At 40.0% G+C, this 213709-nt stretch overlaps 2 protein-coding genes and 1 long non-coding RNA gene across 11 annotated transcripts; 1 reads left to right on the top strand and 2 right to left on the bottom strand.

Annotated features, from left to right (window-relative positions):
- Nucleotides 1-1542: 1542 nt before the first annotated feature.
- On the bottom strand, nucleotides 1543-113769 carry GPATCH8 (G-patch domain containing 8). 9 transcript variants are annotated; one of them, XM_057501542.1, is made up of 10 exons: nucleotides 113115-113130; nucleotides 74650-74724; nucleotides 68589-68606; nucleotides 66430-66502; nucleotides 45620-45664; nucleotides 43538-43605; nucleotides 42801-42887; nucleotides 22125-22268; nucleotides 9880-10010; nucleotides 1543-7668 (listed from the first exon to the last, which is right to left on the bottom strand). In XM_057501542.1, exons 6-10 carry the CDS (start codon nucleotides 43562-43564, stop codon nucleotides 3777-3779), a joined length of 4281 nt encoding a protein of 1426 aa, XP_057357525.1. In that variant the 5' UTR covers nucleotides 43565-43605; nucleotides 45620-45664; nucleotides 66430-66502; nucleotides 68589-68606; nucleotides 74650-74724; nucleotides 113115-113130; the 3' UTR covers nucleotides 1543-3776. The 9 variants fall into 9 exon arrangements, with proteins under 9 accessions (XP_057357525.1, XP_057357524.1, XP_057357522.1 ...); XM_057501541.1 differs by lacking the exon at nucleotides 113115-113130 and adding an exon at nucleotides 73610-73644 and having other exon boundaries at nucleotides 74650-74730; XM_057501539.1 differs by lacking the exon at nucleotides 45620-45664 and having other exon boundaries at nucleotides 113115-113129.
- Nucleotides 113770-125662: 11893 nt separating this feature from the next.
- On the bottom strand, nucleotides 125663-130130 carry LOC118911213 (uncharacterized). Its single transcript, XR_005024363.2, has 3 exons — nucleotides 129232-130130; nucleotides 127765-127836; nucleotides 125663-126205 (listed from the first exon to the last, which is right to left on the bottom strand). It is a non-coding gene; the product is annotated as an uncharacterized LOC118911213 (long non-coding RNA).
- A 13401-nt stretch (nucleotides 130131-143531) lies between these two features.
- On the top strand, nucleotides 143532-145626 carry FZD2 (frizzled class receptor 2). Its single transcript, XM_036883098.2, has one exon. It carries the CDS (start codon nucleotides 143818-143820, stop codon nucleotides 145510-145512), a length of 1695 nt encoding a protein of 564 aa, XP_036738993.1. The 5' UTR covers nucleotides 143532-143817; the 3' UTR covers nucleotides 145513-145626.
- Nucleotides 145627-213709: the final 68083 nt, after the last annotated feature.

Below are 213709 nucleotides of genomic sequence, written 5' to 3'. Positions count from 1 at the left end.
GAAGAGCGCTGACACATCACTCACTTGCCCATCCCATCAGCCTGAGCCCTGGAACCCCTCACTGAATCCAAAGTTCTGTTAAGACTTCATTAAGTCAACAATTATTGAACTTCTATGTGACTGGAAATGAACTAGGTGATGTGGAGAAAAATTTTTTATCATCTTTAATGTTTCTTTGCTAAATCCTGATGCATAATCCTCAGCTAATGGTATTTTACTTTGCTCACCTTTCTTGAACACATAATCAAAATGTTTACTATGTGTTCAACTATGTAAAACGCTCTAAGGGATTAAGAAAAAAAGGAAATACAACAATCAGTCTCTGTCCTCTCAGAACTTAAAATTTTACGGGGGAGCAATAAACACAAAGTGAACTGCACTGATCTGAAAAGCCAGTAAACTTACATGAAGACAGGAATTAGATCCTAGAGTCTGGGAGGCCAGCCAGAAAAAGTACCATCATTCAGACATGACTTGGTAAGGGGGAGGTGAAGGTATCTCTGGCAAGTAAGAATGGAAATGGCTGACAAGACCTGAGTTTGTCATCCAGGATGTAGAAGAGGGAGTACTTCCATGTTGCAATCCCAGGAGGCTGAAACAGGTAGAAGAGCCCTTACCGGAATCAAGTAGCTGTGCATCCCTCCACATAGCAAACCCTACAGGCCAGTCTGCCTCACTGACACCTTGCCTACTCAGAATTTCTATCATTTCATTTTCTAACATTCGTTCTTTCTGGCCAGGGATTTTGTTATTTTAGGAAAACAGGGAGATCCAAGCCTGCAACCCAAGGTTCAAGTTGACTAGCCTCTCTAGTTAAGGGAGAACACAGCTGTATGAGTACAAAAGAGACATTGTACAACCCCTTCCTTAAAGGCTGGGAAAGAGAGGAAACTAATGTACCATTACAAATCTACAGTTAGCTTTTGATGCTGAACTTTCCCTGCCTTTTGTAATTTTTTGATACAGAACAGTAAACAGAGGCTTTTTATCTGCTTAGTAACAATTAGGGGGTATTTCCTTTCACCAGGTAGCTCTCAAGCACTTCAGGGTAGGATTAAAGGGTTGAGAATTAAATATTAGCCCTGGTATACAACTCCCTGTGAAAAACAAAGGCCAGGCAGATGCCTTTTGCCCTGAAGTTCATCCAAAATTCTAAAAATTAAAGCCAGATATTCCAAAGCCATTTAAGGAGCACCTACATGCCATATATTCCATGACACACAGATTATTTAACTACAATAAGGAAAACAATAGAAATAAAAGAAAATTTTCGTGGGAAAGAGTGGAAAGGAGGTGCATATTCCAAGACAATTATGTAAGACTTAAAGAAACTTAACTATTACTTCTACTACTTCCTCCCACAGCATAACTTTTCCCCCCTTACCTGGGCAGCCTGAGCTTTGAGGAGCACAATTCCAAAAATCGTATACAACTGGTTTACAAGAATCTATTCCCTGATCACTTCAAACAAGATGTTCCATAACCCATATTCATCTCTTCCCAACTTGAGTGAATGGGGCAACAATCATGACAGACTCTAAGTTTCCACAAATCGTTGGTTTATTAGAAAGCTCCTTTCCCTAATTTTACAGCATATATCTCTCTATCATATGTGATAAAGTTAAATACAATCTGTTATGCTTGTAAGTAAGGATAGGTTATTTTGTTTTTCCATTTTTTTGAGTGTTAAAATCACTATTCTGCAAGTTAAAGAAAACTGCCCCCAGTAAGGCAGAGGCAGCCAGAGTATGGCTCAATCTACAAGCTAATGGGAAGCAGCACAAAAATGTTAATACTGTATTATTTAAATATTTACATGAGCTGAAAGCAAGAAAAACAAGTCCCTTCACTTCAGATGATTTCACTTTTCCAGTGCTAGTTATCAAAATTTGATGCTTCTGGTACAGATGAGGAGACTGAACAGGTAGGAGGCTCAGTTAAGAGCCTTGTTTGCCCAGCACTTGCTTCTCATGAACTCAAGATCTTTTTCTTTTGGGAATTCGAGAAGGTAGAACACAGCCTTAGCCAAGGAACGTAGGGTTTGTTTTTCCTGTCAGGTGAACACCCAACCAATTTTAGACACAGAAATAGGTAGGGCAATGCCACAGGGAACTAACTATACCAAAGATGAGACTTGCAATATAAACACCTTTGGGTCATTGTGTTAATTAGGTCTTAGAGCCTGGTGAAAGGCAAGAGAGTAGGTGGTGAGGTGGTCCTTCCTCTAGCAGGTGTCATGGAAGAAAGAAAAAAGGAATCTTTATCACTCAAACTAAGCTGGGCAGAAAGCATGGGAATTATGAAGCAAAAGAATTTGCAGTATCTATAAATGTGCTTACCTCCCAAAGAGGAGGAAGAAAACCCCCAATTCTATTACCCTCCAGTCTGCTTCTACTTCAATTTCTAGCCAACCCAAAGGGCACATAAAAAAAAAAATTGTCAAAGGGGGCTAAGTACTAAGAAGGCAAATGGACTGCCTGGAACAAGGCGCCCAGAAAACCCTGGAATCCTCGAGAATCACTCTACATCTCACTGCTTCCAGGGAGTAAAGCTCTCCAATCTCTGAGGGGCCCACCTGTTTCTCTGTACAAAACAGCAAAGCACACGAGGGAGACTGTCATGACTGAGTGTCCCTCTGATACCCCCAGCTGACTGCTGCCCACTACTTCAAAAATCCCAGCGCTGGTGGCACCACTTACTGCAAATTACTGAACATTTTGTCCCAGCAAAGAAACACTAAACAATGTTCCTTTAACATTTTTATAGTTCATAACTTCAAAAAATACATGAGCTTGATAAAATATACATGCTTAGTCATTTTTGCATCTAGCAGAAAACAAATACTTTATTTTTTGTTTTCATTTCATAACCTTTAAAGTTTCTTAATTCAACTAGGGCAAACATATTTACACAAAGCCACCAGAACAAGGATCACTTAAAGAGCTGGATGTAAAAAATATTATTGCAGTATACTACAAATATGGAACCTTTTTTATATGAGCTACAAAAAGCAGCATTTACGTTTTATAGAGTTCAGTGCAATTTTTTTTTTTACATTAAAAAATCCTATAAATTAAGAAAGAAACGTCAACATGACAGAAGAAAATACACCCTTCAGACACGAGCTCCTCTCTGGGGAAGCACACGGGCAATTCTATGTTCCATGCAGCTTCTATTCATGATAGCATCTTCTTTCCTGGGATAAGCAGGTAGTTGTTCTGGGATGAGGGACATAAGGACAACAGTGCCCAATGTGTGGCTCTCTGTGTGGGAAGCGGGTTGAAGAACAGCCTGAATAGCATCTGGTTCCAGGTCAGACTCCCTTTCTACCTCACCCGGGATAACATAAGGTCACCAAGGGATGGTCAAGACACTGAGAAGGTAGGACCAGGTGGACAACCCACTGGCCAGAGAGGAGGAGTATGTTTTAAAGTGTATAGAAGGGAGAATGATTAAAAAGTAGAGGGAGGAGGGTAGTTATCTCAACTTGACAGCTTGGAGATGTTGCCACAGAGGGGTAGGTAGCACTTACTGGTGTTCCCTAGCTTAGAAACATAGGAGAGGGACAGACAGAACGGGGAGAGAAAAAAATCCCTGATAGTAAACCCAAAGCAAACCGCAAATCTAAAACCACCCCTGCAAGCCAAAACTCAATTCTTTGGCTGTCAGACACTGCCCATCCCAGCTTCTACTTGCTGGTATTAATGGCTCAACACCTCCGAGGGAAGATTTATAGGTCACCTTCCCTGGCCCTACCTGAGCTGCCATCCCCCAACTCATGTGCCATGGCTGGGGGGGTGCTGCAGGTCCTGACCTGAGAAGATGGGGTGAAGCAGGGGATGGAGGTGGAGGGCAGTGGCAGCTGCTGCAGCAGGCCGTGGGGCAAGGAGGGTGGGGTAGAGGGCAGCATGTGGGACCGGGTGGAAGGTGAAGGGCCCAGGATGGATGGCTGAGGCAGGAATGATATGGATGGGATGGCTAGCGAGGAAGGTGGCAGGGTGGCCAGGGATGATTGAGTGAGTGAGGTGAGACAAGGAGATGGGGGTCAGGTGGGGTTGGGGAATATGATGCACTTGGGCAAGTGGCTGGGGATGAGGGTGGGGGTGGATGCCGATGGCGGCGGCAGCTGCTGCGGCATGATGCTGTAGGATGGCGTGCTGAACAGTTGTGATGGAGGTGGCCGAGGCAGTGGCTGGCTGCTGAATGTGGATGGGCTGCAGGGCTGGAGTGGCTGGGGCCAGGGCAGCCGAGGCTGGGAAGGCCTTCACTTGCTTGGCCAGAAGCTGCTGCTGGATGTGCTGCTGAGCAGCCTGCTGGAGCTTGCTGTACTTCTCCATCTCCTCGGGGGTGAAGGTGATGGGCTGGCTCTCCAGGGGGGCCAGGGAAGCATCCTCAGCCCCATCAGCTGACTCAATACTAGGCTCGCCACTGGGAGGTGCGTAACTAGGGAAGTGCTCAAGGTCTGGCGCTATAGGCAGCAAGCTGGATTCTACTGGGCCTGGCTGACTGCCACTATCCAAGGATTCTAGGGTGTCCCCGTCACTAGGGTCAGGGAGGTAGTTATGGGAGATGGTTGGGTCCCCAGGATAGCAGTCAGAGTGCAATGGGGTGCCTAGTGGAGCCACAGGGTGATGATCAGCAGTAGCTTCTTCAGACTTTGGCTCTTCTGGGGGTGGGTCTGATAAGGGGCCAGCTGTTTCCTCTGAAGGGAAGTGATGTCCAAATGGAGCATCACTATTTCCTGGAGGCCCTTCTTCTGTCTCTGACTGTTCTTGCTCCTCCCCTCTTTCTAAGCCAGATTCTTCACATTTCCTGGTGTTGGGCTTTCGGGTAGCTGGGAGCTTCCCTATCAGTGGAAGTACAGGCTTACTACCAAGAGAAGGGGGGAGCTTGGGCCCAAAGTAACCTTGTGGGGGGTCCTTGAGCTTGAGTGCAGCTTTATTAGGGGTGGCCAGCACCTCCTCACTCACACTGGGTTTCCGCTCCACTTTCCGGGACTGGATCTTCTCTAGTAGCAATTTGGCAGTGACAGAGTTCTTGTCTTCAGGGCTGCAGTCACTTTCTGACACCCTTCCTGCACCAATGTGGCTGTTCTGGGAGGGTGGACCTGTGCCTTTATCATCATTGCCCCTGCCATCTTCTTTCTTCCCAGGACCTTCTCCCCGGCCTGATCGGAAATAGTGGGGAGACTGGGAGCGGTAGATTTTAGAGTGAATGAAGTCTCGACGACCAGAGCGCCTCTCCTCAGGGCTCTCGTGACCCCATGATCCCTTCCTGGAACCTGACCTCTGGGAAGGGCTCCTGGTGCTGCGGCTATGGTCCCGGCTATAGCTCCGGCTCCGCTGCCAGCTGTGGGCTGTGGTGCTGCGGCTTCTCCGTTTGCTCCGGCTGCGACTACAACTGCTGCTGCGGCTGCGGCCCCGGGATCTTGAGCGCTCCCTGGTGTGACTCCGAGACCGGCTTCGGGACTGGCTGCAACTGAGGCTGTAGTCATCATCAGAAGATGAGTATTTGTGCCGTTTGGACCGGTGCTTGGAGCTGGCGTAGTCTGAGTCATCAGAATCGTGGGAGCGCTTGGAGTGTCTTCGTGACCGATCACTGTAGTCACTGTAGCTGTCATCAGAGTAACTCCGCTGTCTACTATAGCAGCTCTGGTCTGAAGAAGCATCTGAGCTACTTGAGTAAGACCGCCGGGAAGAACGGTGTGAGGAATGGTGCCGGCCAGACCGTGAGCGGCTACGGGAAAGCTCGCTGCCAGAGTCTTCCTCCTCCTCCTCTTCCTCCTCACTGTACTGGGATGGAGATTTTGGGTGCAGCCGGCGTGATGAAGCATCATCACTATCTTCATCTCCACTACTAGGTTGACTCCGATGGCTGGACCGGCTGCTCCGTTTGGTGCTAGCTCTTCGCTGGCAAGATGAAGCTGGAGGTTCACCTCTGTGTTTCCTCCCACCATGATCTTGGGAGCTGCCACCACCTCCACCTTCATCTTTCTTGCCACTGCTCCCTTCCTCTGCTGGCAGGGATCTCCGCTGCGAGTCATCTTGAGCTCGCCGCCGCCGCCGGGGTGGTGCAGGACTACCACTCCCAGGGGGTTCTGGTTTGGGTCCCCGTTCAGAATCTGCAGGTGCTGATGACCTATTCTTCTTTCGTTTCCGTTTCTTGCGCTTCTTAGACTTCTCCCCGGACTCTGCCTTAGAGGTTTTCTCCTCTGGGTCAGCCTTATGTTTCCGTTTGTGTTTGCTGGATTTTTTGTGCTTCTTTTTCTTCTTGTGTCGGTGGGACTTCCCAGATCGTTCTTTCTTGCTGGGAAGGCTTCTCCCCGTGTCTTCTGTCTCTGACCCATTGCTGCCCCCAAGCTCTGGCTTATTCAGGCTACTACAGGCAGATCCTGAAGTAGCCGCATCCATTCTGCCTCCAGAGCAATGTTCTACATCCTCCCCCCCGTCTCTGCTTTTATTTGGCTCACCAGGATCAAGGCCTTGGAGATGGGCCTTTGAGAAGCCTCCTATGTCCTTTGGTTTTTCTGTCCCTTTAGCTCTGGCATCTTTGTTCCTTGAAAGTTTAAAGTCAAAGTATAAAGGGTTACAACTATATGAAATGGAAGGTTCTGCCTTGGTGAAAATTAATAGTTCTGATGGCCACTGGAGGGCAGTGCTTTCATCTTTGCTCAAAACCGGGAAGAAAGGACCAGTAGGATGTTTGGGTCCTTCCTGGTTCTCCTTCCCTGCTGGGGTGGCCTGAGTGGTTTCTTTAGAAGGGTGAGACTCATACATTTGGCTCTCTGAAGGCTTCTGACTCTGACTCTCTAAACTCTGCTCACTTCCATCCTCTCCTGAGGCCTTTGTGTCAGCTTTACTTTCAGGCTCTGTGGGCTCAGCCACACTGGTTTCTGTCTGCTGCTCAGAGCCTTCACTACCTTTCTTTTCTTCTCCTTGACTTGCTGCCACCTTGATGCAGCCTTTAGGCTTGGGAGAGCCGCTTTTTTTACTTTCAAGGGCATTCTTTGGGTGTGTACTACTATCACCTTCCATTTGTTCACTGGCTCGCATAAAGAGAAGGAAGGGAAAATTTGGTTTTACTTTGCAGTGTGCTGGGGGGATGTAGTGGTAATATTCTGGCTCTGTAGCCCCAGATCCTTCTTCTCGCTTCATTCTTTTTAATTTAGATAATGTTGAGGCAAGGGATCCTCCATCCTGAGGGTCTTCATCCTCTTTTTTACCATCAAGATTACTGCTACCATCAGAGTCTCCCACCTTCTGTAGTCCTTGGTCAGAAGCCTTCTCATCAGCTTTTGTTCCATCCTCAGAAGTCCCTTCCTCTGCATGGTCCTTGAAAACTGATGCTATTGATTCGAGTTTCACAGGAGTCTTCTTGGCAAAGGAAAATGACACTCCCAGTTTTTGCAATGGGGTCCCCAGGTTATTCTTAATGCCAAAGCTGATGCTTTGGGAGGCTAATCCAGGTGCCTGTGCCAGTCCAGTAGCATTTGTGGTTTGTACGGCAGTGAAAGGGCCTCCTTTATCTGTGGAGAGTTCAGATCCCAGGCCACAAGTGGCAGTGGCACTTGTGCCACTGTTTGTAGCTGATTCATCTTTATCATCATCTCCACCTTCTTCATCTACAGCCACTGTGGTTGGTCTGAACATGGGACCACTTCCAGGTGCACTACGCAATGGTTTAGAAAAATGATAAACAAACAGGGTTAGAGATACATTTCATAGTTTTTATAAGGCACTTCTCTCCTATGTTCTACCATTTACCACAGGTAGGTTTCAAAGGTCATTCCCAAGCCCCCTGCTACTGAAGGGAACTTCCTCACTGAGGTTAGGCAAGGTCCCATATTGTTAATCTACCAAGCTATTATTCCCAGGACTAACCAGTTACTGCTATTTCTCCCTAAGCTGTCTAAAATATGAAAAGTAAGGCTTATCTTGCCAGGCAGAGAAAGCCAAATACCATATGATTTCACTTATTTGTGGAATAAAAAAACAAAACAGAAGGAACAAAGCGGTAGACTCATAGACACTGCGAAGTGACTAGTGGTTACTAAGGGGGAGGAAAGGGGGCAGTGGTGGGGGGTAGGGTTAGGGGGACTATTGAACCACTGTGATGTACATTTGAAAATTTTTTAAAAAGAAAAAAAAAATGAGGCTTAATCTCAAATACTCTTGTCATTAGTTACCATTTGGTCATCTGCCCATCTTACAACAATTCGCATTATGTCATCCTACCCATCACGATGCTATCAAACATATCATTCACAAAGGTTGTATTTCATTCAGTTAAAGAAAACCCCTTAACTTCCTCTGTGTTTTCAAATTTCATTTTTAAAAATGTACGTATGCTCAGAAACCTCCACCATGCCCTACGGCAGTCTGTGGTTAGTCTGTTTCAGAAACGAAGAGTCTGTGCCTATCTCCTGGGCACCACAACCAAGCATTTGCTTTGTTTTTGTGATACTTCCTGGGCATTCCACACAATGATGACACTACCAAGCACTTTCTTAGCTTTGAAAACAGGAACACTGAGGAGCCTCAAAGCCAGTGCTTTAAACTCCTATCATGTCTGAAATTTTTATACTGTGTGAACTGTACAGGTATTTCTCAAGCCAAACTCAATAACTAAAGAGAATTAGATCTCTATTTGGATAAAGTCCTTGTTATCAGAACCCTAGCTACTAACCGACCTAAACTCAGGGACCAAATATATTTCATAATGTGGTGTGCCTTGTTATCTTGCTACTGGAGGATTGGAACCCAACAGATTTGGACGGCAACAGATACTGACACTGTCAAATTTACTTTCCAGCGAAGAAATTGAATAAAAAGGGGATTTTGATCTTTTGCTTAGTCTTTGCCATGTTACTTCAGTAATATGACAGGGTCATCTATTACTCCTAGGACAAGGCAATACCGGCAGATGGGTCAAAATCTTCTTTTTTTTCTCCCAAGGGAGGACTTGGTCATCTTTTAACTGCTTATTTATAAAACTGAGCTCTAAAAGCCACGCCTGAAGAACACCATGTATTTAAAACATGTCCTGAACTAAAAAGTGACCTGGTATATACTTTTTGAGGAGGTACTCTTGCAACACGACCAAGAGGAATGTGTTCACTACATAAAAACTGCCAAAGAATGAACCAGTTCATAGGCAGTTTAACTCAACATTAGAGCTTATAGGTTAATGCTGTTTCAAAACTCACAGTATATATGTTCTCTCTATTTCATCTTCCTTCAAAGCACAAGAGAAGTAAGTAAGTAAAACAGGATCCAGAGACAAAAATAAACCTAAGCCTAGGAACTTGGAAACTGGCTCCACCTTGGCTGTAAACTTTTAAAAGCCACAATTGTAATTTCTTCTACTCTAACCAGTTCCTTCCTTTGGTCCTGGCCAGCCATTAAGACAAAAAAGGGGCCTAAGTCCTTCTGACTGAGGCCATACTTCATGAATCCTCACATGCTTAAAAGACTGGGTCCCCAAAGTCTAGCTGTTTAGAAATTCAGCCCCATGTGGGATAAATTCCACCTAAGGCTAAATACCAGCCCCAAACTGATAATCATCAAGAACCATGAAGGAACATTAAAAAGAACACTCAAGAAGGCAGGAACCTGTAGAAAAGTAAATGGATATAAAACTTAATCACTCTTCAAAACAACAGTAAGAAATAAACTTGGTATCAGCTCCATTTATAGACAGAAAACTGAACTTAGAAAATGAAGGTCATATAGGTAACAGGATGTAACCTCAAAAGTGCATGTTCTTACTCAGTATATTATATTCTCGAGTATATACATGATTTCAGTTTGAAAGAAGGATATACTAAAAACTTAAGGATTTTAATTATCGGTAGAATCAGCTCAGAGAAAATATACTCACCATTCAGCTTGTTTTCTTTGCTCTGCCAACTCATGGAGCCGCCGAAGGGCTTTTTCCTGTTTCTTCTCATCCTTGCGGGATCTTGAAGAGACATTTCGAGCAAACTCTCTCTGCTTGAGATCTTTCAATCTCTGGAGTAACAAAAGAAAGGAACAGAGGATAGGTGATTTAGAATAACTTGGGGATCCTGAAAGCAAGGTCTTTAGAATATCCTCAATCAATGGTTATAGTGCTCATGTAGAGCACACTGATCATTATATTCTTGTATGGTAGTTGGAAACACAATGGCTCATTACTTTGGGTAAAACATTTGGAGTTATCTGCATTTCTAATTAGGATAGCATACCATTCGTTTTATCGGGCAAAATTAAATGACTTCAGAAACCACAAGCAAAATTTTTTTCTTTTTTTTTTTATTAAGGTATCATTGACATACACTCTTATCAAGGTTTCACAAGAAACAACAAGCAAATTTTGGAACACTAAGGAAAGAAACACTAGAGGAAAGAAAATGGACTATTTAATCACCTGCTCTTCCAGGATGCCAAACCAGACAGACAGAACATGAATATAACTGTAGTAACATAAGCCAAAGAGAACAGAAAGGGGTTAAGCTAGCACAGAAAATTACCCAGGTATAAGATCTTAAAAAAGCAATGTACAGCTTACATAGGGAGGTTATCTGAATCACAACAAACAACTGGAAAGCATACTTTTATTTCACCATAAAAAGATGCTATACTTTCTTTTCAGCATGAACAGATTTCCTGTAACTATCAAACAAACCATCTTCTAGTGCTAGCATGTTTAGAGCTCACCAGTCTGACCACTTTCATCTGGTCAGTCTGCTGAAATTGGAAAGCAGTATGTATAGCTTTTTTATTCCTTCACAGCCCTGAGAGGAACATCCAGGGGATGAGGAGGGAGAATAGAGGTAAGTCAAATAATTTATTATTTAAAATGCTGATAAAAGAATGGTCTTTTATTCTCGGAAGCTACTTTATAATTTTCCTTAAAACAAAACCACCAAAAAAGAACAATGCTATGCCACACTGGTGACAGACTTCAGGCATATCTATCTGTAATGAAGACAGAACTACAATTATTTTCAACATACTAGGTAATATAAAAAAACCAACTAACCAAAACACAACACATACATTAGCCTGTGCTTTTACAACAGCATTGGGAAAAAGAATTTAACCCAATATAAAGTGGACATTGCTTTGTGGAAAGGCATGATGTTCAACAAGACAGAGGAATTTTCTTATCTATTATTTATGAAACAGGTTTTGAATATTTTTGAATTGGGAGGGGAAATGGGTGGAAAGACACACACAGAAAGAAGATATACAGCTAAAGACACTAGTAGAAAAACTCACTCTTGTGATCTGGGCTCCCAAATTAGAAGGATTTGCTTTCAACACATCAGCTGAAAATGTCACATCACAAACAAAAGAAAGTAAAAATAAAACAAGAGTGGAAGAGAAAAAAAATAAAGCAAGCATTACTACACAGGTGCTCTCAGTGAATCTGCAAACTATTATACTGAACAATCAGGGACAAAGCCATCAACTCTAAAATGACTGGGGAAAAGGGAAGAACCTGTTCAACACATACATGTGTACATACACACACGGACGGACACAGTAATAACCCCTCCTAGATAATTCTTCAGGAAAAATGGTTACAGAACTTTAGGAAAGACCAGTGCTATCAACAAGCAATTACTTTTATTTCCATTTACCTTTTTTTTGGATGTTCAAGTAACCAATGGTTTGCAAAACTGTTTTACTGAGGCCAACTGACCAGAATTTAGATTTTTATAAAAAAACATTTCAAGATGGAGGATCAATTATTTTAAATAAATATGAATTCCAATTTCCACCTTTCAAGCAGAATGGGACAGGAAGAACCTGTCAGGACTATAGGATTATTGTAGGCCACCAATTTCATTTATTTTCTGCCCCAAACATTTAACAGGCTCTCTAGCTGTGATTTAAATAAAATGTGCTATTCTCTAATCTGCCGTCTTCTCTCTAGCGACCCCATAAGCCTGGAGAATCTCCCTATGCCCAGTTATTTCCTTTCCAAACCTTAAGACCTATCTAAAAGAATGAGCATTCTGTCAAAGTCTGGAGTCGCCAGGATAAGTTAGAGATTAGGCTTTCCAATCATTCAGTAAACGTGAAGTTTTAGGGCTAAGACACTGTCCACATCATCCTGAAGATGCCTTATTTCACTCAGATTCCTACCACAACATAATTGGAGGTAGGGAGGGAAGAAAATGGGATAAAATGTCAATAAAACAAATCCACATTGCAGCCCTTTCTAGGCAGCTATCCTGGAAGTACACAGGGTTTAGCAAACACTACTCTATCATCTTTACAAACTTCATAGTTAAGTCTGGGGTCTCAAAAGAATTGGGAACCCCTGAATTCTAACCTAAACCTTAGTTAGAGACAGGGTTTAGCAACTCACCCAAACTCAAAATGTATATCTAACTCTAAGTCTCTCCTTTCTATTCAAACTCCCCTCACAAAGTCCCTACGGATCCCTCATTAGACAGGTTTTTTCTTCTTTCTGAACTGTCTTAGCACTTTGTTGTAGCACTTATCTAGCAATCACAGTATTTTGCTCTGGCTATACTTATTCCTGTCTTTCAGAAAGGCACTGTGTGAGTTTCTTAAGTTTAAGAGTGAGGAGTACTTGACTTCAAAGCTATTAATTACTAGCCAAGTGAGCTCCAATTTCCTTATTAGACAAACACAGCTATATCTAGCAATAGATTGACAAGATTCGTTGTCAAAATAAATATAAAACATTTAGTGCATTAAAACATGCTCAATACTGCCCCTCCCCTTTATTTGGAAGAGGGACCAGGCTTATCTTTATATTCAACTTTGCAGTGCATGCAACAGTTCTGTGACTACAGAAGACATCTGGTAAATTGCTGGCGAACTTAAACAATAGATCCCTGATTTTTTCCCCCAATAAAATTTTTACCACTTGTATTAAAGTTTAATATGAAATATTTTCATATCTCTGCAAGTTATGTAAGTATGTTTTCCTCACTATTATGCTCAGATAGTAAGGAAGTCTCTCTCATTCCTTAGAGAATCAAAAAGCTTAAAATTTTAAGCCCGTATTTCTGGGCAGAGAAAAAGATACTGACCGGCAAATTCTCAATTTTCTATCTAAAAAGTAATTTTTATAAAAGCAAAAGGCCTTAATACAGAGTCAGGTTCCCAAAGTTGTCTATTTTATTCCAAAAGGCTACTAAACCTGGTTCATTTGCCACTGAATGTCCATATGAAATTCTGTGACCTGTGCTTTTACTTTCCTCTTAGGTTCTAAAGATGAACACAACTTCAGAGAACTTCAAGGTGAGAACAGAGGATTGCCCATAAGAGAAGAGACCTTATGGAAGGACATCAAAATTACAGATGTGTCCTCAATCTAAAACCCCTTGTCAAAGGCTGAGCAAATTCTATACCATACATAAAAATCCAAGTTAGACTCCACATCGGGGCAGTCTAATCTGAATGGACATAATCATCTAAACTGACTTCAAAGCTACTATGCCCTTGTCTCTGAAATTAAAAGGTATGCTTCCTGAAGAGCTGGTAATAAATTTGCTTAATGAACCACTAATGCTTATTAAAAATAAAGCCACATAACATATTTTTAGCTGGAAAATATTTAATTCAAGGAAAAGGAGAACTGAACTCCACTCAGTATTAAAGGGTTTGAAGACCTTCTTTTCCTGAAAAACAAACAGCATGTTTCCAAAAAAGTATACAGTTGCAGAATAGAACACAATGGAAGGAACACTGCTCAGAGATTCTGAATCACATGGTAGCTGGGGTTTCCATTAAATTTCCTAAAAGACCAGTAAAGGGAAGACTTTAACAAATAATCCAGTGCTTGAAATACCCATCCACATAACTATAGCTCTCTGGGCTAAAGACCATTTCAAATGTCAATGACACTGCATTTCTTAAAAAAACAGCTAAAAAGCACTGTATTGGCAGAAAAATGTCTGTTTCAGACAAACTACTGCTTCACTATTCAACTCTAAACAAATTTAACCAGGGAAATGAGAAAATTGGTAAATCTTACCAGGTTTTTAATGTATATGATAAACTTGCCCACTTTATCCATAATGTGGACTGTTAATACCAAGGAGTGGCACTGTGTTTAAGCTGGAAATGAGACAAAGATACTTCTGCACCTAGCTTTTCCCTAACATCAAAAGATAGTAAGGGTCTTGAATGTAATAAAATATTTTTTATATATATCTTTTGGGGCTACACTTTTCTATCAAAACAAAATTTGATGCTTGAAGTGTGTGTTTGATTGAGTGTACATTACTAGGAATAAATCTGATAATCTTTCTCAAGTATTTTAAATCTAGTATCTCAATTTAAAGAATAAAACCCACTATTTCCATGTGAAGGGAATTCTGGGCATCAGAAAATAAGGAAAAAGTTATTTGCCCATTGCCATTAAAAATCCTATGTTCTAATACCTACTCAACTCTAAGAGCCTGATTTTTGTCTCCTTAGGGTAAAAAGATTATTCCGTTTCTTTCTCTCACCAGAGAGCAACCCCACTGCCAGAACAGGGACTGAGGCTTAGTCTTCCTTTGTATCTAACTTTGCAATGCTCATACTGTTGTCTACCACAAAGAAGAGATACTCAATAAACATTCATCAAACTTGTCTGTTTTAAAATGAGTTGGTGGGGGAGAGAACAAATACTCAGACTTTTATGTATTATTTGTTGGTTACAAACAGAGGTGGGAAATAGTGAATAAAGAGTATTTGCACCTTAATCTCTTTTTCCAGCTCAGCATAATCCAGTTTTTTTTTTTTTAACCTCAACCACTCCTTTTCATCTGTCAACAGTCCTGCATACCCCAAATCCATGGCCTTTTCTTCCCCCACTGTTTCCTCATGCTACCTCATGACATAACATTAATGTGGATCTCCTCTCCCTTCTCAAACTGGAGTAATCACGCTGTAGCTGTTATTTGGCAGGTTACCCTGATTCAAGTCTCACTGTTTGATGCTCTGGATGAGACCATTCAGGACATCATTTGGTGAGAGAAGGAAAAGACCAGCAAAGAACACAGAAAGCCTCAGCATTAAACTACTCAGGAAAGGAAGATTATGGTTGAATGGTTAAGGAAATCCAAGTTACTGGACATGAGCGGTCAATTCTTTCTTTTAGCACACGCCTACTAGTAAGTGGTAAAAATATATTCATTCACAGAGAAAACCAAATGTTTGATAACAGAAAACTAAACACTAATGCTGACTATAGATACTAAAGAAATGAGAGGGAAAAAGAGTATATATTCTTCTTACTAATAGTACTAGTAATTTATGACAATACTTACAATTAACACCCAATTATTTCACAACACAATTGACTATTCATACCATTTGATGACTATTAAATTAATTTGTCATAAAGTCACCATGTAATACTTGTTTTTATTATGTTCAGGAATTCAGCAACAAGCTTTAAAGCTATGGTATACTCTTTAACAGCACCAGGTGTGCCTGTTTTTTTAAATTAAGGTATCACTGATACACAATCTTATGAATGTTTCATAAGAGCAACACTGTGGTTTCAACATTGTTTCCCCCAACCCCACTTCAATCACTGTCCATCAGGATAGTAAGATGACATAGAGTTATTACTTTACTTCTCTGTGCTGTACTGCCTTCCCCATGACCTACCTATATTGTGAGTGCTAATTATGATGCCCCTTAATTCCCTTCTCCCTCCCTCCTCACTGACCACCCCCCAAGCTCCTTCCCTTTGGTAACCGCTAGTCCCTTCTTGGAATCTGTGACTCTGCTGCTGTTTGGTTCCTTCAGTTTCACTTTATTGTTATACTCCACAAATGATGCTTATTTTTTAATACACACAAACACACATACACATGTATATATAGTCACCATCACAACCACCAAAATATAGGCTGGACAATGAAATTTTAAAAATAATTTTGTCAATATAGAATTCATATAGCATAATATTCACACATTTAATGTGTAAAATTGAGTGGTTTTAGTACATTCTTAGAGTTGTGCAACCATCACTATTATCTAATTTTAGAACATTTCTATTATCCCCCAAAAGATACCCCATAATCACGAGCAGTCACTCCACTGTTCCTTTCCACCCAGCCCCTAGAAACCTTACTTTCTCTATAGATTTGCTTATTCTAGACTTTTCATATAATAAAATCATACAATATGGGGTCTCTTGTGACTGGCTTCTTTCAATTAGCATGTTTTCAAGGTTCATTCATGTTGTATTTATCAGTAAGTTGTTCTTTTTTTTATAGCTGAGTAGTATTCCATTGCATGAATAGACCACATTTTGTTTATCCATTCATTGTTAATGGATATTTAGCTTGTTTCTACTTTTTGGCTATTATGAATAATGCTGCTATGAACAATCTTATGTAAGTTTTTGTGTGGACATACACTTTCATTACTCTTGGGTATAAAGAGGTCATATGGTAACTACATTTAACATTTTTGAGGAGCTGCCAAACTATTTTTCACAGGTGCTGCACCTGCACCATATTTCAACCCTACTGACAATGTGCAAGAGTTCCAATTTTTCCATATCCTATCCAACAGTGGTTACTGTGTCTTTTTAATTTTAGCCATCTCAGTGGGTATAAATGATATACCATTATGGTTGGGTGGATAATGGGTTCTAAGTATATCTACATAGCCTTCCAGATCATATTTGGAGGCAAAGATTTGCCCTCCATGTAAAATTCAAAGGAGTATAATTCACAAGAGCTGCTTAGGCCCAAAGTAAACAAAACAGCAGTACCCCAGTCCAGAGCTCTCTTTAGCACTGTCACTCACAAACATACTACGATTCCTTAGGTTGCTTTAACTTCCAGACTATAACAGAACATACAGTCCCATCCCAGAATCTCTTCTACAGTGCATCAACTATGATGAACGTTAAGTACACAGGGGCAGAAAAAAGTTGAAAACTGAGAACATACGTAGAATCGTTTTTATTCATCTTGGGATTGTGGGCCAAGATGAAGAACAGAGTTAGAAGTACACAGTAAAAGAATACAGGGTTTACCAACAGCCTTAGCTCCTGAAGGGTCTGTTTAGGAATATCTCTGCTCACAAAAGCAGACAGCTTCCCTAAACAGATGCAGGTTAGCTAGGCTGTGCTAACTGGGTGTAAGAAGTCTATTCCCAACAAAAGCAGAGGAAATGAGTACATAAGATTTTAATAGGTGAAAAGGCTCAGAACATTTCAATTTTTGAAAGACTAGCCAAATGATGTTCTATTCATTTATTAAGCAAAACAGTCCCAAAGAAAATGGCCAAATGATGTTCTGTTCTTTTATTAAGCAAAACAGTCCCAAAGAAAATGGTACAAAGTACCACTAAACCTAAAACTCTCATCTCTCTACTACATGTTAAAATAAAACTACAATATGCTCAAGCTCTTAGATGCATTCCTCTTTCATACTCACTCTGCTTCTCGAAGCATAATCTCTTTAGAAGTGAATTGGGCTGTTTAAGCTAACACAAAGCTTTGGGATTCCGAAGTACTTTGATTTTCTTAACCTACTTCACATCTTTACAATAATCAACTTACGGTTTCTAAGGATAAACATTCTATAAACATCCCATATATAGAGTACCTGTAGAACATCTTCATTAGTACCTTAGTGGCATCATTTCTTAGAAGGGTCATTTTCTTTTTATCTTAGCCCTAGATTATCTTCTCCCATCTTGCCTTTCTTATTTATTTACTTCTGTGTTTCCCCCCTACTGCATATCAAAGCAGCACTGAAAAAGGAACCCAGACTGCATTTCTTCCCACCTGCAGTGGCTTGCAAGAGGTCCATCTAGTTTTGATGTGCTCACTGTGTTGATGCCATACATGCAAAACATACAGAGGATGAAATGCAGTAAATATTCTTGAGAGGCAAAAATCCAACCAGTAAATAGTGAAACATCAAGTGGAAACTGACCACTCCAAATATGGATGGAGTTCAAAAATGATCATTTCTTCCATTATCAAGAAATTTCTAAAAAAAATTCAATTCTGAATCTCATTTTTAAGTAGTGAGGAAAACTAAAATTCCTGTCTCTTGGTAATATATATTACTGGATATTTAAAGTCAACCCAGAGTAAGCAGTGCTGTCAAAAAGTAACTGTAATAGTTTAGAGAAAGCTAACTAAATCATGCATATTCTGTTCTGTATGATTTAGAACAGAGAAGTCACTAATAGCTGCCAAAAGCTTACTGTGTTTTAGTTTAGCTATTGAAAACTCAGGAAAACCACTACTTTTACAGATGAAACAGACCTTGGTATTAAATGAGACTTCAATCTTTACAAAAAGGTAAAGAAAGGGGTTTGTATGCTGAAGCCAGTTTAGACAAAGAGGCAGGCTGAAAGTATTCTTTCCTCTGACTAACATGTTGATTTTTTCTACAAGTTAAAGGAAGCTCCTTACACAACCAGATTTTAATAACTGGATCTGACTACTGCAGATGGTTTTGAATTTGCAAGGAGGTTGGACCCAACACTACAGAGGAATAAGGAGGCAGTTTTAAAATGTGTTATTTTCTCACTGTCAGTCAGAATCAATGGGAGTCTGTGTGGAGGGAGGGAAAGGTATAGGCCTGGATCACAAACTTAAATATTTAAGAGGGATCTGGCAGGTAATAAAATGAGTCACAAAGGTTGATGTAAAAGAAAAGATGAAGTGGAAACCACAGCTAATTGGAGAATGAGCTCAAGCCTTTCTAAAAAGAAAACAACTATTCAACTTCAGCCAATTGTTACATTGTAATGTAGGCCCAATATTATCAGTATTTCAATTTTTTAAGATAGGTCAAAGCATGAATTATATACAATCTTTTATTTCCATTTTTATTTTTTAATTGAAATATAGTTGATATACAATATTACATTGGTGCACAATATAGTGATTCAACAATTTATATATATTACTAAACACTCCTAAAATCTCATTTTTAAAAATTGGAACCAACTGAGATTCCAGGGGAAAAAACTAAGACCACAAAGGCCAGAAAAAAGATACCTATGGGACAATTTGTGATCTATGGTTTATGTACTAAAAGCTGGTGAGAAGAGACCCTTAGTGGCACAAATAAAAGTGAGTAAGAGTGGAAGAATCCTGAGTAGATAACAAGGGACCAAGAAAGCAAAACAACTCTGTTAAAATAAGGCAATGACTATTGAGGTGCTACAAATTTACCTCTGGGAATGAATGTGCTTTGGGGTTTGAAATTTGGGCCCTTTGAAAAGCTAAAGTAAATGGTTTCCACTGTCATATCCATTAGCAGATATGTTTTTTAAAAAGATACATAAAATAATTCAAGAGGCAAAGAGATAGAGATGGAAAAATGTTTAGTTTCAAAGTCAAATTTAATTTAAAATTAAGTTAACAAAAGTAGAAGGTGGATACTAATATTTATTGAGCACTCAGGCATATCAGAACTTATAAAGGAGTCATAGATTGCAATAATTCTTGAGGAATGGGAAGGCCTACTATTGAAAATATCAAAATATATTGAAATTATCACTTTAAAGTGAGGATTAAACTGCTGAAAAGAACCAAAATGTCTAAGTAACTTTTTCATCTTTGAAGATCAAGCTGGATCTTAGTATTTGTGTATTAATGATTTTCTTCAAAAAATACCTTAGAAAATTTGAGAAAACTAGTGAATAGTGATAGAGACATGATAACCACCCCCTCCGTCACCACAAGTGAGGGTGACCACATAACTCCCTTTTGAGAATACTAATGCTTAGTAAAGATAAAGTCATGTTCAGGATCCTGCCTACAGCTGTAGTTTACCACTAATATAACAAATTATTTCTCAGGAAAATTTTTCCAGGGTGAAAATTTGATGGAAGATGCAAACTAGGGATTACTAATACAGGGTTGAATGTACTTACCTATTATTTCAGATTCATAATAATCCTGTGTGCCTTCCTGGAAGACAAGACAGGGTGTCTTTATGATTTTAGATCATGAATTTGAAAAATGGTAGGTCCATCTGTATGGTAAGTTCATGTCCATCAAAGAGGAATGAAAAATAGGATCTACCTCCTCTTAGGGATTATTTGGCTGTGTCGTACCAAGGTCAATTAAAGTCTCCTTAGAATTCTAAGTGCAGGGAAAGAGTAGAACTATAAAATATTTAGTACTATGCATTTTTTGTTTATATTTATAGCACTGTTTCAAGATGCTACATTTGCATTAAGATAGCAGATACAAAGACTAAAAGCCTACTGATTTCAATAAAATAAAAACACTCCACCAGAAACAAAGTAACAAATTCATACTACATCTGTTCTTTTTTTTTAAATACCTAAGATGGGCTTTCAATCAAGGTGAAGAAATAAGCCTAACATGCATTCTTTAATCATACCAGTTAAAAGGTTTTTTTCCCCAGATCAGGGATCACAGATACATTCTATATTAATGAATAATGTAGTCCATGAATTCTCTGTAAGAAATTCTTAGTTCTTGAATCAGAGCTGTAACAATTTATACTACTCTCAGGTTGAAAGCAATTACCACTGAAACATTATCATCATTCACAATCATGTTGTCAATGTGAAATTCATGCTCAGACTTAATTTGTACATCTGCTTTGACAGATTTTTTTTTCCCTTTAAAAGCAAGTCCATACATTATCCAAGTTTGAATAACACTTCCTAGTTTATTTTTTTCTAATTGAAACAAATGAGACTTCTCATCAACTAAAAATGTAACTTTTCTAAATGTCCTTTTGGTGCCTAAAGTTTCTTCTGGAGTCTTTAAACTTGTCACAGACTGTTCTTAATTGAAGGAATTCTCAAGACCCCCATAAAGATAGATGTATATTTAGATATCTAAATGTCAAATGTCGATGCTAAATGTCTTTGTTAATTCAATAAAAAATAACCCCAAAATCTGAATTACATATACACTGAAAAGCTGGAAAAGTTACTAGATAAGCAATATTTGCTATTGCAGCCTTCATTCTTGACAAAAGATTCTTTGGAAGGAGTAAGGTCAATATATTTTATCCATATATGTGCTTTCTAAACTTCTCTTCTTCAAATCAAGCAGGGCTAGCAATATATTAAAACAATGTCTAAAAGATGTGTAAAAAGTTGAAAAGCTGCTTTGAATACAACTCTATCAGCTGAAGAATCTTAAACTGGTCAAATGTGGAAGAGACTTGCAAAAAGTGTTAATACCACAACCAGCTTACAAACTATCCTCCTGCTAGTAAAACTTTGTCAGAGCTTGCCTTTCACTTGGGCACTGAAATCTTACGGTTGGTTCAAAGATAAAGCAAAGACTAAGAAACTTTTTGGCTGAACAGGTCCAGCTTCAGAGTACATTCCAACAATGCTCATAAATCCTACAATGTAACAAACACAACTATTGTACCCCCAAAGGCCAAGCAAATTCTGAAGTCAACCAAAATCAAATGGTTCAAAATTCGTTAATAAGCCAGCACTGTTTTATGGACTTAAAGATTCATTTCCTCCACCTCAGGGGAGTTATTGCCACCTTCATTAGTCCTGTACTTAGTTAGATACAAGCTTCTTTTCTAAATCAATGAAAGAAAAAAGACTGCAAAGAAAGTGTAATTCGTTTTTTAGCAAGCTCTTCAACATGCAGCATCAGAGTTATTTGTTAAAGTTAAGATAGCACCTAATTTTGTTTTCCTTCTCAAGATTTATCTATATTCCAAGGTCTATCAAGGAACAAAAGGACTTACTTACAGGAAACAATACCCAATGAAGCATGAACTCTTACAGACAGAAGATGAAACAACTATAGTCTGGGATAACTGTTCAAAGTTGAACATGTTCAGAAAGAAGGAGAGAGGGAAACAAAGCTCCCAGTGACCCTCAACTGAATTACCAAATTAAATACAAATTTAGAAACCACTCAAAGCCAAAAACTATGCAAGATTTATGAAGCTCACAACTCTTCACTCTACATAAAATTTTGGAAGTGGGAGGTCTATGTCAGGACTTCTGTCACTGAAAGTGAAAAAAATTCAAGTCAGTCAGACAACCTCAGATAAAGACAGGTAGATAGATCACCCAGTTTTCTGGGTACACTAATAAAATTCAATAGTTACAACAACAAATAACAAAGTATATTTTCCTTGGTTAGCAGTAACAACTACTCACCTGCTTGTGTGCATGATCATAGGAGTTTATATGGTTGTCAAATTCCTGATGTTTCTGGTATTGTTTATCACAGAGTTCACAGTAAAAGTTGGCTCTGAGGTCTTCCAAGGCTTTGGCAATTGCCTTCTCTTTGTCAACATAATCCTATTAAGAACCACAAAATAAAAACAAGAAATGAACTTGGTGGAATTTTACGCAAATGCTGTAGAGCAGTGTTACCTACTTTACATAATGTTTAGTGGTGCCAGTAAAAGCTGGATGGAACACAATTTGGTGGGGTACCTTATGGGCGGTGGTACTAATAATTATCTTCAAATAAACAAATGTTCAAGAGGTTTAATTTTACTTTCTCTTTCGGAAGTATGGTGGACTAGAAACTGGCATCCCCTACTTCTACCTCTGGTTAAAAACCCACCAACCAACCAGAAATATAAAACACAATTTTTATTGCATTGCAGGGGCTAAAGAAATAAAAGTAAATCCCCAAGAGGGACGATAGTAGAAGAGAACACTAAACAAAACAAAATCAACTATAATCTGAAACTGAAAAGACTTTAATGGGTAAGGACTCTCCTAGGACATGTGGGTGCACTGGAGCTTGGGGTCTGAGCAATATTGGGGAGTTAAACCTGAGAAGCCTCATTGATAAGCAAAGGAACCTGAAAGTAGGCTGGAGATATCCCAGGACCTCTGGATTGTGGCATGGAGGATATAAAAAATACTTTCAGAATGCATCTTCAATTTTGGTTCTAAAAATTTCCCTAGATTAAGATCAATAAAGTATGAATTACAAAGATTACTATAGACACACAGAGAAATAAATCTATCACAAGTGAGAGTCACAGGAAATAAGTAAGATTCAGGCACCCAAGATCTCAGATACTGGAAGAGTCTATTGCAGAATATAAAGTAACTATAAAATGTTTAAAATATGAAATGGAATTACAAAAATAAACAAACATAAAACTATAAAAAAACTAGGCAGACTATAGTAAGAACCAAATAACAGCTGAAAAGCCTAAAAGAAATTTTAAAAATCCATCATCAACTTTGAGGACAGGTTAAAAAACAGACTAGATACAGCTCAAAAAAGATGTAGTGGTGGGGGTAAAGATGTTTTGTTATCAGATAGTAGCAATGGTGATACATTCTTGTGAATATACTAAAAACCACCGAACCGTACACTTTAAAAGGGTGAATTTTATGCTATGTGTATTAAAAAAAAAAGGATGTAATAAACTGGAAGAGAAGTTGAAATTACTAAGAATGTAGCACAGAGACAAGGAAACTGGTAATATGAAAAAGAGGTTAGTAGCCATGTAAATCAGAGTAAAAATATTAACACATGTATAACTGAAATCCTAGAAAAAGAGAACTGAGAACATAGACGAGAGAAAAATATTGAAGATATAATGGCTGAGAATTTTTCCAAACCAACAAAGACAAAACTCTATAGATATAGGAAGCACAAAGTACACCACAAAGGCTAAATAAAAATATGCACCTAGACACACTCTGGCGAAACTACCAGGTAGATAACAGACAATGAAATCATTAAAACTACCCAGAAAAAAATTAAAGATCACCCACAATTAGACTGACAGCAGATTCAAATGGAACAACAGAAGGTAGAATGGTGTAGTGTGGTTCAGTGTACTCAAAGAAAACACATTTTCACTTGTATACCAAAAGAAAGTATTTTTCCAAAACAATCAAATGAAAGCCTTTCTAGATAAAAAGACTCTACCACCATTAAAAGGACCTTCTTAAAGTAGTATTTTTGAAATCACAGACTATGACCTATTAGTAGGTCATTACACTGACTTAGTAGATTGTAACAGACAAGAAAAAGGAAAAAAGAACAGAAAATTAGAAAGTGTACTTCACATAACATAGGTAAATACTGTCCTGTAGAACTTTCATTTCAGTTGCATATATTGTGATTGCAATATTAAATATACTTCTTACAATGGACTTGAAAGTCTCTGTTCCTTAAGAATGTACTTTAGGGAAAAAGGAAAATTACACCTTTTTCCTTTAGAAATACTAAAAGCAAATGGTAAGCATAGAAATTAATAAATATACACATTAATAAAAATAACAATAAAACACTACCACCACCTACCTAGTTTGCAGGACAGAAAAGGGATAAAAAGTAAAATGGTAGCTGATACAGCCACACATAATGGGAGAGGGTTTTCAAAGTTCAAAGTGTTCTAGAGTCCTACAGACTGTAATGGAGTTAACCTTAGGTTCTGTTAAATTAAGCATAATTTATGTAACTTTCCAAGGGTAATTACTAGAAGAATAGAAGTAGTAAAGAGGGAAAGAATAAGTAAACTTTGATTTTTATAAAGCTAAGATAGGACAATTAGAAAAATGAGGAAAATAGAAGTAAAAAGACAATAGAAGCTGATTTATAAGCAATTAAAAAAAGTAAATGTACTAAAAACTGTCAGAAAAAAATCCAACTACAAGCTGATTACAAGAGATATTCCTCAGACATGAAGACTTAGAAATTTGAAAGCTATTGGGCAGAAAAAGGTATGTCGGGCAAATAATAACCAAAAAAAAGTTGGAGTAACTAATATTCAGCTTTTCAGACTTTAAGGCAAAAAGCATTACTTGAATCTGTGGCCAGTTATAGAGTTAAATATTATGAAGCTATTTTTCAAATAAGCTGCACTGCTAATTTTGAAAAACAACACTGATATGCTGGTTATCTGTTAGTCTTAATGAAGACTGGGCTGAAAACTGAGGGCCTGACCCAAAGAGGTGGTCCATTTTACCTCAGCAGTTTCACTTAAAAACTAGTTATCACAAGATATCTCAAAGTGAGTTGAGTATATTCATTTGCTATAAGGTAACACAAAAGAATGAGGAGGGGAAAGGAATGATAAATGATTATTTCTTTTTATTCATTTTGTTATCATTAATCTACAATTACATGAAGAACATTGTTTACTAGACTCCCCCCTTCACCAAGTTCCCCCACAAACCCCATTACAGTCACTGTCCATCAGCATAGTAAGATGCTGTAGAATCACTACTTGTCTTCTCTGTGTTGCACTTCCCTCCCTATGCACCCCCCCATTATACATGCTAATTGTAAGGCCCCTTTCTTTTTCCCCGCCCTTATCCCTCCCTTCCCACCCATCGATAAATGATTATTTGACAGTCTTTTACAGCAGGGTAAATGCTTTACTCTCAAAATGAGTAGGCTAGTTAACAGATCTAAAGATAAGTCACATTTCAAAAGGCTTACATAAGCCTTCCTTCTATACTGTTTTTTATCTTCTGGATACACTTTCAAAGCACCTCTATCATCTACCATTTCTTACATGAGCTACCTCATCAGTAAGCAAGAAAAAGTTGCTCTATTTTATAGAATGCCAGTATTGAACTACATTGGATCAACTTATTAAAACTAAAGAATAAATATATAGCACATTATTTTTGCCCATTCTATCCTTCAAAATAATTTTCACTAAGTATCCTGGGCAGTTTCATATTCTTTGGCTGTTGAACAACTTGGGGATGTTCTTCCTTACTACTGCTGGCTTTCCCAACCTCCCTTAAATGAGGGGTCAGACATGTGATCTCTAACTTCTTCCTTTCAGGTCCATCTGCATGAGACTTTGATTAGAAAGTGAGCAGCGTGTAAAAGCAGGTGCCAAGTGGAATCCATCTTCTAGCAATGGTGGCTGCATAAGTATATTTTGTTTTTTATTTAATTCTGTAAGATACTGTTCTTTATAATGTTTACATAGATTTGAAAAAAGAGATAAGAAGACTGGGTTTAGAAAAAACACACAAAATCCAACTGAATACTGATTATAAGGAATTCCTTATTGCACCTCAGCCCTTTCAACGGGCATCACTCCTTCTTCCTAAAGTACTTTCTCTGAATATTTTCTTTCTAGGAAAGAGTCTTTGGATGATGAACTAATTTTTTTATCCGAAAATTATCAATTTTTATCTATTTTTATGATATTTTTGATGGGTGTAGTAGTTTGCTGTAGGCAAATTCAAGATTTCATTAGATTCTAACAGAACTGACATTATATTCTGACTTTCTTATTATTGCAACAGTTCTTCCCACATTATGCATTTTTCTTAGGTACTGTACAGTTTCAACAGGATTTGCCTTTGTGTAGAATTTTTTAAAAATCTTGCTTGAAATTCATTAGGTATACTGAATATGTAGGTTGTGCATTTTATCAATTCTGGAATCTTCTCTTTGAACACTGTCTCTGCCCTCTTCTTTTTCTTTCTTTGTAGAGGTCTGTCTAGACATGTATTTAAAGCTTCTCATTCTTTATCATCTAACTCTTAACCTCTCTCACGTATTTTCCATTTCTCTCTTTTTGCTCTCCCTCTCTCCACTTTTTGCTGCACTCTGGATATGTCTTTAAATACATTATAATTTAATATTCAACTTTGTGTAACTTGCTATTAAATCCTCTCATTTAATTTTTATATGGTCTCATCCCCTTTGCCCATTATCTCAATCCCTTTTATTTCTTTAAACACATTAAATATGCTTCTCTTATGTGCTGTATCTGAGCTGACAATTCCAGTATCTTAAGTCTTAAGGAGTCTGATTATATTCTTCCCTCCCTCCACTAACTCCAGCCCACAGTGTCTAGTATTTTGGTTGGGCTTGTGATAGGCCTATGATCTCCTATTTTAGGAGCTTTATCTGTGAGTTCTTTAAAGCTGAACTTAATCTAGAGAAGTTTGAATTTGCTTCTTCCTCAGGGTACTATGTGCCAGAGACTACTTTAAGCCATGTATTTCATTTACTCTTAAAATGCCACTGATTATCTTATATCCCATTAAAAAGGAAAAAAAGACAGAAATAAAACCATGGTAGTTAAACTTTAATTAATTCAGAAAACTAAGCCATCATCTCCTGGAATCAACCCACTTCTCTCTCCATCTATTGGGACTTTAGTAACGTTACATTCAACTCTCAGATATTATCACACGTATCTTAGATACTCTGTTCTGTTTTTTCACCTTTTCTTTCATTTTCAGATTAGATAATTTATATTGACTTATCTTCCAATTTGCTGATTCTATTTTCTGCTGATAAGCTCATTCAAAGGACTCTTCATCTCTGATATTGTATTTTTCCTTTCTTTCTGGGTGATTTATTCCATTCCTATGACTTTAAAATCAGCAATATGCTAGATACCTCCCAAACCTATATATATCTCCTGTTGAGACCAATTCCCCCCTAAACTCGATTTGAGTATTTTAGTGGTCCTCTCCACTGAATGTGTATTAAGCACCACAAACTTAACATGCTCCAAATTCAGCTCATTCCATCCAATCTATTCTTTATTGATTACATATGGAAGGTATTGATACATGTGGAAGATATAATAGGAATCAGTTCTTTAAATGACCCATAAAAGCAAGACAGAAGAGAGTTAAAATGGTGTTAAAATATTCCAAAGATGTTATGTTGTCCATGAGGAAAGCAAAGTAAAATATAGTATGTATATTGTAATTTCTAGGGACCTGCTAAACAATAGAGCACACTATTCTCAGTTTAAAGGAGAAGAAAGAGAATGAAAAATTAACACAAAGGAATGAAGAAATAAAGAGGAAATGAAGCAGGGGGAATAAAAGACAAGAAGAGAAGACAAAAGATGGCAGACTTAAATCCAAATACCAGGAATGAAATGTATCATGAGCGTTTAATAATGTAACTGTCAAATCACTGTATTGTATACTTGAAACCAATACTGTATATCAACTATACTTCAATTAAAAAAATTTAAATATACCACACATTAACTATACTTAGATTATATGTTCCAATTAAGAGATTAGAGAAAAAAGAGAATGGAATGAGTAGATAAAACATCCACAAATAATGTATCAAATGTTGATTATAAGAGCTTTTTAAAATATAATCACACAGAATAACTAGAGAAAAGGGATGGGGAAGATGTATCAGAAAATAAAATAAAACTGTCAAAATTGAGTATCAGACGAAAGGACCTTAAAGGCAAAAAAAAAAAAAAAATCACTTTACAATAATAGGTTCGATCCACTAACAATTGTAAAGTTGTATGTAGATTCAAAATATGTAAGCAAAAATGTCAATGCTACAAAGATTAATGAAGAATATCCACCATCAGTGGGATTAATATTCCTCTCAGTAATTGATACTGAATTTGCTAAGGATATAGCTGATTCAAACAAATGGAATATGCGTAAAATTACATCCAACTGGAAGATACTCTTTTCAAGTACACATCAAACATTTAAGAAAACTGATCACATTAACACACTTCAAGCTTATATTACTGTCTATACTATAAATTAGAAATCAATAAAAGTTAGAAAAAAAGCTACAAATTTGCTAATTAATAACTACTTCTAAATAACTTAGTAGTCTAAGAAGAAATCATAATCAACCAGAATATAAAATGGATACATAAAAATGACAGCTCAACTGATGTTGCTGAAATGACAACAGTGAAGGAAAGGAAATAGCATAAGTGATTATATTAGAAAAGCTGAAAATTAGTGCACTATGCATATGACTTCAGAAATTAGAAAGTGAAAAGAAAATAGAGTATGGTAAAAACGTAGAAATTAAAGGAAAATAATCAAAGGACACGCTTGATTACATTAAAGTTGGTTCTCTGAAATGTTAGTAAAGCCACCAACTTCTGATAAAATTTATCAAGAGAAAAAAAGATGCCCAAACTTTTAGAAATAAGAATAGAGTTGAGATAGTATAAAGATTAACTTAAACGGCAAGAGGATAATATATGCAATTTTATAAATTTGCAAACTTACAAATTGATGATAGTATTTCAAAAACCATGCTCTCTGATTAATTCAATTCCATGTATCTGAGGGCAAGTAACAAATTAAAAAGTCCAACAAAGAAAACACCAGAATGAGGCAAGACAATTTTTTAAAGCATTCAACAAGGAATAATTTCAAATTGTGTCCAAATTACTAGTGTCGAGAAAGATAAGAAATAATCCCCAAGTCATTTTATAAGGATAGTGCAATCTTGATATTAAAACCTGACAAGACATTACAGGGTAGGAATAGAAAGCAGCAGGATTCTTACTCATGGACACAAATTCAGATCCTAAACAAAACATTAGTAATCTAAATCTAGCAATATGTAAAACAGATAACATATCAATGTCCAAACTAGTCTTAATTCATGAATGCAAGGCTGATGTAACATTACAAAATCAGCATAATTTATTGTAAAAACTAGAGAAAAATAGTATCAATGTCTTGATACAAAAAAGGCAGTTTGCTAAAAATTAATCTTCCATAAACAAACTCTTAAACTTATAATATAAGGAACTTGCTAACCTGATAAAGGATATACATAAAAAACTTATACAGCACACATTGTAAGCTTTCTCTTTAAGAATGTACTCTATCTGTAACAACAAAGCAAAAACCGAAGGAACAAAACAGCAGCAGACTCACAGAACCCAAGAATGGACTAATAGTTACCAAAGGGAAAGGGACTGGGGAGGATGGGTGGGAAGGGAGGGCTAATGGGGAAAACGGGGCATTACGATTAACACATGTAATGTAGGGGGTTGGGGACATGGGGAAGGCAGTATATACAGAGAAGACAAGTAATGATTCTATAGCATCTTACTACGCTGATGGACAGTGACTGTGATGGGGTATGTGGGGGGGACTTGATAATAGGGGGAGTCTAGTAACCATAATGTTGTTCAAGTAATTGTACATTAATATCAAAATTAAAAAAATTAAAAAAAAAAAAAGAATGTACTCTATCACCACAGTAACTCAACATTGTACTCGAGTATCTAACCAGCAGAATAAGGAAGAAGGGAAGGAGGGAGGAACAGAAAGAGAAATGGTGGAAAAGAATAAAGAAACAGAAGAGTGGTAAAGGGAGGGATGGAGAAAGTAAGAAAAGTTATAGGAACTAGAAAGGATGACACTGTAATGTCATAATTTGCAGATAATATGTAGAAGACCGAACAGACTCTTCAGATACTAAACTTTTATTAATAGTACTAATAGAAGGCTGCTAGATACATTAAAAAAAATAACTCATTTCTGTACATCAGCAACTGAACAGAAAATTTAAACAATACTAGGATTTGGGGTGTAAATGTGACAGCAAAGAAAAACAACTTTTCCTCTTGGATATCACACAAAAGCAAAATGATGATATGATCTGGAGAATGAAAAAAAATGCATAAGGGAAGTTAAGCTACTTATAGAAACTTCAAGTGGGGAAATGCAGCAGAAGCCAGACAAGGTCAAGTGAGCAGTGAAAAAAAGCCAAAGGTGGCAGACTTCAGAAAACAGCAGCAAAATACATTTCACTAGACAAAGGGCTCACTGATATACCTACATCCTCTTGCACTCATTAAGAGCTCCTGAACTCTAGGAAGAGCAGAGGGAAGAAGGTGGGTTGGAACGATGGTGAAATTTACGTGCAGTTCAAATACATACAGAGAATAAAAAGTTCTGTCCAATCACGGCAGAACTAAGAAAAGGCCATCAAAAAATAGCCAGTGAAGAAAGATCCCTTCAAATATAAAAGGCCAACAAAATACATCAGTTTTCATTGTACATGCTGAAGGGTCACATTGTGTGCCAGTGAAAACAGCCCCCAAACAGTAATCAAGACTGTATTGTAGCAAAGTTATTGAATTTTAAAGATAAAAACGACTCCTTTGAGCAGCTAGACAAAACAATCAAGGGGGGAAATCAGCCCCACCTTTGATTTCTTCAGTATTACATTCAATTCCAGGAGTCACTGGGTACAAGACATCTAACAGAAAGAAAGTGTTAACCAAGGATTTTATAGTATCTTTCAAATATAAAGAATACACACACATATATATGGAAGTTTCTATATATACATATACTTATGTTTATATTTGTAATTGCTTGGATAATTTTTATTGGTTCAAAATTATTTTAAGTATATAAAAATATATATTATACTAAATTAGATATAAATTAAAAAATATAGTTACTTATGTATTTTTCCAACCTATAAAATTAATTCAGGAAATACTGTTTGTACAACCCTTTTTAAAGAGGTTAGTAGGATATAAATTGAGAAAAAACTCAGTAGTAGGAATGGCAAGCTGCTTTGAATATACAGTTGACTCTTGAACAACAACACAAGTCTGAACTGTGTGGGTCCACTTATACACCGATCTTTTTCAATAAATACTGTACAGTAATATAAATGTATTTTCCTTAATAACATATTCTCCAATTTACTGTAAGAATATAGTATATATATATATAATATACAAAATATGTGACTAGTTGTTCATGTTAGAGGTAAGATTTCCATTCAACAGATTAGTAATTAATCTGGGAGGAGTCAAAAGCTACATATGGTTTTTCGACTGCTTGAGGGGTTGGCACCCTTAACCCCCACATTGTTCAAGGGTGAACTGTATTTACACATAGATTGATTAAAAAATGTGGGGCTAGTAGTCATCCCTAGTGGAGCTGCCAGATCAGAATGTACATATATATTATATGCCCTCACAAAACACAAATGGTACAACTAACTAATCTAAAAGAGTAGGTAGAAATAAGCAAGTGGCAATCAGAGTTTGCCTACTGCTCCATCTGCAAAGCAGAAGTTAAGAACATCATTCAGAACTGAGTATCAAGCAATGTACATATTATAAGACTGTTCAAAATTGTATGCTACATACTCAATAGGTTTACTTACTAGTATTAGGTGGTAGATGAAATGAAAGGGAGGGAGTAAAAGAAGAAACAAGTTAACCTTTCACTGCTTTTAATATTTATAGTATGAAAATAATGGATACCGTCTAAAAGAAATAGAGAACAAAGGGTAATTTTACTAAGCTATAAACATACCTACAACAAAAATATAACCCAACCTACACCCATCTCTCCTCTCTCACACTCAGAAAACAGACCAGAGTCACTGACTAAAAAAGTCAGTAAAGTATAAAATAAACTGAACATGTAAGTAAAATGTAAAAATTAATTCATTAAAAATATTTTATACTGTAATGTAAAGCAAAACCTAACTCCATAACGACTATAAGAAGCACATCCCAAATCAAAGTGATTCAGAAAGATGAACATAAAAGGATGAAACTATACTAGACAATATATAAAATGAAAGTAGGAGTCAGGGTCTTACTTTCACTCAAGGTAAAATTTACACTATAAAGTTTTAAATAGTAAGATAAAAAGCACCTTATAATGTCAATGAGGGCAACTCACAGTATCTAAAATTTTTTAATTATCGTAATCTAGCAGCAACAATCATAAAGCAGAAATTAGGGGAGATTTAAGGAAAACACATGAACACACTAAAGGAGATTCAAATCACCTTTCATTTAATGAGGTCAAAAGATAAAAACAAACAAGGATAAGAACACCTTAATGATATATTAGTAAGTTGTGTGCCTGAAAGTAGGGTACACATCTTTTAAAAACGTACTCGCAGAACAGTTACCAAAAAAAAACTATATTACAGTACAGAGGAAACCATAATAAATTCAAAAACAGTAATAAACATAAGCAACATATATGAACACCATATAATGAAACTAGGAATAACACCTTAAGGAGGACCTTTCTACAAATCTGCCAACTGCAGAATTTCTAGAAAAAAAAAAGAATGACAACATTATGTACCAATATATACATGCTATAGCTGAAGTATTGCTCAGGAAACACATAAAGCAATAAAATAGTAGAAACAAATAAAAGCCAAACCCTAAAGAAACTTTTATATGTATACCAGGATATACAATATTTCATATGTATAATCTTCAAAAACATGCAAAGTCAAACAATACATGTCTAGGGATAAAAAACACATTGTAAAACCATTTTAAAAAGCAAGGGAAAATAATATCTCATCTTCTACAAAACCACTATTACCATGGTACAAAGACCTACGAGAAAACTAGAGTAATTTAATCTCTTGTCAGTATAGTTTGTTTATTTATTTTATTAAGGTATCATTGATACACACTCTTATGAAGGTTTCACATGAAAAACATTGTGGTTACTACATTCACCCATATTACCAAGTCCCCCCATACCCCATTTAAGTCACGGTCTATCAGTGTAGTAAGATGCCAGAGTCACTACTTGTCTTCTCTGTGCTATACTGTCTTCCCCATGACCCCCACACACACCATGTGTACTAATCATTAATACCCCTCAATCCCTTTCTCCCTCCCTCCCCACCCGCCCTCTCTCACCTCTCCCCTTTGGTAACCCTAGCCCCTTCTTGGGAGTCTGAGTCTTCTGGTGTTTTATTCCTTTAGTTTTGCTTCGTTGTTACACTCCACAAATGAGGGAAATCATTTGGTACTTGTCTTTCTCCACCTGGCTTATTTCACTGCCCATAATGCCCTCTAGCTCCATTCATGTTGTTGCAAATGGTAGGATCTGTTTTCTTCTTATGGCTGAATAATATTCCATTGTGTATATGTGCCTCATCTTCTTTATCCATTCATCTACTGATGGACTCTTAGGTTGCTTCCATGTCTTAGCTAGTGTAAATAGTGCTGCGATAAACATAGGGGTTGCATATGTCTTTTTGAATCTGAGAACTTGTTTTCTTTGGGTAAATTCCAAGGAGTGGGATTCCCAGGTCAAATGGTATTTCTATTTTTAGTTTTTTGAGGACTCTCCATATTGCTTTCCCCAATGGTTGAACTAGCTTACATGCCCACCAGCAGTGTAGGAGGGTTCCCCTTTCTCCTCATCCTCACCAGCACTTGTTGTTCCTAGACTTTTTGCTGTTGGCCATCCTAACTGGTGTGAAGTGATATCTTATTGTGGTTTTAATTTGCATTTCCCTGATAGTTAGAGATGTGGAGCATCTTTTCATGTGCCTGTTGGCCATCTGAATTTCTTCTTTGAAGAATTGTCTGTTCATATCCTCTGCCCATTTTTTAATAGAGTTATTTACTTCCAGCAGTTTATTAAAAGGATTATACACCAACCTATGACCAAGTAGGATTTATCCTAGGGATGCAAAGTTGGCTCAACATATAAAAGTGAATCTCAATGTAGTATACTATATTAACGGGGGGTGGGGGTGGAGAATCCCAAGATTTTTTTCAGTTGATGCAAAAAAAGCATCTGACAAAATCCAACACCCTTTCATGATAAAAACACTCAACAACCTACACACATAAGGGTCATTCCTCAATCTGGTAAGGGCATCTATAAAAAAACCCCAAGTATCATCATATTCAAAGGTTAAAGATTCAAAGCCTGCCCCATTAAGATTAGAACAGAGTCGTTGGCAAGCTGTTGGAATGGTAACTGCACGCACGCACGCACGCATGCACGCGCACACACACACACACACACACACACACACACACACACACACACACACACACCACCCCCCCACCCCCCAGATGGGAAAGGAAGATGTGAAACTATCTTTATTTGCAGATGATATGTGTAATAAACCTTATTGAACTCAGCAGAAAAAACAAACAAACAAAAAATACTATTTGAGCTGATGAGGCTAGCAAAGTTGTAGGATACAAGATCAATATGCAAAAATCACAATAGCATAAAGACCAACAATTTAGGATTAAATTTAACAAAAGCACAAAACCAAAACATTATTGAAAGAAATTAAACAAGATCTAAATAAACAGAAAAATATCCTACTTTCACGGATCAAAAGATTTAACACTGTGAAGATGTCAATACTCCCCAAATTGATCTACAGACTCAACATAATCCTTACAGAATCCCAGCTGACTTCCTTATAGAATCTGACAAGCTCATTCTAAAATTCCTATAGAATTGGAATTCTTGGTGGGAACCAAGAATAGCCAAAACAATCTTGAAAAGTAATAAAGCTGGGGGGTTCACACTTCCCAATTGCAAAACTTACTACAAAACAACAGTGATCAAGACAATGTGTGATACTGGTACAAGGACAGACATATAGATCAATGGAATACAACTGAGAAAAAAAAACCCCATACATCTACAGTCAAATGATTGGCAGTGAGGTGCCAAGACCATTCAATGGGGAAAGAACAGTGTTTTTAACAAACAGTGCTGGGTCAACAGAGCAGCCACATACAAAAGAACAATTTGGACCCCGACCAAACATGACATACAAAAACTAATTCAAAACAGATCAAAGACCTAAATATAAGGGCTGAAAACTATTAAACTCTTAGAAGGAAACATGGCTGTAAATTTTCATGGCCTTGGATTAGGCAACAGGTTCTTAACTATGACATCAAAAACACAAGCAACAAAGAGAAACAAAGATAAAATGGGAGAAAATATTTGTAAATCATGTATCTGACAAGGGTCTTATGTCCAGAATTTATATAGAATTTTCATAACTCAACAATAAAAGGACAGCCCAGTTTAAAAATGGGCAAAAGATCTAAACAGACATTTCTCCAAAGAACATATTCAAATGGCCACAAGCACATGAGAAGATGCTCAACATTATTCATTAGCCATTAGGAAAATGCAAATGAAAACCACAATAAGATAACACTTCACACCTACTAAGATGGCTATAAAAAAGAAAGAAAACAACTAGTGTTAGTGAGGATATAGGGAAATCGAAATCTCATACTTTGCTGAGAAGAACGTAAAATGGTGCAGTTGCTTTGGATGAGAGTCTGCTACATCCTCAGAAAGTTAAATACAGAGTTACCATATCACTAGCAATTCCATTCCTAGGTATATACCCAGGAAAACTGAAAAATGTATTCACACAAAAACTTTTATCAAGATGTTCACAGCAGCATTATTTACAATAGAGAAAAAGTGGAAACAGCCCAAATGATGAAACAAATTTCAGTATATTAATTGAATGTGATACTATTCAACCATTAATTGAAGTACTGATACATGTTATTAAGATGGATGAATCTTGAAAACATGCTATATAAAAGAAGTCAGGGTACAAAAGCCACATATTGAATGATTCAATGTATGTGAAATGTATTAATTTCCAAAATAGGCAAACCTACAGAGTCAGAAAGTGGAAGACAGGAGAGGTAGGAGAGAAAAAGGAATGACTGCTAAAGGGTACAGTTTCTTTCTGGGGTGATATAAATGTTTTGGAATTAATGGTGATGGTTGTACAACATTGTGACTATGCTATGTCACTAAACTGTATAAAAAGTTAAAATACTATATAAAATAGTAAAAATGGTGAATTTTATTTTAGCAAGAAAAAAATCAACTGAAAAAAAATGCAAGGGAATGAGAAACACAAAATTTAGGATAGTGCTTACCTCTGAAGGAGGAAATATAGGATGGTATCATAAAGTTATTGATAATGTTCTTTTTCTTAAACTGAGAAGACACACAAGTATCTGAGTTATTCTTTATATCCTACACATATTTTAACAATGTTAGCAATATTTAATAAAATACTGAGGATGTCAAAATGGAACTGCAATTTTCATTTTTGTTTTTTTCTGTTAAAAGGCTGGTAGAGCTATTTGGCTTTAAAACTATGTACAAGTATAACTTTCATAAAAATTAAAAGTAAAAAGTAAAAGAATGGAAGATGATGAAAAGGAGGCAATGAGTATAGAGATTACTCTAAGAATTGTGATTCTAAAGACAAGTAAAAAGAGACAATGGTAGCTACAGAGAAAGTCAATAGTGTGAGTTTTTTTTAGTTTTAGTGGTTCTTTTCCCCCACAAATAGTGAACATGTTTACTCACAACTGGAAAAAAATGAGTGAAGAGCGAGGCTGCCACTATGGGGAGAAGGTATAAAATACTTGATAAAAGAAGGAGGGCTCGGATCCAGAATTCAGATGTAGGTAGGAATCATTATTCAACAGATGGTGGAACAGGGAAGAAATATTTAAGGATAGGAATAGATCGAAGGAACCAAGTATGCTCTCCACCTGAAGGTCCAAATTTTCTTTATTAATCTTTCTACATCAAGTTAAGGGAAGGTGCAGGAAGGAGAAGGGTAGCTAAAGGAAGATGAGGGCCTGAGAATCAAGTTTGAGAATGACAGCTGAGGGGACTAAGAGGCAGATGACGTATGAAGGATTACTTGGCAGTTCTGAGGGCCCAATGAATCAGCACCAGTCCCCCACTGCACCACAGTAAAGAAGTAGAATTGAAAAAAAGAAGTATATGTACTGACTGGGAATAGGCTTTTGATGAGTAGCTATGCCAAAAGGATTAGGAAGAAAAGAAGTTGGGATCAAAATACCGAGAGAAGGTAAAAATCAATCTGTGGTGCTCCAAAAATAAAAATTAAGGAGGGGCTAAGTTATTAAAGTCAAATTTCCAAGGTCCTGCAAAGGTAAAGAGCAAATACAGTGAAATAAATGTGTTATAGCAGGAAGGGGAAAGGGCTTCATAAACAGTAACAGTTCAGAGTTGACAATATTTCTGAGTAAAACAACCTCATCAGTAAAATGGGGATAAACAATCCTTGCTCTACCTACCACAAACAGTTCAAATGGTAAAGAATTTCTCAGTGGGGTAGAGGGGAGAAAGGGTCTCAAAATCTAATGTGTAATCTTGTGAGGCTGTGAATTACTAAGCTATTTCATTAATATGTTATTTACCTGACAGTGTAACTTTTGCTTGGGAAACAATAAAATGCATTCTTTAAAATATTTATATTTCTGACAATATACCAAATAAATCTGGCTTTTCCCATTATTTCAAATAATTTATTCACTCATACTTTTATTCACCTTGTATTATTTACTGAATACTTATGTGCCAGGCACTATGCTGGATAAGACTATTATATATATTGGCAGACAAATAGATAGTCCCTCTCCTCAAGGCCCTTTCTGCCTAGTACAATAGTTAGACAATAGACAAGTAACAAATAAAAAATTATAAATTATAATAGGGTATTGTAAGACAATAAGAGTAAAGGATTTATGTAAACTGGGTAGTTAGGGACAATTTCTAATGAGTAATATTCAAGCTAAGACCTAAAGGATAAAAATCAATCATGTGCAAGGTGATGAAACACAGTGGCACCTACAGTGCCTAAGGACAGTGCTTACAGAAAGAGGGTCCAGCTCTGCACCGGAAGAACTTCAATATGTAAAGTTCAGACAGAAGAGAAGGAAACAAAGGAATCTATACAGGAGCAGCAAGAAAGACAGAAAGGAGGAAATCTAGGAAAAGTATAAAATCTTCAAAAGCAAGAAAAAAGAAAATGTCTTAAAAAGAAAAGAGGGGTCATTTGTATTGAATGCTGCCGAGAACAGAATGTGGAATAAAATAAGAATTTTTAAAAGTCTGCTGGGTCCAAGAATGGACTAATAGTTACCAAAGGGAAAGGGACTGGAGAGGATGGGTGGGAGGGGAGGGACAAGGGTGGGGAAAAAGAAAGGGGGCATTACGATTAGCATGTATAGTGTGGGGGGTGGGCACAGGGAGGGCTGTACAATACAGAGAAGACAAGTAGTGATTCTGTAGCATCTTACTATGCTAATGGACAGTGACTGTATTGGGGTATGTGGGGGGGACTTGGTGAAGGGGGGAGCCTAGTAAACATGATGTTCTCCATGTAATTGTAGATTAATGATACCAAAATTAAAAATTAAAAAAAAAAGTCTACTGGGTTTAGCAAATAGAGGTATTTTGTGGCCTTGAATAAGGTGGTCCAAGTGAAAAATGCTAAGGTCAGTATAAATGGTTTGAAGAATACATTTAAAAAGGAGTAGGGAGAAGAGACTTATGAAGGAAAAAAGGAAGGGAAGGAATAGGAAGATTTCACATTGTAATTCCAGATAAAACACACAAGAATTTTAATATATAGCTGTGCTCAACAAGATAGGGCAATCCCTAGGTGCCTGAAAAGGAGGCCTTGGAACCTTGATATAGAAGGCTAAGTTCTCCCTGTGAAAACCTCAAAGATATGTGTCTCCATCTTTGAAACAAGGACTAGAAAAAGTTCACTATACCATTATCTGCTGACCCTAGAAAGTAGAAATCATCAAGAAATACACATCTACCAGGGTATAAATGAAAGGGTCATATATAAGAGGTTGGAATTTCAGACCAGAGTCATTGGTGGACCTAAAGAATTTACACTTTGTACTCAGAGAAGGAAATCATACTTAGGTATTAACATTTTAAAACCAGTTCCTATGAAGTTCTCAGGTCTGCAATTAAAGACTTGAGGCTCTAGCAAAGAAAGGTACATAAGGAACTGCCCTGTTAATGGACTCCCTCTAAAATCAAGAATGAAAGAAACTTCCACAGGTGAGATGACAGTCCCAACTGTAAACCACACAGGAGACAACCACTGTGAAAAAGTCAGAAGCAACAAACTATAAAAACACATATTAAGTACTACAGATAACAGATTTGAAAGAAATTATAAAATAAGAACACTTACTATGTTTAAAAAGAAAAAAGGTAAAAACCGTAACCAAAAGGCAAAAGCTGGGCATATTAAAAATCAAAAACCAAAAACTGGAAAAATACATTTTAAGTTAAAAAAAATTACTGATTCTCAATAAAGCTGCCTTTAAAAAAGTCACTGATATGTAATAAAATAGTATTTATAAGTGTTAATTGTAGAATATAAGTGGTAGGTCTATATGGGTAATTCACAGTACAGTTCTTCCCAGTTTTCTGTATGCTCAACAATTTTCATAATAAAATACTGGGGAAAATACCACTGAAGTGAAAAATAAGTAAATTGTAAGTAAGATACAGCTATAAGACAGAATCCTCTATACTATCTTTCAGAAGCTTTATGCTTTTTTTTTTACATTTAAATCTTTATTCCACCTGCAACGATTATTGTATGGTATGAGGTAGGGGGTCCACATTTGTTATTTCCCATATGGAAAACCAATTGTCTCAGAACCTTTTACTGAAAAGTTCGCTCTTTCTCCCACTTATCTACAATACAGTATCAAGTGGCCAAATATGTTAAGGTCTGTGTCTGGGCTCTTTTCTGTTCCACTGGTGTACCCTTATGCCAGTATCACATTTGTCTTAATTAGCAGAGCTTTATAATAAGTTTTGATAGCTGGTAAGCAAGTCTTTCTATTTTATACTCAAAGACTGCTTTGACTATATTCTTGGCCCTTTACATTTCCACACATATTTTGGAATCAGCTTGTCAAATTCCATACAAAATCCTGTTGGGATTTTGATTTGACTCCAGCGTATAGGAAATTTTGGGGAAAGCAGGTATCTTTACAATATTGAGTCTTCAAATTCATGAACAGATCATTTTTTAAAAAATCTTTTTATTCACTGTTCTTTTGACTCTCAGTATGTTTTAGAATTTTTGTTGTAAGTGCTCCATATCTCATTAGACCTATTCCTAGGTGCTTCATATTTTGCTATTACAAATGGTGACATCTTTGTAATCTCCATTTTCTAACTCTTTGTTGTTGATAAATGGATATGCAAATTTAAAGTCATGATTTTGTATCTAGCATCCTGCTAAACTCTGCTATTAATCAGCATAATTTATCTATAAATTCTTTTGGGTATCTATGTACATATTCATACCTGCAAACAAAAATAGTTTTGTTTCTTCCTCTCGTCTCATTTATTATATTTGTGTTTCTGCCTGTCTACCTTACTGTGCTGCGTAGGCCCTCCAGCACAATATTTAATAGAAACAATGACAGCAGGCATTCTTGTTATGTCTCCCCACCTCAAAAGGAGAGCTTTCAATGCTTCAATATTAAAAATAATGTCTCCTATATGGAATTCCATAGGCATTCTATCTGGTTAAAGTCCTTTTTTTTATCAAGTTATACAAGACTTTATCAGGAATGAATGCTGAATTTTATATAATGCTTTCATTTCTGCATCTGTTGAGCTGATCATATAATTTTTTCCTTTAATCTCTTGATATGGTTGATTATATAAACTGATTTCAAACATTACATCCATCTTACATTTCTGGGATAACTTGGTCATGATAAGCCTAAATTGGTTCAGGTGCCTGCTAGCAGTTTTAAGACTTGCACCTGTGTTATAAATCAGAGTGTCATATAAATATCCTTCTCATACTGTCCTTATCAGGATTTAGCATCGAGGTGGTACTAGTCTCTGATTAAATAAGCTGGGAGTTTTCATTTTCAATAACCTGGAAGGCTGTAAATTGTTGGTTAGGCCTGAAGTTATTTCTTTTATTAATTTTGACAGAACTCACTTGTGTATTTGGGCTTTATAGAAATATTTTTTAAACAGATGCAATTCATTAGTTACACAATTACTGAAGGTTTCTATTTCTTTCTGAGTCTATTTTAGCAAGTTATGTTTTAGGAATTTGTCCATTTAAATCTAATTTTTGCATTCAGTGGCATAAAGCTATTGAAAGTATTTTTATCTCTTGGTGCCTGCTGCATCTGTCATGGTATCTTTTTTTCATTGTTGGTTTTGGTTTTCTGTGCTCTTCCTTAGAATCACAAGTCCATCAGAGAACTAACTTTTGGCTTTGTTGTATGTTTTCTGTTTCATTCATTAACGCTCTTTATTATTTCTTTCATTTTACATTCTTTGGGTTTACTTTGCTGTTCTTTTTCTACCTTTCTGAGAAAAATGTTTACTTCATTTATTTCCTACCCCTCTTTCATCTATGGAAGTATTTAAGGACATCATATTGCTCTAGGTTACCCAACCAGTTTTGATTTTAGTATCTTTGTCTTTCGGTCCAAAATATTTTCCAATTACCACTGTGATGTCTTCTTTTACTGATAGGTCATATAAAAATGTGCTTCTTAATTTCCAAACCGGGGTTTTTCCCTATTACCTTTCTTTTTTTTAATTGGTTGTTTTGTGGCTTAGTAACTTGATTTCAGTTCTTTGAATTTGCTGATACTTTATAATACAGGATATGGTAAAAAAAAAATTTTGTTTAAATAAATGTCCTATATATGTTTGAAATTTATTATTTACAGAGTGATTGGGTACACAGTTCTATATATATAACCACTAGGTGAAAGTTGTTAATTGTGTCGTTCAAATCTTCCCAATGTCCTGTCGACTTTTTCTTCTACTTCTGTCAATTCCTGAGAGGAATAATCACATCTCACACCACTGTGGAGGATATAACATTTTTCCCTGTAGTTCTGTCAGTTTTTGCTCCCTGTTTTTTATGGTACAACATCTTCTAAAAATAAATCTTTTTTCTCTCTTCCCACCTTAAGCTTCATGACCAAAATCAGTTTCTGTATAACAATCCTAAGCAAACCTGTTTTTTATCTTCAAATTTATCTATTTTATGTAGAGACTGGTCATATTACAGAATCTTAAAAGGCATGTTCCCTGGTCAGTCTTTTTGAATGTTAATTTAAACATTTTCTAAGCTACAGTTTTATACAACTAGTCCCTTAAAAAAGGAAAACACTTTAGTTCTCAATTTGTTTGTTATTCTTAAAATATCTCACCCACTAAAAAAGAAAAGGCTTACCAACAGGTATCAAGCTCTCAAAGGACTCTTAAATAACAATCTTTACTGTTACTACTACCTGTATACCAGGCACTGGCCATCTTCCCTGCAGACTTACCAAGTGGTTATTATCTCTGTAATTTTTACAAAGGCAATAAACAAGAAAGAAACAGAAACCTGAGACCTACTGCTAATCATCAGCAAATGTTAAACAAATGCCATCATCAAGAATGGCTTTATTTAAGTACCTTGTACTTCTGTCTCAATTCTTCCGTGTCTTCTTTTTCCACTTCTAGGACACGGCGCCGTTCGGTAGCATCTTCGGCATAATCAAGCTTAACAAAAATAAACATGATTAGCCTTAATTCCTACAGTGCTCCCAGTTAGCTATTAAAAAGTCATCTGTACAACTATAGCATTGTATGAAAATAATAAACTTTGTATTTGCTCAGCTACCTCTTGCTTTATCATCATCCCACAGAGAAAATAACATGCAAAATAGCTCATTAGTTCTTTCATGCTGGTGGTTCCCAAGAGGCACATGTGATGATAACAGACTTTAACTCTATTCAAGGCCAAAGAATTAGGAGTAAATGAAGAAAATTATTTTAGGCAATGAGAAGAAGGTATCACAGATGACAGCTGTACACAGCTTCTACCACAGCAAATATTTTAAGACATAAGCTACACTGCCTATTTAAATGAGAGCCAGAGTCTAGGTTTAAGTTTGATCTTGCCTTGTAGCATAACCCTGGGGAAACGACTCAACTTCTTCATGCCCCTGTTAACAGGGGCATTATTTGCCATCTACTTGCTTCACAGGGAGCACCAAATGAGAATGTAAAATATATTTTTAAATTTCCAAAGACAAATATTAACATTACATTCTATCTAATTAATATATTCCTGCACTGGCATCTGCATTTGGAATTAATGTCACTTTTAAATACACCATAAAACAAGTGAGCTACTGAGATCAATTTACCTCCATTTCCATGCGACCCATGCCCATGACATCATACTTGACAACAATTGGAATGGGATCTGTTCTCCCTGTAACAGGAACACATAATCAAGGTAAGATGCAAAACTAGGCCAATGGCTCACTTTACACATTGGGTTTGGGTGGTTAGAGATCTTGGCTTGGAGTGCAGAGACCAGAAAGCTACAGTGAACCAAACACAAGCCATTCTCACAGCTTACAACCAAATCTACCTCTCCCAGTTTAAACCCAACTAACCTTGGCTGACCTTCCAAGTAATTCCACATTACTGTGGCAAAATTAAGTAAAGCAAAGCACCTCTAAGCAATGGCACCAGGAGGTTTAAAATAAAAACCTTTATAAATTCCTTTTTTAAAAAGACTCCCCAAAACTTTCCATCAAGAATCACTTCACTCTTACTGTCCACTGACATCTTCCCACACACACTTTTAAAACTGGTAAAAAATATCTCAACTGACATGCTTAAATAATCGAAAAAACAGTTTCAAGCATGATACAAGAAAACTATAATTGCAACTCAGCATGTTTAGTATTTTTTTGCTTTCAAGAGATGCTTTACAATTAAATGGGGCTGTGAAAAATTTTTTTAAAAAGCAACAGTTAGTTGTCCTTAGGGACAAAGAATAGTTTTCCTTTTAAACTGGTGCTCTGAGGTCCCATTTTCCAGAGTGGATTTAACACTGGCTGTGGAAATCGGTAAGCTGTGAAAAGGACTAGTTGCGAAGAAAATTGACTTTAAACTAATTGATCTATGCTGGAGATTTTTTTTTTTAAATGTATATTTAATCCACTCATAACCAGCCAAACAAAGCAAAATGGGGCAGACAAGCACTTTACTACCACAGCTGTTTTACATCACAACTTGCGCTGTTTATTGTGATGTAAGCCCACTGAAAAGAGGACTTACCTTATTCGTTGTACACCTTTAGTGAAAAAACACAATGTTTACTTCCCTTATCATTTTACTCAGGCTGTTAACAATTGTTTTTTGTTTGTTTGTTATACACACATACATATTATACCTTTGGGCTAAAAGTTGAGTTTTATCAGGCTAAATCTGAGGTATTATCAAAACCCTTAAAAAAAGAAAAAGCCATGATCATGAGCAGGTTTGGTCCTGGAAAAAAAGAAGAAACTATTTTTAAAGTGACCAGCAACCACTTGTATCCAATCGCTCTATATTTGTGGGATTAATTTGTCTTTAAAAGGTAATGAAAACCAAATTCAGAAGTTTCACCACTTATCACCAATATATCCCATTATTGTTTTTAAACAATAAATAAGGAGATAATTAGGAAAAATTATAATGAAAAAAAATGTCTAATAAAGAACATCTCATGTCAGAAAAAAAGAGAAAAAAACTTCTGAAACACAGCCTTCTTTTAGATACTATCAAACACTTGCCAGTTAATATAAAAACGCATTTACTACCTTATGCCCAATGGTATAATAAATAAGCAGTGACTGCAATCTTTAGCAAAAGGACCAAATTAAAGACAGGTTATAAAAATGACTTCCTAGGTGCAATATCACTTTCATAACGTCTCTATCAGGGATTTACTGGTAAAAACAAATGGTCCAATGAAATAATTGAAAAGAAATATCAAAGGAATTCACTTTTTTTGTTTCGGTATCTTTTTGGTCTGTTGGAATTTGTTTGTGAGAATCAAAAAAAGTTTTGGTACAAATTCATTACCTCTGTAAACCCCTGTTTATAAACTCTGCATTAGTACTTTTGCCTTCTAAGGCAGTCAAAGTTTGTTTTAATTTATTTATAAATTGCAGTAGCAAGTGCTAGTGCCCATTACATTGGGGGGAAATCAAGTTTTTGACAATATTAGAATTTAATGTTTTAACTGATTTTTTTCTTCTGTCAATTCTAACAGATATCCCTTCTTAACATCACCCTTTCATGAACAAAGGATCAGACAAGTTGCATAAGGAAAGGAAAGGAAAATGAAAAAGACCAAGCAGAAGGATGAAGGCTACAACAGAGAAAGTAAGCCTAACATATTGGTGCACTGATGACAAAAGGAGTAATTCAGTCTGAAAATAAAAAATTACCACTGCTAAGTTTACCATCACCACAACAAGTCCAGGATCATAATGCTGTAAAAAAGAAACACCATTTGTTAGGCAGAAACCATTAGGGTAGGAAATAGGCCTCCTAGCAGGCAGATGGGATGGGGTAAAGAATCAACTGGGCTTTGTCCCTCCCCCAATTTCAGCTGGGGGCAGAGGAAGGACACTGTGCTACAGTAGTTGCTTTAATACTGGTTGGACCAGGGTATGAGATTTTTGTGCCACTACTTGAGAACATGATCAACCTCCTCTTTAATACTGCAGGGGATGGGGGAAGGTGTTCAAGTGAGAGAACTAGTTTAGCTTTCATCTCTCATTTAACTACTCATTCTAGTAAATCAGTATTCAGGGCCCAAAGTGGGACTTTTCCTTAATGAAGTAACATCAAAGACAGTCAAGATCAAGTGATCAAGTCATTTGATTCACAAAAGAACTCTAAGAGTATTTGGTAGATGAGAGGGAGCCAAGACCTTGCTAAAAAAATTATATATATATATATATATATATATATATATATATAATAAGCAAAAGGTCTGGAAAATAGCCTCAGATCCTCAGTGCTTAGAAAACATGTGCATTTGAGCTCTGCTATGAATGAATAAAAGTCTTGAATTAGCTTTCCTTAGAACCTCGTTTCCTTTTAATAAAGTCTTCTCAAGTCCGCCAACATCCTTCTGCACACAAGGCTAAGTTTTGATGGAGACCAGGAACTCCAGAGAGAGTGACATCAAAAGGACTATCACATTTAGAATTAATCCACTCAGAGGTAATTCAAAGAAAATAAATAGTCTGGCTTTAAAAACAATTAGAAGGTGACGTTACTGCCTGGGCCAAGTAGTAATTTCTTTCTACTATTAAAGAGGCTCCAGACTAAGGCAAAAATCCCAAAGGGAAAAGACAGGGAAGAGGCTGCAGCATTAAAAAAAAATCCCCTCAATTTATTCATTTGTCATCAATGATAAATGCTATCATAAAAACCGCCGCTGTGAAACACCTGAATAACAAGTTAGAGTGATGAATTTTCAAAAGTAGGTAGCAACAAGAATTTATCACAAGATTGCTAATATGATATTCTCTAGAAAACTCAACTTCTTTTTTTTTTTCTATTTTAAAAAATAAATTTAACTAAATTCAGATTCCCTATTTCTTGGTTTCTTTTAAAGGGGGAAAATATTTCTTAAATTCCATTAAGTCAAGAACATTTTATTGTTTATTTCACTCCAAATAAGGCAACTTCCTTAAAAGAAATTGCCTGTCTCAACTGAATACCTATTGATATGGCTGTAATCTAGCCAACTGGAGAAGGAAAAAGGAAAAAAAAAATCTAGAATGTGCCAATACCAATGTATTCATATGATGGAAAAAAATTGATATTCATATGTTCTACATTAAAACTTGACATTCCAAATACTGAATCATGTTGTACACCTGTAACTAACATAATATATGTCGATTACATCTCAACAAAAATTTTTTAAATAAAAAACTTGATGTTTCATTAACCAACTTTCCTATATTTTAAAAGATAGTTTTACTCCTATAGTGACAAAGGCACTAAAATGTTCATATGTGCATCTCTAGCCAAGATGTGAAGGTATTAGGAGTTACCACAAGAGAATAAGGTTAAATACGATAATCTACTAATTGCCTATTGTCACCCTGTTTCTGAGAACAATCCCTCATGAGTCAGTTTTGATTTTAAAACTGTTAAGGATATACCAATCTACAAAGTTGGCCCAAAGAACTAGACTGAAGAGAAATATGTTTTGTTTGAGAAACATTATTTTAAAGAGACAAACTACAGGAACAGAACAACTGGGAAGAAAATATTAAAGGACAACCATAATTTGGTAATCAGCCACACACTTCAGAAACAGAAGACCTATGACTTCACCTTAGAAATGAAGAAACGAAGTGAAGAAGTCCTAAGTAAACAGATCTAAGAACACCACAATTTATTTCTGCTAACTTTTCCCTCACTGAGATTCATTCCATTCATCAACAAATATTTGTCACAAATACTGAGTTGCTCCTACACTGATGGAAGGCACTGGGCATATGGCAGTGATCAAAACTAAGTCCTACACCATACGAATTATCTATAATTAAGCAAAATATTCTTACCGATTTAAACTTCTGGCAAGGGGGGCAGAACATTTATTTGTAGAGCCAATGAATATATGGTTCAAAAGCTTAAAAATGTCTGAAATTGTCTTTAAAGATGTCTAAAATAAAAAAGTCACAACATCTACCTCCAAAAGGCTATTAAACGATAAAAGGCCAAGAACCTGATGTAACATCTTTTTTTTTTTGAATTTTTAAATTAAGAACTTAACTGTGTGCCAGACACCATGCTAGATCTGGGGAAACAATACTGAGATACAACCCTTTTTCCTTCAGGAGCAAAGGGTCTTGTGTGGAAGTCAGAACAGCGGGCAGGCAATTACCATGCAGTGATACAGTGCTCTCCAGGTGGAGTGTGCAGTAAGCCTGAGCAGTGACAAACCTGTGCAGCAACCTGTAGGAGGGGTATAACTGGAGGTGTGCACTTCAGGTTTTGTCCCTGCTGCTTGAGGGTGTGGAGTGAAGGAGATGGAGGGGATGACCCCTGGAAACATCTTCTATTCTTGCATTTGGTTTTTTAGAACCTCTTTGGGGTGAGCTTTGGGCGAGTGTCCTATCAAGATGCACATTCTACTGGCAGGAGTGAGAGGTTCCTGATCTTCTTCAGCCTTATATGGATTTGCCAGATTCCCTATGCTGACCTAACTTCTTTAAGCTTACTTATTTATTTTAAGCAACTCAAATACCTATGCCTGAATCAAAAATAACACAAAATTAAGATGGTGTCTATACTGACTTGCAAAATTATTCAAAATATGACTCTGTAATAAGCTATGTCAATGTATTTAAATATAATTTCATTATTAAAACAGTGATCACATACAACTTACAGAAACACTTACTGAATAAAAAATAGTACATCTAAGAGAATGAAACTGAATTAATGTCTAACTTCATACAAAAGTAAACTAGAAATGGATCAAAGACCTGAATGTAAGACATGAAACCATAAAACTCTTAGAAGAAAACATAGGCAAAACTCTCTTGAATATAAACACGAGCAAATTCTTCATGAACATCTCTCCCCGGGCAAGCAAAAAGCAAAAATGAACAAGTGGGACTATATCAAACTAAAAACTTCTATACAGCAAAGGACACCATCAGTAGAACAAAAAGGCATCCTACAGTATGGGAGAATACATTCATAAATGACAGATCCGATAAGGTGCTGACATCCGAAATATATAAAGAGCTCACACATCTCAACAAACAAAAAGCAAATGATCCAATTAAAAAATGGGCAGAGTTGCTGAACAGACAGTTCTCCAAAGAAGAAATTCAGATGGCCAACAGGCACATGAAAAGATGCTCCACATCGCTAATCATCAGAGAAATGCAAATTAAAACCACAATGAGATATCACCTCACACCAGTTAGGATGGTCACCATCCAAAAGAAAAACAACAACAAATGTTGGCAAGGTTGTGAAGAAAGAGGAATCCTCCTGCACTGCTGGTGGGAATGTAAATTAGTTCAACCATTGTGGAAAGCAACATGGAGGTTCCTCAAAAAACTAAAAATAGAAATACCATTTGACCCAGGAATTCCACTCCTAGGAATTTACCCTAAGAATGCAGCAGCCCGGTATGAAAAAGACATATGCACCCCTATGTTTATTGCAGCACTATTTACAATAGCCAAGAAATGGAAGCAACCTAAGTGTCCATCAGTAGATGAATGGATAAAGAAGATGTGGTACATATACACAATGGAATATTATTCAGCCATAAGAAGAAAACAAATCGTACCATTTGCAACAACATGGATGGAGCTAGAGGGTATTATGGGCAGTGAAATAAGCCAGGCAGAGAAAGACAAGTACCAAATGATTTCACTCATCTGTGGAGTATCAGAACAAAGCAAAAACTGAAGGAACAAAACAGCAGCAGACTCACAGAACCCAAGAATGGACTAACAGTTACCAAAGGGAAAGGGACTTGGGAGGAAGGGTGGGAAGGGAGGGATAAGGGGAATAAAGGGCATTTTGATTAGCACACATAATGTAGGCGGGGCACGGGGAAGGTAGTATAGAACAGAGAAGACAAGTAGTGACTATAGGATCTTACTATGCCGATGGACAGTGACTATACCGGAGTGTGTAGTGGGGACTTGATAATGGGGGGAATCTAGTATCCGCAGTGTTCCCCATGTAACTGTGTATTAATGATACCAAAAAAAAAAAAAAGATATTTTGTTCATCAAAAAAAAAAAAAAAGCACATCTATCTACAAACCAAAGCTTCACTTTTGCAAATTTCTCCTGAAAATGATGTCTTCAGCAACACAAAAACAATGATTACTTTCAGGTATTTTTTTCTTAGCAACTGTAACGTGATATATGCTAACCTCTCAGGAAACATGAACTGGAAACCAAGCACATTAATTATTCCCTGTAGAGTTCCTAAGATTTAAAAAAAAATGACTTCCTACTCAAAATAGAGTTCAGATTCTCCAGTACTACAAAAATTAACTTTATTCTTGGAGAGTCTGTTTAGTGATCTATACAAACCAAATTAATTTGATTTCCAAATACAGGTATTTCTTAGGGCACAGAAGTATACCTGCAACCTAAAGGAATCACCATCCTTTCATCTTTCAAAAGTATCAGACCTGGTTTTCTAGGACAAAATAGTTTAATTTTAATCATATAACCTAATATATTAACAAACAGGGAGAGAGAAAGGGCACTGTTGGTGAAAGTGTTACAGAATCAAAATGTTAAGCCTGGACAGTAGAACTCATCCAATAAGGATGACATATCCTGTACAACAGGTAAAGGAAATTAATGAGGTCCTTTCTTTCAAAAAAAAAATCACCTTAGGAAATCAGTTTTACTCCAGAGAAGATATCTTTTGGCTAAAATTGTATTAATTCACTGAGAACAGTGTTATGGTAACCATTATGCCAAGATCAATTTATTTTTTAAATGGGAAAACCAATTTAATACATAAAATTTCAGGGGAAAATAATCCAAAACATGAAGCTTAGGGGAAAGAGGAAAACAATATTAAATATTTAGTTTAAAGAAAAAAACCAACCATTTTTATGCTCTTAGTCTTACTTATGTTTGTAACCTGAATAACTGACAGTTATCTGGGATAGAGTGGCATTTAATAAAAAAGCAATTGCTGACTCCAGAGAATGCACATATTCACAGTGGGTCTCAAACTTATCCAAATGTAAATATTTAGTCATCTTGGTGCTTTCTGCTAACACCACAAAATACTGATGATTTAACTCATGCAGTCAAGAAATTGCTTCATCAATTAGAACACATAGGTCTCCATATCTCAAAAAATATGCAAGCTATTATGAAAAACTATTTGAGTTTTCATTTCTGTTCAGTGAAGCCTTGTTCAGTTTGTTTTATCTACTGTTACTCATTAGCAGTCAAAGGGAAACAGTCATCAAATGCTTAAGGAGTCAGACTTCAAAGAGTGGAAAATAACTGAGTAGAAGAAAGCAATGCAGGAGCTATGTAGGTATTAGCCGGACCTATGGTATAGTAATAATCCAACAATCCAATGCCTTCTTACAGCTGAATTCTCTTATTATTAAGTTTCTGTAACTAAATTATAATTTTTTTTCTACTTCAGGATTACTCTATAACCCAAAAAGACTCTCTAGCTTCACTTAAACTCCTCCTCCTTTTCTCTCCATATTAACCCTCTTCCCAATTCAACTTTATTTTCTTTCTATGTTTTTCTAGGTAGTCCCTAAAAAGCTGGGCAATAAAAATCTCAGTTCTCCAGTAACAGACAATCTCTAACAGTTGTGTGACTTTTGACCATCAGAGCCTGAATCTCGGCAGCCTCCCTACAAAATGGAGAGATTATTATCCTTTCAGGATTGGCATGCAGATCAAGAAATAACGAACAGAAGATGCTTTGTAAGCCATAAATCATTACGCAGGGTATTGTTAAACTATACCCAGTCATCTCCTTAAGGCTTCAGAGAATTAAAATGTCAATCCGTTTTCATTTCCAAGTCTGCAATTTTTGAAAATTAATACCTTAAAGCGAAAGATACCCTTAAAACAGAAGCTGTCGTTGTTAACAACCATTTGATCAATAAATATGAGAGAAACCCTCACAAAAACAAAAAACAAACAAACAAACAAACAAAATATATATATATATACACACACACACTTCCAATTGTAAAATAAATAAGTAACCGGGATGTAATGTATAGCATAAGGAATATAGTCAAAATATTGTAACAACTTGGTATGGTGATAGCTGGTACCTAGAATTATCATGTATATAAATGTTGAATCACTGTGTTGTACACCTGAAACTAATGTAATACTGTGTGTCAACTACCCTTCAATAAAAAATAATTATCTAAAAAAAAAAAAAAAAACAGAAGCTGTCATGAATTCTAATGTTTTACATACAATTAGTGATACAGAAACAATCCTGTTTACAAACAGAAAACACTATTACCCAGGATCAATAACCAAAGTATCATCCAAAAATTATTCCCATATATCATTCATTTAACAAAACGAGTGGCTACTGCATTTGAAAAGCAATGTGACACAAATATTAAGTCCAAGCCAAAAGAATGAATTTAAAAGATGCATAATTTTATCAAGACCTTCCCCAAATTAAACATAAGAGTACAAAACATTTAATAAATTTAGCCTAAGCAAAATAGAATTTAAAAAAACAGAATTAATAGAATTAATTAAACATTGTCAAAATGCTTTCTATTTTATTATTGCTGTCATCTGAAGGAAGACAATAGCATCTATGTACGTGAACTGAATAGCAAGATATTAATCCATGGTCTGTCAAGTCTTTGATAAATGAAGTCCATTGGAATGTACGAGCAAACTCAGAAAGTTAAGTAGATTGAAATTACCCCTAAATAACCCTTACTTCCTCTGGGGTCTCTGCTAAGAGCCCAGAGATTTTAGGTCATCCCTAGAATTTTTTTTCCCCAGTTCTAAAGTCTATGATTCCATATAGCTTTGAAAGCATTTTTGTCTCCTCTTAGTTCCTATCTGTCAAATACTGGTTAACTAGTGCCTTTTTATACTTTCAACTATTTCCACCTGAATCACTATCACTATAATACTCTATATTACTCATTTTAAAAGTTTCTCGGATACTCCACTGTCTAACCTAAGCAAGAAACCAGTTTCTACATAAATCAGTTTCATTTTAATCATGCAAATGAATCTAGGGCAAGAAATCCATAAGTAATAAAGTAGGAAACAATGTAAATCAGGCTAAGGATAACTATGAAAATAAATAGCATTACACTAATTCAGACCAAAAATCATTATTGCATTTTAGATGAGTAAAAGAACCAATTATCATCCTCCCATTTGCAACAACATGGATGGATCTAGAGGGTATAATGTTCAGTGAAATAAGCCAGGCAGAAAAAGACAAACACCATATGGTTTCACTTATTTGTGGAGTATAAGAAAAAAGCAAAGTAGAAGGAATAAAATATCAGTAGACTCACAGACACCAAGAAGGGACAAGTGGTTACCAAAGGGGTGGGGGTAAAGGGGATAAAGGAGACAATAATTCACAATCACAATAAAGTAGTTAGCCACCGGGATGGTAGTACAGCATGGAGAATACAGTGAATGATTCTGTAACATCTTACTGTGTTGATAGATAGTAACCATACTAGAGGGGGTGAGGATTTAATAATATTGGTAACTGTTGAACTACTGCTGTATATTTGAAACAAACATGATTGAATATAAATGATACTTTAATAATAATAATAAAAAAGAACCAACTACCTGACTTGCTATAATGAATGTAATTTTCTTAGAAGCCTATTTTATCCCTATGGTCCAAAGCAAATTATTTGGGAAGCTTATTTAAAATGTAATTTTCTAACCCCATCCCAGACCTGCTGAGTTGTGCTGGTTGGATATCTACATTTTTAACAATTACCCAAGTGATTCCACTGCTCACTACGTTTCAGAACCGTTAAGTCTAATAGATAAAGCACTGGAGCAGATGTCAGAAGTCTTATGCTATAAACATAGTTCCTATCCTTCAGCAGTCTGACCATGGATAAACTATTTCTCAATATGTAGAGTGGCATTATTTACAACTCTGCTGGAGAAGAAAATGAGAAGCATACAGGTATAAAGTTCATATACTATCATGTTTACTTTCCGAAACCCTCAAATCTTTTAAAAATATGGATATACTGAGGGTATAACAAGGTCAGACTTCTATTTGCAGAACTCAAATTTAAACCCAAGTCAACTCTCCAAAGAGGTCACAAAGTGATAATCTGTAGGTCAAATTTAGGCCTTCCATATGTTTTGTTTATCCCAGATTATTTTAAGCTTTGAGCCATCAGTTATCAATTAGGAAATTTTATCTGGAAAATTCAGATTTCTGCTTTTAAAAATTTCAGAAGTTCTGGCATCTCCTGAGACTATATTCCTACATAGCAAAAATGAGCAGGAGCTAGCTGAGTGGCAGTTATTCCTATCTAGATGTGGCATGGCTACACTATTTCCTACTGTCTTACACTCAGTGGGCTTCAACCATGTATGTTACCACCTGGCCCCAATAGGAATCTTGCAACCCCTACTCCAAAGTCTACGTTCTTAGCTCCCTCCTTCTGAGCTCCTACTGGATTTTTTCTGTAACTCTCATTTAATAGCTATCTACTTCACAGGTTTGGAAGACTTGGTGAGAGAAAAAACACTGAATTTAAAACTAATAAACCACATTTATACACGAAAAATATTACTTTGTTCCCTTTTCTAAATGTATAATCCCATTATTTCAAAATTTGGTAGTCATTTTTAATGAATACTTTTTCAGTTTTCTTTAATAAAACAGAGTTTTTATACAGCATACTTCATGCTTTATATATACTTTATACTTTTCTTATATATACTCTATACTTTATACTTTTCTTATACAGCACTACTTTAAAATATCAGTGCCTCTCTCAACAAACAAAAAGCAAATAATCCCATTAAAAAATGGCCAGAGGAGCTGAACAGACACTTCTCCAAAGAAGAAATTCAGATGGCCAACAGACACATGAAAAGATGCTACACAACGCTAGTCATCAGAATGCAAATTAAAACCACAATGAGATATCACCTCACACCGGTAAGGATGGCCACCTTCCAAAAGACAAACAACAACAAATGTTGGGGAGGTTGTGGAGAAAGGGGGACCCTCCTACACTGCTGGTGGGAATGTAAATTAGTTCAACCATTGTGGAAAGCAACACGGAGGTTCCTCAAAAAGCTCAAAATAGAAATACCATTTGACCCAGGAATTCCACTCCTAGGAATTTACCCTAAGAACGCAGCAGCCCAGTTTGAAAAAGACATATGCACCCCTATTTTATCGCTGCACTATTTACAATAGCCAAGAAATGGAAGCAACCTAAGTGTCCATCAGTAGATGAATGGATAAAGAAGATGTGGTACATATACACAATGGAATATTATTCAGCCATAAGAAGAAAACAAATCGTACCATTTGCAACAACATGGATGGAGCTAGAGGGTATTATGCTCAGTGAAATAAGCCAGGCAGAGAAAGACAAGTATCAAATGATTTCACTCATCTGTGGAGTATAAGAACAAAGAAAAAAACTGTAGGAACAAAACAGTAGCAGATTTGCAGAACCCAAGAATGGACTAACAGTTACCAAAGGGAAAGGAACTGGGGAGGATGAGTGGGAAGGGAGGGATAAGGGGGGGAAAAAAGAAAGGGGGCATTATGATTAGTATGTATAATGTGGGGGGGTGCACAGGGAGGGCTGTGCAACACAGAGAAGACAAGTATTCTATAGCATCTTACTATGCTGATGGACAGTGACTGTAATGGGGTTTGTGGGGGGGGGCTTGGTGATGGGGGGAGTCTAGTGAACATACGTTCCCCATGTAATTGTAGATTAATGATACAAAAAAAAATATCAGTGCCTCTATGGAAGAAGATTCCATGTATCTACTAACTAGTTTGGCAGATGTCATATGGCTGCTTCCTTCCTTAGCCTCACAATCCAAGATTTTTTTCACTTGTTAAATGATTGAAATAAACTGAAATTCTATGTTCTTCAATTCTCTGTTAAGCCCTCAAAGGTATTAAGTACTTTTAACTTCACAATTATGATTATCATTGTACTTCATTACATTTGTTATGTCTCCTCCCCTACCCCTCAATTGGACATAAGCATCTGGACGACAAAGGCCCAATCTGATCATTCTTTAACTCTTAAGACAGTACAGATCTGGCACATTCTAAGGACTTGATAAATGTATGTGGAATTAAAAAACATATGAAAAGAACAACAGAGAACACATAAATGCATAGCAATTATTATAATTTAGGAGTTTATAGTCTAAACAGGGCTAAGAAACACATGAACATAAAACAAACAGATAAAAGGCAAGAGGATTAAAAATGACACAGGCGAGAAATATAAGGAAAAGTAGGGGAGGAAATAGTATGAGAGAGAAGTTAGAATATTTTTTTCCCCTGGAGACTAATTACCAACCATCCCTAAAAATGACAAAGGTCCTTACTACTCAATCTAGCCTTAGGTCTCTAGTGAATTTACACAAGTTTGTATAAATCAGGAAAAATATATATGACCACTTCAAGTGCCCTAAGAAACAACATCACATTTAAAGCTATCTCCAATTTCTTTGGCCAGAATAACTACTGTGTATTTCAATTCTATAGTACCTGTATTTCTCATCAACATATCCTTCCAACAGATAAAGTGAGACACCACGTAAGAGTTTAGGTACATTAGAGCATATTGATTAAAAGAACAGGTTTTGGTACCATGAGTCTACTACTTATTTGCTGTTAAGATCTCGAACAAAGTACTGCCCAGAGTATCAGTTTTCTGCTTTGTAAAATAGGAATCACATATAACTCAACAAGGATTTAAGTTAGATAAGCCCTATGCAAGCACTCATTAAATGCTTAACAAAATGCTAACTATTATAAAATATTAACACTAAACCCAGGGAACAAGGGTTTACTATGCAGACATATATAAGAACTGACTGTACACTATGCTTATAGTGATGATTTGTCTCATCATCCTTCATATCTATAACTTCCTTTCCATTTCCATCATCATCTATTCTAAACCCTTATCAACTCATAGTCAGATAACTTTCTAAATGGTTTTCCATCTTCACCTTTAGACATATTTTGACCACACTAATGTTTAATTTTTGCAAATGTCCTAGTTGGTATAATGGAAAGAACATTATATTGCAAATCAAAGAATTTGGGTTTGGCTTTCAGCATTATCACTGAGACTTTTTGGAACCCTAAACCTAAATTTCTTCATCTGTAAAATGAATTTTAGATTACATTATCTTTAATATATCTTCTTGCTATAAAAGTCTATTACCTCTGATCAAAAAATGCTTTTGGTTTACAAAATATAGTTCCAAATTGAAGCAGCATTAAAGTCTTCCACATTCAGTGTGGTAGTTAAGAGCACGGTTTTGGAGTCAGAAAGACCAAAGTTTGAATTCTATTACTATTGTTTACTAGCTGCTTATTCTTGGGAAATTTAATAAACTTCTCTAAGCCTAACTTTCTTCTTTAGCAAAATGGGAATAATAGTAATTATCTCAAAGACTTGTAAGAATTAAATGAGATATTTGCTAAGTGCTTAGCACATAGTAAACACACACTGGTATTAGATTTGTGCCTATTCAAACCAATTTACCATTATTGCTTTCTAGTTATGATTTCCAAACTGCTCCTGGAGACCCAGAACTCTGTTTCAACCAAAACAACTGTATTCCTGCCCCCCCTTTTATATATTAAGGTTCAACTTTAAAATATATATATTTTAGGAGGTTCTTTTGCTAAGAAAACGTACAAAATCCACTATCCTATGGAACATTCTCTGCTCCAGTCAGCCATGCCCACTCTTTGCCAACTGCAATCATCTTATATGCATCAGTCTATCCTGGCTTTTGGTTATGCTTATTCTTCTCTCCTCAACACTTCATTGTGAAGTATTCCCTAGTTGCTACTTCTGATCCCTTACAGCATAAAACTCCTAAGGTTTTCCTCCTTATCTCCTAAAATAAATGGCAAACTCTGTAAGAGTAAGGGCAGCATCTTATAGTGTTACATACTATTATGGTCTCTTGACCACAGTAAGTGTTCAATGAAGTGCAACTAATTCCATGTAATTCTTTTAAAGTAGAGTACCTCTTTTAAAGTAACCTACCTTGATAATATCCAATCTGCTTCTATAACTGGCTCACTCTATTTTTTCTTATTAAAAAAGGTACCAGAATGATAAAATAGCCTTCTTTACTTATCTGTTCTAATCTTCATTTGAAAAATTTTCCATTTTTTGCTGGTTATTGGGCTATGAACTTAACATATTTAATGTCTTCTGATAAATTCTTTAAATGTGATGATTTCTATATGGAGAAACAAGTAGTCTCAAGCACCTGAGTTCATCATTTCCCCTTCTCCTCTCCCAATCCCTTTTCCTTTCTAGTCCAGCCCTAAAACCTAGATCTCTAACTGTACTGCCAAATTTTTTTTTTTCTAAACTGGGGCTTCATCTTCTTTGTTTTTATTAACTAAACTCCATTAAGAAGGTCAGAAATTCTATAGAATTTGTATCATACTAAATTTGATACATGAACTACTAAAATTATGCTTACCTTTGGCAACTGTATAAAGACTGCAGAGTTCATTTAATTACCAGGGAACAGAGGTCATCATAGCTACAGGCTTCTTCAGCTCAACCAGCTCCAAGTATAATTAAACCTTTCTGACAATCCATATCTTTGTGATTTGGGAAAGATACATATCTATTATCCTTCCCAAATCTACTCTTTTATTTTCAGTTTTCAGCTTTTTCTGAGAAGGGAGAAGGTATAAATGTAGAAATACTGACTTCAAAGTCAGTCTTATATTTTAATGGCAAAGCCTCAGTAGCTGTATGACCATTCCAAAACTGTTTATAAAATGAACGTATGAACACCTATTTCATTAAGCATGACATGCAAGACATCAAGATTCTAGATTAATATTTGACATATAATACCGACTAAGTAGGTGTTATTTCCTTTTCCCAGAGGAAAAGAAAATTTTCTAATAATTATTTTATATATAATTATTTTAATATAAATAAATTGCATCAAATTTAGAAATACAGTAAAAAGCAGCTCAATTTCCCTTCAGAGTCTGCCTTTCATAGTTTTCTCTGCACTTAAGCAAATACAAACATACCCCACAGAACATACTCATTAATGTTTCACATTAGAATGCCTCAGTTCATCTTGACACAACATTTTTCAACCAATGATTTTATATATTAAAATGTGTTTCAATATCAAAGGTCTAATTCAATGTTTTTAAGAAAAAGATATGAGAAATTTAGAAATACATTCCACATACAATTAGTAGAACCCTGAGAAAACTACTTAAGTATCAACAAAAAAGATGGATGTATTAGTTCAAAAGAACCAACTGTTGTTCATAACCATATTAATTATTTGATAATCAGGAAGAAATGTTTAAGTATTTTATATTCCAACAATTTTTTAAAATTCATAAGTAGAAAGCTGTATTTTATTTTTTATTGATATAGTCTTATTTTAGTTTCAAGTATACAACACAGAGGTTCAACAGTCACCCGTATTATTAAATCCTCACCCCCACTAGTACAGCTACTATCTGTCAACACAGGAAGATGTCAGAGAATCACTGCCTATATTCTCCATGCTGTACCACTAGCCCTGTGACCAACCTACATTACAATTGAGAATTTTTGTGCCCGTTTATACCCCTCCCCCCAACAATCACTCACCCCGACCTTTCCCTCATGATAACCATCAGTTCCTTCTCTGAGTCTGTAAGTCTACTGCTATTTTGTTCATTCTATTTTGCTTTGTATTTGTATTCCACAAATAAGTGAAATCATGGTATTTTGCACAGCTGCATTTTAGAAATTGGTTAGGGGCTGGAGTTGACATGTAACCCACTTAAAAGCAAATAATAAGACTGTAATCAATGATACATACACACATACATAAATGTAAATAGGTTCCAAGTAGGGTTTTCACATAGGTTTGATTTTCAGGAACAAAATACTAATTTTAAACACGAGTGTATATCTGTTTATACACGTGTATATCTGTCTATATAATTTATCACAAACAGAAGTTTACTATATAGTACACACTGTTCTGTACCTTGCTTTTTAGTTACTGTACCTTGGAAATTGTTCTATACATAGTGAGTACATACTAAACTACCTTGATCCTTTTAAGTCTGCACAATTTACCTTTATACAATTTTATATTCTATTTCTTCAAATCTAAAATGCCATTAACCATAAAACACTATTTTATGTGCTACTAAAAATAAATTTTAAAGGTGTCAATTATAACTACAATGCCATTAATAAGATACATCTGATTTTACCTTTATTAAAATATGAAAAATGTCTTGGAATCAGTAAAATATGGTGGATAGTTTCTAATCTTTTGTTATCACAGTGATACAACCACCTCAATCATACATTATTTTGTGCATTTCAAGAATAAATTAAACTCAATCATAATGTAACTTGGTCACAGGGATGGAAGTACAGCATGGAGAATATAGCCAAAGGTTCTGTAACATCTCTGTATGCTGAAAGATAGTAATTGCGCTAGTTGGAGTGAGGATTTAATAATGTGTGAAACTTGTGCTGAAAGTATACTTGCTCACACAACAAGTATGCTGTGTTGTATACTTGAAACCAATAGAATACTGTGTATCAACCATACTTCAATTTAAAAAAAGAATAAATTAAGGATGGATAATCAGAAATAGAATTGCTAGATCTAAGGATACATGCTTTTTAATCTTAAAGTAATTCAAATTGTTCTCCATAGTGGTTTACCAATTTATATCCTCACAGCTGTGATATAAAGTACCTATTTCCCAAAATCTGACCAGGATTTTTTTTTTTTTTTTTTTTACCTTTTCCAGTCCAGCAAGTGAAAAATGGTTATCTCATGGTTTAATAGGCACATCTGTTATGAAAAGTTTGAGTATTTACATATGCTTAAAGATCATTTGCATTACTTCCCAGTAAACAGTGTTCATTCATATCATCTTCCCTTTCCTATTTAGGTTGTAAGTCTTTTACATATTGAATAATGTGTGAAGGTAATCTGTCCTTTCTCTATAATGAGATATTGAGGTATTTCTCCCAGTTTATTTGTTTTGGGGGTTTTCTTGCTTTATTTGTGACAAAATACAGTCACATTTATCCTTTTAAAATAGTTCTTGGGTTTGGAGGTAAACAGAAAAGTTTTCCTCATTCCAACATTATTTTAAACAATAATAATTATCCCATTATTCATCCTAGTGATTTTATGATTTCATTTTTTTACATTTAAAAATTTAATTCATCTGGAATATATTCTGGAGTAAGGTATGACAGTGGGGATCCAACTTATTTTTTCTGAGTTGCGATACAGTTGTCCCAGCTCCAGTGTTTAGTGGAGATTCTTTTTGGATATTGTTAGGCTCAGAAGTGGTAATAACTACTGACTCAGAATTAGTCAGACAGACACCAAAATTAGGGGTTTGGGGACCCTAAAACGCATATAGCTTTAAAAAGCACAGATCCACGAGTCAGATATTCAGCACATATCAAGCATATTAGCTGCTACTGTTGTAAATTCTGGGAAAGATAACGGTAGAAGACAGGGACTTCTCTGTAATTTTTATGACATTTAGGTTTCCCATTAAGACCTACGATGGAATATCTCCACTTTAGGTAAAATATTTAAATATACACTAATAAAGAGATGTTAATAACAATAAACATTTATATAGCATTTTATAGGTTTTATAAAGTGACTTCTTTTATATTAATTTACTTCATTCTCATAACTACAAGATGGGCAGAAATTTATATCTCATTTATTGCTGAGAAAAGTAATTCAGTGATGGTTACTTGTCCCTTTACTTGCAGAGCCAAACCTCTATGTTGTCACACTGCCTTCATATTCTACACCAAGTACTTTTACACAAAAATGAGAACCCCTCTCTTAAAGACCTTGAAGCAATTTGTCAAATAGACTGATCACATACCTAATTCTAAGCATGGAAGGAATACATAAAAATATAAAACATGGTCCCTGGCCTCAACAAATTTTCAAAGGTCTATGGTAGTTAAAAAAGCAAGACTTGGGGGACTGGAAAATTAAACTTGAAGAGCAAGAACAGTGTCCTACCCACTTTGTCCATAGCTTATGCTATTTACTAGATATAACTAGAATACATTAGCTTAGTAAATATTTGTTGGTAATCTATAACTGACTGAAACTTCCAGGCAGTTTGAATTGATATGAATTGATATCAGGCCCCATTCATTTTTCTCAAGGGCTGAACTTTTGTGACCAAAAGTATCAGTCAAAATCAAGATCCATCATATTATTGGTAAGTTTTCACAAATGCCTAGGGTACCTAACTGGTTTTCTTGGTTTCACTGGATATGGCTGGTAATTGTAGGTCTGCTTTTGTTATGTATCTGTATTCCTATTCTGTTAATGTGTGTACGCAATTTAATTAGTAGTTTGTTAAAATCTATACATGCTTATGTTACTCTACAAGAAGTTATGTCAAAGAAATAATCAACCTTCCCATGTTTTCTTCCGTCTGCTACTTCTAAAGCTTTTCTTCTTCCTTCCTAATTACAACCCTTTAGTAGAATTCGTGCCTCATATCAAAAATTACCGAGTATCATAATTCTTCCAAGTGGTAAAGATACCTCAAGACAAATGCTGGGCATAGAAGCCACAGGGCATAAATCTGAAAAGAAGTAAAAAGCTAACCTTTTCAAACAATATTGCTTCTCTCTCACTTACCAACTTTACATTTCCCTGTATGGCCCCAGAAGACGGCTGGTTAGCCAGAGACGGGTAAGAGTCCTCAAGGGAGGAACAACCTAAGACAGGCACAGTCGCAGGGGGGCCATCAGGTGAGAAATTGGGGATCAACAGAGGTGAGACTTAGAACCTCCCCCCCCCCCGTTTTGAGAGAAATCTTCTGCATCCATGGATGCTTTGTTGCCCTTGTCTAGCTTGGATTAATACTTAGGCTATAGGCACAGACCTGATCATCTACATTTGCCCTCTTACAGCACTAAATTATGTTTTCTACCTTTATCTTGCATCTACCTACCACTTCAGCATTTTATTAAAAAAAAAAATAAGGGAGAAATGTGGGATCCACATATAAATCAAGTATAAAAATCAAATGAATAATCATATCTGACTTGATTGTTTATAGTTCATGATGTGTGATCAAAACCGAAAGTTTCTGTGATATGACTGCCCTTGCACTGTTCACCATGTAAGAACTTGTTCACCATGTAAGAACTTGTTCGTTATGCTTCAGAAGATTGTGGAGACTGTTGAGAATTAGGCTTGGGGTTGATTAATGATTGTGCATTGAGTCCCCTATACAGAATTTTATTGTTGTTAACAACCATTTGATCAGTAAATATGAGAGATGCCCTCTCAAAGAAAAAAAAAAATCAGTCAAATCATCAAACAGTTCTTCAGACAATATAACAAAGGCAGTTCCAGGCACCACTTTTGGGCTACACCTACTGACTAAACATATTTCATAGCAAAATAAAGATTCTGAGCTATATTACATTCCATTTCAAAGCTGCCAGATGGTTATAAAACAATTTCAAGAACCAAATCTAGTTCAACTGCCACAAAATACAACTATCATTCACTACTGCTTTATTCCAAAGTAAACACATCCTCTGCTTCTACAATTAGCAAATACCCATATTTCTCAACAGGCCTTCTTTGTGTTGTTTCCTTCAGACACCTTATCAACGTATCTTTTCTGAGTGTTTTTTTTTTTAATTCTAGCTATCATTTATCTGCCACACACAAGTTCTTATTTCTTAAACTTCTGAAATATTTAAAAAAATACTAAGAGCGTTTTTTCATGTGAAACCTTCATAAGAGTGTATATCAATCATACCTTAATAAAAAATAAAAAATAAAAATACTAAGAACAAAAGGTGAATAATAAGGGAAATTCAAGTACAAAAATACACCCACCTTACAAAGTACAATTTTCTATTCTGCTACAGATAATTTGATTCAAAAGTCAGCATGCCCTATTTCTCAATCTATCCAAGTGACAAGGTATCCACACTGTGGCCCCAAGGACTGGCTCTCTGTAAAAGCCTTGCATGGGTCAAGATAATTTTTTAAGATTATTAGCAAACTTGCAAAAATCCCAGAGAGATCAGGTTTGAATTTCAGGGAATGGCTGCAAGTTAAAGATGTTAAAACCCTAAATCAAATAAAAGGGAGAACTAAAGGAACTTACAAAGTCATGACCTAGAAATTACATGCAGTGACTAGTCTATGCAATACTAAAAGACATTGTCATTTTCACTAGAGAGAGCAACAGGGCTTCCTTCAGTGGTTATGTATAGCAAAGGTTTGATACAATGAAAAAAATTTGTCATCAATCACCTCAATATGCCATAAATGTGGTTATATTCTCAGTCAAATCGTGGGTATTTCAGAAAGAGCTATGTATGAGAAACCAGCACAAATACCTGCACACTGCTCAATATGACACAAAAAAATAAAGAGCTATTTATAAGACAAGGAAATTTGGTCCTTAATGTTGGCAACACAATAAGGTTCCATTCTTTCTGAAGGGTAAAGACATTGTACTAGCCATCCAAAACAGATGGGATTTGCACAGCAATGTGAACTTAGTTAACACTACTGAACTATAAATGGTTCAGTATTTTAAATACACTTTAAAATGGCTGAGATGATAATTTTGTTATGTGTTTTTTATTACAATTAAGAAAGGGGGGAAAGATGTGCTTCAATTTAAAATAGATAATGGATTATGAGTTATTGAATGCTTATTATATGCCTGCTATTACAGTGATGGAGGTAAAATACGGATAAAACCTAATTATTCTTTTCAAGAGCTCAAAGTTTAAAAAGAATCAAAATTCTAAAGTATTCTTAAAATAATTTTGTCACCCAAAAAAACTCTTAACAGATGAGTATCCACTTACTTCTCCCTTTTAAAACCCACTCTTTGTCTCCCTCTCTCTCTCTCTGCAGATTCTAGTTGTACTTTGAAGTCTATGATGCTTACATTACAATGAAAAATTCTGGGATTGAAACAGATTTGCTAGACCCTATGAAATGTTCCCAAATTCTACTCCCTTTTGTGCCTGAACAAAGAGGGTAACAATCAACAATATTCATGGGCATGGGAATCTCTGAATAGGAAAAAATGTTTCAAACAGCACAGAAAGATCAAATCCAGCCTTCAGACCTTCTTCTGTACTCCCACCATTCAATTCAAGCCAACCCTTACAACTATGGGAACCACTGGATCAAATTCTATCCGGAAGTCATTTCTAGTATGAGCCCTGATTATCCTCTCTCTTCTGGACTCTTACAAATCTATGGAGTAACTCATAAATTGCTCTTAATTGCAGCGTGTTCTTTGTATTGTTTGCAATGAGTTCTTGTGCCACTGGGAAAACAAGCTTAATGGTAATCAAATCCTATCTCCCCAGAAGAACAGATTAATGCTCGGAAATAAGTATTAATTTGAAATATATTTACTGAGCATCTCCTCTGTGTCACCACGGAATAGAATCTGTAGAAGTGTAATTTAAAAAGCAAAGGTTTTAAAGACTGAAAAGTCCTGCTTCATGTCCTGTCCTCTTGGGCCTCTTAACACACACACTTGATATTAGACTTCCCATTCAAATTGTGGAAATCCATTTCCAAAATTCAAAGAATTAGTTAATAGTAGTGTATGTCTCCCCAAAGATCCCTTTATATGTGAGACCATCCATGACCATATGTAAAAGTGCAATGATCACATCATTTCTGAGGCAGTGTTCCTATCTGCAAAGAATAAACAGTAGCTCTTGAATGTGGGGGAAGCTAAAAAGTAAATGGAGTTTTTGGTTTCCAACCAGCAAGAACTCGGAAGCAGAAATATTAGTACATTGTTTTTATCCAAAGAACTAGTATAGCTAAAAGAAAAAATAAATGCAATGGAAACTTTAAGCCATTTATTTTTCCAGAGCCTGATCTGAACCTGAGAAATGGCCTCTCTCAGAGATCACTAGGAAACCTCTGCTTACATATTGTTTTACGTGGGTTAATTTTTCTTTCCACTACTATGTGGATTCAGATTGCAGAAAAAAAGAGCCAGCCAGGGCAATCACCAGCTTCACGGAGAATTTGGGAGGGCAAAAATTAGACTCTGCTGTTGAATGGCTCTTTTATAATACTGATGCCACAATACAACATCACTAAATGACACAAAGCATACTCCGATAACATGTGTTTTACTTCACCCACCCACCACCACCAAAAAAATTTTAAACAGGTTGAGCCATACACAGTATGTCTGACCTGGAAGTACTGACACAGCAGCTTACTCTTGCAAATTATTAGCTTAATGAAGGTTTAAAATACAGTTATAGGAAAAATAGACTATTCTGAGGAAGGAGGGGAGTCCAAACACTTATTTTTAAAGAGATAACAACTATATTCAGGCACAAAATCTGCAGCAAGAACATTGTTTTTTCTTTCTTTCTTTCTTTCTGTACATTTAAAAAACTTACCCTGAAGAGATTTTCCCAATCCCTGGCCCAGCTTCCACCCATGTTTCTGGAGTAAGCGATGTCCAATATTATCCTGACAGACAGAACAGAGAGACAAACCAAAAATATTCCAATAATATATTCTTCCCTTCCTAGTGACATTTAAACAGGTGATGATCAAGAGATAATTCTACATATATGCATGCAAAAAGGTGCTAATAATAGGGTAAATGAGCCCAACAAATGGGACATTAATGTGAAAAAAAATGCTGGCTAGTATTTTATATGGGAAGAACATAGAAGGTAAGGGTCCTTTCTGATGGTGTGCTGGGCAAATTTGTACACAACACTTTAAAAAGGAGAAAAAAGGGGAGGGGAAGGGGGAAGAATACATTTAGGAAGTTTAAAACTAACATTAAAAAGCATAAAATCAAGGTACTTATACAATCATATCCACCACCTAGACAGCACCACTTTAATATGATTTTGTTTTTTAAGAAAATCTACATTGTGTTTAGTTATTTTGTTTATGTGTCAGGCTTTCATGATACAAAGTAAGTTATAAGTGTAAGACTGCCCCACCACTAGAAATGAAAACACAATCAGAGCAAATCCAGGCTAGACTTGATTGGTTTTTAATATATATATATGTATATATATATAATATAAATACTTAACTAGCATGCAGCCAATATTAAACTGAAAAAACAGTGAGGTTAGTAAAACAAGAAATTAAATTGATTAAACAGAAAAAAAAAATGAGCTCAAGCACAGACTGAGTGATGCATTTCAACATGTAATCTAACAAAAATGCTAAATGTTAGAATGAAACAGGCCTAGCAATAAGTTAACAGTAAAGAACCATTAGTGCATGTAAGGGGAGAAAAACCAATATACATAATGTCTCATCTTCTTAGGAGCACACTAGAAAAGGCAATTTAATGTAAATTGTATGAAAAGACACCAGAAACAACAATTAAATGTCAGCTTTTGTGTAAGGGTTCAAGATCTTAGAAACCTCTGCAAAACTTTGTCCAATTCTTCATTTTACAAATATTGTGATACATGGCAACAAAGCTAAAATAACCCTTAACTGTATCAGATAAAATGCTATTCATCCAAAAGAAAACATTTAAAATTTATAAACATAGTGTTCTATATTCATTAAAATGTAATTTATACTATTAATTCTGTCTCACCATTTGAAAATAATTTTATATTTCCTGAAATCCATTTATAAAGCTACTAAATCATTATCTCTGAGTTAAAACCAAACATCTCATATTAAACTGCTTTTTATCTTCCAGCTCCAAATTCAATGATAAAATGCTCTTTGGAGTTATGAAGTAAAGAAACAATTATTAAACTGTACTGAACAGCTCATTATTTCACTGGCCAGGGGAAAGAAGATCAGGATACTTTCTCAAAAACAAAAATGAGGCAAACAGATAAGGAAAAATTTGTTTCTAAAACAGTCACTGGAGTTTAAAAATTACTCATTGCAGTGCACAAAAGGTTACTAGAAATTATTGTTTGCTAGGAACTAAAAGAATTAGAAAATGCTATGGTTATATATACACTCCCAGGTAATGACTTCCATATTACAGACATCACAAAAACTTAATCCAACACTACTTCCTCCTCTTCTTTCCTTTTTTCCTTCCAACCAAATTGTCAGGAAAAGCATCCTCTTAACTAGTATTTAGTGCCTAACTATTTATAAATAACCTCACTGTTAAAAAAACATTTTTTTAAAGTCTTAATTCAAGTAACGTTAGCAGAAAGTGAAAAGGTAAAAAGGCCTTTATTATACTACATTTATGAAATAAACTTACCTGCACATAAAATCCTTACTTTGTATCACAACCCTACAACTGAATAGATATGGAAAAGACAAGGATAGCAGATGATTCTAAGATTATGCAGTTGATTGAACTGTTATGTTACTTTTAACAGGCTCATGTCATAACCATACTTGGTACAGAGATTTAGGGTATTAAACCATGCTGACAAAAATTGTTGCCCCTTTTTTATTTAAGAAACTCAATCTTTGGCTAAGTGGAGATGAGACATTATGCTGACTGTGTTATATTATGAATGCACTAAAATAAACAGACAGATGAAGCAGTATGCTATTTCCAAAAGCAGTGCAAGTGGAGTGAAAGCATTTCCATACGAACCTGGCTTTAAAAACTGGGCTGTCAAAAGAACAGTTAAATGTAACACAAAGTAAGAAACTGTCCAATCACTAATGGTCGTTTTTTTTTTGTCTTGTTTTCAATTCACTGCTTGCAATTAATGTATTTATTAAAGAAGAGTGAAAGCATAAGTAAATTCACGAGTCAAGACCAGCTGAGAGATTCAAGAGCAGCGTGTTGTGACTAACAACAGTGAAAGGAAAAGCAAATGTTAAAGGGAGAGGGAGAATAAAGAAAAATTTAGGGTTATACACATTAGCACCACTTTTACAAAACCACTCAAGATGGCTGTCACTTTCTCAAAAAACAGCTGTTAATACAAACTGGCAGTGGCCTTTCTCTTCTAAAACTTTCGGTGAAAACTGTTCTTTAATTAAATCTATCTTCCCATGTATAAATAGGGGATGAAATGTCAGGGGCTATTACTACAATTATTAACACGCCACTCTATGTCCTTGTGACTATAATAAAGGCAACAGAAACAATGGACACATCTCCCAGAACCTCTTCCCCTCACCAACCTCCTACATTATAAATAACTAATACAGAAATCTGGACCTTTCCTATCATTCCAAACTACCTACTTTTGGAGGAAAAAGGGCAGCTCTGTGACTCTGCAGAAAGGGCTAGTATTCAGTATGGTCCCTTTTCCTACCAAAAAAAGAAAACAAAGTTTTATAAACACTCTTCAAAAATCCAAGGATGATGGGTAATACAAGGAATGCACAACAAAATACCTCGTAACAAAGTAGAAGAAAGCAGACCTGTCTACCTCTGAAATGATCAAAATGTTCATTGAACTTTCACTGTGAAAGACAAGGGGCTCAATCACCAGCCTATAAAAATAATTAATCTACTCTGATTAGGTTATGATTTTGCCAATTATTCCCATGGATGTTACTTACAACAATAAATTGGAGTATGTAATTTATATAGCCCAAACAGGTAATCTAGACATAGCAAGGGCAATGAATACTAAATTTACTTCTAAAATAGGGGTAACAATTTACTATTTCAGTCACTGTAATAGTGACTAAAAAAACTTTGTTTTTTATTTTTAAATAATATTTAATTATAATCTCATAGAATCAAAAATAAGTAATAGGAAATTTTTTCTTTTTTAACAGTCTAGTTTATGAATAATAAAGGGGCATGAGAGTGATAGGCTGTTTTTAATTTAAATGCACACAGGAGAAGTGCAGGGAAATACAATTTTAAACTAACTAATACAGCAACCGGATTTCACCCAAGGAAGGTAGGCAAAAGGTTTGTTTTCCATATGAGTTATAAAGAGTCCCCACTACCTATTTGTTACTCTCTGTGCATAAGACTTCAAAATGGTGGCATTGTGGCATTTTGTTTGGTTAGGCATGATGTTTCATAATTCTGGTTAAACCATGAAGTTGAGCTGAAAACCCAAACTTTTTCACCTAGATTACCTCAGTTGGTCTTTACATTTTTTTCCTATTTCTAAACTTAAATATATAATTAAAATGCTATACTTTTATTCTTTGTTTTCTCTCATTTTATGTGTGAGAAAGGGAGATATAATTTTAAATGGCAAGATCTTTAAAAAGAAATGTGTATTATAAACAACCGCCAATATGCTGAAAACTTTAAAAAAAAAACCTCATTATTGTCTCAAGCCCTTCCTTAACATTTTTATTCATTAATTATTAATTTAAAATTTTCTCTGCTCCATAAAGCTGTGTACCATCACAGTAACAATGCTCATCTTGGCAAAAGCACACCAATCTGTATAATGGGAGCCTGCCAACACAAACAAAAATGTACTTTATTGTATGGAGCTGACTCCAAGTTTTTATAGCAGGGAACAGAACGTCATGTTCCAAGAGAAAACTATACTACAATTATGTCAGTGACCATGACTGATTATTAAATCCACACTGAATTTTCTATTAGTTGACAGCAACATTCAATGTACACCATTTAGCCCATTTTCAACAGTGACAAAAATGGTCTCTTGAGTGGATTGTAAGCTTTGCTGATTGTGTATTAAAGACTCTGTAAGCAAAAACCAAATGCTACTAGGTGAACCCATGCAAACAAGAAGTTGTAAAAATTCCCAAAACAAAAAATCTATATAGCTCACTATAGATGACACAATGAAAACTAGAGAGAAAAGCCATATAGTAATGCTACACCATTCAGCTCCAAGAAGCACATTATTTGTAAGTGCAGTCCACATACAGTCACTGCTAAGTATCAAATCAGCAGTCTTATAGAGTTACAGTTTGGAACTAGTGGAGTCCACAGATCTAAACAGATATGCAACATGACAAAACCCAATTATACACATACTTCTAAATCCCTAGATGAGCAAAGTAAACAGCAACTGGAGTTTGAAAACTTACATTAATTTTTTAAATGTTCAGTCAACCTGACAACTATAAAGACAGGATTTTAATCAGTCAGGTAGAACAAAGACCAACTAATGGCTGATGGGTGATTTTACTTCCAACTGAAACAATGACTACGTATTTTAAGTCTATTGCAGGAATTTTGATTTCTGTACAACTAATCACTCTTCCACTCACATCTTTGTATGGTAAATGTCATAAAAGGACCATATATCCTAAATCAATCAACCAATTTTTGGAACTATGGTAGAATCCTAGACTGGGCTACGTATGGCTGTAGATTAAGTTTTACTTGTTTTTTTAAATATATTATCTTTAAGTATGTAAAAGTCATAATTATAATGGCTGAGACCTAAAAATCTCATAAAGCAATAATTTAAAACTCAAGTTCTAAAAAATGTTTTGTTCTAAGGTTAAAATGTTAATACTGTCTACCTTCCACCAGGTAATCTGGCAATTCTTTGATAATATTCTTAGAACAGTGTTTTATTCTTGACCAAAATTTCATTGAAAGATATTTGGTTGGTTGAAATAAAGTAGGGAAAATAAAACTTTATAACAAAGATCATGAAATACTTTACAAATGCTGGATTTGGTATTTTCAACATTTCCTAATTGAAATTAAAATACCTGTAACTTCTCATGAACAAATTTAGGCTTCATAAGTTTACTAAAATCATAATGCATTTATGGCACTTTTGTATCTGATTTCCCATCTTGCTGGTTTGCAACAAATTTACCCTATTACAAAACAAAAAGTCCTTATTCCTATACTCACAATAACCCTTCACACAGGCATATTCTTGGCACAAACCTGTGCAGAGACTTCCACGGTTACCAGCTGCTGCAGATTACCTTTGTTAAAAAAAAAAAATGACTAGACCTTTAGCTCCTGCAATGATCTGTAGACTCCCAAAGCTGCGTATTTCCAGCCACTTTTGAGTTGCATGCTGTAGCAAAACAGTCAGCACCTCTCAATAGATATTGCTGCAGAGAAAGATTTTAATTCAGCAGAGACTCTTTCTATATATTAGAAGGAATGCCATTTCCCCCTAAGAACAAGATAGCTCAATATAGCCAGCCATATAATTAATATATACTTATCTGGTGGGCATCCCTTAGGTGATAGGGCACTTCTTTTGTGGGGGAGGAACTACACTGACTACTTGGATGCCAATCATTTAAAGAATTTCTTTTATCCCCAAATGATTTGGTTATAGAAAGACAGAAAATCCCCTATCTTGTGTATTCCACTTCTAACACAATATAGGCGAAGTACTTAAATTACCTACTACTCTAAAATACCACATCACAAATAATGCATGTATTTTGTGTTTCGGGAATAAATTCTCATTAGAAGTATAATTTATTAATACAGTTGGCCCTTAAACAACATCGTGGTTAGAGAAAACCCTGCACGGTTGAAAATATACTTCTAGCTCCCCAAAAAGTTAACTACTAACAGCCTACTATTGACCAGAAGCCTTACAAATAATATAAATAACTGATTACACATATTTTGTATGTTACATTATATACTATATTCTTACAACAGAGAAAGGTTTCATCAAATTGTTGAAAATTTCCAAAAAAATTTTCCAAAAAAATTCCACATGTAAGTGGACCCACACAGTTCAACCCCCTGTTGTTCAAAGGTTAACTGTATATATCTCTGAACATACACTTTTTTATTTAAAAAATCAAATATCTAGTATGAGTTCTAGACCATTGGCTATTTTAAATGGAGAAAATAATACTATTTAATAAGTAAGGCATATGTCAATTTCACTCCTACTCACTGAGATTACTCAACAATGATTAGACTGTCTCCTGATAGTGTTGTTCTATGACATACGCTGGAAAAAATCCTGGACAGGGTGAGTGGAAAAAAAGCATTAGTCTCACATGCCAAAGGAAAGAATTAAAAAGAAAAAAAAAAAAACACCTTAAAATATAGCCTCAAAAGAAGGCTTCAAAAATGTTAAATATCATTTAATTTGGTGCTTTTAAAAAAACATTTGTTCAGTATAGTAATAATGAATACCAGGCTGCAAATTTAGTCCAATTAAATTCCCTGCTACTGTTAAATCAAAGTACTCACAGAATTATAGCATGTATAGGAATATTAACCAACCATGTACCTTGCAGAATATGGTACTTGGATCTTGCTTCTGGTAGCTGTTAAACTCTGACCCAAAGACATATTCAAATTAAAATGGAAAACTTATATTGTTTTTCAGGTAGGAGATAAATATCAATCTAGCTAGTCTACAGATTTCACTATAAAATTATGCCTTGTGATAATTCCCAAAATGATACAGAACAAGGCAAAACTTCAGTGAGTTTTAACTTAGCAAAGTGGGCTTGGCATTTTATCCTTCAGTCAAAATCATAAGATTAGGCTTTCAGCACAACATCAGGTGTGAATTCTCACTCTGCAGCATTATCACATGCGTCATCAATTACTGCCATGCCTAAGTCTAGCATCATGCCAGCACATTAAGACAGAAGATACTATATGCAGTGTTCACTGGACCAGAAGAACAGAAATAAGAAGGGGAGGTGGGGGAGAAAGAAACCCTGAAGAAGAAATTAAAAAAAGGCAGACCGTGCAATACAAACCAGATCATGGCTGCTTAGCTAATATGGGCCAACTGCTGTGGAAGAAAAATGTCGAACACCCCAAGTTGTGTAAATTTCTGTAAACATCTAAACACACACACAAACACACACAACACCAACCTAGTTAGGAACATAAATATATGTTGATCCTTTACTACGTTATAGTTTTTAAAATAATAGCTAAAGTTAAAATATCTATGCTGTCTAAATTGCCTTATTTTCCTGAGGGGGGAGAAGGAGCTAGTGTTTCTTAAAGGGAGGGGGGTAATGTCTTGACTGCTATGAAGTAAGACTCCCTATTTGATTGTTTTTCAGTCATTTACCAGAAACTCACTGAAACCCTTATTAAATTACATATACACTTATGCACAAATATTCAATACTGACAATACTGACAAGTTTAGACATTTTAACAATGGACTGTGTAATCTGAGAATAAATGGCTTTTCAAAATGAAAATAATGCTCAAAAATGAAAAAAAAATTTTTTAATAAATTAAGAGGCAGGAAAACAAATCTTATTCTATTGCTTTGTATCAATATCCAAAGCTAAGCTGTGTAAAGAAAGAATCAACTTTTTGGGAAAAAAAAAAAAACTCAAGCTAAGGAAGCCAAATTTACTGTGTTGCACAATTGTCTGGTAAATAAAACATATTAGTCCTAAACTATTCCTAATGGAACATTTCACATATGAATTTGTTGCCAAGGAAAGGTAAAGCTTTTAAAGGATCAAAATACATTTTACTCCTTTATTTAATTTACAAAGATGCTAAGCTTTACCTTGCTATCTATAACAGAAGTATGAGCCAAAGTGGTATTTTTCCAACCAAATTCTAAATTGTTTCTAGGTTTTTTCAGACCTACTTCCCAACATATTAAATATCTGATTACATCCCAAACTCTGATTACTGTGAGGCATGCAAGAAAACAGCTCTAAACTGTACTACAAGTTAATAAGTTTAATTTCATTCACATCAAGTGTCACACGAACACTACCTAACTAACCAGTTATGACCCAGAATTAAGCACTGATCATCTTACCGATTCTATAGGCTTGTCAAGTGACGCTTGTTCAATTTCCAAATGTCCTTCTTCATACTGATCAAAGTGATTACCCTGAAAAAACAAAACTACAGTTACCATCCAAAAGCAGTAAATGCCAAAATTATTAATAATTCTAATCAAATCAGGGGTTATTTTAAACTTTTCATTCTTTTTCAGTAGACAATCAAAACTGTGCCACAAATTTAGACTTTTCTAAATCTATCAATACAATTTATTGGGAGTCTATGCCTAGTAATATGAACTCTTCTTCCTATGACAAGCATTGAAATTGCTAACTAAACAACTATGAACTATTTGGGATACCAACTCTTTCTCAGACTGTAATAGGAAGAGTGCAGAGTCTTAAAAACAAAGGGCTATATTGTTTTCCTTTTCATAAACAACCTTATAATAAAGAAAGTCATAATAGAAGAATGCTAATAAAAATTATATTTTATTATACTGTCCAATATTGATAACATTGCTTTTAACTGCAACAGGTAAACATTCAGCTTTAAATCAAGTGCTAACTCCCAAGTTTCAAGGAATTAAAAAACACAATCTTTGACACTATCCTCAATGCAGCTATTGATCACTTCAGCTCAAATGATTTGCCACGAGATAACCAGGACTGTATAATACCATATTTGACCATAACCAAGCAAGCTGGCATTGCAACTAGACTAAGTCAAAACAATTCAATTGAAGGTGCAGACAACTAGGAAGCACCTTCTAATCATGGTTTTCTTTGATCTCCCTGCTCCATTAGAATGGAAGAGTTCATAATTTGGCTTTAAAAAATCAGAATATCAATTATCTGGTTTGTTCTTGTTACAAAATAGAGGGCATGAGGATTTGTGAGTCCTGAATTTACCTAAGTCAAAAGACTAAAGACTTCAATCTAGCCTAATACAGTGTTTGGAGTGGAATGACAACTTGAATGTTAACCTAACAAAAAACTACTTTGCTTTTTGAAGGTAAAATTTTAGTTGAATAAATAAAACTTAATAGAGAATTATAACATAATTTACCAGTGTATCATAAATATTACATTGTTTCCTTCACTAGACTGTGAAGTCGTTAAGGACAAGAACTGAGTCTTGTTTATCTCTTAATATCCTAAAACTTAGTATGGTGACTAAACATTAGAGAACAATTAGGTGCTAAAATTGTGTAGTAGTGATGAAAAAGTTCTGGAACTAGATAGCAATAGTGACAATGGTAGTACAATATTGTTAATGTACTCAATGCCACTGAACTATATGCTTTAAAATAGTCAAAATGGTAAATCTTATGTCTACTTTACCACAATAAAAATAATAAAAATAAACTGTGTAGGAGAGTCTATTCAAAAGAAAATAATAACAAGAGAGCAGTGGGTTTTCCAACGACAAAAAGCAAATCATAAAAACGGAATGGGAGTAAAGAGCGAGTATTCCAATAGTGGGGGGGGATATCAACAAATACTAAAAAATGAAAAACGAACTATTACTCCTGAAAGTCTGTCTTGAATTAATCTCCAATATTTTGTCCAATAATCTCTTTAAGATCTGCTTCTTGGCATTTTAACTTCTAATGCAACATCTGAAAAAAGCTGTTAGTTACTTAAAGGTGTTAATTGCAAAGTACTCTGAATTCCTAAATAATAAACATCCTAATACTTAGACTGACTCAAATATTTCCATTAGAATATTAAAGAAACCAATGTCCAGCCAAAACTCTTTAATTTGTTTTCACTCTATAGCTCTAAAAGATTTAATGATAAAATAATCATCTCATCCTACCAACAACAACTGGGTACTATTTTTAAAGTAATTAAACCTTTAGAGTATTTAATTTAGGACAACCGTGTTTTAAATCAAAACAGAAGTACCCCAAAATTTATCACTATCAAAGATGACATAATAAAAACACAAACACTCACAGTATTGTAAGAGGACTACCAAGTAACTCTACAAAAAAGAATGTAGACATCTAGGAAAAGCCATTACAGTTCATCTTTACTACAGGAGAAATCACTCAAGTTTTTTCTAAATAGGTAATGCATCATTTAGCAAAATTTTCTTTTTAATTTGTAGATGTGAAGTCATTTTAGAAAATCCTTTTGTTGAATACAAACTACTAGTTTGTAGGTCAACAAACACCACGTTCTGAATGAGATACTTAACAAATTTCCAAACATAACTAGCTAAGCTTTCAAACCATCCTGGATCTACCAGACACAACACTACACAAGAATAATAACACAGTTTGAGTCCAGAAAAAGACCCATACAGGCTAGACAAAGATTTCTTAATATTCAGTGCCAAAATGGAGATTGGATTAAACATGGTGACGTAAGAGGTGAGACAGAGACTTCTTCCTAAAACTGCATATAATACAAAAATGTAATTAATACAACTAATCCTTAAAGAGCAGCAGGAAACAGGGCTGTGCCAGACTGCATACAGCTGGAGAAAATAATAAACCTCATGGAACAGGGTAATGTACCAAAGCTGTGGTCCGGTGGGACCCAAGCCCTTCCCCCACCCCAGCTCACTGGCGGGAAGAAGAGAAACAGAGCGGGGAGGGAGTTGAAGGTCTGGGACCGCTGAACACCCAGCTCCGGAGATCTGCTCTGGGAGCACAAACCTTCATTTCATGGTGCTCTCGTGATTAGGGGGGTGGGAAAGCTAAGACAGGCAGAATACCTGGAGAGACTGAGATTCCAGCTGCTTGTGAAAGGCAGGGATCCATACCCAGCTGCTCTGGGACAAAAGAAAGGCAGGCAGTCTGAGAGACTTCCTAACAGCAAGAAGGCTACTAAAGGGGCAAGGATTGCACAGAGCTTACTGCTCAGGAGAAAGGACAGGTAGACAAAATTGTCCGGGTACACTCTACCCAGCAAGTTAGAAACTTTCACAATCTTTAGGCACTCCAGCCCCCTGGCAGGCTACGCAGCTCAAAGGCTCCCCCCTCCGTGATATGCAGCCTGCTGCACCTTCCTCCCAGCCAGCCCCACCTGACACGCAAACCAGCAAACCCTACCCTGGCGTTAGGCCAGCCAGAGGGAAGCCTTGCCTCCAGCAGCTACAAACACAAAGCACAGAGGCTTATACCTGTGTGCTTGGCCACTGGTTCTGGCAGTGGAGACAGGCATAGCAGCCGGGAAGCAGGGAACAGCACTTTCCTCCCCCCAGGCACCAGCACCACTCCCCTGCGACCCCCGACATTGTTCCAGGGGGTGAGCAGCTCCAGAGAGTCAAGGTTCTGGGCATTAGAGGGCGTGACATACAAATATGAAACCTCAAAGGAACCTGGTTCAAAGCAAAATTATAAATACACCAGAGAAAGATTCGAATGAAATCAACCTCATGAATCTTCCTGAAAGAGATTTTCAAAATAAAAATCATTAACATGCTCATGAAGGTACAGAAAAATATTCAAGAACTCAGGAATGAATTCCAGTAGGAGATCCAATCATGATGGTACACAGTATCAAAAATGAAACATACAATGGAAGGTTTTAAAAGCAGATTAGATACAGTGGAAGAGACTATAAATGGAATAGAAATTAGAGAAGAGGAATACAAAGAAGCTGAGGTACAGAGAGAAAAAAAGATCTCTAAGAATGAAAGAATATTGAGAGAACTGTGTGACCAATCCAAATGGACCAATATTCGCATTAAAGGGATACCAGAAGAAGAGAGAGAAAAAGGGTTAGAAAGCGTCCTTGAGGAGATAATTGCTGAAAACTTCCCCAATCTGGGGAAGGAAATAGTCTCTCAGGTCATGGAGGTGCACAGATCTCCCAACACAAGGAACCCAAGGAAGACAACACCAAGACATAGTAATTAAAATGACAAAGATCAAGGATAAGGACAGCCTATTAAAAGCAGCTAGAGAGTGAAGTAAGATCACATACAAATGAAAGCCTATCAGGCTATCATTAGACTTCTCAGCAGAAACCTTACAGGCCAGAAGGGAGTGGCATGATGTATTTAATGCAATGAAGCAGAAAGGCCTCAAACCAAGAATTCTTTATCCAGCAAGATTATCATTTAAATTTGAAGGAGGGATTAAACAATTTCCAGATAAGCAAAAGCTGAGAATTTACCTCCCACACACCATCTTTCCAGCGTATTTTGGAGGGACTGCTATAGATGGAAGTGTTCCTAAGGTTTAATAGCTGTCACCAGAGGTAATAAAACCACAGTAAAGAAAGAACAGTTAATACTAAGCAAATGCAAAATTAAATCAACTACCCCCAAAGTCAATCAAGGGCTAGACAAAGAGTACAGAATATGATATCTAATATACAAAGAATGGAGGAGGAAGAATAAAGGAAGAAGGAAAAAAACCCTTTAGATTATGCTTGTAATAGCATACTGAGTTAAGTTAGACTCTTAGATAGTAAGGAAGTTAACCTTGAACCTTTGATAACCACAAATTCAAAGCCTGCAATGGCATTAAGTACATACCTATTGATAATCACCCTAAATGGAAATGGTCTTAATGCACGAATCAAAAGACATAGTCACTGAATGGATTAAAAAACAAGACCCATCTATATGCTGCTGCCTAGAAGAGTCTCACTTTAAACCAAAGACATACACAGACTAAAAGTGAAGGGATGGAAAAGATATTTCATGCAAATAATAGGGAGAAAAAGCAGGAGCTGCAGTACTTGTATCAGACAAAATAGACTTCAAAATGATGAAAGTCACAAGAGACAAAGAAGGACATTACATAATGATAAAGGGGTCAATCCAACAAGAAGATATAACCATTATAAATATCTATGCACCCAATCTACACACATAAACAGAATCAGAAATGAGAAAGGAAAAATCACAACAGAGCCCACAGAAATACAAAGAATTATTAGAGAATACTATGAGAATCTATATGCTAACAAGCTGGAAAACCTAGAAAAAATGGACAACTTCCTAGAAAAATACAACCTTCCCAGACTGACCAAGGAAGAAACAGAAAATCTAAACAGACCAATTACCAGCAACGAAATTGAAGCGGTAATCAAAAAACTACCCAAGAACAAAACCCTGGGCCAGATGGATTTACCGCTGAATTTCATCAGACATATAGAGAAGACATAATACCCATTCTCCTTAAAGTTTTCCAAAAAATAGAAGAGGAGGGAATACTTCCAAACTCATTCTATGAAGCCAGCCCAGCATCACTCTAATACCAAAACAGGGCAAAGACACCACCAAAAAAGAAAATTACAGACAAATATCCCTGATGAACATAGCAGCAAAAATACTCAACAAAATATTAGCAAACCGAATTCAAAAATACATCAAGAAGATCATACACCATGATCAACTGGGATTCATCTTAGGGTTGGCAAGGATGGTAAAACATTCGAAAATCCATCAACATCATCCACCACATCAACAAAAAGAAGGACAAAAACCACATGATCTTCTCCATAGATGCTGAAAAAGCATTCGACAAAATTCAACATCCATTCATGATAAAAACTCAGCAAAATGGGTATAGAGGGCAAGTACCTCAACATAATAAAGGCCACATATGACAAACTCACAGCCAACATTATATTTAACAGCGATAAGCTGAAAGCCTTTCCTCTAAGATCAGGAAAAAGACAGGGATACCCACTCTCCCCACTGTTATTCAGCATAGTTCTGGAGGTCCCAGCCATGGCAATTAGACAAAACAAAGAAATACAAGGAATCCAGATCAGTAAAGAAGAAGTCAAACTGTTACTATTTGCGGATGACATGATATTGTACATAAAAAACCCTAAAGACTCTACTCCAAAACTACTAGAACTAATATCTGAATTCAGAAAAGTTGCAGGATACAAAATTAATACACAGAAATCTGTTGCTTTCCTATACACTAACAATGAACTAGCAGAAAGAGAAATCAGGAAAAAAATTCCATTCACAACTGCATCAAAAAGAATAAAATACCTAGGAATAAACCTAACCAAGGAAGTGAAAGACCTATACCCTGAAAACTACAAGACACTCTTAAGAGAAATTAAAGAGGACACTAACAAATGGAAATTCATCCTATGCTCTTGGTTAGGAAGAATTAATATTGTCAAAATGGCCATCCTGTCTAAGCAATCTACAGATCCAATGCAATCCTTATCAAAATACCAACAGCATTCTTCAACGAACTGGAACAAATAGTTTTAAAATTCATAAAAGACCATAAAAGACCCCAAATAGCCAAAGCAATCCTGAGAAGGAAGAATAAAGCAGGGGGTATCTCGCTTCCCAACTTCAAAATCTACTACAAAGCCACAGTAATCAAGACAATTTGGTACTGGCACAAGAACAGAGCCACAGACCAGTGGAACCAGATAGAGAGTGCAGATATTAACCCAAACATACATGGTCAATTAATATAGGATAAAGTAGCCATGGACATACAATGGGGAAATGACAGCCTCTTCAACAGCTGGTGTTGGCAAAACTGGACAGCTACATGTAAGAGAATGAAACTGGATCATTGTCTAACACCATACACAAAAGTAAATTCGAAATGGATCAAAGACCTGAATGTAAGTCATGAAACCATAAAACTCTTAGAAAAAAACCTAGGCAAAAATCTCTTGGACATAAACATGAACAACTTCTTCATGAACATATCTCCCTGGGCAAAAATGAACAAGTGGGACTATATCAAGCTGAAAAGCTTCTGTACAGCGAAGGACACCACCAATAGAACAAAAAAGCATCCTACAATATGGGAGAATATATTCATAAATGACAGATCTGATAAAGGGTTGACATTCAAAATATATAAAGAGCTCACTCATCTCAACAAACAAAAAGCAAATAATCCAATTAAAAAATAGGCAGAGGAGCTGAACAGACACTTCTCCAAAGAAGAAATTCAGATGGCCAACAGGCACATAAAAAGATGCTCCACACCACTAGTCATCAGAGAAATGCACATTAAAACTACAATGAGGTATCACCTCACACCAGTAAGGATCGCCACCATACAAAAGACAAACAACAACAAATGTTGGGGGAGGTTGTGGAGAAAGGCAAACCCTCCTACATTGCTGGTGGGAATGTAAATTAGTTCAACCATTGTGGAAAGCAGTATGAAGGTCCCTCAAAAAGCTCAAAATAGAAATACCATTTGACTCGGGAATTCCACTCCTAGGAATTTACCCTAAGAATGCAGCAGCCCAGTTTGAAAAAGACATATGCACCCCTATGTTTATCGCAGCACTATTTACAATAGCCAAGAAATGGAAGCAACCTAAGTGTCCATCAGTAGATGAATGGATAAAGAAGATGTGGTACATATACACAATGGAATATTATTCAGCCATAAGAAGAAGACAGATCCTACCATTTGCAACAACATGGATGGAGCTAGAGGGTATTATGCTCAGTGAAATAAGCCAGGCAGAGAAAGACAAGTACCAAATGATTTCACTCATCTGTGGAGTATAAGAACAAAGAAAAAACTGAAGAAGCAAAACAGCAGCAGACTCACAGAACCCAAGAATGGACTAACAGTTACCAAAGAGAAAGGGACTGGGGAGGATGGGTGGGAGGGGAGGGGATAAGTGGGGAGGAAAAAGAAAGGGGGCATTATGATTAGCATGTATAATGAGGGGGGGCACGGGGAGGGCTGTACAACACAGCGAAGACAAGTAGTAACTCTATAGCATCCTACTACGCTGATGGACAGAGACTGTAATGGGTTTGTGGAGGGGGACTTGGTGATGGGGGGGGTGTCTAGTAAACAATGTTCCTCATGTAATTGTAGATTAATGATTCCAAAATATATATATATATATACATATATATAGTTTATGTATTTGAGGTGAAATTAACATAAAATTAACCATTTTAAAATGAAGAAAAAAAAAAGCATCCAGATTGATAAGGAAGAGGTTAAACTGTCCATGTTTGCAGATGACATAATATTGTACATAAAAAACCCTAAAGACTCTACTCCAAAACTACTAGAACAAATATCTGAATTCAGAAAAGTTGCAGGATACAAAATTAATACACAGAAATCTGTTGCATTCTTATACACTAATGATGAACTAGCAGAAAGAGAAATCAGGAAAAAAATTCCATTCACAATTGCATCAAAAAGAATAAAATACCTAGGAATAAACCTAACCAAGGGAGTGAAAGACCTATACTCTGAAAACTATAAGACACTCATAAGAGAAATTAAAGAAGATACCAATAAATGGAAACACATCCCGGGCTCAAGGATAGGAAGAATTAATACTGTCAAAACGGCCATCCTGCCTAAAGCAAATCTACATAGTTAATTCAATTCCTATCAAAATACCAACAGCATTGTTCAACAAACTAGAGTAAATTGTTGTAAAACTCATATGGAACCACGAAAGACCCCAAATAGCCAAAGCAATCCTGAGAAGGAAGAATAAAGCTGGGGGGGGACAGGAGGTTTATTCTTTTCTCCAGGTGTATACAGTCTGGCGCAGCCCTGTTTCCTGTTGCTCTTTCAGGATTAGTTGTATTAATTATATTTTCATATTATATGCTGTTTTAGGAGGAAGTCTCTGTCTCACCTCTCACACCACCATGTTTAATCCAATCTCAATTTTGGCATTGAATATTAAGAAATCTTTGTCTAACATGTATGGGTCTTTTTCTGGACTCAAACTGTGTTATTATTCTTGTGTAGTGTTGTCTGGTAGATTTGGGATGATCTGAAAGCTTAGCTTGGGATTTACCCAAAGAAAACAAGTTCTCAGATTCAAAAAGGCATATGCACTCCTATGTTTATCGCAGCACTATTTACAATAGCTAAGATATGGAAGCAACCTAAGTGTCCATCAGTAGATGAATGGATAAAGAAGATGTGGTACATATACACAATGGAATAGTATTCAGCCATAAGAAACAAATCCTACCATTTGCAACAACATGGACAGAGCTGGAGGATATTATGCTCAGTGAAATAAGCCAGGCAGAGAAAGACAAGTGCCAAATGATTTTCCTCATTTGTGGAGTAAAACAATGAAGTAAAATGGAAGGAACAGAACAGGAGCAGACTCACAGACTGCAAGAAGGGACTAGGGTTACCAAAGGGGAGGGGTGTGGGAGGGCGGGTTGGGAGTGAGGGAGTAGGGGATTGAGGGGTATTATGTTTAGCACACAGTGCGTTGAGGGGTAACGGGGAAAACACTGCAGCATAGAGACGGCAAACAGTGAATCTGTGGCATCTTACTACACTGATGGACAGTGACTGCATTGGGGTATGATGGGGGACTTGATAATATGGGTAAATGTAGTAACCACATTGTTTTTTCATGTGAAACCTTCATAAGTGTGTACATCAAGGGACATAATACCTCAATAAAAAAATTTTTTTAAATATTCAATGCCAAAAGCACAATCTACAAAAGAAAAAACTGGAAAACTGGATTGAAAAAAAATATTTAAAAATCTCCTAATAAAAGTCCTATATCCAAAATATACAAAAGATCTGAACTATACCTCATCAAAGAAGACACACAGATGGCAAATCACTATATAAAAAGATGCTCATGATATATCATTTGGGGATGGCAAATTAAAACAAAATACTACTACATATTAGAATCACTAAAATAAAAACACTGACAACAACAAATGCTGACAAAAATGTGGGAGCTACAGGAATTCTCATTCTTTGCTGGTGGGATGACAAAATAGTACAGCCAGCCACTCAGAAGACAGTTTGGCAGTTTCTTATAAAACTAAACATACTTTCACCCTACCACCCAGCAACACCTTCCTTGGTGTTTACTCGAGTGAGTTAAAAACTTCCATCTAGGGTGGCGGAGCGAACATGGCAGCGTGAGTAGGACAGTGGGAATCTCCTCCCAAAAACATATATACTTTTGAAAATACAACAAACACAACTAGCCCTAAAAGAGAGACCAGAAGACGCAGGACAGTGGCCAGACTGCAGCTACACCAGCGAGAACCCAGCGACTGGTGAAAGGGGTAAGATACAAGCCCCGGCCCTACGGGACCCGAGCGCCCCTCCCCCCAGCTCCCGGCGGGAGAAGAATAGGCAGAGCGGGAGGGAGACGGAGCCCAGGACTGCTGAACACCCAGCCCCAGCCACCCCCACCAGAGCACAGACACAGTGCGTGGGCGGGGGTCCCTGGATACTGGGGAAACAGGGAGTAAGACCTCTGAGCGGGTGCCGAAGCTGATGCCCCTGTGACAAAGAAAAGAGGGGGCTTTTTGAAAGTCTTAAAGGGACAGGGACTTAACAGCTTGATGGAAACAACCCAGGTCATAATACAGCAGCTGGAAATTACAGGTAAAACCGGGTGCACTAACTCCCTGGGCAACAGCTCTGAGACCCCTCACGGAGGCAAACAGTCAAGCAGCCCCCCCATCCATTACCCCACCGGGCGCTGCGAAAGCAGAGAAGCAGCCTGAGACAAATTCCGCCCACAGAAAGGGAAATTTCTCCCTTCCGGCCAGGCAAGACACAAAGACCCGGTCTTCACGCAATTACCCAACACAAGCCACTAGGGGTCGCAGTAGTCCCAGTAAAGAAAGGCCAATAGCAAGTGAAAATTTTGGCCCTCCCAGCTGACAGTCAATAGCACCTGTCAACATGAAAAGGCAAAAAAATATGATCCAGACAAGACTAACCCAGACAGCTTCGGCATCTGCTACATCTTCCCCTGAGAAGGAATCTGGGGAGATAGATTTAGCCAGTCTTCCTGAAAAAGAATTCAAAACAAAAGTCATAACCATGCTGATGGACTTGCAGAGAAATATGCAAGAACTAAGGAAGGAGAATTCAGAAATAAGCTCTGGAAGGACTTCAAAACAGAATGGACAAGATGCAAGAGACCATTAATGGACTAGAAAACAGAGAACAGGAACGCAGAGAAGCTGATGCAGAGAGAGATAAAAGGATCTCCAGGAATGAAAGAATTTTAAGAGAGCTGAGTCATCAATCGAAAAGGAATAATATAAGAATCATAGGTATCCCAGAAGAAGTAGAGAGAGAAAAGGGGATAGAAAATGTCTTTGAAGAAATAATTGCTGAAAATTTCCCCAAACTAGGGGAAGAAATGGCCTCTCAGACCACAGAGGTACACAGAACTCCCATGACAAGGGATCCAAGGAGGGCAACACCAAGACACATAATAATTAAAATGGCAAAGATCAAAGACAAGGACAAAGTATTACAGGCAGCCAGAGAGAAAAAAAAGGTTACCTACAAAGGAAAACCCATCAGGCTATCATCAGACTTCTCAACAGAAACCCTACAGGCCAGAAGAGAATGGCATGATATACTTAATGCAATGAAACAGAAGGGCCTCGAACCAAGACTACTGTATCCAGCACGAATATCATTTAAATATGAAGGAGGGATTAAACAATTCCCAGACAAGCAAAAGTTGAGGGAATTTGCCTCCCACAAACCACCTCTACAGGGCATCCTACAGGGACTGCTCTAGATGGGAGCACTCCTAAAAAGAGCACACAACAAAACACCCAACATATGAAGAAGGGAGGAGGAGGAATAAGAAGGGAGAGAAATAAAGAATCATCAGACTGTGTTTATAATAGCTCAACAAGCGAGTTAAGTTAGACAGTAAGATAGTAAAGAAGCTAACCCTAAACCTTTGGTAACCACAACCTTAAAGCCTGCAATGGCAATAAATTCATACCTTTCAATAATCACCCTAAATGTAAATGGACTGAATGCACCAATCAAAAGACACAGAGTAATAGAATGGATAAAAAAGCAAGATTCATCCATATGCTGCTTACAAGAGACTCACCTCAAACCCAAAGACGCGCACAGACTTAAAGTCAAGGGATGGAAAAAGATATTTCAAGCAAACAACAGAGAGAAGAAAGCAGGTGTTGCAATTCTGGTATCAGACAAAACAGACTTCAAAATAAAGTAACAAAAGACAAAGAAGGACATTACATAATGATAAAGGGCTCAGTCCATCAAGAGGATATAACCATTATAAATATATATGCACCCAATACAGGAGCACCAACATACCTGAAACAAATATTAATAGAACTAAAGGAGGAAATAGAATGCAATGCATTCATTCTAGGAGACTTCAACACACCACTCACTCCAAAGGACAGATCCACCAGACAGAAAATAAGTAAGGACACAGAGGCACTGAACAACACATTAGAACAGATGGACCTAATAGACATCTACAGAACTCTACATCCAAAAGCAACAGGATACACATTCTTCTCAAGTGCACATGGAACATTCTCCAGAATAGACCACATACTAGGACACAAAAAGAGCCTCAGTAAATTCCAAAAGATTGAAACCCTACCAACCAACTTTTCAGACCACAAAGGCATTAAACTAGAAATAAACTGTTCAAAGAAAGCAAAAAGGCTCACAAACACATGGAGGCTAAACAACACGCTCCTAAATAATCAATGGATCAATGACCAAATCAAAATGGAGATCCAGCAATATATGGAAACAAATGACAACAACAACACTAAGCCCCAACTTCTGTGGGACACAGCAAAAGCAGTCTTAAGAGGAAAGTATATAGCAATCCAAGCATATTTTAAAAAGGAAGAGCAATCCCAAATGAACGGTCTAATGTCACAACTATCGAAATTGGAAAAAGAAGAACAAATGAGGCCTAAGGTCAGCAGAAGGAGGGACATAATAAAGATCAGAGAAGAAATAAATAAAATTGAGAAGAATAAAACAATAGCAAAAATCAATGAAACCAAGAGCTGGTTCTTCGAGAAAATAAACAAAATAGATAAGCCTCTAGCCAGACTTATTAAGAGGAAAAGAGAGTCAACACAAATCAACAGTATCAGAAATGAGAAAGGAAAAATCACGACGGACCCCACAGAAATACAAAGAATTATTAGAGACTACTATGAAAACCTATATGCTAACAAGCTGGGAAACCTAGGAGAAATGGACAACTTCCTAGAAAAATACAACCTTCCAAGACTGACCCAAAAAGAAACAGAAAATCTAAACAGACCAATTACCAGCAACGAAATTGAAGCGGTAATCAAAAAACTACCAAAGAACAAAACCCCCGGGCCAGATGGATTTACCTCGGAATTTTATCAGACATACAGGGAAGACATAATACCCATTCTCCTTAAAGTTTTCCAAGAAATAGAAGAGGAGGGGATACTCCCAAACTCATTCTATGAAGCTAACATCACCCTAATACCAAAACCAGGCAAAGACACCACCAAAAAAGAAAACTACAGACCAATATCCCTGATGAACGTAGACGCAAAAATACTCAACAAAATTTTAGCAAACCGAATTCAAAAATACATCAAAACCATCGTACACCATGACCAAGTGGGATTCATCCCAGGGATGCAAGGATGGCACAACATTCGAAAGTCCATCAATATCATCCACCACATCAACAAAAAGAAAGACAAAAACCACATGATCATCTCCATAGATGCTGAAAAAGCATTTGACAAAGTTCAACATCCATTCATGATAAAAACTCTCAGCAAAATGGGAATAGAGGGCAGGTACCTCAACATAATAAAGGCCATCTATGAAAAACCCACAGCCAACATTATATTGAATAGCGAGAAGCTGAAAGCATTTCCGCTGAGATCGGGAACTAGACAGGGATGCCCACTCTCCCCACTGTTATTTAACATAGTACTGGAGGTCCTAGCCACGGCAATCAGACAAAACAAAAAAATACAAGGAATCCAGATTGGCAAAGAAGAAGTCAAACTGTCACTATTTGCAGATGACATGATACTGTACATAAAAAACCCTAAAGACTCCACCCCAGAACTACTAGAACTGATATCGGAATACAGCAAAGTTGCAGGATACAAAATCAACACACAGAAATCTGTGGCTTTCCTATATACCAACAATGAACCAACAGAAAGAGAAATCAGGAAAACAACTCCATTCACAATTGCATCAAAAAAAATAAAATACCTAGGAATAAACCTAACCAAAGAAGTGAAAGACTTATATTCTGAAAACTACAAGTCACTCTTAAAAGAAATTAAAGGGGACACTAACAGATGGAAATGCATCCCATGCTCATGGCTAGGAAGAATTAATATCGTCAAAATGGCCATCCTGCCCAAAGCAATATACAGATTTGATGCAATCCCTATGAAACTACCAGCAACATTCTTCAATGAACTGGAACAAATAATTCAAAAATTCATATGGAACCACCAAAGACCCCGAATAGCCAAAGCAATCCTGAGAAAGAAGAATAAAGTAGGGGGGATCTCACTCCCCAACTTCAAGCTCTATTATAAAGCCATAGTAATCAAGACAATTTGGTACTGGCACAAGAACAGAGCCACAGACCAATGGAACAGACTAGACAATCCAGACATTAACCCAGACACATATGGTCAATTAATATTTGATAAAGGAGCCATGGACATACAATGGCGAAATGACAGTCTCTTCAACAGATGGTGCTGGCAAAACTGGACAGCTACATGTAGGAGAATGAAACTGGACCATTGTCTAACCCCATATACAAAAGTAAACTCAAAATGGATCAAAGACCTGAATGTAAGTCACGAAACCATTAAACTCTTGGAAGAAAACATAGGCACAAACCTCTTAGACATAAACATGAGTGACCTCTTCTTGAACATATCTCCCCGGGCAAGGAAAACAACAGCAAAAATGAACAAGTGGGACTATATTAAGCTGAAAAGCTTCTGTACAGCAAAAGACACCATCAATAGAACAAAAAGGAACCCTACAGTATGGGAGAATATCTTTGAAAATGACACATCCGATAAAGGCTTGACGTCCAGAATATATAAAGAGCTCACATGCCTCAACAAACAAAAAACAAATAACCCAATTAAAAAATGGGCAAAGGAACTGAACAGATGGTTCTCCAAAAAAGAAATACAGATGGCCAACAGACACATGAAAAGATGCTCCACATCGCTAATTATCAGAGAAATGCAAATTAAAACTACAATGAGGTATCACCTCACACCAGTAAGGATGGCTGCCATCCAAAAGACAAACAACAACAAATGTTGGCGAGGCTGTGGAGAAAGGGGAACCCTCCTACACTGCTGGTGGGAATGTAAACTTGTTCAACCATTGTGGAAAGCAGTATAGAGGTACATCAAAATGCTCAAAACAGACTTACCATTTGACCCAGGAATTGCAATCCTAGGAATTTACCCTAAGAACGCAGCAATCAAGTATGAGAAAGACCAATGTACCCCTATGTTTATCGCAGCACTATTTACAATAGCCAAGAATTGGAAGCAACCTAAATGTCCATCGATAGATGAATGGATAAAGAAGATGTGGTACATATACACAATGGAATACTACTCAGCCATAAGAAAAGGGCAAATCCAACCATTTGCAGCAACATGGATGGAGCTGGAGGGTATTATGCTCAGTGAAACAAGCCAAGCAGAGAAAGAGAAATACCAAATGATTTCACTCATCTGTGGAATATAAGAACAAAGGAAAAACTGAAGGAACAAAACAGCAACAGAATCACAGAACTCAAGAATGGACTAACAGGTACCAAAGGGAAAGGGACTGGGGAGGATGGGTGGGTAGGGAGGGATAAGGGGGGGGCAGAAAAAGAGGGGTATTAAGATTAGCATCCATAGCGGGGTGGGAGAAAGGGGAGGGCTGTACAACACAGAGAAGACAAGTAGTGATTCTACAACAGTTTGCTACGCTGATGGACAGTGACTGTAAAGGAGTATATAGGGGGGACCTGGTATAGGGGAGAGCCTAGTAAACAAAGTATTCGTCATGTAAGTGTAGATTAATGATTTAAAAAAAAAAAAAGCAGTTCCTATGTGGTGACCTCTAATGAGTTCTACACAATGATATAAAGGGCATATAAAAGTGTAGGCAAAGGGTCTGTTTGTGTTTATACAGAGGATCAAAGCCTAATTTGGCTACCCCGAAAATGAACTAAGATACGATATGAAAAAGAACTTCCAACATCAGCACTCTCGGGAAGACTCATGACAGAAGATGATCAGAAAAAAAAAAAAAAAAAACTCCAACAAAGATCCACGCACTGTTACAGGTGTAGATGCACTCATCCCACCAGTTCCTGGACTTGCCATGGGAATGATGAAGGAGATATCTAAGCTGGCCTGTGCATACAGTAAAACAAAAAGTGGACTGGATCTATACTGTTGGAACTCAACCAAGAATTAGGAGAAGTGCAAATTGTAGCGCTCCAAAATCTTACAACCACAGACTATTTATCGTTAAAAGAACATACGGGATATGAACAGTCCCCAGGAATGGGTTGTTCTAGTTTATCTGAATTCTCTCAGACTGTTTAAGTTCAGTCGGACAATATCCACCATATCATAGATAAGTTTTCACAAATGCCTAAGGTGCCTAACTGGTTTTCTTGGTTTCACTGGAGATGGCTGGTAATTACAGATATGCTTTGGTTATGTAACTATACTCCTATTATGTTAATGTGTGTGCGCAATTTAAGTAGTAGCTTAAAACCTATACATGCTGAAGTTACTCTACAAGAAGATATGTCAAAGAAATAATCAATCTTCCCATGTTTTCTTCCACCTGCTACTTCTATAGGTTTTCTTCTTCCTTCCTAATTACAACCTTTAAATAGAACTCATGCCACATGTCGAATTTACCGAGTATCATAATTCTTCCAAGTGGTAAAGACACCTCAAGACAAATGCTGGGCATAGAAGCCACAGGGCATAAATATGCAAAGAAGTAAAAAGCTAACCTTTTCAAACAATAAGGCTTCCCTCTCACTTACCAACTTCACATTTCCCTGTATGGCCCCGGAAGATGACTGGTTAGCCAGAGACGGGTAAGATTCCTCAAGGGAGGAACAACCTAAGACAGGCACAGTCGCAGGGGGCCATCTGGTGAGAAAATGGGGAGCAGCAGACGTGAGGCTTAGAACCTCCCCCCTCATGTTCTGAGAGAAATCTTCTGCATACATGGATGTTTATTGCCCTCGTCTAGCTTGGATTAACACATAGTCTACAGGCACACACCTGATCATCTACATTTGCTCTCTTACAACACTAAACTCTGTTTTCTACCTTTATCTCGTATCTACCTACCACTTCAGCATTTTATTAAAAATAATAATAATAGAGAAATGTGGTATCCACATATAAATCAAGAGTAAAAATCAAATGAATAGTCATATTTGAACTGACTGTGTATAGTTCATAATGCATGAACAAAACCGAAAGCTTCTGTGATGACTGCCCTTGCACTGTTCACCATGTAACTTATTCACTATGTAAGAATTTGTACTCCATGTAAGAATTTGTTCGTTATGCATCAGAAGATTGGAGACTGACGAAAATTAGGCTTGGGGTGGATTAATGATTGTGCATTGAGCATTGACTCCCCTATACAGAATTTTATTGTGGTTAACAACTATTTGATCAATAAATATGAGAGATGCCCTCACAAAAAAAAAAAAAAAATATATATATATATATATATATATATATATATATATATTTAAACACACTTCCAATTGTAAAATAAATAAGTAACCGGGATGTAATGTATAGCATAAGGAATATAGTCAAAATATTGTAACAACTTGGTATGGTGATACCTGGTACCTAGAATTATCATGTATATAAATGTTGAATCACTGTGTTGTACACCTGAAACTAATGTAATGCAATACTGTTGTCAACTACCCTTCAACAACAACAACAAAAAAAGAATAAAAAAAAAAAATTTAAATGTTAAAAAAAAAAAAAACTTCCATCTACACAAAATCCTGAACAGTTATAGCAGCTTTATTAGTAATTGTTAAAAGTTGGACACAAACAAAATGTCCTTCAACAGATGAACAGATTAACTGCAATACATCCATAAAACAGAACATTAATTCAGCGCTAAAAAGAAATGAGCTATCAAGACATGGAAAATTTTTGAATACACATTACTAAGTTAAAGAAGCCAATCTGAAAAGGTAACACACTGTATGATTCCAATTACATAACACTCTGGAAAAGGCAAAACTACAGAAACGGTTAAATAAAAATAAGTGGTTGTCAGGGGCTCACGGGAGAAGGGATGAATAGGTAGAGCACAGAGATTTTTAGAGCGATGAAACTATTCTGTATGATACTATAATGGTAGGTACATGCCATACAGTACTACACCAACAGGGGACTCTAATGTAAACTAGAACCTTGGCTGGTAATAATGTGTTAACGATGGTTCATTTCCTGCAAAAAATGTACAACTCAGATGTGAGATGGTGATTGTGGGGTAGGTTGTTTGTGTGAATGGAGGAATGGATAATATGGGAACTCTATACTTTCAACTTTGCTATGAATCTAAAACTGATATAAAAACTAAAGTCTATATATTTCTAAAAAGCAAACACCAAAACAGAGAAAGTTAATAATTTAAGTAGATCTGAGGTATTTCTAAAGCATTTCTTCCAAACAATATGTCCATTTAAAACTTTACTACAAAATTGTAAAATGAGTAACAATGATTACCTCTAAGATGAAATGGAAGAAGTAGGGCTTTCTTTTACTTTTTATAGTTACAATGCAGCCTGAACTTTTAATTATGTCCACTTTTACAATTTATACTACTTGTTTTTAATAAAACATTTTAATAAAGGGTGCAAAATGTTTAAAAAATTCAAGCCATTGTAAGCACAAAGTTTCCTCACCTTTATTTAACAAGAGGCTATTAAACTACTAAGTAACTTATCTAGGTATAAGATTAAAGTTCAGCCTACAAATTCAGTCTAACAAAATTTCTGAAGAAAAGTATCTTACAAAATATACTTAATGGAGACTGTTCAAGCTCAGTTGGACAATATCCACCATATCATAGGTAAGTTTTCACAAATGCCTAAGGTGCCTAACTGGTTTTCTTGGTTTCACTGGAGATGGCTGGTAATTACAGATATGCTTTGGTTATGTAACTATACTCCTATTATGTTAATGTGTGTGCGCAATTTAAGTAGTAGCTTAAAACCTATACATGCTGAAGTTACTCTACAAGAAGATATGTCAAAGAAATAATCAATCTTCCCATGTTTTCTTCCACCTGCTACTTCTATAGGTTTTCTTCTTCCTTCCTAATTACAACCCTTTAGTAGAATTCGTGCCTCATATCAAATTTACCAAGTATCATAATTCTTCCAAGTGGTAAAGATACCTCAAGACAAATGCTGGGCATAGAAGCCACAGGGCATAAATATGCAAAGAAGTAAAAAGCTAACCTTTTCAAACAATAAGGCTTCCCTCTCACTTACCAACTTCACATTTCCCTGTATGGCCCCGGAAGATGACTGGTTAGCCAGAGACGGGTAAGATTCCTCAAGGGAGGAACAACCTAAGACAGGCACAGTCGCAGGGGGGCCATCAGGTGAGAAATTGGGGATCAACAGAGGTGAGGCTTAGAACCTCACCCCCCCTGTTCTGAGAGAAATCTTCTGCATACGTGGATGTTTTATTGCCCTTGTCTAGCTTGGATTAACACATAGTCTACAGGCACACACCTGATCATCTACATTTGCTCTATTACAACACTAAACTATGTTTTCTACCTTTATCTTGTATCTACCTACCACTTCAGCATTTTATTAAAAATAATAATAATAAAGAGAGAAATGTGGTATCCACATATAAATCAAGTATAAAAACCAAATGAGTATTCATATTTGAACTGTTTATAGTTCATAATGCATGAGCAAAACTGAAAGTTTCTGTGATGACTGCCCTTGTACTGTTCACTATGTAACTTATTCATTATGTAAGAATTTGTTCTACATGTAAGAACTTGTTTGTTATGCCTCAGAAGATTGGAGACTGATGAAAATTAGGCTTGGGGTGGATTAATGATTGTGCATTGAGCATTGACTCCCCTATACAGAATTTTATTGTCGTTAACAACCATTTGATCAATAAATATGAGAGACGCCCTCACAAAAAAAAAAAAAAAAAGAAAAAAAGGACAGACTTCCAATGGTAAAATAAATAAGTAACCGGGATGTAATGTATAGCATAAGGAATATAATGTAATGTAATACTGTGCGTCAACTGCCCTTCAAAAAAAAATAATTATTTAAAATATATATATATATATACATATATATATATATATACTTAATGGGTGTAATTTGAGTTTGAGCAGTGGGACTCACCTTTAAAATTTTTTTAAATTAAGGGACAAGAGCAAAGATGTGGAAGTACGGATCCTTTAGAGTTAACTTAAAAAGAAATCTCGTATGAACAAGCCTCCTCTCTTTTTAATTACATAAGAAGACATGTTATTCTAACCCAATACATGATATTCTCACTAACTTTGTGCCATCTACTAGGAATTGTCCTGACACCGGATGTAAGAAAGAGTGCCTGGACTTAATAAATCCTGTGGATATGTAATAAATTTTATGGAGGAGGAGACGAGTAAACCAAGAATTACAATATTATGTATTATAACAGGTGTAAACAAAAAGCTGGGAAAACACAGACTAGGAGAGCCACACAAAAGTTCAGAATAGAATTGAGCTGGCTCTTAGACAGGCGCAAGGAAGGGCTGTGGGGATTCTCCCACTGAGGGACTGGAAGGGGACAAGGCTGTCATTGTAGGGCACAGAATTTATTCTCTAATCTATGATTTACTCTACGTGCAACTAAGTGGAGTGATGTAGTAAGACTTGTTTTTTAGAACTGTTTATCAGGATTTTAAAAGGGAGGGGGGACTGAACATACAGAAAAAGAAAGTAAAGGGGGAAACTGTTGGAGAAGAACAGAGACAATGGACATTTGGAGGGAGTTTCTTTAAAGATCAACAGATAGTTCTTTCCCCAAGGAAAGAGGAGCTAAAAATGACTTTATCAGAAAAGACAAATAGTGACTCTTTTAGCATCTTACTACGTTGATGGATAGTGACTGCAATGGGGTGTGTGGGGGAGACTTGATAATAACATGGGTGAATGTAGTAACCACAATGTTGCTCATCTGAAACCTTCATAAGATTGTTTATCAATGATACCCGAATCAAAAAAAAATTTTTTTAATGTTCTCACCAGACACACAAAAAAGTAGTAATTATGTGAGATGATGTGTTAACTAACTTTATTGTAGTAATCATTCCACAGTATATACATGTGTATTAAACCACCATCTTGTACACCTTAAAAAAAAAAAAATAAGAATGACTGTATCAGTTGGCCATTAAAGTGATCCAAGAAGATATATGAAACTGCCTTTTTCTTTAACAAAAAAGAAAGCAGTCCCTGGTTTTCTCTGAATCATTTAAAGCAAATCTTTTTTTGCCTACATGAACAATGTTTTCATTTTCAGATTCCTTCTCTTAATGAAGGCTTTTATATCAAAAAGCCCTAAATGTACTTAACAATGTCAAAAACACAAATGTATAGGTTAAAGTGTTTGATTTAAAAGAGTAAATAAAAACACAAAAATTAGAGGGTCCCACTGTGTTACAGAGTATATATAGGTCCATATGATAAATAGAAGTATTTTTAAAACTAGACCCAAAATTAATGACAAGTACAACATTAAATTTTGCTCTTTTATATATGCACCCCTGTATTTATCACTGCACTATTTACAACAGCCAAGTTATGGAAGCAACCTAAGTGTCCATCAACAGATGAATGAATAAAGAAGATGTGGTACATATACAAGATGGAATATTACTCAGTCATAAAAAGGAAAAGAAACCCTACTACTTGTAACAACTTGGATAGACCTCAAGGGTATTATGCTGAGTGAAATAAGCCAGGCAGAGAAAGACAAACAACAAATGACTTCACTCATTTGCAGAATATAAAAATAAAGCAGAACTGAAGGAACAAAATGGAAGTAGACTTAAAAGACACGGAGAAGGCACAAGTGGTTACCAAACGGGAGGGGTTGGGGATTAAAGGGCACTACAATTCACAATCACAATATAGGTAGGTCACGGGGAAAGCAGAACAGCACAGAGAAGACAATTAATGACTCTATAACATCTCACCAGGCTGATAGTGAATGCATAGAGGGGGTGAGGACTTGATAATATGAGTGAATGTTGAAACCACTGTGTTGTTTATGTGAAACCATCATAAGACTGTTTATCACTTTAATTAAAAAAATTTTTTTTTGCTCTTTAAAGGTTTTTAGAAATTGTCACAGCCAAGAAGAGTCTAAAGAGACAGGTCAATAAAATGTAACATAGTATCCTATACAGTATGAACAGAAAAAAGGCCTTAAGGGAATAATATTAAGGAGATGTGAATAAAGGTAGGGCCTTCAGTTGATAACAATATATCAATACTGGTTCATTAATATGGTAACAAATGCTAGTCTAAGGTAAGATGTTAATAAGAACTGTGTACTATCTTATAGCCATCTCTAGAAATCTAAAACTGTCCTAAAAGAAAAGGTTTATTTTAAAAAAATGTTTTGGGAAGGATCAATACCATTCCGTTATACACAGACAGGTACAGCTTCTTTTACCTTTATAAAATACCTTCAGAAATTTTATCTTAACAAGGTTGTGAAATAATCAATACAGGATTTGGCAATCTGTTGAATTTAGAGAATTTTTTTATCATCCCTATTTTACAAGTAAAAAAACTGGTAACAAAGACTGTCACAGATTCACAAAGGCTGCTGATTCTTAGTGTGATATTCCTACTACTGTATTACACTATACAAAACCCAAAGATTACTAATAACCTTGCCTCCATAATTCTGAAACAGTGCTCTCTATAGAAAGCAGTCAAAACCTTCTAGTTACCACTAAAAACATGCATGGAAAGACTGAGAAACTGTTACATATTAGAGGAGACAAAGAAATAACTAGAAGAAATCAACATGGAGTCTTGGCTGGGATACTGAAACAGAAAAAGGACATTAGTGGAAAAGTAAAATTCAAATAAGGTCTATGATTTATTTAATATTATTGCCAGAGTGTTAATTTTCTAGTTTTTATCATTACATTATGATACAGACATTGTACAATAGTCTCCCATTGTAGTAAGGGAAGTTGAGCAAGTCATATACCAAAACTCTGTAACTATTTCTGCAACTATTCTATAAATCTAAAATCAGTTTAAAATTCAAACAAAAAACAATAACCTTTTAATTACAGAATAATCTCTGTGCCTATTATTAAGAGAAAAAAAAATCAAAGTGCTGAAAAATGTGCTTTCATGAAACCCTTTGGAAAGGTAGAGAGAATGTTTGAATGTATATGTATTACAGAACTCTGAAAGAACCCATATAAAATTGGAAATAGTGGGTGCCTTTGAAAAAGTTAAGTGGCTTACTTTTCATTCAGAATCCATTTACCCTTTTGAATGTTGTACTAAAAAAGCAAAGAGGAAAGAATATAAAATGTGATTTCAAACCTGGCGCAAATGATAAGTCATAGTAGTAGTGAAAATGATGATAAATACTTTAGTTCTTGTCTCTCTCACCACAAAATTTTTTTCAAGTCAATCTGTTGAACTTAGATTTATTAAGATCATTCTTTCCAAAAACACTATGGCATCTGATTATCTGAAGGCCTCAACAGGGACTTGAAGCTGGTTTTTTTTCCTACTTTACCCTACTTTAAAACTTCATTTATCTCACAAACCCCATTACAGCTAGGATGGTATCATAATGTACCATACAAACTAAGGCACTTTGAGAGTAAAAGGGAGTGCTAACAATTGTAATTATGCCTGGACAAAAGGCATAAACCAGAACATATGTCATCCTACTGAAAATCCACAGACCCTAGTTTACAGCATTCCTAAAAGTTTTAATGATGACTGTTTGGAACACTTATTCCATTGTCTAAATCAATTCTTCCTTTCTAAATACTATCTGCTTTCAGAGTTGAAATAAAGCTTTGTATTTATGCTGATCAGAAATTTAAGTTCAAAAAGATCAGACAGACTAGAAGCAATTTCACTTTCTTAAAAAAAAGGCATTAAAGATTTCAAAAGCACACACGTGTGTATATATATATACACTCAGCTGACTCCTTCAACTGCCTCTTTCATAAAAAACTTTACTTTGTGACAGTTTTAATTACAAATGAATAGAACCTGGCTGACCTACACAACATTAAAATACACAGTAGCTCTAGTTTCTTATAGGTTAAGGGCTCTGCTTCTAAGCACATAGCAAATGTGGAAACTTCTCTATTACAAATTTAGCTGTGGTGATCATTTAAATATAAATAGAGACAGAGATTGCCCTACATTTATCCATAAAAGTGGAATCTTATTTGCTAACCAGTGCTGATTTTGGAATCCACATAATCCCACAGATCACAACCAACAACCCAAATCTCAAACAGGAAAACACAATATTTAAGACCCTAAAGAGGTGATATTCTCTTCCATCTTTCTATGACTATTAAAATTTAAAACAATTTCTGAAAAAAAAAATGAAAGTATTCTTAGTCAAAATCAGTAGATCCAGAGGTTTCTGATCAACAGTCAAATCAGTTATTAACACAAGAATTACACAAAACTAAAGTTTTAAATCCTGACTTTTCCCATTTAGACTGGGTGTGAACCAAGTTTAAAGTAGCTCTATCTCTGGCAGTATATTGTACAACTGATATTAGCCCTATCTTTTTAGCACCTGACTCTGGCTATTAAGTTGCATATTGTGTTCCTTTCTTTCTTTGTTCCAAATCTCCCCAACAAAAATTTATCTTTTGTACTCCATCTACCACTATCCCTTTAGAGATTGTCTAAGGTCACAAAGCTGATACAGTAACTGTAGCCCTACCTCACAACTCAAGTAACAAGCTTGTAACTTGGACTAAATTCAAAACATATGATGATGCTGATTTCATCTGCCATGGACAAAAAAATGGTATGTTTAGCAGATAGGATAGTATCATATTCCACCTATGAACAAAATCAGTCCTGTCACCAAATAAGAGACTTCATCTTTCTCTCCCTCTCTCCTACTCATTTCAAATAATTCTAGTTGTATCCTACACAACTCAGAAAGAAAATGTCTCAAGAGGGGAAAAAAACCTAACCGAAAAGATAAGGACATTCTGGGGGATTACTGTGTCATTTTATTAGTACACTTAAAATTTACTTCAATCTAGAAAAGGGACAGAAACTCCACTGTGATCAATTCCCCAAAAACCCCAATGTCTCACTACTGTTTTCATAATCTTACAGTCTGAATTACAAGACACCGGTATATTATTACAAAAAACAAAAATCTCTAAAGTCAGAGACACCAGAAATCAAATCACTACCATCTGCTAGCTCTATAACCTTGGGCAAATTACCAAACCTCTCTCTTGGCCAAGTCCTATTTCCCCTGCTGTAAAATCCAGATGATCACACTACAGCATTACTGCACAGGCTGTGAGATTTAAAGAGCTACAAACTGATGAACTAGTGTTATAAAGCACTGTTGAGGGGCCAGTCAATAACCATGAAAAATAAATTCCATTTATTAATTCTGTGTAAATTGGTAGGAAAGATAACTGACTAGCAATCTCAGCAAATAATGAAGAACTTAAAAACATATTACACTGGGTCAGGGTATGAGCATATCACACACTCATCTAAAAATACATGTACACCTGTTTGACATATCAAATTTTCTGTGTAATTCGACTAGAACAAGAAAGGACTGGTTTCCAAAGAACTACACTGAAAAATTAGTAACTTATAAAAACCCCATAGGAGAAATCAACCTTTTTCAAAAACACATGCAAAATACAGCATATAATTCTTGAGACATTAAAACATTAAAAAAGGCAGGGAGGAGAGAGAACCAAGATGGTGGCTGAGTAGAGCAGCGGAAATCTCCTCCCAAAACCATATATATTTTTGAAAATACAACTAATCCTAAAAGAGAGACCAGAAGACACAGGACAACAGCCAGACTACATCCACACCCACGAGAACCCAGCGGCTCACAAAGGGGGTAAGATACAAGCCGCAGCTCGGCGGGACCCGAGCGCCCCTCACCCCAGCTCCCAGCAGGAGGAGAGGAGTCGGAGCGGGGAGGGAAAGGGAGCCCAGGACTGCTAATCACCCAGCCCTAGCCATCCAAACTGGAGCACAGACACACAGTGCGTAAGTGGGGTAATGGAAACTAGGGAAACAGGACAGTAAGACCTGTGAGTGGGTCCCCGCAACCGGCGCACCTGGGACAAAGAAAAGCGAGTGCTTTTTGAAAGTCTTAAAGGGACAGGGACCCCACAGCTGGACGGAAGCACCCTGGGACACTTAGCCCAGCAGCTGCAAATCCCAGGAAACTCTGGGCGTCCGAACCCCCACAGCGCAGCTTGGAGGTCCCTCACCGCGATAAACAGCCTCCCGCCTGTTCCCCCTGACGCGGCTCCGCCATATTGGAGCAGCGGCCTGAGGCAGGCCACACCCACAGCAACTGCAGAGCTAAATAAACTCCATAGCGGCCGGGCAAGATCAGAAGTCCTGTCTGCATGCAGCTGCCCAGCACAAGCCGCTAGAGGCTGCTGTTCTCCCAGGAGAGGAAGGCCATAAACTGGCAAGAAGGGACTTTCTCTTACCCAACACACGCACCAGCTCCCCACAAATACATCTATCGCCACGAAAAGGCAGAAGAAATTGATACAGACCAAGATCACAGAGGCAAACCCTAAGAAGGAGATAGACCTAACTAGTCTTCCTGAAAAAGAATTAAAAATAAAGCTCATAACCATGCTGATGGAGCTGCAGAGAAATATGCAAGAGCTAAGGGATGAAGTCCGGAGGGAGTTCACAGACGTCCAGAGGGAGATTACAGAAATGAAACAATCTCTGGAAGGATTTATAAACAGAATGGATAAGATGCAAGAGGCCACTGATGGAATAGAAACCAGAGAACAGGAACGCACAGAAGCTGACGCAGAGAGAGATAAAAGGATCTCCAGGAATGAAACAATATTAAGAGAACTGTGTGACCAATCCAAAAGGAACAATATCCGCATTATAGGGGTACCAGAAGAAGAGAGAGAAAAAGGAATAGAAAGAGTATTTGAAGAAATTATTGCTGAAAACTTCCCCAAAGTGGGGGAGGAAATAATCGATCAGACCATGGAAGTGTACAGAACTCCCAACAGAAAGGACCCAAGGAGGACAACACCAAGACACATAATTAATTAAAATGGCAAAGATTAAGGACAAGGACAGAGTTTTAAAGGCAGCTAGAGAGAGAAAAAAGGTCACTACAAAGGAAAACCCATCAGGCTATCATCAGACTTCTCAACAGAAACCTTACAGGCCAGACATAAGAGAATGGCATGATATATTTAATGCAATGAAAGAGAAGGGCCTGGAACCAAGAATACTGTATCTAGCATGACTATCATTTAAATATGAAGGAGGGATTAAACAATTCCCAGACAAGCAAAAGTTGAGGGAATTTGCCTCCCACAAACCACCTCTACAGGGTATTTTAGAGGGACTGCTCTAGATGGGAGCACTTCTAAGACTAAATAGATGTCACCAGAGAAAATAAAATCACAGCAAAGAAAGCAGACCAACCAAATACTAACTAAAGGCAAAAAATAAAATCAACTACCCACAAAAGCAGTTAAAGCAAGGACAAAAGAGCACAGAATAAAACAACCAACATATAAAGAATGGAGGAGGAGGAATAAGAAGGGAGAAAAATAAAGAATGACCAGTGTTTAAAATAGCTCAATAAGTGAGTCAAGTTAGAAGATACTAAAGAAGCTAACCTTGAACCTTTGGCAACCACAAATCTAAAGCTTGCAATGGCAATAAGTACATATCTTTCAATAATCACCCTAAATGTAAATGGACTGAATGCACCAATCAAAAGACACAGAATAACAGAATGGATAAAAAAGCAAGACCCATCTCTATGCTGCTTACAAGAGACTCACCTCAAACCCAAAGACTATAGGAACAAAGAAAGACTGAAGGAACAAAACAGCAGCAGAATCATAGAACCTAAGAATGGACTAACAGTTACCAAAGGGAAAGGGACTGGGGAGAAAGGGAGGGAAGGGAGGGATAAGGGTGGGGAAAAAGAAAGGGGACATTACGATTAGCATGTATAATGTAGGGGGGGGTGGCATGGGGAGGGCTGTGCAACACAGAGAAGACAAGTAGTGATTCTACAGCATCTTACTACGCTGATGGACAGTACTGTAATGGGGTTTGTGGGGGGGATTTGGTGAAGGGGGGACCCTAATAAACATAATATTCTTCATGTAATTGTAGATTAATGACAACAAAATTAATTAATTAATTTTAAAAATAAAATAAAATACAAAAGGTAGGGAGTCAGTAGTTGAGAATTCTTCTGGGACCATAGTAATGCATATTATTTAACAACTGGCTGATAAAAATATAGCTGTATCCAGACATGTGACAAAAATTCTGCACTAGTCCACAGATAAACAAGTGTGATCTACAATCTGTTACACAAAGGGAAACTCAAAACTAAAAGATGACTGTTAATTATATATAAATACATACAAAGTGAGAGTATAACTATCCATAACACAACCTGCATACTTGAATTACCCCTCAACTGGCTTTATAGGATATCACAGAAACTGATAGTTCAACCTAGATTATCTGCAGCACAGCAGAAAGCTGAGTCCCCAAGTCTGGCCATTCTTGTCAGACTCTAAGCCTTTCCTTCCTATATATTTGTCTTTACTCAACCATTAATTCAAGTATCTGACCAATTTCTAGGTGCCAGACCCTGATTCAGTAAGAAAAATGAATAAAACAGAAGATAGTCTGCATTTAAGGAGTTCTAAATCCATGAGATGAGATAAATTATAAGAAGGAAGTATACAGTAAGAGAGGTAAAAACAGCAGGGTGGTTAAAGTCTGAGACTAGTCTGAAGTACCTGAAAGCTACTTCTCTGACTTGCTAGCTATGTGAACTGAGTAAGTTTTTCACCTGTAAAATGAGGATAATAGAACCTACCTAATAAGAGTTTTTATGAGATCATACCCAACAGAGAAATAAGCACTGTGTACTACTTACTGCTATTACTAGTAAGAGTGCTATTACTGAAATATGACCAAAGTGCTATGAGAAAATGAAGCAGTTAACTGCCTGGGGAAGATTATCAGAGATGTTATCAAACTGAGGCTTGAAGAATTAGTAGGAATCCAGACAGGTAAGAGCATATGCAAAAACAGGAATAAAATAGCCTAGCATGTCCAGAAAACAGTATGAACAAACTACAAAGAAACAGGACAAAGAAGAGAAAAGAGAAAAGGATATACCTGTTACAATGGCACCAGATGCTTAAGAATCTTACAAGCCTAGTGAATTTACATGAGACAATCAGGAACCACAAGAAAAGACACACCTTAGGAAAGATCAAGGTTCAAATCTAAGTTTACTGTGAAATGGATCAAAGACCTGAAGGTAAATCATGAAACCATAAAACTCTTAGAAGAAAGCATAGGCAAAAATCTCTTGAATGTAAACACGAGCAACTTTTTTCTGAACACATCTGCTAGGGCAAGGGAAACAAAAGCAAAAATGAACAAATGGGACTACGCCAAACTAAAAGGCTTTCTGTACAGCAAAGTATACCATCAGTAGAACAAAAAGGCATCCTACAGAATGGGAGAATATATTCATAAACAAACATATCTGACAAGGGGTTAACATCCAAAATATATAAAGAACTCACATGCCTCAACAACCAAAAATCAAATAACCCGATTAAAAAATGGGCAGAGGATATAAACCGACACTTCTCCAAAGAAGAAATTCAGATGGCCAATAGGCACATATAAGATGCTCCTCATCGCTAATTATCAAAGAAATGCAAATTAAAACCACAATGAGATACCACCTCACACCAGTTAGGATGGCCAACATCAAAAAGACAAGGAACAACAAATGCTGGCGAGGATGTGGAGAAAGGGGAACCCTCCTACACTGTTGGTGGGAATGTGAACTAGTTCAACTATTGTAGAAAGCAATATGGAGGTTCCTCAAAAAAACTAAAAATAGAAATACCATTTGACCCAGGAATACCACTCCTAGGAATTTACCCAAAGGAAACAAAATCTCAGATTCAAAAAAACCTATGCACCCCTATGTTTATTGCAGCACTATTTACAATAGCCAAGACATAGAAGCAACCTAAATGTCCATCAGTAGATGAATGGATAAAGAAGATGTGGTACATATACACAATGGAATATTATTCAGCCATAAGAAGAAAACAAATCCTACCATTTGCAACAACATGGATGGAGCCAGACAGTATTAGGCTCAGTGAAATAAGCCACACGGAGAAAGACAAGTACCAAATGATTTCCCTCATTTGTGGAGAATAACAATGAAGCAAAACTGGAGGAACAAAACAGCAGCAGACTCACCAACTTTCCAAGAAGGGACTAGTGGTTACCAAAGGGGAAGGGTGGGGGGAGAGTGGGTGGGGAGGGAGGGAGAAGGGGATTGAGGGATATTATGATTGGTACACATGGTGTGTTGGGGGTCACAGGGAAGACAGTGTAGCACAGAGAAGACAAGTAGTGACTCTGTGGCATCTTACTACGTTGATGGACAGTGACTTCAATGGGGTATGGAGGGGACTTGATAATATGGGTGAATATAGTAACCAAAATGTTCTCATGTGAAACCTTCATAAGAGTGTATATCAGTGATACCTTAATAATAAAAAAAAAATCTAAGTTTACTGTGTAGCCTCAATTTCTCTGAGTCTCAGTTTTCTCATCTGTAAAATGAGGGATACCATTATCTGGTTTGGATGGTGACTTGGATTATTTAAACATCTCCAAAATGCCCTGGTATAGGGCCTGGCATGTAATACTTAAATAGCAGCTGATAGTATCATCACTATATGTCATAGCAGTCAACTTTTGATGCTGGAATAGTCAAGGATAAGTTCATAGGACCCTAGTTTGACAATGTCTACTAGACGTACCATTCTCCTGTCCCATCTACTCTTTTACTGAAACAAATGAACAAAACAGACTGATTCTATATTCTTTTCTTATATTTTATGATGCATTCTAACAGATGAACGCTCAAAAATATATTTGGGAAACAGAATGAATTGTCTGGTATACCTGTTCTTAGTGTAACGGCCAGCAGGAAGTCATAAACAGTCAATTAAGCTTATTAATACTGAGATGTTTCCAGAAGCATACCAACAATTTCCTACCAGTTACTTAGCTGGTAGAAAATGCAATGCTTTCCCGACTGTACACAATACCGACACTCCCCTCTGCAAAAAAAAGCCCACTTCAAAAGAAATCAGAAGATAAAAGTTCAAAACTCAGCTTAGTAACTGGGCCTCAGTTACTTCATCTATAAAATAAGAGTTACTACCTATTCTATTTACCTCGCTGAGTTACTAGAAGAATTAGGTAAGAATGTATATAACGGCACTTTAATAAGTACACAACTATACAGTATTATCATTCTGACGTCCAGTTAGATGATTTTATAACATCCTGGAGTCTCAGTTCCTAACTTCCTTTCCTATAATGATCCTGTCCTCCATTCTCCCTTAGCCTTTTAACTCGCATGGTCAATACCAACCATCTCAATCCTTCTATAATCTCTATTTCAAACAGTGTGCCCTGCAACCACAACCTTCTACCTTTCCAGTTCATTTCTTCTAGCACCTCCAAAATTCTTAAACCCCATCAGAACCTACAATCCACTGATCTAATTTTTCACTCCATTACCCTACCCCTACACCCCAAAGTCCTCACCAAGTTTAAAATTACATAGTTCATTATTACAATCACTCCCTTGTCCCCACTCACATTAACTCTGGTTAGTGCAGACTGGGTATCACAGTTTTAACAGTATGTAAAGCACATTTAATACAACTGTATCCAAATTAATCTTCCTATAAGAAAAACTGCATTGATATTTATCCCATTTAAATACCTTAAACAGTTAGTACATTCCTACTTAGAACATTAAAATAAAACTTATCTTTGTAGCCCTAGATTTCACTTTTTCCCTATGCCCAATGGCTTGTATAATCATTGTCCTGAAAAAATCAAGAGCTTCAGTTGGAGCTTTTTTCTCCAAATGAGTATCTCCCATTCCTTTCCTTTGCCAGGATGCAATCCCATCTTTCAAGATCCAGCTTAAAAGCTGATTTCTTCTTAAAGGCACGTCCAATCATCCCACTTTGAGGGTTTTCTCCTTTCCTTACAATTTTGCATTTACTAACTATACGATCCATCTGATAATTATGCTGGTGAGGAACAAATTATTGTTACTTTTATTCTCTAGAACAAAAGCTCCTTGAAAAACACTACTTCTTAAGCAACTCCCACCACAAACGTACTCAATATATGTCTTAGTACAACCACTATTCCAATATTGTTTTATTTAACAATCCTTCCACAAATTAGTTTGTTTTCTAGAAAACATTCTGAAGGTATATATACCCCTTGGTATCTCTTGTGCAGATAGTACCTTAAAGTAGTATTAAACCAATTAAATTTTCAACTACTTCTGCCCTTTCTTTTAGAATAACTGGTAATTTTACTCATAACAACAAGAGAAATTACTGATTCTACAGCATACAATCCACAAGCATCAGCATTATTTTTTTCAAGAGTCAACACCCACATTATCAAGTTAGTTTCTTGTTTTATCAATACTGCCTCAAAAAGGATGAAAAGTTCTCTCTACTCCCTCAACTCTGAAAAAACTGTTAACATGAACAGTTAAGATATGAGTACTGACTTTTCCAACAATCATTACTTAAAACCAGTCACAAAACATGACCACTGACTGATTTTTTTCCTTTTTTTATTAAGGTATCATTGATATACAATCTCATAAAGGTTTCATATGACCAAAACTGAGGTTATTACGTTCACCCATATTATCAAGACCCCCCTACATACCCCACTGAAGTCACTGTCCAGCAGCATAGTAAGAAGCTACAGAGCCAATGACTGTTTTTCTATTACAACTTTAAACATGGAGAGCTGTTTTGTATTTCAATTTTATAAACTACCGAGATAAGTTGAAATTCCTTTTTGAAATCAATGTAATTGCCAAAAGAGTGACAACAACAAATAATTGGAACTTCATGAGATGAGACCAATTGTAATACACCTCTGGCTGCTTGAGTGACACCCATAAGATTTATCTTACCTCAACAACGTCGGTAAAAAGAACAACTAAGGCAAGTAACAGGAAATGCCTGTTTTGATCCTAACTTTAATTTCTTACTATCTATAGTCCTTACTACATTATGTGCTCTTAACCTATGTAAAGTGCCAAAGCAACTTCAGCTTTTTCTTCATCCATTCCTAAATTAGGTGTAAAATGCTAAATGTATTTGTTAAATCCCAAAGAAATAATTTAGTATAAGCCTGACAGTACAGTATATTCTGTCTTTCACCATGGGCATATTTAAGTTTTTGCACTAATACAATATGCATTAAGTACATTTGGTTAGAATTCCATAGTTAAATGGTCAATTCACTTCTTATAACTGGAAGATCACTACATCTTCTGGTATTCACTGCAATATCTAATCAATGACTTCTTTCAGTATTTATGGTGGTCTTTTGTAATTCCTTTGGTAATTACCATGAGTCAGCTTTCACTTAATACTAAATGGGAATGCTAATATGAAGAAAGAATTAATATCACACACACAAGCAAAAGTACCAAGTTGTTTCAGGGAACGAATTTTAACAGAATTCAAGAACTCAAGCTGGAATACATTTTCATTAATAAGATAGTAGAAACTTATTAGTTTACAAGAAAAAAAATGAAACTTCTACATGGGTTTCAAATTCAAGATCTCATGAACCTGTTATTCTTTTCAGAAAACGGTAATACTGACCACATCAAGACAACAGACTGTCTTTTTTTCATTTTGCCATGTACCCAAATAAATGAAAATGTATCTCAGCTATGAAGCAGCACAATCAGGACAGCTAATTATATATGTGCTTTAATAAATTTTTAAGGCACAAATTTTAGTTTAGATTATGTAACTTATCATAAAGACCTGAGAAAATGATAATCCCTCTGCAGTACTCTAATGAGAATTATGTGACACACACAGAATGAAAGGAAAGAATACAACAGGGACACCTATTTTGCTATAATGCTGCAGCACTAGAACAGCCCTGTAATAATCAGCCTTATAGTATATTTGGATCTGTTTCTTCTTGGTCCCCATGCCCACTTTGAAAACAGCGCATCATCACATGAGGTCCCATGATCACAGTCTTGCCAACCCCATTCTCCCTTCAATACAAAGTATACATTTTTCTCCTGTGACATTATTCCTTGACATGTTCCAAGTTTTTAAGAGCCTTTTGCCTTAGATACATACCCTGTACCCTTTAGATCACCACTAGGGAGCCCTCCCTTATGCTGACCTTATATGGTCACTCTTGATCCCCAGAACATGTAGTAACCAACAATTTTATATTTGCTAATGATCATGTCAATTCATCATCATTATTTTGAAACCTATACAGCCTTGTTCCAATCCCTTCCACCTATCATAATATGCATGGGAAAGGGAAGAGCAATGATTTTGCCTTGTTTCACTAATCCAAGCAAAGGTGACACTGACTTTCATAGCTAGTAGCATCTCAGGCAGATAATGGGAGAGAGACCCAGTTAACAGAGATTAGAACACCTGCTAATGTGTCCTCTCTGGCATGTCTGCAATAGAATGCCAACTCTATTACAGTACCACACAGAAAATTTACTAACATGCTTCTGTGACCTGAATATTTTTAAACTGTAAACTTCCTCACTTAAGATCTTAAGATTTATCACATCCTGGTCACATACATGAAACACAGAGAGAAATCCTACAAACATACTACATAAAAGTAATACATGACTTGCTTATTGCTATTTACCATTATGAACACTTACATAGATTTTAAAAGTTCTTGGGCACTTTTTATATTTTTATTATGACCTTTACAGTAATATTTGTTTCTCCCATTACTTTACCATTCCTTGATCTATCATCACAGCTCCTTTTCATCAGAACTCTAATGAAGACATTCAGAACAAGAAAGAATGGAAGACAAAGTACTTTAAGTCACCAGTTCTCTACAGTTACAGAAGCTGAAGAACATTTCCTCACTAGCATTCAGCTACATCACCATTAACAGCTGCACAGCCAATAATGCTAAACAGTGTATCTTAACACTTTAGAGCTGTACATCACTGTACAAATAAAACTTTCTTTAGTGAACATATAATTCAAAGTGCTAAATAATCTGTATCTTAAATTATCCTATGTATTTTCCATTTTTTTGTGTGTAACATTTCAATCTATCAACAAACATGCCTTAATCTGGTAAATGTAGGCAGAAATCATGTCTCATTCAGAAATTCAGGTCAGATTCTTGAAGCAGTTAAAACTCTTAAGACATTTAAAAAAAATAAATACATCAGACTATTTCACAAAGCTTTCCAAAGATCAAATATCACTTTCAAAGGCTACACAGAAAATTGTCTTAGCTGAAACAGTTAACAATATATGCTCTTTGACACAATGTAACTAATGACGGTCAGAAACCTCCCCAGAAGCCCTTGGAAGATGAACCCAAAACAAATCTGAACAGAACAGAGTAAAAACTGTAACTGTCGCACCTCTCTAAAAACTCATTAATTCTTTGTGACCTGTAAGTTTATCCTCCATATTTGATAACTGAACTACAGTTATATAAAAACACATAATTGCAAGCAGAGATAATGGTCAGGAGCACAGCTTCAAGAGTCAAAGTACCAGAGTCTGAATCCAGGCTCTGCCAGTTACAAACTGTGTGTACTTGGCCAAGTTATTTAAAACTCTGTGCCTCAGCTGACTCTTTCGAAAATGGGAGTAACAGTACCTACTCATAGGGTTATTGTGAAGATTATGAGATAATACACATAAAGCCTGCAGAATAGTACCTGTTTATTATTATAATGAAGTTATCAAAAAATTTTTAATGTACACCCCTGATAATGATCACTCTATATTCGGAAGTGCTTCGAGTGGCATAATACAGTTAAACTCCTCACTGTATCATACAAAACACATCTGAACGGTTAGGTGTTCACCAATCTAACAGTGTACCCAATTCTGACTCAGTTTGAGACAGTATTAAAACTCCAAAATTTGAACTTAATGGTAAATTGCCAAAGAATAAAATTCTACAATTCTAAATTATCTTGCCAAATAAAAGGCAAAGAAAATGATAGTCATCTAGAACTTACCAGAGAAGATTGCCCCCCCAAAATTTCAGTGCTATAAGAAGATCTGTTTTAAAGCAACAGAATTTATGCACTGTGTTTGGAAACCTACTTAGGGTTTGTTTTCAAGTGTACTCAGTGACTTCACCTCATTTGTCACTTAAAACCTTAAAAGGAGGCCACATTTAATTTTTAATAACCTGACCTTAAAAAATGTTTCAGATACACTACACACAGAAGCATCCTATTACTTCTCCCCAATAACTTTAAATCAAAGGACACTGATAAAAATCAATTTGTATTTTCCCTTTATTAAAACATCCAGAAAAGACCTACTCGAGTATTTTTAAATGAATGGTGTTTAGAACTATTAGTACAATAATTTACAAAAGCTTTAAACATACTGTCTGAAAGTCTGTCATTCCCAATACCCTACTGACACATAGTATTAGGACAACTGAATTTAAAAAGCCAACATTTTCCTGGCTGGCCCAATGCAGCAGGAGTTGGTTATTACAACACATATGCATTATCTTCAAAGGAATACCCAGTAACTTGAAGCAAGTTTTACATAAACCCAACTAAAGCATTGGAAAAGTCATCTTATTTGAAAAGGTAGACTTTCTCAATTTTTTAAAGTAACAGCATTTATACTCTGCTACCCAGTTTTCAAAATCTTTCAAGACCCTGCAAATCCTGTTTAAGCCTGCTAAAATTCCATGGGTGACAGCCATTTTCCCTCAAAACTTAATTGTCCAGATTACCTATTTTCAATTTTATTAGGTCACCTTGAAATTCTCTCTTCCACAAAGCACTTAAGGGTTTTAGTTATAAACATGTCTCTAAAAAGTAACCAATAAAGCCCACACATTTTGCAGCCTACTCATGTTTTAAAATGCTCGCTAAAAAACCACCTTTATCGGGGACCAAATACCTAAAATGAACTGCTTCAAATTTCCCTGGACCTGCATTATATCCTTATACACCTTGAGATCCTGTATTGTGCTGCAGCTATACAGCAGGCGCACGATCACAAGGTTTTCAACAGCCCCCAGATCCCTTACTGCTGCAAAACTTCTAATAAACCTTCCATGCAGTAGACCGTTAACAGTGCTGGTTTAACTGCTTTACCTGTTTATTTACCAACCCAATCATCTCAGGGAATTCAAACTGCCTTCTGAAACTTATCTAGATTATTCCTGTGTTCTTTTGAGGAAGATGTGCACCTGGAAAAAACTTTTGAGTTTTAGTGTTCATTCTCTGGTCCAAATTCCTGTTGCCAGGATATGCGGTAGTAATGCAGTGGTTTCTTTGAGACTCTAAGATTGTATTTTACCCTAGCAATAGCCAACCTCTACTAAATCCCTTTTTAGTGGCCGAGATTGCTGCGGATTATAATGCTCAACAGGAAGGTTTTTTAAACATCCGAAAGACGAGTTATTCGAATTCAGGTCTTAATTTTTTCCTAAATAATACTTGTCATCACAAGGACATGTTTCCATACATTTGCAACTTAAGAAAGAAAAAAATCAAGCTTTTGGCACTATTTATCACAGCTTGAAAAGTCCATCACCATCACGCTTTTTCCACATCTCCTTTCGAAGTAGGATTTGAGACAAAGCTTACATCAACCATAGTCCTGTAACATGCTTTCCAAGGCCAACTGACGGCCTAGTAACAGCAACATTTACACCCGGGGAAATCTTTACAGTTGACTAATCAAGAAGGCGTCTGATAACCAAAGCACCCTTTTCTCGAGGAAATGTAAGAAGCAACAACTAAAGGGATTTATTACAGTGAGGAAAGAAGGACTCTCCAAGCAGGGCCATGGAGCAAAATTCAGGGGTTCAGAAGCCCTGGTCTCAGCAACACTGCCCCCAAGGCCTCCCCACCCAGCCCTCTATCCCCCCGGGAGCCAGCCCTGCGCCTCCATAGGCCCGGCAGACCCGAGGGGAGCACCTCCCCCACCCCACGCAGCGGCCAGGCTCGAGTTCCGAAACCTGAAGCCCAAACAGGCCAAAGCTGCAAACGCGGCAGCCTGAGTTTAAAAGGTATGAAAATACAGGGTGAGAGGAGATGCGGCCTCGCCTCAAGCTGGGAGGCCCCCTGAGGAATCCAAGGCGGGAGAAGAGCGAGCCGGTTGATAAGCCGGAACAGTCTGGAAGAAAAGAGAGCTGGGAGCGGGGGATGAGGAGGTTCCTGCTCGGCCAGCGCCTTCTCCGGATCCTCGGCGACGCCCCTGTTTACCTGAAAGTCTCGGTCCTCGTTGAAGCGGGAGAAGCGATCCGCCATTTTGCCTCCCTCACTCCTCTCAGGACGACGCTCTCCGGTTAGCTCCTTCCCTCCCGCGACACCCACCCCTCGCTCCCCTCCTCTGTTCCCCGCCTCCTCCCACGCCCACTCGGTGCGCACAGGCCGGGAAAGGAGGAAGCGAGAATGCGCGTCCAGAACGGAGCCCAGCGGACGCAGGCGCCTTTCGGCCCTGGAGGCGGGACCTTCCTCCACGCCCCGCCCTCCTCTCGCAGCCTAGTGCGACCCCGGCGGCCGCGCGTGCGCGCTAGTGCTGGACAGCTGCGAGCGCTTCCGGAGAGAAAGGTGACGCGGGGCGCAGTGCGTGTGTGTATGGATGTGTTCCACCTGCTCTCTTCCCGGAATGCATTATCTTTTTTTGCCCTCTTGCTTCCCCCACTGTATGCGAAACCCTTCCTTTGTTTTATTCACCAAATGGCAGCATTATGTAGTGGCCAAAAGCGAGGATTTTGAAGCCAGACTGCTCAGTTTCGAATCCCGGTTTGCTTTGAATGTTAAACCGTGAACGAAACGGAAAAAGGCCTTTCTCTCAAAGGGTTTACATTCCACTGTGGTAAATCAGATAAATAATAAAACAATTGAGTAATTTTAAATATTAATGAGTGCTACAAAAAATAAAACGGTGCAGTGATGAGAGGGACTTCTGAAATGACCTTTGACCCGAGGAACAGAAGCGGCCTGCAACCTTGGGGCAGGGGAAACATTAGACGCAAAGGCCCAATGACTGCTAAGAACTTGGCATTTTCAAGCGATCATTTTAGAAAAGTATTTCTCAAGAGACCAAAGTTTCAAATCAATTCAAGTTCTCTGGGCTTCGGTTTCCATTTTATAAAGTAAGGAAATTGAGTTTGGTAATCTACTGCCCCTATCACTGACTTTGTATGGGTTATGAATCAGGTTTTTCCACCTTATGACGTTCCTGAAGGACCCCACCCAGCCATCCAATTCCCTTAGCCAAAACACATAAAACACACAGGAGTAGCAGAACTTCCCTACTTTTGAAAAGAGTAGTTGACAGAAATCACGCAATGAAAAAATGACCCTTACTTCACCCTGAGAGTCAAACGGAATGTAATTTTTTGGAGGAAGGGTGTGTATCTCCTATTCCTATGTTACCTTCTGCAGTCCAAGGAGAATACAGTTCTAAGCAGTGAAACGAGCTCCCTAACTAGGGAGAGGCAAAACACACAATGTAAACATTGTAAAGAGACTTGAGGATACATGTGGCAGATTGAATCACATGGATACCCATGACACATTTACCTCTTTTCCCTCTCCCAATGCCACTAAAATGACAGTAAAAGAATCAGAAGGACATAAACTTACATGGACAAAGAGACCTGAAGAAGGGACAACAGATGTCAACAAAATTTTGGAAGGTAAAGAGCATAGATAAATGGAAATGAACTAGTAGAATGGAGAAAGCAAAGTCCTGGAGTGAGGAAGCCAGGAAACATGTTGAATTAATGCAGAGGAGTATCAGAAAGACTCAGGAATTGGAATCACCAGGTATCACTGAAGGTGAGAGTGTGGATGTAACCGGAAACAGGAATAGTTACAAGGCAGTTTAGAGAGAAGTAACTCTTAATCCCTTTCCCACCCAATAAGGAAACTGGAGAATTCTCTTGGATATGCTGGAGAGACTTTGACATATCTGGCTCAGCTAAAGGAGATAACAGGCTGCAAATGGCAAGGTTTGGTAAAAGCCAACATTCTGGTCAGATAATTATTCTCCCAGCAAAAGACTACAGGATCTCTCTCTAGGAAACTGATCCCTCTCTGGTTTAGTAGGAAAAATCCTACACGTCCAAAAACAGGAGTAGAGAGTGAGGCCTCCCCAACATAAAGGTCATTCTCCTGTCCAGATACTCCACAGAGAAGTCCATCATTCAGGAAACCCCATCCACAGAGTTTCCACTCAGCTCTCATCCATAGTTGGATAGAAGGAAACCTGTAACAAAGAAAGAGACATCCCCATCCAAAAAACAAAAACGGAAAGGAATTCAGAGGAACTAGAGATAACAAAAGTAGCAAAAGAAACCATAAGACAATTACAGTCAATATCTATGGAGATAGAAGATCACATCAGGGAACAAGGGACCACATCAGGGAGCAAAGAATGCCGAAAAAGAAAATTCAAAATTAAGAAATAACTTTTGGAAATTAAACAAATAAAATTAAAAAGAAATTAAACAGAAATAAAAAATTCAATTGAAGAGTTAGAAAATAAAGTCACAGAAATCTCCTAGAAAACAGAGTATAAAGACACCCTGGTCTCCTTAATTATTGCAGTAACTTCTAAGTGTTCTGCTACCACCCTGACCCCTTACAGTCTTCAAAGAAGCTATGGTGATCCTGTTAAAAGGTCAGTCAGATCACGTCAGTCCTCCGCTCCAACCCTCCAGGGGCTTTCCCTGTTATTCATAGTAAAGTCCACCTACTACTGAGACAGGGACCATGGGCTTAGACAGAGTAGGGTGAGGGCCTCTGGAAAAAGCAAGGCAAGATATTTACAGTCAAAGCAATGTAACAATGTAAAGTCCCTATCGAAACTCTGTGTTCAGCATTATGCAAAGGCAAGGTCACACTAATTCTATAGGGTAAAGATACCAGACTAGGAATATAGACATATTCATTGAGATCAGCTAAAGGTCAAAAGGCCAGGAGCAACTTGGCCTGGAAAGTTTGAATGTTCCACAAGGGTATCTCAGCATAACCCATGACTTCACTGTAAACAGCCCTAGCAAACAGACAATAACTCAGCCCACCTTGAGGGTAGGGCAGGTGGTACAAGTCCACACCCTAAGCCCTCAGTTCCCAAAAGTCCTCAACTGCCTATAAATCCCCTAGACAACGCACCACCCTGGGTTCTCTTGTCCCCTCCTGGTGTGAGCCAGGAGCTCTTTCCTCTCACTTTATTTCTAAATAAAAGCCTCTGCCCTAGCTCTACTACCTTGGGTGTTTGCTAAGTTCATTCTTCAACTCAGCAAACAAGAACCCTGGCATCACTACCACCTCACCTCTCAGACCTCCTTTTCTCTCTGCACCCTGCTTCGCTATTCTCTGGACACACCACCTGGCTGTATCTTAATCCCTAAGTCCGTTTCCACTCCAGTCTGCCCTACTTGGGAGATAATGTATATACTGTTCTTTCTGCCTATCATTCTTTCCCAGATATCCATCCACATGGCTCACCATCCACCACTCATACTCTGGTCTTTATTCTCAGTAAGATTTTCCCTAATAATGCTATTTAAAATCACAGAGCCCCGTATTCTGAACTCCCTAGCTCCCTTCCCTAATTTTATTTTTCTCCATAGTACTTATCACTTTCTAATGTGTAATGTGTGCTCCTTGAGAGCAGGGATTTTTCTCAGTTTTGTTCCCCTCCGTATCCCCAGTGCCAAGAATAATGAATGGCATATAGAAGACACTAAATAAAAAAAATGTTTTTAATGGATGAGATAGAAAAGAGGAAAAAACAGATAGGAAAGTGTGAGGATCAATCTAACATCTGAATAGTTGGCTTTCCGGGAAGAACAGGAAAAAAATGGAAGAGCATATTAAAGAAATAACATGTAAATATTTTCTGGTACTGAAGGCCTGAATTTCCAAATTGAGAGGGCCCACATAATGGATGAAAAATAACGCTGCTAGGGATAGCACTGTGAAATTCCAGGATACACAGGACAAAGAGCAGCTCCTAAAGATTTCCAAAGAGGAAAGAAAAATAGGTTACATATGAAGGACAGAGAATTGGAATGATCTTGGACTTCTCTAAAACACAGAGGGAAGGAGACTGAGGAGTAATTACCTAAAAATTCTGAGAGGATGGTTTCCAACCTATAAATTTATATCCAGCCAAATCATTAATCAGCTGTGAGAGAGAAAAATGACGCTTTTAATCAGCAAGCTCTAAAAAAAAAAAAAAAAAAATTACCCATGTACTTTTACCCTGGAAGCCACTAAAGGATGTTCTACAGCAAAATAAAGGAGTAAAACAACAAAGAGTAATAGTAGAGATACAGAAAATGGAGATCCAACCTGAGAAATAAGCAAAGAAAATTCCCAGGGTGACCACACAGACATTTCAGGATGACAACAGTGCAGCAGGCCTAAAAATACCCAATCCAGATAAGAATAGGGGACACATGAGTAGGAGGCGCCCAGGAAAGCTGTTAGCAAGACAAAAAGAAATCTGATGGGATAGCTAAAGGGTTTGAAAGAGACTTAGACTTCTCTGAAGTGTTTGGAGAGGAACGTTAGTGATAAAAATACAGAAAACTAAGCAAATAAGAAAAGAGGGGGAGTTACTCTAGGGGGGAATTGTAAGAAAAAACTGTAATCATAGTAATGTTATGAAAATATTTACAATCACAATAATATACAAACTGAACATTGACCTAACAAAAAGTTTGATAAAAGCATATATAGTGAGGATATAGGAAAGGGGGAATAGCTTGAGAGATTTCAATCTTCTTGCATAATAGGAACTCAATAGATAATGTCTATATTTGAAAAAAATCAAGAAATATTAGTATGAGCATATTATTTGGAAATAAGAAATATTGGAAATAAGCATGATAAAAGTAAGGAAGAGCTAAAAGAGCTGAAGCCTATACATATATACCACTTCAATTAAAAACAAAAATCCAATGTAGTGATTTAAAAGAATGTCCACACCAGCCATTTCTCTCATCTTTCACTCTTCAAGGATTAAGACAACATAGACAATTCAAATGGTAAATAGTTCTCATATGACTTCAGTTAGCTTTGGGACATATTCTATGGTTTATTTCTTTATTAGGAGCTCCTGATTGGCCCAATTACTAAGTGAGTTTGTAATCACTCAAGGGTGATGAGAATAGATTCCTCAAACATAAGCCATAGGTAATCCACAATCAGATAATAATGCAACAGTATTAATTAGTATTTACTGAGTACTTTCTTCATGCAAGGCATTGTTTCAAGCCCTTCACATATTTTAAGTCATTTAATCTCCACAACAGAACAAGCAAGTGCCTGCTCCTTGGCCACTACCTAGAGAAGTGATTAAGTCACTGTATTTTCAATTAAAGAAACATACATTGAATATCAAGGTCAAGGCACTGTAGGGACACAAAGATGGATAGGCCAAGAATTCTACTAGAGTTTAAGAACTAAGACCTTGGCATTTCTTCTAGGGTTTAAGAAGTGAAACCTGGATATCAGACTTAGCTCTGTCACTACAAATGGTCCCTGTCAATAATACAACAATATAATAATACAAAAAATAACATGTTCTAGAACTGAAGGACTGGGAGCTGACTCTACACCAGGCACTATGCTAAATGCTTTACATAGATAATCAAATTAATTTTCATCGCTCTTGAAAGACAAGGGAGGAGGTAGGGAAAGACAGACAATACATGAGTAAACAAATGACATCATTGCAGATATGGCCAGGTACTGGGGAGAAAATGACACTCAGTGATGTGATAGAGAGAAACTGTATGAGTCTAAGTACAGTGACAATCAGGTGACACCTCTGAGGAAGTGACATTTGAGCTGAGAGCTGGGACTTATAAACTGGGGCAGATAGTTCCAGGCCAAGGCAGGGCCTGCTGCACAAAGCTCTGTACTCAGAAGGACTCCACACTTGCTTTAATGTTCTCTACTGTCATGGCTTGAAACTCTTATTAACTTTGAACAAGGGCCCCAGGTTTTTATTTTTTGCCGGGCCCGGCATATTATGTAGGGGGATAATGTAGTGGCTAGAGATACTGCAAGATGTGGGTGAAGAGGATTTAGAGGAAAAGTTGAAAGGGAGACAGGGACCATCTCACCTAGGAGAGCCTCGAAGTCATGGCAACGGGCTAGAGCTTATTCCACACATGAGGTAAGTCTTTGATCAAGTTGGAGAAGAGGAGCAATATGAACTTATTTACATCTTCCAGAGCTCCATCACTGCCTGTATATGGATTGTAAGGGGGCAAGAATGGAAGTGGGGAGAACAGATAAGATGCTACTACAATAAGTTCCATGACAGATGATAGATGATGATGGCTTGGACTAAAATGGTGGCAGTAGAGATGAAAAGAAGGCAATTTAAGATACATTTTGAAGAATAATTGGCAAGGAGATAGTGGGTTAGATGTTGGGGATGAGAAAAAGCATAGAATCGAGAATGGCTTCCAAATTCCTGGTGTGAGTAAACAGGTGGCATGTGAAAACACTTGCTGAGATTGGGTGGGTGGCAGACACATTTGGAAGGGTATCAAAAGTTGCATTTTGGACATGCTAAGTCTGAGATGTTTTTGAGAGTTTAAATAGAGAGGAAAAGAAATCAATTGTCTAAGTGGATCTTAAGTTTAAAGGAGATTCCAATATGGGGTCAGCAGATTAGGTGCCCCACCCAAGTTCTGCCAAATCACAATATTACCCCCACCCCCGCAAAACATGATTCTGATGACCATGAAAATTTGAGACCAACTGCTCTAAGAGTTGCTACAAGGCTAGGGCCATGGCATCCACCTTCCCTCTGCAGATTCTCCAGGCTGAGTGGTGAAGCAATCACTTAGTGAGACTTACTGAATATTTAACCTGTGGATGACCTGTGCTAGGACAGTAATTAGAATTGCCTGTCCCCCTGCAGGAGCACCCAGACTTTGGAAGAGACACATGATTTAGACATGATTCTTAGTGTCCATAGGTCAGGTGTGGAGATAGGAAGGAGTCTGTCTATACGGGGCATGGTGTGGGTTCAAAGGTGTGGTTCAGAAGAGGTCAACTCTCCTTGACAAAAGGAAGATGTAATAGAAGATGATGAAGGTTTGAAATAGATTTTTTTCCTATTTTATTCTCTTTAAATGTATTGTTCTCACATAGCAGCATAAACAATTTTACCTAAATACATAAGTATAATGTATCTTCCAAACTTTTTAAAAACCAGTCTTTTTTTTTTTAACCTGGCTTTCCCTCTCCTCTCCCCAACCAGGTAACCCACATCTCTAACCCAATTTGCATTCATCCCTTTTGTTTCAATACTCCTGCAGTGGTATACATACACACACAAAAAAATATTTTGTTGTTAGTTTTACAAAAACAGGACCATATTATTCATTCTTTTCTGCATCTTGCTATTCTTACTCTACAATACTTCATGAAAATCCTTCCAAGACCATTGCTACAGCTCTCACTCTTTTTAAAGACTGCATAATATTCAATTGTGTGGCTGTGTCACCATTACTCACTTATGGGCATTCACTCTGTTTCCAGTGTCTTTGCAAATAACTAATACTACACAGAGTATCCTTGTATACTTGTTCCTATGTACTGATGGTTTTATTTCCATGGGATAAATTCCCAAGAACGTGATTGTTCAGTTAAGGAGTAGAAGTGTTTTTAATTTTAATAAATGTTTCCAGGTTACTTTCCAGGCAGGCTCCACCACCTCCTTCCCTCAATAATATTCAACAAGTCTGAGAGTGTACCTTTCTCTGTATCTCTGCCAGGGACAGTCTTTGCTCCCTTTAATTTTAGTCAGTCTGGTGGGTATAAAGTGGCATATCATTACTTGATTTTACACTTCTCTGTCCACTTGAAAATTTTAGTTTTTAAAATTCTTCTTCCATTAATTGCCTATCATGACTTTGCCATTGTTCTATGGGATTATTTGCCTGTTTCTTGCCAATCTGGAAGATCTTTTTTTATAGTAGAGCTGTAAATCCATGGTGTGCCATCTATATTGCCAACTTTTTTCTAAATCTGTTTACCTAACAACTGTTTATTATATTTTTCCATCCAAAAAACATTTTCAAGCTTTATTAATATGATTGACATATAACATTGTATAAGTTTAAGGTGTGTAACATGATGATTCAATATATATACATATTGCAAAACTATTGTTTTAACTTTTATTTAGTCAGGGTTTTTTTTTTTTTTTTTTACTGCCTCTAGGTTTTCAATCTTGGTTAATATTTTCTCACTCTTCCATCATACATGCAGGCTCCTAAATTTTCATACAAGATTTTATGAATTTTTATTGAAATATAATTGACATATAGCATCATGTAAGTTTAAGGTGTACAAGCTGTTGGTTTGATACATTTAAATATTACAATATGATTATTACAGCATATTTATCATTTTTTGGTGCTAAGAACAGTTAAGATTTAGTCTCTTAGCAACTTTAGTTTATAATACAATATTGTTGACTATAATCACTATGTTGTGCTTTAGATCTCCATAACTCATTACTAATTATAAAATGAAATTTTACATTAAAAATTTTAATCAGTCTATGATTCATTTCTATAGATAGTGTAAGATAAAGCTTTAATTTTGTTTTCTTCCATTTGAAAAACCTATTGCAAAATCATTTTAATGTTTTTTCCGATTAACTGAACAACCCCCTATGTTATATATTAGAATTTCATATATAGTAGGACTTATTTCTGGATCGTGTATTCTGTTCTGACAGAGTCGTTTATTCCCATATCAATGTTACGTCGATTTAATTATGGAGGCGTCATAGTCTGTTTTTGCATCTGATCTGGTAAGGCAAGTCCTCCCTCCCTCTCTTCTTTGTCATTCTCTTCTTTACACTTATCTAAAGTTTAAGATCACTGTGACCATTCAAAGAAAAAAAAAGTGAGTTGAGGATGGTTAGGAGAGAGGACTGGAAGGGCATTCATTTCATAAGGTGTTACAGAAGGGCAAAGATTAAGCAAGCAAGAAACGACCCTGGACCGGAAACTGAAATTTGGTGAGGTCGCTGCAGCACGGGGCCCAAGAGAAGAGGAAGCAGAGAGAGGGCTGGAGGGGAGGCTGTTCATCGTATTCTGTTTTGGGCCTTGGAGACTAAAGCGGGTCCAACTTGGGGCAGAGCTCTCTGTCGTGCCCCTGTTAGGTTCCAGCGCAGCCGGAAGTCCGCGAACAGCTTCGCGAGCTGCAATGAGTATGTGTGTGCTGCCATCTACTGTCATGAGGAGGCAATTTAGTCGCCTTCGAGCCTCCCCGCCTGAGGATCTCAGACTGAAGCTACCCTACCCATCCAAGAAGCCGCCAGCTCTGGAGGAGGTTCCTTGGGGTCAACAGGGGCTTAATGGAGCAGTATAGGGAGATTCTTAACCCGTGCCTGGTCATAACCAGCAACTACTTCAAATATACTGAATCCACATCTTCCCCATCCCCATGAACACCCCACCCTCCACCCCAGTTTGCCAGGAGGAGCCACTGGTGGGGGCTATTCCTGCCTTCCTGTTAGCTGACCATCTAGTGTGAGAAATAATAAGTCAATCTGTACATTATCTGATAAGTAAGCAATACAAGAGAAGTCCCTAGGTGCTGCCCCTGAGTGGGAGACAATCAGTTCTAGTTGTGCAGTAGAAAAGCTCAAGGAGGAGAAGGGCTGGTAGAAGCGGTGGAATTGGAGGCAGTCCTTGAAGTATGGCTCTTGTCTGTGTCAGCAGGGAAGGGAAAATTTATACCCATCAGAGAAATGAGGAGGATGATAGGACATCCGTTTCCAGTAATGATGGGCTAAGTTATTCAAACCAACCTTCCCACTGAAAACAACTGCAAGTGTATAAAAGATTTTTTTTAACTCTCCTTAGCAATAGCACAGATATTTGAGCCTAAGGGATGGGAGTATCCCAGAAAACCACAGGAAAATGGAGAAGAAATGGCCCAAAGTGCAGAAAAGAAGGACAAAAAGAAAAAGAAGTTGAGAGACATGGAGGATACACTGAAAAGGTCTAACATAGTTTAATCAGAGTCCTAGAAGGTAAAAACAAGAGAATGTCGCAAGGGCAAGGGTTGAAGGGTAATGGCTAAGAATTTTCCAGCACTGATGAGGTACCAATCTACAAGTTCCAGAAGGCCAAAGAATCCCAAGCAGGACAAATAAAAAAGAGCCCCCGTGTAGATACAATCACAATGAAACTTCAAAATACCAAATATAGAAAAAAAATCTTAAGGTCAGCCTTCACAACAGCAATAAGGCAGGAGGCAGTGGAATGATATCTTGAACATGCTGGAAGAAAATAATTTCTGACCTAGAGTTCAAGAGTGAATTTTCAAACAAGTAAAAAGTAAGTTTGTGATCAGCAGAGGCTCACTGAAGGGAATTCTAAAGGATGCAATCAGGGAGAAGGAAAGTGATCCCAGATGGAAAGTCTGAGATGCAAGAAGAAATGAAGACTTGTATACAAATGTTCATAGCAGCAGCATCCATAATAGCCAAAAAGGCGAAGCAACCCAAATGTCCAGCAACAGATGAGTACATAGAAAATTTTATATATCCATACAATGGGATGTTATTCAGTCATAAAAAGGAATGAGGAATTGATACATACCATGACATGGATAAACTTTGAAAACATAATGTTAGTATGATATTTTGTTAAATTAAAGAAGCCAGACACATTGCGTGATTCTCTTTATACAAAATGCTTGATTCTGTTTATACAAAATATCCAGAATAGGCGAATCCATAGAGACAGAAGGTAGATTAGTGGCTGTCAGGGGCTGGTGGAGGGAGGAGTGGGAAGGGGCTGCGAATGTGCACACAATTTCTTTGGGGGGGTGATCAAACTGTTCTGGAAGTACAAAGTGGTGATGGTCATACAACCTTGGGAATATACTAAAAACCACTGAATTATACACTTAAAGTGGGGAATTATGTCTCAATAAAAAATAAAAATAAAAAGTTTTAAAAAGAAGAGTAAAGACATGTACATAACACTATAAGCACTGATCATATAAACAATATATAACAATAATAATAATATAAACCATAATAACAATGTCCATGAAGTTAAAAAAAAGAGAATGAAAATGTACAACATAAATGGTAAATAAAGCTAAAATGTCCTATGGTTTAGGAGGACGGCAAGTACAGGCATTGATTAACTTTAAACTTTGATGCGCATTGTCGTTTTCAGGGTACAGGCCAAAACAAGATGCTCTCTATGTAAATACAGGGTATAGTTTTATAAGATAATCACTAAAAGAATGGAAACAAAGGCATGCAAATGACAATAACACCTGGTGTAGACCTATAAGACCATTTGGGGATCCAGTTAAATCTATTCACAAAAATACCTGGCTGCTTAGGACTAGTGTTATGTGATGAAGCAGAAAGATTAGAGGAACCACAAGCAGGACCTTAAGGGTTTCCTGATTCTGCCTACTCTTTTCACTCATCCATTTCTGTCACTGATTAGGTATGTGCCAGGCATGGTGCTAGGGACTGGGACCACAGTGGTGCATAGTGTCTGCATGTCCAGAAGAGGTTGGAGGTATGAATGAGCCTAGCCACACAGGGACTAGTAGGTCAAACAAAAGAGCTCACCATTGATGCCAAGAGCAGTGGAAAGTCATTGAAAAGTTTTCAGGAGTGGATAACATGATCATTCCAGCAATTGTGTAGAATGGATTGGAAGGAGACATGAGTGGAAGCAGAGAGGTACTCCAGAGGCCTCACTGAAAGACAGGATGGAATGTGGTGGTCAGAGTGTGAGTCAGTGGAGAGGAGTGGATGTGGGGTATGAGAAGGGAGGGGTCCAGAAGATAGAAACGGAGGTCCAGGGACTTGCCACACTGAGACTAGACCAGCGTCTTTTCATCACACTTTGTTTGAGATATGTTGAAACCAAGTGGGAATACAATGAGAACCAGACAGTCTGGAGCCAAGAGGCCCGGATTTGGCATGCATGTGGTGGTTGAATATGCATGTGAGGAAAAGATGGGGTCTTGGCTCATGCCTGTGCTAGCAAGTGGAAGTGGAACCCTGCAAAGAACAGAGCAGGGAGCTTCCATCACAGCTGTGAACATCACCAGCTTTCCTACTGGGTGATTCTAGGCCTCTCCCTCACTTCTCTGAGCCTTAACTTCTGTGGTGGACAGACTCTGACGTGTCCCCAACTCCTGGTTTTCAAACCATTGTGGGATTCCCTTCCCTTGGTTGTGGGGAGAACCCATGACTGGCTTCTGACTTTGCAAAATATGACAAAGGGGACAGGATGTCACTCCCGTGGATGATTTAATTATATGACTCTTCTTGCTAGCCAACCCACTCAAGAGATGCTCTTTGCTGGCAAGGTGAAGCAAGTAGCCACGTTAGGTGTGATGGTGAGTGTTATATGTCAACTTGGCTAGGCTATACCACCCAGTTATTCAAACACACAGTTATCTAGGTGTGTCTGTGGAGGTAATTTGTAGATGTGGTTGTATCTATAACTGGTTGACATTAAGTAAAACAGATTATTCTAGGTAATGGGGGAGGGCCACACCGAATCAGTTGAAAGGCCTTGAGAACAAAACTGAAGTTTCCCTGAGGAATAAAGAAGAAATTCTGCCTTAAGACTGTAGCATCAGCTCCTGCCTGAGTGTTTCCAGCCTGCCTATCCTCCCTGTGGATTCAGACTTGTCAGCCCCCACAACTGTGTAAGCCAATCCTTGGAATAAAATTACACAGTCCAGCTGACCTGATTACAGCCTTATAAGAACTTGAGCAGAGGACCCACTAAGCTATGCCTGGACCTGTAGCCTATAGAAACTATGAGATAACAAATGTGTATTGTTTTAAGTCATGAAGTTTGTGGCAATTAGTTACACAGCGATGGAAAACTATGTAGTTCCCCCTCTGTAACAGGGGGAAAATAACAGTAGTCATATCACAGGGTCATTAGAGGGTTTCAGTGACAAATTCCAACAGTGTGCTTAGCATGGTGCGTGGCCTGTATTTCTTGCATAACAAATCAATAAACGTTAACCCTGATTTTTTTCAAGATTATTTAGCAGTGGTCAGAGAATCAGAAACAACTAGGAAGGTCCATCCAGATTCACAAAGCACCTAGACTCACCCTATCTAACATAAGGAGGAAAATGGTCTTGATTACTTCAGAGAAGCAGTAGATAGCATGACAGTTTGGTGCACACGCTCTAGAACTAGATTGCTCAGTTCAGTCTGCCTCTGCCATCTTGACAGCTGTGTACATTAGGCAGGTGACTTAAACTTCTTTGCACTTCAGTTTCCTCATCTATCAAATAATAAAAAAATAGCACCTGATGTGTAGTAGAGCTATATAAGTGTTAGCTTCTTTGTCATTATTATATTATTATTATTATTATCATCATTAATCTACAATTACATGAAGAACATTATGTTTACTAGGCTCTCCCCTACACCAAGTCCTCCCCACAAACCCCATTACAGTCACTGTCATTATTATTATTTTTATTATTTGTCTCTAACTTGTAGCCCTACAATTCCAAAGGATTATGAGATGAAATTAATATAGTACACATTTATCTATACCAATGAGCAAATAAGATGAACAAATAGGCAATTACACTTCAGAGGTTGCTCATTTTGCATAAGCTTCCTACATCCTTGTCAAGGGATTCCAACTTTATATGTAACCTCCTCAGGAGCGTCTAGAGGTCAGGATGGAGAGCATCTGGCACAGAACCCCTTCCTGAAACTCCAGCACCACTCACTCTTGGTGCTGCCCCAGCAGCCAAACTCCAGCAGAGGGCACTGTGGCCTCAAAATGCAGCCAGCCATTTCCCTTTCCTTTGAAGCCGGACTACCGGAGGGTACCTGCCAGGCGGGTGTGCTGATGCCAATTCAAACATTTGTCCCTAGTCCCTTTCTCCACACACTCAGCAAATCCCCTATCACTCACTGCTCGTTGGTTTTCCAAACCTCACCCTACTCCATTATTAAGCGTTTTCTGAAGGCTCAGAAACTTCATCTCAGTAACGAATCGTCTGGGCCTTATGCTGTCGGTTACTGTTCCCCAATTCCAAGACAGCACAGCTATAAACCTCAGTCTGTCTCTCTAAGGAGCCTTCTGCCAGCCACCTGTGGCCTTCTCCTCTTCAGTCTTATTCCAACTTTTACAGACACAACTCAACCCACCCAGCTTACTTCTGACACAATCTGCTATAGGGCAAAGGACTATTTCTTTCATTTAGTCTTTCTGCTCACAATGTTTGGGGCCAAGTTTAGCATCATGCAGAGATGAAAACAGACAACCTTTATTGAGCTACTCCTATGTGAAAGATGTTCTAAGCACTTCATGTAATCCTCACAACAACCCTAAGAAGGCTTGTTAGACCCATTTTACAGTTGAGACAGTTAAGGCACAGAGTGATTAAGGTACATGTATAAGGTCACACAGCTAGTGGCTGAGCTAGTATTTAAACTCAGGCAGTCTGATTCCAACAACTGGGCTTCTTAAAACAAGATGCTTTGAGGACTTTTAGAACAGGCCTGGGCTCCATCCCTCACCTCAAGAACTGCACTGTCCAGTACAGTAACCACTAGCCATGTGACTACTGAGCACCTGTCTAATCGAAACAGACTAATCTAAATTATAAAGGTAAAATATATACTGAATTTTGAAGACTTAGTTTGAAAAAATACATATAGATTAAAAATACAGCATTAAGTTTTTATATTGATTACATGTGGAAATAATATTTTTGATATATTGAGTTGCATAAAATGTATTATCAAAATTAACTTCACCTGTTTCTTTTTACTTTTTTTAACGTGGCTAACACAACATTCAAAATGGCATAGATTGCTCACCTTCTATTTCTGTGTGGCCAAGTTCTAGGGGCTCTCAACTCAGTGGAAAGACAGACAGGATCTCAGGTAATTCTAAAATGAGGGAAAATGTGGTTTGTGTCCTAAGAAGTGGTGTAGGAGCCCAGGGAAGCTTTCAGCATGGAGGCTGCTTGGGGTCAGACTTCCAAAGTCTGCAGTATTACACCCTGGAGAGAACAGTGGGAACAGCAAAAGCCAGAGCAACAAAGCAAAGGGAACCCAAGTCAATTGGGGAGGCTGAGGCATCTAGTTCTCCTGGAACAAGTAGAAGGAGCCAAGCCTAGTGCAGGGGGCTTTGACTGAGGGGCCAAAGGCTCTTGGCAGGATGGAACTCCAGACACCGAAAACTGAGGAAGGCCTGGAATGACCGGAGAAATTGCCAGCATGAGGCTCCAGCAGGGGCTGGAGAGAGGGAAAGGGGCCAGCTCAGTAGTGAGTGGCAGGGCCTACCTCCCCCCTCCTGCACCCCGCCTTCTCCCCTTCCCAGGTCCACCCTCCTCCTCCTTGCAGCTCCTGGTGCAGTGAACAAAATCCTCAGAGGAGGGTGGTGGTGGTGGGAGGATAACTCTTGAGGAGCATTTCCTGCCTTGGCTCACAATTGCTTCCTGCCCAGAGCTCCAAATACTTGACCTCCATTAAATTCCCTCCTCCCAGGGGAGGTGGGTGGTCATAAAGGCCTCATGGGTTTTGCAGGTCCAGAGACTCAAAACACCTCAGCAGCTGAGGGAAGGCAGGATCCCAGGTGTCCCCAAGCCTAGCTTCCCTCAGTCCTTTTAAGGACCAGGAATCCAGGCCTCACAGTGAAACTCCAGAAGATGGATTTTGGAGGCAGAAGGAGACCCACAGTGCCTCTCTTCCCTGAGGTGAGGACCTGGCTTTCCTTTATTTTTGGCCTATTTACCCCTTTGGGACCCTCAGTTCTGGGTGGGAACTCACATCCCTTCTTTACTTACAGGATGTTTTCTTCCTAAACAGGGGTTGGGGGTTTCTTAAGGAAGAGAAGGGCTATGTGCAAATTCCACAGGAAATAATCCTAAATGATTCCTTCTCTAGGACCACCTGGGGCCTCCATCTGCAGTTTCCTTCTTGGTTGTGATGTGACACTAGGCTTCAAGGGTATGTTTTGAGACTCCACTGAAGGTTGGTAAAAGGGGCCAGGTCTTTTTTTTACTTCCCAGGCCTCAACTATATCCCCACCCCCAATATTTTGCATGGGTAGTGTAATATCAATACTTAAAATGGGGAGAGGACCAGACAAAACAATGCAGCTCATCTCAGCTCACCATGAACCTCCTGCTCTGCCTCTATGTCATTCTTTTCATAAATCCTGGAGACCCTTAGATGATGTGTGCCCCCACCCCCACCCCGTATCAGCCAGGCACCCCTGACTCCAGAAAAGCTGCACTGTAGGGCTGAGATGACTTGCTGATGGGAGCTTAGTCTCGTTACCTTGCCTTGTCCCTTGATTGCCAGCTGACTCACAGCGTTGGACATCTTGTACAACTTCCCACATATCCTTTAAGGCCCCGGCAGAATTCCTCTAGAGGACGGGATCTCCTCTTCCACGGATGCTCAGTATCCAAACATGGGCACAGGAAGGCCCCGTGGGTGTAAAGAGGGACAGGAGCTAGAGTTCTAGACGGGGCAGGATACCCCACTCCCCACAGGCTCCAGAGCTCCCACTGTACCTAGGGTTGCTCCTGGTGGCCACAGAAAAGCCCTACTGGGGTGAGGCTCGGACAGAAGGCAGGAAGGGCTCTGGAGGAGAAACTACTAACGACATAAAGGGCTGCGGGACATCTGCCCCCTCTCCCTCCCTCGTACCCCTACTCCACCCACTGTGGGGACCAGATACCAAGGAGGGGATTTGTGAGAACCTAAAAGGACCCTGGGATTCTTTCACCTCTTTCATTTTCCAAGCTGCCTCACCCTCCCACTGCCTGGCTGCTGAAGTTGAATCCGGACTCTACGCCCCCAGCCTACACTGAGGCCCCCCGAATGAAGGGGGATTCCACGCAGAAGCATCAAGGGCCAGGCCAGCCAGCGGACTTTGAGACAAAGCCTCCTCCCCTCCCGCACCAGCCCGTGCCCTACACCACCAGCTCACCCTCTCCCAGTCCTCAAGTCTCTTTCTAAAGATGTCTCTTCCCTTCTTCTCTCCTCCTGCAGATCCCAAAGCTAAGAGTTATCTGGAGAGGGGGCGGCAAGTGGGAAGAAAGGAGGGAAGGGGCAGTGTGATTGCGGAGCAGGACCCCAACTTAGGCAGCCCCCGTTTCACCACCCGCCCCTACCCTCGCTCCAAGCCGAAGTTGGCTTGGTCCCTCTGGGCGCTTCGTTCTTCCGGGAACTCCGGGGAAGCCGACAGACTAGCCCGAGAGCTGGGGGCGGGGCAGTGAGGAGGGGAGGGGCGCGGGGAGGAGAAGGTGGGGAGAGAGCCCCGGCCGGGGGGCCGGGTTTGGGAGGTGAGGGCGCTCGGCCCCCTCAGCCCCGTGGGTTGCAAAGTATTGCTAATTGCAACTAAACGAGGCCTCGGTGTGGGGGAAGGGGCTGTCCGGCGGTACCGCCGCTTTGAGTGCCCGGGTAAGGCCACGCCGGCCAGCTCTTCTCATGTAAAGCAGCTTTTTGTTTGGGGGAGCCTGGGCTGGGGCCGGGTGCTGGGGAAGGGGCCCAAACCATTAGCAAGCTTCTTGTTCCTCAGAAAGGCAGAAGGGTGCCGAGGCCTCCTCCACTCTCAGGCTTTTTATAGTACGGCTTGATGGGGTGCTGCCCAGCAGGAGGGGGTGGACCTGGGATCCCAGCACCCCCCTTGCGCGGCTGTGGGAAAAAACTGAGCACAAAGAAGGGGGCTGGCCCAGCTGAGTTGGGAGACAGGGCAGCTCTGATCCAGGGATGCCGTGAGTTTGAAGTACCCGGCGCTGGAGCCCCGTCTCTCCAGAGAATGGCCCCAGTGGCCACGCATGGAGCCCTGTTTCAGACTACCTCTTCCCCTTCTCCAATCCTCCAAACCTTTTGTACTATGAGAATTGGGAGGAGTCTTGAGAATCTAAGTTTGCTTCCTGCCTGAGCCCAACCAGGGAGGACAAAGGAGCAAACCTCTGGAGAAATCGTCTAAACAGAGGAACAGAGGAGTAATGCTTCCATATCCTGGGGCCACAAAACCTTCTAAAGACCTGAGAGTCGGACCTTCTAATTGGATGCTTCGTTTTATGAGCGTCTATAAACTTGGAAGAGAAATTACATAGCCTTATTGAGCCTCAGTTTTCTCATCTATAAAATGGGGGTTACAGTACCAAGTTCTTAAAGTCCTTGTGAAGCTGGAAAGAGATGCAAAGCACTTGGCACGGCAGTCCCTGGTTCTCAATGTGTTCCCTGCCCCTCCTGGACGCATCCCTTCTTTAACACACACACACTCCAGAAATGATGTCTTGGTACTTCACCTTTGTATAGCACTTTACAATTTCTAGAATGCATGTGTTGGCTCTTGACCATACAATAAGTGGAACAGACATTTTTCCTCCACATTTGACTGGTACTGAAACCAAAATTCAGAGAGGGGCAGTCAGAGCTCCTGATTCCTCACCAGTGCTCATCCCATTCTACAGTGTGGCCTCAGAGATCCCATCTCACAAATTAGACGATGAAGCTCAGGGCCAGAGTAGACCCCGCAGTGGCTGTCACAGTCCAGGTGTCACTCAGGGCTCCTCAATTGCACAGTTTGTTTTGATGGCCACCTGACCTCTAAATCTCGACACTTTGGAATATTTGGGACCATGTGGGCCCCTTCCATTCTGTTCCACATTGGGAACCCTGAGAAGCAAAGTAGTAGCTGGAGGGTAGGAAGGGTTTCTGTTCCCCTCATATACTGGGAATCTCTGAAATGAAACCTTCCCTGTGGGGGACAACCTGGAGACACTGCTGAAATAGCTGAGTAAGCCAGAGTTCTTTCCTGCCTCCCTCTTCCTACTAGAAGTTTGCTAGTTCATCCAGGAATGTCTCTTCCCTTTCCTTACCCCCTATATTTTTGGGACCCCCATGGTATCTCCTCATCCCAGACTGTCACCCTGGCTGGGCCCCTATTCTCACATCCCTGAGGTCCAGGTGGAGAGTGCTGACCCCCCTGATTGCCAGACACCCAGAGACTCCCCAATCTGCAAGCCCTCGGCCAAGGGGCTCTGGCTTTGGGCCAGTGCCTTTCTCACTGCCTGACTCTGTCCCCACAGGCCTCTAATCCATCTCACCCAGCAGGAAACCCTTAAGCTGCCTTTTCAGTGGCCTTCCCCAGCCTGCTGTGGGCTCTGTGCCTTTCTATACCACCCTTGGCAGGAACTGTGTTGTACAAGCTGGAGAAAGTGGCTCCCGCAAAGAGGTCATGGTGCCTATGGCAGCTTCCAGCTCCAGCAGCCTCTCCTCCCTGGTCACCTCCCCAGGGTTTCCCTCTTAATACACTGCTTAGGCATCCCTGGGCACTGGCTAACTCACATCAAAGCCACAGGCTGGGTCCAGGTGGGGGTAGGGATGCTAAGGGGACAGTGGGCAGGAGGCCAGGATCTGGGGAAGTGTGGCAGGCAGGAGGGGCCCTCTGGCTCAGTGCCTCTGGTCTCTCTTTTCTCTGATTCACCCTCTGACCCCAACTCCTCAAAGATCATTCACAGCCATCTCAGACTCAGGTATGCAGCCCAGTCTGAGGACCAGGATAGCCTGGTTCCTGGAGGGGCTACAAGACCCTCGTTGGCCCACCACAACCAACTGTTTCAGAGAAGCCAACAGAGATTCCAGCTAGTGGGGAAGAGGGTAGAGGAATGGGACAGACTGGATTCTTTCTCTCCTCCTGGATTAGACTTGGATGACTGCCTCTCCCTTCTGCGGTGGAAATCTTACAGCTTGCACTATTCCAAGACAGGCTTGACTTTAAGCCCCCAGGCCCTGGCCACTGCAGGTATACTCCTCCTGGTTCTGATCTCTGGTTTGGAAAAGATGGTCCTTGTATGGCCTAGTCCCTACCCTGCCCTCAATCCTCCCCTCCCCTCCTTCTCCAGGAAAGAAGTCCCCCCACCTAGGCCCCTTCTCCAAAGCCCAAACCTCAGCCCTGCCTCTTAGTCAGCCTGCCGCTCCAGGAAGCCAGGCTTTTGCTGGCTTGGAGTGGTTAGAGGAGAGTTGGGGGTGCCTCTGGGAGGTCTGTTTGTAGTTCAGATTCTTCTCATTCCAGGCTCAGCAGGCTCTCTCAGAGGGAAGGGCCTGGGATGAGGACCAGGAGGGGGGCGGATCCTGGGGCACCAGCTGCAGGGAAGGAAAGCTTCCTGGAGAGAGGAGGGAAGTGTGTTTTCTTCTCCTCCCATTGACCCCCTTCCACAAAGTAGGGACCACCTCTCCCAAGCCCATCTTTACGGTACCCCGACAAGCTGCTTCCAACATTAAGGCCCCTCCCAACAAAAGGAGATAATTCCCAGGGCCCAGCGAGGTCCTGATCTCTTTCTTTGCTTCCTAATGAGTCTGGTTCCTCCATTTTGGAATGCTTAGAGATGTTCGGAAGAGATGGGGAGGATAGTGGAAGAGGGATGCTTGGAGAGTGACTGGGTCAGCCCCAACATCAAAGAGGCCTTGTCACTCTGCCCCCAAAACTGAATTCTCCTTGTAGATTTTTACTTTAACCCAGCATTAGTATATGCGTCCCTCTATATTGGCAGATCTCAGGTCAACAGAATTCTTCAAGAGTTCATAAGAATGACCTAGCCATGGGGGAAAGCATCCTAAACCCTCAGTTCTCAGAAGTCTGACACCTGCCCCAACTTCCCTGGGGTATCTCCTCTCCAGTTGCCTCTACCTGATCTAGGTAGAGGAGGAAAACAAAGACTTGTGTTGGGTGTCCATTACAGGAAGTTACTACTCACTTGCTACTTCATGTGATCCTCCCAACGCTTTGAAAGAGAATATTAATATCCCCAAATCATAGGTGAAGAGTCTGAGCTTCAGGGAGCTTGAGCAACCCGTCCAGGGGAATGTAATAAGGAAATAGAAAGCTGAGATTCAAACCTCCTCGGCCTGTGGAGTCCAGTGCTCTGCTCCAGCACACCACCACATTACGAGATCTGCCTCGTGTGCCTGTGCTCAGGCATCTAGGTGACCTCTGGTTGACATTCTGCTTCCAGGTTACACAGCAGCATGTACCACCCTGAGCTTCCCTTCCCAAAGCAATTGTACCTGCAAATTCATTTTTTCATTCAATTGTCACATCAAAGAAAACAAGATAGATTTATTATACCCATTCTACAGATGGAGAAACTGGTACACGGAGAAGCAAAATGATCCACTGAAGATCAGAGAGCTAGTAAGATACCATGGTCAGGACCTAAGCACTAAGGTCTTATGGGTCCACTTCATAGTTTTTCACCATAATGTCAAATTTATTTTCCCTTCATTTCTTCTAAAATTGGGGACCAGAATACACTGGCAATGAAATGTAGCTTCAAGGAACTGGATAACCTTGTCATAACTGGAGGCTGGAAACTTGGACCCTAGAAACCTGGCTTGCACATTTCTCCTTCTCAGAGCTTAGCTTCTTCCCTCCCTAAGTGTGAGTTCCAGAAGTGGGCAAAGCAGTCAGGGTAAGGGGATTGGGTTGGGTGTCCAGGATGCTTGAATCTCCAGACTACCCAACCTAGGGAGTTCTTTAAGCTCTGTCCTATTTATAGAGGGCAATGATTCACTTACCAAATGTTTACTGAGCACCTATTATATAATCACATATTATAAGCACTAGGGTATGCACAAAAACTAAGACCCAGCCTTTGCCCTCAATAGACTCTCTTGTTGAGAGTGGGGACAGCTAGATATATATGAGTAATACATACCAAATACTAAATGCCACAAGATAAGCACAAACCTAGAGAAAGGAGTTGTGGAAATAGTCTCATGGAAGCACCACAGAAAATGGGCCTTAAAGGATTTATAATGATGGAAGCACATTTTAGGAAAGGCTCACTGGGGCAAGGACATAGAGTGTGAAAGTACCTTGTATTCTGCTCTGATTGTTCATGAGTAAAGTCAGGATTCAGTGCAAGAAACAGAAACCATTCTAGGTGCTTTATACAGAAGGATATTTAATAAAGTGCTATGGACTGAATTGTGCTCCCCCCAACCCCCAAATTCATACGTTGAAGCCATAACCCCCAGTGAGAATATATTTGAAGATAGGGCTTTTAGGAGATAATTAAGGTTGAATGAGGTCATAAGGGTGGAGTCCTAATCCAATAGGACTCGTGGCTTTAAACTATAAAGATTTCTCTCTTTACAAGCACTTTCCAAGGAAAGGTCATGAGAGCACAGAGCAGGAAAGCAGCCATCTGCAAACCAGGAAGAGAGTCCTCACCAGAACCAAACCATGCTGGTGCCCTAATTTTGGGCTTCCAGCCTCCTGAACTGAGATAATAAATTTCTGTTGTTTAAGCCCACTTGGTCTATGGTATTGTTATGGCAGTCAGAACAGACTAAGACAAGAGGGAAATGGGTGCTTGCAAAATTGTTAGATGGACTAGAGGAATAGACTTTATAATGAAACCACAGAAATGATCCTCCAATGGGAACTGCCACCTCTGCCATAATTGGGTAAGGAGAATCAGGAGGTTGACCCTGGAATTAAGATCACAGATGCAGCACCATACCTGCCATAGCCCCATAGCCCCGTAGCCCCATAGGAATCAGTGCCAGACTGTTGTTGCCATCAGAGACTGAATCCTGGGTGCTGCTGCAGGAAAAGCTCAACTCCAGGGCCTTGCCTGCCAGTAGAAATAGCCAGAACAGCAAGAATATGGCCTTATCTCCCTTCTACCTTCTAAGTCTTAAATGAATGCATTTTGCTTACAGAATGCTAGCTGCAAGGGAAGCTGAGAGCTGAGGTTTTTGGCTTTCCAAAAGATACATCAGGTTTAGGTTTTGCAACATTGTTGAATGTGGTTGGAGTAGGGGACAGAGCAAGATAGGGCTCAGAAACTTAATGAGTGGTCTGAAAAGCAGAGAGCTCTTGAGTGTGCACAAGAATCACTTGGGGATTTTAAATTCTGATCATTGTGGGGGTTCAGGAATCTGTATTTCTAATAGGTGAACCCTGCCCCAGTGCCCTTTTTTCCATGAATCTCATGCATGTGTACCCTTGGCTCTCAAGAATGTTGTCCTGGTGCAGGGGCTCTGATGGGGCAGCGCTATAAGCTCGAAACAGGTTTGATTTGTGGAGGCCCATGCCAAATTAGCCTTTTGCTCTCCCTCATGAGAGCCAGTCCTGAAGGTTGGGTGCTTAAATCCTGAAAAATACCAGTGAGGTAGGGACACAGGGGAAGGGGGCTTCGCCTGGAACCCAGGAGTCTAGGGCTTTAAACCTCCAGACCAGCTCCCACCACCAAGGAAGACTAGGTGGTCAGTCAACAACATGCACAGACATTTCCTGGAGTTGTGACTTATTTTGTTCTCTTTTTAAACCCTGACACTGGCATTCAGGACTCTTGGGACCCTATTTCATAACTGCAGAGGTTGAGTTAGAGAGCATCTTAAACTTTGAGAACTTTAAGGATTTGACAGAGAAGGGCAAGGTGAAACAGAAACAGGGGACAGGAAAAAGGAAGGAGACAGGTGACACTACCATCCAGAAAACCTTGAGTCCCCACTGGGACCCAGTGTGGTTCATAGTCCGACTGAATTTCAACACAAAGTAACCTATTAAAATAGACTTTCCTTTTCTTTCTCAGTCATTTTTTTTTCCTGGCCCTTACTCCCCCCCACCTCCAGTCCCCACACCCCAGTTCCGAGAGAAAGGCCATAGGCAGTACAAGCTCTAGGCTGCTACGGTCAGGGCCCCTAGTGGAGCCCCACATCTCCAGGGAGGAGGTCCCATCAAGTCAGAGCAAAGCTGAGTTTGCAGAGTCAGGCTGCTTGGGCTGAGGGGCTTTCCTCATTCCCAGGGGTCCCCTCCCACACCCAGTTCCTAACATCTGGGGCCCCCTTTAGAAGCATCTACAGCCCCACTTAGCCAGGGTTCTCTGGGCCTTGCTCCTCCAGGCTGGTTCTCCCAGGATGAGAAAAATGCTTTTAGGCTAGGGGAGGGAGCCAGTCTCCCACCCCACCCCAGTTATCACCACAAAGCAAAGTACAGGGAAGGAGGGGGAGTGGGCAGGGAGGCGGTTGGAGAGCCAGGTCCTTGCTAGTAAATCAAAGTTGGTTTCCCAGATGGAGCTGCAGCCTCTTTGATTTCTCAAGTCGCCCCCTCCCCCTCTGCCTCCCCACACCCCCAGCTCCATGGTTTCAATTCCTCCCTGAAAAGCAGTGGGGCCTCCTTTCAAACCAGCCCAGCTCCTCCAACTCCCAACAACAGCTTAAGTTACAGGAAAGAGAAAGAGGAGGGGGTGAGGTGGCCCAGTCTGGAGGAAAAGGAGACAAATTCTGGGAGTAGCAAAGGGGACAAGGGAGAGTGGAAAGAAAGGAGAAGAAAGACCAAGTTAAGAGATGGGGTGCAACCAGAACTGGAAGTGCAGGCTCTGCTGGAGCAGGAGGGAAGCCCAACTGGAAGCAAGCCTATCTTGATCCTCCTTCCCCAGTGAGCATCCACCACACCCATCCCCTCTGAGGACCCCTGCACGTCCACAAATCCATGATTCATGCTCTCCCGTTCCTCTTCTCTTGGCATTAGATTCTAGAAGATTTTGGGAGACAAGCTATTTGACTCATTCATTCCCAGGAATGCTTATTTCCTGGACCAAGAAGGCAGAGTCATCCCCAGGAACCTCACTAACCCAACTCAGCACTGGCTTCCAGCTTTGTTTTCCCCAGTCTGCTCTGAGCTGCCCGCACCTTGCTTTTGCTCAGCCTTCGCCTGGGCTAATTAAAGTTCTTAATTAATAGATCATCTGTTATAAATGTTAAATCCTTTTATGGCCCATTTTGCCAGCCAGAGACCTTGGGGAAGGGTGCTGGGGAGATAAATGGGATAGCAGCTGTACCCTGCCAAGACCCCTTACCCTTCTGTCACTAGAGCCAGAGGCAGCTTTGGAAATTGGCAGAGGTGGGATGAAGTGCACCTAAGGGGAACTCCAAGTGGGCAGGAAGTGGGGATCCAGGAGTCCTAGGCCTCCTGATTATTCTGTGGCTGATTTCTAAGGGCAGGTTCCCTGAGAGCTAAATGGAGGACAGTTCAGGGAGAGGGCATTTGCACCTTACCTGACAGTGGAGTCCAGGTCTTGAGGGCCATACTCAGAGAGGGAGGAGGATAAAGAAGAATCTCACAGAGCAGAAAAATACCTTGTGTGTTGAGGAAGGGTAGCCAAGTAGGTTCTCTGAAGGCTCAAATCTGTTTCTAAAAAGTATGTAAGACCTACCCCATTGAGTAGCATATTTTTGCTTAGAGAATACAACCTTTGAGGATTCAAAGTATCTGAAACGATGTTCTCTTCCTCAGCCCTCTCCCTCCTGAACAGATACATGCACCCCTTTCCCTGTAGGGTGGAGGGACCTCAATTCTTCAGTAAGGAAGACTGCTGACCCTGATTGAGGAAACAAAAAGGGGATCCATAACTCTGCTAGGGAGCATGATTTATCTGGAAGGAAGGAATTCTAATGGGAAAGAAAAAAGCCCACAGGGACGCCTGCAATTACCCAGACTCTTCCCCTTGGCAAAATGAAAAGCCAGAGACAAGAGGATTTTTGTGTAAGAGTGGGAAACCCTGCACAGAACCCCACAGGTTCCCTTAGCTGGGAGAAGGCATCTCTCTCTGGGTGTGCCTGTGGTGTATTGGATGTTGCTGACTGGCTGTCATTTCATTTATCCATAACACACAAGCCTTTCACTTTGTCCAGGTGGCATCAAGCAAGGACAGTTTCCATGATCCAAACATTATTCTCACAGTCCCCTCCATCTGGCCCAAACATAAAATCAGTGTTTTTATGATCCCTTTAAATAGATGAGGGCGCTGAAGGTAAGGAAGGAAAATGACTTGCCTACAGTCACTCATTCTAGGGCAGAGCCCCTGACATTCAGAGATCCAGACCAAGTTTCTTTCCTTTCCACCAGCAATTGACTGTTCTCCTGTCAGGCTGAGATTTCTGCTACAGCTGACCATCCTAGGGAATGGAGTGGGCAGTGTCTTTATAGCAGGCATGCAACAATTACTCCTGATGCCCTATTTGTAAGCTGCGGGATGTCTGACAGGAGCATTCCAGGATCTGGGGGAGAAGTGGCATTGGCACTGTGTCCTGGGGATACCTAGGCTCCCAGCCTACAGCAGAAGCTCAGGACCACTTAGAAATGCTCTTTAGGGAGGAACAGCAGCACGGCCTTCCAGCAGACTGTTGCCTTGCCCCCCTAGAATGTAAGCTCCCTGAAGCTGGAACCTGGATCTCTGCAGACTTTGTATGCCTTGCATATAGTAGGTGCTCAATAATTTGTTGGATAAAGTACTATCTGTTATTTACCATGCTTTTAGCCTAGCTTCAGTCAAATGAGTACCATTCTCTTTCTCATTTAATTCTCACAACTGAAACAAGGTAAATAAAAATTCTGCTTTGAGGCTCCCAAACCTGGGGAAAACAAACCTGTGAAATTGTCATGTTGGCTAGAATCTCTACTGGCCCCACCACTCCTCGGTCTCTCTCCTCCTCATCCCATGGTCCTTAAACATTGGCATCCCCAAAGCTTCTGTCTTCCCACCCAATGCCCCTTCCCTAGTTGATCTTACCCACTCTCACAGCATCAACCATAAGCTAAAGGTAACTGATCTAAATCTAGCCCAGGGTTCCCTCCTGAGCAATAGGTAAGAACATCCACCTGTTTTCTGGACACCTTCCCTCAGACATACCACAGGCTTGACGGTGCTCATTATCCACCCTGTCCCTGCATTTCCTTGCCTCGTTTGTGACATCGGGGTATCTAGGTCAGGAAACCTTGGTTGAGCTGCTCCCTTCCCTTCTCCTCTCTCCATCTACACTGCCCCAGCTCAGTTCATGCCCTCACCATCTCTTGCCTAATCTACAATTTATTTCTAAATGGTATCTCTGATTCAGCCAAATCATGCTCCTCACAGGTGGACACATACACTATCTAAGACATAAGTGTGACTAGTTCCTTTCCCTGAATACTCCAGTGTATCTACATCTCCAGCAGTCCAGATTGTATACGTGGTATATAAGGTTGCTGCTTTTTTAAAATCTCCTCTGCCATCACTCTCCCAGATGTACCTGTGGCTCTAACAGGGCCAAAATACTTGTATACTTGTACTCCCTGTCCACTCCATCTATCTTACCCCACCACATCCTTGTATGTGCTGTTCCCTCTGTTTGGAGTGCCTATTCCTGCCCTGAGATTGTGGGTTCATATATCTACATTTAACACCTTATACATGGTCTGCCAGTCCCTGAAGGTCTGATACCTGCTGGCCTCTCTTTCCCTTACCCTATTTTATTCCTCACTTCAACCACAGGCCTCGCTGCTCTCCCCAGTGCAGATTTACTCACCCATTTCACAGCACCACAGACTTATCCTTCATAGTGTGAATCCTGTGGCAGTTTTCTACCCACTTAGGTGACTGTGTGATGAACGGGAGTCTCTCCTACTAAAATGTAAACTCCATAGAAGAGGGGTTGTGTTTGGTAGTCAATATGTACTTGTTAAGTGCATAAAAGCACCCAAATCTTACAGACGTTAGGGGCTGTGTGGGGTAGGAGACAGAACACAGTTTTAAGAGCCAAGGAGTCTCAGGTCTAGCATTTACTATCTGACCTTGAGAAAGTTGTAAAATTTCACCTAAGGTCAGATTCTTTGTCTACAAAAAGTGCAATACTTACCTTGTAGGTATACATATAATATATGTGCAATGCTTGGTAAGAGCTCAGTAAGTGGTAGTAATCACCTTAAGTATCCAAGGTTTTGCTGAGTATTTAATTCATATAACTTCCTCTTTTGAAAGTTCTTTATGATTGTGGAATTTACTTTTCTCATTCGGAAATTATTTTGGATGGGCAGTTTCATATTTTTAAAAGTTTACTTCCACTTTACAGATGGGGAAAGTGAAGTTCAAAGAAGTGAAGTGACTGTGCCAAGGCCACCTGGCTAGCAGTTGAGTTAGGGATCAGGTCCAGGTCAATGCTCAAGCTAATGTACAAAAATCCCAGAACTAAGTCCTCTATCAAATGACATCATGAAGCGTTTAAACTGAGAGAATCTGTTTATTTCCTTTAGTTACAGGTCTAGAGGTAACTAAAGGAAGTTAGTCAAAAGGTAGGTTGATGGAGTGAAAAGTGCTGTGGAGAGACTCGCAGTCTGAAGATGCAGGTTCTGGTCCTGTTCACATTCAAGTCCCTCACATGAAAGGTAAGAAGAATCATGAAATATTATTATTTCTTATTTCATGTAAAAATGCTAGGTAAGTGTATAATCTTCATAGAATCATTTTTCTTCTCATATACCAGAAACTCTTAAAGGGCAGGAATGCTGCCATTTTTTCTCTAGATTGCCCACAGCACCTACCACCGTGGTTTGAAATCAGGAGAATATTCAATGTAAGTGAGCTGAAGCAATGAAAGGTTAACTGAGTGAATGAAAGAATGTCTTTTATCCCTTTTTTCCAGCTCCAGCTTCCCCTTTTCCTCTGGAGAAAGGATAACTTGTCCCTCAGACCTGGCCCTAGGGCAGGGAAACAGCTTTGTCACAGAAAGAAACTGAAGATACTTAATTTCTATTGGTGATTTTCTCTCCATTTCCTGTCAGACTGTGAACTCCCCGAGTGGAGTGTAGGAGCTTGTCTTCCTTGTTTTTGTCTTCACTGCACATCTCAGAGGCTTGGTACCAGCTGTAGAGATGCCCTGGAGGTAGAGCCAGGGGATAGGTCTGAAGGAGCAGCACCTCGTGCTTTGGGCTGCACAGAGCAGGACAGCCCAACGTTCTCCTCCCCACACTGCTATGGGAATAAGGTGGATTTGTGGGTGCAATGGGAATGGAATGGAGAGCTGAGGCATACCCCTTGATTTTGAAGGGAAACTTTCTCCCTAAAGTAGTGAAAAGGCAACATCTCCAGGATATGGTAATGGACATTTTCACCTTGTAAAGAACCTGAAAATCTACCCATCATTCAATCAAGAAAAAAAAAAATCCAAGTCCTTCAAACACAGATTCGTTTTATGTATCCGTTTAGAATTTTCTTGCCTTCTGGCTACTCCTTTCTTCGTTTTTTCTTTTAGATTTATATTGTTGTTTTGTTTTGCTTAAACCAATCCTATTCTATCAGGGAGCAGGAACCTGCACTGAGAAGCAAAGGAGTTTTCTAAACTCAATTTTCTTTCGTATTTTAAAGTGCTTCCCTCTTTCCCTCGGGAGAGACAATAGAAATAATTGATCATCATCCAGTACCAGGCCCAGTAACTTACATGCAAATTTCCCCTATCCTCCCCGGTCCCCCTCAAATTTAAAATTCTAGAAGAGTGGGGAGGGAACCTTTCTAAGCTAGCAGGCACCCTTCTGGCCACCGCCACCCATCCCAATCTGGTGAGAGATGGGGGTGGGGGGTTATAATTCCTCCCACCCCCCAGCCTCCTCTCTCGCCACAGACACCACCCCTTTCTGGTGTGGAATCACTTAAGGTTTGGGTAAAACTCCCTTCTCTCCCCAGAGACTATATCTGGAAACTTTTAGAGGGCGGAGGCAAAGGTGGGGAGAGAGGAGGAAAATTCCCCCAAACGGCTTAAGAGAGTCATCTCTTGACTCAAAGCTGCCGGCCACCCCCACCCCACAACCATTAACTTTCGATTAAGACCTCCTCGTTATGGCAACTAAACTTTGCATAATTAAGATTTGCCTCGGGAGAAGGGGGAGGAGAAGCCGCAGCTTTGGGCCATTCTCCTTCACCTCACCCCCTTCCACCACCCCCGGTCCCAACCCTCCAGTTCTGGGCCTCAAGAGTTTGAGTTTTCTCACTTTGAGGTGCCACCGAACACAAAGAACTATAATGGGCTCCTTTGTGCTCGCTACGGGGCAATTACGCCCGGAGTCGAGGCTCCTTTAAGAGCTCCTTAAAGAGACCGGCTCCCATTTTTTTAGAGAGTTATTTAAGGGTGTGTGTAGGGGGAGGGGCGAGGCAAACTCCTAGGGGTCCACAATAGAAACACAGGGTGAAGTGAAACCTTTGTCTGGACTCCGTGAGAAGAGGCTGAGAGATATGTCTTCATAATCCATGTTTTTTAAAAAGTCTCTCTTTTATAATTTTTAAACTTGAGATTTCTCACTTGATTTGAAAAATTGGACTGGAATAGGTGGGGTTCGAGGAACAGAGGCGGAGGCAGGGATTTAAAGAGGCCCTAGCCAGGAGAGCGCCTTGGCCCCCGGAAGAAGAGCGATCCAGGGTTGAGTGGCTTGCATCTGCCTCAGTTCTGGGGAATGTGTGTCTCCACATCTCGCCGCAGCGACTCCGGAGAAATCCCGTGCTGGGCAAACAATCCTCAATATAATAATAGCTTGTCTCTTTAAAGAGCAAAAGGAGGAGGGAAAGTTTTGTTGGCATCTGGTTTCTGATCTCATTATGTTGTGGTCGACCAATCCAGCCCTCGGGGTTGGTCCTCCGGTTTAAATCTTATTGGCCGGGAGCACATTTTGGGATGGTGTTTAGGGCTCGACGGGGCGGTTTCAAGGATCCCTTTTTTGGGGGCCTGAGGAGAGGGCGGGGCTGCCGGCGGGGCCCCCTTGAAACCGACTAATTGGGATCGGAGAGGCCGAGGTGAAGGCTGGAGGGAGGCACAAAGGAGTCGCTGGGTGGAGCAGGGAGGGGAGAGGCGGGGGGAGGAGAAGGACTAGGAGAGGGCCAGCCGCGCACAGCGTCCCCCGCGGCTCAGTCGGACCGCGGCGAGCGAGCTGGCAGACGCGCCGCCCCCTCCCCCGCCCGGCCTCCCCAATTCCGCGGCCGCGAAGCAAAGTTTGCGAAGAGGCGCGGGAGGCGGCGGCGGGGAAGGCGTGCGGTCCCGGGCTGCGGGCGGGGGGGGGCGGCGCGCGGGAGCCGGGCGGCGGCGGCCAGCATGCGGCCCCGCAGCGCCCTGCCCCGCCTGCTGCTGCCGCTGCTGCTGCTGCCCGCCGCCGCGCCCGCGCAGTTTCACGGGGAGAAGGGCATCTCCATCCCGGACCACGGCTTCTGCCAGCCTATCTCCATCCCACTGTGCACCGACATCGCCTACAACCAGACCATCATGCCCAACCTTCTGGGCCACACGAACCAGGAAGACGCGGGCCTGGAGGTGCACCAGTTCTACCCATTGGTGAAGGTGCAGTGCTCGCCCGAACTGCGATTCTTCTTGTGCTCCATGTACGCGCCCGTGTGCACGGTGCTGGAGCAGGCCATCCCGCCGTGCCGTTCCATCTGCGAGCGCGCGCGCCAGGGCTGCGAGGCGCTCATGAACAAGTTCGGTTTCCAGTGGCCCGAGCGCCTGCGCTGCGAGCACTTCCCGCGCCACGGCGCGGAGCAGATCTGCGTGGGCCAGAACCACTCGGAGGACGGCGCGCCCGCGCTGCTCACCACAGCGCCGCCGCCCGGTCTCCAGCCGGGTGCGGGCACTCCGGGCGGCCCGGGCGGCGGCGGCTTGCCCCCGCGTTACGCCACTCTGGAGCACCCGTTCCACTGCCCGCGTGTCCTCAAGGTACCATCCTATCTCAGCTACAAGTTCCTGGGGGAGCGCGACTGCGCGGCGCCCTGCGAGCCAGCGCGGCCCGACGGCTCCATGTTCTTCTCGCAGGAGGAGACGCGCTTCGCACGCCTTTGGATCCTCACCTGGTCGGTACTGTGCTGCGCTTCCACCTTCTTCACCGTCACCACGTACCTGGTGGACATGCAGCGCTTCCGCTACCCCGAGCGGCCCATCATCTTTCTGTCCGGCTGCTACACTATGGTTTCGGTGGCCTACATCGCAGGTTTCGTGCTCCAGGAACGCGTGGTGTGCAACGAGCGCTTTTCCGAGGACGGCTACCGCACAGTGGTGCAGGGCACCAAGAAGGAGGGCTGCACCATCCTGTTCATGATGCTGTACTTCTTTAGCATGGCCAGTTCCATCTGGTGGGTCATCCTGTCGCTCACATGGTTTCTGGCGGCGGGCATGAAATGGGGCCACGAGGCCATCGAGGCCAACTCGCAGTACTTCCACTTGGCGGCGTGGGCCGTGCCGGCGGTCAAGACCATCACTATCCTGGCCATGGGCCAGATTGACGGCGACCTGCTGAGCGGCGTGTGCTTCGTGGGCCTCAACAGCCTGGACCCGCTGCGCGGCTTCGTTTTGGCGCCGCTCTTCGTGTACCTGTTCATAGGCACGTCCTTCCTCCTGGCTGGTTTCGTGTCACTCTTCCGCATCCGTACCATCATGAAGCACGACGGCACCAAGACGGAGAAGCTGGAGCGGCTCATGGTGCGCATCGGCGTCTTCTCAGTGCTTTACACGGTGCCCGCCACCATCGTCATCGCCTGCTACTTCTATGAGCAGGCCTTCCGAGAGCACTGGGAGCGCTCGTGGGTGAGCCAGCACTGCAAGAGCCTGGCCATCCCGTGCCCGGCGCACTACACGCCGCGCATGTCGCCCGACTTCACTGTCTATATGATCAAATACCTCATGACACTCATCGTGGGCATCACGTCTGGCTTCTGGATCTGGTCCGGCAAGACGCTGCACTCGTGGAGGAAGTTCTACACCCGCCTCACCAACAGCCGGCACGGCGAGACCACCGTGTGAGGGGGCGCCGCTGCGCCGTGTCCCCAGGCTGGGTCTCACCCTGCTTTCCTCCGCCCTGGGGGGCTCCTACAGACTCCTTATTTTATTTTTTTAAATAAAGAACAATCGAAACCATTTCTTTTTTAGGTCGCTTTTTAAAGAGAACTCTGACAACACCCCCACCAGGTTTGTAATTAAAACTGTAAATAGTCTTTGTAAATTTAATTATATAGTCTCTATTTAAAAGAAAAAAGAAAAAAAAAAGCAGCGAGGGGCGCCGGGGCTAAGGAGAGGGGGTGGGGGTGGGGGCGAAGGAGATGAGGGGGTTCTCTTTTCTTCAATGCCCTTTCAAACACCGTCCCCTACTTTGGTTCGGAGTTTTTGATTTGGCAGGGCCTCCTGGAAGAGGTGTGGGCTGTGTGAGGAATTGGGAGTTGGTTACATTCAATTTCTAAAGCCAAACTTGTGAGCCTTCTCACTGACACTGGGCCTGTGGAAGCCGTTGGATGTTTGTGAATAAGACTTGGATTCTTTGTGTTTTATTTCCCTTTCCCCCTTTCTCTCCTCACTTGTCCTATCTCCCTCACTGGATCTTTGGAGCCCTCCCAACTGAGATGAAGACGTGTAAGGAAAAACCCAAACCAACTAATGCGGTGGTGGGGAGATGGGGAGGGGGTACAGATCTGGTGCGGAATGGCCTCCACCTCCCTGGCCTAGTCCCCAGCAGGCAGGAAGATCTTTCTCCTCTTTGACTTTTCAATTCGCTGCCCCAAGAGCTTGGACAGGGCAGAAAGTGCTTTGTGAAGTGTGTTTTGAAACAAAGACACCCCCACTGCCGCCCCACAGACACACACACACTACCTTGAGTAAGATCCTGACCGCCTCCATTTTTAGGGGGAGCATTAACTCGCAAATGGAGTTTGGAGACGCCCTTGCATCTCTCTTTTCTCCCCTGCTGTCTGCCCCCCACCTACAGTGTCATCTCTGGCATTCAGGTTAGCAGTTTGCGGGGTGGTGTGTGTGTTACGTGTGGGTTTTTGTTGTTTGGGGTTTGTTTTTTCAAAAAGCAATACAAATGGCTGCGTTGGAAGGGGGGACAGATGGGCCGGTGGGATTTTTAGTTTTCCTTTGACAAAAGACTGGTTTCTTTTCAAAGAAAGAAAAAAAAAGGTGGGTATCTGCTTTGGAAGAAGGTTCTGGGCAGGCTCTTTGTGACTGTGGGGGGTGAGTTGAGTGTTTACCTGACATTCTATATCACAAGATTGATAGAAAGTTTATAACAGATGCTTCTTATCTTCTCCCTACCCTCCCCCCACCCCCCAAAAATAAAAGTCAAGACTTTTCTTAAAGTATCTTTGAGGCTAGTATGAGAATTGCAACGTCCAATGCACATCATTTCTCTCAGCTCTTTGGAATATTTTAGAATCTTCATTCCAAAGGATTGATTTGAAAACCAAGGGGTGGGGTGGAACAAGTATGCCACATAACTCAATTTTCACCATATTTTGACTCTTGATAATAGTGCAAATTAAAAGCTAATTATCATAATAAAGTGCATTTAATTATCTTCTAGAGATCTAGCCCTTTAATTGTATTTAACAGAGTTGTAACATTTTATTAGTTAACCAAACCACAACTCCTTCCCTCTCCCCCTGACCTACTGGTTGGGGGTGGGGTGGAGATGAGGTCTGCCCCAGACCTTGCTTTCTGAGCTACATGGTGACAGGAAAATGGTACCTTAATCACCCTTTGTTGGCAGTCTTTGGAACTAGGGAGAAAGTAAGTTAGAACCCCTACTTTAAAGTGTTTGTGTGTGTTAGTTTATGTTGGGGGAGGGGATCTGAAATGTTTGGTGGTAATTGAAATCGTATGTATGGCTTTGTTTGGAATTGTATGAAGCCTCGGGATTTCAGCAGAGACCCCTTCCCCAAATACATAACCTTCCCCCAAATAATTTGTGCCAGTGGCCAGTGTTTTAAGTTAAAACTAGTTTTTTTCTGAAATGATAGTATGTGTGGAGTCCCAACATGAGATTCCCCCAACTATCAAAGCAGGCCAGGGAGTTTACCCCCTATAGCTGCTCCATTTGTTGCAAGATTCTGAAGGAAGTCCACAAGGGCTTCAGGAAAGAGTTAAATTACAAACAAATTGCGAGGGCCTCTCCGGGAAAGAATGGTGAAAGCCTGTGAATGGGCGGGGGTGTTCCAGTGGCTGGGATGGAGCCCAGTGGGAAGAGTGCTGGTCTCTCTGTTGAAGATTTGGAAAGAGCTTGCCCCACCTCTAAGCCCCCAAGAATTCCAGCTCAGTATGTAGCGTTGGGTACATTTGTCATTGGACCCTCATGTTAATAGCAGGAGGAGATGATGGACTAGCAAAGATTACCATTTATTTCCCTGAGCAGGGGTGGGAAGAAGGGAATTTTGCTTTGGAAAAAGGTTATTCTCCTTCTCAACCGCCTTTCCTGAAAGTTGGCAATGGAGCACCCAAGGAAACTGAACAAATAGGTTTTATGGTGGGGGGGAGGATAGATCAATAATTGCCTTTTTTTCGAAAGGATCGTTACAGATGCCCTCCCTTCCTCCAAAGGGATGGCCAGGGGTTGAATTACCTAACAAAGTAGTGAGGGACTTCCTCCCTGGCTGCTCACATTGTTTTAATGAAACAACTCGTAAGAGGAAGAGAAGTATTAGCCCATGATGTAGGGAATTTATGGGAGAAAGTGCAGAGCAGAGACCCCCCAGGTAAACCACCTGACCACACTGCCTCCCTTGGAGGTGGAGGGGGTTCCATTCCCTTGCTTGGAAAACCCAGTTAAACACATGGGCTTGGAGGTCTGCTTTTGCAGATTTCTAGGTCCCTCAATCTGTGGGTGATTGGTGGCCTGGTCCATCCTTTTGGAGGAGTGAGGCTTTGTCTTGTGGAGGGTCAAGGGCTCAAAAGGAAAGCCCTTCACTGAGACAATCTGAGGCCACAGCACTTTTTACCTTTTCTCTTACCTCACCCACCTCACAAAGAAGCAGGACTGCTGGTTCTCTACATACAGCATTCTCCTCCAGACTCCCTCTTAATCAGCCTTCAGCTTTTCCTCACCGTCCCCGACCGTCCCCGAGGCTCCCTTCCTGAAAATAGTTGTATAAGTTACAAATTCTTTGTCCTTTAAGAACCAGCCCCAGAACACTAAGGTTTTCCAAGACAGAATTCTTCTGAACATCCCGCAAAGGATTAGGTTTTATCCTCCCTCAGGAGCATCAGTGGAATCTGGAGCAATTTACTTTTGGATTATCTCAAAAAATTCTCTGAAGGGTGTTGAGGCCCCAGATAGGAGTTGGATTCTGGAGTTGGGAAGTTGTGGTCCCTGTGTGCCATGGAACACATGTCTGGGGAAGCCAAGCCCAGGATCTTGCCACCCCTGAGGCATCATCCCTTTGATAATTTAGCTGCTCACTATAGTAGGGTCCTTTCTCAGGACATCCTCCTAAATGAATTTTAAATGGGACCACTGACCACTCTGAGAACCTGAAAAATCTTTGGACCTTCTTCTGGGAGAAAATGGCCAGACCCTTGTGAACACACAATTTTGCATGTAACTTTAGGGGATTTATGGACTGGCTGTCCATCCCCACCCCCATGCTAGTTTTCTAATTCCTGGTTTAGACTAGTCCTGATTACTGGGTGTCTCCAGTTCTCCAACAGGCAGCCTTTACCTTCTCAGACTCTACAGAGTTCCCCAGTATAATCACCTCTGCTATGGAAAGTAAGTGGTGGTGGTGTTCAGGAAGGAGAACTATCTATCAGGCCTACAAAACCAGGAACACCCCCAAACCACATTACTCACTTGATCCTGTCTTTTCAGCAAGTAACAAGTCATCAAGATGCAGCACAATGGAATGTGTAATACCTTTGCAGTTGAGGGAGAAAAGGGGAAAGACACACACAGACCATGTGTGGAGTACAGACCATGTGTGGAGTACGGGCTTTGGTATGAGACAGTGCCAGCCAGCTGTGAGCCCTTGTGGAAGTCTAACCTCTGAACCTCACTCATTTGTAAAAAGGCGATAGTACACGTCCATCACGTCCAACAAGGTTGTTGTGAGGATCAGATTAGGTGATGCATGTACCAAGCCAGCACTTAGTAGAAGTTCAATAAATTGTAGTGCTCTTCCAATTACATAGGATAAATTCCTAAAAGCAGAGTCACTGGATCAAAGGATATGCATTTCTCAAGGGTTTTTTAACCTACTGTTACTGGTAGTTTTAACAGAATGAAATGGTTTCCTGCGCTCCCAGCTTTTCTACCTGACTCTAGGTCCAGCTCACAGTCCAGAGGCTCCTCGGGGTAGTGGTGGGCAGTGTGTTTTTACCTCTCTTTCCTCTGATTAGAACAGAAATGTCTTAACCCGCCTGAGTGAGCAGGGCACACATGCAGGCGGGCTCTCTCTCCAGCCGGCTTTGAAGCTGGCTAATGAGAGCTAGGGCTGCCACAGCTGGCTTCCCTGCGCCTCCCCCTCCCCCTGCTCTGTCCCATCCCCAGCCTTACAGCCTGATAGCCCCTTCCCAGCTGCCTTGCCTTCCACTGCAGACTTCCAACCATCTGGGAAGAGCCAGGATTTGAGGCCTGGAGAACAGGACAGGACGGGACTTGGGACATGGACCAAGCTCGGCACCATTGATTGTGTTTAGAGAGAGCTGCCTGTGGCCAAGTACCCCTCCTTATTCCTAATGAAGCCTGGAGAGGAGCCGGCTTGGGCTGGGGGCTGAGCCCTGGGTCCTTTGTTTAAAAGCAAAGCTTTCTGAAGGCTCCAGCCTCCCAACCTGGCCCTTGTAATTAGCCTCAATCAGAGTGTTTATGTAGGGGCCTTGTGCAGAACTCAGAGCCCCATGATTTCATTCCAGACCTCGGGGAGGGGAGGGAAATGGATTTGTGTGAGAACAGGCAAAAGCAAGTATGGGGGTAGGAAGTGGTGAGAAACATACCTGGGGTGAGGCAGGGAAGAGGTGCTGGAGTAGGGGGCACAATCACCTTCCATTTGGCCATTGCAAGGATCAGGAACCCTCCCAGGGTAGCTGGCACTCAGGCATCCTGACCCTGGGCCCAGCCTGCATGCCTTCTGGGCAGGCTCTGTGGGTGGGTGGGATTGTGCCAATCGGAAATGGCTTGGATATAATTAACCCAGCTAATCACCAGCCTCAACCCAGTAGGAGGGGAGGATACAGCCCAGAGCAATGGCTCCCCGAGGAAGCTCGGTCTCCCTATTTTCCTTCCTCTAACTGGGTCCTAGGCCGTGCCAAGCTCTGCAGTTGCTTAGGATGATGGACTGAGAGGGTGGGCAGGGGAGGGAGGGTGCTTAATTCTCATCTCTGGCCTCACCCTCAAGGGAGAATGTGACAGGAGGGAGTGTGCCTGAAGTGGCCTTGCTCGGGCAGGGAAGACAGCAGAAATTGTGGGCTGGAGGGAAGGAGAGAGGATTCCCAGCCACTGCCTCAAGGGGGCACAGGGTGTGTTCCAGACTCAAATTGCATTTTCTTCTGGGTCTAGGCCTCCCAGGGAACTGTCTGGGGAGGGATGTGGCTTGTAGGAAATTCTGTGTACTGGGTTTAGCGCCCTGTGGGTGAGGAGTGGGCAGAGCGTGGTGTTTCAAATCCTGCAAGAAGTGTCCCAACTCCCTCCCTCATTCGCACATAAAGCTTTCCAACATCTGGAATTGGCTCCTAGCTCTCCAGTCTCACTTCCCACCAACCCACCCTATACTTCTGTATGCCAGCCTCCAGAACTCTTTTAGGATCTCTGACCAACCATACTCCATGACTTTGTACATACTATTCCTGTAGTCTGAATACCCTTCCCTTCCCCTAGTGTGGATATTAACTACTAGTGCTTCAAAACTTACCTGAGGCCAGGTACCCCTCAGCAGCCAGCCATGTCCCTGACCAATCCTGTCTCCACACCATGTTCTTACTTATCACAGCACATCACATTAGTGTTAGTTTCTTGGCCTCCTTGAGGAAGAATCTGTGTTTGGGCGTTTATCTTTGTGTCCCAGAGCCTAGCAATATGCCTGGTACATAGTGAGTGCCCAAGATCGCAGGCTCTGGAGGCAGAATACCTGGGCTTGAATCCCAGCTTAGTCCCTTACTAGCTGTTGACCTTGGGGAAGTTAGCTGACCTCTCTGCATTATCTGTAAATGGGAATAGATATTATACTTGCAAGACTGATTTGAGGACTAAACAAAGTAATTTCAATAAAATTTTTAAAGCAGTTCCTGGCACATAGTAAGTGCTTAATAACTGCTAGTTAAGCTTATTTGTTCATATGTTGGCTCAGTAGTTATTTAGTGCTTACCATTAGTCAGGAACTTGCTAAGCTCTAGAGATGCACAAATTCAGTCCTTGCCCACATGGAGACTGCCATCTAATTTGTTGAATGAATGAATGGTGTTCATTATATGTTTTTAAAACATGCTCACTATAAAAGTGTTTGAGAATGTGTTTAGGCTTAAGTATGGAATCATACTGTATCTATTTGGATAGTGTAAAACAGGCAATGAAATTGGGAATAATTCCTTATAAACTTGACATTATGTAATGTGGTGTTTGGAGCATGTGGGGCAAAACTGTCCAGGGCAGACATCTCCTGTTCAATCTTCACTGCTAATGAGAATCGTTAAAAACAACTTTTCTATAAGGCAGAATAATTACTCTCCTACGAATATACAATGAACACATCAACATTTTCATTAACTCATTAATTAATGAAGGAACCAATAAGATGTTCAAAGGGGAATCCAGAAAACAGAATCCAAATATCCAAATATCTATACCATGAAAAATGCTGAAATAAATCTGCTTAATGCAAAACTGGACAATAATCAATTGGATCTTTACCAGACACAATTTACATTTTTATGGACAAAAGCCATTTCTATTATTATTAGTTATCTGAGTTGTAAAATAATTGAATGATACTAAAACTCAAAGATAGCCTTCAAGGACACACAGTAATTGCTTTTTACCATTTCCAAGTCTTTCACAGTTTTCCTTGACAAGAAGTTCTGAACTCAGATATCTCAAGGTAGCAAGTGCCATGCACCCCTTCTCATCAAAAAGCTTTAGTATCAGTAGGGAGCTCAGTTCCATCCAGAGAGAGCGGGACATCTAGCCATCCCCAGGCTAGCACAGCCTTTGTCCACCTATTATCCTTCCCCACACTGAGCAATCTGACTCCTCTCTCTCTCTTGCTTTCTTTCCTCTTTCCCAGCCCATTACTCACATTCCCTCTTCTTGTGCAGCCAACCCATTCATCCTTCTATGTGGTAGCCACCATTTATTTAATTACTTTATGTGCTAGACACTATGCTAAGCACTATACACATTTATAATCACATTTAATGTTCAAAAGAACTGTGAAATGGGTTCTAGCTTTACCCCAGGTTACAGAATATTAATCCACTAGTGACCTCTGTCATGGTCACAGAATAAAGAATGTAAATGTTGGCAAGCGTGCCAGATACTTGTCAGGCTGGCTTTATACTATGTTGTCTCCTGCATCATCTCCTGAACATTTTTTGACATTGCTGATGGCAGCCTCTCCTTTTAAGGTCTGAGCCCTAAGCCCTCAGTGTCTGGATCTTAATGGCAATTTTCTGGGTCTTTGCTGTTCAAAGTGTGATTTCATCTGCTTTCTGCCGTCCTCTCTCCTCTGCCCCCACCCCTGGGCAGTCCCATCACCTGGGAGCTTATTAGAAGAGGAGAATCTTGGGCCTGACCTCATACCTACTGAATCAGAAGCTGCATTTTAATAAGTTTCCCAGAGGATTTGTTTGCACATTCAAGTGTGAAGAACATTGGTCCAGGGGACCTCTTTTCTCAGATGCACCTGCCCCCACCTCAGCAGACAGAATCATCTCCTTCCAGGAAGGTGCTGGCTCAGGCCCAGGTCTGAGCATTCCCAACACACCCTAACACTTAACCCAGAAGAACCAGGTGTGTTTACAGACTATTTTGGTTGAGACTTGAAGACTTTAAGACATCCTCCCTGACACTAGAAAAAACTTGCAGGATTCTCGGTCTTTTCCCACTAGAAGTGTGAGTGCCTCTGAGTTTGCGGGCCACACCTCTACAGTTCAGTACCACATCCTTTCCTGTTTACTGAGATTCTAATGAGTCTCCAAGGCCTCAAGAATCCAAACCCAAACTTTCTACTCTCTCTTTTGAAACCTTTGCCCCTTCTCATGGGGGCCCAGGGAGTTGGGGTAGAGTTGGACAGTGCAAAGGTGTGGAGGAGAAATAGAATCTGGGAGCAACAGCTGCTTACTCAATTATTGGTCCAACCAGTGTTGTTGAGAACTGTTCTGTGCCAGGCTCTGGGGGTATAGCAATGAATAGAGCATGATCTCTGCTCTTGAAGAAAGTGGACATGTAAGCAGATAACTGTAATATGTGATTCAAAAGGCAGACTGGAGTTGTCAGGAAAAAAGACAAGGGCTTTCTATGCAGAGAGAAAAACACAGGGAAAGCCGTGGAAGAAAATGGCATGATCAGCAAACAGTGAGAAGGGGAGCATGAATGTAGGCATAGGATGAATGTAGAGGAGGGTGGCAGGGCTGAGTTAAGTGAGGATTTGGACTGAGCCCCAGCAAAATTTAAATCTTATGCTGGGTTGGCCCTGCAGCACATGTCCGAGCTGCCACTGCCTACACTCAATACCAGATCTCATTTCCTTACACACTTGAGCCAGTCGGAATCAGGAGACATTTACACACACACACACACACACACACATACACACACACACACCACAGTACACCAGAGGACATGTTAAAGCAAGCAGTAGTGGGTTTTGATTTATGCCCTCTCTCCAATCCAGTCCAGTAGGATTCCACTCCTACCAACACACCCTTTTCACACCAACAGAAGCAGGAATGGTCATCGGTTTTAACTTCTTGGGAAAGAACTCTAGAGCAGGACTCTGGTTGTCTCTGACCTGAGACATGGCTAGAGATGGGGCAGCCTTCGCTGCAAGTATGTGCCAGATCTGCTGTGTGACTGTGCTCATGTGTATATATGGTTGTATACGTGTGAGTGTACACATGCACACCTTTGGGGAGTGGTGTGAATTGATTGTCTTGAAGTCTCAAGAGATATAATCCCAATTACTTGTCAAAGAAAGAGGAATAGATTGTTCCATTGATTCTCCTTTGGGACTCAGATAGGAAAATTCCTTGGGGGTCCAAAGGTAAGGTAACTTTAATACAGAACTGCAAATTCTTTGACACTCCTTCTATTGAGGGGGTTGGTTCTATGTCTCTCCACACTGAACCTGAGCTACTTTAGCCAGTTGGATATGGTGGAAGTGATGCTATGTGACATCCATGTGTGGACCATGAAAGCCCATGCAGCTCCAGCCTTGTTCATTGGAATCCTCGCCCTTTGAGCTGCCTCAACTGCCATATAAGAAGTCAGACTATCCTGAGGCTACCATGTCCGAGAGCCATCTGTTGGTGCTCTGGTTAATAGTTATAGCTTAGGCCAGCTTTACAGCCATCGCTGCTAACACACCAGCTGTGGGTGAAACCATCTTGAATCCTTCAAACCAGTCCATCTACTAGCTATCATCAGGTATCTCAGTGAAGCCTATGGAATGGAAAACTCACTCAGGCAAGCCCTACCCAATTTCCTGACCCATAAAATTGTGAGATATCATAAAATGGTTGTTGTTTTAAGCCACTAAGTTTTAGGGTACTTGTTATGCAGCAATAGACAACTGAAACAAATGGAGCTAATAATAATTAAGTTTATTAAGTACTTACTAAGTATCTGGCACTGTACTAAGTATTTGACATGTATGAAGTCATTTATTCCTAAGAATAGGATGCAGAAACCAGAGCAGTTAAGTAGTTTTCAAGGTAACAGCTTGTAAGTGTGATCACTTGGACTTGAACCCAGGCAGTCTGATACCAGAGCCCATGCTCTTAACCTCTACCTTAGACTGTAGAATAATAGAGATGAAAAGGATCTTAACGGTTACATGACTGAACCCCTTTATTTTACAGATAAAAACATGGAAAATCAGGAACATTAAATGAATAACTCCAGGACCTCACAGTCTCTTTGTGCTGAGTCAAGACTAAATCCCAAGTTAGCTGTCAGTCTAGGAGGAAAGACAGTATAGAACATTCTTCTATCTCAACAACTCCTTCTTTCTGGACCACCATATCTTCCTCCTGTCCCAGGGTCACCGTACAAAAATCTTGGTTTCAATCTCTGCCATTTACCATAGATGTGCAAAAATGACTAGCTCCTTCTTAGGTCTTCACAAATGTGCACTCGTCCGCGTACACGCACGTGTGCGTGCACACGCACACACTCATACAGCCTTTTTTATCAGCGCCGGGTACAATTTCTGTTGATACCATCTCAGGAATCAGGATTTTTGCTTTAAAAGGTATTAGCCTGGCTCAAGGACATACACTAGGAATTTCTCTGTCCTCCTCTTTTTTCCCATTCTTTCCTCATGTCATTTAAAATGGAAAAACTACATGATTACATGTGGTAAGCAGCTTCTAAGTTGGCCCCCAGTGATCCCTGCTCCCTGATGTTCATGTCTCTGTGTGATCTCCCTGTGTGGTGAGGGATTGTGGCCTGCCAACACCCATGTGAGTGAGCATGGAAGCCGACTCCCTTTCCCCTCACACTGTCTGAGTCAAGTCTTTGGATGAGACCCCAACCCCAGCTGGCAGTTTAACTGCAATCTCATGAGATATGTTGGGCCAAAGTCACCCACCTAAGCTGTGCCCAACTTCATGACCCACAGGAACTGCAAGATAATAAATGTTTGTTGTTTTAAAATACTAAGTTTTGGGATAAATTTTTATGCAGCAATAGATAAGTACTATACTGCAAATTGAGGAAGTTTGGGGGCATAAATTATGTATACTTTAAGAGACACCTATAAGAGAATTCTTTCCTTGATCCATCCATCCATTCTTTCACTCATTCTTTCAACATGTTTTACCCACTTTGTCCCTAGGGGTAGAAAGATGAATGATACTATTTCTGCCACTGAGGAGTTTCCAGTCTAGTGGGGGAGGCAAACTTGTAAATGGACTATTAAAGTTTTAGTGAAAAATGCAAACAGAAGAGGGTTTAAGGTTCCTGTGCAACACAAAAGAGAGGGGAAATCATTCTGCCTGGAGATATGAGTAAAACTTAATAGAGAGGATATTCAATCTCAGTTTTGAAGAAGGAGTATGAGTCTGTCAGGTAGACAATGGGAGGTAGGACATTCCAGGCGGTAAGAGCTGCGTGTACACAGACTGAGAGACCAAGAAAGTCCAGTGTGTTTACGGACTCACAGGTCATCCCATGTGGGTGGATCTTGGAGTACTAGGTTGCAGGGGAGGATGGTAAGGTAGGTTGACCAGGCAGCCAAAGTGCTTGGTGCCAGCCTCAGGTTTTTAGCTTTTAGCCTACAGAAAATGAAGAGCAGATGAAGGTTTTTAAGTCAATGAGTACTGGGATCAGATTTGTGTTTTTTTAAAAAAAACAGCTCTGGAGGGAGTATGGAGGATGGCTGGAAAGAGGAGGTTGAAGTCAGAGAGGTCAGACAGCTTGCTGATTCTGATCCAAGGGAGAGGTCAGATGAGGCCTAGACCAAGAATTGTCTATCAAATCAAGAGGAAGGTGAAGGAGGAAGGAACTTGAAGTAGTTTCTAGCTGGTTGGATGACTGGGTGGATGATAAGCCGTTTACCAGAGGAAGGAATAAAGATAGCATGCAGATTTGGGAGTGAAGAACCTTTTAGTCAGGATCATATAGATTATGTTGCAGTAACAAATAACCTCAAAATCTCATTGGCTTAACAAAACAAAGGTGTGTTTTGTTTTCTCACTCATACAAGTCCCATGTGGTCAGCAGGGGTCTCTACTCCACACAGTCACCCAGGGATTCAAGCTGAGAGAGGCTCCACCATCTTGTATCTGCACCATCTAGAACACATGGCATATTCAGCTAGTTACGAGCTACACTAGAAAATTGTATATGGGCTTTTAACTACCCAGAAATGATGCACATCCCTTCCAGTCACATTTCATTGGCCTGTCCAGTCTTGTGTTCTCTCCTAACTAAAGAAGGTTGGAACGTGTACAGGAGCATGTGGAATACTTGGTGAGAGTGAATTTCTCACAGAAAGAGGAAATGAATTCAGTTTTGAAAACATTTACTTTGAGGAGGAGATATCCAGCAGGCAGTTGGAAATGTGCTTCTGATGTTCAGACAAGAGCTGGGAGGTTGAACTGTAGGTTTTGAGCAATGACCTTGTCCCTGCTTACATCCTAGGAGGACTTACATCCTAGACAGGGTGAGAAACATACACAAATAGTTAGTTATGACCTACTAGAGGTCAGGTTACATGCATGCTACTTGGCTATGTGCAAAGTGCCATGAAAAGAAAGGTGGAGGAGCAGTGAATCCCAAGATGGTGAGGAGTTCCATGAGCAAAGAGCAATGACCTAGTACTCCAAGATTCAGCCACATGGGATGACCTGTGAGTCTGAAAACACACTGGACTCAGTGGACTGGCACACCTATACAGGTAAGGAGTACACAGAAGTAGCATAGTATGGTGGATCTGGGGACAGAGGGCATGAGGCAAATGAGATAATTATGTAAGGGCAGGTGGGCAGGGGGCAGATAGTGGAATGTTTTAATACCAGGTCAAGGACACCAGACTTTATGCTATAGTTATGGAAAACCGGTGGAGGCTTTGGGGAGGGGACAGGTAGATGTGTGAAGAGTGGTTGGGCATATTTTTTGCATTAGTTTCCTCCTTTCAATAGGAACCAGCTTCCTCACTCACTTGCACTCATACATGTGTGTACACGCACACACATACACACAACTTTTTCTGTCCAGATCCCGGTTCTGTACCTCAGTCCTAAATTATAACTGCTTTATCGCTGTTAACACTTAGGCAATTAACAATTTGCCTTAACAGCCTTATCACTGTTAACAATTTACCTGAATATCTGGCCACATAATTCTTCCTTTCTCCCTTCCTCCCTCCCTTGCTTCTATTCCTTTCTACTTTCTTGAGATATAACATAGAGTAAAATGCACAAAGTGTATTTTAATTTTAAGTACAGATTAATGATTTTTTACATGTTTCAACACTTGAGTAAACACTATTTACATCAAGATATAGGACATTTTTTTTCTGCCACGTACATAGGTACCACTCTAAGGTAACCACTATTCTGACTTCTATTATTGTAGATGAATTTCACCTGTTCTTGAACATCTAGAAAGGAAATATGCTCTTTTGTATCTAATGTCTATGCTATCCATCCACATGGTTGAAACCAAGCTACAACCCAAGCTGCTCCAACTTTTAAACCAATTTATCTTCCTTCTTTTCTCTCTCCTCCTTTCCTTCCTTCCTCCCTTCCTCTCCTTCTTTCTTCCACCAATATGTAGTATGTGTCTTTGCACAGGTGCAGTGAAAACAGCAATGCAATGCAGACTTAGTTCCTGCCCTGTTGGAAGTGTGTGCTCTTGTGGGAAGGACAAAGTGGAGCACTAGGTAATCACAACAGAGCGTGATGAGCTAGTCAAGTCCAGGGTGCAATGGAAAGTCATAGAAGATGTGTCAAACTCCAACTTTATGGGCCACGGAACACTTCCTGTAGGAAATAACATCTAAGCTGAGACCTGAAGGATGAATAGTGTTGTGAGCAGTCACCTGTGCAAAAATGCAAGGCTGGAGAGAAAACAGTGCTTTCCAGGAACTGCAAGAAAGTCAAAGAAGTTCTGCTCAGCTGGAGCAGAAAGTGCACAGTAGAAAGAGATGAGGCTGCAGGGCCAGTTGAAGCAGATCATGAAGGGCTTTGTAAGCTCTGTTAAGGAGTCCAGACTTTATCCTAGGAGCTATGGGCCTAGGATACTAAGAGAGTTCAGTAAAAGAGTGAAACAACGAGGATTTGGTTCACTTCATCTAATTATCAGACTTGATTTTTAAAAGGCATTTTAGTTTTTGGGGAGGTACACACATGATATAAAAGGGCACGTAATGAGTACAAGCCTCCCTGGCTATCTCCACCTCACCAGCTCCCCACAGGTGTGGCTTTTAGAGTGATCACCCTGGCTGCAGTGTGGAAATCAACATGGTAATGAAGCAGGAGTGGAAATAAGAGATGTTTTATGAAGCTATTGAGCATTCCAGGTAAGGGAGGATGGTAGTGACCATGGGAATGAGTTGAGAGACACTGAGGATGCAGAAATAACAGAACTTGGGCACTGATTAGAGAAGGGGTTATGGATGACACCCCAGGGAGAAGGATAGTGCCTTTCAGTGAGCCAAGGGGTAACCAAAGGGAGCACAGTTAGGGGAATGCGGTGAACAGTCTGCAAAGATGACCACCACCAGTGCCTTCCATATTTGGAGTCTTTCACCTAATTTTCCCTCTCCTTGAATCTGGGTGGCCTTGTGACGTGCTTTGACCAATAGGATGCAGCAAAATTGATGCCCTGACCGTTCAGGTATAGGCCTTAAGAAGCCCAGCACAGCTTCCACTTTTGCCTCTTGGAAGCCAGCCATGTAAAGCCCAACCACTCTGCAGGGAAGGGAGAGGCTACATAGAAAAAGAGACACTCTGGAGGATGAGCGCTATGAGGAAAGAGGGAGGCCCAGCCAGCCCCCATCTCTTCCAGCCATGCCAGTGGAAGCACCAGCACATTAGTAAAGCCATCTTGGATGTGCCAGGCTCAGTTGAGCTCCCCTGACGGCACCGCATGGAGCCAATGCAAGCTGTCCACACCAAACTCTGACTAAATTGCAGAATTGTGAGCGAATGAAAGACTGCTATTGTTTTAAGAACACAGTTTTGGGGTGGACTGTTTCTCAATAGATAACCAAAAGAGAGGGTTGGGTAGGGGAGAGAGGCAAAGAGTTCCATAACTGTGGTCGGCTGCTTTTCTTCTTTTCATCTTTAAAATCCCCAGTGCCTTGCTAAACACCTGCAGATTCATAATCTGGAACATCTGTCCAGGTGCCCTGGTCTATTGTTTCTCCAGTGATGTCAACAGCTCTAGATCCAATTGCATGTTGATTACTATTTCCTTGAATCAGGCTAAGGTTGGTTCCAATTCCACTTTTTGGGGGAAGGAATTTTTTTTCTGATATCATAGCCCCAGGGGAAATGTTATTTCTTTGCATTCCTCACTTTCCAATGCAGGGCTAAGTAGAGGTAGTTACTTACTAAATGCTAGACAAATGGCTAATAAGGCTCATTTGGAGAGAGTCCTAAATGGGGTCCAATCCTTGAACTCCTGTCCCCAACCAGAGGCCTTCAGTTTCTCCATTTATGCAAAGGGAAGTTCTCTCCTCTCTCTCCTCCAACTCAGGAGCTGGTCCCATTGCTGGGGGTGGAGATGCATAGCAATGATGTGTTAAAGGGCTTAAATACCATCAGAGAGCCATCCCTTCTAGTCTCCATGGAGAAATGGCTGGGCCCATGAGGAAGCAGGTGATGTAACATGTGCAGGTAACTGAGAGGTCTTCCTGCATTCCTCAGCAGGGGCCTGAGGGAGGGGCATGTGTGTTTGCTGCTTGTACATGAAGGTGATTGACCCCATGCTCTTTGTCTCAATGACCTCTTCTCCCCTAACATAGGACCGCCACCAAGAGCTCAACCAGTTGGGGGAATCTGCCATTATCTGCTTCCATGTGTAGTGTACTCAGCCTCTCTACAGACTAGGGTTCCCTATGGCATGGACCAACTGCCTTCCTCTGGGTTGTTCCTCAGGGAGACCTGTGGACCCTCCATGCTTTCCCTGTGACAGCTCTTGGTGGCCTGCCCAGAGCCCATTTCTGTATAGCTCTGAGGGGATGGAGCATCATCCCTGTGCCCCCAGTCACAGTGGAATCTAAGGGACTCAGAAGACTCTAATCCAATCTTCTAATATGCAAGTTAGGGAAACCAAGGACCAGGTCAGGGAAGTGACTTGTCCAAAGTCCCCAGCAGGTTCATGGCAGAGCTGAGGCCAGGAACCATGTTTCTAAATTCCTGGACTTGTGCTTTCTGCTGCCCACACAGCCTCCTGCAGGGCTCTCCCCTCACTGACCACCGTTTCTTTTCACTATTCTTTCTCTTCTCAGCTCTCTGTAGCACATGCCCCAGAGTAGGAGCGCTTCCAGCTGGGGAAGGGGTGACTAGCAGGCAGGCTTTCCTGTTCAGTGTAGAACTTAACGGCATTTCTGAACACCAAGAGACTGCTGCGAGTGCATGCACACCCACTCCTCCACTTCCAAACTCCATCACGCAGTGCCACTTAACAAAGCTGCTCATGCTTAGGCATCAACACACATGCACACGCACAGTCACACACACACACCGCCATTAGGGTCACCCTATGCTCACCTCCTGCCCTCCCACTCAGATGAATCTTGCTACAAACACCCCTGTCTTGCCAATGGGTTTCAGCCCTGGGCAAGTTTGCTATGGATTCAATGTGACCAAAGAAATTGACAGCAAAATGTTCTTTGGGGTAAAAGGGTTTATTACCTGACCTGTTCTTCCAGCAGTAGGTCAAGCACTAATATCTCTATCTCTACCCAGAGCACCGGGCCTGGCTCTCTATATAGCGCACTAATAGCTTATTGCTTGAAGGTGTGGAAGTGGTAGCCTAGCAACAGGCCTGTTACCTCATCAGGTGGTTTAAGTTCAGTGAGGATCCTGGCCACAGGAACCCCAATTTCCCCACACCCCTCACTTGGCCTCTGCCCTTGGTGTCCTAACTAACTGGTAACAATTAGGCAAGGACAGCTGGATAATCTGGTTCTTGATCCAGAGGTAGGAACAAGAAGACAGACAGGGTCAGAGTTATCATCAACGTGGCACATCTTTGCCACTGGGTCCCTAAATGTCCCTCCCTCGGTGGATAATGGGAGTATAAGAACCCCATTTTCCTTCTTCTTCTTGCTTCCTTTGCCACTCCCTCCCCCTTCTTGATAAGAATGTGTTTGAATGAAGCTCCTGACAGGCCATAGATTCCATCTGAGACACAGCTGGATCTCTTAAACACAAGGGGAGATGTTTGTCTTTTCTTCCAGCTCTGTCCTGTCATTTACTCCTGGGCATTGCCACCCAAGGGCACTGCCTGGTGAGACAAATTAGGTAAGACGGAGCTGGGCCCCTGATTCCTACAGCTATGCTAGGAGAGGGAGCAGTGCTGGGGGAAGGGTGGGGAACAGAGCAGGAGTGGGAGAGGGAAGTAGGGCAGGAACTGAGAGTTTGTTCACCTCTTGCCTTCTCTCCTCCCCACCGCACGCTGCCCCAGCCTCCAGCCCCAGCCATTCCAATGCCCCCCACCTCTGGAAAAGCTGAATTGGGATTCGATCCCCAGCCAGTTGCTGGAGTTCCGGAGCAGCTGTCCCAGGCTGAGGGGGAGGGGGCCAGGAATGCTGGGGCTGAGGCCTGGGCCGCCCCAGACAGAGCCGGCTCTGAATTCTGGGAATGTTTGTGCAGCTGGAGCCCATTAGGGGAAGGAGCCGGGCCGCTTATTAATCCCAGCCTTGTTCCCCGGGAGGGGCCAGGGCCCTGCACATGAGTGGAGGGGAGGGGGCCTCTGCCACAAGGCCAGCCCCCAGCCTTGAGCCCCTGGCTTGGTTTAGTCTCAGAGAGGAGCTCGGAGATCTGGGGCCTTGCCCCTTACATGCATGGCACACATGTTCAGTGTTCCTACCTGGGGAGGCAGGAGGCACACCGTGGTCCTGGAAACAGGTGCTGTGTACTCTTCAGGGACCCTCACCAGCTGCTCAGAGAGGAGCTCCTGCTGGCCAGCACCCTGGCTAGCAGGAGAAGAGGAGGAGGAGGAGATGAATTCTTGTTGCCCCAAGTGTTCAAATGTGTGCACAAAGAGAGCTGAGGAGTGAGTGTGGAGACAGCCATGTGGAGGCAGTTCACATCCTGCAACACTACCACTACTGAGACTCTGTTGCCTGAGGAGTGCCTCCGGGAGGTGTGCAGTACATGGCGTGCTCAACCACAGTGCTCCTGGGTGTAGGGAGCCTGGAACCTGGCTTGGGTTCCAAGCCAGCACTACTACAGGATGTGGCACAGAGGGTGGTACACTGAAACCCAAAACAGGTGTGGCTCGTGGTCCAGCTCTACTGACTAGCTGTGGGGCCTTGGACACATTTCTTAACCTCTCTGAGCCTCACTTCCTTTATCCACAAATTGGGATAGGGTCTGTCCTATGTACCAGGAAGGGTTGTTGTGCAGATCATGTTCCTTTGTCCATGTGTCTATCCATCCATCTCACAAACTTGATGGCTACTCTATGCCACATACTTCACCTGGTTACCAGGGCCACAGGGTAACTGTGGTTAGAAGGACCCTGACCATTAGGAACTCATCCTTATGGGTGGGGGAGTTAGTCACATGTACACAAATACTGTGTATGTGTGGCAAATGCCATAACCCTGTGCTGTGGGGAGTGAAGGTGGCAGCAGTGCTGGCCAGCCTGTCACAGCGTGGCCCTAGAATGACACCTGTGAAAGTGCTCTGTACACTGTAAAGCCCAGCACCGTACAGTGTGTGAGAAGAGGCTGTGGCAGGATCCCCTGGGACAGAGGAGAGGTCCCCTTGTACTCAGACCCTGCCACATCTCCAACTGGGACAGGAGCTGTTGATTGGTCAGGGTGATAAGAGCAGAAAAATTCCAGATGGAACTCTACTAGGACGTGGGTAGTGCCCTCTTTGGGAAGTGAGAAGGAAGGCTCTGTGACCAGTTCCTTAGACAAAGGGTCAGCTGTGAGGCCTTTGCTGAACTATAGTCCCAACTAATCATGGGAGATGGCAAGAAGGGGTGGGGCAAATGAGAGAGGGAAGGTCAAGGAGGGCCAGAGGTCATCCGAGGAGTTGGGAGAAGGGTCATCTGCTTCAACCATCCACAGAGGTCTTGTCCGAAGAGAGGAAAGAAGTCCTCTCCCTTCATCCTTACTCCTTATAAGACTCCCTTAGTTCACAGCCTCTCCAAACTTAGATAGGGTAAGCTCCCTTCAAAACTTCAGAGAATTTACCAGGAGGGCTGGTAGAACACGAACCAGAGAACACCAAGGTTAGTATTATTGTGACAAAAATTTGGAATCTTGGGATGGGCAAGGAATGGGAACAGCTGTCTGAAAATTCCCAGTGTTCCAAGGTGTTGGCCCCAGTGGCTCCAAATGCCACAAGACATTTCAGGCATAGATAGTCTTTGAACTCAGTACTCCTTGTCCAAGGGACTCATAGTTCTCAGGTTCCAAGCCACGTGGCTAAGGGACTAACTTGTCTCTGTTGAGGAGAATCGTGGAGGTGGGTAGGAGGCCCACAGAATTCTGGAGGATCAATTCCTCCCTTTAGGGAACCCTAATGGAGAAGCAGCCCCTGCCCGCAGCAGCTCCTATTCTAGTGGAAGGGAGACATCACTTATCCTTTAGGAACACCTAGTCTGATGGTGGAGACATAGCCTCTGTCTTTGAGAAACCTCTAGTCTGATGTTGGAAGTAGGACACACACACACACACACACACACACACACACACACATTCTTAAGATACAAAAAATTATTAATATGGGGTGAATGTGAGATGAGCTAATGAACTGAGCACCAGGGATGGGTGGTCAGGAGTAATGGAATGGGTGATAGGGGAGAAGGGATGTGGAAGCTCCAGGAAGAAAACCCCATATAACGAAGTGGACCACAGTCAGTTGGGGAACTTTTCTCTACACAGATGCCCTATCTCTCCTGCTCTGGGGAAGAGTTGTAAAACATCCAGACTGCACAAGCTGATCCCTAAGACCTCTTCCAAACTCTAACATCCTAGACTTCCTGGCCCCAGCCTTCTAACCCCTGCTTCCTCTCCCTCAGAGCCTCCCCAACCCCTGCCCTTCCTCTCAGCCTTCCATTTGGTCTCTCCTGGGGCAGGTGGTCCAGCCAGCTGCTTGCTTGGCCTGTGTAGAGATAAGATCCCACCCACAGTGTGGGATGGCGGTCAATGGGGGTGGGCTGTGGCCTGAGCTGACAGCTGGGTTTGGGTCTCCGGTGGGGACACTGGGGTGAGGACATGGCTTGTGGCAGCTTTTCCCAACACCCTCAAGAAGGGGAGATCTGTGGGGGAAGGAGAGGAGAGTTTGGGGGATATCATGGGTTCAGGCTGTGGTGGGTCTGGGTCCCTTGTGGGGTTGTGGGAGGGGCCATCAGGGAAGAACAGGTTGAACTCTACTTCCCCTGAGCTGGGGGACATTGAGCTAGAGTTGGGCCAGGCTGGGTGGTTCCTGCAGCTGCTGGGTGTGCATGTTGTGAGGGAGTTGTGGGGGGTGTGGATTGGAAAGGACAGCTGGGTCTGCCAGAAAGCCTTGCCTGACACCCCCACTGAGACACTTCCCCTCCCCCACCCTCCCCCAGGACTAGGATAGGGGGGATAACTCTCCACCCACCCAGAACAACAGGCCAGACAGAGACTGGGGAGAGATTAGAGTGGGGGCTGGGCCTAAGGGAGCCATGTTATTTCCATCCGTGCGCCTTTCCATCAGAAAGGCTTACATGAAAAGCACTTGGGTCACATGGAGTACCAGCAATAGAGGATGAGTGGCTGGCTGAATGCATGGATGATTGGAAGACTCCACTCCTGTTTTCACTGATGCAGCCTACAGCACTTCCAGCCAACATTTTGCCCTCTATACCTCTGGTTCTTAAACTTTACAGTGCCTAAGAGTCACCTGGTGAGCTTGTGAAAACATAATGCCATGAAGGCTGCACCACTTCAGAGACTTTGATTCAGTAGATATAGGGTGGAACCTGGGAATTTGAACTTCCAAGTTCCCAGGTGATGCTGATACTCCTGGTCCACAGGCCATACTTTGAGTAGCACTCTACTCCTTTCTTCACTTTTTGCCCAGCAGTTTCATCCCTCCCCTAGCCCCTGCCTGCCTGACCCCCAAGCACAAGCCACCCCAACTTTTAATGGCCAAGCACATGGCTGGGGTGGCAGAGGGCCAAGGTCAGACCCTCTGAGAGGACAGGGTGTAGAGCTGGACTTAGCCTGGCTTCTTTCATCTGATCTAGGCCATGGCAACACAGCAGGGTGATTCCCTATCCCCTGCTTTCCTTTCTTCAGCACAGTGACCTTCATCAGTAGGGGACTGGGACTTCATAAGTGAACCAATCTTATGATTTCCCACTGTCCCAGAGTTGTGTGCTATTGTTCCTCAAGTATGTATGGATGCTGTCGTGAAAAAAAAGTCATTTAAAAGTCTTAATGCATTTATACTTTCTTGACTTAAAAAATAATAAAATATATCACATTTATAAAGCATATTGGCATTTATTGGGGTGAATGATCCTTAACACAGCCTGTGGAAGGGTGCATGGCTTGATCCAGGCTATTTCTCCAGCCTCCTCAAAGCTCCCTTTCTCTCTCCTCACCACACATGCCTTATTTCAATTACACAAATGGACCTCATTCTCTCTGGCCTCAGGGCCTTTGCACATGCTGTTCCCTCAACCTACAACAATCCAGAAACCTCTGTTAACTTCTCACCCAACTCCTCCATATCTTGGCCTGGTTAACTCTTACTTTTCACTCAAACCTAGGCTAATCACTTCCTTAGTGAATTTTTCCCATCCTCTGGACCATGTTAATTCTCCCATTAGAGGGTCTCGTAATACATATATGTATTCCTGTCTGCAGCACTCAATGTTGTTTTTACACTTGTTTTTACATTTTTCATTATATTTATGGCTTTGATTAATTTCTGATTCTCCCATCTGTCCAAAATTTCCATGAGGCAGAGCCCATTTATTTTTCCTGCTTATTGCCCACTGTTGGAGCACTAGAGTCAACCACAAACCAAGGGCTTCATAAACATATGATACATAAGTAATGCAGTCAATTAGCCAATGGACAAATAAAAGATCCCCTCCATAGCTAGAAGCAACAGCTCAGGGCTAGTGGCCAATCTGGCACCAAAAGACAAAAGTTAAAACAACCTACCTGTACACCTGTACACCTGTGTACTGCTGCTTATCCAGATTGCCTGACCACCTGTCCTCATAGGTAGACCAAAGCTTTGGCTCCTGTGGTGGCGGTGAGAAAGAAACAGGGTGACTGGCAGACAGCCAGAGTAGTAGAAATGGGAGGAAGAGAGAAAATTGGAGGGAGAAGGGCAGATGAAATAGAAGGTAGAGAAGAGATGGAGAGGAACAAAAAGGATCTGAAGAGAAGAAAGAGGACGAGGGCCTCTTAGGACAAAGTGAAAGGAAGAGAATTTCCAGAGATCAGGGTGGGGTCTGGTGAGGCCAAAGGGGCATCATTTGACTGCCTTGCTTTGTGACCTCCTCTACCACGTTCAGTCACTGTCTCACTTTCCCTATCCCCAGCTCCCTCCCCCTCTGACCCAGGAACTGGGCTAGTTTATTTTCCTTGGGAAGGCTTCCTGAAAGAGGAGCCTGGTTTTCCTGACATGAGAAAAGTGTCTCCAACTGCCACCTGACCCTTCCTGCAGAGCCCCAGCTCCAGGGAGTTTGTCTGACATACAGTCGCACATGTGGACACATGCACATATCCTAGCATATGGCACTCACATGCACCCAGGGACCCCAGGGTGAATCTGGGACTTGTGTGACCACAAAGGTGCATGCCCACAGGAAACCCCTCACAGATCAACAAGATGATGCATATACACTCAAAGTTTATCCCCCACAGGGTGCCTGGTACCTGTGCTGGTGTGCTCAGTGCATAACCTCCCTCATTCACACATAAAACATTATTCCAAACACCCAAGTGTGTGCATTTCCACTCTTCACTGTGCTGTCTGTGGCAAGAAAAGTCAGTGATGGACACATGTGGTGTGACTGCTGGTGTGCGTGGCTAGTGTGGCCCAGGGCCAGCTGCAGCCTCTCCCTGAGACACAGAAGGAGCAGGCCAGAGAGACCACCCATCGTGCTGAGGTGGGTCCTCCGCTCTGCCTGTGGGTGGGAGGTGAGATGTCTGTGTCCTTGGTGCTCCCTGACTTCAGTCTCCTTTGGAGTCAACCTCGCCCTCTAGACTTCCGTGGAGGGTTCCTCGGAATTGGAAGGGAGTTTTCTCCTGCACACTTCCTCTGCCTAGCCTCCCCTGGGCCCTGGGCTCGCATCCTCTGAAACCAGCCTTGTCAGAGAGTGGAAAGTTCAGGGACTGTCCTGGCTCTCAGCAGTCATGGGGTTCTGCAGTAATCATAACCTCAGCATCTACTACCTATCACTTGCCAGGTATTTCATGCACAATATCTTATTTAATATTTCTAACAAGCTTGTGATGAGCCTTCCACCCTTCCTTTAGGGATGGGGAAGATGGGGAAACTGAGGCTTTGGAGGGTATCAAGAAATTTGCCCCGTTTATATTGCCAGTAAAGCCAAGAGCTGTGATTTGCTCCCAGGGCTGTCTGCTGCCCAAGTCTGTGGTCTAGAATACTGTGCCCTACTATCTTCACTTGCCTCACCACATTTTCAGTTGCAAAAATACCTACATCAAAAGCTTTCCAGGAAGGAATGATGATTTTTGTAAAATGGCCTAGCACAATGCCTGGCACATAGGGAACATTGAAAACTCCTTTTGAAAACCTGGTTTTCTTTTTCCTCTGGGTTCTTTTTTTTTTTTTTATTTTTTTATTAAGGCATCATTGAAATACACTCTTATGAAGGTTCCACAAGAAAAACAATGTGGTTACTAAATTCACCCTTTCCTTTGGGTTCTTGTGTGGAGAAAAGAGGAGAGGCATGCAAGACTCCGCTAATCAGTGGGAAGGGGCTGCAGCGGCAGAGAGTGAGGTGGGCAAGGAGGCAAACAGGCAAACGTAGAAGCCAAGCCCCACTACTACCACTTTAAGGTCAGGAGCCTGGCCCTCAAGGGAAGCCGAAGAAACCAGTGATCGTGAGCATCGCACCACAGGCCCAGCACTCATCCACACCCACCCACCTGCTATGGGGGGGACAACTGGAGAGAACGAGGAACCTCTCCACCCACAGCTTGTCCTCCTTTCCTCTGACACCCCTAGGAAAAGGAGGCATTCCCAGACTCCCAGACAGGAGGGAGGGGAGGGGCTGGGGTGAAAGCGGAGGAGGGGCTGCCACACACTGAAGCCTTTGTGGGATTCCCAAGCTTCGAGGTGGAAACACTTCATATATCAAGTGTGTTTGTCCCTCCCTGGGGAAGGTGGGGGCAAGGGGGAGGGAGGAGGAGGTGGAGGCTGGGCAATCAGCTAGGGCTTAGGCCTGAAATAGGAAACACCAGTGTGTAACCTGAGTCAGTGGGGAGGGGGTTGCCCAGAGCCTTTCTTGAGGAACTGACTTGTTTTTGGCTTCTGGGATCCCCTTGGAGGCTTTGACTCCCCTTCTCCAGGCCCCTATTCACTGTGCAGAAAAGCACACCCGGTGCTCCTTCCAAGACCCTGTGCTCTTCCTGCCAGGCTTCACAGTTCCCTTCCCTGTATCCTGCTCCTGCTGATTCCCTGGCTACCCCTTGGTCCTAAGGGAGCCAGCTCTGCCCTCATCCCCATTCCTCCACCATAAGCCTGGATCCTTCCCCGCTTCCTCAGGTCTTCCAAGCCCTGCTCTAGTTGAGCCTCTGAGACCCCCAGCCCGTATCTCAACTGGATCTCCTCCTGGAGCTCACACTCTCTTCAACCACAGCCTTGCCTCCTTCTGCCCCAAACTGTTCCAGCACCCTAGCACAGTCTCCTCTAAGTCTTGATAGGTTCCCTGACTCATGGCCATGACAACATGGTAACGGGGGTGCTGGGGCTGCACTGAGAGTCATTGTCCCAGCAACCTTGTAATAATGTGACCATGATGATTTGTGACAAGCTAGTGCTATTCATGTGCTTATTCAAGAAGCACTTATTGAGGGCCTACTAAGCTCTGGATCCTCTGCTAGATGCTGGATGCCTTCATGGAGCTCATAGTAATATGCATCACTACCCTTACACTCTAGGCAAAAGGGTTCCCTGTTCTGGGAGCCTCTAGTTTCTCCCCACCCCGCAGAGCAAAGAGTCCATGAGATGTGACTGCTGAGAGCCTAGGCAGCCCCTTCCGCTCTCCCTTCTAGACGGTGCTCTGGGCTCCTGGGCCACTGCTGAATGGAACCACATTGCAGTTCAAGGGAAAAAAATATCAGTAATACCAATCTTGTCTTTATTAAAAATATTAACATTTTGTTTATTATGTATCCTTTGCATTAATTTTGATTTTTTAAATCCTGAATTAAAATAATTTATTACTGAGTTTTTTGTGTCCCTTAAATTTTGTACTTGAGCTGAGGGCCTCACTGATCCCCAGAAACCCCTATCTAAGTGACCCCAGACTGTTTCCAAGGCCTGCAGAGCTCTTCCATCCATCCTACCAGGGCAGGCCAAGTGCAAGTGTTCATACGCTCAGGGCTGAGGGGCACAGAAGGGATGGCTGTCTATTGGAGTGAGTGGAGTGAGGGGAGGTGTCCTCTCCTGAGCAGAGCAGAAAGGAACTATTGGTAGAAAGAGGATCTGGGTAGGAAAGAGGGTGGACACTACCACCAGTCTCCAGTGTAAAACTCCAAAATTATTATGAAAGTAGTTTTGTCAAGGTAAGAGTTTAGGATATATGTTATTTAATATTTGTTCATTTGATTTATAACTTTTAAATATTTAGAAATCTTGTTTGTGGCTTTTTATTTGTACTCTTTCCCCATGCCCTGCAAACACTTAGGACAAGCCTGCTTAGAGGGATGGTGAGTGGGGGGACAGACATTACCAAGTTGGACTAGATCAGTCTGATCCATGCACTTCCATTGGACCCCACCTGTGTGCCTTTGGTCCTGCTCTTCCCATCACCAACTCCTACCCATCCCTTAAGTCTCCCCCATCCGTCTGGAAAGTCTTCAGGGATCCATGTTGCCTTTGGTGGCCTCTCCCTCCTCCAAACTGTGACATTTACTACCAGGACCATTCCCTGGGCTCTCGTCCACACTGCCTGGTATCAGCCCTGCAAGAGCTATTTTGTGTTGTCATTTTACTTTTGGTGCATGTGTGTGCCTGTGCATGTGTGTACGCCACATCCTGAGAGCTGGACTGTCAGTGTTTTAATAGCACTGAGGATGTATTATTTTATTATTCATGTTCCCTACAGCGTTAGGCTTAGGAAAGAATGGATTTGAAGTTAGTCAGAGACCTAGAGTTGATGCTGGCCCTGCCCCTTATTAGCTATATTACCTTGAGCAAGCTAACCTCTCTGAGTCTCAGATTTCTCATTTATAAAACTGGATAATAAGGCCTGCTCAGCAGGGTGTTACGAACATAATAGGTAATACATATAAAGGGCCTGACAAAATAGGCAGTCAATAAAATGTTAACCATAATAATTATATTATTACACATAATATATATGCATAGTTTACATTTATTATGTGCTAGCTATTATATTGTTCATAAAACAAATTATAGTTATATAATATTAAAGGCATTGCATAAATAAAACAATTGAATCAGATGATCAGGAGGACCAAGAAATCTAAGGGAATGGAAGGAAATGCAGCCCTCTGACTTGGGGCTTTTCTGACTGGAAGAGACTGAGGAAGCCTGGAACGGAGTTGCTTTGGTAAGGGGATCCTTGGAACCCACGGTTCCTTTCTGGGCATTTGGCACAGGAGTGAGCAGTATAGGGCTCAGAAGTAATCCTTGCATGTGGCTAAAGCTTCTTGACCCTGGGCACTTCATTTAGCCACAACAGCCACACCCTTGGCACAACTCTGTCCCTGCCCTGCCAGCAGAGGCAGCTGCGCACCGGGCACCACCTCCATCTGTGTGGAGTTGGCCAGCCTTCCCAAGTGGCTCCCCTGCTCCAACACACCCCGGAGCACCTGCCTAGGAGTAACCCAGGAACCAAGGGTTGCAGGGAACAGGAGAAGACACTGGATCCCAGCTCCCAGGACCACCCACTCTGACCTCCTCCCCTGTGATGATTAAAAACATATTTCCAAGGTATCAGCAACTATGCCAGGGATGTTGATCACTAACCCTCACTACCTCCAACCAATAGTTTTAATTACTAGCTACAGCCAGATTATTAGCTAATGAACAAAGTGGGCATAGAGTAAGGGGTTGGGGTGGAGAGGAACGCGCCTGCTATATGACTGAGCCAAAGGGCCACTCTGGGAGAGAGTGGTTCAAAACGACCCCCCATCCCACAATTAGGAGACCAGCTCCTTAGGGCATTGAAGGCACCGGCTTGAAGATGGGAAGCCTGTGTCCAGGCATTCTGAATTACCACATCTTGGGGGAACCCTGTTAGGTTCCATGTGAGAGAATCCACAGAGCAGGGAGCTCACCTGTGCTTGGCCAAGTTCCTATCCTGGGGCCCCCTATAAAGACCTCTCTCATGGTTCACAAGTGTGTGCAAAAGTGCAAGAGATTCAGACTCAGTGAAGAGATTCAGCCTTCCCATTGTCCCAGGGCAGAGATGGTAGCAAAGTCCACTCCTAGTCTTACCTCCATCTCTCCCAGCTGAGCTCCCAATTTTAGCAAGCAACTGTAAATATCCAACGGGGGAGACTAAAGGGTGGCCGCTGGTGCACTCAGGTTCCCTTTGTCTGGGGACGTGTGAGAGTAGTTGGCAAGTTAAGAAGACAGGAAGGGCATAGCCTAGGAAGAAGATAGGAGAAAAAAAAGAGAGGCAGGTGAGGTGGTGGAGGTAGAGGAGAAAGGTCGAGAAGGGTCTGGAGACCCCTGGCTCCTAGGAACACCCAGCGAAGAAGGGAGTTGACCCAGAGCAGCCTCTGTCTTTGTAAATCATGACTGGAAGCTTTTGTGTTCAACAACTGGTTACCAATGACCTGGCCCTGTTACATATGCTCAGTCCCTCTCCCTCTCTTTCCCTGGGTCTCTTCCCTTCCTTGTTCCTGCTCTGGTGAATGCCTAAGGCCTGAAGTTGGTGTCCTCTTCACCTGGTGCAGAGTTTTTTCCCAGGGAGATTCCTAGGAGCTCTACCTCCACCCAGGCCACCAGCTCTGCATCCTTGCTAAGAGTTCCTATGAAAATAGTTCTTCTGTCCACTTCACCTGGACAGAACATCCCCTCTCATTTGTGTGCACACCTGTGCTGGGCACTGGGGAACAAGGTGCAGTAAGGAGGGGACCTGCTAGAACCTGCAGGAACTCAGAAGCCAGATTCCAGAGCCAAATGTAAGTTCAAATAGCTGAGCACACACTCAGCCCATGGAGAAGGGGCATGGGGGTGGAGAAAGAACTGGGGGTCCAGGCCCAGACACAGAGGGACAAAAATGGGAATGGAGAGCTGTTTGCTTGGAGTGAGCCTGTGGATTCAAGGGTGAGGGCTGGTGTGCAAGGAGGGAGGAGGGGACCTAGACTTGGCCCCTGGAAGCCCAGACTGAAATGTCTGGCATAAATCTGAGCAGAATGGAAGCTCCCCTGTGAGGCCCTGGGCAGGGAAGAAGGCAGCCAACCTTTCTGTGCCCTTCTGTGCCAGGTAGAGAAGGTAGACATGAGATAGAGTCCTGGGCCAGTTGCCAGGGAAACTGTTCTGTCACTCTCTCCCCAGGCCAACTTGATGTCTCTGAAACCCAAGGGCCCAGCATCCTGTCCTGCTCCACCCCAAACAGCCGGTGACAGCAGAACCATCTCTGAAACAAACACCATATAAGAACAACAACCCCCAGAAACTCCAACTGGCTTTGATGTTGGGGCCAAGGGTTTTGACTAAACAAACTGGAAGCGATTTAGACTGGAGTATGCTGGCAGCAGTTGAGGTGGCTGCACTGGGGAATTGAGTCAGGCTGCCAGGAGCCAGTAGGGGACTGTACCCTCCCTGCCCCCCAACCAGCCACCCTAGAACCTCAGAGACCAGTGCAGAGAGGTGAGCGTGTGTGCATCCCTGCTTCCCTCCTTCCTCCTGCCGGCAGACTGGACCGTCTAAAGATACCGTGTCTCCCTAGCGAATGCTAAGCTATGAAGTGGACATGCGGGCTGTCAGGCGATGTCCTCTCTGCCTCCCCACTCAAGCCCCTGAAGCATACATCCACTGCCCTTCGTTTCCGCCATGTCTTCTATCCAGCCAGTCCTTATTTCAAATGTCTTTATAAGGAACAAATCCTTCTGGGAATAAATCTTGCCCTGGTCTGAGAAATCCTATGCCTGTGACAGCCACCTCGCTCTGGCACTGTCGGTGGTCAGCCCCAACTAGAGAGTGAAAAATTCAATGCATGGAGTGTCATCGATTTCCTCCCTTGAGCCATGGCCTCTGTGAGGGCAGGAACTGTATGTCTATGGCCCCCACCATATCTATCTAGCACAGTGCATAATGAGGGTAGGTATTCAGTATATGAATGAATGATTTACCACGTGGGGGAATCGTAGAGAGTTAAAGTCCTTGCTCTATCATAAGGCTCAGTTACCCTGCAAATGGATTAAACTAGCTCATAAGTGGTTTTATATACGTATGTAGGTACAGACATACATATATACTGTTGATAACAAAAATGTATGTAAAGTGCGCAGCCCAGGGCAGAATCTGCAGCAGGTACACAATGGCTGGCTATAAGTGCTGCTATGATTTAGGCTACTTCCCAATTGGTCTGTATCTCTTTTGAGGCAAAAAAACACCCCTACATTTGTGAATGTGCACAAAGGAGCTTAGAAGAAAAGGGCTTGATTCTCCTTCCAGGGTGGCCATCGGGCAGTAAGGCAACAGTGGCTCCCTCCCCTGCCCAACCTTGGAAGTGTGGAGAAATTGAACCACTCTGGAAATGTGTTGGGGCCAAGGGTTTTGGGTGCCTTTCTCCATTAGAGAGGTGGCGGGGGAGGGACTGGGGCTCAATCTGTACCCCCTAAAAAAAAACCCTTCTCCCCTGTAAGAAGGTCCCCTTTGCCTCTCTCATCTGACTTGTATTCTGGCTGTTTTTATCCCTCATATCCTCTCCCTGAAGGCCATCTGCCTTCCTGCCTTGTTTTTTAAACCTTAATTACTGTTTTACATTTAATCACCAAGTCTTGGGTAATAAGATCCTACAAGAGGTAGTAAGGTCTCCCCAGGCAGGGCTGATTCTCACAAAGGAAAACAAAACAAAACAAGGAGCCACTCACAGAGACACAGAAAGCTTACACACTTTCTTACACATGCACATACACACACAGTCCTGTACACTAACAAGGAAGTACAAGGAACACAGGGCATGCTCATAAACACACATGCACACACTTAGATATACACACATACTGTGTCACGCACGAGCATCCACACACACACACGCACACACTCAGCATTAACAAAGAAACCCCAGCAAAGCAGTGTAAGTACACATGAACTCACAGGAGGCCCAATGACTGTACTTCAAGCTTCACCTCCCAACCCAAGCCCAAAAATCTGTCTCCAATTATCTGGCCCGTGTTGGGAGCAACAGGAAATCCAGAGCTGCCTCTGTCTTCTGGGGGAGACGCCGGGATTTCAGCCATTTCTCCATCCTTGGAAAACAAAAGCCTTCTGGCCTTGCCTCCATCCCCCTGCTTCCAAGTCAGCTGGGGCTAGAAGGGTGTGGGTATGGGTGGGAGGCGGGTGTAAAACCAAGCCTAAAAACAGCTTGATGAGCCAGAGGTCTCTGAGCCCTGAGTGTGAGCCTTTCCAGCTTTCCCCAAAACACTGAACAGGGCAGTTGCTTGGGTCAAGGATAGGGGCCCACAGTGGAGACCCTGGAGTCCACAACGACCCTAGACACCAACCTCATGGGATGGCCATGCAGCACAGCAGAGCAACCACCAGACTTAACTATCAGAAGACCCGGGCTCAGGTCCCAAGCTGCAGTGAGCTGGCTGCCAGCGATTTCACTTCTAAGAACCTCACTTGGAAATGAGGATAACAACAGTGACATGCCTTACAGGGTGGTTGTGAGTAGTGAGTGAGTTGGTCCAAATGCTTGTGTAGCTGAGAAAAATGACCATTTGGGTGTCCTTGTTGGCTAAGATGGTATCCCAACCTGTGTAAGTGGCTGAGCTCCCCACAAAATAGGAAGTTCTCCTTATCTTCTCCAGATGCACTTGCTGTTCCCACAGAAGGGAAAATACGATTTCTAGAAACCAGGTCTACTCTCTCATGACCCTTCCCTTTTTCGAGGGAGCAGATCTCACTGTCCTGCCGATTGCTCACCTGACGGTACAGCCCACTCACCACCATGCCCATTCCCAAGGATCCGCATGTCATCTGAAGAAAATGGAATTGGCTTAAGGTAATGGAAAGACCACTGGATGTGGGGGTTACTCCTGTCTTTAAAGGCACCTAGCCCACAGGCAGCCTCCCCTAGTTCAGCTCAGCACTAACTTCCCTGGACAATGGACACTCAGCACCTAGCTTTGCTTAGGGGAGTGTTAGAAACTGTGACCATACACACGACATGGTTTCCACAAGGGTTTTAATGAAGGAGCTTCTGAAGGACTTTTGCCATGATCCCAGTCACTCTCAGTAGCTTTAGTACTTTATAGGCTTTGCAGTTGGGAACATACTGCTCTGTAAAATAGTCTTTCACTGTTTTAGTCTATATTCCTCCACCAGACTGGGAGTTCCCGAGACCAGACTTTATCTCCTCCATGAGACAGGGAGTTCTGGGTCACCCTGTCAACACTCCAGTCTGGTCTTGGCCCAAGCATGCAAGGAGAGCAGGGCTGCATGATGTGCTAGAATTGCAGAAGGTACCACTGATTCAGCAGCCCTTCCCTGGGCCTTTGTAGTGGGGCAAGTTTGAGACCCAGGCTTTAGCAGGCACTCAACATGGAGGGTATCTTAAGCCAATAGAGTGAGTAGAAAGGGAAGATTTTCTACTCTCTTCCTTATATTGTGAAAGATCTGATGGGCTTATATGGAGGCTGGGGAGAAATCTGAGGGGGTACGAAGAGAGGGGAATGAGAGGAAGGAGGTATGTGAGTGCCACAATGTCAAGGAACAGCCTCAAAAAAGGAAAGAGAATAATGACAGGACCCTTTGAAGGGCCTGCTCGATTCTCACTAGCTGCAGAGCTGGAGTCAGGCTCTCCACAGCCAGTCAGCAGAACCCAAATCTCCAAGCAGGGTCAGGAGCTCAGATCGCTCCCTCTTCTCTCTTGGCACAAAGAGGACACCTTTATTTCCCCACTTCAGGCTTCCAACACATGACCTTTTAACATGTGGTATTCTCAGTGTGGTGTCATCAAGGGGCACGAAACAGTCCAGCACAGGCATTAAGAGGTCCCAATGCTGCTCGCCCAATCTGGCCCTTGGAGGAGTGCTCAGAGGGTCCACCCGCCGTCCGTCTGAGCGGCCCTCCTTTGAAGGCCAGGCTGAGAGGTTCAGCTTTCCAGACTGCGGCAGGAGTGAGTCACAGTCTAACAATGTGATCTGTCAAGTGCTGCAGCTCCCTGGGCTGGTCGTGCCCACAGCCTCTTGCTGCCTGGATTCTCACTGGGCGTCTCTCAGTCTCACAAAATGTGGAGTGCATGCTGGTGGCCCACCCCACCATCCCTAGTTCCACTTGTTACTTTTGGTACAGCGATCTGATGAGGGCATCAAAGAGCTGAGTTGGAGGTAAAAAATGCTGGGAGTATGGGGCAATTCTTCCAGAATTTGAGTCCAGACTCTTAGGGAATTAAGAAGTAGGGCAAGGGGAGAGCAAAGGAAAAGGAACTGAGGTCTGTGTGGCAAAGAAGGCTAGACTGGCATGGTGCCCAATACAAGAGGTTCAGGGTGTCTGTATACTATAGACCATTGAATGGTACACTTTAAAAGGGTGAGCTTTACGGTATGCATATTATATATATCAGTAAAGCTGGTTTGTTATCATTTTAAACAAATGTCTGAGGGGCGGTAGGTAAGTCTGTCTCCAGAGGTAGGTAATACTGGCTATATGAGGCAGGTAGGAGGATGGATAAGAAGTTTAGATGGACCTGATTGCCTCCAGGTTCAAGTGGATCTGGGTTGGACTAAAGCAGTGGCATCTGTGCAGACAGTGAGGTTGGGACCAGTCACTGCCCATGGAGATCCAAGGTGCATCCAGAATGTCAGCCCTGCTGTCCTGAAACATCACCACCCAAGTGACCCTTTCACTGATTCAAATAACACTTCACAGTTTACCCACATCCTTGAGATCCACTCGTACAAACAAGTCCTGCATTTAACCTCATTTCAGGCTTATATCCTCACTCTTTTTTTCTCCCACTTCTAACTTACTTTTTATTTTATGCTATCTTACATCTTATGTATCCTTTAAGCCTCTGTAAAACTGCACAATAATATCAAGCTGAAACGCTTCTGTACAGCAAAGGACACCATCAATAGAACAAAAGGGTACCCTACAGTATGGGAGAATATATTCATAAATGACAGATCCGATAAAGGCATGACATCCAAAATATATAAAGAGCTCATGCACCTCAACAAACAAAAAGCAAATAATCCAATTAAAAAATGGGCAGGGGAGCTGAACAGACACTTCTTCAAAGAAGAAATTCAGATGGCCAACAGACATAAGAAAAGATGCTCCACATTGCTAGTCATCAGAGAAATGCAAATTAAAACCACAATGAGATATCACCTCACACCAGTAAGGATTGCCACCATACAAAAGACAAACAACAAATGTTGGCGAGGTTGTGGAGAAAGGGGAACCCTCCTACACTGCTGGTGGGAATGTAAACTAGTTCAACCATTGTGGAAAGCAGTATGGAGGTTCCTCAAGAAGCTCAAAATAGAAATACCATTTGACCCAGGAATTCCACTTCTAGGAATTTACCCTAAGAATGCAGCAGCCCAGCTTGAAAAAGACATATGCACCCCTATGTTTATCGCAGCATTATTTACAATAGCCAAGAAATGGAAGCAAACTAAGTGTCCATCAGTAGATGAATGGATAAACAAGATGTGGTACATATACACAATGGAATACTATTCAGCCATAAGACGAAAACAAATCGTACCATTTGCAACAACATGGATGGAGCTAGAGGGTATTATGCTCAGTGAAATAAGCCAGGTGGAGAAAGACAAGTATCACATGCTTTCACTCATTTGTGGAGTATAAGAACAAAGCAAAAACTGAAGGAACAAAATAGCAGCAGCCAGAATCACAGAACCCAAGAATGAACTAACAGTTACCAAAGGGAAAGGGACTGGGGAGGAGGGTGGGAAGGAAGGGATAAGGGTCTTATGATTAGCATGTATAATGAGGGGGCACGGGGAGGGCTGTGCAACATAGAGAAGACAAGTAGTGATTCTGTAGCATCATACTACACTGATGGACAGTGACTGTAATGGGGTTTGTAGGGGGGACTTGGTGATGGGGGGAGTCTAGTAAACATAATGTTCCTCATGAAATTGTAGATTAATGATACCAAAAAAAAAAAGCTGCACAACAAGGCAGGATATAAATAACATTTAAAAAATATGATTTGCAAAACATTCTCATGTACATTTTCTCTTTTGGTGCTTAGAGTGGCCTGTATGGAAGGTAGAGAAGGTGAAGCTATTTCTATTTTTAGACTGAGAGAGATTAAGGGACTCAGTCAAGGTCATCTGGCTATTGAATAGTGGAGTAAGAACTAAAATTTGTCTATTCAAACTCCAAGATACTACTTTTTCCTCTGCAGAAGGTACTGGGGAAAAGCCTGGAGAAAGACCAGGTTGTCTTCCTCCAGCCTTGCCAGGGCACACATCACCACCCAATAATGCAGACAGGCCTTTTAACAGAAGAATGTCTACGTCCATCTGCTCAAGCAGGAGAGACCAGGGCACTTGAGAAGGACAGACATGGCTTTTCATTCCTCCTTCCAAGAATGCAAAGCAAACAAATGTACCGCCTAACAGTCAGTTGACACATAGCCATGGTACCCTCTCTCAGAAAAAGGGCAAACAGGATACTCTACTCCGAAGCCTCAGGCACAGGTTCCTGCTGTTTTCTGTAGGGTTTGTGTAGGGGCATATGCAGTGGGGGTAGTTCAGGGCTGACATTATCTCCTGATTTTAATAGAAGACTGCTCTTAGAGGAGGATCTGCAGGGATGGCTGCAGTGGTCAAGTTTGGACAGGTCCAAACGTGCCATTTCTCATATTCAAAGCGGAGAAGAAAACAGGCAGCAGTCAGGAGAAGCTCTTCCGGCCTCAGAGCACCCCATGAGAAAGCACTGATCCACTGTAGGCCATCCATAGATGTGTCATACCGGCTCAGCTTTTCAGCCCTCTGCCTGAGGTGGGGCAGGAATCCGAGGATGAAGATACAGTGGACTGGGTAATGAGAGGTGTATAAACAAAGTCTGACAGGGGAGCCAAGCAGGAGAAGATTATATCCTGCTGGGGGATCTGAATAGGAGTCTTTGAGGGCAGTTGCATTTGGGAAGGAGCTGGAGGGATATGTAACACACTTTAAACAAAGTGTGGGGTGGGAAGAGAGGGAGAAGAGGTCATCAGTGATGGAAGGGGAGCAAAAAGGAAGGTGCACTTGGCACAGGAAGCCCAGCATGGACAAAGGCACAGGGGTGGAATGTGGGCACACTTGAGGAGCATTGAGTAATTCAGTTTAGTTGGAGCATAAGGTAGTGGAAAAAAGGACTGTAAAGGTAGACGAGAGCCATATCACCACGGAGGCCCTTACATTCCATGCTAAGGAATTTGTACTTCGTTTAGTAGGCCACAGGGAACCTCCACAAGTGAGCGGATTAGAAATGTGCTTTAGGAGGAAAAGCCCGGCGGCCGCGTATGGGATGAACTGGAGGTCCCTCTAGTTAAGCAGAGAATGATGCTGGCCTTCAAGCTGTTCTGTTCTTGGGAAATGGAAGGCAGGGAGATATTCATTCAAAATTCCCATGTGTTGATTCCACCTTTATTCTGAGGAGAGGTTCAATGATGAACGAAGATGCGAGCTCTAGTTGATTTGTAGCCTTGTGGAGAAGGCAGGTAAAGTGGCAATTACACTGCAGTGGGGTCAAGTGCTCTGAGACCACAAAGAAGGGGGATTTCAGAAATGGTTCTGAGGCTTCCCATGTAGAAGAGAGTGTTGGTTCTAATCTCATGCCTTCCCCACTTTAATCTAAATACTACATTTCCTAAAAGCATTTTCTGTTTAGCCGGCACCTAATCTGAGGAAGTTGCAACCGGCCAGTCAGGAAGGAAACAATATTCACTAAACACAGACAAGTGTCAGGTACCTACTCTTTGTCCACCTTCCTAACACCCTACAGGGGTTATGGGATAAGGACACTGAAGCAGTGACTGAACCATTGGACTGTGTGGATTTAAGAAGCCCAAGGACTCAGGCCTACATCTGGGACATATGTTCCCCTGCCTCTGCTTTGCTTAATTGGGTTACAAGAATTAGTATTGAGAAAGAGAGAAAAGACAAGAAACCACATTCTCCTCACTCCTAAGCCTCTAAAGAAGAGGTCAAGCGAGGTCACCCCTGCTTGATCCACTGAGGATGGCCAAGCAAAAAAAAAAGCCTTCTTGGAAGATATGATAAGGCAGGCCAGCTCAGAACAGTCAGGAAAAGACAGTGGAAGCCAGACCAGGAATAGCTGGAGACCTAACATGGTGCCTGGCACACAGAAGGCATCTGCTAGTTATTTACGGATTGAGTGAGTGAATCTCAGAGGTCAGAGGCACTCATTTTAAGAGAAATGCAATTAAAACTGTAGTGAGAAACCATCTTTCACCTACGGGATAGGCAAAGATAGAAGGCTTGATAAGATTCTGTGTTAGTGAGCGTGTAGGAAATAGACTCTTGCACGCCCTGCTAATGGAGCCCTAAATGGGTAGCTTCTGTGCAAATGATTTAGCAATGTTGATCAACATTATAAATGCATGTAATTTGCAGGAAAACAATTTCACTTCTGGGAATTTATCCTGCAGATATATGTATATGCAAAGTGGCCTATGTACAATGTATTTATTTGCAGCTTGGCTGGCAATTGCACAAGAGAGAAAATAATATGGGACTGGTAAAATTGATTATGGTTTATCAATTCAGTTAAATATTAAGAATTATGATAGGGACTGATCTGCAAGATAAATTGTCTCAAAAAGCTAAAAAATAGTGTATATCTCATGGTACCATTTGTATGTGCAATAAAAAACAATGTGTGCATGTTTGTATGCTACCATTTGTGTGGGAAGAAAAATAAATATTTGCTTATACAAGCATAGAATATCTCTAGGATGAAACAGAAATCTCCCTGGGTTTGCCCCCAGGATGGTGTACTGGGTAGATGGGGAGCAGGTACATTGTATATTTATTTGTACCTTTAGAATTTTATACTGTATACAAGTAGTACTTACTAAAAGATTTTTAAATATAAATAAATTAAAAAGGAGAGATCCTCAGGGAGGAGGAATCTGGCTGATTCCTCCAGCAGGGGCTCCCTGGCAGCCCGGACCCTGTGTGCTGGTCTGCAGCGCCCCCTGCTGCTGTATGTGAGCATGCACTGCACAAAGTGGGTGTGGGGAGGAGGGTGGGTGACAAGGCAGGGGAGTCCCTGAGGGAATACTGGGGTCTCTTTAAAGAAAGAGAAAATAATAGTGTACTATATTGGAGTTGGAGGAGACTAAGGAAGGACGAAATGTGCCCTGTGGCACCTGAAGTGTAGCAGGAGGGCCACCAGGAACAAGTAGCCCTGGGCTGGAGTCCTGATGGCCCTTGCCAGCTGCTTGCTCTTGGATACATTAGTTCTTAATAACTCTCAGCTATTTATTTATTATTTATTTATTTATTTACTTGTTCTTACCTTTCATATCTGTTTCCATTTATTTATTGTTATTCAAGGACACAAAAATATTATAATCGTAATACTTATTTTGTTTTATTTTGTTTTTTGTTTTAATAACTCTCAGTTCTTACCCTGTAAATTGGGCTAATCATGTCCACCCCTAGGTTTACTGTGAAGATCAAATAGGGTACAGAATGGCAACAGTGCTTCAGAATTGGAAACATGCTATAAAAATGCTAGGGGATTATTTTTAACTAGCCCCCCTCATTTTATGAGGAAATAAGAGGTAATATAAGGTATAAGGCAGTGTTAAGACAGGGAATCTGGAGTCACAACTGCCTGAGTTTGAAGCCCCAATCCACCACCCACTGGCTGGGGTGGTATAGGGTAAATTACTTAATTTGGAGAACTCTGTATTTTCATCTGTGAAAATAGGGTTAATAATAACATTGTCATAGGGTCATTGTGAGGATTGTGAGTAAATATATGTAAAGCATTTGGTATAGTGTCTGGCACACATTAATTGCTTTGTAAGCATCTGCTATTATTGATTTCTTATAATATACACAATGTTTATGTCCCTTATGTAGATACTTGGCAAATGTTAGCAAGTCTTACCATTTTATGTGTAAAGAAATTGAGACTTGGAGAGGAGATGTGACTTGCCCGAGCCACCCAAATAATGAGTAGTCATGATTCCCCCTCCAAAGAATGCTAGGCACCTCCTAGATATAAGTGTTGTAGTTTAGAGGGCATTCCCAGGTGGGGGTATATTTCTTTATCCCTGCAACCTGAATTAAAGCTGAAGGGAAGAGGGGACCATGAGGAAGAGAAGCTTTACTGCAATGAAGATATGGACAAGAACAAGAGCATGCCGTATCAAGGTCTATCAGAATTTAGCAAAGAAATGTGGCACTAATATGAAAATGAGTGGAAATTAGGGATATAGGATACTGCAAGAACTTTAGGGGAGAGGATCAAGGATGGGGGATTTTCAACCAAGTGCGTAGGGAGTAAGAACTGAGAACATGATGATGCTCACTATGAATAAATATTTCCTGAGAAAGAGAATATGAGCACCAACAAGTTTTTATTGATCATCTACTATGTGCCAGGCTAACGACCAAACAGAGTTAAAAGACTGCCATTTGCTACCTGGGTGCCCTTTGGCAGATCACTAAACCATGTCCCTTGAGAGTAAAAGTTTTAGACTTCTAAAAACCAAAACAAATAGCAAAAAATATATTTTATGTATGCCCCAGTTCACATATAATTTATACTTTTATAAATTTATAAGTGAAACAAGCTTCTCAAGATAATAGCTACCCTTCCTATCAGCCATGCTCTCTGAACCTTTCTATTTCATTATATTGTTTTATTAAGGCTGGTTACATCTCACTAACTGATTTCACAACTCACTAATGGGTTGCAACTTGCAGTTTGAAAAACTGTTCATGAGTGTGTAAAAAGGCATAATAACTAAAAGCTGGTTTTGAGCCCCAGCTCAACCATTAGCTGTGTGGCTTCAGGCAAATTACTTTGTCTCTCTGGGATTCTGTTTTCTTATCTGGAAAATAAGGAAATTGAACTTAATGATTCCTAAGCTTCCTTCCAGCATTAAGGTCTTTTAGCTCACCACTACCCCCAGCGCTCCATACACACACCTCCACCCCAAAAGCACACTCACCAAGAACAGGGACTGGGTTCCTGTCGTTATTGATTGAATGTCACCTAGGAGGTTGGGTTGATAAAGGGTCATCTAATAAAAATAGCTATTGATGTTCATCCTTATGTAAAATCCCCTTGAAGGAAAAATCTTAAGACCATTTTATAAATTGTCAGTTCATTTGACCTAATTTGGTCATTATCATCACTTGTTACCTCTCCAAAGTCTTTATTATGCAGCTAAATGATGATAATGGCTTAACAGTTTACTGCAAAGTGTAACTATGATGTAACAAAAAAACTTTCAAGCAGGTAGGAAAGATGCTATCATTAATCCCCCCACTTTTTTTTAACAGGTGAGGACATTATTAGGACCAACTGTCTTGTCCAGTCACAAGAACTGCTAAACGGCATTGCTGCATCATGAACCCAAGCCTTCCTCTTCTACATCCTAGAGCCTCTGTCCTCTGAGAACACAGATCTACGACTACACCACCCCAGAGGTGGCCTGCCTTTCTGTAGCTGTGAGGGTGAGGATGTATCAGTGTGCCCAACTAATTAGGATTTGCTGAAATACCCCCACCCTGCCATGCCATACTTAAAAGCCCATCTGTTCTTTGTCCCATATGTTTTCCTTTCCACCTTAAAATGTGTATCTCTTCTGAGGGAAAGCCTATCCATATGCTTCTGATTTGTTTACACTTAATATCTCCAAATAGATATTACACTTAATATATCTGACATCCCTGAGCTTCAAACATTTTCTAGAACACAGGAAATAGGGAGTGCCAAGTATGGGAAGATGTGGAAGAGATGGAGCTCCCAGGCATTCACTGGCATTTTCCCCCTTAGGAAAATGATGTCTCCATTCCTGCAGTGGAGGATGTGCCTGGCTTCAACTCCATATACCAGCTCCAGCTCAAGCCAATGTGACAGTTATAACACCTGGGCTAGCTAGCGTGAGACTCCACCCAGAACGTATAAATAATAAAGCAAGGAATGAACTTGATCCTTGATAGCTTGGCCAGGACATGAAGTTAGGTCATGTGTGATAGAGGCAATGAGTCTTTGGTGCTTCCTGACTATCCTAATCATATACCTCAGCAGGAGGACTTAGATGTTGCCTGTAAGCAAACCTGACTAGAACAATGAAAGTAAAAACATGATGGAGATAACATGATGGGTAGCCCTTATAGGAGAGAAGATATGGAGAAAGTACAGCATGGCAGAAAGCACTGTGTTGTCAGGCAAACCTGGGTTCAAAGCTTGGATCTCACATGCCCAGGGACTTTAGGTAAGTCATTTAACCTCTGTGAATATCATCAATAAACTCTTACCTCAGAAGATTGTTGTAAGAATTAAATGAGACAACGTGTACAGCAGGAAAATTAATAGGTATTTATTAAGTGGACGCTGGTAGTATCATATTATCTGAAAGTAAAATTCTGTATGTTGAATTCCATCTTAATTCCTACTTAAATCATGCTCCAGGTGGTCTCTTGACACCCTGTTGAGTCCAATATGGAAGTTCTGATAACAATCAACAATAATTTAATGTAAATATGATGGTATAAAGCCAGTGCCAGATGCTATGAGGGTAAACTGAAGATTAAAAAAAAAAGCAGGTTTACAAGGTTGTTGAGAAGACACAGCACAAGTCACGGAGGCTTGAGAAACATCACAAAGCAATTTAGCAGCAGACTGACAGAATCCAAGTTGAGTCCGCGGCTCCTGAGGATGCAAAAACGAACATGAGGGATGCAGAGGCTGGAGGATGGCCTCAATCATAAAAGGCTTCTCTATAGTTCTGAAGTTAGACTTAAATTTTAAGCTTCCTTAAAACAGGACTGAGGCCTGTGATTTTATAATAGAAGTTCAATTCTGTGTTGTGTGTTAAAAATGTGTGTGTGGAGGGTGGGGAATGGGGAAAAACTGCTTAGTGGTATGGGTTTCCTTTCAGGGTGATGAAAATGTTTTAGAACCAGATAGAAGTGGTGGGTGCACAATAATGTGAACACAGTAAATGCCACTGAACTGTTCACTTTAAAAAGGTTTACTTTAGGTCCATGAATTTCACCTCAATTTTAAAAGTTGCAGAAATTAAATTTATTATATTTAGAGAAGTATCCCTATCAGTTATTAAAAAATATTTGTGACTTACAAAAATTCAAACAACATATTTTTGACACAGGAACAAATGATGTATCAAGGGAGAAGAATCAAGTCCAAAAGTAGACTCAAGTGTATTTGGGAAATTAGTAGATGCTAACCTAAACAGTTAAAATCAATGGGGAAAAGATAGATTCCAATAAATGCTTTTGGAACAGGTGACTAACTATTTGGGAAAAAAATAAAGCTAGACCTACACCTAACAGTTTATACCAAAATGAATTCCAGAAGGATTAAAGGATTAAATGTAGAGGAATGGAAGCATGAGAGTTCTAGAAGAAAACTATGACAGTGCTTTGTATAATCCTTGGGTCATGGGGGATTTTATAGGCTTGACTTGAAGCCCTGAAATCAAAAAGGAAAAGATTGATAAATTGGACCACACTCATGAAACACACAAATAAAAGCAACTTCTGTATGTTCTATGTGGCAAAAATTACTATAAACAAGGCTGAAAGACAAATAACAAATTGGGAAAATATTTGCAACTCTTATGATAGATAAGTAATTTCTCTAATATACAAAGAACTCTTATACATTAATAAGAGAAAGCCAATCACTGCTATTGAAAATGAGCATAAGAATGGATTAAAAAAACTGAATGATCAATAGACATATGAAAATATGTTGAACTTCATTATTAATCAAAGAAATATTAATAAAACCAACAAGAAGATTGTATTTATTGCTTACCAAATTGATAAAGAAAAGAATTACGGTGTCCAGACAATAGGTTCTCTCTGTAGTTCTGGTAAAGTTATAAAATAGTATAACTTTCCTGGAGGGCATTTTGTCTCCTGTATCAATATATTAAATGAACTTACCCTTCAATGCACAAATCCTATTATTGTGACTATCATTAAGAATTAATATGATAAGCCAGGGGGAGAAAGATAAATACCTTATGATTTCATTTATTTGTGTAATATAAAAACAAAGCAAAACAAAATGAACAAAATAGCAGTAGACTCATAGACACTGAGAAGTGACTGGTGTTACCATGGGGGAGGGTGGGCAGGGGAGGGGGATAAAGGAGTACAAAATTTTCAAACATAATATAAGTTGGTCATGGGGATGGTACAGCATGGAGAATATAGCCAGTGAATCTTTAACATCTTCCTGTGTTGACAGATAGTAACTGCACTAGAGGGGGTGAGGATTTAATAATATAGGTAACTGTTGAACCACTGTGTTGTATACTTGAAACCAATATAATATTGTATATCAACTAAATTTCAATAAGAGAAAGAGTTAATATGACAAATGAACAAAAATAATAGGTGAACACTGGAGGAAAAAACCTAAATGTATATCAAAAGAGTATTTGGCCATACTAATGGAATACTATGCAGTCATTAAAAGAAAAAGAGATATGCTTTGGTATATGTACAATGATATATTGTTGATTGAAAAAATAAGTTGCAGCTGAAAGTTTTACCTCTAAAAACAGGAACAAGACAAGGATGCCCACTCTCCCCGCTTTTATTCAACATAGTACTGGAGGTTCTAGCCATGGCAATCAGACAACACAAAGAAATAAAAGGCATCCAGATTGGTAAGGAAGAAGTCAAACTGTCACTATTTGCAGATGACACAATTGTACATAAAAAACCCTAAAGACTCCACTCCAAAACTAATAGAATTAATATCTGAATTCAGCAAAGTAGCAGGATATAAAATTAATACACAGAAATCTATGGCTTTCCTATACACTAACAATGAACTAGCAGAAAGAGAAATCAGGAAAACAATTCCATTCACAATTGCATCTAAAAGAATAAAATACCTAGGAATAAACCTAACCAAAGAAGTGAAAGACCTATACCCTGAAAACTACAAGTCACTCTTAAAAGAAATTAAAGGGGACACTAACAAATGGAAACTCATCCCATGCTCGTGGCTAGGAAGAATTAATATTGTCAAAATGGCCATCCTGCCCAAAGCAATATACAGATTTGATGCAATCCCTATCAAATTACCAGCAACATTCTTCAGCGAACTGGAACAAATAGTTCTAAAATTCATGTGGAACCACAAAAGACCCCGAATAGCCAACGCAATCCTGAGAAGGAAGAATAAAGTGGGGGGGATCTTGCTTCCCAACTTCAAGCTCTAATACAAAACCACAGTAATCAAGACAATTTGGTACTGGCATAAGAACAGACCCAAAGACCAGTGGAACAGAATAGAGAGTCCAGATATTAACCCAAACATATATGGTTAATTAATATACGATAAAGTAGCCATGGATATACAATGGGGGAATGACAGCCTCTTCAACAGCTGGTGCTGGCAAAACTGGACAGCTACATGTAAGAGAATGAAAATGGATCACTGTCTAACCCCGTACACAAAAAGTAGATTTGAAATGAATCAAAGACCTGAATGTAAGTCATGAAACCATAAAACTCTTAGAAAAAAACCTAGGCAAAAATCTCTTGGACATAAACATGAGCAACTTCTTCATGAACATATCTCCCCGGGCAAGGGAAACAAAAGCAAAAATGAACAAGTGGGACTATATCAAGCCGAAAAGCTTCTGTATAACAAAGGACACCATCAATAGAACAAAAAAACATCCTACAGTATGGGAGAATATATTCATAAATGACATATCCGATAAAGGATTAACATCCAAAATATATAAAGAGCTCATCCACCTCAACAAACAAAAAGCAAATAATCCAATTACAAAATGGGCAGGGGAGCTGAACAGACACTTCTCCAAAGAAGAAATTCAGATGGCCAACAGGCACATGAAAAGATGCTCCACATTGCTAATCATCAGAGAAATGCAAATTAAAACCACAGTGAGACATCACCTCATACCAGTAAGGATCGCCACCACACAAAAGACAAACAACAAATGCTGGCGAGGATGTGGAGAAAGGGGAACCCTCCTACACTGCTGGTGGGAATGTAAATTAGTTCAACCATTGTGGAAAGCAGTATGGAGGTTCCTCAAAAATCCAAAAATAGAAATACCATTTGACCCAGGAATTCCACTCCTAGGAATTTACCTTAAAAATGCAGCAGCCCAGTTTGAAAAAAACATATGCACCCCTATGTTTATCACAGCACTATTTACAATAGCCAAGAAATGGAAGCAATCTAAGTGTCCATCAGTAGATGAATGGATAAACAAGATGTGGTACATATACACAATGGAATACTATTCAGCCATAAGACGAAAACAAATCGTACCATTTGCAACAACATGGATGGAGCTAGAGGGTATTATGATCAGTGAAATAAGCCAGGCAGAAAAAGACAAGTATCAAATGATTTCACTCATCTGTGGAGTATAAGAACAAAGCAAAAACTGAAGGAACAAAACAGCAGCAGACTCACAGAACCCAAGAATGGACTAACAGTTACCAAAGGGAAAGGGACTGGGGAGAATGGGTGGGAAGGGAGGGATAAGGGGGAAAAAGAGGCATTATGATTAGCACACATATTGTTGTGGAGGGAGCACAGGGAAGGCAGTACAACACAGAGAAGACAAGTAGTGATTCTATAGCATCTTACTATGCTGATGGATAGTGACTGTAATGGGGTATGTGGTGGGGACTTGATAATAGGGGGCGTCTAGTAACCATAATGTTGCTCATGTAATTGTACATTAATAATACAAAAAAAATTCATATGGAACCATAAAAGACCCCAAATAGCCAAAGCAATCATGGGAAGGAAGAATAAAGCAGGGGGTATCTTGCTTCCCAACTTCAAGCTCTACTACAAAGCCACAGTAATCAAGACAATTTGGTACTGGCACAGGAACAGACCCATAGACCAGTGGAACAAAATAGAAAGTCCAGATATTAACCCAAGCATATACGGTCAACTAATATATGATAAAGAAGCCATGGATATACATTGGGTAAATGACAGCCTCTTTGACAGCTGGTGTTAGCAAAACTGGACAGCTACATGTAAGAGAATGAAACTGGATTACTGTCTAACTCCATACACAAAAGTAAACTCAAAATGGATCAAAGACCTGAATGTAAGTCATGAAACCATAAAACTCTTAGAAGAAAACAGGCAAAACTCTCTGGAATATAAACATGAGCAACTTCTTCATGAACATATCTCCCTGGGCAAGAGAAACAAAAGCAAAAATGAATAAATGGGACTATATTGAACTAAAAAGCTTCTGTACAGCAAAGGGCACTATCAGTAGAACAAAAAGGCATCCTACAGTATGGGAGAGTATATTCATAAATGATATATCTGATAAGACATGACATCCAAAACATATAAAGAGCTCACATACTTCAACAACACAAAAAGCAAATAATCCAATTACAAAATGGGCAGAGGATCTGAACAGACACTCCTCCAAAGAAGAAATTCAGATGGCCAACAGGCACATGAAAAGATGCTCCACATCGCTAATCATCAGAGAAATGCACGTTAAAACCACAGTGAGACATATCCTCACACCAGTTAGGATGGCCACCATACAAAAGACAAACAACAACAAATGTTGGCGAGGTTGTGGAGAAAGGGGAACCCTCCTACACTGCTGGTGGGAATGTAAATTAGTTCAACCATTGTGGAAAGCAGTATGGAGGTTCCTCAAAAATCCAAAAATAGAAATACCATTTGACCCAGGAATTCCACTCCTAGGAATTTACCTTAAAAATGCAGCAGCCCAGTTTGAAAAAAACATATGCACCCCTATGTTTATCACAGCACTATTTACAATAGCCAAGAAATGGAAGCAATCTAAGTGTCCATCAGTAGATGAATGGATAAACAAGATGTGGTACATATACACAATGGAATACTATTCAGCCATAAGACGAAAACAAATCGTACCATTTGCAACAACATGGATGGAGCTAGAGGGTATTATGCTCAGTGAAATAAGCCAGGCGGAGAAAGACAAGCACCAAATGATTTCACTCATCTGTGGAGTATAAGAACAAAGCAAAAACTGAAGGAACAAAACAGCAGCAGACTCACAGAACCCAAGATTGGACTAACAGTTACCAAAGGGAAAGGGACTGGGGAGTGTGGGTGGGAAGGGAGGGATAAGGGGCATTACGATTAGCACACATAATGTGGGGGAGGCACGGGGAAGGCAGTATAGCACAGAGAAGAAAATAGTGACCCTATAGTATGCTACTACACTGATGGACAGTGACTGTAATGAGGTATGTGATGGAGACTTGATAATGGGGGGAATTTAGTGACCATAATATTGCTCATGTGATTGTATATTAATGATACTAAAAGAAAAAAAAAAAGAAAAAAGTAAGTTGCAGAATTATATTATACTGTACTGTGATGTCATTTTTAAATAATTAAAAAACTATATATTGCTCATTTTTGTTTGTATCAAAAGTAAAAAAATCTGGCAAAATACATGCCACACTATTAACAGTAGATACTCTTGAAGGGAGTAGGGATGATAGAGGGAAGAAACTTACATTTTACTTTGTATATTTCTGTAGTTATTTAAAGTGCTTAACACAAATATGTGTTACTTTTATAATAAAACAAATATGAAGATTAATTATAAATAATTACAAAACATTTTCATAAGGGAATACTTCAAAGAAATACACACACACACACACACACACATATATATAATCCAACAGGTAGACTTAGAAAGATCTCCTTAAAATATTGCCTGGTGAAAATGATGTGTGCCCCATCTCTTTTATAACATTTTCCAGGGAAACAATGTAATAACCAGAGGCATCTTTATGACCACCCTAAATGTAATAAAAGACACACAAGGATGCATGTGAACTCACCTACATAAATTGTGAGTTGTAATTTCACAATTTTCAGAACAAAAACCAAAAAATAATCTTTGAACACCATCTCATGAAGATACTTACCTCTACTATGTTAAATTATGCAATTATGCCCCAGTATTTCTATTTGTAATGTGGGGAGAAAAGTATGATATGTGCTTTTCATTATGGTGTGTGTGTGTGTGTGCGTGTGTGTGTGTGTGTGTGTGTGTACGCAGATACAGGGTAGAGAGAGATTGAATGCTTTGACAATATGATGAGATTTCTATGGTAGGTTCTTTTTCTTTTTTCTTTAACCTATTCTATATTGTTTAACCTCTCTACAACAAGCAGTGTTATCTTTGTAAAGAAAAGAAAGTATATTTAAGAAGGAGGTAAAACTTAAGGTAAGATGTATATATAGTTTTAAGTTGAGTTTTTAAGGAACTGCTCCCAGCAGGGGAAATTCCTGAAAATGTTTTCTAACACTGCACTGGTCAAGAATATGAGTCATAACCCATGCAACACCCTCCCCCACACAATGCTTGACATTTTCCTAAAGCCAAAAAGAAAGCTCAAACAAGAAAAATAAATATTCAAGATAGGGGGCATATGAGGCTGGGAGTACTGGGTAAACAGAAACAGTTGAACTCTCCAGGCATTGTTTGATCTTAATATCCAGTGGTGTGACCTGCAAACCACATTGCCACAATCCTCTTAACTCCCTCTGAAGATCATTTAGTAGCTCTAACTAATACAGAATAAAGTTTCCCACCAGAGTGATCAGATGGCAGCCCCTCTTCTCCTAAATCAGAGCAGTGCAACAACCATACAGATGACCAGACAAAGCCACATCACACATGGGCAAGTCCCATCCAGCTACGGTTTATTTGGGGATTTTATCTGCACAACATTAAAATAGCCCCATAACTGATGGAATTTATGATAAAAGTTAAGTTAGGTAAGTCAATAAAATATCAACACAAACCATTAAAAAGTGCAAAATTTTCAGGGACAATGAAGGAGAGTAAACCATGGAGAGAGGATGAGAGAATGTTCTCCTTAAAAAAAAAAGAAAATTTTCATACTAGTGTCTTGGTCTATTCTACATAATACCAAAGAACTGACTTTGACTTTCAGTTCAAGAGATCATTATTTTTCTTTTCTTCAATAAATCTAACTAGGTTTCCTATGTCAACAGTTGTTTTTATATTGCATGCACATAAACTTGCAAGGGAAAACCCCCAAAAACAATAGCTTGTAGGAAAATTTTTTCAGAGGGATACAGCTTAGCACTTTCAACTGGCTCTGGTGAGCATTAGTGTAAGGTTATTACCATTGGTCCATATCCCATTAAAAAATATGATCTCCAACAAATCTAAAAAAAAAGAGGGGGAGACTCCACTCTTTACCACATTGTCCCCACATATGAAGTGTTTAGATTCACTTTCCATCCCTATTCAGCTCAGTTCCACTCAGCCTCAAAAACTATGCCACCTTTTCTCAGGAGCAGAGAATAACAGAGAGGGCTGCTTAAAATTTATTTCACAGCACAATCATTGTGAATTAGATTTATGGTTACATAATTACTTTGACTGCTGTGAGGAGAGAATAGGCCATGAACAATTCCTCTTAACTGACAATATAGGAAGCCAGGCTTTTCTGTCTTTAAGATGCAGAAGGTAGAAGAAATTCTTGTGTTAGGCATGAAGCTAAGAAGTCTTGTTTTATTTCCAGCCGAGGATCTTACTGCATAATTGATACTGAAATCTATGGGATAAACATCTTTATGGCCTCTACTACTAAATGAACAAGTTCCAGCAAGATATTTCTTAGCTTTTCATACTGGGACCAGGATTGGAAAAATTACATAATAGCCTTTTGGATATGATGATAATATTGAGAGACTATACACTTGTTTTCTAAAGTGTAGGCAGATTTGCACTGCTATGTCCACATTTTCTCATCCATTCACACTTCAAACACATTTGAAAAATATCTGGCTAACATTATGAGGACACATTGTGGATGAAGAGCAGTAACATTAATGGAAATTTCTAATCTTTTCAGGTAAGTGACCACAGAAGAATATCCATTGTTTGAAATCATTTCAAATGATTTTTTTTTTAGATATTTGCTGGGAAGGTTGTTCTGAAAGGAAGAGGGAAGCAGTTACTAGGAAGCAATGTTAATTTCATTGTCCTGGAAAGTCCTCGGAGGTCTGAGGTCAAGGTTCTAGTCCTGATACTGCTGTTAACAGTTACGTGATCACGGACAAGGCAAATCACCTCTCTGAGCCTTGTGGTAAGAAGGGAATAGTACCTCTTCTGCACAATGACAGGGGCTGGACCAGATAATCTCAAACTTCGTTGTCAAAAGCTTTGGGAACCCCGATCTCAGGTGAGTTAGTGTTTATGTGCTAATAGGATTGTGAAATCGTTCTTGGTCTGGCTTACAGGGAGCAAAAACGCCAGCAATCCAACTTGTCACCATCACCTCTTATCTCACCATTCAGTATTCACCTGCAGCCTCACAGCTGAAAGGTGTAAAGAGAGCAGTAGTTCCCAAAGTGGAGTCCCTGAGGCCAGGGAAATTAGCATCACCCCTGGACTTGTTAAAAATGCAAACTCCAGGTGGAGAAAGACAAGCACCACATGATTTCACTTATCTGTGGCATATAAAAAACAAAACAAAACAAAATGAACAAAACAGCAGTAGACTCATAAACACATACAGCCAATGATTCTGTAACATCTTCCTATATTGACAGACAGTAACTGCACTAGAGGAGGTGAGGATTTAATAATATGGGTAGCTGTTGAATCATTGTGTTGTATATTTGAAACCAATTTGTATATAAGATTGTATATTAATGATACTTCAATTTAAAAAATGTTTAAGGAAAAGTCTGAGACTATACCCCCAGATCTATTTAATCAGAGACCTTAGTAGTTGAAGACCCCTGTTTTTTAACAAGCCCTCTAGGACCATAGGCCAAAGTTTGAGAACCACTGGCATAGATGAAGCTATTCAACGGATGTCTGAAGCCAGCCATGTTACTCATGACCGTAATAATAAAAGTATTACTAAGGTAGAGTAGAACAAGATAATTGACACAGAACATAGATCCCAAAATCTGTTCAGTTCCTGAAATTTGTATGGATAGAGCCACACATATAAAACTGTTATCTTATTCCAAAGGTCACCAACATTTGTATGCTGAGGAGCTACTTTTTATTATTCTGGAGTCCTTAAATGTGCTAGTTATAAAACCCTAAGTGTATATATAGGTGATTTGCCTTGTCCGTGATCACATAACTGTTAACAGCAGTATCAGGACTAGAACCTTGACCTCAGACCTCCCAGGGCTTTCCAGGACAATGAAATTAACATTGCTTCCTAGTAACTGCTTCCCTCTTCCTTTCAGAACAACCTTCCCAGCAAATATCTAAAAAAAAAAATCATTTGAAATGATTTCAAACAATGGATATTCTTCTGTGGTCACTTACCTGAAAAGATTAGAAATTTCCATTAATATAAAATTAATATATATATATATGTGTATGGAGAAAGAGGATAAGGGACAGTGAGTAAAAAGCATTATTATGTATTATAGTCTCCTTCTTACCAAAGAAATTGGGGCAAACCAGAACATTTGCTTCTAAATTTATGGGTAAATATCTAACTACTAGTCAGGGAGTCTGATCTAAATGATGCAAAAACATCTAGGTAAAAAGTGAAATTTCTTGCAAATAAAATATTTGGTCCCATATATATGCTTTAAAATTTTGGTTTCAAAAACCTCAATTTTAGCTCTTTAAAAAGAGTACAAATGTAGTCCCACCTCCCCATGTCATACCAATTATTTCTAAAATAATACCAATTATTATATCCTGACTAATAGGAAATTATCTCAATGAACAATGGTTATGATGGTGATGACATGATAGATAATTATGAGAGGATTATGATGCCTTAGAACCTACTGAGAATTAAAAACAAGGTGACTATGAATCTTAATGAATGCCCCTTTCTCCAAGAGGCAATCCTTGCAGGACATAAGAATTTTAGAGTCTGCTCTGGCATTTGGGCTTCTCTGAGCCTCAGGTTTCTCATCTGTACATTTGAGGATTGGGTCAAATGATTCCTTACAGATATATAATTCTGTAATTCTAAGCTTTTTTTTTTTTTGAGAGGGCATCTCTCATATTTATTGATCAAATGGTTGTTAACAACAATAAAATTCTGTATAGGGGACTCAATGCACAATCATTAATCAACCCCAAGCCTAATTCTCAACAGTCTCCAATCTTCTGAAGCATAACAAACAAGTTCTTACATGGTGAACAAATTCTTACATAGTGAATAAGTTCTTACATGGTGAACAGTGCAAGGGCAGTCATCACAGAAACTTTCGGTTTTGATCACGCATTATGAACTATAAACAATCAGGTCAAATATGAATATTCGTTGGATTTTTATACTTGATTTATAAGTGAATCCCACATTTCTCCCTTATTATTATTATTATTTTTAATAAAATGCTGAAGTGGTAGGTAGATGCAAGATAAAGGTAGAAAACATAGTTTAGTGCTGTAAGAGGGCAAATGTAGAAGATCAGGTGTGTGCCTGTAGACTAAGTATTAATCCAAGCTAGACAAGGGCAACAAAGCATCCATGGATGCAGAAGATTTCTCTCAAAACAGGGGGGGTGAGGTTCTAAGCCTCACCTCTGTTGATCCCAAATTTCTCACCTGATGGCCTCCCTGAGACTGTGCCTGTCTTAGGTTGTTCCTCCCTTGAGGAATCTTACCCGTCTCTGGCTAACCTGTCATCTTCTGGGGCCATACAGGGAAATGTGAAGTTGGTAAGTGAGAGGGAAGCCTTATTGTTTGAAAAGGTTAGCTTTTTACTTCTTTGCATATTTATGCCCTGTGGCTTCTATGCCCAGCATTTGTCTTGAGGTATCTTTACCACTTGGAAGAATTATGATACTCGGTAATTTCGATATGAGGCACGAATTCTACTTAAGGGTTGTAATTAGGAAGGAAGAAGAAAAGCTATAGACGTAGCAGATGGAAGAAAACATGGGAAGATTGATTATTTCTTTGACATATCTTCTTGTAGAGTAACATAAGCATGTATAGGTTTTAAACTACTAATTAAATTGTGTACACACATTAACATAATAGGAATACAGCTATATAACCAAAGCAGACCTACAATTACCAGCCATCTCCAGTGAAACCAAGAATGCCAGTTAGGCACCCTAGGCATTTGTGAAAACTTATCAATGATATGATGGATATTGTCTAACTGAATTTGAATAGTTTGAGAAAAATCAGACAAATTAAAACAACACATTCCTGGGAACTGTTCACCCCATATGTTCTTTTAACAGTAGATAGTCTATAGTCGCAAGATTTTGGAGCGCTGCAACTTACACTTCTCCTAATTCTTGGTTGAGTTCCGACAGTATAGATCCAGTCAAATTTGTTGTTTTACTGTATGCACAGGCCAGCTTAGATATCTCCTTCTTCATTTCAATGGCAAGTCCAGGAACCGGTGGGATGAATGCAGCTACAACTGCAACAGCGCCAGGATCTTTGTTGAAGTTTTTTGATGATCGTCTTCTGGAATGACTCTTCCAGAGAATGTTGATGTTGGAAGTTCTTCTTCATATAGTATCTTAATTCATTGTCTGGGTAGCCAAATTAGGCTTTGATCCCCTGTATAAACACAAACAAATCCTTTGCCCACACTTTGATATGCCCTTTATACCATTGTGAAGAACTTATTGGAGATCACCACACAGGAACTGCTTTTTTTTTTTAAAGAGAAAGGAATATTATCAGAAAAATGTATTTCCATAGCTGATCATCTGACACCCTTTAAATGATCAAAATTAAGGATTTTAAAGCATGCATTAATTGTTGATTTACAGTTAGTTTTATCCTATCAGGGAGTAATCTCCCTTTTCTTTCTTCTTTTTTTTAATCATTAATCTACAATTACATGAAGAATATTATGTTTACTAGGCTCTCCCCTATACCAGGTCCCCCCCACAAACCCCTTTACAGTCACTGTACATCAGCATAGCAAAATGTTGTAGAATCACTACTTGTCTTCTCTGTGTTGTATAGCCCTCCCCTTTCTCCCACCCCCCCATTATGCATGCTAATCATAATACCCCCTTTCTTCTTCCCCCCCTTATCCCTCCCTACCCACCCATCCTCCCCAGTCCCTTTCCCTTTGGTACCTGTTAGTCCATTCTTGGGTTCTGTGATTCTGCTGCTGTTTTGTTCCTTCAGTTTTTGCTTTGTTCTTATACTCCACAGATGAGTGAAATCATTTGGTATTTCTCTTTCTCTGCTTAGTTTATTTCACTGAGCATAATACCCTCTAGCTCCATCCATGTTGTTGCAAATTATAGGATTTGTTTTCTTCTTATGGCTGAGTAATATTCCATTGTATATATGTACCACATCTTCTTTATCCATTCATCTACTGATGGACACTTAGGTTGCTTCCAATTCTTGGCTATTGTAAATAGTGCTGCAATAAACATAGGGGTGCATCTGTCTTTTTCAAACTGGGCTGCTGCATTCTTAGGGTAAATTCCTAGGAGTGGAATTCCTGGGTCAAATGGTAAGTCTATTTTGAGCATTTTGAGGAACCTCCATACTGCTTTCCACAATGGTTGAACTAATTTACATTCCCACCAGCAGTGTAGGAGGGTTCCCCTTTCTCCACAACCTCGCCAACATTTGTTGTTGTTTGTCTTTTGGATGGTAGCCATCCTTACTGGTGTGAGGTGATACCTCATTGTGGTTTTAATTTGCGTTTCTCTGATAATTAGTGATGTGGAGCATCTTTTCATGTGTCTGCTGTCCATCTGTATTTCTTCTTTGGAGAACTGTCTGTTCAGTTCCTCTGCCCATTTTTTAATTGGATTATTTGTTTTTTGTTTGTTGAGGTGGATGAGCTCTTTATATATTTTGCACGTCAAGCCTTTATCGGATCTGTCATTTACAAATATATTCTCCCATACTGTAGGGTACCTTTTTGTTCTATTGATGGTGTCTTTTACTGTACAGAAGCTTTTCAGCCTAATATACTCCCACTTGTTCATTTTTGCTGTTGTTTTCCTTGCCCAGGGAGATATGTTCAAGAAGAGGTCACACATGTTTATGTCTAAGAGGTTTTTGCCTATGTTTTTTTCTAAGAGTTTTATTGTTTCATGACTTACATTCAGGTCTTTGATCCATTTTGAATTTACTTTTGTGTATGGGGTTAGACAATGGTCCAGTTTCATTCTCCTACATGTAGCTGTCCAGTTTTGCCAGCACCATCTGTTGAAGAGACTGTCATTTTGCCATTGTATGTCCATGGCTCCTTTATCAAATATTAATTGACCATATATGTTTGGGTTAATGTCTGGAGTCTCTAATCTGTTCCACTGGTCTGTGGCTCTGTTCTTGTGCCAGTACCAAATTGTCTTGATTACTATGGCTTTGTAGTAGAGCTTAAAGTTGGGGAGTGAGATCCCCCCTACTTTATTCTTCTTTCTCAGGATTGCTTTGGCTATTCGGGGTCTTTGGTGTTTCCATATGAATTTTTTAACTATTTGTTCCAGTTCGCTGAAGAATGTTGCTGGTAATTTGATAAGGATTGCATCAAATCTGTATATTGCTTTGGGCAGGATGGCCATTTTGATGATATTAATTCTTCCTAGCCACGAGCATGGAATGAGTTTCCATTTGTTAGTGTCTCCTTTAATTTCTCTTAAGAGTGACTTGTAGTGTTCAGGGTATAGGTCTTTCACTTCTTTGGTTAGGTTTATTCCTACGTATTTTATTCTTTTAGATGCAATTGTGAATGGAGTTGTTTTCCTGATTTCTCTTTCTATTGGTTCATTGTTGGTATATAGGAAAGCCACAGATTTCTGTGTGTTAATTTTGTATCCCGCAACTTTGCTGTATTCCAATATCAGTTCTAGTAGTTTTGGAGTGGAATCTTTGGGGTTTTTTTATGTACAATATCATGTCATCTGCAAATAGTGACAGTTTAACTTCTTCTTTACCAATCTGGATTCCTTGTATTTCTTTGTTTTGTCTGATTGCCATGGTTAGGACCTCCAGTATTATGTTAAGTAACAGTGGGGAGAGTGGGCATCCCTGTCTTGTTCCTGATCTCAGAGGAAAAGCTTTCAGCATCTCGCTGTTCAGTATAATGTTGGCTGTGGGTTTATCATATATGGCCTTTATTATGTTGAGGTACTTGCCCTCTATACCCATTTTGCTGAGTTTTTATCATGAATGGGTGTTGAATTTTGTCAAATGCTTTTTCAGCATCTATGGAGATGATCATGTGGTTTTTGTCCTTTTTGTTGATGTGGTGGATGATGTTGATGGATTTTCGAATGTTGTAGCATCCTTGCATTCCTGGGATGAATCCCACTTGGTCATGGTGTATGATCCTTTTGATATATTTTTGAATTTGTTTTGCTAATATTTTATTGAGTATTTTTACATCTACATTCATCAGGGATATTGGTCTGTAATTTTCTTTTTTGGTGGGGTCTTTGCCTGGTTTTGGTATTAGGGTGATGTTGGCTTCATAGAATGAGTTTGGGAGTATTCCCTCCTCTTCTATTTTTTGGAAAACTTTAAGGAGAATGGGTATTATGTCTTCTCTGTGTGTCTGATAAAATTCTGAGGTAAATCCGTCCAGCCCGGGGGTTTTGTTCTTGGGTAGTTTTTTGATTACCGTTTCAATTTCTTTGCTTGTAATTGGTTTGTTTGGCTAGAGGCTTATCTATTTTGTTTATTTTCTCAAAGAACCAGCTCTTGGTTTCATTGATTTTTGCTATTGTTTTATTCTTCTCAATTTTGTTTATTTCTTCTCTGATCTTTATTATGTCCCTCCTTCTGTTGACTTTAGGCCTCATTTGTTCTTCTTTTTCCAGTTTCGATAATTGTGATGTTAGACTATTCATTTGGGATTGTTCTTCCTTCTTCAAGTGTGCCTGGATCGCTATATACTTTCCTCTTAAGACTGCTTTCACTGCGTCCCACGGAAGTTGGGGCTTTGTGTTGTTGTTGTCATTTGTTTCCATATATTCCTTGATCTCTATTTTAATTTGTTCATTGATCCATTGATTATTTAGGAGCATGTTGTTAAGCCTCCATGTGTTTGTGAGCCTTTTTGTTTTCTTTGTAGAATTTATTTCTAGTTTTATACCTTTGTGGTCTGAAAAGTTGGTTGGTAGAATTTCAATATTTTGGAATTTACTGAGGCTCTTTTTGTGGCCTAGTATGTGGCCTATTCTGGAGAATGTTCCATGTGCACTTGAGAAGAATGTATATCCTGTTGCTTTTGGATGTAGAGTTCTATAGATGTCTATTAGGTCCATCTGTTCTACTGTGCCTCCGTGTTCAGTGCCTCTGTGTCCTTACTTATTTTCTGCCCGGTGGATCTATCCTTTGGGGTGAGTGGCATGTTGAGGTCTCCTAAAATGAATGCATTGCAGTCTATTTCCCCCTTTAGTTCTGTTAGTATTTGTTTCACATATGCTGGTGCTCCTGTGTTGGGTGCATATATATTTAGAATGGTTATATCCTCTTGTTGGACTGAGTCCTTTATCATTATGTTATGTCCTTCTTTATCTCTTGTTACTTTCTTTGTTTTGAAGTCTATTTTGTCTGATATTAGTACTGCAACCCCTGCTTTCTTCTCTCTGTTGTTTGCCTGAAATATGTTTTTCCATCCCTTGACTTTTAGTCTGTGCATGTCTTTGGGTTTGAGGTGAGTTTCTTATAAGCAGCATATAGATGGGTCTTGCTTTTTATCCATTCAGTGACTCTGTGTCTTTTGATTGGTGCATTAAGTCCATTTACGTTTAGGATGACTACTGAAAGATATGTACTTATTGCCATTGCAGGCTTTAAATTCGTGGTTACCAAAGGTTCAAGGTTAGCCTCTTTAGTATCTTACTGCCTAACTTAGCTCGCTTATTGAGCTGTTATATACACTGTCTGGAGAGTCTTTTCTTCTCTCCCTTCTTATTTCTCCTCCTCCATTCTTCATATGTTGGGTGTTTTGTGCTGTGCTCTTTTTAGGAGTGCTCCCATCTAGAGCAGTCCCTGTAAGATGCCCTGTAGAGGTGGTTTGTGGGAGGCAAATTCCCTAGGCTTTTGCTTGTCTGGGAATTGTTTAATCCCTCCATCATATTTAAATGATAATCGTGCTGGATACAGTATCCTTGGTTCAAGGCCCTTCTGTTTCATTGTATTAAATATATCATGCCATTCTCTTCTGGCCTGTAGGGTTTCTGTCAAGAAGTCTGATGATAACCTGATGGGTTTTCCTTTATAGGTGACCTTCTTCTCTCTAGCTGCCTTTAAAACTCTTTCCTTGTCCTTGATCTTTGCCATTTTAATTATTATGTGTCTTGGTGTTGTCCTCCTTAGGTCCTTTCTGTTGGGAGTTCTGTGTATTTCCGTGGTCTGTTCGATTATTTCCTCCCCCAGTTTGGGGAAGTTTTCAGCAATTATTTCTTCAAAGACACTTTCTATCCCTTTTTCTCTCTTCTTCTTCTTCTGGTACCCCTATAATACGGATATTATTCCTTTTGGATTGGTCACACCGTTCTCTTAATATTGTTTCATTCCTGGAGATCCTTTTATCTCTCTCTATGTCAGCTTCTATGCGTTACTGTTCTCTGGTTTCTATTCCATCAATGGCCTCTTGCATCTTATCCATTCTGCTTATAAACCCTTCCAGAGTTTGTTTCACTTCTGTAATCTCCTTCCTGGCATCTGTGATCTCCCTCCGGACTTCATCCCATATCTCTTGCGTATTTCTCTGCATCTCTGTCAGCATGTTTGTGATTTTTATTTTGAATTCTTTTTCAGGAAGACTGGTTAGGTCTGTCTCCTTCTCTGGTGTTGTCTCTGTGATCTTGGTTTGCCTGTAATTTTGCCTTTTCATGGTGATAGAAATAGTTTGCAGAGCTGGGACGAGTGACGGCTGGAAGAACTTCCCTTCTTGTTGGTTTGTGGCCCTCCTCTCCTGGGATAACAGCGACCTCTAGTGGCTTGTGCTGGGCAGCTGCGTGCAGACAGGGTTTCTGCTTCCTGCCCGGCTGCTATGGAGTTTATCTCCGCTGTTGCTGTGGGCGTGGCCTGGCTCGGGCCTCTGCTCCAAAATGGTGGAGCCGCGTTGGAGGGAGAGAGGCTGGGAGGCTATTTATCTCCGTGAGGGGCCTCCATGCTTCCTGCTGCCCAGGGGATTAGAGTGCCCAGAGATCCCCAGATTCCCTGCCTCTGGACTAAGTGTCCCAGGATGCTTCCTTCCGGTTTTGGGGTCCCTGTCCCTTTAAGACTTCCAAAAAGCACTCGCCAAAGAAAAAAAAAGCCGCTTGCTTTTCTTTGTCTTAGGACACTGGCCTCAGGGACCCGCTCACCAGTCTTGCTGCCCTGTTTCCCTAGTATCCAGGACCCCACGCATGCACTGTGTCTGCGCTCCGGTGCGGATGGCTGGGGCTGGGTGTTCAGCAGTCCTGGGCTCCCAATCCCTCCCGCTCTGCCTCCTCTCCTCCCGCTGGGAGCTGGGGGGAGGGGTGCTCGGGTCCCGCCGGCCGGGGCTTGTATCTTACCCCCTTTGCCAGGCGCTGGGTTCTCACAGGTGCGGATGTGGTCTGGATGTTGTCCTGTGTCCTCTGGTCTCTATTCTAGGAAGAGTTGTCTTTGTTATATTTTCATAAATATATGTGGTTTTGGGAGGAGATTTCTGCTGCTCTACTCACGCTGCCATCTTGGCTCTCTAAGCTTTTTGTAGCTCAGATTTTTCTATCTTCTAATTTTGTGAGAAAGAAAAATTATAAACAAAGCTTTCAAGAAGTAATTTTGATTATATATTGTTAACTCAGCCCAATTTTATCTACAGCTTTAAGGCTGTACAATGATTTTAAGGGTTCAGAATCTATTCCGAGGTCACTATAGGAGGCTGAATCAAAAAGTTCATGCTCTGATTATCATAATTCCATTGTTGGTTATTCTATTCTAATTGTAAAAATATTTGCTAATGCGCATATGGTATGTAACAACTTCCATTTAACCAACATATAGAATAAATTGTAATACATTACTTGCTCATTCCGATCCAGTGGGAGTTAAATGAATCTAATTGTCTTCTGAGGAATTCAACAAGTTTTTATTTCTGGCAGTTCATTAGCCTTACTCAGTCTTTAAATGACAATGATAGAGATTATTGTCTCTAAGTTATAGATGGGGATATAGAATCAGAACAATTTAGAGTTAGAATGAACTTTAAAGGTTGGCTAGACAGACCCTTTATTTCACAGATGAGAAAAGCGAAGCCCAGAGAAGGTAAAGGCCAGAAATTTGGAGATCGCCTAGACAAGAGCTGGAATAAAACAGTAGGCCACTGGATCCTTTAGCTTATTTTCCAACAGAAACCCTATGATAGATTTCCTTCTTGGTGACCAATACTTAAGATGAGCTAGATAGGAAGAGCCAGGTTTATTTAGGGTTTACCTTTGTAAAAGAGTTCCTGTCTCTTCCCACTCCCAACCTAAGGTGGAAATTCAGCTCAACTATAGAATCTAGACAGTTGTTTAGAGGAGAGAGTTCTTAAATGAATACAGATATAAGACTCCTCCTTAACTCTGACAATGGCTGAAAAGGGAGCAACACCTCTCAGAGAGGCCCCTTTTAATTGTTAATATTCACATCATTACAATGTTCATGGAGTTTGCTTACAAACTAGCTCATATTAGAAAGTTAACAGTCCTAGGTATAATCTACTGATCATATCTAATCTACTGATTAGACCAAGGAAAAAAGGAATGAAAGACGTGTGTGTGTGTGTGTGTGTGTGTGTGTGTGTGTGTGTGTGAGAGAGAGAGAGAGAGAGAGAGAGAGAGAGAGAGAGAAACTCCAGACTGGTGCCAATCTACTAAGGAATGATGTTGCCCTTATAGGTGGAAGGAGCAGGTTAAGGAGGAAAAGTCAGGAAGAGCACTGTTGCCAAGAACTGTTATCAATTGACATTCTGGAAACCACAGCCATACTTCTCTTCTTTGGGGATCTTATAAAATGAGACCATAAAGAGTCATTGAGTCAGCAAGGCTTCGGTTGCATATTGCTGCTGGTGGTAGGGAACAACAATCTGGAGGCTCACAAAGGGATCCAGCTGTCTGCTTTGCTGGAGTGGAAAAAACCATTATAGCAATTTCCACAATATATCTGGCAGGACAAGGTGCTGCAGAAGCCAACTAAATTGGCTCAGAGTAGACATAAGCTTTGCAACTGGAGAGTTTTAATTTAAGAGGTGCTGCTGAGGTGTGAAAGAAATGGGCCAGCCTTAAATCATAGACTCACCTCTCAATCTGATGGAAGTATCAATCCTGAGTTCTCTTGTCCTCTAAGAAGTCCTCATCTTTGTTGAAAGAAGCTATTAAACATCTCTCTGTTCCTTTTTTGACAAGTCCATAGGTTCCTTGCAATTCTGGAAAGCAAGAATATTTTTGGTTTGCATCTTTGTAGCCTCAATAATGCATAGGTCAAATCTTGTAACCCCCAAACACCACTGAGATTTGGGCAGTAGGGGTCAAGGAGTTGGGCCTAAAAGCTAAGGAAAGGCTTGGAACAAAGACTAGAGGCAAATTAAAAGCAGAGTCCTCTCCCAGGGAGTATGTGAAAGCTGACAGTCTAGAACATGGGTTGGAAAATTTTTTTCTGTAAAGGGCCAGATAGTAAATATTTTAGACTTGCAAGCCATAGAGTCCTTGTCATGGCTACTTTTCACCTATTTCAGAGCAAAAGCAACCATAGATAATACATAAGTAAATTAATGTGTGTTCTAATAAAACTTTATTTATGGATAATGAAACTTGAATTTCATATAGTTTTCACAGGTCATGGAATATCATCCTTTAATACATTTATTTTCAACCATTTGAAAATTTTAAGCCATTCTTAGCTCATGGGCCATACAAAAACAGGTAAGAGGTCAGATTTGGCCCACAGGCTGTAGTTTGCAGACTCATGATCTAGAATAATGCTACCCAACAGAAATGTAATGAGAACCACATAATGTAACTTAGAATTTTCTAATCACCCCATGTCAAAACAAAAAAGAAACAGATGAAATTAATTTTAATAAAATTTTTGTTTAACGTAATATACTCAAAACATTATAATGTTATCAATATAAAAATTGCCAATGAGCTACTTTCTCTTTTTTCATACTAAGCTTTCAAAATCTGAGATATATTTTTACACTTATAGCAATTTCAATTCATTCTAGATATATTCCAAGAGCTCATAGCTACATATAGCTGGAGGCTACCATGTTGGCCAGTGCAGGTCTAGAACAGTGTTTTCAAACTTTAGCTTGCAATAGAATCACCTAGAAGGCTGTTAAAGATTTCTGGGCCCCATCTCTAGCTTCTCATTCAATAGGTTTGGACAAAACCCCAAATCTGCATTTCTAACATGATCCTAGGTGTTCTGGGGATCAAGCTTTGAGAATACTTGTCTAGAAGCTGAACAGTAAAAGTAGAGAACTAATTAGGAGCCAGGAATATGTAAAAGCAAGAGGTAAAATATGAACAACAATGAGATACTATTACACACTTATTAGAATAGCCAAAATTCAAAACACCACCACCAACAAATGCTAAAGATACGGAGCAACAGGAACTCACACTCGTTGGTGGGAATGCAAGATAACCCCACCACTTTGGAAGACGGTTTGGCAATTAGCTTCTTACAAAACTAAACATACTTTTATCATAATTAAATGATAATGCTCTTTGGTATTTACTCAAACGAGTTGAAGACACGTCTACACGAAAAGCTACACATGGGTGTTTATAGCAGCTTTATTCGTAATTGCCATAAGTTAGAAGCCACTAAGATTTCCTTCAGTAGGTGAATGTATAAATATCCAGACATGGAATATAATTCATTGCTACAAAGAAATGAGCTATCAAGCCATGAGAGACATAGAGGAAACTTAAATGCATATTACTAACTGAAAGAAGACTGTATGACATTCTGGAAAAAGCAAAATATGGAAATAGTAAAGACCAGGGGTTGCCAGGATACCAGGGGTTAGGAAGGAGGGAGAGATGAGTAGGTGGAGCACTGAGGATTTTCAAGGCAGTGAAAATTTTCTGTATGATATTATAATGGTAGATACATGTCATTGAACATCTGTCAAAACCCATAGTATGTACACCACCAAGAGTGAACCCTCATGTAAACTGTGGACTTTGGTTGATAATGATGTGTCAATGTACATTTGTCAATTGTAACAAATATATCACTCTGCAAGATGCTGAAGGTAGGGAAGGCTGTTCATGTGTGGGGACAGGGGGTATATGGGAACTCTGTACTTTCCACCCAAATTTCTGTGAACTGAAAATAAAGTCTGTTTTTAAAAAAAATAGGGTACCAGATCATCAAGCCAGATAAGCAGCAGGACTCCAGGTCAGAGGTAAAAAACTTGAAACAGAGGTAGAGCCTTAGAACTGAGGAAACCTCCCTTACTCTGACTTCCAAAGCAGGAGTCAAACAAGTAGCTTCCTCAGGTTTCAAAATTTTTTAGGTGCCCTGGGGAAGGACTGGCTGCCTAATTAGGGGGCAGCTCAGAACCTGTGGATTTTAAAGCTTTTCAGTGCAACAACTATTTCCAGGCACTAACAAACTCTGATAAAGATACCCAAGCCTCATTATTTAACACAGTGATTTCCAAAACAACCCAACTTTCAGATTGGACCTATAAGTATGTCCTTCTCACAGTATCTTAAGACTGCTCAAATAGAAAGTGAGATAGATAAAATATATAGAAATTTGGGCTGCTTAAAGATTGCAACAAATAGGTGGGCTGTGAGTTTTCAGGAAGATTCTATAAATCCAGAATTTATTTCCCACTTAAAAATATATATAATCATCCACTTTGGATATCACACCTTTCAAGAATGTTCTTTTAACTTGATTATCCTCCGGAAGGAAGCTAGCTTGCAGTGGCACATCACAAAACACAAGGCTTTAGCAGACCTTTAAAAATGGAACTCTTCACAAGTTCTCAAACTCTGTGGTCTAAATTAAAACTCTGGATCTTAATTTTTTAAAAAGGGCTGTTTTCTGATCCATTGGTGACAGAAGACCCTTCATTATATAGTCTGGGAACCCCTCAAATTCAGGAGAAATGTAAAGGCCTAAAAGAAATTTATAAAGACATCTTTTTAGGGTGTCTTTTCCTGGTGGCACTCTTTAATGAACCTTTGTAACATCTGGATCCAATCAAACACAGATACAGAAACTGAGTTTTGGAGGGCAAAGAAACAAAAATATTCACAACTTTTCATTACATAATGAAAATTCTGGTTCATTGTCTAATTCATTAGAGTAAATATAAAATATATCCCCATTAAAGTTCATTCAAGAAATAAGGAAGTTATACTTTAAAAAGATCAAAATATAAAAAGATGAAAAAGAACATTACTTCTGAGTTTTGAAGGAATAGGGCAAGAGTGCTATTGGAAATGCACATTAATATTATCTTTGATAAGTACTAATCAACTTAAGTATCTCCCCAGCTCCAAGCAGAAGTATTTACTCAGCAAAGGTAAGTACATGAATTTTTTCAGGGTCTCATTGCAAGATGTATTGAAACCTCCAACTTCCCTGGAGCAGAGATAGAGAGTGACTTGGAACCCCATCCAAGCAGAAACAAGTTTTACTTCCTAGAAAGGAAGAAGCTACAACTATAATGCTAGAGAGCCAGAAAAACACTAATTGAGTTCCCAAACAAGAAAGTAGTAGCTTCAAAAGCTCTAGTAAGGAGAATTTTATAAGGCTTTTCCAACCTTTTAAAAGAAAAAGATAAGTGATTCAGCCAGCAAAATAGAGTTTATTCAGGAATAAAGGAGTTCCAGTTCAGGACAAGCAAACTAGGGCAAGCTAGGAGTAAAGGAAGACACAGGAGGAGAGCTACTTTTATAGAGGAAAGGAAAAAGTTGGGCAGGATTGTGTCGAACAAAAGTTCATTGGAGGAAAATGAGAGTTTGAAATGGGGGCAGCTTCTCATTGGCTGCAGAGGAGGACAGCATGCTGTTGCTGGGCGGAAAGTAAACATGCTTCTTCCGGCTGGGACTATGCAAGCCGCCACAAATGGTACTGCTGAGAGCCCTCCCTTCGTGGCTTCCTGACTTCCAATTTTTAGTTAGGTTTCCTAAACACATTCTCACATTTCCAACAAGCTATTAGAGGTTGAGAAACCAAGTTTAGCAGCCCTGTTAATTTGAGAAGGCATAATTAAAGGAACATTGTCTCTTAAATCAGAGAAGCCCATGAAGAATTTCAGGTTTGCTGCTCATGAAGTCATTGGACCACTAGTCCATTAGGAAACTGGAAAAACAATTCATTTAATACAGATGTGAGCATATATAATAATCCTGCAGTGATTTAATGATATACTGACTTGGAATTATATGATTGCTTTCTATGGAGGATTAATTCAGAGTTCTTTCTCTCTTTTGCATTGAAGTTGTGCCCCTGTTAAACCTGAACTTTCAAAAATTAGTACTTTATTTGAACTCAAATTTTACTTGGGAGAATAATGAAATCCTAATTATTTTATCACCAAAACATTTCTAGGGAGCAGATTGACTTTTTTTTCAATGAAACATTATTTTTGTTACAAAATGTTTAAGTATCCCTAAAAGTACAAAAGGGGCTCCATTAATGTAACTCAAAAATATCACATTGAATATATATATATATATATATATATATATATATATATATATATATATATATCACATAGTCTTCCAGAGTTGCCGAAAAGAAGAAATTAACATTTAAATATATTTTGGAAGAGAAAGTATTCATTCTGCACTAAGTTTTCAGGATGGAATAGTTTAAACTGTTCCCAATTCTATCAAAAGATGTTCTTAAATATTTTTTTTTTTGTTCTTAAATATTTTTTTAAAATCCAATCATAAATATTGTCAAAATGGCCATCCTGCCTAAAGCAATCTACAGATTCAATGAAATCCCTATCAAAATACTGACAGCATTCTTCAACAGACTAGAGAAAATAGTTCTAAAATTCATATCAAACCACAAAAGACCCAGAATAGCCAAAGCAATTATGAGAAGGAAGAATAAACCAGGGGGGATTATGCTCCCCAACTTCAAGCTCTACTACAAAGCGACAGTAATCAAGACAATTTGGTACTGGCACAAGAACAGACCCATAGATCAATGGAACAGACTAGAGAGCCCAGGTATAAATCCAAGTATATATGGTCAATTAATAAACGATAAAGAAGCAATGGACATGCAATGGGGAAATGACAGCCTCTTCAACAACTGGTGTTGGCAAAACTGGACAGCTACATGCAAGAGAATGAAACTGGATTCTTGTTTAACCCCATACACAGAAGTAAACTCAAAATGGATCAAAGACTTGAATGAAAGTCATGAAACCATAAAACTCTTAGAAGAAAACATAGGCAAAGCTCTCTTGAATATAAACATGAGCAATTTTTTCCTGAATGCATCTCCTTGGGCAAAAATGAACAAATGGGATTACATCAAGCTAAAAAGCTCTTTACAGCAAAGAACACCATCAGCAGAACAAAAAGGCATCCTACAGTATGGGAGGATATATTTATAAATGACATATCCAACAAGGGGTTAAAATCCAAAATATATAAAGAATTCACATGCCTCAAACCCAAAAAGCAAATAACCCTCTTAAAAAATGGGCAGAAGATATGAACAGACACTTCTCCAAAGAAGAAATTCAGATGGCCAACAGGCACATGAAAAGATGCTCTACACCACTAATTATCAGGGAAATGCAAATTAAAACCACAATGAGATATCACCTCACATCAGTTAGGATGGCCACCATACAAAAGACAAACAACAACAAATGTTGGCAAGGATGTGGAGAAAGGGGAACCCTCCTACACTGCTGGTGGGAATGTAAACTAATTCAACCATTGTGGAAAGCAACATGGAGGTTCCTCAGAAAACTAAAAATAGAAATACCATTTGACCTGGGAATTCCACTCCTAGGAATTTACCCAAAGAAAACAACTTCTCAGATTCAAAAAGATATATGCACCTCTATGTTTATCACAGCACTATTTACAATAGCCAAGAAATGGAAGCAACCTAAGTGTCCATCAGTAGATGAATGGATAAAGAAGATGTGGTACATATACACAATGGAATACTATTCAGCCATAAGAAAGAAACAAATCCTACCATTTGCAACAACATGGATGGAGCTAGAGGGTATTTTGCTCAGTGAAATAACTGAAGCACAGAAAGACAAATACCAAATGATTTCCCTCATTTGTGGAGTATAACAACGAAGCAAAACTGAAGGAACAAAATAGCAGCAGACTCACAGACTCCAAGAAGGGACTAGTGGTTACCAAAGGGGAGGGATGGAGGACAGTGGGGAGGGAGCGAGAAGGGGGTTGTGGGGTATCCTACAGTATGTACATGGTGTGTGGTGTCACGAGGAAGACAGTGTAGCTCAGAGAAGACAAATAGGGACTCTGTGGCATCTTACTACACTGATGGACAGTGACTGCAATGGAGTATGGGGGGGACTCGATAATAAGGGTGACTGTAATCACCACATTGTTTTTCTTGTGAAAATTTCATAAGAGTGTATTATCAGTGATACCTTAATTTAAAAAATCCAATCATAAATTCAGATTCACTTAAATGTCCCCAAAATAGCAAGGAAAAAAAAGCTGAGTTTTATACTCGAGGGCATCGCCACTCTGAGGTGGTTCAAGATTACCAAAATGTGATCAACATCATTATATAAAAATCTTCTGTGGCTACTTGCATATAGGAACATTTAATAATGGAAAAAGATGGTCAGCATTTCTCCAAAAATTTTAAATTCAGATGAAGGCAAAGAAGACATAAAGCAATTATTTGAATATTTCTAACTCCTTCTCATTTTCATCTGAGGTTGTGAAACCAATCTCACTGCCCTCTCAACACACATGTTTAGAATGAGATCTTCTAAAAGAAATACAAGAGCTGAAAGAAAGAACTATATACATACAAAATACTTGCCTGGCTTCATAACTAAAGTGTTCCCTTTCCTAATGTATTTACTTGAGTTCAATGGAGTGTTAAATTTTCCTATAATCTTCATTTCCAAAACAAATCATACCAATACTAGACAGTATGATCTCAAAAAGTGAACAATGGACTTGAACAGTTATTTCTTTAAAGAAGATATACAAATGGCCAATAAGCACATGTAAAGATGCTTAACATCAGTAGTCATAGGAAAAGCAAATCAAAACCACAATGAAATACTGCATCACACCCTCTAAAATGCCTATTCTTTTTTTTAATTAAAGTATCATTGACATACAATCTCATGAAGGCTTCACATGAACAACATTGTGGTTTCAACTTTCACCCGTATTATTAAGTTCTTACCCCTCCATTATAGTCACTATCAGCACAGTAAAGTCATTAGTTGCCTTCTCCATATACTGCCTTCCCTGTGACCTACCTACATTGTGATTGTAAAATTCCTATTCTTAAAAAAAAAAAAAAAAGGAAAATAAGTGTTGGTGAGGATGTGGGGAAATTGGAACCCTGGTGCATTGCTGGTGCATATAAGTGGTGCAGCTGCTGTGGAAAACAGTTTAGTGTTCCTCAAAATTAAACAATTAAAATTTAACAAAAATTAAACAGCAGCATTATTCACAATAGTAAAAAGGTGAAAACAATCCAAGAATCCATCAAGTGATGATTGGATAAACAAAATGT

The sequence above is a fragment of the Manis pentadactyla genome, chromosome 4, assembly GCF_030020395.1.
Source record: "Manis pentadactyla isolate mManPen7 chromosome 4, mManPen7.hap1, whole genome shotgun sequence".
Lineage (NCBI taxonomy): Eukaryota > Metazoa > Chordata > Mammalia > Pholidota > Manidae > Manis > Manis pentadactyla.
This window is presented reverse-complemented; position numbering and strand designations above follow the sequence as displayed.

What these genes read in the sequence shown, in the direction of transcription:
- GPATCH8 (XM_036883117.2), bottom strand. Translation starts at nt 113,159, where the DNA reads ATGGCGGATCGCTTCTCCCGCTTCAACGAGGACCGAGACTTTCAG. An exon ending in ACGAGGACCGAGACTTTCAG is followed by an intron (nt 74,725 to 113,114) that starts GTAAACAGGGGC and finishes TTGTTTTTTCAG; the next exon opens with GGTAATCACTTTGATCAGTA. An exon ending in AATTGAGACAGAAGTACAAG is followed by an intron (nt 22,269 to 42,800) that starts GTACTTAAATAA and finishes GGTTCTTAATAG; the next exon opens with GATTATGTTGACAAAGAGAA.
- FZD2 (XM_036883098.2), top strand. Translation starts at nt 143,818, where the DNA reads ATGCGGCCCCGCAGCGCCCTGCCCCGCCTGCTGCTGCCGCTGCTGCTG.